This window comes from Anticarsia gemmatalis, chromosome 12, assembly GCF_050436995.1.
Source record: "Anticarsia gemmatalis isolate Benzon Research Colony breed Stoneville strain chromosome 12, ilAntGemm2 primary, whole genome shotgun sequence".
NCBI classification, from domain to species: Eukaryota; Metazoa; Arthropoda; class Insecta; order Lepidoptera; family Erebidae; genus Anticarsia; species Anticarsia gemmatalis.
Window position 1 is genome coordinate 6993670 of NC_134756.1, and position 243793 is coordinate 7237462.

At 35.7% G+C, this 243793-nt stretch overlaps 26 protein-coding genes and 2 non-coding genes across 46 annotated transcripts; 6 read left to right on the plus strand and 22 right to left on the minus strand.

The window, feature by feature from the left end:
- Nucleotides 1-14662: 14662 nt before the first annotated feature.
- LOC142977096 (uncharacterized) lies at nt 14663-21768 on the plus strand. Of its 2 annotated transcripts, none has more exons than XM_076120811.1 (3): nt 14663-16286; nt 19037-19168; nt 19652-21768. In XM_076120811.1, the coding sequence occupies exons 1-3, from the start codon at nt 15240-15242 to the stop codon at nt 19727-19729; spliced, it is 1257 nt and encodes a 418-aa protein (XP_075976926.1). In that variant the 5' UTR covers nt 14663-15239; the 3' UTR covers nt 19730-21768. The 2 variants fall into 2 exon arrangements, with proteins under 2 accessions (XP_075976926.1, XP_075976927.1); XM_076120812.1 differs by having other exon boundaries at nt 14668-16286; nt 19655-21768.
- Nucleotides 21769-22395: 627 nt separating this feature from the next.
- Nucleotides 22396-34629, minus strand: LOC142976945 (uncharacterized). 2 transcript variants are annotated; one of them, XM_076120561.1, is made up of 23 exons: nt 33892-34629; nt 33510-33803; nt 33322-33438; nt 32582-32961; nt 32320-32447; nt 31765-32025; nt 31561-31673; nt 31214-31329; nt 30963-31079; nt 30387-30560; nt 30137-30283; nt 29759-30053; nt 28869-29579; nt 28688-28777; nt 28516-28605; nt 28149-28248; nt 27996-28063; nt 27000-27914; nt 25524-25685; nt 25049-25127; nt 24868-24920; nt 24231-24281; nt 22396-23645 (listed from the first exon to the last, which is right to left on the minus strand). In XM_076120561.1, the coding sequence occupies exons 1-23, from the start codon at nt 34321-34323 to the stop codon at nt 23514-23516; spliced, it is 5025 nt and encodes a 1674-aa protein (XP_075976676.1). In that variant the 5' UTR covers nt 34324-34629; the 3' UTR covers nt 22396-23513. The 2 variants fall into 2 exon arrangements, with proteins under 2 accessions (XP_075976676.1, XP_075976677.1); XM_076120562.1 differs by lacking the exon at nt 24231-24281.
- Nucleotides 34630-35219: 590 nt separating this feature from the next.
- Nucleotides 35220-40849, plus strand: LOC142976925 (serine/threonine-protein phosphatase PP1-beta catalytic subunit). 4 transcript variants are annotated; one of them, XM_076120535.1, is made up of 8 exons: nt 35234-35349; nt 35784-35849; nt 36768-36899; nt 37189-37404; nt 37580-37771; nt 38228-38379; nt 38551-38685; nt 39226-40849. In XM_076120535.1, the coding sequence occupies exons 1-8, from the start codon at nt 35301-35303 to the stop codon at nt 39322-39324; spliced, it is 1041 nt and encodes a 346-aa protein (XP_075976650.1). In that variant the 5' UTR covers nt 35234-35300; the 3' UTR covers nt 39325-40849. The 4 variants fall into 4 exon arrangements, with proteins under 4 accessions (XP_075976652.1, XP_075976653.1, XP_075976650.1 ...); XM_076120536.1 differs by lacking the exon at nt 39226-40849 and adding an exon at nt 39063-39218; XM_076120537.1 differs by lacking the exon at nt 35784-35849 and having other exon boundaries at nt 35220-35349.
- On the minus strand, nt 40839-43163 carry LOC142976926 (uncharacterized). The gene is made up of 3 exons (XM_076120539.1): nt 42933-43163; nt 42634-42843; nt 40839-41180 (listed from the first exon to the last, which is right to left on the minus strand). The coding sequence occupies exons 1-3, from the start codon at nt 43043-43045 to the stop codon at nt 40850-40852; spliced, it is 654 nt and encodes a 217-aa protein (XP_075976654.1). The 5' UTR covers nt 43046-43163; the 3' UTR covers nt 40839-40849.
- A 1993-nt stretch (nt 43164-45156) lies between these two features.
- On the minus strand, nt 45157-55450 carry Mf (myofilin). 6 transcript variants are annotated; one of them, XM_076121001.1, is made up of 8 exons: nt 55290-55450; nt 52166-52282; nt 51823-52059; nt 49686-49931; nt 48292-48456; nt 47105-47335; nt 46728-46815; nt 45157-45458 (listed from the first exon to the last, which is right to left on the minus strand). In XM_076121001.1, exons 2-7 carry the CDS (start codon nt 52254-52256, stop codon nt 46745-46747), a joined length of 1041 nt encoding a protein of 346 aa, XP_075977116.1. In that variant the 5' UTR covers nt 52257-52282; nt 55290-55450; the 3' UTR covers nt 45157-45458; nt 46728-46744. The 6 variants fall into 6 exon arrangements, with proteins under 6 accessions (XP_075977116.1, XP_075977117.1, XP_075977119.1 ...); XM_076121002.1 differs by lacking the exon at nt 55290-55450 and adding an exon at nt 55050-55204; XM_076121004.1 differs by lacking the exon at nt 48292-48456.
- A 38833-nt stretch (nt 55451-94283) lies between these two features.
- On the minus strand, nt 94284-107985 carry LOC142977247 (homeobox protein Nkx-2.2-like). 2 transcript variants are annotated; one of them, XM_076121022.1, is made up of 3 exons: nt 107632-107985; nt 98948-99180; nt 94284-95848 (listed from the first exon to the last, which is right to left on the minus strand). In XM_076121022.1, the coding sequence occupies exons 1-3, from the start codon at nt 107787-107789 to the stop codon at nt 95244-95246; spliced, it is 996 nt and encodes a 331-aa protein (XP_075977137.1). In that variant the 5' UTR covers nt 107790-107985; the 3' UTR covers nt 94284-95243. The 2 variants fall into 2 exon arrangements, with proteins under 2 accessions (XP_075977137.1, XP_075977138.1); XM_076121023.1 differs by lacking the exon at nt 107632-107985 and adding an exon at nt 100432-100875.
- Nucleotides 107986-109003: 1018 nt separating this feature from the next.
- TRNAR-CCU (transfer RNA arginine (anticodon CCU)) lies at nt 109004-109076 on the minus strand. Its single transcript has one exon. It is a non-coding gene; the product is annotated as a tRNA-Arg (tRNA).
- Nucleotides 109077-110408: 1332 nt separating this feature from the next.
- On the minus strand, nt 110409-123056 carry Vps39 (vacuolar protein sorting 39). The gene is made up of 13 exons (XM_076120845.1): nt 122744-123056; nt 121968-122117; nt 121301-121428; nt 120747-120950; nt 120176-120395; nt 119511-119628; nt 118777-118903; nt 115695-116087; nt 115192-115414; nt 114531-114986; nt 114071-114300; nt 113576-113710; nt 110409-112090 (listed from the first exon to the last, which is right to left on the minus strand). Exons 1-13 carry the CDS (start codon nt 122811-122813, stop codon nt 111935-111937), a joined length of 2610 nt encoding a protein of 869 aa, XP_075976960.1. The 5' UTR covers nt 122814-123056; the 3' UTR covers nt 110409-111934.
- Nucleotides 123057-124487: 1431 nt separating this feature from the next.
- LOC142977256 (protein kinase shaggy-like) lies at nt 124488-148164 on the minus strand. Of its 8 annotated transcripts, none has more exons than XM_076121031.1 (10): nt 147736-148164; nt 138293-138355; nt 133509-133699; nt 133064-133147; nt 132477-132536; nt 131046-131156; nt 130737-130974; nt 129451-129548; nt 129186-129281; nt 124488-127096 (listed from the first exon to the last, which is right to left on the minus strand). In XM_076121031.1, exons 1-10 carry the CDS (start codon nt 147842-147844, stop codon nt 126770-126772), a joined length of 1377 nt encoding a protein of 458 aa, XP_075977146.1. In that variant the 5' UTR covers nt 147845-148164; the 3' UTR covers nt 124488-126769. The 8 variants fall into 8 exon arrangements, with proteins under 8 accessions (XP_075977146.1, XP_075977153.1, XP_075977148.1 ...); XM_076121038.1 differs by lacking the exon at nt 147736-148164 and adding an exon at nt 138542-138793; XM_076121033.1 differs by lacking the exon at nt 138293-138355 and having other exon boundaries at nt 147736-148162.
- A 1255-nt stretch (nt 148165-149419) lies between these two features.
- LOC142976942 (leucine-rich repeat-containing protein 58) lies at nt 149420-154183 on the plus strand. The gene is made up of 4 exons (XM_076120559.1): nt 149420-150056; nt 151038-151254; nt 151689-151878; nt 153908-154183. Exons 1-4 carry the CDS (start codon nt 149566-149568, stop codon nt 154081-154083), a joined length of 1074 nt encoding a protein of 357 aa, XP_075976674.1. The 5' UTR covers nt 149420-149565; the 3' UTR covers nt 154084-154183.
- Nucleotides 154184-154553: 370 nt separating this feature from the next.
- On the minus strand, nt 154554-155672 carry mRpS2 (mitochondrial ribosomal protein S2). The gene is made up of 3 exons (XM_076120560.1): nt 155528-155672; nt 155362-155445; nt 154554-155249 (listed from the first exon to the last, which is right to left on the minus strand). The coding sequence occupies exons 1-3, from the start codon at nt 155550-155552 to the stop codon at nt 154606-154608; spliced, it is 753 nt and encodes a 250-aa protein (XP_075976675.1). The 5' UTR covers nt 155553-155672; the 3' UTR covers nt 154554-154605.
- A 398-nt stretch (nt 155673-156070) lies between these two features.
- LOC142977038 (dnaJ homolog subfamily C member 17) lies at nt 156071-157540 on the plus strand. Its single transcript, XM_076120714.1, has 3 exons — nt 156071-156415; nt 156494-157103; nt 157332-157540. The coding sequence occupies exons 1-3, from the start codon at nt 156341-156343 to the stop codon at nt 157523-157525; spliced, it is 879 nt and encodes a 292-aa protein (XP_075976829.1). The 5' UTR covers nt 156071-156340; the 3' UTR covers nt 157526-157540.
- Nucleotides 157530-160550, minus strand: LOC142977037 (CWF19-like protein 2 homolog). The gene is made up of 5 exons (XM_076120712.1): nt 160393-160550; nt 158908-159972; nt 158400-158783; nt 157864-158202; nt 157530-157743 (listed from the first exon to the last, which is right to left on the minus strand). Exons 1-5 carry the CDS (start codon nt 160474-160476, stop codon nt 157606-157608), a joined length of 2010 nt encoding a protein of 669 aa, XP_075976827.1. The 5' UTR covers nt 160477-160550; the 3' UTR covers nt 157530-157605.
- A 435-nt stretch (nt 160551-160985) lies between these two features.
- mbt (serine/threonine-protein kinase PAK mbt) lies at nt 160986-167045 on the plus strand. The gene is made up of 11 exons (XM_076120547.1): nt 160986-161144; nt 161358-161434; nt 161547-161700; nt 161923-162490; nt 163385-163482; nt 163989-164180; nt 164385-164561; nt 164674-164796; nt 164887-165051; nt 165273-165489; nt 165656-167045. Exons 3-11 carry the CDS (start codon nt 161560-161562, stop codon nt 165691-165693), a joined length of 1719 nt encoding a protein of 572 aa, XP_075976662.1. The 5' UTR covers nt 160986-161144; nt 161358-161434; nt 161547-161559; the 3' UTR covers nt 165694-167045.
- On the minus strand, nt 162832-162903 carry TRNAT-CGU (transfer RNA threonine (anticodon CGU)). The gene has a single exon. It is a non-coding gene; the product is annotated as a tRNA-Thr (tRNA).
- A 719-nt stretch (nt 167046-167764) lies between the features above and the next one.
- Nucleotides 167765-171364, minus strand: Rpt3 (26S proteasome regulatory subunit Rpt3). Its single transcript, XM_076120550.1, has 10 exons — nt 171206-171364; nt 171042-171134; nt 170626-170797; nt 170025-170186; nt 169394-169597; nt 168998-169145; nt 168718-168814; nt 168532-168626; nt 168114-168272; nt 167765-167926 (listed from the first exon to the last, which is right to left on the minus strand). Exons 1-10 carry the CDS (start codon nt 171236-171238, stop codon nt 167842-167844), a joined length of 1248 nt encoding a protein of 415 aa, XP_075976665.1. The 5' UTR covers nt 171239-171364; the 3' UTR covers nt 167765-167841.
- Nucleotides 171365-171697: 333 nt separating this feature from the next.
- Tim9a (translocase of inner membrane 9) lies at nt 171698-172771 on the plus strand. The gene is made up of 3 exons (XM_076120552.1): nt 171698-171910; nt 172103-172198; nt 172525-172771. Exons 1-3 carry the CDS (start codon nt 171875-171877, stop codon nt 172657-172659), a joined length of 267 nt encoding a protein of 88 aa, XP_075976667.1. The 5' UTR covers nt 171698-171874; the 3' UTR covers nt 172660-172771.
- Nucleotides 172772-173338: 567 nt separating this feature from the next.
- Nucleotides 173339-175171, minus strand: LOC142976936 (uncharacterized). The gene is made up of 4 exons (XM_076120551.1): nt 174864-175171; nt 174728-174773; nt 174499-174635; nt 173339-174231 (listed from the first exon to the last, which is right to left on the minus strand). The coding sequence occupies exons 2-4, from the start codon at nt 174753-174755 to the stop codon at nt 173704-173706; spliced, it is 693 nt and encodes a 230-aa protein (XP_075976666.1). The 5' UTR covers nt 174756-174773; nt 174864-175171; the 3' UTR covers nt 173339-173703.
- Nucleotides 175172-175274: 103 nt separating this feature from the next.
- LOC142976938 (UDP-glycosyltransferase UGT5-like) lies at nt 175275-187712 on the minus strand. The gene is made up of 8 exons (XM_076120554.1): nt 186859-187712; nt 186031-186250; nt 185443-185659; nt 181744-181992; nt 178734-178914; nt 178425-178647; nt 176027-176243; nt 175275-175669 (listed from the first exon to the last, which is right to left on the minus strand). The coding sequence occupies exons 1-8, from the start codon at nt 187669-187671 to the stop codon at nt 175378-175380; spliced, it is 2412 nt and encodes an 803-aa protein (XP_075976669.1). The 5' UTR covers nt 187672-187712; the 3' UTR covers nt 175275-175377.
- A 775-nt stretch (nt 187713-188487) lies between these two features.
- Nucleotides 188488-191434, minus strand: LOC142976934 (UDP-glucosyltransferase 2-like). Its single transcript, XM_076120549.1, has 4 exons — nt 190424-191434; nt 189839-190061; nt 189277-189493; nt 188488-188788 (listed from the first exon to the last, which is right to left on the minus strand). Exons 1-4 carry the CDS (start codon nt 191237-191239, stop codon nt 188512-188514), a joined length of 1533 nt encoding a protein of 510 aa, XP_075976664.1. The 5' UTR covers nt 191240-191434; the 3' UTR covers nt 188488-188511.
- Nucleotides 191435-193690: 2256 nt separating this feature from the next.
- LOC142976933 (UDP-glucosyltransferase 2-like) lies at nt 193691-197414 on the minus strand. Its single transcript, XM_076120548.1, has 4 exons — nt 196352-197414; nt 195688-195907; nt 194824-195040; nt 193691-194146 (listed from the first exon to the last, which is right to left on the minus strand). Exons 1-4 carry the CDS (start codon nt 197171-197173, stop codon nt 193834-193836), a joined length of 1572 nt encoding a protein of 523 aa, XP_075976663.1. The 5' UTR covers nt 197174-197414; the 3' UTR covers nt 193691-193833.
- Nucleotides 197415-200579: 3165 nt separating this feature from the next.
- Nucleotides 200580-204550, minus strand: LOC142977194 (brachyurin-like). The gene is made up of 5 exons (XM_076120946.1): nt 203372-204550; nt 202907-203174; nt 202547-202645; nt 201834-202027; nt 200580-200721 (listed from the first exon to the last, which is right to left on the minus strand). The coding sequence occupies exons 1-5, from the start codon at nt 203582-203584 to the stop codon at nt 200620-200622; spliced, it is 876 nt and encodes a 291-aa protein (XP_075977061.1). The 5' UTR covers nt 203585-204550; the 3' UTR covers nt 200580-200619.
- A 532-nt stretch (nt 204551-205082) lies between these two features.
- On the minus strand, nt 205083-207128 carry LOC142977196 (chymotrypsin-2-like). Its single transcript, XM_076120950.1, has 5 exons — nt 206887-207128; nt 206691-206799; nt 206251-206349; nt 205543-205730; nt 205083-205282 (listed from the first exon to the last, which is right to left on the minus strand). The coding sequence occupies exons 1-5, from the start codon at nt 207118-207120 to the stop codon at nt 205184-205186; spliced, it is 729 nt and encodes a 242-aa protein (XP_075977065.1). The 5' UTR covers nt 207121-207128; the 3' UTR covers nt 205083-205183.
- A 2165-nt stretch (nt 207129-209293) lies between these two features.
- On the minus strand, nt 209294-212163 carry LOC142977193 (collagenase-like). Its single transcript, XM_076120945.1, has 5 exons — nt 211931-212163; nt 210816-211086; nt 210562-210663; nt 210283-210473; nt 209294-209908 (listed from the first exon to the last, which is right to left on the minus strand). The coding sequence occupies exons 1-5, from the start codon at nt 212144-212146 to the stop codon at nt 209810-209812; spliced, it is 879 nt and encodes a 292-aa protein (XP_075977060.1). The 5' UTR covers nt 212147-212163; the 3' UTR covers nt 209294-209809.
- A 1813-nt stretch (nt 212164-213976) lies between these two features.
- Nucleotides 213977-219201, minus strand: LOC142977384 (transmembrane protease serine 9-like). Its single transcript, XM_076121262.1, has 11 exons — nt 218823-219201; nt 218428-218698; nt 218246-218344; nt 217908-218101; nt 217566-217656; nt 215866-215873; nt 215571-215810; nt 215049-215316; nt 214844-214942; nt 214367-214560; nt 213977-214115 (listed from the first exon to the last, which is right to left on the minus strand). The coding sequence occupies exons 1-11, from the start codon at nt 219039-219041 to the stop codon at nt 214014-214016; spliced, it is 1785 nt and encodes a 594-aa protein (XP_075977377.1). The 5' UTR covers nt 219042-219201; the 3' UTR covers nt 213977-214013.
- Nucleotides 219202-223521: 4320 nt separating this feature from the next.
- On the minus strand, nt 223522-228484 carry LOC142977385 (transmembrane protease serine 9-like). The gene is made up of 10 exons (XM_076121263.1): nt 228224-228484; nt 227514-227784; nt 227341-227436; nt 226855-227048; nt 226407-226497; nt 225584-225855; nt 224937-225207; nt 224688-224783; nt 224035-224228; nt 223522-223660 (listed from the first exon to the last, which is right to left on the minus strand). Exons 1-10 carry the CDS (start codon nt 228443-228445, stop codon nt 223559-223561), a joined length of 1809 nt encoding a protein of 602 aa, XP_075977378.1. The 5' UTR covers nt 228446-228484; the 3' UTR covers nt 223522-223558.
- Nucleotides 228485-229198: 714 nt separating this feature from the next.
- Nucleotides 229199-232149, minus strand: LOC142977195 (collagenase-like). The gene is made up of 5 exons (XM_076120949.1): nt 231919-232149; nt 230882-231149; nt 230687-230782; nt 230230-230411; nt 229199-229463 (listed from the first exon to the last, which is right to left on the minus strand). The coding sequence occupies exons 1-5, from the start codon at nt 232132-232134 to the stop codon at nt 229359-229361; spliced, it is 867 nt and encodes a 288-aa protein (XP_075977064.1). The 5' UTR covers nt 232135-232149; the 3' UTR covers nt 229199-229358.
- A 758-nt stretch (nt 232150-232907) lies between these two features.
- Nucleotides 232908-237316, minus strand: LOC142977192 (brachyurin-like). Its single transcript, XM_076120944.1, has 5 exons — nt 237082-237316; nt 236485-236755; nt 234192-234287; nt 233543-233736; nt 232908-233110 (listed from the first exon to the last, which is right to left on the minus strand). The coding sequence occupies exons 1-5, from the start codon at nt 237301-237303 to the stop codon at nt 233006-233008; spliced, it is 888 nt and encodes a 295-aa protein (XP_075977059.1). The 5' UTR covers nt 237304-237316; the 3' UTR covers nt 232908-233005.
- Between the last annotated feature and the right edge of the window lie 6477 nt (nt 237317-243793).

Genomic DNA, 243793 nt, shown 5'->3' on the forward strand with positions numbered 1-243793 from the left:
TAATAAGGCAAATCTAAGTAAAGTACATTAGCAGATAATAAAATAAATTCTAGGTAGAGCTGGTAGAGTCACTCAAGGACGGATATTTGAAGACGCAGGTTCAATACAAATCAAACATAGTCTCTCAAACAATGGCCGTACCCTTCGGTTCGCCTTAGCATTTAAATATTCCTTTGAAAATATATGTACATCCCTAATTACTTGTCCGTTGTGAATAGTGAATATCCTACAAGACGCGATGAAATATTCACAATCTTTAAGATGTGTCGTGGTTGCAAGTGAAAAATTATGCATATTAAAAGTTTGCAGAATTTATTTTCTTAAGTTGAGTAGTAAGTTAACTAATGTACGTAGTGAGTCAGATTGTTCCCACCCAAGTCGCAGCATCTCCCGGAAACGGCCACTTAATGCTTTTAGCGCAGTACTAGCCCCCGTTACTTGTGCATAATTGCGATCTTCATTTATTATATGTGGTAACATTTATGCATATGAATCAATACAAATTACGTCTGCACCATTACCTGGTTCATAACCTTTTAGAGACACTAAAAATTTAATTAGAAGTAAAATATGAACAGCACGTCCCGAGAATTCTAAGGTACCCTATTCAGAAACTGTCTACTTATACATATCGCCCTTGGTTATGCCTTTAAAATTTTTATGGTTGTTTTTGAATAGGTTTTTAAAAACACAAGGTATACGTATAAGTTCTGTACCGTCTGGAGGACAATGCGACGGGACGCGTTTAGGGAAGTGCGTGACCAGCCTTACAAGTTGCGGTTGACGGTAGAGATGTAACAATAACATGCTTGTTATATTGTTATTATCGATGATTTATGAAAGAGTTTTATAAGACTATATAGCAGAAAATTATTATGGCGACTCAATCTGAAGAGAAGTGTACAGCAACAAATGATTTGTTAAGTATTTTTCTAATCAACCATTTTTTAAGAAATATTAATGTGAAATCAGAATCCTGCAAAACCGTCTATTGTAAAAGATACACAATTATTAACAACGATAGGTATTCACAACTCATCTTACGACTTATCGCATCATAGATTACTTAACCTACTAAGCGTTTACCGAACGATGCAACGGTGGAAGTTACGAGTACGCTACGAAGCACTTTACTACTAAATTGGCGTGAATTAGTAAGATATCGATAAATACATTTACCGAACAGTACCTCGATTCTCTACCACTATCGACTACCGACAACCGGCTAGCTATCGAAATTTTGACATTTAGAATGTACTGCCAAAATGTTTCCTACGACACATGTCAGAGGCGCTGATCAGATTTTCATACAAAATTTCTCGATAGCTAGTCGGTAGCCGATACTCGATAGTTGTACAGAATCCGAAAGTCGATAGTAGTAAAGAATCGAGCTACAGAGTGCATCACTAGTGTGGTGTGCTCCACGCGGCTGGCATACTATAAAAGTGCATTGTACACCTCTTGGAAATCATACTACGTCATCTGAACATATTAACATACAAGTTATAACTGCATCGTTATTTATATTTATTGCTAGTTAGCTATTAAACATTTACATTAATATTACTAATATAAAACCACTGCCTGTTTACTTATAAACCAGATAAACAATGACAGTGGTCATAAATATATATTTATTTATAAGTATTATACTATGCTAAGAATATATTTCTCAACAGTAGCCTGAAGTTTGGTAACGTGCACGGTAGAAGGACAATAGGCTCGCCCCCTATCGCATGGGACTAATATTGATAATGGCGAACATGGGTGTATTTCATATACCTTCGCCATGCGCCATAGGGTATAACAGGCGTGATAGTATGTATGTTTTATATTATGTAGAGACAATGCACGATCTGAAAATGTGGTACCGAATTGGATCCCTATGTTGAGCTAAGTGGTTGTGCATAATATATATCTTAGCTGGCTAGACGGCAAATATTGTGGTCAGTAAACTACAATAGATGTATCTTACAATATTCGGATCTACCCCAAAGGTTGTATACCATGAATTTTTAATATGTTTATCAGATAGCTCAATCCAATACTTTCATTCGATAAATAAGCCTATCAGTGTATTTTTGCCTTTTTAAGCTCCAGTTTGAGCCTTACGAAGGTTTTAATTAAGCATACAGCTTAAATAAATGTATTTAATATTTGATGAAGTAATTCTAAGAACTAACGCGGGTGAAGAGAGTTTCGCGCACATTCTACGTGTTCAATTATTCAAACAATCAATATCGGTCGTCGTTATACACTGGCCCCCGCCATGGCTTCAGCTACTAGTAGGCAAACGTGTGTTTTTCAAAATAATTAATTGTGTATTTCTCGTACGTATTTTGTGTACTTATACGACTCATTTAAGTTGTTGTATTCGTCTATTTGATAGCTGATGTACCTAATCTTCAAACTTCTAAAGAAATAAACTATAAACGACCGCTTATACGGACTTGTGAAGTTAAGGTTTGTCCGAAAAATATGATTTTCTGACGTAAAATTCAGAATCAGTAACAAAAAACAACTAAACTACATCCACATGTGACGGTTTCACGTGAATCGACCGACGAAAACTCTTTTAGATTCAAGGCTCAACTGCTGATTAAACTTCCGTGAAAATGTAACAAAGGAGAGATATGTCATCTACGAAATCACGATGATATCGCAAGAATACAAAAATATATTTATACATTATTATTTCGTGCACAACATCGAAAAAAAATATCTGAAAGAAAACCAAAATAGAGTTAGTTATTCATTTTAAAAAAGCTTAGAATTAACTTCATTCTTTATCCATAAAAGATCGTAGATATTTCACATCTAAGTCCTAGTTAGAACTACAGCAAGACTAATTGGTCCCAAGTACCAAGTAATAAGTACAATGACGAGCGGTCCTAGTTTAGAAGCGACATTACAACACGCATTAGATAAAATCAAACCGTAAAGTGGACGTTGAATGGCGACATAACTTTGAACTTTTAGCAACCTTCGCGTTACTTAACCGTCTTAGAACAATATTTACATAGGTTTTTACATTTACGTTACTATAAATATAAACTATGCAAATTTATTGCGTGTACGAATAAAGGTAAGAGAAAATCGGTCGAAACCTTTGCTTGATGATAAACGATCAATTACGGAAATGAGAAGAAATTCTACATGTCTTACAACTTTCAACCGTATATAATAAACAGCAAAACTCTTGCTTCCTCGGTTGATTTGGTCTTACAAAATTATTTTCAAAATTATTTCACAGAACACCCGATCTTTCAACGCTAACAATGTTGCAAGCAGAAAGATGTAGCAAATATGAATGTTTAGATTGGACACATCATTGATGGATAAGTAAAGGACACATACATTTTGGTTTAAAAAGTAATATTTGCGTGTAGTTTAAAAGTGTTAGTTTGTTTAGGATTACTTTCAAACTGTACCAAAATAAATATACAGTGTTAGTACCAAGTCACATTTTTTATTTACATTCACATCGCAAAAAGGTGCCCACAGCGATCTCTATATCTTATATCGGTCCCTGTAGTAACTTAAGTAGTTAGGTACGTATGTTTTACTTCAAGGAATATGTTACTACGGGTCTTTTTATGGCGGAACGTAACGCGACCGCAAAAAAATAAGGACTTGAAACCTCAACTAAATACCGTTTAAAAAGGTTTTCATTAATATTTTTCCTTACATTTTATTTGCTTTATATATTTGTCCCTTTAACCTTAAAATAATTAGTCGACAAACCGGGCCATGTTTATTTTGTTTCTCAACTTTTTTTATAAACATATTGATATTTAAATCTATATTGAATGTACTTGCTATATTATGCTTCGACAATTACCGTAATGATCGGTAACTTTCTACCATTTGATGTAAACAAATTGTAATTTACATAACCGTTTCTCAGAGACGCTAATTAAAAATGTTTACCTACATAATAAACTCATCTCTATAACAATAAAGATACAATTGAATTAAGTGACTACTAGACGAGCGTTACCCACGATTATCTTCTATTACAATTAATTAACGTTAATTTTATTCACATAAATGTATAATTTATGTAAGTAAATACGACGGGTGTTCTTGTGTCAGCGTCATGCGGGTGTCATCGCCATCAGTAACCGGATATGGAATAATACGGATATAATTGAAAAACTAAAGTTTAATTTAAATTAGTATCGGAAGTTTACGATTGTGGCAATGTGCTTTATTTTATGTAAATTAATTCTTAGCTTTAATAATTATGTTTTTGGTATCGTGTTATTTTGTAAGGCTTAGCTTATGAAAATAAAAAGGTTTTAACGCATTCTTATAATTTTAAATAACAACACCTAACAACAACCAGGTAAGTTGCAGCGGATTATGTTAAGCACTTTAATTTGATTGTCATAATGAAGTCTTGTTTATTTCTGCAATAGTTTAGGTACTGTCGTTGTTTCCCAAGAGTGATACGCGTGGGAAAGCAAGGGTCAATTACGATAGAGGTAAGGTACGATTTTGCAATAAGTGGGATTTTACACCGATCACAAGTACATACATGGACGTTAATCCTCGTGTAAGCTCAAACCAGTACAAGTTACGTGTATGTGAAATTGTCGGTCGGCACAATTTCCTCGTGATGAAATGTTCTTGCCAAATACTTTTCCGTCGCTTAACACGGCTCATTTCGTTTGGACGGAGAACCAAACCACGTACGAATGTAATCAAAGAGATCCGCCTGTGTTTACGTGAGCGCATTTCGCAAAAGGGACTCATATTTACTCGCACAGTCAAATTATTTTACCTTTAAACCGATACGTATCTGTTTAAATGCAAAATTATAATACGTTTTTTGGGATTGTGTTACAAACCACGTGTTACAATAAAGTAGCATCAATGTTTTAGGTATTCTTTCAACGCGCCGTTTTATAAACGACATTCTTGCACTGATGAGATACAACATTTGTGCCAATAAAACGAAACAAGAATCCAATACGGATCTAATAGATGTGACATTTTGTAGAGACGAGACAGACACAGCGATGTAATCAAATCGACGCAGCGCAACCAATAAGTAAACACAAGCAATAGAATAAAAAGTCAAGTAAATTAATACGTAGTCTTTGCACGCGTAACATTTATGTAATACTTACTTTCTTATTCAATATTTTTACGTCGTTACCGACGAAAAAGTTACTCGGAGATAAGAAAATATCTTTTAACAGGTAGACGCTTGGCGAATACCCAGCGTGTCAGACTGTTTCAAATATTCACTAGTACATCTGACAATACACCTTTTAGCATTTCTCGGAAGCAGAAATATGTACGTTCAACATTAATTAAGTCTCCCGGGTCAAGTTTCTATTTCATAATAAGCTGTTTTGTTTTCTTAACTCAGCGTATACTACGTGAACAATATATTATAGAAATCCCAACTACCTGAATTGACGAGATAGGATGTAGAAATGGCATTTTCAAAAGATATCATTAAAACATTATGGCAAAAGCAATTTACGTTGTCAAGTGTAAATTTATTATGAACCGCACAGCCATATTTATGACCCATTAGCAGTAGTCCTCCAGGTCGGGTGCTTAAGGGTGAGAAATTCAATAACAAAAATCTTCAAAAGTCGTTCTTGTGAAGGGTCGTAGAAATTTTTCCGTTGTCACCATAGCGAAGCTTTATTTTTTGTACCCACCCGTCAACCCCACTCACTTTGAAAACAAAACAATTTAGTGATGTGTTCGAACCTTCGAGGTTTATCCACGTCAAGTGTATCGAAATGTTCACAGCTATTCTGTTAGTAAGCTCATCCAACAAATGTTTTGGGTCATTTGCTAAGGTTAGCCCAATTACATACGTGTTCCGAACTGTTTTTAGTAAAACAACCAAAGCCGGTATTATACGATAAATAAACAAGTATATATAAATGACTTTTGCAATTTCTATTAATATGTTTATGTTATGTAATTGAAGTATTCTTGTAAAATAATTATGCAAATTATATGATAACATCGTCATGATTCAAATGACGCACGATTGCATTACTGCAATCAGCGATTAGATATAAAAACACCCATTTCAATTATTTTTATACTAAACGACTAAACTGTGGTATATTAATCCTATGATTGGTCATAACTAGCGACAGATTACATCAGATTCTTGCGACGTTTTAAGATGAAATACAGATGCGGCAATTACGCATAAATGGCGAAATACGTCATCAACGGATTTCGTCACGTTATGATGTACGTATAGCAATATAAAACAACAGTCTTTGCAAACATGTACTAATACATATTCATCTATAAGTAGCTAAATAATTAAATTACATACGTAAACTGATTAAACTAAGACTAATTATAGTCTTTGCATTTAAGTAAGTAGTACCTCGAGACATTACAAATCAGTGATTTTGTCGATAAATCTGAGTAGTGGATGTTCCCATCACTATGTGCCGGCGGGAGTCAAGCTCACAAGTGCAGGGTTGGGTTAGGTCAGGTGACACACTCCACTGCACATGCATGTGACGGCCAGAGACGCACCTACACACTCACTTCAACCAAACAAATTATGCTTTGTTTGCTCTCCGAGTTTTTTGCCCGACACCGCACTTTCAACTGCTACACAATACGGTAACATTCAGTTAGACAACAATGTGCTGTTTTACTAACCCCCGATTTCTGAGTAGATTTAGCGGTAGTTTATCTATTCAATAAGCAATTTTTTTGTATAAGTTTTAACGCTGTTGAATAGATAAACTGCCGCTAAATGTACCTAAGGAACCGGGGGTAAGATAATTAATATGAGTTTATGAATAATAATTATATAGTGTCGACACTTTACTGCTATGAAAGATAACAGAATTCTCTGAAAAGTCCTCCTAGATAATTATAAGTGGGATTCAGAGAATAGAGCTGTGATGTTAAAGCTATAAATCTGTCAAAACGTCGTTTAAAAATTAGTGATAAGACTAATTAAATTATGAGTGTTATGATAACAGAGACCAAGTGGCTTTTCGAATAAAAAAGCCCTACTGAAGTGGGTGTTATATAATTAGACCATGTAATAATAGTATTAAAGTATGCAAAGATAATTTAGTAAAGGACAATTGAACGCTTTTGCCATTATATTCCTTCTAGACTTTAGATTTTCTTGTGGCCAAATGCAAAGCAGTAAGGATTCTAGCATACAGTCTTATCCCTATGGCAAAGACATGTCATGTATGTTTGTATGTGTACGATAATCTCTTCGTGTATCATATTGCAGTACCACGGCAGGTGTAGATATTAATCGCACGAAGCTCTACAAGTCCGTCAAGATTTTAGCACATTAGCCATCTGTAAATCTGATGTGGCTAGAGGATGCATGCTTCGATTGTTTTATGCCAGTTTTTGTTCACCACTCAGTATTCATAATTAGTATGTATAGAGCTAAGTGCTATGTAGGTGTTGCGTAAGTATATAAATACTAAAGTACTTACTTGAACTAAATCCTTCAGTTTTTTCAGTACATTTTTTGTGTTACTTTTTAAGTAGAGTAGATTCAAGTCAGACAAAAATATTGAATATGATTACCATATACATAGATTTCCATATTTGCTCTTAAAAAATGCTTGAACAAATCTTAAGACACGTATTGTAGTAGGCATACGAAACGTCTGTACGTATAAATCCAGCTGCTAATAAGAGCACATCAAGCCGGTCCCACAGCCCCATCTGGTGCCAACAAACAGTACTAAGCTCCTTTACGAGCATAAGCCTTCGTGATTAACAATGTGTGTCTCATAATATGTCCCTACGACGATCCATTATCATCTTATTATCATCGCTTACAGAACAGACGAAAAATGTAATCTATCAACAAAACGTCACTTGTTTCTTAAACATTTTTAATAGAACAATATGTTTCAAAATGTAGTTTAGGGTTACGCGGCCAAATGTATACGAGTAACACTTATGATACTCCATTTTGTTTACCAGCTTACAAAATTTATCAAAATCTTAGGTACCTATTACCCTCTATATTTCAGATTCAGTCTAGTAAATATCAGACAAACTACTCCGGATTGATTAAAGTCGCAACTAATTTACTATATAGTTCTTAGTCCAAAAACGTATATAACTTCAACGTCCGGTATGCAAATACCTTGTTTTCGTTACATAAAAAATGTAATGCACAATATCAGCGATGTTCAAAGTACCCAGGATGCATTACGCAGTCACTTTCATATTTCATTAATCAATTACCCGTCTATCAATTAGCGTCGGACCGTCACTCCTGAAACCCTAGGCGTGAACATACAACACGAAACCCGGGAGGTAAAAATTAAACCAGCATTACTTGAGCTCTATCATCCCGCTAGATAATAGGACGCTTGTATTTTTATTAACAGGGGATGGTTCAGATTACAATGGCCGCAAACACATGGTGTACATTGAGAGGGGGTGAGGGGCGTGCGGGGCGAGGCGTGGGAACGTCGCAGGCGCACATATGGACCGCAGCTTTATCTTACACCATGCATATTACGTGACGGTTATAATAATAAAAACGTTTAGTTAACACGATCTATTCCGACCTCATAGTGGCCGAGCTTGCACATTTAGATAATAAAGTACATAAAGCAAGTGTTTAACGGTCCACGTCCACGCTGTAGGCCGATACCGTCATACCAATACTCTATGAAACTAAATATATTTATAATTAAATTGTACTTTGATTGCATAAACAAGATTGTTATGATTTACGGTTTCTTAGCAACTATAACACGTTTACATAAATTATAAACATTCCAGCACAGACGTTATACAAATGTTCATGTAATGCTATGGGCGTTAACATTTTAATACATAAGAAAATTTTGTTATTTTTCGTTATGTTTAGAAACTGTTTCTTCTTTAGAAGCCGTTTTAAGTTTTATATGTGCAAAATACTTCCTCAACTAGAAAACACATTTTCCGCAACATAAATTATTTCAGTCAATATTCTATTATCGTTTACCCAATAATTTGAGCTTGAAACACCACCCATTTTGCATTATATATTTCAGTAATATTATTTTCTACAAAAAACCTAGTAATAAGTTGGTATTATAAATGTACTGGCTTCTGCAGTAGAATATTGTAGAGCTTCAGTTCCACGAATTTCCGCAAACAACACGCTACGATATTTATAAGCCATTATATTATCTTTTCTCTACCCAACTACGTATTAAGACCACTTCCACCCACCGTCGTCGAGTATAATAGCCTTTTCTCTACGTTTACTATTTACATATTCATGAATTTGCCATATTTCGTAAGAGGAAACTTCAGTAATTTTATTTTCCTTGTTTAATATATTACACAAGAATTACTCATATGTGGGGGACATCATATTTATTATCGTCAGTACGACTGTTACTGTCAATTATCTATAACAAGTTGGTAAAATTGTTGGAGGGAAGTGACATGTCTGCGAATCTGTTCCAAGTTCGTCTGTCACCTGGCTGCTCGAATGACGTCACAAAGCCATGTCAAGTTCAAGGCAGAGTATTTCGATCATCACGCACTGGCCGATATCCAAAAACTATGTGGAAATTCACTAATGTTCGAACGGGCATGAACTTTCACAAGAAATGTACGTTTATAGATTATTTCGTTACAACATAAATACGTAAGATCTGAATTTATTTTTGAAAGACTATTTTTGTATACAATATCTGTGGCCCGTTTATTGGTTAGCCGCTTCGTGATAATGATTTGAAATGCAAAAATATACACATTGAGATATAATCCCTTGTCTAAGTACTCACAAAACATAATTAACACATTTACTGTGAGTCCTTTGACCTAAATGGAAATAGCTGCCATTTTATATATTAACCGCAATACAAGGAAATATTTGAGAAGAATTGTTAAAAGGCACCTTTGTAATAAACATAATTTTAACACTTAGAGATCCTCATTAAGTTAAGGAAGGAAATCGCAACATTCACGACATTGAATGGCATTTGGGATTTAACCAAAAATTGGATAAAATCCAATATTCAGTGAGATAAAACTTGACTCTTGATCTATATCCAATGTTTACGTTCCTCGATTTACTTTACAATGATTGCTCATAAAACACATCTGCAGAAATACATAAATGATAGCTTAGAACATTAATTACAACTTGTATATTTATGTCGCTTCACGTGTGACGTGCTTTATCCTGGTAGCCGACGCTATTAAATATAATGGCTAGACACTAGTTACAAGACCGGACAATGCACTTGCACTTTCAATCTCACGAGTAGGTACCGCCCATACATCACATGTGCGGGTTGAACGTCCTGAACCTATGCCAATGCCAACACTCCTGGCTGCCAATAACGTCCAGTTAATCGTCTGCCGCAATAACTAGCCCGTGACAGTTATATGCTATTACTGCTAACCAACTGGAATTAATAATATTACCACTCATTCTAGAACGATCACACATGTTATCGACCCAAATTTTAATGAAGCTATTTATGGAAGTAAGTACTGTGTACAATAACATGTTTCTGTCCCTCTCGTTTCGCAGCTTTACGATTACATGTGTCTCGAGCTAACTGGACCAATTAAATTATTCGCCACTACTTAATTATGAGCACATGCTACATTATTATAATTGGGAACGCAACTTCCTAGACGACCAGTGAGACCAAACAAAAAACAACTTCAGTGCTGAAACGTACAGTGAATAAGCATTTTCTGGAACTACTAAACGGTTCCTGAAAATAACCGTCTCAACAGTTTGCGCAGAATGATGATTTGCTAACGATGCGGAAGGGTCCAGGAGTTGGCGTGGTGCCACTGCGCCGGTGCGCGGTTTACGGCGAATATATCGTGGCATTGGGCCAGCCAGGGTCAGGAGCGGACGATGCACCCTACACCGTCACGCTGACGAACCAAACGCATCACTCACCACGAGCTCTAAGACAATCGATCAGCAAGTATTGCAACAAAACCCTCGAGAACAGGTTCGTCGAGCTCACTAAACAAACTCCGTTCAGGCGCAAAAAACGAATCACAGAAACCCTTTCCTAATTAAAACTTTAAGGTACTTCTTAGATAAATATCAATTCTAACGCTCAGCCGTAATGAAAAACGTTTTTATGCAAGATTGGGTCTAAAATATTATCTTAGACTCAGCCTCTTTCGGGAATAAGATAAGGAAAGAGGACTTATCTTAAGTCCTTGGGGATCGAAAAGACGAAACAATATTTAGAAAGCGTTTCAAAAAAAGTGTAATAAAAACCTTTGGTGCCGTTTACAGCACAGCAGGTAGTAAAGTAACTTATAGTTTCTCCCTCCGAAATTGTTTTGTAAGTGGATGAAAGAACAATATTCGTGTGGCAATAAATAGAGTTTTTACGACAAAGGAGGAGGTTGGTCGGCTGCAGCGGCGCGGCGGGCGCGGCGGCGGAGGCGGCGGTCGCGCACCAACATTAGCGACCAAACACGTGTTCGTGAAAATGTTTATTTAGGCAAACCTCGTAAAACTCGCTGACAGGATGTGCTTTGAACCCTCAAGGTTGGGTAGGTTATTTAAAATAACTACATTATTATTTCTGAATGTGGTAGTATCGTAAAATATTGTAATTAATGTTGAGATTTATAGCTTCTAATAATATTCACATACAAAACCTATGGTCATTTAAGCAAACATTGTGTCGTTTTCAAGTATTACATGTTTTGACTCATTGTCGACATAATAGAGAACAGAATACACGGTTCGAAATAAACGATACATTGGGGTTTTATAATATATGTATGTAGTAGTAAAGCGATGCTGTCTTCGCCGCACGTATTACTGCAGCGATAGAGCGTGTGTCGAGCGCTGTCGAGCCATATTTTGTGCCGATAGCTTCCTACAGGGCATTACTAAATTTGTCGAAATCGGCCCGAAGAGAGCGCAGCATGCGTTTGTCATGTACGTTTATTTACGCGATGCCCCGCTGAGCTGGCCGTGTTCCAGCGGCTTACGAAAATAGCAGCTTTGTCGATGTCATTGTACTAGAGCAAACGACGCCCTAATGCACACCGCGGTAGAGTCCAGCGTACTACACGTTACATGGATTCATTGATACCGTTCTAATAATATCAATATTACAATTAATTCATCGGACTTCGGACCAACTGATGTGTAGATAAGCATTAACTCTAGAAAATTCAGAATACGTTGGATTTCGTAGAAAATAGGAGTAAGATGTCAGTGCCAAGTAGTCCGTCATTATAAATTGAGGCTACACATGATTGAATGTGACATTGATGCACGTGGTCTTAAATAAATTGCCAACCTTTAGAATGTTAAAGGACTTGAAAAAATGAAAATCTCAATGTACTTCGCATATCACACAGTACTTACTTATCTACTTATTATTATTACTTGAAATGAAAAGTTTACTAACATATCGTTTTCATATCATATCACTGTTTATACAGGTATATAGGGCGTAGTCAAGACGACAGCCTGACTACAAATGCAAAAAATAGGTTTGCAAACCAGCAGCTGATAATAAAACATTTTAGGTACAAATTAAAAGCAACAAAATGGGTATAAGCTCTCGATCATGTTACATACGAATCTTAAGTAAATACCAACGATAACTGGAATAGATACCTTGTGTAAATGACCAATGTCAATATTAGGCCAGATAGGGCTTGCTTGAAGAACGATAACTTTGATGTTCTTTCGATATCAAAATCAGGAAATCTGCATGTTGATTGACGCGATCAAACGAAATGGAAAATATTTTGTCTCATAAATTTACTTTGTACCGCCAGGATACCTGCTATAAATCAGAAAGTTAAAAACATTTATGAATATAAATTCGTAGCCACAGAATGCCGCGTCACGAAACAACTGGAGACTCTCCATCAGGAAACTTATAGCATTCATGTTTGAATAAGCGTTGCATTACTAACAACTTAAACTTGAATCAACTTTATTATTTTACATTTTAAAGATAAAATCGTAAAGACTATATAAATGTTGAGAACTATCCATACTGTTCTCGAAAGTCTATAAAATCTATCAACTCGCACATGACCAGCGTAAGGTTCAACTGACGTTGTACTATTTATTGTAGAGTCATTTAAAAATTACTGCCGCAGCTTCACAGCGTAAACCTAATTATTATAATAGAATAAAATAATATCATTCAAAATTCAAACGGTGTGACGCCTACGCAAACGGTCTCCATCAATTTTGAAAACTGTCAGAAAAAAATAATACTTTAGACAGCATCGTTATAAAGACACGGAATAAGCGTACCTTTATCTAACTCGACGCTTACGAAATTCTAAGTAGAAAAAGATGGTCGGCTAACAAAAAACCGAGACGATTCGTCCGACCAACCCTTTTATTCTGTTTGGTTGTGCTCTTTTTACTTTTATTCTAAAAATATAGCATTCACGAACCAATTTCGAAAGGAAACGTGATTCTGTTCAAGGTCAAGTGAATTAGTATTCGTATGGTGTGTTCGCTGCTTGACCGACCGCAAAAACATGTTAATATACTCGTTGTGGACTTTTTTCTAAGCTTTAATTAGAAACGGTGGCAGCCGGTTGGCTGAGCGTGGCACTTGAGCAATATTACATAACAAAAGCTTCAAAAAGACAAAGAAGGAACGATTAGATCAGCTGTAGTTTGTATTCAGAATTGATTTATGTACCTACATACCTACATGTAATTATATAGACAGTAGGCAACTTTGTCGATAGAGCTTTTTAATAGTCGGCAATAAAGGAACCGTGATTGTCTATTTATAGTTAACTAGCTGACCCGCACAACTTCGCTTGCGTCCAATAAGAGAGAATGGGTGAAATTTTTCCTCGTTTTTGTAACATTTTTTACTGGTACTCTGCTCCTTTTGGTCGTAGCGTGATGATATATAGCCTATGTCCTTTCTCGGGTATCGAAGTATCTCCATACCAAATTTCATGCAAATCGGTTCAGTAGTTTAGACGTGATTGAGTAGCAGACAGACAGACAGACAGACAGAGTTACTTTCGCATTTATAATATTGGTATGGATAACAAAATAGATCAGTATGACCGAAAGGTGCAATTTGTTTATAATAAAAACAGTGCTGACTTTCAATACATTTCTTATTTTTATAGATTGGGCCGTAATTTTTTTAAAAATAAATGGTACCCTGTTAATATTAAAGTCCTACTGCTGGGTAAGGGTGTACTCCCGTAATGACGGAGAGGTTAGGCCTAAGTCCACCACGCTGGCCAATTGCGTTGGCTATTTTTCATGATTATAGGAACATTTTCGTGTATACATATATGTACAGTTACGTATTTAGCTTGTTTTTGATATAACTATAATAATAGCATACTATATTGAACACGGCAATCACGATGATCTTTAAAAAAATAACCAACACACACAAACGTAAACTGCGCCGAGAACCGATGCCAAAACCCACCGCATTTATATGATAAATTATACGTCATTGCATTTGATCAATGCTTACAAAAAACTTCGCGATGGAAGTTGTGCGAAATCTCAATCATACACATTCGAAAAAATGCCGAGCTGACTCATAATTTTCCGTCAGATACTGCGAGACTCATCGAGAATAAAATACCGTGTAAAAACTTGCTGAAAAATTGTTTTTTCATCGTTCCGTGTCCAATACGAACACAGTACAAATCAACTTTAGCGAAGCCACGCTAGATTGCCCAGGGAGTAGTAGATATTGGCTTTCGATTACATTAGTGAAGTGGACCCAAAATAAATTTTCCGTTTCATTCGACGACAGCAATTTGTGGCAAACAATAGGAGCTGGTGCATTCATCGTTATTAAAAGTCGCTGGAATCATTACTCGTTAATGAGGCGAGGTAGACAGCTTCGTAAAGAGACTGTGATGTTATTGTTATTGTCGTGCGGCATGATGTAAAATACGAGCCGGCTTCTAAGTCATATAACCTCAAAAGCTTGGGGCCGTAGAGCCGCCGAACGTTAGGGGAGCGCGCAGCCGCTCAATGTTGTCGCGCGTGCGCCCAAGCAGCGGGCTCACCGCCGAGCCGACAACGCTGCACAAAGCGCGAGTGTCCGCGATGTCTCGCACCGACTCTTCCTCACATTGATGACTCGCAAAACCGTGACACGTTCGCACCACGGCCTCCTCTCAGCAAAGTGAAAATACGAGTATGTGATAAGATTTAGTGTGAATACAAAACGTAACAGTAGTGTTTCCTTTTGTGATAACTAAGTAGCTACTTCATCAAAATGTACAAGACAGTGCGACATGGCGAGAATAGTCTCCAATACACTATCCTCCCACAAACCGAAGAAGTGTTGAACAACAGCGGATTGAAAGGAAAAGGACGGGACTACAGCCCTTCGATTCACGTGCGACGATCTCGTAGGAAATCCACAGTGAAATACGTTTTGCTGATAATATTTGGCGTAATTGTAGCGCTCGCTTTAGCTTCAGTTCCTCTTTACGTTATGAATGGGGCACTGCTAGCCCGTAGGAACCAGCACAACCAACATGAAATTATTACTGCTGCACCATTGGCACCTGCTGCTCGTGAATTGGCAAAATCTAGGAAAAAAGAATTAAAAATGTCGCCAGAAGTAATTTTAACGCTAGGTCAGAAATCTGAAACTACAACCGTTTCCACGACGCCATCCACGACTGCAACGACGGTTCCTTCAACAATCACCGGTGACAGGGCAACTACACCACCATGGACAATGCCAGCTTTACGTTCGTGGAAAAGTTCTACATCATCCACAGCCATTCCACCTCTACCAACAGAAGATAATGAGATTCCCCTTATTGGGACTCCATCAAATAATAATGATCGTGTAGCCGATCACGACCAATCAATGAAGTCCTGGGAAAAGGACATAATAATCCGAGCGACAGTCACCCCGGAACCGATAACTCTTCGCAACGTGTTGAGATATTACTCTCGATCTTATGTTCCTTCAGAGAAGTCCGTAGTAGCTAATACAAAAGCGTTCGATGACGTTCTTATAACTACTAAGCCCACGACAACGAGAACCCCGGTGACGACAGATTTCTCCACGACTAGTGAAAGATACCAACTAAAAGATTTGAAGGACGCTATGTTATCGGTGGACGATGACGATGAATTCAAAGAGTCGCTGGAAGTAGATGAAGTATTTTCTTTACCACCATTGAAGCCTGATTATGCAGCTCCAGGAACTGACTCCGACGAAGTAACGGTGTCGAAGGCCGGCGACGGCGGATGGTACGGCGCGCGATGGCCGTTCGTGGACACGTCATCTTACTTCCAATGGACGGTGCGTACTGCATTGTTACTTGCCTTATGTAATGTTTACCTACAATGTATTTACTTGATCATAACACCTGTGCGTGCACCACATAACTTAGCGTAACTGTTACTTCGGTAACAGCTGGGTACCCGTAAGGCCGTAACGTAATAAAAGCGGATATGGAAAACGTTGTTGATTTATGAAATCTATTGCGGATCGAGTACTTATGTAATACGATTGTGATTACCGCAATTGATTTTCCTTAGTCGAGCGTAATGTCTTATATCTATGTGCATCGATTTTATAACTCTTTCGTTTACTCAATTTGTAATGCACTTAGTTAGGTAGAATCGTTTCACAAGAGTTCGGTTAAGGACTTTCACAACACTTTTAGTTAACTTTTATAAACTACAAATCAAAGAGTGGTGTCAAAAAAGAAATAACTACATCTTGGAGAAAAATAATAATCTTAATAATGATAAAAGAATACACAAAAGTAAGAAACACACAATTCTAAAACGCGTATTATATACCTACTTAACGGCGTTTTCCTAAAACATATGTTTCAGTCGGTATTGCAGCGCCTCCATTTAATACAACTTTGGCTTACCTATTTCCTAAATTGGATCAAGTAATTTGTACTTTTTAAAAAAAAATACATTATTTGTAGCTGCACTCATTTTATGAAACATGGGATTGAAATTAACACATATACTTTCCAAGTTATCTGTCCGTTTCTAAAGGTTTCAGCATTTCTAACTGCTACAAATATAAAAATGTATTTAATAAAATCAAACAGCTTTTAGTCGGCTACACTGAAAACTTTAACAGTGCCTATAGGGAATGACACTTGAATAAATGCATGTATTCTATTCTCATAGCTAAATTATCCAGGAAACACACTCATTATCTAGTAGTACACTCTTAGGTCGTCGACCCAATCAATCAATAAACTCAGCTATCAATGATAAAAGGTTGGTAAGCCCGTCTTTTTACTGCACTGCATTGTGGGGTTGAACAGGGTTGACAACCCGTTTTCAGGGCGACTGGTGGTTCCGAGAAATAACGGATAATTAAAATAATTATACCTAACCGTTGATACAGTTAAAAAAAGACATTTAGCTATACTGACATCGTTTTTAATTTTTTTATTTTTAAAGAAGAATTTTTCTTTAAGGACACGTCCGACCCTCATCGAAATATTAATGCAAAGTAAAGATATTTTAATTTAAATTCGATATTTTTTTATATTTAAATCATCACCAACTTGTAGTTTCTTTTACACCGGAGGCAACAATATTTTGTATAAACGATTACGTATTGTACTTTCTAAAAACAATCGTTCTTACCTACCTCGGTTAAACCCTTTATTTAAATTCTATTCCACGTATTATCGTCGGTTTTGCCAATTTATACTTATAAAAGGTAGACACATTATTTGATGCACTATGTACTCGCGTATTAACTTTCAGTTCGTGGAAATGCAAAAGTTACGAGTAGCTTCTTTCAAAGGAACGCGTAGAAGGTACAATTAATACCAACGTTGTTTTTTTTTATCCACATTAACCATGTGCAGTTATTGCGTATTTTTTGTAAATTGGTAACTGTACCTAATTAATATCTTACTAAGTCAACATGAGTCAGTGCAGAAATTGACAGGATGTCTTTTGAAGGTTTAGGGGATGTCTTTTTTACTACAAAACCTGATAACACTTTAATGTAATTAATTTATAAGTTAATGGAGATTAGTTTTTATCGTCTAATCTAGATCTAATATGAAGTAAACCTTATAGGCTTTTCGTAATTTTTTGTCAAGGATTGAAATTTCCCTTTAAATTTCGACGCAGTTTGGCGATTTATTTAGTTTATATTGTGAAGTTTTACCCTAGTGCTCCAACCCATTGATAGATTTTATATCATTTCCGCCGACAAGGAAATCAAAGAACTAGATGCATTTTATGGAAAAGTGCCTGAGGGAAATGATTTTCCTGCATATGACGTGGTGCACGGAAGTGAAGTGTTCAACCACCAAGCCTTTCAATTTTTACGCTCTGTTGCGACATTTGCCCGTTATTGTAAATTTATTGTGGATGTTAAACTACAATCTTGATGTAAGCGTGTGACAACAATGTTAAATTACATTACTTACATCTAAGGAACCCGAAGTTTTAAGACTATTCTGTTCGATGTAGTATCTAGCTAGCGTTTTGAAACTAAATGCCTATGTAATCGTCATAGCTGTACCTACAGCAAAATAACCTTTGTGCAACTAAAAGTTAAATTAAATTGACGTCATTTTCAAAGACACTCAAAATTAGTTTTTTTTTAGATTAATCCTTGCGTGGTAGAACGAACTAAATAAACACGTCTAGGTTCCTAAGTACTTGCTACTAAATTACATCTCGATCGAATGTAATTAGCCGTGTCTAACTAACAGCCATTATTAACGACATATCGTCGATAAGGGATAAGCTAACTCAAGTAACTTAGGAAGTTCAGCTGATCACCAATTGATAGGCTGCCTTATTGTAAATTGTAGAGATTTATTTCTAAACTAGCCTTAACCGCGACTTCGTCCGCCACCTGAATTTTGCCATGGAAATGCGTCATTTTCCCGTGGTAAAAAGTAGCCTATGTCCTCGTCCAAATTTCATGCAAATTGGTTCATTAGTTCAGGCGTGATTGAGAAACAGACAGACAGACAGATGTAATTACTTTCGCAATTATAATATTAGTATGGATATCTTTACTAAATTGTATTTTTTTTCTTCCCCCAGGGCTACTCCCCCGGCGACAACTTGCTGCTGCCGCTGCTGGTGGCGGCCCTGTCCTCGATCGCGCTAGTATTGTTGCTGGCGCTGGCCGTGCGTCGCCGCAAGCGCACTCACGCATCCTCCGCACAGATTGGGGTACGATTACATACATACCACAACATTATTTAAATATGTTTCTATGATGTTTACTAATAATTGGACGTCCAGTTCCGATACGTATCTATCATAGCGCATTCTTAACTTATACATTTTATGTACGATGTACTAGCGTGCAAAACATTTCATCATACCCTGATAACGCGTCTAAGAGATACAAACTAGCTAGGTACACGTTCAAAAACATACTTTTACTATCAAGTAAGTACGGTAATAAAAAACATATAACATTTCACTGGTAGAGTAACACTCAAATAACAATGTGTTATTAGCTACGCTAGCTGTCTTATGTGCGCTTTTCACGAAAATGTTACTACGGCAACGTACCTATTACGACACAACTGTTACCTGTACTTGCGTACCGTGAAAGATTTGATAACCGTTTTAGAGAAGCCAAAGTTGTCTCTACAAATAATGTGAGTGTGAGACAGACAACGCGTAATCGCTGGACCGTTGTTTCAGAAGCTAACCGCCGATCTTCAAGCTGACGACAACACTAACCTGTTGACGGCTGAGAACGCTGAAGACGCCGACGAGTGAGCTCATCCGTCAGACACGCTTTTAGCTTGTTCAGCAGCCCATCAGGATGCCTCGTGTACAACTCGGGTACATATCGAAAATATTTTAACCACACAACTCATCTACGATTTATAAATCTACTACTATATACTTTAAGAGCAAAGATTATACTTTACATTTGTTTGAAATCGTAAAGCATATATTTATAAGTGTATCTAATGGATTTTATTGTAAACGCAATCTGCTAAATGCTAGACCGTCATAGGTGCTGTATTGCTAAAGGCATCACGTGAAGCTATTTTATTCATTCATCAAGTCAAAGGCCAAGTTATGCCACCTGTCAAAATCATTGTGACTGTTCCTACAGCGTAACTTCGTAAACTAAAGACCTATTGTGTTTGTATTAAATCGTTTTCTTAATGCATAATGTAAACGTGCACAGAAGTTTACTCAATTTTGCTTATGTGTGTATGACTAATAGACAAATAATGATGTATGTATTAGGAATGAGAATATCGGCGTTGAAGTGTTTTGCACTCGTCTTTGTCACCTCGATTGTACATCAGGCATTCCACGCACCTTGTAATAATTTAGCCGTCATAGTGTAGTTTGTCGAAGTCGCATAGAAGACCTGTCTATGTTCGTCTTCTAACACACCGATCATATTTCAATCTTTCAGTGCCTATTGTTTGTATATAATGTGCGGTTCGGTCGGTCTCAGGACCGACGAAGGCCGAGGGGCGGTTTCCATGTTCAGAGATACGATATAATATGTAAGTATATTTTGTAAACGCACTAGATATTCGGAAGTAAATTAGGTACGTACGTGTCAAATGCCAAAGTTGCTAAAATTATTTTTGTTACAAATTAATCTACATGGTATATAAAGTCATTCGCCATCGTAATGGATCATAATAATTAGATATTGATAGTGTACTCATGAGCTTGCTAGTACCTAACTATACTGTGGAGGCATTCTAACACTGTTCATTCATTATTAATAAATGTAGATACGTTGTAACGGTCGCCAACAGTCGGCTCAATGTTATTCACGCTATCAGAATAATCTTTATCAAACGGCAGTACTGTCTCCGAGGCAGTGAGTCCAGCGCGGCGGTGCTGCCACAAGGTACAGGCATGCCGTGAAACAGTAGGTATTGTCGGAGCTCAAGCGCTCAACACGCGATTCATGGCCGACGTTCGTGCTATGTATATCATATCTCTGAAAGTTTCGATTGTATGACTCGTCAGTATTAACAAACCCTGTGGTATAAATCTACATGATAAGCATACGCATTTATTTTTGTGTAGTCCGTTAGAGTAAGATGAAATAATATCAATCTCGGTGTAATGTTATATTATAATATGTGTTTTAACGTCGCTCTTTAACATTTCAAATACCTAACTTTCTTACATCTCAATTGAATATCTATATAATTTTAAAACATAGTTATAAGACTGATATATGATTGATTTCTTAGAATAGTAAGTTTTATTTAAATATATTTAAATGGCGTGTAATCTGTTACAAAACTTATTTTATAACGGCACTATCGTTTCAATTCGTCTGTAACTTTGTGTGCTAACAAATTATAAGCACTTACGCGTAATAAGTAACTCAGTGTTAGGTATATACTATGACTGTACAATCATATTGTGAGGAGAGGGGAGAATGTTAGTTAGAAATTAAAATGTGATACCTCCGTAGTATCTTTGGATAATGTCGTTCCCCTGTAGAAGGAATTGTAAGGTGTTCTTACGCATGATACGATTTATATTAGACAGACTGTCTCATGCGTAGGAAGACCGGTGTTAAATCGAAGTTTGGATATTATTAATTACCTCTATTATTATACATGTGAATCATAATATCATGCTAATATTTTATATCATGCAAAGTAACATCGCACACTACTGTATCAATAGTAATTGTTTCGATTAGCTTTTGTGTTAGGATAGTTTTTTTGTAAATGCCTTGAGCAGTGTGATTATTTTGTATTTGCTGAGAACACTCACACCATGTACATAAGTAATGAAATAAATTATGTTTTCCCACCCGACTACGCGGTTTTTTGTTGATCCTTGTTCTAAACTTGTATTTTATGAATACACTAGCTGACCCGCGCAACTTCGCTTGCGTCACCTAAGAGAATGGATCTAAATTTTCCCCGTTTTTGTAACATTTTTCGTTGCTACTCCGCTCCTTATGACCGTAGCGTAATGTTATATAGCCTAAAGCCTTCCCCGTTAAATGGACTATCTAACACTGAAAGAATTTTTCAAATCGGACCAGTAGTTTTTGAGATTAGCGCGTTCAAACAAACAAACAAACAAACTCTTCAGCTTTATAATATTAGTATAGATTTACGTGTGACGTGATTTTTTAGGTGACTACGTGAAATGTACGTGAAGTTGTACAACTTCACGTACATTTCACGTAGTCACCTAGATAGATTTTATCATTCATATTAATTAAAACCGAGGAGCTCAGCACGTGGCACCGTATTTTTTTTAAATTTTCCACCATTGTTCGTCAAATATTGCGATTTATTGGATGCGCGATGCTAGAGAGCACCTACGAGAATTTCAGTCCACATAGGCTTATTTTATTAAATTATATAGCGTTTTGCCAACCAACTTATAGTTAAAAAGGCTTTTGGTTACGTTACAGTAATAAAAGAAAGTAATATTTATACATATTTTTATTTTGTTATCTAACAGTGAAAAACTGTGCAATATGAACCTAGGATTTATATTAAAAACTATAACATATTATCTTAAATTGCTTTCAGGATACTATGAACAAGTTTTACTCGTTAGAGCAATTGACTGTAACTAACTAAAGGGGATCACACCCATTATATACAAAAAGAAAACAATAACGTAAAAGTATATGAAAATATTAATAACATTCTAATAACCAAAAGATCTTTATACAAGCGTCATTATCGCGACAGCGTATGTATTAGTTATAGAAACAATCTCATATTACACACCGAATACAATTATAAAGGTTTATATCAAACTTCAAGCTATATTGGAGCTAGTCGAGATTTAACGGAATCGAGAAATAATATAACGTGAGTAAGAAACCTTTCACAATATATTGTCACGTTTCACCGAACATTGAGAGATCGTCAATTTAAATGTCCTTGTTCTCTATATACAAAAAATAAATTAACATAATCATAATAAGATTATAATCGAACCATTACAGTTATTCCCCTTCAATACCTAATTATTTTCAGTAAAATCATATGTACATAATACCTACTTTCCTTATATCAGTTTTAAATCCCTAGTCGAGATAAACTCAGCGATACTTTATCAAAATAAATAGACGAGTAAATATTATTCAAATTATTTTTATATAGTTATACAAAATATTTTGAACTTACAAAATCTTACAACTGAATCTAATTATAAATACTGGATTTGTACATCAGTACCTTTAAAAGGAAACGAAATATAAATCAAATTTAGTTTCTAATAGATAATATAAAATTATTCTCTTTACTCTAGCGTAATATCGGCTACGTTAGATCTAACTAAACATTCTTTAAGAACCACATTGAGACAATAATCAGTGATGTAATTCGACAACTTTCATCACAAATCGCAAACAGAGAGAAATACTATACACCTACTCGAATACACAATACAATCCCTCACTAGCTATCGACAGAGTCGTCCATCTTTGACTTCCTATAACGGGTACATACATCAACTAACGACAATACCAAATTCAATCAATGTCTGCAAATTCTAATGATAGTTTTGTACACTTATGGCAGTTGTTGGGCATTTACTGAGGCGGATGAGCGGGTCGGAGTATCCTAGCGAGCACGTGGCGCCCTCCCACTAGCTTCAGCTGCTGGCCGTCCATGAGCACACTCCGCACGCCGCTAGATGTCGGTGTCGTCGCGCTGGTCGTCGCCTGAAACATTTTAGGGAACGTATTACAAAACTAATCATCACAACATCTTATTGTACCTTTGTATACTACCGGTGAGCAATTCTTAACAATAATATTAATTCTCAGCATTGCAGACACTCAAAAGCTTAACTTATAGAATTTTCTCAATCCGGTAATTTACAAAGGCATTTGTGTTTACTGTTTTGCATAGGCAAGTGTGCATACCATACCATTGTTTAATAAAAAGAATATCATGAATAATTCAAAGCAGATAAAGTAAATCCTTAAGATTAAGATAAGAAAACAAACTTCAAAGGGACCTGATTTAGTTTAAAGTACTTGAGTTTAAACCTATTATCTAGTCACCTACTGCCACCATTTTGCTATCTACACTTTGTTATAATAATATATTAAAGAGAAGGTGCTCGTATTAAAAATAAAGCAAACTTTTGATAAGTGAAACTGCAATCTGTTAATGCGTGTTATATTCTTAGCTCCCAAATCATATATTTCGTCAGTCATGCAGTCAATCATTTCGTCATGCAAGTGTCCTATACTACTGTAACCGAAGTGGTCGCTCAACACATGCAAACTGTCAAAAATCACCTGTTGTATCTTAATTCCCTGCGCGAGTTTAACTTGTTGTATTGGATTCACCTAAAATATAATATAAACAATTTATGATACCGACTGATTGTGATCACATTTTTTACATAAAATTACATAAACCCAGATCACGCTATAATTTTAGCGGTGAAGTGTATAAAGTGTAAATGTGAAAATTAAACATCCTTCGGATTTTAGCATCACCCAATAAGTATTTTTCCCGTATCTTAGCAATGACTTAATTGAACATGAGGATCATTTGTCTGGCTTACCCCCGACTTCTGAAGTCAATTTAACGGTAGTTTATCTATTTAAACCATTTGTATGGGCCTAAACACTATAATACAATAGACAAACTACTGCTAAATGTACCTCAGAAATCGGGAATTAGTGTCTTTTCGCTGTGTGACGCATAAAGCAACCCCGATTTTCGAATAAGTGACGATATCTATAATATCTCTTTCTTGTCACCAAAAAATGGGAGATAGCGAGGAGAGTGAAAATCAAGTTTCCTTTATTCCCTTCCACATCGCATGACATACTCCCTCTTGTCGGATAGCAGCCAAACACTGAATATTGATCTCTTTTCTGTTAAACGAATTGCGCTGAAGATTAAATGATAATATTTAATTATTACCTGCTGTAGTTTTAAAACAGGCGCCGACGCTGTGGTCGTCACAGTTTGTGCACCTACGAGAGAAAATAGAACATAAGGATGGATGACGGACATAAGAACAATCTATGAATGCTGAAGAATATAGTAGTAATGAAACCGTTCAATGACTATTTTAGGTGACTTTGATGAGAGGTATACTAACCAATATTTCCTAATACTAAAGTTTGTGATGTACTGGCAGCTCCGCTTGACGTCACCCGGATAGTGTTGCCGTCGCTTTGCTGTAAAAATAAAACACCATTTTTAACTTGAAACCAGGTAAAACTTATTTCATATCTAAAGTTTTTTTATATGCCACTGTGTTGATTTTGAATGTCATTACAAAACATCTAGTAATCTATGGAGACCGGTGCATACAGGACGTATACGCGAGATGTATGCGTGCACGAACACATAATCATGTTGTAGATAATACAGAATTAATATTTTCTAAATTGTCATCATTCGCTACATGATCAATGATGACGGTAAAACAAACACGTCGTGCCAACTTTTACGTTTATGCGCTGACACGATATTTACGCAGCCCAACACTGGTATTTTGACAACGGCATAGTTTACACAGTGGCATTTTAGAATATTGTACATGTTAAAATAAAAAGTAAACAATAAATCACCTGCAGTATGATATTGTGTAGCGGTTTGGCAGTAGTGAGCAGTAGCGGGCGGGCGAGCCTCGTGGCCGGCGACAGCACACGCACGCCACCGCGCGGCCGCACGCCCGATACTTGTAGTGTACGGGCACCACCCACCATACCCTCTAAGGATATCATTTGACCCTGTACAAACAAAATTCAAATAAAAATAAGTACCCCTTGTTCACAAATATTAATAAATATCATTGGACAACTCACACACAGTCATTTGATTCCTAACAAAGTACTATGGTAACCAAATAGCTGATAAATATATTTATATGCTTCAAAATACATACTTATATAGATACATTAACAACCAGGCTCAGAACAAATACTCGTGTTCATCACACAAAGATCTGTCCCGTTTTTAAATGCATCAAGTTTTATATAACACAATATCATCATCATCATCATCATCATCTCAGCCGGGAATCGTCCACTGCTGGACAAAGGCCTCCCCCATCGAGCGCCAATAGGACCGGTCCTGGGCCGCCCTCATCCATCGGACTCCGGCAACCCTTACCAGGTCACCACAATATATAACACAATATATACAAACAAAATAGTAAAACGGCTAAGTCATTGACTCGTTTAGAATGTGGGTCCTGTTTGAACATAATACATAGCAACATGTAAACCAAGCCCCTATATTTTAACAGTAGGTAGATAATCTTATCACTAGACATGATTTACTCATTTCTCTAGTCTTATCAGTATTTACAAGTCAATAGATGCAAGGTATTATAGTATATAATCATCATGCATCATTCAGATTAGATCCCTTCCATGCGGAATCATATTTTTAATGTCGCCGACTCCATACGGAAGACTTTTTGTGAGATCGCTTCTCCAGAGCGATGGTCGAGATAATACGCCACAACAAATATCCTCCATCTGTACGGAGAACGTAATATTACGTCTAATCAAATCTGTTCCCAGACACGGTTGGCGTATTATTATGTCTGCCCAATTATAGTAAACAACAACTTACCACTATTCATACTTTTCACACGTTCTTATCCTTAAATAATTCTGAACCTTGGGACACTTGTAGCGTAATATACTAAACCTTGTAACACTTGTAAAGTATAACATATACTAAGTATTAGTCCCCAATTTCACACAGGGCGGTTGTGTTCTCTAACCTCCGCACAGGAGAGCTACCCTTCTCATTGACCTGTTCGTTTGTAGCGACAAATAAGTTTTGCCGGAATAATACGCCCATCGTATGGTAAACGGATTTAGGTTGGACGTAATATCACGCCAGCCGCATAGAAAGGGTTAAGATCTAATAAATTAGTAATAAAAATGTCCTTGTTATTTATTTACTTGAAATCAAAAGTAATAACTAATGTATATAATAATGCTACGGGACATTTATAATCAAAAGGTTAACAAAGGAAGGCTTCTTAATTAATCCAAAACCACGAAATTTTTTGGTATTTGATTGCTTACCTGTGCATTTGTGAGCAATTTTGCTACTATTGGTTGGCCGGTAGACGTCTTGTCAGTCGGCGTTTGAGCTCTTACAACTTGCGCGGTTGACTTGGGCGTTTGATTAGCAAGTTGCACAGTTTGCCCACTAGCCAACTGCAGCGTCTGTCCACTCGACAACTGAACCGTTTGACCACTAGACAACTGTAACGTCTGACCACTAGGCAGCTGAACAGCTTGTCCGGCCAATTGCACTGTCTGACCACCCAACTGTACCGTCTGTGACCCTAACTGCACCGTCTGACCACTCGGCATTTGAACACTTTGACCAGATAGTTGAACATTAGAACCTCCTAACTGAACTGTTTGTATATTTCCACTACCAAGTTGAACTGTCTGACCATTCGGTAGTTGAACACTCTGTGACGGTAAAACACCTTGACTAGCGACGTGAACACTTTGTCCATTGGGCAACTTTACAGTGTGCCCAGTTAATTGCACGCTTTGTCCGGCCAACTGGACAGTTTGTCCGGCGATTTGAACTGTTTGTCCCGCCAATTGTACGGTCGACACAGGAATTTGCACAGGCTGGCTAGTCTGTATCGTTTTGACAGTTGGCGTAGTTTGTTGAGCACGCGGACTGGGGTTTTTGACAGCAGTGGTCGAAACACGAACTGCTTGAACGGACTGTGGCGACGCTAGTTGTACAGTTTGTCCGCTCGGCAACCGAACACTATGTGTAGGTAATTGCAAGGAGGATAGCTGTAGGGTGGTTCCCGATGTGAGCTGTACGGCTTGCCCCCCGGGTAAATGCACTGTTTGATTGGTAGCGAGCTGTACAGTGCGACCGCCCGCCAGTTGAACGGTACGCGTGGACATCGATGACGTAACAGCTGTTGGCACACTGCTCACGACTGTCGTTGCGCTTGTCGTACTCTGAAAACGAATACATAGAATGTAAGCTTAAGCAAACACCTACTTAATAGAAAAAGTCATATAAATTACCATATGGATTACCTGCGCGACAGTTGTTACAGACGCCGTAGTGGGCACTCCTGTTCTCTTTTTCGTCGTTACAGTTGTGCCTAACAAAAGCGAGGTTTTAATTATTTTCTATAAAGATTTTTATCTCAACAACACTTTATATTATGCACAAATGTACTAAGTTACCTTGCTGCATTAACGCCCGCGGTGATATGAGCGACTTTCCTGAAGCCGGAGTAGCTGGACTTAGTACTCTGACTACGCCTCGTCTTGTGGTCGGTGTTGCCTGCAAAAACAATAATATTCTTCATTAAGTAAGGCTTTATGAGCGAGTAATAATATTACTGCATAATTATGATCTTTTACTAGAAAATGGGGGCACAAGCAAACAGCTACCAAGACTTTTACGTAACAATCCCATAAACAATCCAAATAAAATAGGTTGTTATCATTTACTACTCTGACCAAATTACAAACATCAAATTAAAAATACCTAGCTTGTTGTAATACAAAATCTTCTTGTGTTATTGTTGATGTAAGCAATAAATGGTACCTGTGTTACAGCCGGTGTGGTAACAACTGCCGTCACAGTAGTCTGAACTGTGTTTGGCCTTATTAACAGGGACCGCGTTCCGGGAGTTACCTGTAAAAATATTCATGTTTCAAATTTAATTCAGTTTTACTATCTAGTAATTGGCTTTTTTGTCAGCATTACAGTTTGTTACCTTATTTTGTATTTGAATTGAAGCAGAACAGGTGGGCACTAAGCCAGGAGGTTGTGGACTCGGTAAACTTGGTAGACTAGTTGCCAATACCTGCAAAAATACATAAAAAGAGAATACATAACTAGTCCAAAACTGAAGGCGTATTATATTGACGGATCTAAAAAAAGCGTATTGCACTAACCTGTGTCTGTGAGACTTCGACTTTCTGCAGGGGTCGTTGCTTAATCAAAGGTGATTTATGAGGCGTAGCCACCACTGAAGGCAATGATTTTGATAACTGCGTAGCCGTACTCAATTGAGCTGCTATACTCGTCGATTGATTTACAATTATCTGCTTAGCAGGCTGTGACTGTTTAGGCGATTGAGCGGAGACGATCGGTTGACTTCCTTGTTTAGCACCCGTCGCTTGTTTTGTGATATTCTGTTTGACAACTTGAGTTATAACACTGGCTTGTTTCGGCGGTTGAGCGGCGGCAGGCTTTGCCACTGTAACGGCAGTTTGTTTCGGTGATTGTACGACGGCAGTTTTAGCTTGTTGTATTACTGTAGGCGGTTTCACCTGTACGTTTGTCTGTCTCACGGCCTGCGCTAATATATTAGCCTGTTTCGCCGACTGAGACATGAGGACGGCCTGTTTCGCTCCAGTCTTCGCTCCCGTCTGCTTCGGCTGAACGACCGTTTTCGGTTTTTGCGGAGGGGTGGCGACGAGTTTGCCTTTCGGTTTGGGCGGTAACGCGACCTGTTTTCCTTGCGACGCTTGCGTGGCTTGCATTAATAGTTGAGCGGAAGATAAATGCTGCATAGAGGCCGGCGGGCCGCTGTCGTCGACGTCTACATCACTGTCGGAAGCGTTATCGATCACTTCTTCGACGCTGCCTACTTCTAACTCCATCTGCGAAAAAAAGAGTAAAGCTATCGAACCACATAGCACACTTATCCGGAAAAACTTGGCAGACGTACGATTCGCAGGAGAAGGGTGAACGTGAAAACAGTTTATCTAGTCAAAATATGATCGTAATGAATTAATACCTTAGAGTGATACATCGCGACAACAAGAGGTACGTTACTCACGGCTTGCGGGGCGTGCGTGGCGAGTGTGGCGTGGGAGGCGTGGGGGACGGGCGCGGCGCGCGGCGCGAGGGGCGCGAGCGGCGCCAGGGGGGCTCCCGGCGCGTGCGCCACCAGCGCGGCGTGCGGCGGCGTGTGCGGCGCGGGCGAGCGGCTGGCGCCCGCGCTCTTCACCAGCGGCGGTGGCTGCAGCGCTGTGGCACCCAGCGGCAGGGCCGCCGCCGCCGCCGCCGCCGCCGCCTGCGACGGAGTCTTGCGCCCGCGACCCGACGTGATCTTCAACCAGTCCTCTTCGCTCCTGTTCGCGTAAACGGAAGATATAATATTTTTCCATCGTTCTTTTATATCACGTAAAATCTAGGCTCACCGTAATAAACTCACCTGTGTCTATGGAGATAAGTCCACACGGCCGTTCGCTGGTCGTACTTGACGACGGGATCCCGTTTCGCCGAAAGGAGCCTATCGAGCACCGAAGACAAAGCGCTCAGCAACGTCTGTTCGTTGCAAGGCGCTATCCACTGGGACATTCTGTAAAACAGTAAAAAGAGAATCCCGTGAATGCGCTTCCCTCGATCTCTTACAATGTTTACACTCAAGGAGCGTGCACGTTCCGCCGGTCATACGGTCGTACCTGAGCAGCGTGAGCACGTGGTGGCGGGTGCCCTCCCCGTTGGGCAGGCGCGCCAGCGCGTCGCGCACGAGCGCGGGCAGCGCGGCGTGGCGCGGCCGCGCCGCCAGCAGCACGCCGCCGCCGCCACCCGCGCCGCCCGCGCCACGCGCGCACGGCCCCACCACGGCGCGGTACCTGCGGGACAAATATACTTTCAATATAATTCGTATTGATGGACTTGACAACTGACGGCGAATCGTCCACCGCAACGGTCACTGAGAAGTATAGAACGGTATAAAAATGCATTTGCCTCGACGAACACGAGAAGGCCCATCGGCGCGTCGCTAGGGGAGCTAAATATAAATCTAATGTCACCTGTCAAATCAATGAACCATTTGGTATTCTTTTAAATTATTTTAGCACAACCGAACTATTTACGAACGCGAACATAAATGTTGAGTTGAGTTCGATCGACCTTTAGAAGTCTTAACACTAGATAAACGGGAAATAAGAATATATCGCAATGGCGATCACGCTAAGAACACGATAAAGAAGAATCATAATTAAAAAGAGCTGATTCGTTCATGAACAACTTACCCGTGCTGTATATATGTAAATGGTTTAGCGGCAGCAGCAAATCTCCGTCGTTCCTGTGACCGAAACTCCGCTAGTTCTGCTTCCGTTGGCGCTCGAACTGACCACGATGTTGGGTACCTGGTGCAATTTATAACACTTGTCAGGGAGCTTAAGTCATGTGTAAATATGTGACAATTCACAAGTAAGACGATATTAAACAAAAAAAACATAACATTAGTTTTGTTTTTAAGGGATTTTTGTGAGATAATTACCTTGAAGGCGGTGGTTCGGAAGCAGGTGGTGGAGGTTCGACAGCTCGCAGCCAGCGTTCACACAGACGTCCTAGTATCGCGTCACAATCACGACCAGCGCCGATCCATTGATACATCTGCACGAAAATACGAGTGAATACGTGAATTTTGACTTTACGTCCGCGTCTTGTGGCTTGTGCGCGGCGTCCTTAAATGTGATGTATTGTTTTTACATGCACCCAAGGATAAACCTTCGGTGTGTGTAAACATTCTTCAACTCAAGATAAAATAAGACAGAAAAAGTATCAAAACGATCAAATGTTTCGTTTATTCTTATAGTATAGACACTATAATAGATAGGTACAAACCTGTGTTTCTGGTAAATACTGTAAATATGGTACAAAATCATCAGGATGCTGTCCCCTTTCTCCTGCAAGGAAATCCAAGGCGGAATCCAATTCTGCACACCAGTCGTCAGACACTGCAAAATACAAGTAATGCAGAAAATAAAGCAAAGGTAATAGACATTACATATATAATAATATACCATTTAAATAAATATCGATACTAACAGTTATACCAAGTGTTGAGTGGTGCGATAGGAGATCGCATGACAGCCGCACATCTCGATCGTAGTTGTTTCTTACTCGCCCTGTGCGCCGCCCGCGCGGGGAACAACGCCCGGACTAACGACAAGAAGCATGCGTGCGTCGTCTCAGTTAGCAACGAGTCCGCATCTACAGGAGCGGCCTCTGCATCTCCCTCAGTGGACATCACTTCTTGAACAACTTCGCCTGATTCATCTGCTAGTTCTACTGGTAGTGCCATCATATCTGCAATTATTTCACAAATTACTTTTACAGCTTTTATAGAAATTACTTTGATACATATCAGCCATCAGCATTTTTTTAAAGTTTGTGAAAGTGATTGTTAGACTAATTAAAAAAATAATGATATTAATACATACTAACAGTTCCCTAAATGGTCTTATAAGCTATAAATAAGGTACATATTTATCACTAACATAGTACAGGTAAAAGTATAAGATATACATTATGTAACTACCTTGAAAACTTCTGAACTTATCATGGCAGATACTTTAAAGTAGAAATTAAAGGTCAACTTACCAATTCCATCCAAGTCTTCTAATTTAATAGGTACTGGTTGATTAACTCTAGAATTCTGCATTTGTAGAACATTATCTATGGGCTCTTGTTTTATTATACTTTCCAGTTTTGGATCATTGAAATTCAAGCTGTAATTAAAAAAAACAGTTAAAAAGGGGGGTAATCACTAGGTGATGGAAACGAGTAACCACCAACAATTTTAGATACATTATTGTTGTTGATTTGGTCAGTCTCATTAGGCTGTAACTACTACTATACTCACTTAGGTACATTACTAGGATACTTGACATCAACCTCCTGCTTGATCTCAGGATGTTCAACCTTCTTCCCCGACCTTGGACTTGCGACAGGATCTACAAATGATGAACTTTCAGAGTCAGACTCTTCCTGTTCACATTTTATTTTAATATTTGGCAATAAAGGTCTACTTTCAACATTGTCAATCTCCTCTTTGCCCTTTTTACTTGGTTTTTCTTGTTTTGCTTGCTTCTGAATGTCTTTCTTAGGCCCTCTTCTAAGTTTCTGTAGTGGTGATCCAGTTTTCTGACCACCAAACATAAGTTTTTTGGCACCATTTACAAGGGCAACTCTTTGCTTTATGTCATCTATTGTTATCCCTGTTGTATTTAGTTCTGGATGATTCTGAAAAATGTTTAGAAGTGTTTCAGAACCAGCTTATCATTTATTACATGAATATATGACATAGTGCCTGTTTTACCCTGCAGGGAATAGTGTAAAAAATACATCCACGCGCTATTCACAACTAATGTTATCATGGGTACTACAGGTAAGCCTACTAACAAATACTCAGTATAAAATCAAACTCTAGATTAGTTTTGACTAATATCATTATGTAACTTCTAAATTTCAATATCACTTTGCCCAGAAACTCTGAGATCTTGTGATCTAGTATACACTACTGCCCAGTAGTTAGTATTAATTAAAAGTGTGTCATGAATTGTGTGCAATGTTTACATATTATTATGTTGTTATACAAAATACCTCTCTATGTTGTCTTCTTGTTCTGTGTGTAGCGAGTATATTCTTTAAACATTCTAATGATGTTAATGTTGATTGATCAGATCCTCCCAAAGTACCAGATACATTTCCATCAGTATTCTGAAATTAAATATGTTATCATAATACCCAAACACAACGAATAAGAACAATAATGTATTTGAAGATATTACTTGTCCTGATGTTATTTGTTTCCTTTTCCTTACTGATTGCTCTGGGGGACCTTCAGGATAATTCTCATCATCAGATTCATCTCCACCCACCTCACTTCTAATAGCTGCCAGCTCTTCAAAATATCTTTGCTTGGCACGTAAATAAATTGGCTTATAATTATTCTTATATGAACGTTTTGGTGGCAATAGTGGTAAATTAGGTACAGGTCCAGGTGGAGCAGCTTTAACAGCCGCTAATACGCGCTCACGAGACAATAAAACTTCTGGCAAAAGCTTTGCATAGTAAGATTTTATCTGAAATACAATAAGTTTGTATTAAATGTTAATACTGAATGAAAATGTAAATATTATGAATACTTGAGTAAGCTTCATAGTAATTTACCTTTTGTCTTTGCTGTTTGGCTCTTGCTTTCAATAAAAACTTTCTCATCTTTGCTATATCTGGTCTGTAGTTACCCTGTCTCAGGTTGTTATAAAAATTATCAAGAGGTGAAGTGAAATGAAAAGGTTCATGATTGAAAAGCATTTTGATTGTTTTCTCCTTCTCTTCCTCTTCATTTTCAGTAAATTTGGGCAAGTATTTACTAAGTTCTTCTTTATGTTTGTCCTCCAAAGCATCCCAAGTTTTGATTGAAAAGAACTCCTTGAAGACAGAGTAATCCTCACAAAGTTCTTGTGGCAGCTCTAGAGACTGGCCGAGAATGCGTACCGGCTCCATGACCTCATCATCGCCCTCAGAACTCCCGCTTGAAGTATCTGAAGAGCTACTGCTCTCACCACTGTAGCTATGTTCACTCTCCATCTTTTCTTCCATTGCGTACGAAAGCTGTCCAAAGGAACTGTAGTCTTGATGAAATACCTAGGTTTTTCACTGATTACAATAATGGTTTTCCACCCACTTCATTGGATTTTCACCTTGTTTTGTTCGCGTTGTTTACGAAAAACCTAAGCAATAGTATAACAATCTCGAACAAAGAGCCATGAAGTTTTTTTAAACAGCCGTCAAGTCTTGTCTAAAATAAAATAGAACGCACACGCCAAACCACGGCGTTTCATACATACTATGCGCCAGAACGGAACATTACGATGAGAAAATAGCTTGACAATCAAGAACAGCGACATTTTGCCCGCAAAATAGAATTTAAAAATAAAAAAGTGCTTGTCTATGGTCGATTTTCCCTCATTGTCTATGAGTTAGTATATGACACGAATACCTTTTTGGGTTATTTTCGCTTAAAAATGGACAAAAACATCTATTTAACTACTTTTTTCGTATTAATTGTTTAAAAGTTTCATCACCTATTATTTTATTTGCTAATTACACTTACAATGGTTTTTCCTGAACTACGAGACGATGTCATACAATAATAGAACGCGCACACTCATACCTTTGACTAAATTTTTTATATCTATTTAATATATACAGTAATGTATTTGGGCTTCTTTCCTCAGTAAATAGATAGAAATCCGATTAAAATTGGATATCAGTTCTATTTTACAAACAATAGATTTATTACACCTGCATACCTTTTAACACCTCTGGGATGCTGTTTCAAACCTTTAACGTAGGTATATCATTTGATTTCTAAACTTAGGTAATAGTTCATTAGACAAAATGTATTGGTATTGTTCTAGCAAAATAAACTAAAAATAAAATTAATTACTAAATAAAAAATATTTTATAAATAATGCGTACAACGAAACGCATTGCTTAAAAACCAAAAACAAGCAGTTGGCGGTGGTGGTGTCCAAAGATTTGACTTTTTGACGTAAATTATTCGTGTAGTAAATATGGCTGACGAACTCAATGTTGACAGTCTAATTCACAGACTTTTAGAAGGTAAAGATACTTTTATTACATTTTCTATTGTGTTCTTTAGTTCTCTGACTCTAAAAGTTATGTATTAACATAATGGATCCACGCTCAGTGTGCTCTTGTTGCGTAATTATCATCGAGTATGTAGGTATAGAAACGTCAAACTCATAAATAAATCGATTATCCCCAATTCTTATCTGATTCTGCATTTGATGTTAGATCTTTAGATGACTGGCAGAGGACTATTTCCGTCTTAGAAATAGAGCGTACACTGTATATAGTTAATTAATATAGCTATATTATAGATACTCACACTACTAACAATGATGTCAGATTCCATAGCATGGAACACTTCCATGGGCCTATTGTTGAGCTTTTATTCGCTTTCTGTATCACTTTATATGATTTAAACATGTTTATTTCACTTTATTACGCTGCTTTTTGGTGGGTTACCGCAGTATACAGACTGCAGCAGGAAACAGCAAGGCGAAAAGGGAAATTGAAAGACATCTTTTCAGGAGAATGTATGGTTATATCCAGAATTCTTGCCAAAGTATTAAGCTAGATTCTTTATTTTCTTCCTTTAGTGACCAATCCCATGAACAATTTGTTTCCATTAAAATTGAAATTTTAATTTGACTTTATAATTTGTTTTATTATTTCTCATAGGTCCTATAAATAGCCCACTTTATACAAAGCCAAGCTATTGCTATTGAGAGGCCGTAAGATATACCTATACCTAAGTAATATGGTGGTAATACTATTGACCACCCCCAATCCATTTCTACTCCATGAACAGTTTTGTGTAACAGCATTTCAGTGACCTTAAAATGTGCAACACAATATTGAGTGACATCATTGGATAATTCCTATTTTACACATTTTAGCAATTTGGATCTTTCTGATAAAGTATTTAATATGACATTGTATTTAATTTTTCTTATTTCAAAAATAAATTGGCATGATAAGATTCTTTAATGACTTCTGATTGTTTTGTATGATATTTTTATTTGTTTGTGTTGATCACTTGTTCGAATTCTTTGATTAAATTTATTTATATATGTTGATTATGATAATTTATTGATTTTGTATAATAAAAAGCATGTTTTAGATTAAATTTCTTGTTTTTGTTGTCTTTCATGTGTAAATAGTTGTGTGTATTGTACAATGTTCATGAGCCAACAGACCTGTGCGGTAATCTCATTTGATTGTAACATTCATATGCATCTATAATTGCTTGAAGGTGTTATGATCTTGCCTATTCAAAACATCAATGTATTTTTGTTAGTCACTCTAGTTCTCATTGCATTATGTATTTTTGATTATGAGTATGATGTATGCGCTTGTGTATTAAGTCAAATGAGCAATATTGTGTCACAATATTCTAAGAATGAGTACTATTGGACATTTTGGTTAAGTATCATAATGTGATGTTGTCCCAGTTCGAGGATGCAGGCCTGGCAAGACAGTGCAGATGTCAGAGTCAGAGGTGCGCGGCCTCTGTACCAAGTCCAGAGAGATATTCCTGCAACAGCCAATACTACTGGAATTGGAGGCGCCGCTCAAAATTTGTGGTACACTATCATTGTAACTTAAGCCAAAAGTATATTTCTATTCTTCTTACAATACACTTAATGTTTTTCTTATTCTAAATCAAAGCTTACTAATTATTCTACCCGTTTGTTCTAATTTCCAAACAGTAATTCTAATCTCTATTGTTGATTTCATCTCAGTTACCTAATTATTCATTGATACGGACTAAATAAGACATTCTGTTAGTCCCAAGTGTCCAACAGCTTATTTCTATTCAAAGCTATTTTGAGTCAAGGCATAAGATTTTTCATTTTAACTTGAATATTTCAGGTGATATACACGGTCAGTACACGGATTTACTACGTCTGTTTGAATATGGGGGCTTCCCACCAGAAGCTAACTATCTATTCCTGGGAGATTACGTGGATCGCGGCAAGCAGTCCCTCGAAACAATTTGCCTTCTGCTTGCTTACAAAATCAAGTATCCTGAGAACTTCTTCCTTCTCAGAGGCAATCACGAATGTGCAAGCATAAATCGTATTTATGGTAATTATTTATTATACTGCTTCTGAAATAAGTACAATAAATGTATGCATTCCTCTATATTTAAAGATTATATTAATTGAGTTTATAATAATAATTGACCTCACTTATCAAGGTTCCTACATTGGCACTTTAGATTGATATCTTTTATACTTATGACCCATTTTGTTCCCAATAGGTTTCTATGATGAGTGCAAACGCCGATACAACATAAAGCTGTGGAAGACATTCACGGACTGCTTCAATTGCTTGCCAATAGCTGCTATCATTGATGAGAAAATTTTCTGCTGCCATGGTGGCCTCTCTCCAGACCTACAGGGTATGGAGCAGATCAGACGAATAATGAGACCAACTGATGTCCCTGACACAGGTAATAACACTGGACTTGATGGGCATAGCTACAGACAGACATGACTAATAGCTATGATTCATGTTTATTCATCCATGCATGAGACAAAGCATGTTTGTTATTTGCTTTTGTCTCATACAAATACCATTCTTGATTACATGAGTTAGGTGTCTATCTGCTACTGAATTATTAAATTCATGCTACATTGAACATATTATGATCTTATATCTTGTAATATATATTCTTATATGAAATTTTAATAAGTACTTCACAGCTAATGTTTGTTAATTTTGCTGCATATACATCTACATTAGTGTAGCTAGATTATTTCGGCTTAACTATTAACTTGTAAGGTAATAGTTATTTATATTATAATTATAGACTAGCTATTCAATTTTTAGGTCAAGTTTTGTAATAGAATTTATATGTCTGACATGTTAAGGATTGATTAAATTGTAAGGCTTTTAAATATTTCAGGACTGCTTTGTGACTTGCTGTGGTCGGATCCAGACAAAGACGTTCAGGGATGGGGCGAAAATGACCGCGGCGTGTCATTTACATTCGGCCCAGATGTTGTCAGTAAATTCCTCAACAGACATGACTTGGATTTGATCTGTCGAGCTCACCAGGTATTTTAATCTCATCTGGCCTTAGTTAAAAACCTATTCTGTATCCTATTACCAGAAAGTTAATGAGTTGTCTATTCTAAGAATATAACTGTTAGTGTGCTTCATAAACTTTATTTCTGAAACATTGCCAGAATACTACTGTGCCACTACATAGTGTTTTATTGTTTGTAGGTTGTAGAAGATGGGTATGAGTTCTTTGCTAAGAGACAACTGGTGACCTTGTTCTCTGCGCCCAACTACTGCGGCGAGTTCGATAATGCTGGTGGCATGATGTCTGTTGATGAGACACTTATGTGTTCTTTCCAGGTAAGACTATGCACTCTACAAACATTCTGTACAATTAATCTTTACTTCCCTTTCCTTGTTAATTTTTTAATCCTTTTCCTTTATCAATTTCTTTTTCCTTGTTTTACCTAATTAATCTTTGTTTATTTTTAATTAAAAAGTAATTTGCATATCTTGGATATGTGGGAAGTCAGTGACATTCAAACATTCAGGATGTTCATTATCCGAAAATAGGATTGCTTATATCATAAAGAAGTTGTCATGGTTTCCTGGGTCTTCAAGGTTCTGATGATCAATTGTCAGATTATATAGTTAGTAACTTACGAAACTTCGCCAGGTATGTGAAACTTTATAGAATATGTAGTTGAGATTTAAAATATATTATTTTAAACATACAGATATTAAAGCCATCTGAGAAGAAAGCAAAATACCAGTACAATGGCATCAAACCCTGATTGAGTAACATTTTAAATATAAAGATACTAAAGTCATTTGAGAAGAAAGCAAAATAACAAGTACAGTGGCACCAAACTCTGATTGACTAACATTTTAAATATACAGATATTAAAGCCATCTGAGAAGAAAGCCAAATACCAGTACAATGGAATCAACAGTGGGAGGCCAGCCACACCTCAGCGATCACCTCCTAAGAAGAAATAACTGACGTTTGGTATCCAGTGTGCTGCACAGTGAGAGGAATGCTACAAATAATTAATTATATCATGTATTATAATTATTATGTTTAGTGTGGTCATTGGACATAGCCGAATAATGTGTCGCGTATTGTTAAAATTTATTTATCGATTTGCTTGTGCCTTCTTATTTTTAATTTTTATGATTAATGTGAGTGATATTAATTTATGAATTTAGTTCTACAGACTGCGTATCAAACTGGCATTATCTTATTCGGCGATGCCTCGGTGACTATTGCTTTTTCGATCCCTGATATAAGGCAGCCTTTTAAATGGTATATTGTACCCTGTTGTGTTATTGTAACATGTTGATGTTGTAATTGTTTCGTTAATTTTAAAAAGTTAGAGGTGGCAAGCAATCTTAAAGATGCGGGCATTGGACACATAAGCGTCGTTACATTTTCATATTACCTATTTATTAAGTTGTAGTGGATCGAAAGCACATTCGCTTGGTTTATTCTGTAACTAATGTGCCTATAAATGTAAATTATATATAGGTCTCGAGTAAGTGACGATAATTGGTTAATTTGAAATTTCTAGTTTTATTGAATTAGGCAAAATTTAAATGAATAATCGTCCATTGAACTTCATCCTTTCATTATTTTAGTGAATGTTTTTTTCTCCTTGTCCTGTTGTGGAGCTGGCCTAAGACATGATATTAACCTTCACCTCGTCATAGCAATAAGTGTTTTCTCTGTTCTAGGACTCCATTGCAATCACTTGTATGTGTTTAGGGAGTGACGTACCCAGTGAAATTAATGTTATGTTGCACTCAGTATTATTGTTACAGATTAAGTAGGTGTTCAAAATTTGTTGGAAGTTCAACATGATCTCCCTACTGAGGCTTTCACTTCAAAGTTTACTTGTTAAGTCTCAAAATGAATTGATATCATTTGTAAAATGTGGTAGAAGCAGTGTAGTCCTCGCAACAATAGTGCAATTGCTGTATTATTATTACTATTATATTATAAAATTATATGCAGGTTTTGCATTGTACAATTTTATTTTTTAGCTATGTATGTCAAATGATTTTCAATAATAAATATCACTATTTAAACTAAGAAGTTTATTTTTATTTTATTTTCATTAGGTTTGCATTTAAAAATGTAATTTTTTTATCACTAACACTTTATTTATCTACTAAGAAAGTAAATGTGACTTAATCTATTTCATATTTTTACATCACTTGATGCTTTATAAAATTTATTGTTGATATAGATTTGTTGCTATTAAAATTATATTTGTTCTCATTTTTAACTACTGTAACTGTATAATATAATTAGCTGGTACAGATAGCAGCGAGATTAGAACTTATGTAATTTACTGTCACTTAACATTTTTAAATTTTCTCTATTTTCTTCTACACTTAGAGAAAGATAAGTTTCGAGAGCAATTGAGTTTCAAATTATATAACTTATTATAAAATTTCGTTGTACTTTTTCTCAGGTGTGTACAATTTTCTGAAATTAAATTTTATTCAAATAATATAGCCATCAATTTATTTCATTAACATCCATATCTTTCTCTTTCCAGCTAATTTCTTCAACATCAATTTTATCTGCCTGAATACTGCTTATCAGGTTGTGGTGATTTTCTAACTTGTCACTAATTTTCATAACCAAATCTTCATTCTTTTTCTGATATTTTTGTATGTCTAATTGTAAAGCCTTAAGATAACCTCGCTTAGCAGCTAAAATTTTCTTCAGTCTGTTAACTCTGACTTCATACTCTTTTGCCAGAGACTCAAGTAGAACCTTTTGTTTCTTCAAATTAGCAACATCATTTGCTTTTAATTGAGCTTTGACATCAGCTAACTGTGGCCTCCTGGAAACATCAAGCAATTTATAAGTGCTATATAGAAATAAAATTATTCACTAGCTGACCAGCACAACTTCGCAAGAATGGGTCATAATTTTGCCTATTTTGGAAAAAAAAAATTCATTGCATAATGTTATATAGCCTATAGCCTTCCTCAATAAACAGGCATCCAACATATTTTTTCAATTCACACCAGCAGTTCCTGAGATTAGCGCGTTCAAACAAGCAAACGACAATTTTATAATATTAGTATAGATTTTGGTTAAATGTTAATACCTACTTAGAATAGTCATTACAATTCCTGAATCTATCACTAGCTCAAAAAGGGGGTAGAACCTTATGCGAAGAACTAGCATGAGACTCATCATTTTATCATCAAAATAACTAAGTGATTGAAACAATAATTGATTATCTGAGGAGCTGCCAACAATCAGCTTGTAGACTAAACACCAATTATGTGGTAAGGAAAACACTAGTAGATATGTGTCAACTATGTACTTTTCAGATTCTATTACATAATATTGGATAAGGGTAAGTATATTATTGGCAGTATCTTGAAACACCAAAGCTTTTGGGTAAGTTTCTGCATAAGAAAATGTACATTTCTATGTCTATACTAATTAAATATATAATTATATTAAAGGACAATCTATTAAATTTTTCCCAAAAGTAACGGCAATCATACTGTTGTAAGGTGTGAAATATTTTTAGCAATAATTTATTTGGCTTTCTTTAGTGAAAATGAAGTTATTAGGTTTGTTACAAAATTAAACTTTGTAGTGGAAATCTAGCATACCTACAGATGTAGACAGATTCTACTTGATACTCATCATTACTGATCATCAACAAGTTTCAAGGAGTTTATGATGATAATTTGTTGCATAATAAATTATTTAGAACATTTTAATACTCTGTTTATTGAACCCTAATAGATGTGTTATTGATTAACCCCCGGGTTCTGACGTACATTACACAGTAGTTTATCTATTCAATAGTGTTAAAACTCATATAAAAAATGCTATTAAACAGATAAACTACCATTAAATGTACTCAGAAACCGGGCATGAGAGCTTCAGATCAGATTTGTTTATACTTTTTATTTGACTGCCTGTGTTGGGCGGTTGGTAGTGTAACCAACCGATCATGAGGTGTCAGATTAGATACCCGGGTCAGTCAATTACTTTTGGTCTGTTCTAATTTATATTTGAATATTTCTCACTATTAGCCTGGAGTTAGATAATGTGCCCAGACAATGGCAATAGGCTCGCTTCCTGTTACATTAGAACTTTTAAAGGCAAAACCTGGGTGTACATTTTCAGCCTCATCCAAACAGTGCAACAGGTGTGATTTTGTGTATGTATGTATGAATATTATATTTGTTAATGCCCTCACAGCTTTAACAAAGAGTTTTACAGTATATTTATAAACAAATGTTTATTATAATAGTTACAAAACTTACCACAACACATCCACAGTTTCTAAGTCTGTAAATTTCTCCTTTTGTTTTTCCAATATCTCTATTTTAGCGGGCATGTTTTCATATTCCCACATTGAACTGAGCTCTTGTACCATTTCATCCAATATACCTTGTTTCAGACAATTAAACATAGGCATCCATTTTACTCGCCTAAGTTTTGCTTTCGGAACTGTTTCAAGGAAATCTTCATTCCTAAAATAACCATATAACGAACAGTAATTTCTGAGTAATTACAAATAACCAGTAGCTACACTTGCTATTGAATGGTAACATGAACATACCTTACAAGATTAACAATATTACCGAACTCTTTCAAGATTGTTAGATTGTCAAAAGCAATTTCGGTGTTATTCATATCTACATCACTGATATGATTCTCAACCTGTTCACCCATTTTATTTTCTTTCACAGAGACTGTTTCTTTACAAAACTAAACAATTAACAAATAATATTCAAACAATAACGTTTACTTTGAGTTTTGACAGATATGACAGTTGAACTAGAATTTGATTTGTTTATGGCTTTGGCACACTTTGCTTGCTTACTTCCGGGGAGGGTGACCAGCATTATAAGCATAAAATACTAGAACTATATAGCTCACAAGAAAACAGCCCCTAATATGACGTACATTAATACGGTACATAATAAAAATACAATAGAAAATTGTTTTTTTGTTTCGAAAACAAGCAAAGAGTGCAGAAATTGTAAGTTCATTCTACAAACACACCCACAGTTCTTCGTCACAAAATTACTTCCGCATTTTTTTTAATTCATAAATGTAGGTTTTAAATTGCAGTTAATTCATTTCTTCTTTACTTAAACACTACAACAATTTGAGTCGTATTTTTGACATAACGTTATGAATTTAAAATTAAAAACACATGATTTCCAGCATTCTTAGGAAAATTTTGTGGCTGGTAACTCATAAAATTCCATAAACAAGTATTTGGTGGGATTTTTTTTTAGTAGATATATATCTGCAGAGCTTATTTTATTCCAATTAATAAATATTGAACATATTTAGAGGTAGCATATTTAGTCGAAATTAAAGAAACATAATATATTTATGAATAATCTAAAACGAAAAGCTACTTTAAAACAAGAGTTTTGTGGTGACTTTGTAGTTTCGCGGTGTAAAATAAAAGATCACAATTAAAATAGCCTGATAACTGATTTTTATTGCTCAATCATTTTTAATATCCATAATGTCTAACAAATTCCATGTTCTACATAAAATTGTTGGAAAACTCAAAATTCCTATCTACTTCAGAATTACGTGTTTCTGTCTAAATGCGCTAGGTGGCGGTTGTGTAGTTAACTATGAGCTCGCTGAAAAGAAATCGATGCTCGGGCGCATTCATGAAATAAAATACCAAGTTACCAAACTATTATATTATGAAAAGTGTATCTATACTAATATTATAAAGCTGAAGAGTTTGTTTGTTTGTTTGTTTGTTTGAACGCGCTAATCTCAGGAACTAATGGTCCGATTTGAAAAATTCTTTCAGTGTTAGATAGCCCATTTATTGAGGAAGGCTATAGGCTATAAAACATCACGCTACGGTCATTAGGAGCGGAGTAGTAACGAAAAATGTTACAAAAACGGGGAATATTTTGACACATTCTCTTAGGTGACGCAAGCGAAGTTGCGCGGGTCAGCTAGTCTATAATAATATCTTTAAAGTATTATATGTTTAACATTATGTATGTCTAAAGTCTTCGTTGATTCGGTAAATTTACATTTGCTTTATCGCGCAACTCCGCGCGCATTAAATATGATTTTACCTGTTTCGGTCGCTCAGGGCTTAATATTTGAAATGCCTACCTCAAAAGTCTAAATACGATCCCGTCTGAACACGGTTCTTCAATTATCTCTAAACTTTTATAAGAATCAAGTCACCGGTTTAGCCACGAAGGCTTACAGAAGGCCAGACAGACTTCCACGTTTACAGTAAAATTTTTATAGAGTTAAACTACCTAAACACCTAGTTATCTAAATACGTGAGTACCTAAGTATTACTAACCTAGCATCGGGTTTAATTGGTAAAACGATCGTCAGAATAAACAGGTCTATTCCACCATAGTGATATGACCATGGTAACATTAAAATTTCGGTGAGTTTAAAAGAAAAAGGATACCTGAATATACCATATCGCACACCTAGAACGAATGGAGATTTTTGAGCTATACACACCCGTAAATTCCTACAGAATCTCTACCGTCAAAAGCAATAACACAGATATAAAACTAAAACTGTACTACTCTATGATAGATGGCGCTGTACGTCGCTTTCGTAAAATGAGAACTACGAATAAAAGTACGATGAGCAATTATGGGAAATAACCAAAAACCTAAATAAGCGAATTGTCGAATACAAGACATGTGAGTAAACTTAACATTTTATTTAATTTTTTTAAACAGTAACCAAGTTGTAATCGAAATCTCAGAATCACATAGTTGCGCAAAGTTAGTAGAAATGTGTGTGGGTGTAAAATTAAAACATCATTGAGTTTTTAAGATTTTATTGATTTTTTTAATTTATGGAATAAATAAAAATATTTAGGTAATAAAAACAAAACTTTTGTAACAAGTTCATATTTGTGGCAGTGACTATGTTATTGCAGTCTTTGAGATCTTGCGTGATCACTGATCAAAATATTTATTTGTAATTTACTTAGCTTTGTAATTTATAGTTAAATAATGGTTTTAACATAGTCAAAGTATAGGTAACAGACGTTTATAAAATATAAATTAAGCATATCTTATAATATTGTGGGTTCGATGTCATCTCCCTTAGAACGCAGCGGCTGAAAACAAAACAACATGAATAAAGTAATAGATTCTTAGGAACACACCTTTTTTAAAATGTGGGTAGAATAAACTGATTCCAATACCCATTTTTATAGATATTTTGTTTCGATGTCTCCTTAAAATTTAATTAAGAAAAGACAAGAACCTCTTGTTTATTAACAAACTTATATCGATGATGTGATAAGTAACTATTTAGACAAGGTTCAAAAATATTGAAAATTTTTAAAACATTGATTGAAACAAAGTAAACCTAGCCCTCCTATTACAAAACGTATTTATCGATAGTAAAGATATCAGACAACAGACTGTAATCTGATTTCTATATTAACAGAGTAATTTAATGAAGGCAATGATTTGATTCTAGGACTCACGTTTACTTTGTCCTGTATTAAAAGGGCATTTGTAGGCATTGTTTATCAATAATGTCTTACTAAAAAGTAATAGTATGCAACTTTGAACATTGATCGTTCTCAACGAATAATACGTGAGATAGTAGTAGATATATGTAGAATAGTAGTAATATGCAGTCGCAAGATTCGAAATATTATTATATTGTTTCATGAGATGTTACTCGTATTGAAGTGCCACTTGTACTGTTCGATTCAGCTGATATCTTTAGAAAAGAGCTACGAAAAGTTTAACGCGATCAGCGTCATTAAAATGTATTAGCGCTTTCTACGGAAAACAGCTTTATCGAACTTAATACCGGGAACAGAAAAATATAATCTTGCGACGGCACATTGACCGTGTGTCTTTTTTTAACTTATTGATAATGGTTTTATATACAGAATATTATTATGACGTAATGTAGATATGTTTTTTTTAGTTTAGAGTATCACGCAAGGTGCATTCTGGTGTCTCTTTGGCGTGCTCAGAAGATATTGTGATAGTGGTAAATGTGCGAATGATACTTATTATCTAAAACACAAAGGTACATAATACGATGAATGAAGAGAACGATAGGTAGATAGATTTTTAAATTTCCAATGTAAAGGAAATGTAATATGATCGCATATTACATAATTATGACCAATGATTGGATCAAACGTTATTGGTAATATGCAATGATCATCATTTCAAGGCCGTATCACACAACTATGTGTGTTTTAATTTTTTTAATGATTTTTCGTGTAGCCAATACAAGTTTGTGAACTACATCTATGGTCTAGTAAGAAGAGTGTAACTACCACAAATGAATGGGAATAACACTTGAACAAGACAATAGGATTCAATCTACATTCAGTAACACGAGGTACGAACGATACCTGCTGACGTTTGTATTTTATAGACTACGCATGAACGGTAAAGTCCTGCTTAGATCATCCACGGTGAACTGGTCTGCCACCATTAAATCTGCCGTAATTAGAGATAGAATATTAACATTGTAATTCAATTTAACAATTATCTTGAATATCTGTAAAGTAAAATGTAAAAAATGGCACAGTGCGTTTTCTTGAAGCGGTGCACTAATAGGGTAATGCCGCAATCAGTCGTTTCATCTCCGTCTAATCTGTTACATTCAAAGTGATAATGGCGGTGGAGTCCAAGTCGATGATGGAAAAGTTCAGAGGCCAGTTTGTACAGCTCAGACACCAATAAAGCTGTAGAAATGTCGTTTGCATATTTACAGCAAGTCACTAACCTAACGGCCTGATCGGATGTTTGTCCCAAAGGAAGGTGCGTTTGACTGGCGACAGGTACGAGTCACGGATGTAGGAGGGGCTGCGGTCCCATCTAGCGAGGGGCTTCAGCTCCGGCCAGTCGTACCAGAAGGGGTCCCGAGTGATCGCCGAGATCGGTAGAGAGGGGCTCGGGTTGAAAATGTCAGCCCATGGCCTTCTTCGGAGTCCGCCGGCATTGTAGAGCGGTGCACCTATACGCCACAACTATAATGTTTATTGCCGGGACAACAGACTTATATGCCAGCTGTACTTCGTCATCGCCCACCCAAACAGTGTTAGCTAAGCCAAGCTCTCAACACAGCTGCGTGACACTGCATGACGCTGCGTTACAACAATATTAGTCATTTAAGAGTCCCATTTACAGATAATTATTTTTTCTATAACATTAATTTTTTTAGCACAGAAATCGGAATAAGATATTTTTTAACAAAGATCAGCATTTACCCTATCTACAAAAGTAGAGTATACCCCCAATTTGAATGGCTTTAAAATATATTAAAATGTGAGGAATATTAGACTGTTTACAATGCAAATTAGGCTTTCTTGCCCGCGTTATAGTTATCGCTACTATGTCTTGTACCATGTTTACAGGGGAAGATTCAATGAATATTTGAGCAATTTGATTCAATACCAGCAAAATTGAAACCATTTCATCGGGACTCTTAAATAAACTGTTAATCACTGAAGTCATGTTGTTATGCCAATGAATACGACATTTTCTCAGTCAATGAGAGATTTTGCTTAATATAAATGATTAAAACATGCGTTTGCAAGCACAAATGTGATTATGGGAAAAGAACACATACACTCGTCGGACAGTATTCATAGTTTGTTAAGTTATCAATCTACAAATGGTAGTGTTCGTGAATAAAGATGTCTCAGCTTTTTATTCACATAGAAAATCAAACCGACAGTTCGAAGATATACATATTATACATGTTTATATACGTATAGATACACTATAGGTTACACTAACTACAAACTACAGATGCTAAGTCTCACACAGCTCTGAGAAATTAGGTGCTACACTGGGGCATCGGACGTAAAGAGTTTGGTTCCATAGTTTTAAAAGAATCTTATAACCCAATCAGAAGAGTAGTTCGTGACGAAGATACAGGGTATAAAGGTTGGGGTCTGTTGCCCTTACCGTCGGCATCGTACGCGACCTCGCAGTCGCGTGGTGGGCTAATCCTCGGCTTCACAGGTGTTGGGGACTTCCCTCGGAGTGAGCGATCAAAATCTGCCCATTTTTCGGCTTCAGCGAAAAAAGGGTCCCTTTTGAACACGTCCGATATCCTCGCCGGCCACGCTCCTTCATGGCAAGTCTCATAATCAATATCATTCTCAGGTTTATACATCGGGGAATTATATTTGTATCCGTTCACCTACCACGTTGACCGAAATATAAAAGGCCAAAAAGAAAATATACTTTTGTCTTTTATTATGTTGTTAATATCTTTCATATTTTGTAGAGTGTAGTGTTCTTGTATGCCGAGCATGAACGTAAGTAAACATTCCGGAGCGAATGTTGCCTTGCTCATATTTACAATGCAGCTCATGCAAACATATTCATTTCAAAATATTGATACATGAAAATTTCATAACATTTCTTTACAAAAGTTAGACGTTGGCGAATATTTATGGTTAGAATTGTAAAAAAATTCAAGTAAAATATGAAACCACGCGAGTATTCATCAAAAATGTCGAAATTCTCATGCTCAACAAATTTTCATAATAATAACGAGATATTTAATAGCTAAATAACGTTACAGCGGAGAGGTACTATTCTACTAAATCAAAACACGGGTTGGTCTTTTATGTTTTAATACAAATATATCGTATAGTGTTAGTTAATGTTCTTAAAACTTTGTACTATTCAACAAGTTATATATGGGACAGTATAAAATTATTTCTACGTATGTAACAAATACAAAATTTAAAATTTCACTCTATATGAAGATAAACCTTTGTCGTGATATATTACAATAGGATATCAGTAAAGTGTAGCAGATGTAACGCCAATCTTACCTATCGAAATCGTTGCTCTATATACAATTTAGAATTTTGATCGTAATGTTTACAAAAAATAGGTATGTATATGGGTATGAACATAGATTTCTCTGGGTATAAAAAGTTGAAAAGAATGTTATAATTTCTTAATTTTTAGTTCCGGACAGCGTCATGTCACACGTATCAGATTCAAATAGATTGAATCTTACAGGTGATGGAGCGTCCACTTATTCTTACGATACCTGCATCCACGTGTAGCGCTACGTCCGGGATAAGCCAATTACAAGGGTTATCTTTGACTAGATAATATTGATACATAATTGGTATTCCGTACATAGCCTGCCTCGCAGACCAGTTTCAACATGCCGGGATTGGCCTGTACTTTATTTACAATAACAATCAGTCTATCTCAGACACGAAAGACGACTACAATAAAATTGTAGAAGTAAAACTTGTACAGATAAACCGCGGCAGCGCTTATCCTAGCTTAGTCTAGCTTGCTCGTGCAAATATGTTGTTAGAATAATTTACCTGTTCCCCAGTGCGGCTTGTTGTCAGGCTCGTACTCAATGCCTTTCAGGCTCTTGGGCTCCAGGGGAGCGATGACAGTGGGGGTGCTGAGGTCGGTGATGGGGTACGCGCGGTCCTTCAGGTAAAGACCGTAGCGAGAGGGGTACAGCCGGTCGATAGCCGCCAGCCTGTCGAGATGCTCCTGCCACGCCTTGTGGGCATCGAAGGGGTCGACGCCTCGTCGCACGCGCCTCGGTACGTGATATACTGTTGGAAATATTCGTGTGTTCAACATACTCAAGTTACAAACGACGGAAAACAAATATCACTCTAGAGTGCCAGTGCGTTGGATTGAGATCATCAATCAAAGCATATTCTTTATTCCAAATGGAAATGGATCGCATCTTGACATATTATTTAATTGATGATTGCAACCCGTTTTTACTGACTTAGATAAAAATTTTACCATAACTCAAACACTAGATTCGTCGATTGAATCATTAAAATAGAAAATTTAAGGACAATACACTCTCAATCTTGTATCATTTCGATAGGATTTGACAGAATATAAAACCAAACTGTATCATCGAAGAACTGTGATAGTGAGCGTAAGTAAAGAAAGAATTACACCATTCATGTATGGTAGTCGTTAAAGTATAGAAGTTATAGAAAAGTGTAATATATTATTATCAACTAGTATAAATATAGTTAGTAGTCTTGTTAGTTTCTGAGCAAAAGCATCACTTGGTAATGATAATGACACGGGGTATCAAAGTAAATACGGGAAGTTGTTCATAGAACTCACCTCTTCATCAACTTTCCGGGAGGGCTTGGTAAAACCAAAATCATTGTGGGCTTATATTCATTCACAATATGCATATTACATAAAATTTTAGGGGATAAAGAATAATATGTGTAACCTGACAAATGCTAGAAGATCATACAATATAAACAGTGATGTCGATGTAACATTCATGGATTATATAAGTGTGAAGTGATGGTATGTATAAGAGGTGATTTCTATCAAATGGAACATGCGTTATATTAGTAAATCAGTTGTAACTTGCACAAGCAACAACATCTAATGCAGCAGCCGGTACAGATACATATATCTCTAAAATACCTAACTCGCGTCCAACATCAAAACATTATAATATAAAGATACAATAATATGAATGGAGAACAAATATTTTCTTTTCAAAGAGACATGAAAGACAAACTGTCTACAGACTCGGTATGTTACACGATAATGCTAATGTTTGATCTGTTTACGAAGAATACAAATCGGAAAACAAAAGATAAGTTTTGTGATTGTATGTAGCCATGTAATGTTAATCGATTCACCCAATTAAATCTCCGAGCTAATGACAGGTTCTACATTTTCACAATTAGATTTTCATTGTTTATTTATAATATAAAACTTTATTACATAGTAAAATATATAGACAGCAGAATAGCCCGCAAAGACTTATAAAATTATTAAAAAACTGCTTCATTTGTTATTAAATGGATGTTATCGCTGACGACCGTTTCATGATATTATGAAGTCTCACAATGTGAACTATACATTGATATTATTGTTGAATTTGTAATATTAGGAGTCCCGATTTTATTTACACTGCCCTGGACTTTACACCTTATGCGCTGAAACAAAACGTTGAAACAGTTCTACATCTAGAGTGACTTCTATGGGGCTGGAGAAACTCATGTTCATTATACCACTTAGTGACAAGAGCGTAAATAAAGCACGTTACTTAAAGAATTCTATATACAATATTATATTGCCATAAAGTGTCAGTATAACTGAATATTTACAACATAGATTAATACAATTGATTTCTGTCGATCGTTTGTCATGTATAAAATACATCGATTTGTCTTAAGACAGATCAACGCTTTGGTCAAAGGTTATCCCTTTGATGCCAAATTAAAGTGTCATAGTGAGTGATGCACTTGCCAATCGATTACCCAAAGATTGCTTCATCAAACAGGTGATCTATCAACGCGATCTATTTTTGTTTAGTAAAGCTCTATCCCAGCGTCGTGAGGCGTCAATAAATACGTCAATATTGGTTGTCAATTGGCAAGTCGGTTAGTGTAGCGTGTGTGTGGAGTGTGTGGTGTGCTCGTGTGTTGTTGTTACAGCGAGAGTACTAACCTGGCCTGTACGCTTCAAGGGAGCGGGGGTAGTTGTGGGCATAGATGGGGCGTGGGGAGTATCCGTAGACCTCACGGTGGACGGGCAGGTAGCGGTATCCGGGGACGGTGATCCTCTCAGCGGCGGCGATGGGGTCGTCGTAGATAGACTTGCTGTAGGGGTAGGTGCTCGAGAGTTCAGGGAACACGCTGCGGCGCGTAGGCCTGTACCTCTCCTCGGCCCTGATGTCTTCCGATCCTGAACGCGAATTAAATTTTGTTAAAGAAGCCGTCTTTTAGTCGTTTTTTATCGTCTAAAGCCGATTAAAGTATAAGTTTGTCACATCATAATGCTTTGAGCTTACCTTTAAGAGATCGCACGAAGGATTGCCAAAATCTGGCTTTCTTCGACGGCGTCTCGTTTCTGCCAATCATTTCTAAATGACTTTTAAACATTTTGGCGGTTTATGTCGTGCTCGTGTCTGTAACAAACATTCTTTAATTTAATAGAAGATCAAAAACATTGGCTGCAATAATATAAATAGTCTCATGGAATGTGTTGCCGCGCATGTGTTGTCGATATGTCAGAAGCTAACCTTGAGATTAGCAATATATTTTTTTAAAGCATGTCCAGGTGACATAATTGAGTACAATAGTGTGCTCGTTCCTCGTAAATAGAGCAGTGACGTACGTAGAGTTAGCAGCGGGGCCGCAAATAGCCGTCGTGGTGGCTGGCTGCCGTGTCGAATGGTTCGTGGACTTGGACTCTCGCCAATCTAACTAGTGTCGAGGAGAAACTTGAAAACAGCCGTTTTTACGAATCTCTACTCATTGCTTGGCTATTTTCGAGTTTGCGTCGACCTTGTTGCGAGTTACGATGTGGATAAGTCAGCGGCCTGCCACAATTTCTAATTACGTAAGCTTCAGTCTTAAGTATGCGAAGACGAATTGATGGAGGTTTTACGACTCGACCTCGAAGTATTTCAGGAGCTTATCTTAAACAGCTTTGTTCGTTAGCACGATTGTAATCGTTTATAAATTCACAGCCTCGTTTTATTAAATTCTAGTATTTCATTTACTTCATGTTTCAAATAATAATATGATTATTTAACTTAGTGGAGAGACGACATGATTTGTGCACAATTTACTACAATAATTGCCATTGAAATTAAAGGAATAAAAGGAGAAACAGTAAACAAAAGGATCCAGTTTTTGTTAACATATTGAAGAATAACAATCTTTGGATTTGTAGACTTTATTCATTGACTTGCGTCATCATTGGTTTAAATATAGTGAAACAGAAACGCAATTCATCAGCCTTTCAGTTAAGATCGACGCTTGTGTAGATAAGAAGAAACACTCCATGAACGAATGGAATGCATATTTATTATCCGGGTATTTTCACGAAAAGCAATGAAGTCATATTTATATTCAAATCTTAGAGTAGAGTTTACTACATAGTTTGTTAAAGAACGGAGGTAGTTACGAGAAAAGATTATCTTTAGTTGTTATCCTTGACTCTATGTAAAAGCTCTTCGGTTATGCTTTAAAACTTTTGATCAGTAAAATATATTTATTTCAGGTATAAGATATTCAAGCGTGTTTGCCGTTCTTCAGCCATGACACATAGATATATGCCAAGGTAATGATCGAGCTTTGGAAAGCGAAAGGAGTCTTGGCTCGAGTAATCCAACGTTTTAGTTAAATGTAATTACGTTAATAATTAGTATTTAGATAATTTTAGATTTTAGGTCAAGTAAATGAATGTAATGTTTACAGAATTAACGAGGAAAACGTGATTTTTAATCGGCCGCCGCGTCGCCATTATACGGAAACGTGTGATGCCAAATTCTTGCAATTTTTATACTAGAAAGAAACACGCGATTTGAAAAAATAATTGTTGTTTTATTTATATTTAGCGATGTTATGTTATTTTATTTGTATTTAATGAATGCAGTAAGGTGTCAGATTTACATGAGGTCATCTTTTGAGAATGTACCCGTGTGTTATAACTGAAGGTAATTCTTCATACAAGTTTATCCTTGGTTCTGATAACGTATTTTGTATTTTTTACATAGTTTATTGGTGAAGTACACCGTCATAAAGGTTTGTTAAACTATACCCCACAAATAAGTTACTCATAATAATGTTAAATTGAGTGTTTTATTTACCCAAACAGTATATAAAATTTTGCTGAATGTCTCACAAAGTTGTTTCAAGATTGTATTTCAAGATTTAGTTTTAACAATCGAATTAAAACTGCTATAAGTATTATCATCCTTAATCAATTTAAATCAAGTTTTTTAAGTTATCAAAACGAATGATAACTATTATTACCATTTAGGTCAAGTCTAAAGGCCAATGTCAAATATGTTTTGCTACACCCATTACAAAGTGTGACCCCATCGTGGAATGGTGGCAGTATCTCATTTAGTCCTTCAGAAAATCCGTGGTATTTAGATCGGAGCGTAACTGAAGGTTAAGTACTCGTCGGCAAAAATTGGATTAGCCGTTAAAAAAAGCTAGTCGATTGTGAAACGGTTACAAAAATACATGGAGGCGCGTCGATTAGGCGGGTTCGCAAATTTGGCGCGGGATGAGAGTGGCCGAAAATAGTCGCGCGGGCGGGCGGATCGGATTCACAGCATTCCCGGATCCGGAGCATTGTCGCCGCACAGGTGCGCCGCCGTGCCTTCTACTTTAACTGTATTTTGCTGTAACGGTAACATGTGTATGATAGTCTCTAGGTAAAAAATACAACAGTAAAAAATATGAAAATTATATCAGAACCCCTTGCAGGTTACTTTTATTTGTTCATTGTGACTCATAGACGAATTCAAATGTTCTGAGTAGGTTCTATTTTTTTTAATCAGTCGATAGTACCTACATACAAATATGTTATGGATTTTCATTAATGAAAAAAAATTAAGTATTCAATTTATGCAACGAAAACTGGCTTACAGAGACGTATAGACGTACAGGTGCAATCAAAGAAGTTGAATTTACACCTGCACCTTTGTGGTACACAAGAGTTTATTTTTTTGGGGTACTTGACGACTTAATCGAAAGATCATCTAAGTCTAGAAAAATAAACGGTCGATTCAATTTATAAATTTAAACACTAAAGAACTAAAGACAAAGTGTTTAATGAGGAAATTAAGCATAAAAATTGGCTTTAAATGGTTGTTTTCATTCACCTGTGATGCGAGTCGGTGTATCGCACTAACGTATAACGTGTGAGTAACTTACGTGGTGGTGAGCGAATGTTACGGTTATCTCCGCTTATCTCGACTAATCACCCGCGACAATACGAACCAGACTTAAGACGAAGCCGCGGAACGAACGAGACCAAGTTGCAATTGCGCAACTTTAGAGCGAGAGCACGCTACGCACTGGGGGTGGGGTGGTGCGCGTGGCGAACACCCCGCGCTCGGCACACTTGGCACAACCCTTACAGACTTAGCGTTACAACACTGGGCAGTGTCTTACCGATTAAATAATGGTCGTTAATAAATAGAGTAGTGTGGTTTCGTTGACGAGCCGACGTCGAGTGTCGGACCGGGGCGGGCGCGCACTGCCCGCAGCGGGCGCGAGCCGCTCACGCCGGCCGCCCGCCCCGTCCCGCCGCCCGCCGGCCCGCCCGCCCAAAGCATTCAATAAACATTTTATTTTTCCCGTGTTTTACTACTCGTGTACCTACGGCCGTTCCCGGATGCAATTTTCACTAGATGCTGAATTAATGTATTCATTAAACATTAACGTTATAGTTTATGACTACTTCTCAATAACACGGTGAAAGAGAATATTTCAGCAGCAGTGCAAACGTCCTTAAAACTGAATACGTAGAGTGAACATACTGAGTTTTGAATTTTTATTATATGTGGTCATTGATAAAATGTCATAGAAGTTCTTTGATCGAGGACTTTAAACTGATCAGTCAATTTCTACTAAGAAATAAAACAGTGGATCGGTAATTTTTGGAAACATATTTGCATTTGTGCACAAATTAAATCCAATAACGGTAGATGTTATTTATTTAGTTTAAAATAGAATATTCTGGGTGAACGATTAAAACCTCCCACATGTGAGATACTTCTTCAAGTGTAGAGGTATGTATAGAGCGCATCGCCCGTGAAAGTACTGAAATAGCGACGTAACGGCGTCCACCTGAGATTATCCAACTTCGTGGGTGATTCAACTTTACATTCCTCGCTAATGAATCAGGTTTGTTTGTGGACATATCTGATAACGCACAATTGTTATAAACTTTTAAGTTATTAAGCTATCCTGACATATTACCCACCCGAATTTCCAAACATTTTTATGGTTTCTGTGATCGTTGTGGTAGTGGTCTCCTTAAGGTTTCTTATTTTCACTTTTCAGCGTCTTGTTTTGTTTTCTTGTCTGTTATGTTTCGCTGAAATATGGCATGGCGCCGGCTCTACAAGTCAACTTTGCTCATTGGCGGTAAGGTAACGCACTATAAAAATAACTCAACAGACTTTATTTTTAGAACATTCAGAAAGTGTTTACTATTATTAATTAGACGTAGCTACTTTAAGGCATAAATATTTTTCAATATCAGATTTGTATCAAAATTTATAAACATAAAAACGTTTTTCAACAGGATGTTTATAACGTTGGACATAATATACGATTTATCACGTGAACGTGTTTGATGAGACTTTTAGATTTTATTTTTGTGTAAAATATATTAACAAGGTTGGCGCTAACGATGACGCGTAACCTCGAATGGAGGTGCCATTATTTATAACTAGATACCAATTTCTCGACGGATTTCAGCAGTACGGGATATAAAAATGACATCGAAAATACATGATAGGTCGGACACTAATGTAAAATTAACTACTTGAACAAAAGTTTTCAAAACACTGATAACTTCATGGATGTGTTAGAAAAATTCAATATTGAAAAGCTACAGCTACTATTCTCGTAGTACTTAATTACCTCTAGTCCAGTATTTACTGAAAGTTGAACTGTACTCATAATTAAGGTTCTACATCCAATATAAATAAAAAATGGGCTTTTTCTTACAGCTCATATACAAGGAAAGCACGGAAAAGCCAAAATCAGCAGGTCATACATCTGAATATTCAAAAGAACTGATCATGATCTGAACTGATCACCATAGAAGGTTATAGCCCTCTGATACTCAAAATGTCAGAGCGCTATATCCTTCTATGGTCAAACCATAGTTGAACTTTTAAGTCGCCCTCTCATTTGCTACTGAAAACGCTGGGGAACAGTGCAAACCATATAAGTTTTGCTATACTTCCCACGGTAGCAGACTATAATCTTCTGGTTTGAGGTATATATATGTATCCTAGAAGATTCATCCTGTTCTTTCCTAAGCGTTCCATTCACACAATATTCGCTTCATGGATTCCGCTTCTTCATTGGAGCATCTTCATTTCGGATCATCCAAGACCTTATTTTGTACCATACAAGTGGGACCCGCTAAGTTCTAGTTAATGAAGATATCGGCGCTAGTTACTGCGCCCGAGGTTCGTGTCTATTTACTACATGGTGCAGCATTTTCTTAATAAAGCCATCAAAACACCCGTGTGATATAAATTATCAACAAAGAGTGTTTGTTAATGTTTACATAACAACATTGTGTAAAATATCGATTCCATTACATAAAGATGTTCGTTTATCGTTATTCATTACTGATAGAATTTTCAGTTCGTAGTTTTTTCATAAAACGTGCTTCGACACTTCACGTGCTGTGGTTTTTCAGGGTTGTCCTGTTTCTATTTTTCAATTCTTTTTATTTTCAATGTCAAAGCAGTCACACTGGTCGCGGTGACCTGTTAAATGGACCACAACTAAGGTAAATGGTCGCCAGCGGAGATAAAAGAAGTCATGAAATAATTTTATTTATTTTTGTATTTATGATTGTTATGTGTATGTGTTGTTTACATTGGGTAACCCTACTTATTTAGGTATGTGTGTCTGGTTGTATGGCGTCATTCAACCCACGTGCATCACCCTGAAACATCACGTTTTATCGAATTTTGGCGCGCATTCAACTGGTTTATAAATAGAATTGCTATAAACAACTGAAGATCAGACTTTTAAACAACTTCCGATGGTAGGTATATTTTGTTTCCTTTGTTGTCACGAGAGTTGTCGCTGTATTTTTAACTCTTGTTGGTGCCTCGTACCTCGTCACGTTTCACTTTTCGCTACCTTGTTTTAATTGATTTAATGAACAATAATCTTGTATGTTGGTTGGTTTACAAAGTCTATATACACAGCAGATAATTAAGTGTAGTTTTCAATTTAAAGATGAATGAATGCTGCATAGCAATATACTATATAATTTGTATTTACAATGAACCAAATACTGTTCCGTACAAAATCCATCAGGAAAATACTTATAAAACGAGCTTAACCCACATACTGATCAAAGCACCGACGGAGAGCGTGTACACAATAACAATAAATTGTTACTATTGATCTCTTTGTTAAAACCTCCTGAAACTGTAGCTATGCGGTCAAACAATCGGAAGACAAACATGTTTGGGGTATAAATAGTGTTGGGAACTTCTAAAAATGTTGGGAATGAAATGCGTCTGGGATGTCATTACTCAGGCGTAGCATACCGAGCTCGAGTGACTGTGATAATTGCCAGTGACGACACCAAGATTTTGACGTTTAAAATGTACTGCCGAAATAGTTTCTACGACGTCCGTTAGAGGCGCTGATCAGATTGTCATACAAAATTTCTCGATAGTTAGCCGGTTGTCGATACTCGACACTAATAGAGAATCGGGCTTCTGATAATATAATGCCTAGCCTGCTGTACAATCCACCAGCTAATTTGTTTTGTTTTTTTTACACTTTGCATTATCTTCAAACGTTGGACAACAGACGATATTTCGCTAACAGATTTGCATTTAAATGCTTGATATTTTCACTTTCTTTTGATCTTTGACTGTCACTGATCAAATTTTATTTGTTTATCTTCGTGGAATTAAAGTAAAGACAAATGTAATTTTTATTTAACTACCATTATTTTGTTTTTAGTACTATTTTGTCAACTAAATATCGCAATTTTAGTCGTCTACGACCATGATATTGTAAGAACGAATCACAGAAATGATAATGCAGAAATCACCACACACGTAGCGTACGTGTTATTACATTTGTATAATAGTCAATACGACTTAAAATAGCACTCATATTTATGTGAACGCCCTTTAAAGTGCAGTTGGGGGTGGAAAGTGAAAGGGTCACAGAGACTTTGCTGGACTATGCATCCAGTCTCTACGTAATTGTACGGCGTCCACAGCTCTAGCGTCATTCGTTTGTTTTATAAATACCACGTACTTATTTCTATTACCTTACATCTACGATTGTAGCCAAAACATTCTCGATATTAATGATGTAAGATTTCAAAATATATTGCAATAGTTCTCAAGGAATTGCCATTCGTCTGCAATTTGTTTATACGCTTCGATCGTTACTTGTATTGTGTACTAATTGGTGATTAGTTAGTGTAAGGTGTCTATGAATTAATTAGGGGCTTTGTGATAAAGGGGACAAGGGCAGCAGGTTGATTGGACGATTAACAACGTAATGTAAATTGAAATGATGCGTTTTATAGTTTCATTTAATTAGATTTGTAGTAGTATTAATAGCTTATAAACTCCCTTGAAAGAGTCGTTTGTGGAAACAAAAGAAACTGCCCATTTCTGATTTGTTTAAAAAAATATATTTTGTCTATAGCGTATCTAAAATTTGAAGAGGCTTACAAATCATTTATTAATCAGATACCTATAATCATTTGCAGATCTATCATTGATGCGATATTAATAATTTTCTCGTGTGTGACAATGAAAATTAAAGAAATTATTCGTATCAATGAATTACTCAACATAATAATTGATAATCACAACTCTAGGTTTAGATGTATAAAAAAATACTGCTTCAGAGAGAATTTTAATCTGAGTTTTCATGACATTTATATAAAAAATATATATATTAATGAAAAATATAGAACAAAGGTTGAAATTAGCGGATAGGTATTATTTCTCATATTATGTCATGTTTTTGAAGTATCAAAAGTATTTTTCAGTGTGTTCTCATTTATTTTCATGTAAGTAACCATCGTTGGTTCTCAATCATTTTGATTAAATGTGACATAACATTTTGGCAAGTCGGCAATACGTTGAATTAATTTTGTATATCATTTATTTATATGCTATTTTATAATAGAGAAAGCATGCTTATTAGTAAATCCTGTAGTCAGAATGGTAAGCTTGAGTGATTCTTGGCTATATTACATCTCATAAACCAGCAATATTTTAAAAAAATAAAGAAACAGTAAATTTTTCTTATCAATATTATCCGGAAATTACGAGCGTGGAAGTTGATCACAATTTATTTGAAATCATTTGAGATTTAAAATGTACCGCAGAAATTGTTCCTACAACGTCCGGTAGAGGCGCCAATCAGATTTTCATAGACCATTTCTTGATAGTTAGCCCGTTGTCGATAGTCAATAGTAGCAGAGAATCGCGCTACAGATATATTATGTTTGTTAACTTGAGGAAATATTATGTTGTTCCCACTAGATGTAATTAATTAAGACAAAATACCTAATAAATTTTATTCTATTACGCATCAGAACAATGATGTTGAACAGAAACGACAAGATGGCTGCGAACTCAGAGATATACTGTCTGTTGACACGAGAACAGACTTTACAGCCGATTCAACGCATCCATTTTGCTTTTCTATTTATGAATACAAAATAGCAAATAAACAAAAAAGCACACGTACAACTTCACGCAGTTTGCTCGACCCGGGAATCCAACCCGGGACCTCGTGATTAACAGTAGTAGACACTACCGACCAGACCACAAACTGGTAAAGTATAATAATAATTATAGTCCGAAAATTGTTATATTAAATGTAAATATACCTACCGTTAATAAATAATTAAAAAAATATCAAACGTCAATTAAAAAAATAATTTAGATCTTAGTTTAAAAAATGATCAAATGTCATTTAAAACGTTCATTTAACTTCCTTATATGTTACTCTAGGAATAATGTTTGATAGATTGTTATTTTATAGCATATTCTTATTGCTCAATATAATACGAAGTTAAGTATTCAAATGAAAATTATTATGAGCTTTTAAGCATGTGCGCTCGTTATTGGGTTTTCCTTGAACATCAATTTGTTATTTAATTATGTCAGTAATGCATGGTGATGTTATGATTGACATAAACAACGGCTGGCAAATGATTTATACTGCATTTCATCCAATAATTTATGCAACCGTAAAATTGCATGAATGGCCCATGAGTATTAAAATGATCACTATTTCCTTACAGAGAATTCTTAATATATTTCGTATAGTATTTCATCTGCTTGTAATGCATATATTTATTAAATGGAATGGTCGGAAGAGGAATAAAGTAATCTTTTGTGTTTTCGATTGATAAAACTCGTTGCAAAAGTATCAAGTTGTTTTCATGCTAACCTTACTTTAATAACTAATAACTCTAATAAGACCAAGTCATCAGTACACAAATAAGATTTCTCTAAGATTTTCTAGTTTGTTTGGTTTATCCATTCCATCTTGTAGGTAAAAATAAAATCTATTGGGTTTCACGGCTTACACCATCGCTGTAACCTCGATGACATTGACTACAAAGTGCATTTTAGCAGACGTGACCTCTACACAAGTATTCTTATGAGCAGTAAACGGTTTACTATCAATAAACGGATCGCGGAATATCTTAACAGTCGTAAATCAGTTTGCTATGCGGAAAGTGCAACAGACGCGGTGAAATTGTTTCAGGAACATAATCGCTACTAATTATTATATAGACTTGTATTTACGAGCGTCGGTTACCATATATTTATTTTAGTATTTCTCTGATTTATTAGATTTACATTTAAATACTAAGGCTTTAAATGTGAATTGTAATTTGCGGCCATATGTAGCCTGTTATATTACTTTCTATTATAGACAAAGATGAAAAGAAGCAAGCTATATTTCTATATACATGCCTACATACATAAAATCAACCCTTTAAATCCTACCTAAGACTAAAAACCGTCACTGGCTACGATCCTTATAAATTTCCTTTGCTTCATTCACATCCATACATCTTCTAATACAGGACCGCCGCGCCGGTTACTAGTACTAAGCACCTGACCTTTTTACAAAACATCTCCATTATGATCTGTGTATGTCCATAGATGTTTACATATTGGTATATAAATACTATGTATTTTATGTTCTTGAACTCGTGAATAGTAAGTAACTATATTTCAGTTGTTAAGGAAATTAATAGACCTTATGCAATGTCACTTGGCACAGTAAAGATACACGTTTCACTGACACACATACACTCCAATGTTTAGTGAATATGAATCATAATAAATCCTTGTATAGTACTGCACGTGTAGAAACATTACTTACGAAAATGAATGAGATTTTCTAGAACTTTCCCATTACGTAGGAATATACGTCATTGTTTAAATCACACTTACTCGAATTCCGTTCCAATAGGATTCGGAATATTGTCATGATTGGAATATGTGTTCCAATTAGATAAGTCGGTAACTTTACTACTGTGCCCTGGGTGCTACGGTTTCGTAGCACAAATGACCCAATCAATTTTTAAAACTACTATTGAGTTACAGTCGCGGTAATTTCTGATTCTCTTCTGTAGCACGATTCTATACAGTCGATACTGTCGAGTATCGAAAGTTTGACATTTCAAATGTCCTTCCAAAATAGTTCTTATGACTTCCGTCAGAGGCGCTGATCAGATTTTCATGCAAAATTTCTCGAGGACAATGCGGTTGCCGGTAGTAGTAGAGAATCGTGCTACAGATTTAAAGATATAATACTTCATGCAAAATTACAACACTTCCTGAGCCAAAATCGGATGCACTCAACAATAAACACCTAAGGTGGGATATAAACAAATCATCAGTTTAATTGATAAACGATGCTACGAGTGATGAACAACAAAGTTTGTTGTTGCAACTTCAACGATTGTTTACAAATGCTTTCGGAAGATTCTGTTGTTGTTACTGTCTCGAAATCTTCCTCCTAATAAAACATTAATTCACGGAGATTATTTCGTAAACACATAAGTACACTTATGCTCAGATAATATGTAGGCCGTAGGGCTGCTTTATTTTCTAGGAGATTGTTGCCGATTTAGCTAATAGTTACGCGTAAATAATACCTCTCATCAATATTATTGAAACGGGTCGCCAAACATGCGACAGTAGCAAAGCACAAATTGTAATAAGCGACAACCCATTAAAATAGACAATTGATCGATTTACATTAAATAAAATTAAGAATATGCGCAGTTGGAATGCAATGATTTATACATTCAGCACTGAGATACCTTGGCTACTTGTACCGATATTTTTTATTCCGTGACGTATAATATTGACGGTTTTGTTATAATCACCTTGACACCTGCCCGGTCACGTTATATTTTTGCACCAGTCCATAGCGTCGGTCCGAAAATAGTCATGCCCCTAGACAGATATAAACAGTATTGAGTCACGGTCAGATCTCGACGGTGAAATTGGATGTTTTCATCGCCATGACGCATTAGTGATCGTCATTGTAACGTCAACGATGTTCTTACATCAACTTAAACTTACAGGAATGTAAACAAAGTTAAATGTTATAAAACTAACATTTATACATACTTAAACTCCGCTTGTAACTACCACTGGACTGAAATTATATTTTCTTCTATGACAATATTTGTAGAGCACTGATTCTTGGATAGAAAACAATCCATAGCAGTAGAATTTCCACTTCGAATCTCTCTATTGCACATTTTTGAAGTTAAAGTATAGTTTACAATTTTAAATATACTCGCTCTTAAGTACCCCTGTAATATGGAAAGTTTTGAGTGAGGTAATACTCTAATTACACATAGCTGCTTCGTTAGAGAGGACACAGCCATTTTACTAATGTGCAATAAATATTTAAGTCAAAAAATGTACATTTCTTATGACAAAACTGTCAATGTCATCGGAAGCTGTCGCCGTCGTTCACCATCAATGAAAGCTCACCATGTGTTGGAGCACTAACGTTTGTTTGTTTTTGGCAACAGTGAAGCTTGTTAGTCACGTGCGAATCAGAATAGCGGTGACGGGACCCGTGCTTCGTACATACGCCATGATTTACGTTCAAACTAACAAGACTACGCCCTGCTGATGAATAGTTACATTTATGTTTACAATGTCGTCGTCTCCCACTTTGAACCACATCCGATACGTGGTTGTTACAATTTCTACGACTATGATTACATAGTATTACACGATTTCCTTAGGTTGACGTCAAGGCGTGAGAAAAGTGAAAAGTTCAATTGGCCATGCAACTCTACAAAACATTGATGAATAATTAGCTGCTGTAAAGTAGTAGATATTTATGCTGCGGTACTTTCATCTGCATAGCAATACGTTTGAGGAAAGAGCAGTAAATCTAATATTGCTTAACTTTAATAACTTCTTTCTTCTTATTTGTACGGTCAACTTGTAACAGCAATTTCATCTGAGCTTACCGCAAGTCATTAATTAAATTAATACTTTAGGTACTAGCCAGTTGCTAGTAGGATGCAACTATAATAATCGCAGGTATCCCATAGCTTTTGGTTTCGATTGAAACTGATTCCATAAGTAATACAAAATCACGCTAACGGCAGGCGGCGTCTGTTTATCCGCCGGGAATGACGCGTGTGTCGATATGCGTGGGCAGCCATACACAACGATGGCGATCACCACATACAACCAACATTAATAGAGCCCCCATGTTCCTCTCACCTACTTGTTTCATAGATAACAGAAAGGTGCTGTAATGAAGTAGCACAGGTCTACGCCAACTGGTTGCGCTACGCTGAAATATAATATCGCCTGACCTTGCTACGAATAGTGCCCGCCTACGGATAGACTGTGATGATGCGTTTGCATGGTTCTACGCTTCTCTGATCACTATTTCAAATATCTTATTATTTATTTTGTATGATAGCTGATGCGTCCATTAGTAATTATTTCCGTATTTATTTTCTGTCGAGTCTTTGAAAAGCTATAATGTCATGATTGAAGACGACATTCATTAATTGAAATGTGGTGATCTGAGCCAAACGGAGTTTCTTTAAATCACGCTTTGATAAAAATATTTACAAACATACCAGTAGAGATATTTATAGCGCTATCTGTCGCCTTGTAGTGTGCAATCGAGATAAAAAATGGTTTCTTTTAATCTAGAAAGATGCATATTACAGATGCATGGTCAGTTGCGTCATTTGTTTGAGTGGTACAAGAATTTGTATTTTGAGATTTATACTAGCCGAGGTTTGGTCACGTCCTTTGTATTTTAATCCAGGTGAATCAGTTGAGGGGGCAGGACACCTTGTGCTCACCTTGCCGCTATTTAGATCGTCCCTTTCTCTTCAGCGAATGATGAATTTGTACAGATTTAATGAAGGAATGTAATGAAACGATATTTTGAATCATACAAGTGGGTAAATTAGGTCATACCGTGTTTACGCATCGGCGACCATGGCCTGAACGTTTTCAAGTGTTTAGCGCTACCACATAATTATTATCTGTCTGCTACTCATTTAATATCTTTTAGGTATGTGTGTATAAAATCACAAGTGCTCGAGCAATATTTAGATTTTACAGCGCCGGTATTTCCTTTGCATAAATCTAGTTAGTATTTTTTAAATATCAAAGAGAAAGGGGAGTTCTCTAGTATACGACAGGGGAAAAAAAATGAATATTTGAAATTACTGAATAACGTTTATTTACAGTTTATTAAAGCTAAAAAATAAGCCCAACCAAAATGTAGTAACAGTGGAATGTGTTGTGAATTGTACTGTGCAAAAAATCTTAAAATAATCTCATATCTAAGTGTTCTTAATTAATACATTACAGATATACTACAAATAAGGACCCGCTGGTTCCTAGATTAGAGATCTTTTATTCTCATTTCATATCCAACTTATTACAAACGGCGTCTTCGACGTCTTCTGTCAACTTATTGTAGACTTTATTTCCACAAACTTTTATTATTGCAACTCCATAAAATTATCGGCTCTATTTACAAATAGAATAATAAATCTTTCATCGTGAACTAAATTAATAAAAAGACTCTCGAAGAAGCTAAGATCCCCTCGTGAGTTGACAGCTCAAGACTTTTTGAAGAGAAGCCGGAAACACGTCAGTAGTACGGACAGTTGTAGATGGCGCCACAATAGCGAAGTTGTCCGAGCCCCGCAACGAAAGCGCGCTCCGCCACTTCCGGTCGGGAGATTTGCGCATAGAAATGGCAACATTAAACATTGTTACACAAAACTTTTCTAGCGTAATGCCCTCTAGCGGGCGTACTTCAGCCCGTAATTCTTCAGGCGTTTCCTCTCACACAAGTTGTTCGATAAACAGAAAACTTGCCGCACTATTTTCTAAACATACGGTTTATTATAAGTATCTGAACATTCAAAAGCGCTGTCTGGTGTATTCTGTGCAGACGATCTTGTGTGGGTTGGCTAGTATTTCGGTTTAGGTCTTTTATTACGCTTAGGTAACTACGGGATGTTTGTACATTAGCTACGACGTTTCACCTGAGACAAACATATTGAAACAGGCATTTATCAAAATTAAATATATTTTTGTACTTTAACAATATACGCGCATATTATATTTGAATGTAAAGTAGCTCATGGAAAGAAGGTCTTAAAGTTTCGAGACTTGCAGTAAAATACAATCAAGATAGCTTTGAATATTCTATTCCGGTTGGCATATTGACAAAAACTATAAAATTAGTCAAATAGCGTGCGTTCAGATAATGCAATTTCACTCGAGCGATCCGTTCAGCTGTTTGAATGTTCTGAATTTAGTGCATTGCAGCACCGGCACTGATCGTAAAACATAAGTGTTTGTACGTAACTTCAAATGATATGCATATATTTTACAGTAACAACCTGTTCTGTATGTCACTGTGCATTTATCTAGATTTTTGTTTTTATTGGCGACACTTGCATAGACGAAATTGGCACAATATACGACATTTTGTTAAACATTTTTAGTGTCATTAGGTGACGCTCATGATGCTATTTGTAACTATAATTGTTTGACAACATGATTGGCTGCATTTCCTTCCATCCAAGAAAACTACCAGACTGAAAGACGAGAAGATATAGATTTGTTAGGAATTTAAACTAAAAAGGTAAGGGCAAACCTGCGTGCATTAACTAGTGAGTAATATCGTAGGAAATACAAACGTGGATATGGTTAACAAACAGCAATGAAGAGCACACAGGGAGTGGCTTCGCAAATGTTTGAGGACACACAGCGCCTCCGACGCCCGCCGCCCGCCGGCCGTCGGCTGAACAACGCCGCGGTTCTCACATCGTCACGTCCATGTTTGCTCTATATGTTACGGTAATGGACGATTTAATTGCTTTCCGTAAGGTCAAATGTTGTTTGAGTTCGACACGTGTGAATAGTATCTGGGGGCACGGAAGTGCCCCCGCAAGTCGAGCAAAAAAAAAAGCGGCACGGCCGTAACATCCTTTTCTCGAAGCAATTCGGGCTATTTTTGACACCCCTATAATTTCGTTGTGGATAAAACAAGAAGCCTGGATTTTCAGCAACTAATTAGTCATTGTATAAACACGGTATATTTAAAATTTCAGTCAATTTGAACCAGTAGTTTAGGAATGACAACTTGTTAAAATTTTGAATTTTGTCACTCACTGATTCACTGACTCACCGATCATCAAAAGTCTAAGGTACTTCTAGCAGACTTAGAAGCTTAAAATTTAGAATACAAATAGGGTTTAGTGTCTTAATCATGGGAAAAATTTAATATTTTCTAATTTCGGTCCAGTTTTCTAAATACACCAACTGCAACAATAACTTTGTAATCCCATATAAATGTATAAGATTACAAGGTTACATTTGCAGTTACTGAATTATTATTACAGTAGAAAATAAAATAAATAGGTGTAAATAGGTACCTACTATATGAGACATAACGGGGGAGGGGGTATAGGGTGGATAAGGGTGTTTAGCCCATGAAACTGAACAACATTCCCATAGGAAAATATGTTGAATTATGAAAAAAAAACGTCTTTCCATACAAATTGGACTTATGTGCGCTCTACAAAAAGAAGTGAGATGCCATCAAAAACATTCTGTAAAAACCTCAAGTCTCGCCGTAAAAATTTGTGAGATCTATATAATACCAAGTCGATTAATCTATTTAGTCTCTACTTAAAGGACCTTCTGTCTTAAGTTATTACGTATGTTATTATCATGCCAATTTAAAAAAAAATACCTTTAAAACAATTAGATCGACTTGGTCATCGCAAGAAAACACAAATTCGCCATTAACATTTCAGGAGCATTAACTTCTCGTCGTGCTGTGTAGTGTGATACATACTAATAATTAAATCATGCGATGGCCAGGTCGGTCTATTTGTTTTAAAGGTATTATTTTTTAAATTGGCATGATAATAACATACGTAATAACTTAAGACAGAAGGTCCTTTAAGTAGAGACTAAATAGATTAATCGACTTGGTATTATATAGATCTCACAAATTTTTACGGCGAGACTTGAGGTTTTTACAGAATGTTTTTGATGGCATGATTATTACAGCTGTAGTTCAACCGTATTGTTGACGATGACATAGTGATTTTGTCGTAGATTTTATAAGATTTGCCTTAGCATTTAAGGAAATATAAGTATATAAGTATTTTCTAGTCTTGTTAATAAATATATGAAATTAAAAGCCTTCATTATATTTTATATTTAAACTATGAGTGGAGATTTTCCTTGTACCCTTAATAATATTTAGTATGCTCAGAAAATAAACATCTAAATAATCTTTTAATAGATATAAAGATAATAATAGAAATGGCAAACTTTCCATAAATTACACGTTTTCACCTATTGTCAATATTACTTTAACGCTTCATGTGAGCTGTCGACGTGGCTTTTAATTCAAATTATAGTCATCCTAAAAGCGACGGTCGCTTAATAATAAACTCACTGCACGAAACATGTTTCTGATAATTATTAAACAGCATTAGCAGAATAGACAAAACAATCAAAATTTTGTCGAACATGCCCCAAATGACTTAAGACCCATATGTAGCTGCAAGGAAAATAATTCCTAATTGCGATGAATTAAAGTTGTTTATTCTATTGAATATCGTTTCAATTGTGGTGTATTTTTGTTGGTGGCAACAAGCGGCATTAGTTGTAGGGTGCAACAGAAAGATGGCGCGGCACGCGTCGCGCTCGTGGCGGAAGCGACGCCCGGAAGCGCGCGAGCGCCGCCCTCACCCACCGAAACAATACCATCGTGTAAATTGAAATAAATTGATGCACTCACATTATTTTGTTTTACAATAACTTTCGCAGGTCATCCACTAAGATGTTTTAAAGTGTTATCACAATTAACTATTCAAGAATATAATTGACTGCCATTAACGGTTCTCTTTTTCATAAACTTCTTCAAATCAGGTTTAATCTACCCATGATGTTTATAATTTATAAATACGAACTTACGGTACTTTCAGTCGTTCTAGAATACCGTTATATTTGAGTACGAGTAAGTGTTACCATCTAATTTCAATTTCCCTACATTTACTTTGTACCTCAGTTTTTCTAAGTAATTGTTTTATAAAACAAACTGTAACACAATCGTTAATAGCTGCAGTAGAGCAAACAATAACAATTAAAAAGTCACACGGGTGTAAAACAGTGGTAGCGAGGGTGGCTCGCTCCCGCGCCCTCGGTGACTCGTCGCGCTAATTAAGCAATCAGTTCTCACAATTACCTGTGACACCGACCACCCTCTGTGCTCTTATCTACACATAAGGCACTCTGTATTTTAAACAATTGACATGCTTTTATTAGACGGATGTCGATAAAAATCATCCAAATTGTCCGTGCTTTTGTTGCGACTTTTAATGTGCCCATTTTGCTTCTAAATAACGTAAATGAAAATATGATTGGTTCTCACAATCTTTATACATATGACCAAGAGTAACTTTATAGAAAAAAATATCACAAACGCATCCCAATCAGTTGGTCAAGAGTTAGAAACACAGGCAACACACCAGTGTATCTTCACAATTATGTGTGAAGGAAAAAACATAGTAATGGAACATTAACACAGTTTTGGATGGCATGAAAAGGCCCCAACCCGCACTTAGCCAGCGTTCTAGACGTAAGACCTAACCCCTCTATCTCCAGGAGAAGACTCCTACCCAGCAGCGGGACTGTAATGGGCAAAATTAATTTATTATTAAAACTGTATGACATTTAAAGCTAAAGAAACAGTTTGTGTCTTAATCATTGTCATATTATTTTTCCTATCTGTAGATAGACACTGGTATGTAACGCTATTCTATATAACGTATTGTTATGTATTGTATTGACACGTGTAACAGAAAACGTGTTGAGTTAAGATAACAATAATGATTGTGCGTAAGTGGTAACCTACGCCTGTATGTTGTTTATATCAGTATACATTACCTATTTAATATTGCAAATAAGTTTTTTAATCATTATGTTCATTATTTCATATGAATCTATAGTATAGCTAAAGAAAGAGCAGGCTGCTGAAAATGTGCGCATAAATCTATAAAAATCTCTCCAACATAATTTCATGCTTAATTTGCGAAATCGTCTGTATTTCAAGTTTCTACACTTTCGGCAACCTTCATTCCGACTCAACTCATAACAATGACATCCTCATTTTTAAAAACTATAGGTAATAGAGCACTGAAGAGTCGTAAACGACGATCATGACCACAATTAAAGCACAATGTTGAAAACGAGAAGTTCCACATTTTCGACAGCCTTCGATCTAAGTTAACTAACAACAAGCATAGCTGTTTCTAAAAGCGATGGTAGAGCCATGAAGAATCTACAATCGTGGCCGTAATTAAATCACTCCCGAATAGAAAAATAAGAAGTCAAACACAATGAACTTATAAAATTGGTTAGGAAGTCTTCTTACCAAGGCTCATTAAGTGTTGACCTTAAAGTGCTTTATGTTTGCCGTGGCGTGGTAAGGGTGCGGCCCTTAGATAAATAATCATCTTGCTTGGGGAAACCAACCAGTAACTGTGTTTGTTACCAACAAACGGATTACGACACCGTCCTATCTATTTGGAAAAGGAAAACTGTAGAATTTGTGACGATTATTCAGCCGATTCATTTTTGTCGCCTCAAAATTAAGGCGGTACCGCAGGTTTTAAAAATGATCATGAAATAATACTTAAATAAACTTTGAAGCAAATAATTATAGTTCATCTCTATCGCTCAGGTAGCTTTGCAATATTTAGACTCTACCTAGTTTAAATAAAATCATTGAAAAGCCAAATATATATTTTTTTAAAAGAAGCTTTTGTTTTCTTGTCGTTGAATAACTGAGAAATTAATTATGAAAAAATAATAATATGTTCCAATAACGACTCTTTTTGTTCTGTGTGATTTGGAGATGACAAATACGCGCCGGAAGCGATCCATTTTAGCGGGAAACAGTGCGCAGGAAGTCGATTCGCCGACCGCGAATGTTGTCGGCGCCACTGTCACAATCCCACCGGCCGGGTTGCTATTTTTTAAATTTTCTTTACCATTTTCATTTACAAACGTTAACGATATGGAAAGAATATATGACGCAACGTAAACTACACATATTTTCACGGAGACAAAACAATAACATTTAATTTTTAGGCTAAATATTTCTGAAATAAAATGTTGATACGACTTATATTTTCTGTTATGAAAACGAACGAATGTAACGAAGGTAATTTACCTGAATGCCTAAGCTGAATGCATTATTTACTTATCAGCCGGCTTAGTGTGACTAATGATTAGAAAACAGCACCGATAACCGTCGTGTAAATAGCGAACTCGTAATGCTTTCCAATGTCATCCTATTATACGCAATAGCATCAAAATACATAAACCGCAAGAAGGGGGATCGAGCAGCTGCAAGCATTCGACCCGCCCACCGAAGCATCTGCACATGTTTAAAGAACTACTTAAATAAAATTTGAAGATCACATAATATAAATTAAACAATCATGACAAAAGTAGGTGCGTTGCGAATCAAACTATAGGCGTACCTCAGGGTACCGTTTGGGGTCGCGTGGAAGCCAGGTGCTCATTCAAGTCGTTCCTGGATGACAAATTATCATTGTGTCATATAAAAGGCCTGGATTTTATGACAATGGCGATAAAAATGATGACACTTTTTACTAATCCTATTTGACTTTTGTATTGGAGAGTCATAAAAACTCTTAATTGTCTACCAATTGTACGATGAAAGGCTTCCTGAAAAAGTTGGAGTATTAAAGTTGATGGCATTTGAACCCTCATAACAGAACTCGTTTCCGGGGTTAGTTAGTAAATAAAACACTTACCCATTTAATAGATAGGTAGGATACTTGGTGAATTCCAACTAAGCACTGGGGTACTACAATAAATTTCACCAAACCAAACAGCCAAAATTCTTAATTACCTGTACAGCGGAATTTAAGCAATAAATACACGAACAAGGCCTACACTACCAACTCTACAACTCTCTCTTCGACTTGAATTATATGAAAATAAACACAAACACGTTTTAATAATAAACGTAGAAACATAAACCCACTAATACTTGCAGGAGTTCTATTTCAATTAATTTTCAATTAGCTCGGCTTGTCTATTAGTTGGAGGCTTCACTCCACAAGCGAGACGTCGGCAGCCTAGTTAGCGTGTTACTTACGTACAATTAACGCCTCAACGTCGATTCAACTGTAAACTACTACTTTTGATACCATAATTGTTCCATTGTGTATGTAAAAATGTTTTGAGGATTACCATAATTGTGTTTTCTATATCTTATGCGCATAATTTAAGCGTTTAAAAGGGTCTTAGTTTTTTCTTGTCTTGATCAACAAGGAGTCTTTAACCTATTTGTTTAATTGCCCGTTTAAGTTTAGTTAGTTTTAGTTATGTTATGATTAACATACGCAGTATATTTTTTATCGAACATGGTTCAACAGTCCAGAAAAATACTGTTTAAAATATGTGTTCTACTATTTTATTGTTGCGCTGCGATTTAGAGTTTTTGACGATTACGATGAGAAACTGTAATGGTTAATATTCTTATCATATTTCGATGTACACAATAGGTGCGCAAAAAGGTACTACAATTTCTCTTTCTTGATTAATTACCTACAAACTATAATTAGATTCTAGTTAGCAACTCAACACATTTTCAAAGCTTCCGACATTTATGGCGGCAAATTCTATTGCAGCTGACAGCAAGGAAAATCTATTTTCCGACCAACTCACATCATATCTACTTACGTTTGTGTAAAGCAATTATTTTGTGTAATTAATTGGTAAATTTCCTCTTTAAGTATTTATTAAATTTGAGGTAATTTAGCTTTGGATTAAAGATGAAGTGGAAAACCGAAAACGTGTTTAACGGTTCGATTAAACAGCGAAATATGGGACATATTTTTTCTTGGTTATGTTACGTGTGCCTATACAAATATGATACGATTTTATTCGAATACACGTGTTAAAATATAAACTACGAATAAATATAAGTCATCTATTAAATGGTTTTTACAGATTGATAGCCGAGTCATTTCTTTTTTTGACTAGTATGCAACGGTAGCAAGTCTATTGTGGCCAGTTTCTTTGTGCAATGCCGGCTTCGAATGCTAATCGAATAAAAATTATTCACTTCCTTCCTTCAGTAGGGAGAATAGTGGAGAATTTGTATTGTATGACGGTCAGTAAGTCAAAGAGGGCGTAGCTCTTGTAGTCGAGACCGACAAACGTATTGTGTTTTGTGCAATGACTTTTCTAATAGAGTGTTTTTATAGACGCTATGAAATCCGGTCGTATATTTTCAATAGTTGCATTAGTGCTTGATACGCTTGAAGTATATTTATAATTGGGTATCAACAGTTGCATACGATTTGTTCTAGAATTTAGACAAACTTGGGGAATAGGTATGTGCGTGGAAATCAGTAAAACTCATTTTGATGGAAGATACATAACAATTATTATTAGACATAAGAACGGTGGAACTGTTGGTTACATGCCCGTTCACTTGCGTAATTTTACGTTCACTTTGAAGCCTAAAACATACTTTTAGCACTTTTTATTTGTTCCGAGTGTCACGGCTAAAGCGGAAACGACTCCCCCTAACTCATAACATTGACTTAAATAGCGAGCAGAAAATCAATTGTATCTCGACATGCCCATCGCATTGTTACAATGACCAAACTGTCGCTTTTGTCTGATGACCCCGACATGCAACGGGAGGGTTGGAAACACCGTAACCGTCGGAATCGGGCGTTAAGCCATACATTGCTGTATTTCCTTGACAATGAGCTTGTAAAGTAGAAACCGAACCAGCATTGGTTGTCGCAAAATAGAATCGCACGATCGTTTGCTGGATAGATTGATTGCCGTAGTAATGAGATGGTTGGAATTGTGGACTAATTACACGGTGCGCGGCGGGCGTTACGATATGCGATAACAGTAAAAGTCGCATAATGGCCAGTTACAACGATTGAGTCAACTATGTCGCACTTTCTTAATGGCCCACACCTCTGCGCTGCGAGATTAATTAATTGGTTTGCTATAAATCGTGCCCCGCTTTATAGATCGCAGTGTTTAGAGCTAAACGGGTTCATTTATTGAACTTCGTAGTAATCAAAAATATCCGATCGATATGGTATTGTAATTGTATTTATTGATTCCGTTTTTATTTATAGTACCTACCTATTAGACAACAATAATTTCAAGCTGTTGGAAAAAATATCCACACGCACCTGTGTGTACACGCCTCGCGTTATTTACGACGAGAGTCAATGAAAGCTTTTTTTCTGCCAAAGGACAAGTGGCTCAAAAGTTCCGAATGTGCCTGAAGTCATTTCCGATTGTTTGTAATGAGCGATGAGCGTGTAGCGCTGACTTGTGGGTGGAAACATCCCCTACGACAAATGACAATTCTTTGTGTTGTCGTAGATTGCGTAAAAAAATCTTCGCGTTACGTTTGTCGGGCGGCGAGACGACGCGAATCGCATCCGCTCTTCCGACTTTTGTCGGTACATCCCATTGTCATGTCCGATATTTTTGATAAAATTACGTCACACAATGAGGCGGCCGCTCAATAGCTTGTTGTTCAATTGTTGTAACCTCATTGAGCGAATGATATATGTTCAGGGGGTCTATTCGAAGCGAGTCGTTCCTTCCGATCTCATTTGGCTTGGTAATGTTATTGTACAATACTCCAATGTTTACTGAACATTACTATCAATCAGATGAATTCACGACACTTTTAATTGTAACATATTACATAAAATGTCCCTTAAGTTTGTAGAATACCTTTTACAAATAACCTTTAACAGAAATGAGAACTCTACTCTATCAGTAACAAATGTATAACGTTTAATTATTTCCATGCATTACAACAAAATGTCAAAACATTTTTGTGGACCGTTCTCAGAGCAACCCTTTCGACAGGCACCACCAGCACTTTGTCAGGATTAATAGTCCGTGAATGCGGCCCGGGGTTTCACAGCACACTGCTACAACTTTTCTGATTTTCGGATTGTTTTACGCATTATTAACCTGGCAATCCAATTACGTAAATAATATTGAAGAGGATTTGTTGATTATGCATGTTTGCCAAGAATATAAAATTAAATGTAAATCGTGCAACAGCCGCGACGGGATAATTATTGTAAGTAGAATTAATTATTCATAAGGAAAATAAAATGCTCTTGCAACGGTCTGAGTTGCGGACAGGGAACAGAGAATATTAAAAAGTAAACGGACAATTTAAATCTCGTGTTAGTGAACATTTGCGCTTGTAACAATGGGGAATCAATCTCCATAGAGCGGGGTGCGATATAAACGCGATGAATGCTAAAACAACTGGCAGTTAGTAGGGTGTGAAGGCGGGAATGATTAGGCAATATCCTGCGGAACCCTCGGCCTCGCCCTCCGACCCCTGCTGTTACATCTTAGTTAATGCGCCTCAGCTATTTTGATCAGACATCTGATTTCGGAAGGTTACAATATTGGCTTTCGATACTGAAGCTAATTTTATGGTTTAAGTTGATTATACGAACATTATTGGATTTACAAATCTGTTAATAGGCTTATAGGGATAAGTTACAAAATAATATGAATTCATGTCACAATGCAAGCATATTTAAAGGATAAATATATATATTCTTGTCAATTTCGATATTGAGCTTAAATCTCAGCAAATTTTCCGCGAGCACCTGTTTCGAAGAAACGCCTTTGTGTAATCAGAAGTCTAAAGAAAATATTAAATTGAACCTTCTACTTAATAGACTTTTGAGGCTGACATCTTAAAATTAAATGAAGGATCGTTTTACTTAATATAATATTTAAATGAAGGTCTGCGAGGCGTGTCTGAGAACCAGAGCGTTGTATTATAACAAAGGTTATATTAAAGGGATCCATCACACCAGCTTTGCGGTGTCACCCTTTATTCGCTTAATTAGACAGTCATTGTGGACAGCTTGAGGACTCAGTAACAGATACCTAGTGTTTGATTTTATAACATTGTTTGCACACATCTGTTGCCTAATAAAGTAAATAGTGAATACATTATAAGTTTAGTTTATGTAGAAAACCAAAACAATGAAAAGAGGTTTTGTTAAAAGAAAAGTCGATCAACTATCGAGTAGATTTCTAAACGTAAAGAAATGTATATAAATAGCAAATTTAGATAATAATACAGATTATTATTTGGATATTTTAGATTATAACACAGATTCACCTAGTCCAAACACTGGAATACACTAAACTAACACAAAACTAAAATGAAAATTCCGTAACAGCATTACGGCATTGACGAAATCTAGCTCTTAAATACCAGCTTTTTCAACACATTTTATAACAAATCCTTTAGCTTCAACCATGTTTTAACGCTTGTGTTAATTTTGCGGTCGTTAACGGTGACATCGTAGCACACCTCATAATGTCAGTTTGATTACGGCCGCTGACTTGATTAAATCTTCGCCCCGTCTTCACTTGACACCTTCACATTGTTAAGGGAAAACTATATGTGTTAGAAGGACATATGGTTGGTTTTTGAATGTGAATGAAAGCTGTATGATGAATAATTACAAATGCCATCAAAAACATTCTGTAAAAACCTCAAGTCTCGCCGTAAAAAGTTGTGAGATCTATATAATACCAAGTCGATTAATCTATTTAGTCTCTACTTAAAGGACCTTCTGTCATAAGTTATTACGTATGTTCTTATCATGCCAATAAAAAAAAATACCTTTAAAACAAATAGACCGACCTGGCCATCGCATGATTTAATTATTAGTATGTATCACACTACACAGCACGACGAGAAGTTAATGCTCCTGAAATGTTAATGGCGAATTTGTGTTTTCTTGCGATGACCAAGTCGATCTATTTGTTTTAAAGGTATTTTTTTTTATTGGCATGATAAGAACATACGTAATAACTTATGACAGAAGGTCCTTTAAGTAGAGACTAAATAGATTAATCGACTTGGTATTATATAGATCTCACAACTTTTTACGGCGAGACTTGAGGTTTTTACAGAATGTTTTTGATGGCATCTCACTTCTTTTTGTAAAGCAAACATAAGTCCAATTTGTATGGAAAGACGTTTTTTTTTCATAATTCAACATATTTTCCTATGGGAATGTTGTTCAGTTTCATGGGCTAAACACCCTTACCCACCCTATACCCCCTCCCATTATGCCTCATATAGTAGGAACCTATTTACACCTATATATTTTATTTTCTACAGTAACAATAATTCATTAACTGCAAATGTAACCTTGTAATCTTATACATTTATATAGGATTACAAAGTTATTGTTGCAGTTGGTGTATTTAGAAAACTGGACCGAAATTAGAAAATATTAAATTTTTCCCATGATTAAGACACTAAACCCTATTTGTATTCAAAATTTTAAGCTTCTAAGTCTGCTAGAAGTACCTTAGACTTTTGATGATCGGTGAGTCAGTGAGTCAGTGAGTCAGTGAATCAGTGAATCAGTGAGTGACAAAATTCAAAATTTTAACAAGTTGTCATTTTTAAACTACTGGTTGAAATTGACTGAGATTTTAAATATACCGTGTTTATACAATGACTTATTGGATGCTGAAAATCCAGGCTTCTAGTTTTATCCACAACGAAATTATAGGGGTGTCAAAAATAGCCCGAATTGCTTCGAGAAAAGGATGTTACGGCCGTGCCGCTTTTTTTTGCTCGACTTGCGGGGGCACTTCCGTGCCCCCAGATTAACTGTCTATCTAAAGCGCAGGCTTAATGCTTGTTATAAATGTGAAAGTTGACATAGATACGATAATACAGATTAAATATATATATACAGTATGATAATTACGTTTATATGTTTCAGTTTAAAAGAGGAAAAATCTGTAGACATGAACGGAAGTAAATTAAAAAAAAATCTGACCCAATAAGTTCTTTTTCTACCATTTTCACCTATGAAGTTTCATCAGAAACATACAGTATTAATTTTATCGAAACATTTTCCGCATGACCTAATTAAATACATAAATACATCACAAATTATTTAAATATTAAATGAAACGTAAACAAACTGTCGCGTTTCGTCACGGAGCGCAAATAAACGTAACGTTTTAATAAAGTTAACACATAGTTGAATGTAAAGTATCAGAGAGCGATAGACTCGCTCGGATTAGCGCAAATCCGTGCATGGGCTCGCATACTACGAGGGTGCTAAAACTCACTTACAACGCCGTACAAGCCATAAGCTTAAGCGACAACGTAGACTTAGCAAAACCGCCATAAGAATGGACGAAGTATTGGTGAGTAAAATTTTTGATGACGTACGTTTTCGAGGTTTTATTCCTTTCTTCCTTATTTACCGAAGGTATTATTCCTTATTTACCGAGAAAATTGATGCTGACAGTTTTTTTTGTAAAGATAAAAGATATTACTTAATTTTCATAAAATAAAGTACATATTGGTTTAACTCGCAAAATTTAGGCGCAGCTTATTTTGTCTGGAGTAGGCTTTTGAAATCTGTAGTAGGTACATAAAATATAGATAGTAGCTACAGGATAACTACCTAGGCACATTTAAATAATTGGAAATACCTATAATTGTAGGGAACGTATTTTTTTTGTTAAAGGAAACCATTTAATAGCAATCTTTGTTATCACAAAAGTATGCTAATCAGAAGAATTTGATAACTTTCTACTAGCTCGCTTTCAACTTGTCGTTTGCACCAAGCAAGAAGTTGCAGGGGTGGCACCAACACAACAATCAAATGTACTGGCGGTTTTAATATTGTAGCCGATTTATAAGGATAAGTCAAATCGAGTAAATATTAAATTTGTTAGCGATACTCCGAGATTAAGTGGGAGGGACCAACGGCTTTCTACTGAGGGGGCTAATTAATATTAACTCACTACAATTTATTATTGGTAAATAATAATTAAAATTTTAAGAATGTTGTGTGCTGAATAATGTGGCTTGATAGTGAAGTACAGCCCAAATATACCACTAGGAAGCATGACGAAACGATTTCAAGGTTTTAGGCAATGATCATCTCTCTCTTTACAGGCCTAACTATTGTAAATTCCAAGAAAAAAACTTGTTACTTGGCGTTAGTTATAGTTGGTTACCGACATAAAACGTATCAAGGCTTTCTACATCGGAAAATAGTTAATGGGGCTGTATATTTTAGATTTTTGAAGTGACTCCAATGTAAAATGTGTTTGAACTAGTGCTATAGATCAGAAGCGACAAGTGTAAGCTCACAAAACTGTCACCTGTTGTTTATATTTAACGCATTTCGAAACTCAGTCATGGTCTTATTGCGCCGGTGCCGTGTCCAAGATGCTAATCGCGTTCTAGCCGCCCAGAGACGCTACTACGAGTTTGTTAACTGCAATTTTTGTGAGCCGTTTCTCGACTTTGGCAATGTGAATGTTTAGGTAAGGTTTTGTTATAAATTTAAACACATTATCTGTGTTTATGAATTTTATAATTTATTTTCTATGCAAAAGACTAATACTTTTGTTAGTCAATCTCAATTCTCATTGCAGAAGATTAAAATATGAGAGTGAGTTATTATTTCAACAAGACCGTTTCCTCTATTTGCTAGTTTAGAGTAGATACTCGAGTAGAGATAGAGTAGAGAGTTTTTAAAAATAAAACGGGTTTCAACCATTTTCAAGCGAGGTTTTCTAGTAGATGTATTGTGTTCGACTTAGAGCTATAGTAGGGGCTTTTGGATTATCGTAGTGCAATATCCAACACGATCTATAATCATTAGTTGAAGGCGCCCTTCTGTCTCGCTGGTGCCTCGGACTACACCATTACCCTAAATACAGCTGTTGTTTTGTACTCAACCATTTACTTTATCACTACTAATAAAATACCACTTAACTTGAAACATTCGGAACTGAAATTGTTAAATAAATCAAAGTGAGCTTTTGATGTGTCACTAGTCATGGTAGATAAAGTGAAATAATTACATTAGGTTTTTAAACATATTTGTTAAATTGTTACGTATTGAGGACATGTCCTATGTCTGGCACAAATAACAAGCGTACCAAAGACATTAATCTAGATATTAACATTTTAGGTCACTTAATAATGATACATGATTTAAAATTTTCAGTTAACCCAGACGGTTTCAAAGTATCTTAAAGTGAAGTTGTACATTATGTTTGTGATATACAAGTTCAATCACATTAACAAATACACATTATTAGTTTATCCTCATTGCGCTTTCTTTGGCTATGAACCAAAGAATCTTCTTATTAAGCTGTTGAAAACAAATAAGTAGCTCAAACTACGCACGACATAGTTTTATGACTCACAATCCAACACTGTTCATGAACACGAGGAAATCATTTCCGCACTTCGGGTTTAGTTACGATCTATAAAGAAGTTAAGTGTCAGAATGTCGCAATACTTTTTTAATATAACGAGCCCATAACTAGGTGCGAACGTAATGTTAGCAACAACAATGGAAATAAGTTGCGTCACAAGACTTCCTCCTAAGCATTCCCGGTACATGGGGAGATACATAAATCTCCACATATTGCCTCGCTCCGAGTATCCAGACCTGTAAGAGAAACAGCCAACCCTTGGCCCGCTCGTTATTGAGCTCTCACTCCCACTGTCTTGGTCCCTTTCGCACATATACTGAAATCCAACACCGCTGCCTTTTGCTGTCTCCTTCCAATTTCAATTTACTCGAGACGGATTTTCAGAGCTTCATAAGATCGCCTGACGCAGTATATGTATAAGAAAAAGAGAATTAATAAACAGAAATAAAAAGGCATACTTTGAAACCGTCTGGGTTAACTGAAAATTTTAAATCATGTATCATTATTAAGTGACCTAAAATGTTAATATCTAGATTAATGTCTTTGGTACGCTTGTTATTTGTGCCAGACATAGGACATGTCCTCAATACGTAACAATTTAACAAATATGTTTAAAAACCTAATGTAATTATTTCACTTTATCTACCATGACTAGTGACACATCAAAAGCTCACTTTGATTTATTTAACAATTTCAGTTCCGAATGTATGTCATTTAGCACAATTAGAATTTCTTAGCATATATTTAGCAAATCTAATAAAATTAATTAAGATAGGCAGCATGAGCACACACAACGGATTACATTTTGTTTTCTTTCTTTTGCTCATTTTGCGTTTACTATGCGTCGCCACGCGATTCGTTAGGTAGCTAATAGAGACGACAATCTTTTGTTCTTGTTAGAGAGTAAGTGCCTATATGGATATCGCTGTCTCTGTCTCGCACACGATGGCGACACATAAATCTACTAAATTCGGAAGCACCATAACGAAGGTAAATCCTCGAAAGCTTTTAGTATAGTGCTTTTCTTATGGCGAATAAAATTAGACTGTAAGTTATCTAGAAGTTACAAATGTATATTCTTAGAAAGTGAGATTCTTTCCACATGAGATGAGTTCTTTGTGCCTTTGTTAGATATTGTGTTTTTATGATGTTTAGTTTTATGTAGCCATGTCATAGTTTATGGTGTAGAAGTTTATTATCTTTTATATAGCAGTTTATAAAAAACGAAAATAAACTTTTTGTAAGGTAACATGATACTCACTATCACAGTTGTGAACCCTAAGTACCTCATGTACTTTATTACAAGCTAGGATTTTCGTAAAAAAAATAGCCACGATATTTTTAAAAGTTAACAATAAAATTGTCTAACGGTTACAAACACGTGTCGAGGCCGTATCTTCACGAAACCTTCGGCACGCGAGTCGTAAAGTAGCAAACACGTTTTTCTAAATTTAAAGAAAAAATATTTGAGATATAAAACCACGAGTTCAAAAGGGACACATAAATTGGTTGCTATTGACAACAATAGTTAGAGGTGAGCGAGCCTTGCGAGGCGGAGCAGTCGATGCACCGGAGTGGGTGTGATCTCCTCTGACCGTTGCGTTGCCGCGGTTGAAGTTATGGAAAGACATTTGACATTGTCATCCCTGAAAATAAAACGTTATTATTATAAATTATACTAACACTCCCAAAGTCAAAGTTATTTTAAACAAACATTGTTTTTGGAAGTACACCTGAAAATATTTCAACGGTAGTGCAGTAAGCCAAAAAGTGAATTTACACTTCATGTGCTGACAGTATTTATGGTCCTGAGGATATTGTTGGTTTTAAACGCGTTAATTTTAGAAATATTCTATAATTGCTTTACTTTTTTTATTTAACTGAAATAGTTGCCGTATATGCTTTTTTTACACCAAATTCTAACTTATGTTCTATGTTTTATACGTAAAAAGTTGGTGTATATCGATGTATTTTTTTATCTATAACAGACTTCGAATTCCTTCTTAAGATATTTTTGCGGTTTTTTTATGAATATGACATATTCAAGTACCTATACATAAATTTTATTTGGATTTAGTCCCAAGGGTAAACATGATGAACGGTTTTTATTACTACAAGTCATTGGTATAATTTATAAGAGTACTTTTACTACAACGTACTGACGTAGGTAGATGCGTACGCACCGAGTGTGCGGTCTCCATTCAACAACATCCCTCATTGTCCCTTTATGCGCCTGTCAGTGGCCGCCTAAACATGTATTCTCTCAGGCAATAGAAAAAATCAATGTTTACCTTTATACTGGAGCACATATTTTTATACAAAGTGTGCCTTATAATGAGGAGTTTACAGAATAACGCCTGTCCACAATAGCTAAATGTGGCCAAGAATTAAAGGTGCCGTGATAAATGGACACAACCAAAATAATGTACAGCAACACGAAAGTACAGTGCCAACCTTTAAAGATAGCAAGTAGGAATGTTAGATTTTATATTTGTCTTTTGGGTTTGGTCCTTCAATGTCGTGAATAAAAAATATGCAGGATAAATATTTATGCATTATCGTGCATCTGCATCGGTAAACTTTGCAATCGTAAAATACTCTTCTTATCAGAGGAGCGCACATATCAAACGGAGACATTAAAAATAATTTGACCGTCAGGAATCTGGAACAATGTTAATAAAATAAGGTCGAAGAAATGTTGGCACCGCTCCGTCGTCATTGAATACGTAACATACAAAAACAGTTCCTGTCATTGAACGGTCAATTATAAGCAAATAATGTGTAAAACATTATTTGCGTTCGAAATATTTTGTGCCAACATTTCATAAATACAGCCAGCGACTTGTCTGCGAAATATTCAAATGTCAGATAGATTAATTTGTGTGAAATAAACTAAAATTGTTTTATAAAATATTATATCCGATGTATGTTTTTCCATGGAAAGATGGGTTTAACTCAAGGTAATATTGTGGCAAAGAAAAGGAAACAGCTTTATTTATAAATTCAATCTCATTTTATCGTAACGTTAAATAAGAAATGTACAAAGGTTAATTTTCAAAATAATATGTTAAACCAAAACCTGTGCTACGTATTTTCTAGTTGCCGTACCTCGGAGTAATTGGCTACTCGAAGCATTACTCGATGGGTGGTCGGCGATCTCATTCATTCATCAGCTTTGTAACCGGGATCTGTGTAAACAGCCCACCGCGGACTTCACCGGACACTTCCGGACGGATGTTCCACGAAACTAATTGTAACTATTGCGGTTGTACGAAAAAAAAGTAATTACACAAATATAATCAGACAATCTTCGTAAAGATGAATTTTAATTCGGTATGGAGAGTATCTAGAAGAATGGAGATCATAAAGCGAGACCATTTCCAAGCTGTGAGATCCTCGAGAATCAGTATAGAGAATGTATTAACTTCGTTGGTACAAAACATGAAATTGTACTTTAAGTGAAAAAATATAAAACTTAATGGCTTTAGCTTGGTCGTTAGGAAAATAAGTGTACAGTTTGGCTAAGTTGATTTTCAGGCTACACTATTTTATTGTGTTTCGTATTAGTTGAATAAAAGTTATCAATGACGTTTTTTTGTTTTTCGCTTGTCATAGAGTTATTAACAATGATTTTTCTTCTAAAAGTACGATAAATCCGGGCTAAATCTATGACTACTCAAAAACAAAGGGGGTTCTGACCCTCAAATATCGTGATAATCGTTGGATTCCGGATATTAGTCAGATGGATTAAGTGCCGACTCCTCTAACATGGTTGTTATAAAGAGCATGAAGACTAAAAAATACCTAATAATATTTGTGAAAAAGCAAAACAAGTAAAATCTATAGCAAAATGTAACTCTTGCAAATGTAACCAACAAATTATATTTATATGTATTTATTATTTGGTCTCATTCGGACAAAATAGGAATAACAACAATCGATTGCAGAATGAAACGACTACAGTCTGCTTATTTCAACTTTCCTGTATGGGGCTATTGAAAATGTATATTTTTCTTTGTTATCTTTAGTTGGGAATATCGATAATGAATAACTTTAAACAAAAACATGCAAAACTTCCACATCTGTTGCTCAAAGCCTCGAGCAACAATTGGTATTTCGCGCCTCTATCCCAAACACATGGCGCTTTGTTAAAGCCTTAGAAACAATTAGAAAGGGAAACAAACAAGTGCTGGACTTGTCACTTCATAATCTATTGTAATAAGTAACTGTCCACGCGTGGGAACTCAGCATCACAGCCGTTCGCATCCGGATTGTACCTGACTTAAACTTTTTGCAGCATAGTTGTAAAACACTCGTAACTAAATGGGTGTCCATTCAATATTTCTCTGTTTTGAGTGTCGGCTTTTCAAAATCGAGTTTGAGTAAAATGAATGACTGCTACGAGTGTCATTTTGTTTGCGTGGATGACACTTATGTGAACTTAAAACAAATGGTCCAACTTTTATTGCAGTTGTTAAGCAAACTTCGTTAGAGTTAGGTTTAGTTATACGACGCGCTATAACACAGAACTACTGAATTGGATATTTATTTTTATGGTGAATATTACTACCACTTGTGTAAATAAATCATGCATGGTTAGACCATACACTAAATCCTTTAAATCAAACTTTATGATTAGCACTTGATCTCTATAAGACAAGCAAAAAGATGAATTCTAAAATTCATTCATAATATTTGACTACCTGCGAAGTGGTTGCTCGTAGTACGTCGAGTTGTAAAATTTTATGAATGAACGTATTCAATGAAGGTGATCGAAGATAGGTAGAGGCTTCCGCTTTTTCAATAACTGCAGATTGAAATCAATTTCACGGCTCTACGCCGTTGCATAAAACTGCATTTAACACGAATAAGACACCGTGAAACGCTGCTAGTGTTGTGTTGTGCGCTGCGATTTACTCGAAATAACAAATCGTATGAATGAACGCCTCCGGAGAATAAGCTCAATCGAACCGTGCCCGTGATCAGGGACTCTATTTAACCGAATAAAATGACATTTGAGACTATATACAAATATAATGTTATTGTTGTTGTACACCCCTACGTGTAATGTGGCCATTTAATTTCAATTGAAATTGGCATTTGGGTAAAATGGCTGAATTTTTGTTGTCGTTCCATCGAACTGTGACAAATCACACAATACAAAGTAGTTTAGGTACTTTCTGATTAAATATATGTAACAAATAAGTAGCATTATACCTGCAATCAAGGTATACCTATGGCCAATTACTAATAATTGCGATAGCTGTTATCAAACAATACAAATAGATAGATATTAAATTATTGTTATCGTTATTGTTTATTTTATCTTTATATATTGTAAAAATGAGTACTTCATATTAAAGATAAAATCAGTATTTCTTATCGACAACTTCTTGAACAACAGTTATAATATGTCTAGAATTGCCTATCTACATAATATCCTGATATAGACCATAAGGTAGGTATATAATTATTTCTATTGTATTTAAAGCCTAGAAAAATAACACAGTCATAAAAAAATATTTTATTTGTTATGTTTGTTCCAAGCATATCTTTAACTAATCCGCGCAAGACCTCCAACGATTTCAAAGCAATCATAAACTTGGAGAGTTTCGTCTCGACAATTTTTTTACTCGTCCGACGGCGACACACTGTCTGGAGTACAGAATACTACCCATTATAGTAGCACATAAATATTCTCAGTTCATTTTTGCCATAGCAAATCCTTTTAAAGGCGCGATACATTGACGTGGGTCGCCTTTCCGGTTGCAACGAATAAAAGAACCAATTATTAGCATTACGAATGCGTAGCCTCTCAAAAGGCCCTCCAATACAGCTTCCGAATTTCAAAGAAACACGCGTAAAAGGATAAGGGATTAGCGTAATTTAGATGATTCAATGGAATAATAGGCGAATGCGAGGTGATAATCAAAGACGTCCAAGTGTGACGTATCTTTTTAAATCTGTTAAAAAACATTAAAAACTTTGAATTATCATCGGAAATATAAATTAGATTGTGTTTTCTTCGCGAACAAATAATTTATTGAAGAAAACTTTTTTGTCGGTCCCGTTGTTACGAAGTCCGACGTTGGAGACCCCCCGCGGCAATCTAATTTCCTCCCTTTCAGCTGGTCAATCTAAACTACAAGCGTTTTGTTTATTTCTTTGTATGGGGATATTTAAGACGTAACAAATGACGGTAGCATCGTGTTAAGCGAACAACAATATCAAGAGTTTACGGCTGCTTAATCTGCTTCTATAGATAGTCATTAGCGTAAGATGGGTGTCGAAATGTATTTGTATTCAAATACTCCTTACAAAGATAAATATCTACATGAAGCTACGAAATCATAAATACGAATTATGATTTAGATTAAAATATTTAGTTTAAAAATAATACAGAAAATGTATTTTATTCTTGGTAACATACTAGAGCTACTTATTATGTACTGTTCCCTATGTCGTGGGGATTCATAAAACATGGATTTTAAAATAGAAGTAATAATATTAAAGCACTTGTCCTTAACTCGCTTACGCAGTTTGCAATTACAAGCTGCCAATCAAATCAGATAAGATTAGCGATATGACTAGTCTATAGGAAAAATGCAACGTGCAATAGATACTGTTCACATGTAACTGGTGCAGTTCTTAGCACTTTATTATTATATGTTATATCGCACATAGATAACATAGAATATTTCCATTGCCGCCATGTTGTGCGTACGTAACCGCTATTTTAATCATGTTCAAGGAACTAAAACAAAGGCCTCCGTTATCAAATTACACATAATAATTTCTTATTTTGAAATAATTGTGAAATGTCAGCCAGAATAACTATCAATAATAAATTGTTCAAAAGTATAGTTATTTATATTTCTATCATTCCATCATGATATCGTAATAAATCTTAGTGTGGCGAAATCACAACTGAATCGCTTTTGACTGAAAAAGTATTGCTATAAACATAATATGATTTTTTATTTCTTCCATTTTGTCTATATATTTCCACAGATAACCTAAGCAAGTTCACGATTTTCAGTCCACAAAACCTTGGAACTGCCGTATCCACATCGTACAAGACCGGTCTTCATAACTAGCTCTCATCATAGAGCCATCAGTCGGGATCGGGTGCGGTGTGATAAGGATAATTAATCATGTGGCAGCTCACCGATGACCATTAGCCGTGGTGCTGAGTCACGTCGACGCGGTGGTCGCGTCCATCGGATAAATCAGGGACCAGCCTCTTGTGCACTTGTTAAATACTGTTTATGGCCACGCTTGTTACATGTGAAGCTATGGGAAAACTATTCTCGAGTATTATGCATCTCTCATACAATTAATGGTTTAATATGTCTAGTTTGTATAGTGAATGCACAACACTTTTGGAACTGTCATTCATGCATATGTATGTATATAAATGACACTGTAACGAGTAATGCTAACACACGTTTACAAAGCTAAATTGTGTGATCTTCAAGATTTCGTGGGACGTTTTCCAGATTTACCTACCGGTTTACCTACCGATGTTTTCGGGCAAAATTCATTGTGCCGTTATCGCGTTAGGAGAAATTCATAGAGGCTCTGCGTACGGCTACGGTTCTATCCTTGTTGAAAAAAAGAACATAAATGCGAGGTGATCGTGATATAAATCGTTGTTTTATTATTTTACTCTTATTCTTTGCAATTTTCCATTCGAATTTGGCCAAATTGAGTCGTCAACAGCTGCTAGTTTTTGCTTCGACGCGTGTGTGCTCAAGATGCCTCGTTGGTGGTCAACACATAAACTGACCCAAGCTCTTGGTGGTTTGGTTATTGGTTACTAATAACAAATGTGGCGCTCATTAATGGTAGATGTTTGACAGCTCATTCACAACAAGCAGCGGGGTGGTATTGTGGTAGTCCGGATACGCGTCCGCATTGACATCTCAATTCCACGCTTCCTGACTCGTGCTGACGTCACGCTAATGTTTTGTGCCACGAGTATTGCTCATTCTGTTAAGTAACAGCCGAGGTTTAACTATGATTGCTTCAATAATTTATTGCCAACTTACGCTGGCAATTTAATGTTCAACACTGCGGTAGGTGGCGATAAATTATTTTTTGAATTTGTCTAGTTACAAATGTTTGATGTGCCTTTATTTCTGATCCTCTAAATTCGCTAACCCCCGGTTTCTGAGTACATTTAGCGGTAGTTTATCTATTCAATAGCGTTTTTTTTATATGAGTACCTCAGAAACCGGGGGTTAGTAAATCGATTATAAATGCTAGTTTTCGGGATTAGAATCGTAACCATTCTAAGTATACTTGTTCTAAGTCGATGTTGTAACTTGAAAAACAGTTTGTAACTTTTTTAATCAAATAAAACTGAACGAAAAATCTCGGAGAAAACCAATGGTAGAATAGAATCAGTTTGCCGCTGTCAGGCCGCAGACAAAAGTGGAAACTTTTTAAATTGGACGGACGCACGACGGCGACGTGTAATAAACGCTCGCTAGTCGCTACGTATATCGATTTTCTGATTTAGTCTCCCCCAGCAGATAACGACGACAGCCGACAGGTAACAGGCTACCTCTGTTTACTTGTAGACACACTTTGATTCGTTTGTTTTAAAATAGTAGCTAACATAATAACACTTTAACTAGGCCTTTGCTTGTAACCTATCTGAAGAGCCATTTCCATATCCTGAATATTTAAAACTTTTGTATACTAGAAACTAATGACAATCACTCTACTACATTACATTACAAACCACATTTGTTACCCTACGTTACTTCGTGGGAAAATTAAAGAAAATTCGATAAAATTTAAGTAATTATTAATGTGATAAACGTGAATTTGTTATCTAATCCCTAAGAAGGATTACAAAAAAATCCAACAGATATTAAATATTAGTTGTACAAGTAGTTATCAATTAAGATAAACGTATAACAACAATACAACCGATAAAAAGCCCAATAAAATAAAGTGTAGTATTAACAAAGATATATGACATTCACTGTGCGGAGTTTCCTTTGATTGGACTCCGATTTATTGTGCGGAAATGCCGTTACAGCGTAATATTTCCGCCCCGCACTATTCATTTTCCCTTTTTTACACAAAAAAGGGCGCGATACGTCTTAATCGAAGCATCTACTTTGTCGAGGGCGAGCGCCACAACGAACCCTCTCAGATAAAATTATACTAAAACATATCAATATAAAATACACAGCTTGTGAACTATTGCTGAAGAAGTTTTTTAGCATATGGTCCAACGGTATAGGAACTCTGTAAGGATAAAGATAACCATTTTCGCAGCGGTAGACTTTTGTAATGAGTGAGTAACAAAAATATTATTGTCATGATAACGATAAAGCTTGATATTTGTGTACATTTGAATTTGTTTTAGATAGAATAATCATAAATCAAATTAGTCTTAACAAAAAGTTAGTCTAACAAAAATAAACAATACCCCACATTTAAATAAGGTAGAGAAAAGACAAAGCAAAATCAAACGTGTATATAAATTAATCCATTCTGCGAAAATAGGAAAATTGGCCATTACTCCAATCGATAAGACAAATGATTGTTCGCCGGCTCGCCCTGCGGAATCGAGACATAACCCCAAAACGCTTGCATCCGCCGGGGATGATATATGCGAGGGTATTTCCTGACACCGGCCAGTAGCTACTTGATTTAGCGGAAAGTCAGATAAAACCTAATGCGCACAACAAAAAATATATCACAATACCAGCGCCATAAATATGACGGCCTGTCGTAAACCTTTATGTCTGTGCGTTGTTGCTGGCACGTGAAAAATGGCTGTTGCGATACATATAGGAAAACTAAAACATTTTTGTGCGAATGGTGGATACTAGGAGAATTATTACGCTACAAAACATAACTTGCTTCATAAAACAGACGTAAGAAAAACTACGTATCTGCGTAAAAATCACTGAGCTTTCCGATGAGAACGTTGTTGTAGCGTACTTTGTAGCAGATAATAATTTTATTGAGTTTACGCGGCGTTACATTTGACTCCTAAAATATTCATATTGGGAGGTGGTTAATCCGTGTAAAACCCGTAACGACGTGACGACAGGCAATAACAAAAATGAAAATCATCGGGCGCTCCAGGAAGTAGGTTATTAATATTCGTTAGGTATACAACATAACGTGTTTATTAGAGAAGGGCAATAAATCCACTCGGTCGCGAGGGTGCGCGGCTCAGGGTTAGCCGCAAAATGGCTCCAGCGCGTGCCGTCTAAGCTCTAACGATGTTCTTCAGATCCTACTAACATATTTGATGACGGTGATTTACTATCAGATCAGATTACCAAGTATATTTTGTTAAAATAACTTGCTAGCACGTGACTAGGGTGAACTCGGATTTAGAAGTAGTTATTAATTTTACTATGAAATGACAACATCTCATGCAAATAGCATAGCATAAATTAATATTGTAAAACGTTTATTTAAACTTAAGTTAAATTTGAAAAATAAACGAATGATCCTCTCTTTTGGTATTTTAAATTTTTGTAAATTATTTAAACTTGTTAAATTAAACCTATCCATTTTTTTGTGGTTATATACCCTCCATACGTTACTACTACTAACAACTTAACTAACTTATAAGCCAGCAACCTAATATTGTAAATCTCTGACCATTAACTAAATGCATCTCTTTCTCTAATATAAACATGCATCCTAAAAGGCAAACAAGATGAGTTCTTCCCTTACTGGTGTCATATGGCAGGTGCATTGTCGTTCGGGTGCTTTAGCCGTGTTATCTGTTTCAGGTCGACTGCTCGCCACTGCTCGCTGACCGGCGACCGCACTGCGCTCGTCCATCATAACGATATTACGCTTACACCGACAATATTGTATTTCATATTACTGTTTCGTAACAACCACTCACTCCATTATAAACCTTATTACGTCCACACAAGATCAAAAGTCTTTAATACGTTAAATACAAAATCAATACACCCCACTGTCGTTGAGAACAATCCCTGCACTATCAACACATATAAGTGCTACGCGATTTTGAGTCTTATTCAAAGTTAAAAGAATATATTCTGGAAATAAGGGGACCGTAAATGTTTGTAATGTTTTGTCCAAGCGGCTATAAGTTGCTATGTCATAAATATGAAGCACTTATTAGGTCATATCATGCTTACAAATGTGCCAATGAATGGGGATGAAGATAAGTGCTGATAGTAGCAACCCCCAATGGTTTCTACAATGTTTTTTACGAGTTGTTACATCATACAATATGCTATCTTTCTTTAAAATGCAACCCTCTCACAAATACTTGCTCAACTCAAGTGGTACCCTATTTGTAGTATTTCTAACAAGAACTGCAGAAGACAAAACCACATTAAGCAAACATCTGATCAGCCGCAATGTTTTTATACTACTTATACTGTAAATCAAAAGTACGATACATTAACTCAGCTTATGTGTACATGGGTTCCCATTGTTGAATACATATTGGAGTATATATGAGTAAGAAGTGTTGAATCAGCAATTGAACATTTCAACAGAACGTTTAGAAAAACAAACTGACATTCTGTCAGAGGCCGGGCGCTGTAGACCCGAAGCCTGTATATCTTCATGTTGTGTATTACACTAATCGGCTTAACGCTCGCAGCAACAATCAATCGCGCCCATTGGGTCCTTGTGAAAGGGCACAACAGAATCGAAGGCGTTTCGAGAATTTATTGAAAATAATTCTCAGTTTGTTTGCCTATTGTCGAGCTACCGACGACTTTAGCCTTTGTGCACTGTTATTATTTATTTAATAAACGGCGACATGCCTTTGTTGAAATGTTTTCGATCAAAGCCATAGAGGCGTTGGATCTATTTCGGGCTTTGTAAGACGTAGGATAATTCACACATCCATAATCAGGCTTTAGAAAACGTTTATTTCCGATGAAAAAGTGCAAGTAATTATTTGCTTACCTCGTGTACTTATTCGAATAGATATTTTTTATCGGAAAATCTTCACACGCCTTCATAAAAATACATATTTTACAAATATAAACGTTTTGTGAAAATATGTATGTACAAGTTCCGATTGATATTAGACATAATCAATTTACCAGTTTTAGAAGCTCTTATCCAGTTAGATAAGGTATATTTTATTAGCCGCATTACAGTACTTCAGATACATTTGTATTTTCATTGTTTATTACATAATACTACATGAAATAGTAGTGACGCGCATTTTCTACCAAAAGTTAACCTGCATTTCAAGTCTCTAACACACTACTAAAACTACGATACTTGTTTAATACATAGTTTAATTCAACTATATAAGTAGGAATAAATAGAACAGGTGAATAGAAAACACTACGGCTACAGGTATTTCAGTAATCGGGTCGCAAGCTATCGCGGTTGGCAGCCGGCGATTAGATAAACGCCCGGGACTGGTAAATATTTAAACAGTCAACAATGATCGGTCACACATCGACTTGTTGGTACATTGATCACTCATATGGAATATTTTCGCATCTCTACCTACACAATTATAAAGAAACCTGCACATTTGAATCTTGAGAGTTATTCAGATTGCTCTTGAAGTTGCGTTAATTTCGTCCGCCAAGTAAGAAAATTCCTGGGCCCCAAATATTCCTACTTTTAAAGAACTACTGAGTTTGAAATTAAATATATATTTTTTAGTAATACTGAAAAGTTTTGAATAAAAGAAATGAAAGATTTTACTTCACGAAAAACTCCTAATATGTAATGAATTGTACCTACTCCTGTATGTCTTATTTTTGTGATGTAAGCCTGCATCTAGACATCGTTTCGATCAATTTAGTATAACTAGTAAATCAAGTCCGCAAATATCTTATCACTAAGCAGAAGTTTCTTTCTAGAGCCGTTAGAACCTAATCCATTCATTATACCTATACATTTTGGAAGTACTTACCAGCCAACGAGAAATGTCACGTTACCGCTCTACAATTAAGACACTGTATTGCATAAATGCAGTCGCTCCATGTAAAATACTGGTATTCAGTTGGGCGGGTCTGGTCATCCAGTGAGACAGTAAGCCGTCTCCAAAATTGTTGGAAGAAATATTCGGCTGATGATGATTGCATAATTATGTGCAAAACATTCAAATAGCTTAGCGTCGAATATTTGTGTAATTGGTTCATCTCTTTGAAGAATAAGTGTTTAGTTCATAATTACACAAACACATTATTTCATTTTTCAATATGTAAAAAAGTGTATGTGAGAGGAAGGGTAAAGATAGATCTAAGTAGCGTTTTCTGGTCTCTGCCTAACCCTATAGGAAGAAGGTGAGATTTTATGTACGTATGTATGTTTGTTTGTATTTAAGTGTGTAAATTTTTTTTCTTGATACCTCTCTCCATGCTCACATATATTCGTGTCTATCTTATTTATGCAGATTCACTTTTTACTTTCACAACTTGGCAGACACATAAATCTTGGGTGAAATTATTAAAACTTTTTATAAGCTCAAAGGAATAGGTGCAATAAAAGAATATACTTCTTTGAAATCATTTTAATATTCGGATAATAATTTATATTTAACACATTTTTACAACCTTAACTGTGTGATTCTTGGTAAACAGGATACTGGAATGGTACAAAGTATTCATCGATAATATTCGATCTCACCTCTACGTCATCACATTTAATACAATTATTGGAATGTTAACTAGATAATATATTTTCTACGTATCTCGGGAATACTCGATCCTCGGTAACTAATCACACAAATATGTACATAATATACATTTACCGTCTATTATCTAAAGTTATTAATACGTATTTAATATAAAACTTTATTTGAAATATACATAAATAACTATGCGCTAGGTATATTCGACTATGATAATACTGAAACTTACAACTAGATATTGCATTCTGATAAAATCTGGTCATTTCTCATAATATTACTTATCTAAAAGTGACGCAGGTTTTTTACACAAATATACAAACTCCAATCAAAATGGAATGCATTTGATCACTAGTATTATGAACACGTACAGAATCGCCTCCATATGTCAGATAATTTCACTTGACTCACAAGAATTAGAAATAACTATATTACAAATAAGTAGGAACTCCAGATACCTTAAAATTTCCAATCTAAGCACTATAAAGAGTACTTGTAATATTAGTATTCGAGTTGCTATTTCATTTGAACAATACTTTTAACAATTTCATAACGAAAACTACGAAAATTTTGCTCATAATATACAATGATGTCGCAGGTTCGCAAGATTTAATTTACATTTTATCTAATCATCAGTTTTAAGATCAGGCTCAAGAAGGTACTCAGGTACACGTTCGGTCAAATTCCTCTTAACTATTGAACATTGTTAGGTACTGTATTTTATTTATAGAATGTACTTATAATATTTAAGGTTTAACTATAAAAAAATTGCAAACAAGCTGCGACAAATCGACTAGTAAATCACATAAAACAGTTAGAGCGCGCAGGCACTCTTCACCACCAACAACCACCAGACTGGGGCGCGTGACCGGCGACCGGCGGCTGATGGTGCATCGACTGATGATACGGAGGTAACGACATACCAAGTGGTGGCAGACCATCAGGCTTTCCCACACATGGCCTCCCATCCTTTACCAACACCGGCACAGCTACGCGTCTCGGTGAGTTCAATCCACCGACGTTCAAATCATGGGCCCCCTTCTCTTGCACGGCTCTCTTGGTCTTGTACCTATGGTTCTGGAACCATATCTTAACCTGCGTCGGTGTCAGTCGTATCAAGCTGGCAAGATGTTCTCTCTCGGGAGCTGACAGGTATCGTTGTTGACGGAACCGTCGTTCAAGTTCGTAAGTTTGCGCTTTGGAGAAGAGCACGCGTCGTTTGCGTTTCTTGTGTGAGAGGTTGGGGTCGGAGCCGGCGTTGTGCGATGGTTCATGGTCATGCTCGTCGTCATGCTCGATGTCATTGTCATCGGGCTCGTGGTCGTGGTCATGTTCGTTCCGCGGGTCGGTCACAGGCGGCGAGCCAGCCGACGGACCCACGTAAGACAGCTCTGAAGCACGCGAAGTGCTATCTGGACTAGCTTGTTGTCCAATCACACCTATGACAAAAAAAATAATAATTTAATTTCGAGTCGTTATAATCTTAAACATCAAGAAAAGATTCGGTTAATTTGAAATAACCTTGTTATGAAAATCAAATCTAAAGCGTGGGAAACTTAACGGCTTAATTAATTCCTAACCCAAAACTAGTAGTAATAAAACCGCTCGACATAACTGTGACAAGCTTGTACTAAACACTCGCATCCACATCTCGAATTAATCCAGCGAGGGTTACGCTCTATTTAACTGTAACTAGCAGTGACATTTAAATAAATAATGGAATGAAAAAATCTCGACAAAGTATAACATTGTTCGCTTTTCTCCCCTCGAACGTTTAGTTGTTTCACACGGATATGATAATACAGGCGGGCGGGAGCGCGGCTGGGCGTGGTGGACATGCGGGGGGAGGTGCGCGGGGCGCGGGGGGGTGCAGGGTGAGCCACACCCACCCCCCGGCAGCTGCCAGCTTTTGTTCAACGATCGTCCTGCTTACCTTCATAAGCGCATCCAGGAAATTTAATAAAAGTATCGAGTCACGGATCCTCTTTATCTCCCAGCTTAGTACCTCTTTACTGCTATTTGTGACAAGACCAACGTGGGCAGACGTTCTTACAAAATAATGTTTCCTTTTAAAAGGATGGTACCAACAGAGAAAAGTATTTTTCAAAATATGAGAGAAACAATACTTATATTTTTAAAGACTACCACTCAATGTTCCACAGGCTATAAAAACTTCTAAAAATAACGAGAGCCCAACAAAAGGCACCTAATAATAAAAATTACATCAGCTCTAACAATACATAATTACCTACAGAACACGGCTATGAGTCACCGTAACGCTAATACGCCGTACTAGATAAAGGCAGAACAATAAAATCTATAACTGTCATCGAATAAAGCTCAAATTGCATCCCTAACAACCGCAAACAGTGTGTAATTGATAGCCGACAGCTGCCTCCATGGTGTTCACGAGCATGAGCTGTGTCTATTGGTGACAAATTCGTTCCACATCTCACCCCTCACGTTAAACAATCGCCGTGTTTGGTAGCACCCCAAATTACCCTCTAGGGCGTGAACTGTACACAACCCCATTTAAGACTCATGAGATTTTATTTATTTTGTCACTAACCGGTTTGTTCAAAGACATCCATTTTGATATTCCTTTTTAAATCAAGACTAGTAAGAGCAAAACAGAATTGCTTAACAATATGTTAAATACGTCCTCTTCAACCAATAATATATGAAAATCGTCTGAACTTTTAAACATAATACCTCCGAAACTATCCTTATAAAGTTATAATACAAAAAACATCATAGAATCTTTATAAACATCCGTTTAACATCTTCTAAACTAAGGTATTTTGAACTACCTACTTCAAAGAACATAAGAACACTAACAAGCTGAATGGTGCCGGGCAATAAAACTCTTAAAAAGCCAATCAATCACCGGCGGATAGATTCGTTGTTGTACAAGCAATCCAATGTATGAGTACGTGTAGTGCCGAAAGTGTTAGATAAGCGATAAAAATAATTAATGACAACAGTAGATTAGCGGGTGAAGGCACTCGAATGAAGGAGCATTTCAAAAAATAATCTCTACCTCTCCAACCGCTACCGAATACACATCAATTTCGAGTGGGTCAACTTATTTGTGTTCGATACTTCACGAGATGACAATTTGGGAGATAAATGCCGCTGATAGTAGGCCTATATGCAACTGATTTGTAGTGTGTGAAAATACTGAAGTGCCTGAATAATATCTCGTCGCTTATCTATGTACATTTTTGTTAGTTTTGCCTTTAAACTCGGTTTTGTTAAATTCGCTTTATAGTATTGTCTAATCGGTATCAACTAGTTTAAAATTATCAAACTCATCACGTTATGTTGAGCTGAAGGTTTGCTTGTCATCGTTATCACATATCTTCGGATAAAAGTACCGTATTGACGTCTTTGTAAACCAAACTGTAAGAACTGTACATGTCGTGATCTGTGTTTTGCTGTTCCGATAACGGTATTCACGCACGCGATAATTTATATATTGAAAAAACAATATTTTGGTTATGCAAGAATAGCTTAAATGAAATGTGTGAATAATATCCGCCAGATTCATAAGCAGTCTTGTAACTTTATAAGCAGACATAGGATTAAACCTAGGATAAAAGTTATCTGAGATCACAGAAAACCTCAGCTCGGTCAGTAGTCAGTAAGTTTTGTATGAATTATAACAAAAATCTTAATGATTTTACGTGATGTAAAAGTAATCCTTCAAAAACAGTACACGTCTAAACGCTTAACAAATCTTTCGAACTAAATCTTCTGGCAATCCAAAGCTATTATAGTTCAAACAGGACAATTAAAACAAGTGTGTGTGGAGTGTGGGTAGGCAAGTGAGTTCGTGTGAACAGTCAGAAGCGCCACTCAGTTCAATGAATGATTGTTTATTGCCGTACTCAGTACTGCGTGGAAAGCTAATAACTCGAATGAAGCATCCTTCGTCAATTACTCTCTACTTGTGAAAGTTGAATCAATAGAACATGAGTTTGTGATAAGTGAGCTTTTCACTGACGAGTTTATTAATTACAATCTAATACCGCATACTATATTCACTAGAGAGATTTTTAAAGACTTTCTTGACGGATTTACTTAATCTCTTAAGCTGTGTTAATCATGTCAAAAATCTATTACCTAACATTTAATTGCAAGTAATCACATGAAGTTATGAAGAATCACATGTTTTAATGGAAGTCCAATTTCATTATGTTGACTAACCACTTTATTTGGTACTGTAACATTTTGTAATCCAGTCCAATTCAGTATTGCTATGGACCACTTAAATACGAAAAAAAACCTGTGTCCACCCGCTATTACACCGCTGCAGTACTAACAATATTCTATTTAAAGTGAAATGAACAACCCTTAACTATCAATCGAAACCTACGCAACAAATCACAAATAACAAAAGATTGAAGGTGATATTTTAAACAAATGGAATACTGGTGACGCACGCATTGACGCTACTCCTAAGAAATAGTTTCGAAAAATCCCGTTACGAAAAAAATACCTAGAGGAACGGATAGTAGAAAATAAAAGATACTTACAGCTACTGTGTCCTTCATGATGATGATCAAGAGTGAGCCAGGGTTGATGGTGTCTCAGCAGCTCGTGGGAATAGGGGTGATGTGGCGGCGCGTACGGAGGCAGCTCCAACGAACAGCCCCCGATAGCGCCCTGCGACGGCGCCGCCTCAAGACCTTTACCCTCGTTTAAACCAAGGATATCGGATATCTGGAACCCTGGCCGCTGACCTGGCATCTTCATGCTGTCCAGAAGCCTATGACAAAAGAAAATAAAAATAAATACGAATGTCCCAAGAAGGAAACTTTTTTTTGTTTATGTAGAAGATCGGTGCGTTTAGTTATTAATATTATAAAACTCTTAACTATACTTTCTATTGTTGAATAAATATTTTGATGTTTTTAAGGCAATACATTGCATTGTAATTTGTTTAGAATGCCAATGGAATTTCTTCTAAAGATGTCCGCTTTATCACTAAATATAAATAATACAAAACGTAATTAATATTAAGTTTTAGTATATTACTCGACGTTATACCTATATTTTAGTTACATTACAAAATTAAAAACATAAATTGAAAACAAACTTGCCTGTCTGCAAGTTAGTTTGCGATTTATAGGAAAGACTTAAACGCGCACAGTTTTTAATTAATTAAAATTTTATGTTTTGATCTGAGTTAGGTAATTCCTTCATTTCCTATAATTTATGTTTACCTAATGTATGCTTTACTTGCTACCTAGATATTAATTTTCTCAGCTTACAGAATGTACACAAAAAGAAAATCTCACGTTAACTACCTACTTGATTCAAAACGCTTGAACAAAATAAGCAGTCAAACTAAGCAAAGATATCCTTCTCAAACAAACTTCAAAATTCGAATCAACTAAAAGGCGACAAGCACGTCTTGATGGTTTGTAATTGAAAGAAAACATTCGAAATTCCATCAATTCATCCATTATTGTAAGAGAGCACCTCTCGAGAATACGTGACCTTAATAATAGAATGTTTCTAAACACGAGTGAGGAGGGAACATGGTCTGTGTCAATCACTACGTTATTACATGTGCCCGTGAAGTTCCCGCGGGCCTGTCGTACGTGACGCGATGAAAGGGCGGCTCACACAACAGCCTGCAGGTTGTAAACAACACTATTAACAACCTCTCACTAAGAGCCGCAAAAAATGTCACGGCCTACGTGTTGTGTTTCACACACAATGTTAAGTTTCAATTTAAATATACGCACTTGAAACTCCAAAAACTAAAATTCTATAAGAAACCAAATCATAGGTAACGGAACTAACTCTTAAAACAGCTAATTTCATATTCCGACTCTATAATACGACGGATGAAATCTTGTTAAATCTCTTAATGGGATTTTCCTAATACTCCTTGTAATTAATATTTTAAGCTTTTTAACTTCCGAAGGCACTAATGTATACACTATATCACGTTTATTTCACAACTTTCATGCATTTCTTCTTGTAATATCACTCAGTAACCAAATCTCACCCAGGAAAAGCGGACCTAAAAGCCGCCGGGTAGAGGGCCGGCAGGAAGGCCGGTCCCCACGGTGGCAGCAGGATGGGGCTCCACGCCAGCAGCGAGGCCGGCGGCAGCAGCGGTGGCGGAGACCGCGCACTTTCACCCTCCTCGCACTTCATCTCCCGTCCGGGAGAACTCGCTTTCGGGATAATTTTGATGGCTGTGGGTACACTCGCGAGAACACGTGCTGCGCCTTGCGACGCCGCGTCTACACTAAACAACCCTCGAGTGGTCCTCGGGGTGAAGAACACCCCGCGCCGCCCTCGTACCTCGACAGCCTACTCAGCTCCGGACTAGCCTCGAGGGTGCTCCACTGACCTCGGCCAATGGCGGCGCGCCGCAGACTGGGCGGGACTCGCGCTGGCCAATCGTGGCCCGACCGAAGCCTTCCCAACAAAAAAAACTGGAGTATACACTTTGAATAGAGGAGCTTTCGACGTAGCGCGTTATGTTATGTCGCTTTTTGTAATGAGTGCGAGCATTAAGCCCATTGTTGAGGCCGGGTTCGTTATGGACGCCGCTCCAAATGCCAGGATAACGATTTTCATTTAGAGTGTTTTAATAAGCCCGTGTAAGCTCATGTTAGCTAAATATTTGAAATGATTTTTTGTTGCTTACTTGTATAGAGGGATTTGTTAACGTGGAATACCTTTTTATTTACTATATTTTTCTTTGTACTGCTTTAATATTTTTACTTCTTAGTAAACTTTTGAAGATCAATTCAAAAAGCTTTCAACGCATTTTTGATTCATTCAAATACATTCAACATTTGAGTTCAGCGTCATAGCAACTGTACATTAGTTGTGAATGTAGAGTCTGCGGAATTAACCGCTAATCAAAACACCGTATTTTTGATAATATTTTTCAAGTTTCACTTGATCACACAAATTCCTTAATACTCTGGTCTCACTAGTGGTTCTTCATCTTCATTCATGTTTCTTGAACAATCTACTAATAACGCGTTCTTCGCAGATACTTTGAGGGCGGGTCCTGACATTTAATACAATTTTCTTCTGTTCTTCAAACTTCTTTTAAGTCTTCAAAACCGTACTTCACCAAAATGTATCCAACGAGGATACTATCCAGCTGAGTCTTTTGCTGCTATTATCCTAATCAAAATCACTACCTTCATTTCAACTCTTGAGCACAATATTTCCATTTTAAACACCAATAATCTTACACCAATTAAAGAAAGAAGTGTTACGGGCAAAAGCCATACACAAAATGTATCAAACAAGAGTTCAAATTATAACACAGGCACAAAAGAATTCGCTGAGTCGTATGTTCGCTTGTTTCTTATAACTGATAAGCGTCGGCGCTTGCGCATGGCCGGGTCGCCATCAAGTGGCAGGATGTTTATAACTAAAACGTGTATGTACGATGAGTAATTTGACTACACTTAATCGAACTACATAAATAAAGCTAATATTTTATAGTACTGCAGCATTGGACATTCACTGCCTCTATTGCGAGGTTGGTAGTGTATCCGATTACAGACCACGAGGTCCCGGGTCGGACAAAGTGCTATTGATTTTTCTAATTTATATTACTTCGATTTTCCTAAAAAGTAGTCTGGATTTTGGTGACGTGCCCAGTATATACCATTAATAGCAAAACGTGGGAATACAGGCGTAATGTTATGTATGTATGTACTTTAGTATCATTGGATAATTTTCAAAAAGCGTTCCACTCGCCAGTTGTTACTGCATTCATTAGTAAATCTCTTGCACATGTTGAAGTACTTAGCGTTTTGAAATAGAAGACAATGAGAGCTTCTAAGAACAGGTAGAGAATCGCCACAGTTATCAGTTTATGACTTGCACGTGTGCGCAAACTCTTTGTTTTAGTTCATTCGTTCATTATAAAAGTGTTTTGTTTAACACTTACAAATAATTTGACCTGAAGGCTGAAACACATGTTGTGACTCGCTAAGGAATTATAAAGAGCTTTTGCTTTATTATTGCGATTTCCGTTAAATGTTAATTGTGACTCATTAAGGCAATTGGAGCAGGTACTGAAATCATTATTTTTATCGTTTAGATATTTTTTTGTATAATAAAAACAACATAGTAATAGACTTTATTAGCAAGTAGAGACGTTTAACTTTTAAAATGAATTAAATCTAGTACTAGAGTTACTAATTGATTACCTTAGTGGCATACCCCACGCGATTGTACCTAAAGGTATTTTATTGTTAAAACATTTCTCTAAAAAAATATTAAACTAACTGCAAAATTAAGCACATTTTCCAATGATTGCGGAAAACCACACCAACATTTTTATATCATTTTCTCAAAAAAATGTTTTATAAAGGTACTCAACATTCGGGAGACCGCATTTAAAACAATAGAAGTTTGTTTTACAGCATGCAGGTGTGCAATTGGAGCTTAAGTAATGAACAATAGAGTCTAATTGTTTTGGAGATTAGTCTTAAAGTGTCAATTGTTTATTTACTCTTGAGCCGCATTGAACTAGCTTTTAAGTTCTTCGTTAGTTGAACATCTGTGACGTCCTCATTGAATTAGTATCCAGAAAACCCGGATTTGAAAGGACTGGATTTTGAAGAAATACATCATACTGCCAGATGTTTTGGATTGTAGGAGGTAAAGTTATTTTGTTACTTTATATTCTTTGTTTGATAGTCATTTTATTAATACCGCTTTTTGGGGTTAAGGGACGTTCTAATTTGTAAAACTATTTAAAAAAGCACTATGATAGTGTATATAAAGAGGACCTAATAGTGTTTAATCTGATGGTAATAAATTATTAAATGAACATCGTTTGCCGACGGGCGGGCGACGCGGCTGTACAATGTATGCTCTCTAATACTTTTAATGTTTTGCAGTACTCATAAAATATCCTTAGTGAAATTATGAAATAATATTCTGTTCTTCATTTTAATATTGAATAAGAGCAACATCACATCAGCTCTTTCCCATAACTTAATCGTTTTCTATTGTATAATACTTGAAATTATATCAGGAATAATTATTAATTTCAAATAATATGGGTAGATTTTGAAGTTAATTTACACTATGTAAAGGACTGACTGACTTTGACTTTGACAACGAGAAAAAACTATAGCTGAAGTCTAGAATACGGATTTGAGATAACAATTTCTAACAAGATCGGTTGTAAGTACCTATCTTTAAGCCGTATAGAATTCTAATAGATCTTATTAGAATATAACACGCGTATAATTTCTTCAAACGATTTAAAATTTGTTTTAAAAACCGGAACGTTGTTCTTTAAACTGTTTAAAGCAAAACATGATAGAGTTGGCGTGTACGCATCATTTTTCCCCATTAAAGAGCAGCAATAACAAAGGGCAATTATTTATATTGGGAACGACCCTAAGTGGCGTGCAGCTCACCAAATGTTTAATTGACTTATTGAGAATGAGTTTTTAAATCTATCGTTACCATCGCTGTGCGCATCGCTTGTATTGTGAGGGAGGAACGAGTATATGGGAAATTATCAGAAGGAACACAAATAATCAAATGAAAATGTCGAACTTTTAATAATAACATCTCATTTTAAATTGGTGATAATTCATTATGTTATAGTTTACTATAGGTAAAATATCTAATATTCCTTTACCTTTAAGCAGTATGCTGTTTGCAGTTATCTGTGATAAACAATATTTTTCAAAATACAACTTAAGGTCTATTTGATAAGCCTGTATGGAATTCTCTTCACTCATTTTTGTATGGTTTTATAGAATTATTGATAATACTAATTTCGGGGAGCCTTTACCTACATAGTATACCTACGGATAAATGTTAGCGTAGCATTTATTCGCGTAAGCTCTAAGCCCTATTGTTTGTAAATTAATCTTAGTTGCACACCTGCATGTCATAAAACAAACATCTTTTATTCGTTAGATATGACTTTTATAAATACATTTTTATCGTTAATTTAACGTGATATATTCATAACGTTTTATTTTGTACTGCAAGAAAACTTTAAATTGGTTGAATATTTCAAGCTACAAAATAACTTTTCAATATTTTTGACTGTTATGTAAAATACCGTGAGCACAGAAATAGCCCAGGTTTGTTAGCAGATAAACTACATTATGAAGTAACAATACAGCTAAAATTGTTTTCTGAATAGTTGCCAGTGTCCGAGCGTACTGTCACCACGGTACACCCACGCCGTCACACAATAACAAAATACTGACCATTGATTATTACCTAGCTACCAAGCTGTTAATAAAATTCGCAATAAAATGTTACGCGTGTATTTTATATTCCTCATTAACAATGTTAACTAATAGAATACAAAAGAATTATAACACATCCTATATTTTTATATTAATTTTACTCCATGCCCTCATCACTTTAGTATCGATTGCTTAAAATCCGTATAAATTTGTTAATCGCATTAGAAAGCTTCAGATTGTTAACATAATATCATAGCCGAAGTCACTGAAAACTTGTGTAAAGAAAGAATATAATCTACGACAACTGGAAAGACACACTTTAGCATATTATGTTGAGAACATTTGTACCATTATTGATTGATTTTACATATACTACGTCAGAGAGGTAAGCTGCGTAGGCCAGATTTGTGAGGGGAGGAGGCAGGTGCATTCGCCCTCAGTTACACGGGTCACTAGTCACGAGCTTTACCAACACATTGTGATCTCCCACCAGTGCATTAAAGGTTATTGTAAATTGTTACCAATTACCACCTAATATTTTAAAGTACGAAAAATGTTATTATACTGATCAGATATTAAGTGAATATAATATATTCTCTTTTGTTTCCAGTATTTGTTGTAGCGGCAACAAACGTACAGACAGACGGCGAAGTCTCAGTAATAGGGACCCGTTGTCACCATTTGGGCAAGGAACACGAAAACCAAGTCTAAGACTAATATTAAATTTGAAAAAAAAAAACAAATAAGTGTGTGCAAAAAGGAAAAAGCTTACGCATGTTTTTTTTTTATGGCTAAAACTTGTCATTTTCGTTTTATACGAAATTCGGTGATATTCATAAGTAGGTAGGTAAGTACCTATTTATTTTGTTTTATCGTGCAGGAGGGTTAATTTCAAAGCTATAAAGTTGTGTGCGTCGGCCAGGTGTGGAAGGCTAACCCATAATCCACAGGGCGGTGTTAATGAATCATTGTTCAAGTTCAAACTATATGAAAGGCTGCGTATACAATTACATTATTTAAATTAACAATCCCCACACAACCAGATCTAACTTTTAAGCGGTAGAGGAGTTAAATAATTACCGACAAAAAAACTACCACCTAGCCTGATCCGAAATATCAGGAATGAAACTCATCAGAGAATATTTCAAATACTGCATCTATATTTTATGACAGCATAAAGATACGATTTCTAACAATTTACTTTGTGAACTTAGTCACAGAATATAAAAAGACAATCGTTTTATATTTGCATTGGTTAATGATAAAATAATGGGGGTTGATAGTAAGCACGATAGAAATGTAATTTGTATAAAAGTAGAATATCGTATTGAGGAGTCGCGCCGTTCGTACCAAGCGGCGCCGACACCAAGAGAAAAAATTACCTTAGGACCAAACTAACCTGCTACCATTACACGGTGTACAGACGACAAATTACACGACAACTTTTGCATAATGTTCGACTTTATGAACTGCGAAATGTGGCTAGCGAAATGTAAGTTCAAGGGCATTAAGTTCGCATATTAGAGTAATAAACATAAATCATATGGAAGCGCCACACCGCATTCGTGACCTAGATTGGTCGGCGGAAAAAGAAACAAACGACACCAGGCAACACGTCACTCAGCACCTATGACACTTAAAGCGAATTTATGACCGCCAGGCCTCCTTTATCCAAGTTTGTGCGCCTCGCGAGTGAATAGAGTAGGTCGACGGGGTTTACGAATATTTCGTTATGGCAATCTGGTTAGGCGCACTGAGCCTAAATGGGCGTAAGCACGCTAACCTGCGAAGAGGGTTTCCAAACCAATTAAGGGCTCCACGAAGGCATGGGAGAGCTCGCAGCTGGTGGATTACGAGCTCGATGGTACTCAGTGCGCCGATTCATCGCCGACGGGACTATAAGTGTGCGACACGCGAACTATAACCATTCGGGCGTAACGTTGAACTACCGGTGCCTGTACAAGCTATGCGTAGATACAGATACTTACATACAGACCAAACGTTTTGCATTCCCAAAACCTTAAATTCTATTCTATCTACAATTTCTAGTTTCTACGATTGATTAGTCATCAACGTTTTTCATAGGTAACGTTAAATCAAAGTATGATTCATTCCTTTTTATCAGTAACTCTAGGTTGGCAGTAGCAAAATTCGTTAAGGCGATACCTGGTCTATTACTTTTCCAGATTTTACAGTATCCGACTGATGAAAAAATATTTCTTATACTCGTAGATTCGAACCTCTTGTAATTTTAGTATAGCATACCAAGTTGATGAGATCTGAAGACATGAGAATAATAGTAACAACTTTTTGTTTCCTTTTTTGAATTCATAAAACTGTGAATCTTGAATACATTTTCTTTAATAAGGAGTAAACTTTTACCCTCTTATTTATAAAAGTATATAGTTATGAAAGGCTTATAAAAAGATTTGTTTCTTTCACTCCTTAGCAAAATGAAAAAGAGAAAACATAGTATATCTAGTATTTTTTAAACTAAAATAGGTTTATAGTGTGTTTATGAATAAGAGGGTTAATTTTTAAATAATCTATTTATGTAAGTTAATAAATATGCATCTCTAAATTGTGTTTTATAAGAAACCGGCCAATTTCTGCATCAAGTTAAATAACCTTGATCTATTCATAGATAAAGAAAAATAACATTGCCTTACCTAAAATAAGTATAAACGGCAAACGTCTAGCCTTTTCCTAATATGATTTGCTAGTCGCTATAGAAAATTCGTTTCAATAAAGAAAATAACAAGAAACAGTATTCTGAGGATATAAAGTTGTTTTACCGCGCTCGTAGTCAATTTCAGTGCACTCAGTTAAATTCGTCCGCAAGACATTTTTCAACGACATTGTTGGTATCGCGTGCTGTCATACCATGCACTTTGACTTTATACCTACATGTATGTTATGTAGCTTTACGTCTACTTCAAGACTGTATCGTATTTTCAACATCAGTATTAAATTTTGAAACAGAAGACCATAATGATACTCACGCGTAGGAGTTGTATCTGCCATAGTCCTCCTCGATCTGCGGCTGGCGCACCTGGTATCCAAGATCAGCGCCATAGTCGGGAGGGATGATGGACCAGCTGTTGTCATAGTTGTAATATTCTCCGTAGCCCATGTCGCCTTCAGCCATCATTCTCATCATAAACTATACAGTCCACAGAAAAATATTGTTCATTTGCTACACTACACTAAAATACTACTACTACTTTGTTTTGACTACAATATTTTTATCGGCTCAAATTACCGGCTTTATAGAAAACAATACTTAATTATGATTAAAATGATTTGTGTTAGCGCGAAGAGCCACGGAGGAACTGCGACCGATCGTATCGACTGATCGATGGCTCACCGGTCCTTATCAATAAAATTGTATCGTTATCATATCTAACAGCTTTCCCTCGCGATACGGGACTTTTATAATAGATACCTATGCGACAGCTCACATCGAAGCCGGTATCGTAGGTACGGATAGATTAAACAGATATCGTGGCTACATTATTATCTGTGTCAGATGTTATGTGGCCAAAACGTGCCATGGTGACGTGAAATCCAGGAATGACAGGTGACGAACTAAGACCTGATAAATAACGGAAAATATAATATTTATCATATCTTTTAATGGTTAACCGCAGCAAACAATATAACGTTTTACCCTGAACTAAAAGTAGATACACTAGATACAATAAATAGGTTATAGGTAAATGAATGCCGGTTAAGGAACATACCCAAAGACCTAAATAATAGAGAGAGGTGTAATAACCAGCATCATCATCGTGCCTCATTTTAAACGGCGTCTTTTGTTATACATACTCGTATTATGTAAAAGTTGTGCTCTTAGCTAACCCACGTGGTCTACATAGTCTAGAATAGAAACCTTGCCTCTAATACCTCCTTACGGCTTACTTACAATTTTAAAAAACTTTTGATATAAGCTAAAACAACCCACTACACCCCTAAGCCAAAATATACGGGTACTTGTATACATTATGTTGCATTATTAGGCAATATAAATTTAATGAGTTATATCTGTGTTTACTGGAAACCATTCCGTTAAAGATTTTCAAAGTAAAGAAGATACACAAAATGTAGGCATTAAAGTATTATAGAGAGATTTTAAATACTATTTGACTAACATAGGTCCATCCGTGTATAAAATATATACAAAAAATATATAACATTTACAAAAAGTCATAACATTATGTTATTTTATTGTGTCAAAAAAAATTGTATAAAAAATACTGTATAGAACACACAAACAATTGTGCGTAAACCCGGAAGCAAGCACATAGTTTGCTCTATATTGATTAACAATTGTACAAGATTTTTCACAAATATGCCTCCAAAAAGGTGGGTATGTACCTCTGGTGGGACTCGAACCCACAATCCTCGGCTTAGGAGGCCGATGCCTTATCCATTGGGCCACAGAGGCGGACGACGATGCCACGCGAGTAACCGCACTGGTTCTCCGGCGCGCACGGCGACGTTGCGTCATGCCGCGTCATAGCGGCTGCGTTCACACATACCACTCATTATTTATTACATCACCTTATGTACATAATTTATTAGCTGCCAATGACTTAGGAGCTTAGACGTTGTTTGACTGGTGCCACACCTATGGCCGTATACGTACAGTTTTGCTCTACCAATAAAGTATCAAATAAGAATGTAAGTCTATTCTACCTTGCCTTTAGAAGTGTTATGATGATGATGACCTCGAACTGACGTCATTGTGGGATTTCCCAAGTTTTTACTTCGAGTCATTAAACCTCTGACGTATCACTAAATTTAAGTCGTGATAAGCCGTACTCGTACCTGCTTGTGTTCAATTAACATATCTTTGGTAGGTAGTAGGATAACGAAAATTGTAAACATTATCGTAACATTGGTGACGACGTTATAATTTTTTATCGCCATTGATTTAACAATGTTTACACTGCCGAAACGTTATCGGCTTAAAGTTATCACCTACCTATGTGTCGTAACAGTAGGTTGAAAGGTGAAGAATTGTTATTGATTAGATGTTGAAATACATTGTATTAATGAGTAACTCACACTTAACTCATGATAGTTACTATCATCATGATATTACATGAGTTACCACACTTCCCCAGGAAATCTTAAATAGCGACATCTCTTAGAGAATTCTTCAATATCAGCTGTACCTATACCTACTTTACCTCAACATAATACCTACCTACCTTAAGTGCAAATTAGAGTGAATCCAATAATCTTATTTTTTCACAAACTATGTTAAAACATAACATCTAAACATTTCAAATATAAATTGATAAACTACGCATCAATGTTAAATGCTGATAAACTATTAGCAAAATTAAGAAATATTTTAGAAATATTTAAATAGAAATTAACATTGATGTTACGAATATTCTACAATATGTAGTTTCAATGTAAGCAGAGCTTTAGAAAAAATGCCGTAGGCGGAACGGGTCACCGATATGTCAGCTAACTAATTTTCAAACTGGTATCCGCGTAGTTCTAATTTTAGCATCTCATACACTGTTGGAACTAAATACACGTGTATTGAGCGTAGTCACTACTAATCAAAGTAACATAGTTTAGAAACGTTACAATAATTCATCAAAACAGTTATGCTTCAATAAATTATCATTTATGTCCACATTAAAAAACTAGTTCAAGGCTTTCGCTCTGCTCTAACCTCAACATTAATCTCTGCCAACCACTCGCTAGCTCGCTCACTTTATTTTAAACCGTAGATTTTGGGTGAATAAATAATAGAAAATTGATGAATAAAAATTTTATATAATAATTTCATTGTTTTTATACATGAGCTAATTAATACAGTGGTAAAATATAGATACAATACATGACTACAGTTATATTACAATATCACACATCTGTACATTGATTCTTATTACAAACGTATGGAATAGCTGTACAAAATTAGCTAGTGTTATATTTTCGGCCAAAAAATATTATGAAAATAAAAGTCTAGGAATGATATATGAAACTTTACTACACCAAATAGTAGCACGCAGCTAAATGATAAATCGGTAACATATTTGTAAAAAGTGGGATTTTGAAAACACAAATTTGTAAGTTGAGAAATGTATGATTAAAATCACAGCCAATAAAATTGAATGAAACATATTGCATTTAATTGAAAATCAGTCAGATTGCCAGAATAATAGACATATCTACGTTTGACAGATAATGCACTATTTATGGAGATCGTAGATCTAAGCCATCAAACAATAGTTCTAATTTATCCACCAGTATCTAGCGTCTAACAACTTAAAACAAGCTTTACATTTTCTAACAAGAAATATGCATGTTTATTTTTTCATATTTATTCACTGCATACAGTGTCCTGTGTTTAAAACCTTAAATAAATGATTTTCTTTACAAACTTTAATACATTTTAAGATTAAATGAACATACATATTTCCTTAGCCAAATAAAATACATTGAGACTGAATGGACTACATAGTATCTACTAACCCTCTTATTCATAAAAGTTCTGTTTCTTTTAGTCCTTAGCGAAATGAAAAAGAGAAAACACATTACAGTAGTTTTTTAACTAAAATAGGTTTATAGTGCGTTTATAAATAAGAGGGTAAATGTTTAACAAGTAACTGCAATCAAAGTGCGATCAGAAATCAGTATACGCGACTATGACCCTCATCTGACTTAGATAAGTGCATCGTGCATGGGATTAAATACCTTATTTTATTAGCATTTTAAATCAAAATTGCGTATTCTTGATAGTGTGTAATATTATCAAGTCATGCTGTATATCAGTCAAGAGTTTTTACTCCACTAGTGCCATCTATTATTATTTTATAGAATTACTGATTGATTACAATTTATGTTTTATTTGAGTAGCTGCTAACTAGCCGATATTTTATATAAAGAGTTAGATTTAGAACAGTTTAACTATTATGTATCTGATATTTCTGATAGATGTGTTTTTTAGGTTAACTGACACATGGTTAAAACAAATTGGCTTTCATGCCAGAATTTGGACAAGTATAGTCAGTTTCTTTATCTCTGAAGGGTTTAAATAGGCCTTTAAGCTATGGACTTTTACAATATTCTTTATACTTCTAGACATCTTAGATATTTTTCCACTTTTTGGGTAAGTGCCTACATCGAATAAGCTTTTTTGAGATGTCCTCATTTGAAAAAGCTATTATTTTAGGTTTTATCGTTTTCAGTGCCAATAAAACCTTGCAAAATTAAAAGAAACATTCGTAAATAAAAACCTAAGCCTTGTTAAAACAGTTTTGTGAACAGTTTTGCTGTGTATTACTTGTCTACTTTACACGAATAATGTACGATATCACCGTTAGGATAGCGGACGAACGCGCTCTGGTTGACGAAACGCTTCTTACATACGGGACACACGTCGTAGTCGTTTATAACAACGCTCTTGGACTCGTGGAAATGTTTCAGTTCTTGTACCTGTAACAAACAAATTAATATAGTAATTATAAGTAATTTTATATGTTTAGTAGTTTGTTACATTTCTTTGTCGTTGTTGAGATGCCTTCACTCTCTTTTCTTGACAACAATTATTCAGACATATTATGTCTAATGACAGTACCAATAACAACTATAATTATAAAGGTAGCAATAGTAACAGATTGTAAAGTTTCTAGATTTGGTGTTTTATAGAAATTATAAAAATCTACAACCGTAACAGACAACTGAACAAATACCACAACTTTAAATCTAGGGGGTCTAACTCTATTTGATTATATTTTGTTGAAACCGCCTGTAATTACATTGGTCGACCCTTTTTCATGATTTTAATGTAAATTACAAAAAAAAATTGTAATTTAAACATTCACGGCTCATAATACATATAGACGTCAAAATCTTTCCCTAATACGAGGTAAAAATCATATAAGGCTATACCTATCGCTGCAAAAACTGTTATTCAAAACAAATAATATATTTAAATGCGCAAATGCAACCAGGAAACTACGTATACACGATAAGTGTTTTTGATAACTGTGTTATTTTTAATTATAATCAACATTCCATCGTTATTCATACATGCTTCGTCATTATGCTACTGTTTATATTATTATATAGATATCTATTACAAATATCAACAAGATATCGTAAATTTAATATTTTAATTAAGTAAGTCATACAACCCAACCCGCACTTGGCCAGCGTGGTGGACTCGAGGCCTAACCCCTCCCTTATTACGGGAGGAGACCCTTACCCAGCAGTGGGGCATTCATGGGTTAAATTTAATTTAATTTAAGTAATACAATAGGTTGTAGAGCAGTGATAGCCGGGTGGTATAAGTTGACACCTCCCACGCAAGTGGTCGCAGGTTCGAACCCTAGGCAACACACCAATGACTTTTCAAAGTTATGTGTGTATTAGAAATAATTATCACATGCTCAAACGGTGAAGGAAAACATCGTGAGGAAACCTTGCATGCCTAAAATTTGTTTAATACATTTATTGAGGGCATGCAAAGTCCCCAACCCGCACTAGGCCAGCGTGGTGGACTCAAGGCCTAAACCCTCCCTCATTACGGGAGGAGACCCTTGCCCAGCAGTGGGACAGTAATGGGTTAAATTTATTTATTTATAATACAATAGGTTAAGATGGAAAAGTAATAAAGACGGAAGGCTGTTCCTAAAAACAGAATTGTTTTTCATAAATATAACTGATATTGCATAGCTTAAAACTTAAAAAAATACATTTCTATTGTTAAAAAAGCTGTGAAACACGAAAAGTACACCCTGCTGTAAATGAGACTGTAAATGCGGAGTTTTTAAAATGCGAGACAAAACATGTTTTTTGTTTCTTGGATTTAAGGGATAGGTAGTTTTTAGCCCAGAAATCATTTTGTTTCAGATGTGGTTTCGGTCACAAGCATGTGTTTACACGTCTTATGGATATAAATATTTAAATTAATGTTACCTGTGTGTGTTCAGCATACAATAATCCTTTGAGCACTTGCATGCGCCGCTTCAAGGTGAGCTGACCGTCCAGGGCACTCTCTAGGAAATGCTTCAGACGACTTAAAGGCACGGAGTCTGGCAACACTGACAATGCCTTTAACAATACAAAATAATTATGCACAATTTAATTTTACTAGTCATGTTTAAACTCGCATTGATTATCATTACGTCTTTTAGAAAACAAATATTTAAGACAATCAAAATGCAAAACAAATTATTACTAGGAAAATGACACGCTTCAATATTATTTTTACTATTATATTATGTACTAATTATGTTATTATATGTTGCAAAAATAATATCAAAATGTGACGAAAGACAGTCATTTAACATGTCACTATCAATTGTTGCAGGCATATCTTAATTTGTACGTAATTTTTTTGAGCAACGTACACGTACTGATTCAACTTATATACGTTCTACATTGCATCCCTCTCAATGTCATGTATCTTACCTTCAAAGGCGATATTTTATCAGCATGTTTTTCTAGAATGTTCAGTGCAGTTTCCAGATCTGGTACTGATGTCTTGGGGTGTCGGGGCACGTTGGCAAGCGGTCCATCGAGCGCGCTGCCTTGCGCCGGGTTCATGAGTATACGCATCAGTATTACGTATACGTCCTGATTCTTGTCGCTCGGAGTCGCGCTTACGTTCTCACAGTAGCGAATTGCACGGTCCACATCGCCTGTAGAGGGAAGCCAAATACTCAGTTAAGGTTTTCAAGTTGGATTTGGATAGCTAACAACTTTAAAAAATAAGAGAAGTAGTGCGCGATCAGTCGTTTAGCGAATTATCGTCGAATACTGAAAAATCTCTTAACAGAGACCAGTTTTAACAGGTGTGGATTTTTTCAGGCCTATCCAAATTAACATATTTAATTGGATAATGTAGATAACATAGTATATAAGAACTTACCTAAGATCAACACATAAATAGCGAGCGCTTGTTCATGCCTTCCCAACTTGCCCAAAGCGATTGCCCTCTCTTCGAACAAACTATCAGTAGGGAAATGCAACACAACTCTCTCAAGTGTATAATGCGTAGATTGTTCTAGAAACGCGAGCAACTTCGCCTTCGTATGCAGTAGTTCTTCCTCAGTGATATTAGCCTTTTTAGTAGTAATTTTATCTCTGTATCTATTTATTAAAGCGTCATGAAATAATGAATTAGTATCGTTCCATGTATGTATAACGTGTTCTAAGTATGGTATTACTAAGTTCTCGTGTTCTCTTAGTAGAAAGTCTAGTATCTTTGGACGGGGCAGATTCTCTACTTCGACTATATCTTCGGTAAATATCTTCAAACCTTCCTCTGGATGCTCTTTGAGTATCCAGTCTGAGAACTTGAATATTAGGTTTATGTGTTCGGCACCTGTAAATTTTAATTTCTTTTATAAGGTTCGTAAAACTGCGCTTTAATTAAATGAAGGCAAAAAGGTTTAGAAAAACGAGAACGCATTGTTTTTTAAATCTCTTCGATTGTCGTTTTAACAGTTACTGTTTTAAACGATTTATAGGAATAGCTTAGGGATATTTTTTAAATTTCGGGGAATAGAGATTCAAATACAAGCACTTACCCAGATGTTGTAAATAATTCTTCGTGCCCCTATAGCCCTCTAGGCTGGAATCAGGTTGTTTCGCCTGTTCTCTGAGTAGTTCTAGGGCTTTCTTGTGTTGTCCCTTAGTCTGGTATAGTATTATCAGCTCACTATGTTTCCCGTGATGCTGTAGGGTCTTCTCTGCTTCCTCTAAACGACAGTTGTTGAGCCGTAACAGAGGTGCTACGAATGCGTCGTTTGTCTGTAATATTAAAATGTTTAAAAACATAATATCTTGCGATATGAGCGTCCACAAAGCCTAATTGATACCGAGTGTATTTTGTGCAATAAAGCCATATCTTCAACAATGCACTAGATGTCCTTGCTTTTCTGTTTTTCTGTGTTATTCTTTAATGCCAGTTTAAATTATTAAGTAACTAATAAAACATAACTAAAACGAGCTGTCTCGCGAAACGAAATGAAACTCAATTCGTTTAGAGAGAGAACACGAAAAAAAATATTTCAAGTAAATGTGTACTTGCCTGTAAATAACATTTCAACAAGGTTGTGTCTATTAACTCTAATTGCTGTGCGACGTTTCTTTGACTGCCGGTCTCCGTCTGACTACTCTCCGGCTTCGCTGCACTCTTCGATATATTCGCTCTCAAGTCCACTAGATAATCTATCAACGCGTATAAAGCAGTCTCCAAATCTTTGCCTTTTAATTTCTTTACTTCCACTTTCTCCCCTTGTGTTTTATTAGAATCGAGTTCAGGGAATAGTCTTATGACGTCAGCTGGGTCAGTATTCAATTTAATGAATTCCTTCATTGATAGAGCGAACTGTTTACTCGCAAACAGTTCGAGGGCGTAAAGAACTTGTATGGAGTGTATTCTCTGCTTCTTTTCTTCTGGCGTCGTACATTCTGACAGACTCTGAAAAATTGGAATAATAAATGTTTGCCACAAATAAATATCTCAAAGAAAATAAATCTAAGGCACATATGTCAATACTTTAATTTCTATCAAGTTATGTACTTTAGTATTTATAATGAGTTGATGATCCACAAAGACCAACAGATTTTTAAAACATTTTGCTAAGAACATTCTCAATCACGTCGACTTTCAAACCTTCAAAATCGGAACCCACAGACAGAAACACAAATGAACACCTCAATTTGTAATACCCCTCTTTTGCATCAGCAATCAAAAAAGGGTGTTTTTTGCACTTGAAACTACTTTTATACACAATAATAAATACTAAGAAGACTTACAAAAAGCAACAACTTCATAGTTTCCTTACGATTCTTTACGGTGAAAGGCATTTTCAGATAGCAGCTATACTTGATATACTACGTTATAATAATGTGTAAAAGTGGCTAGAAAATCATAAAAATAAGTACCAAATCGGCCTAGCCTATGTTTGAGTCGGCTCCAAGTCTTACCAAATGCGGCTGAGTCTCGGTCAATAAATAATAGGATCATGCCGAGGATACAACATGGAGGCAACATTGAACGGATCGGGTTATAAGAACATCAAGTTAATTCGGTATAAAATTAGCACAAAATATAATAATATGATCATCACGTTACATGCAATGAAACAACAATTACAATTATATTACATTACTCACATTCAACAAGGATATAATCTTAGCTTCTCGTTTTTTAATTTTAGTACTGAACATTGGGAACTTTTAATAATAATATATAAACACAAAAACAATGACGTCCACAGTCCACTTGTCGTTAAACCAACTGTATTCTAAATACTCTTTATCAATAATAACAAATTAAATTTATTAGCAGTTCTGCAGATTTAATAAAATAATTGCGTTTCAGATGACGTTTCGTTTAATGAATGTGCTGTTCACAATTTTACTGATTCCAAACTTTTTTATTCACCGACTTAAGAAAAGAAGAAGGTTAATAATTCACCGCGATTTTTTATTTAATAACACTCAACTATATTTTTGTAATGAGTAAATATAAGTCACTATTCATTTTAGTCATTATCATTGGACAGGAAAACATGAATGTATTTTTCCATAAGTTGCCATATTTGAAACTTAATATGTTATTATTTACCTTGTTGGTTAATTTGATGGACTATTATTACCATATGTGCATGCACTACTCAAAGCATTATATTATGTTTGTTATACATCACATTCATTTATTTTTATGGTCTTGATATGTAAACATCTGGTAATTTTAACTAGTATGCAAAGAAATATAATAATTAAAAGGTAATTCACGTATTTTGTTCAATGTAAAACATAACGTCTGTTAAATAATTTAAAAAACTGTTGTGATAAAAAAAAGTTAAGCTCTCCTTCTCTCACTCTTTGCCACACACTTGCTAATTTTATATGAGACTTTCGTGTATCTAACAAGAAGTTAATGAAAGCAAGCAATAAAATAACAGTCTGAATCGTTATAATATGAATAAATATTGGGAATTCCGGGACATAGCATTATGGAATTGAAAAATATATAATGACATTTGTAAAAGACCTGAATGTGTAATGAGTATACAAGGAATAGTTATAATTAAATTACATGCATTTCCGCGCCTTTTGGCGGCCAAAATAAACCGGCCGTTTGCAAGCAGCTAATATGGAATGATCAGAATATAATGAAAAATAAAATGTTGGCTCAAACCGTCACGTTCTAAAGCACAAGACCATACTGTTTTCTAGCCACTTTACACCTTACTATATAACACACACAGACAGCACCAACAAATGTTAGATCCAACAAATGTCGAATACACGGGACACTAAATAATTGACTAACGGTTTAACAGGGAAAATTGACACGAATTAATTGAAGCAGTACATAATGACTCAGTTACAAAATATTATATATTTATCCCTTAACAATCCGCGGAAAACTATATTCAAAACAAAAAAATGGTTTTTCCTAGGGTATTGTGCAAGAGGAAACATAACGATGACGTCAATTTCAAACTTCACAGTTAAAAATAAGTGTCTGATACCCTAACTGCTAGATAAAGTGTCAGCTAATGTGAGAAGGCATCGAAATAAGGATGACGACTGTTTTTAATTCTTTGTCCGTCCGGTATTTAGTAATAACTAGCTGACCCGCGCAACTTCGCTTGCGTCACATAAGATAAAATGGGTCAAAATTTTCCCCGTTTTTGTAACATTTTTCGTTGCTACTCCGCTCCTAATGACCGTAGCGTGATGTTATATAGCCTATAGCCTTCCTCGATAAATGGGCTATCTAACACTGAAAGAATTTTTCAAATCGGACCAGTAGTTCCTGAGATTAGCGCCTTCAAACAAACAAACAAACTCTTCAGCTTTATTATATTAGTATAGATTAGTATAGATAATACACGTATTTTTCTTTTCGGACAAAATCGAATAATTACGGCGATATAAACTTGTACTCTCACACAAATATTTATCCCGGGTGGGATTCGAACCCGCCACACGCGGCGCTACGGTTATTGTGGCGAGGCGACCACGCTAACCACTGCGCTAAACGTGCAGTTAAAGCTTATCAGATGGAGTTATGACAGTTTGCTATCACTTTATTTAGCAAATAAGTTATCTGACATTTAAATATGGACTATGAAATTGGTCTTAGTACTTACCGTTAATTCTATTGCTATTTGAAATTGTTTGTCTTTGAGCAATTGTTTTATTTGTTTAGATACATCGACAGAGCTTAGACACCACACTTGACCTACAGATGACACAAATATCAATCCTCGTTTACATCTGAAACAGAAATATCAAAGTAGCAAATCACATTTATTTTTGCAAATCCAGAAATAATATTATTTTCTTTTGAATAGTAGAAGAAATAAATGTAACAGACGAGTTTCTTTTCGTTAAATAAGTTCAAATGGTATAGTGTACTTAAATAATATAAAAATCAGTGATACAAGTTTTAATAGAATTATAAATAATTAATATAATATCCGTTACGATAACTTAAAGCGATAAAATGTTAATAGCATATAATATATCCATATTTGGAATTTATATCCATTTCCTATATTAATACAACAATACTTATATTTAAATCATTAGGTAGTTGACTGGGATAACGAAAAATTATTAAACTTGTTCTCGTAAAAGGTAATCTAAAAAGCTCAGTCTATGTGATTTTTTTCGTAACATTATTTACGAAAAAAACAAAGTTATAATGACTGAAACATTATATTAGGCACTCATTTAATACCAATGACAATACGAAACTGACGCCACTACACCGTATTTCTATACTAAAATGTGTTTTTGACATTTTATAAAGAGTGGTCTGATTTGACTGGTATAAATAAATTATAAACCCTATTATAAATAAATCTGAAGAATGTATTACCTATACATGAGTCTTGCTTTTGTCAGTTCAGGTAATGTTTGTATGAACAGAGTTGGTTCCACTGCTTGAACTATAACTTGGTCTGATAGTAGTCCCAAAACGAATGGCTTGTCCCACACTGTAACAGAAAAAATGTAGTATGACTGAATGCTATTCTTATTGTTACAATCAAAACAAGGTTGAGGTAACTGCAAAGAAAACTTTATTAACTTTTTATCAATTAGCCCATAAAGAGGAATCGCCAATCAAATCGAATATTGGTAAATCCGGCCTAACTTAGAGTTGGCAGTTGGGCAAATATTGTTATGCAATGGATGCCTGAATGTCGAAGACGACGTCAAGGCAAGAAAAGGTTGGCGTGACGACTTGGACAACTATCTGCAGGGCAGGTATTAGCCGAGAGACCAATGGAAAAGTTTTGGGTGACTTTTGAAAAAGAAGAATCTTATTAATAGTTACTGACTGAGTGATGGGTTGCCATCAGTCAGTCAGTCACTCACTCAGTGACAGTACACACAGCCGAAAGTACTGCGCGTAGAAAGTTTAAATGTTGTATGAAGATTCCTTAGGAAGTGTAAAGGAGCACTAAGAGTGGATTTTTGGGACGCGGGCAATGCAGCGGGCGGAAAACTAGTATATTATTAGTAGTCTGTAAAATTTCTTACCAACACCAATAGGAGCCTCTGACCATTTTATAGTTTTCTTTATTTCAATTTCTTTGGATTTCTTTTTGCTGTCAGTGTCATCTTTAGCATCTTTACTTTCTTCTACAAGAACAGATGTCTGATCACGACCGAGTAGAAATGATGTTTCTGAATACTTCGCAATTGTTGGCTCCTTTGAACTGCTTGTTGGAAACAATTCTTTAGGATTACCTGATGAGAGCTGTAATACAATTTTGATTAATTCGTATTTTATTTCTTAGAAACTATTTAAAAATTTGAACATTTAAAAGTTTATGAGGTTTCCAGGTTATACAAATATGTTTACAGGACATTGTTTTTAGGTAATAAAAAATATTTTTAATAACGAATAATTTGTAACATGAGTACATTAAGCAACGGAAGCCACGGAAGGGGATAATTTTATAGGATTTACATAGAGATTGAACATAAACATTAACGATAATCGTAAATTCCTAGCTACATAAAGGGAAAAAATAAATAAAAACACCTAGAATGCTGCTTCTAGCAGTTTCTTTTTTCAAGAACAATTAATAGTTTTAAATCTACCTACATCATATAACACATAATCAGCTTTGAATCCAACACAGAGGTATTGCTGACCCCACGCCATAACTTTAGGCACATCAGGTATAGTGAAATCATACAAGTGCTGTTTAAATTCTCCATTAATCCCCTGGTACAGTTGCAGTTTTCTTCTGACGGCAACACAGAGACGAACAAGAGATTTTGATTCACCAGTCATTGAGGTAGTGGGCTGAAAATATAATTATAATAAATTAAATGATGTCATTGATTGACTTGGTGATAAAGAGTAAGCACAAAAATATCTGGATTGTAGAACTCTGGCTAGATCTGGCATCACAGGCCTCCTGTTACAGCATTCTTAATATGAATAGTTTAAAATCACCCAGATGATAGCAATGTCCTTTGTCACATAAAACTGAACAGTATACAGTTATATGTCATCTTATGAGAAGGCACAATATGGTAAGTATCAACACAAAGTATTCCTTTACAACAAAAGTAAGAATAAATTCCAGTTATAGATAATAATTGATTCATTCTTTTTAAATAGCAACATTATAATATTATAAGACATCTTACCTTATTATCTAATGCAAATAACGAAGCACCTTTTGTTTGTTCAAATGTTTTTACTAATGGAAAATTAACTCCATTTATATTATATGTTGATAGAACATTATCCGTCAAGCACAGCAATAGATTGTCTTCTGTAAAATTAAGATGAATTATATTACAGTACAATTCACTTATAATGATTGCCAAGGTACCATTATGTAGGATAAAATTTCCAAACCTAATAATGCTCATAGTATTTTTTTTTTAAGCAATTGATTGTTGAATGAGTAGTCATACTAAATGGACCAAGTCTTACATCATGTATAAATTATCTAAATGAATATAAAAAAAATGAATTTCAAATTTCTACTTCTGTCTACCTTGAGACAGATGTTATACATCTATACTTATACTTATACTTATTAATATTATAAAGCTGAAGAGTTTGTTTGTTTGTTTGAACGCGCTAATCTCAGGAACTACTGGTCCGATTTGAAATATATCATTACGCTACGACCAATAGGAGCAATAAAAAATGTTACAAAAACGGGGAAAATTTTGACCCATTCTCTTATGTGACGCAAGCGAAGTTGCGCGGGTCAGCTAGTACATAGATAAAATCACACCTTCCCATAAGGGTAGGCAGGGATCAGAGAAGAACTTATAGAGAATAATAATATGTGGAGCTTACCAGGTATAACTTCTATTTGTTGGATAGGTTTCTTACTGAAATTTTTACAATAGCGAAGGAGTTGCAACTCATATTTCTGATTGCCATTTGTCATCGATAGTGAGTACATCAACAAATGACCCTGTCTTGTGCCCAATAACAGATTGTTGTCTGAAAAATTAAAAAAGGTAAGTAATAAAAATTACTCTCAAGTTTAAAACATATGCAGTATGTTACATTTTAACCAGATCTTTAAGACAAATTATTATTAAGATTTTGTCAGCAGACCTGCATACTCTGTAGGATCAATATGTCTACTAAGAGATCATTCAAGTATGTGGTAAAATGTCATACACACAGTTTGAAGCTATGTGTAAAGGTATGTTTACCAACAATACTTTAAGGTCAACTAAGTACAGATAAAGCATTTAAACTGCTATTTAAATTAAATTGTTTAGCACTTAAACTATGTTAGTCAATAAAAAAAAGGAAAGTATGCCTGTAGACAACATATGTATCACTACACATACTGAGAATGAGAGACACTTATGCATTGCTCTTTTACTAGCTTTATATATTGTGAACATAGCTACCTATTTGTTACAGATAAAAACTATGACTTTGCTCTAATGTATTAAAGATTTTGGGAATATTAAATTTGCTTTAAATGCTCAATATCTATTATAGTTTTTATTTACTCAATTTTATGATGAGTCATAACATAATCTTCTCTCTTACATGTTTATGTACCATCTACAACAAAAATATTATTTTTATATTATGATGTCTTTACTTACCATAAGCGGCTATAGCTTCTATTTGAACCGTTGCATTGAGCAAGTGGGACACCTCGTAAGCTTCATGCATTTTTATCAATTATTTTAAACACCTTAAAAAAAATAGGATAATACTCCGCCCATAACACTGATCAAGAAATTGAAGATGCTGACTATTGTTCAGGAATTCAATTACTCTTAGGAATAAATATGCACAATTTAATAGAATTATTAGACATCCATAAGAATTTGCATTGTTTCAATAAATAAAACAATCGCAGTTTATTCCACTGCAATTACACCGTCAGTCAAGTCAACAAGATAATTTGACAGTTTCGTCAGTTTCTGACAGTTGACAGTTGGTAATGCTGTGTTGACTTGATGTTAATAATAGAGGAGATTTATCTTTGATCGATCTCAACATATGTTATTCGACTAAATGGTTAATTTAGTATTAAGTGTTTGCAACGTCAGCACCACGAAAAATTCTAAATACTTTAATGTAGAATGTTTTATGGCAAAGCAACGACGTCCATCCCAAATACAATAAGTTTGCCTGAGTATGCTCCATATCTACTGTAATATTTAAGTCTGCAAGCAATCCTGTTCAGCGTCACCTCACTAGCCACTACTTGCTATATTGCTATATCTTATCGAACCACATTTTTAGCAATGTTAAACTTTTGCTGCTGCAACTGCTTACTTTACTTGTAATTATAATTTACCATCCGTTACAAAAAAGTGGTGTTATCCATAATATTCCGAATTAATAGGGTACGTTTTGCAAATTGAGTAAATCAGACTGACCACACCTGTATTAATGCTACAATTTTTACGCCTTCACTAATGCTGAACAAGCTTATTTTTACTGTAGGGTACCTACTGATTGTAAACGGTGCAAATCATTATAATATAATAACTCTACAATATAGTTATGTAGCTTTTAATCACACTGTTAGAAGGCAAACATTTATGGTCTTATTTTCTTATAAGAAGGGCTTTGTGTGGCCATTTCAGATTCTCTGCAACAATAGCAACCCTTTGTGTCAAAAGTTCTGCAAAGCCTCGTCCGTATAAGACTAACGAACGGACTAGGCTTAAGTAGACTTCGCCATTTCATTAAAACAAGCCTATGACTGCCATCAGACTTCCTATCGCGTTTCCATAAATTAGGCAAGTTGCCTAATTTTTTAGCGAGTAACTTTCAGCGAGTCTTTCGAATCCTGCGCAGTGTAGACAAAAGACTTCTCCACATGTAAAATTTTCTGATCCACAGCTCAACATTATCCTAAAGATCAAATTGTAGCATAGGTACTGTCTTCACCTGAAGACAGGACGACAGGTTCTACCCACCCAATATGGCACTTGTGCCCTGTTAACTCCCGGATCAAAAAGATATTACACAGAAGTCACTAATAGGTGCCGCCGAAAAACTTAAACAGTTTCGTTTAATCATAATTTTTATTCCGGTTGGAAAGAATTCGGAGGCCGCAATGGCGATGGTCAGTCCGCTTCGATCGCCCGATAGATAAAACAGTCAACTGAGTGTCTTCTGGGTCTACGTTTAGTTAGCTTTCTAAAACACCACATATGTATGTTCAAGTTTTTTGGCGACACCTATTATTATAGCTATCTAAATAATCCAAAACGTATTTTAAAATAGACTATCTGCCAGTTCAAGATAAAACTGTATTTGAAATTAAAATAAATAGAACCAAAAAGAGGGTTCATACAGATATACATTATGTAAAATAAAAAGCCATGCTTACTATTCATTTAATTATTTACTTTTAATAATTATGTTATTTTCATTCATAACTAACAACGATATGAGGGTTATGAAGTATTTAAATTCAGTAAAACAAATATGAAAACAAAATACAAATTTCACTCACTATTAAATTTAATATTATTACAGTAATAAGAAAAATTTTACTTTAAATAATTTATATAATAAGTCATAACTCCATTTCCAACTATGCATTTACGGAAAATTCTCATGTTGTAAATGTGCACGCAAATCGTGAAAGTGAGAATTCAGTGGGATAAAGATTTTTAATAACATCGCTTCAAATATTCAGGTCACTAGTATGTCTTATAACTTTTTACACAGAAGGTCTTAAGAAGCAACGTCGATTACAAAATTCATATTAGATAGATAGACTTAATAAAATACATGTAATATCTAAACTACTGTCTCTTACTGAGTCCGGTGCGGTATCGTGGCGACACAGCGCTCGCCACTCCGCTGTCACCGACACGCGTCACTCAAGAGTCGTACCATAAAGATAATTATAATATATTTACACGAATTATATGGATGTTCCAGCAAATTAATAGCCTTAACGACAAAAACTAAGATCCACTATTATGTGATTTCAAAGCGATGCGCGGAGCGCCTTCTTAAAGTACAATAATTTATAAGTAATACAGGTATAACTATCGCTGAACTCGATCTTTCATCAAGCTGAGAGCCCAGTGAAACTAGAAATAGGGTCGTCTTCACGCCGCTGAACACGCTAGTGAAAGACAGAGTTTAGCTCTCTGACCTGTTAACATGTTGGTACACAATAAATGATACGTTATAATTAATTAATGGTCGGGCCCTGGTTTTGTGTCTAGAAAAATACGGGTGATTAATGTTACATTTACCAGCTAAGCGCGTAAAATTACTTTAGTGAGAATGTAACAGTATTTAAACTGAAATAATGATTAGTAGTTGGGTATTGTTACAAAATTATGTCATGCAAAGCTGATGTCTACAAGTTGGTCCAAAAAAGTTTTAAATATTGTTTTATATGAAGTACAGTGCTTTTCAGCTGCCTTTAATTTGAATATTTATGCCAGGTTTGATTCATTCTAAATAGTGGTGCAATATTACACCGATAAGTTTGTGTTTAGGCTACTTCTACACCATGAAGAAAAGATTTTGTTAGTCTATACTTAAAAGGTTTTAACCTTTTCTAATTTGTAACGGTATTCAAAATCGAAGTGCAAAATGAAATTACTCGAATACTTAAAACTATGACAATGAAATTTTACCATTATTAAACATCGTTCCATAAATGACTACTAATAACCATAGTGTTCTCAATGACAAATTTCATATAATAGAAATATCATTTATTGAATATAGAATACAATATTATCCAAAAACTATGTCGTTATAATTAGGACACCGACAGTGCTATTAAATAGGTACATTACATTTATCCAGCATTGGATAATTTAAAATACACAGCAAAAAAATGTTTCACATAGAAGTTGCCGAAAAAACAAATATATATGTGTAGTACATCTAAAATTTATATCCTCTGAGTTGTTTATACAAATATTCTGAGATATCATATCATTAATATAAATTATCTTGAGAGATCAGTTTACGCTAGTTATAAAAATTTACAATGCGTTCTATGGTTGCAACAAATATTCCGCTTGCTAAGTTTCATCGTTGAAATAACACTAGGCGTACGCTTCGTAAAAGTTTCTCGAGTTAGTGATACTTTCCAACAATAAATACTCTAAATACACTACTGAATATGTCTTCCCTACTGATTACACGGCCCAAGCAAGGTAAGTATCATGTGTCTACCCCTCGATAGGTGATTCAAGTGAAACAAACAGGTGACTAACCTCTCTCTATGATAAAACGTCTCACACCGAGTACATAAAGGCTACAGATATAAGCGAAATCATTAAGATTTAGACTACAGATATAACAGAAACTGACGAGATATTAAAATGTAAATAAAACAAAACAATTTATCCAGACGGTAATTATCTGTCGTTTACTAAATAAACATTCAAACTCAGCATATAAGGTATGTACATAAGGGGACAATTTGAGCTTACAAAAGTACAAAGTAATCACATCGCGACGGTTTAGAATCTACAACGGATTTACCCTTCTTACCGACTACGACAGCTCAAGCTTTATCGACAATTACACTACAGTATCACACGATTACTCGCCGAAAACACCTATTATGCATGTAATTTTCCCGATGGCCAACACGAAAGTAAGTATCACTAGCGGCGGCCGGGCGCCTACGAGCGCGGCTCGGCGCCGGCGCAGCCCGGCGTGGCGGGCGCCTCGGGCTCGGCGCCGCCCGCCTCGGCCGCGCCGCCCGCCGCGCCGCCCGCGCGCGGCTTGAGGAAGTCGTTGAGCGACGGCTGGATGCTCAGCTCGTACTCCGTGAAGTTGAACAGCGGCGGCAGCTGGCGCCCGTTGGGCAGGCGCGCGGCCGGCTCGCGCAGCTCGTCGAAGAAGCTGTGCGCGCAGGCCTGCAGCGGCGACAGGCGCGCGCCCGGCGTGTACTCCAGCAGCCGCGACACCAGCGAGATGGCGTCCGGCGGCGTGCACGCGCGGAACACCTGCGGACCACGACACTGTACCCACTGTACCCGCTGTACCGACACTACCCACTACCCACCTACCGCTATTTACAGGGTTAATGGTTAGAGCACAATCATTGGGTCTCTCGATGAAGTGATTTAGTCGAACCTAGTGGTGAAGAGTAGAGATAATGATCGAGTGCCACGCTGCAAGTTTGTTCCTAAAACATTGCATCCATTATGTTCGTTAAAGAGATTCGTAATAAGTATTGAAATATTGATCACGTCGTTATGTGAGAGAAACAAACTGGACACAGAGTCGCACAGAGTACGAATGCACACTGAACACCAACAAACAAATTGCAGTAAGAAACAGCTTAAACCGATTAGTTATAATGTGGCATTCTGATCAACTCATGCCAAGGCTATTTCGAAAATTCAAAATTATTTACTCCAGATGACTTCATTTTTATTGTCCGAAAGAATTTTTGGGTTCGTTTACTTATTACATTGCAGGTAACTAAATACGATTTAAAATGTAATAAGACATTATAATGAAGGCATCTAGATTCAATATCTTACTCGGATGCGCTGGTGGTCAGTGGCACACTTGGGCGTGGACATACGCTCCAACATGTACTGCAATGACGCGCGCTTTTAATATCTTATTTTACATATCATTACAATCCCTTTGACATTAAAGTGCTGTAGATTGCGTAGGTAAAAAGACAACTTATGAATTTACTGTTATTACGAGTCCTAATATTATAAGATTGCTGTCCAATGCACAATGTTCCATGGGAGAGAGTCGCATAGAGTGGTAATTATAAAATGAACTAGCTGACCCGCGCAACTTCGTTTGCGTGTATCCCGCTACTTCGACAAATACAGTCAACGCACCAACACATATTGGATACTAATTTTCAATTCACAATAACTTCTCTTTCCCTTAACCGCGTTTAAAATATTAAAATGTTTTTTGGTTTCTGTGACTCTTCTTTGATCGCCCCCCCTATCAGTTTTTGGAAAAAATATTTAAGTAATGTACAGATTTTTTTTTGTCTTATATGTATAGATCAAAGTCGTAGTACCTACTTTTTAATATTATTTATTTTTTATGTACCGTTTTTTTAAATTTTTTGTTTTTTTTTTATGTACTTACATACTTTTGTTATATACATCTAACTATTATTTTCTTGTTTACTTTTAAAATTATTTACATTCTACATTTTATTACTTTTACTGCCCCCGCCGCCGCGGCCGGCCCGTACCGTGCCGCAATACTAATATCGTGATATCTCCTAAACTATATGTCTAAATAACACACTGTAAACTGCAAAAATAATCTAAATTAAATGCTCGTGATGATGAACTTACTTATTTTGATAAGGATATATGTATTATTGGTTATATCACCAGTTAAACATCACCCAACGAATTAAATGTTTTTTTATTACAGAAAAGTAGTTTTTGTGACTTAAATAAAAAAGCTGGATATATGTCATCGCGGACTTTTTTGTAGAACTAATAAAGACCAATGTTTTTGCTATACATTGTTCTTACTTGTATCCAACGGTATAAGCGGCGCACGCACAAATGCAATCTTCAATTAGATTTTTTTTCTGACTTCTTGGACATAAATCGCTATAACTCAGCTAATATAGTTTCAATGTATTTCAATTATATATAAAAACCTGTCGGAGAAAATACTCTTTCTATTAGTGAAAACCGCATCAAAATCCGTTGCGTAGTTTTAAAGTTTTATGCATACGAAGGGACTACAGACAAAATGGGCGACTTTGTTTTATACTATGTAGTGATGAAATATCATACTGTGACTGGATTGCTCATATTATGACAAATTTTATAAAAAGTTGCGACACGTAAGACTTGTGAATTTAAAAACAACATTCAATGAAGTTAAAACATTGAAATGAAAGGGATTTGTTGCTTGAATTTTGAAATGCTGCAAATGTCGATGGTACTGGACTCAATGTCGACTAACACAAGAAAATTTAGGAATGAAAATGTCGAAATTGTAGTTATGGACAAGCATGATTTTAATATCTTGGTTTACTTTATATTTTCATTAAAATAGGAATATTATAGTAAAATGAATTCTCTTTACCTTAGCCCATGGGTGGCTCTTGATTTGTGGAAATTTGAATTCTGTGTAATTAGGATTCATCTCTCGAATTTGTTCTCGTGTTGGTGTACCTAGTACCTAGAGGAAAAAAATATACAAACATTAAACAAAGCTCGATAAACGTATAATTTGGATATGGTCTCTATGTCTCACATTGAGATAACAGTAAAATAATTTTAAATAAATAATTCAAAACACATTATTTTTTAAATTATGTGTTTTGAATTTTATGATGAATAAAAGTTACCTTGATGATCTCAACCAGTTGATCAACGCCAGAATCGCCAGGGAATATTGGTTGACCCAATAATAATTCTGCTACTACGCAACCAGCGCTCCATACATCTGCACAAATAGATTACGAGTGTTAAAACCAGTAGAAAATCACCGGATTCATAGTTAGGTTACAAAAAGTACCGAAAATGTACGATGGTAGAGTAGAGATAGTACAAGTTTCGTCGAACCTACATTCCAGCTTACAATAGATGGTTTCGTCCTAAACTTTTAAAAAATAGTGGACTAATTTTACCTATATTACGACAACAGAAGTAATTGGTGTAAATAGATTGAAGCGTGCAATGAAATAACATATGCATCGTTTATCTATCACATGTACAAACAGACTAGGAGGGATCATCTATAACATAGATGATGCTGCTATATTAATATTATGAAACTACAAAAGACAAAGTAATTTGCATTTTTAGGTTTAGAAACCTCCGGATTCTGAGTTCGAAAACATATTTTCGGTTATTGTCATATTGCGCCATAACTTTAAGTTTTTGTTATTTATTAGAAATCTTTGCCATCAGTTCAATGAAATATAACGTTACATTAAAGCGTTATCCTTGTGACTTCACCGCAGTCGGGTAAAAATGTTTATAATACAACAATGGCTCGACAACGCATTGTATCTACAGATATAGAGTTACGATTACCGATATATTTATCTACAGATGTATCAACATGTGATGATAAAATAAAAATACATGTTTGAGCAGCAACTTCATATGTTACTAAGTTAGCATGTGATATCGCTGAAAGAATGTAATAGGACAGATATTATCAAATAAGATCGAAGTTTATTGAGTCGATAACCGTGACAGGGTTTTCACAGCTATGGTGGCGTGAATAAATGACAATAAGGCTTATTGTAGTCAATATCGATCAATGACCATACCGTTTTGCACAAACTACGTTTCGTTATAAAGATACCATAATCAGTCAAACATACTCTGATGCAGATAATATATCCACAATTGTGGATCTATTTTCCTACAATCTAATTATCAGCAGCGATTGACACATACTAAACGCTTTACATCGGTGCATTGTATTATTGTTTTCGTAATCCATTTGACATCATACTGGCGTAAGGTAAACATCAGTAGGTTGTGTTCATCGACGTTCAAGCTAGATCTATGATATGTAGAGCACAATATAATTGTCCTCCTAATGTAATACGCTACACTTGGAGCATTCACCTCGTAAAGAGTTGCACAAAACTAGGATTGTATGAATGATATTGCTTACCGATTTTAGTGGTGTAATCTATGGCGCCAAAAATGAGTTCTGGAGCGCGGTAGTATCGCGAGCAAATATACGAAACATTGGGCTCGCCACGAACGAGGTGCTTTGCCGAGCCGAAATCACACAGTTTGAGTACGCCAGTCTTCGGGTCGAGGAGTAGGTTCTGTGGCTTGATGTCTCGGTGGCAGATGCCCAACGAATGTATGTACGCCAGGCTTCTGAACAACTGGTACATATATAGCTAGAATGGAAAATACATGTTAGTCCATCTGTATTGTTTCTTAGACTTGTGATCTAGTTCAGTATACACACCTTTATAAAACTAATGGGTATGGTTTGTTCATCTTTGGAGTAATGACGTGCCACTTTATACACAGTCTCGGGTATATACTCCAGCACCAAATTCAGGTACACTTCGTCTTTCTGAAATAGAGAGACTCAATTTATAGGTACATTGTAGCGATGTTCACGGCCATAATCTTTCATGTACCTAGCGCGATGCTTTTGTAAATAACAACTTGAAAATTGGCAAACTTCTGTATCATGTCTTCTTATTTAAAGAAAGGTAAAATATTAAGTTCTGCAAGTAACTAAAACGAGAAAATGTGCCTCATCAACAAAATGTTAAGTACATACAAAAAAAACAAAAATCTTCTATATTATTAATATTTTATAAAACTAAATTATGCATAATAAAAAATAGGTAAAAGGAAAAATCTTGTTCTGAGATTTTCCGGAACACAAAAGGGAAAGTTGAAAAATAATTATTAACCGGACAAGTAGATTTCAAAGTTGGCTGTAATCCAAAGGTTCTTGGCTCTAGATTACACAACTGTGATATCCACTGTTGAAAGTCAGACCTTGAACTACACACACGAAAAATATGGTTAGGTGTTTTCTATAATAACTATATACAGTTGAGAATTACAAGACCTTAATAATTAAATCACTGTGTGCACTGAATGCAAAATTTTAATATTTAGTTCAGTTTTACCTTGACTGTTCTCAGTTTTGTTATATGACCTCTCTAGCTATATCTATAAGGCGAGCCAAGGTTAGCATAAATATTTAGTTTTCTACGAGTTTTGATATTAATACCTAATCGATACAGATCCTGACGGATAAAAAAGATGAATCTTTCGAAGAAAGTAATACATAATATAATATAATTACACGGATCAGACAAATCTAAGTGAACACTAGACATAGACATAAATATTGGACCTAACCGATGGATTCTCTAGTTAATTGTAACATTGTTTAAGATTTTTAGTGTGCGTGTATTTTGCGTAAAGAATACTTTGCTGTTTTCACAGGCGAGTGCAAATAAACCACGTACATGGCAATGGAACACTGAAGCTGTCTGTAAGAAAACGAAATGTAACAAGCAAGCAGTAGTTAGAATCATATAAACACAACTTAGATGACGCAATACAGAACAAGTTAAGGATGAGATGATGATGAAGAACATAGTGGGCATCGACCTGTTCAGATGTAAAAGCTCATGGCTGAAAGATTACGGCTCATGACGTGATTAAGACTTGCTCTCAATAAATCATGTATGCACACAACTGTTTGCCGGACTTCCAAGGATACCGAACGATACTTCTTAACCAATCAGACAAATTGATTACATGCAAATCGCACACCAAAAATATTGTTCGGTAGCCACAGTCAGAGTTGGTAGGCCTAATTTGTGCGTTAGCACACTAGCGCAACAATCTAATTGATTCATAAACGTACTGCGACATCAAGAGACTGCATTGCGTTTAACATTGAGCTCACTGCTGCGGGCACTGCCGCCTTCCCCCAAATAAAACACACAAATAATACACCCTTAATAAAGCCAACTAAAATATAACTTTGTCAAATCAAAACACATTATTATCAGACTCGTATATTGAAGAAGGAAGTCTAAAGGAGATATATCATGTTAATATACTAAAGAAGCACGCCAACATCATCTCAATATAAAATAAACACAAATTAAACATAACATCGGTTCACGAATAAGCTTGAAACACCTACGATATCCGAATAAGCTTCAACCATCAACAGACAACTCGTCGAAATGAACAGGCCCAACTAATTTAGACAAGAACATGTTTTATCATCATCGTAGAACCGCCGTGACCAAACGCTACACATACATATAGCATATGAGATATCTCCTTTCTATTTGATAGACCCCTCTAACTGATGGTCTCAACTTTTACAATAAATATGGGCATAGGCTACTAAAATAGAATAAAGATATTTAAAGTATTTTATAAAAAATATTAGACACAGCATATTAATATGGGAACGTTAAATATGTCGAAAACACTCACCTTCTCCCCACTGGAGTAAAAGAAATATTTCAATTTGACAATATTACAATGCTCCAGTCGTCGCATGATTTGAAGCTCTCGGTTCTGTAAAACATCGAAAGTAATGAATTACTTTGCTATATTTACTACTGTAGCAACACAACTGTAAAACTCATTTTTTTAAGTATATTGCAGTCATAACGTGACAGTGTATTATACTCTGAAAGCAATACTAAAGGCGTCATATAAAAAGTATCCTTGACCTTGTAGTCTCACAAGATTGATTTTAGCACTTGATATGCAAAGTTGGAAACCTATTGTACTGTATTATGTCGCAGAGTCTTTGCAAAGGAAAAATACTATGTAAGTATATTAATATGTATCTGGAATATACGATATTGTATTGTATGAAATACATGTTACATAACAGACTCGCCCATGTATAAATAAAGCAACATCTACTCACCTTAAATCTCTTGTCCTGGAGCACCTTTTTGATGGCAATGAGCTCGCCGGTGTCACATAATTTGGCCTGGTAGACGACGCCGAAGCTGCCGTTTCCGATGAGTTTCATGTCAGCATAGCTCACCTCCTGCGGCCGGTCGGGGCCTTGCCCCGGCGTCGCTACCACGGTCGTCACCTTTGAGCCGTCCTTGCCTGAAACATCACCACAACATTGTTTAAAGACAATACGTTTATTACCTTAGCATCTGTGACACCCTATTTGAGAATTAAACACCTTTATTAATCCAGAGTGCTAACTACGAGGAAAATACAAAGATTATATTCTTAAGATATTGCGATAAATTAACCTACATGTATAGGACCACATGGACAGTGGTAGAATGAAAATCTTATAAAAATCGCATCAGGTCTATCCTAAAATATTTTACACTTTGTCCTAAGTCGTAATTTTTTAAATGTAAAAATGATTATTTCCTAATAATTTAAAAGTAATAGAGTATATCAACATTTTCCAGAAGCTAAGTTAACGATATATCAGAATTAAAATTGAACCACAGTAGATTGAATGGCCTCTCTAATGCAATTGAGTAGTGACGTAAACGAATCCATTTCACTGACAGTAAAAAATGGCGTCAGCGAACATATACAATATGTGTTATTTACTTGTAATTTCCCTTAATAAATAAGACTGCGACTGTATGTATAGAACATTCTTATCTGGATAATTTTATGTAATTCGTTAAAACACCATATGCGTTTTGTTACTGGACTAACCTTCACTGACTGAAATGTCTTTTAAACTATATTTCATAATGTATTTTATTTGGCTTTCCATCACATCTATGTGGTAAAAAAATTGTGTTAGAAATTAAAATATACAGAGCTAAACAATTTTTCTAAAATTATACCATTTTTAATAAAGTCATAACCATCTGGATGAGGTTGATGACAAGACTACAGATAATAAAATCGAAGTCTTGAACTATCTAATTAGCGGGCAGACGTACGCAAAAGGGACGTGTACGCGAATGAGCGTATTTACGGCTGTCCAGGAGTGACCACCAGGATGAACGCATGCCACATTTTATTAACGGTCGAACGGGTCGCTTCAGAGTTAAACGAACAAAGTGACTTCTCCACGGGGAAATTAAATATAGTATGTAGATTTAAAATGTACAAAAGTAAGCTAAATGAACGAACTAATGGCAATCGTCGTCGACTTACTATCGTCTAGTGCCACAATGCCAATAAGTGTTATTTATGTAATTAATGCTAGAAATACTTCGTCTTTTATAACCAATTTCCAGACTCATTTTTTATGTTTTATGTACCTAGTCATCGACAAAGATGTGGAAAATTGTTGTAAATTAAATATGTATTCCCTTTTCTCACAGTTCTGTTATAAGGCTTGAATTTCTAACATATAAACTTCTTGTTTTCCTTATCATCTACTCGTAACAGTTAGATTATATTATCAAAGCATCAATTAAGGTCAAACAGTGACGTAATAGAGTATGCCAAACAGATATGGCAAAGTTAATAAAACGCACATTTTGCGTTTACGGTAACCATGCACATCATATCATTAGACTAACCATTATTAACGCAAATGTTTATCTTTAACAAGTACATGGTATCAATAACATTGAAATGTTTACGTTCGAACTCATTAATATGCGAGGAAATCGACATCTATTTTGTTTCATAAAATATGCTACAGTCCGTTGTTACAAACTAAGGCAATCCGTGATTAAATTAACACCAGCTCATTAAAACGTCGTTACTTAGGCACTCTACTTCTTTATGTTCTGATACAATAGCCAACACATTTATAGATCTGTCCCAAAAATACGCCTCGTTTGTATTTAATATTTACCTATAGAGCAATTCTTTTTTTAGACTAAGTGGATGTACAAATTGTGATTAACTATGATAGATGCGAAAGCGCGGGGTTTATATCAATCGCGATTTCGATACGTTGTGTTTTGTATCCCTGAAATTGCAAAATACAACGCGCAAATAAAACTGTTACTGTCTGTATAAATATTGAGCTGTCGTAAAAAAGTTCCAGACACTAGCAAACACTTCGCTTAAATAACTTATGGTTTCGGCGTCTACCAATTACTATAGATACGTTGATCGATACTTATACGTAACATGCTATTCAGTGGACTAACTGCAGTGATTAAAAATTTGTAAGGCCGAGTATGTAAATCACAAAGAACTGTCGTTAAACATAAATGAAGATAGCTAGTGTTTACGTCATTCTATAATTGCATTGAGTAAATGTACTGGGACTGGTGGTAGCAATGGGGAATAGCGATATCAATCATGCCCACCCTGAACTCGGAGCATGTGCTGCCTTGCCGCCACACCCATAGCAACCCTTATTGACGCAAGCCCAATGGCACTCCACCCTTGTTTATCAGCTCTTTATCTAACTACGGCTTTCAATTTATATAAGGTATTATTAGTTCTATTGGAATAGATAATTTTAAGTACACTGCTATTACAATATTTGTCGGATAGTGATGATAAGTTTATTTAAAGCTTCAGCGCCAAATCGGCTGTCCGATTGCTAAAGAGTCACCTGCTAGTTTTAATCTAGCGAAAACCGTTTATGGTTGTTATAAATACGTCAGCGGTGCAAACTGCAATACTTTAATCTTAACAGACATAATATATTACAAAATGGTAACGGTAACGTGGCGTGTTGGTGTGAATTATTTAGAACATGAACATAAATACATTAGAAAGTAAAGACGAAGGTTCGTTCCGCCGCGGTTTACAAGTGCAGACGTTCACGTGTCCACAAACAGGAAGCAATACGGAAAATAATTGAGCGTAGCCGACTATTCCGCAACTAACACCACCAATAACAACACTTTACACAAAACACTTTTTTATTTGCGTCAATAACACTTTTTGTGCCTCAGATAAGGCGTAAGACTTTTTTGACGTTTTAATTGAAACTAAGTCATATTGAGTTCATCGGGTACAATAAAACCATATAAAACACCGATTCACACTCATTATGTTGAGGTAAACAACAATTTACTAAATAAAATAATTTTAGATCAAATTCAATTACTATTAATATTGGCCAACTTCATACAATGCTAGTCATTGGTAGATTGGTAACTATTTGGCAAACTGATTACAACTGATTTTGATCTGCTTTTAAGCTATTAGTCTATTTTCTGGTCTCTCATGTCAATTATAACAAATGAGATGATATGGTCTTCGTTCGAAAAACCATGATGATAATTATAAAGGTTGTTATGAAAACGTGATAAAAAAAATGGAGTATAAATTATGAAAATAACTATGTACACCCTCAACTATCGCAGGCACTTGCCAGAGTGAAAATGATGTAGCATTACATTTAGTTAGTTAGGTATGTGTAGCATGCACCTTTTTTTTCTTAATTCAATTTAAATAATATTACGTCTGGATGGTTAGTCGGAAATGGCCGAGGATCGTGACCGACGTAGGAGTTTAGAGCAGACCTTTGCCTTACAGTGAGAGGTGTTTCGCGTGCTCGAAAGTTTAAAGCTTTGATTTGTTCTCAAATAAGAACTTTGAAAAGCAGCTTGAGTTTACAGTTGTTTTTTTTTTGTAACTGTATTTAAAGTTTTCGTAAAATACCTAGATATAATCAGTTTATTTTCGATGGCCTTAACTAATAATCTGACCTAGGTTTAGGTCACGTTATTAGTTCACAATCATGATAAATTGGTGTTTTTTATTTATGTAAAATAAATTAAATACTCATTTTAAAGTGTTTGTTACATCATGACTATCACATACCTATTATAAAACAAAGCCCCCAGCCGCGTCTGTCTATCTGTCCGCGATAAACGCAAAATCAACTAACGGATTATGATACGGATTTCACCAATAGACTCATTGTTGAAAACGTATTGAAATTCACAAGAAAGGTTTTTGTTCTCGTGTTAAATCACGGTTTATGTTGATCGCGAAAAATAAACTGAAAATCACGAGAGGCCTTCACACACGGATAAAGCCACGAGCAACAGCGTACAGCGGTCATGTACAGCTTGCTATCTATCTATTCTGAACATATAATATGCCAAAGCTGGCTTAATTTGGAAAATCAAATGTTACGAGACGTAAAGTTTAAACACAGGAGTAAAATGCCTGAACGTTAAATATACCACACAAATATATTTAGTTTATTAAACTTTTCCCTTCTATTGTACTAACATCTCCCCTAGCGTACTTCTAGTCTGCAATAAATACATTAAATTAAATCATCAATCAATCAATTAAAAGCATTTCAACTGACAAACCACAGCTTAAGAAAAGATTATTTCTCATCTAAACAATAATAAGGTTAAAGTATTATGTAATATGTAACAAATATTAAACGTACACACAGAATGTAAGTAAATTTAGCAAAAAACTGACTAATTAAGGTAATATGAAAAACCGAATTAGTTTTATACCAAGACAACCCATATAACGATCTACAAACATTACAACACCAACAATCAGGACAAATACAAAAAGAACACAGATCAGAAATGATAAAATGCTAATATTCTTATTTGGTATTTCTGCGATTATCCTCCAATCTTGAGACTACTGATTCTATGACGAAACTACATCAATAGAAGAAAAAATATTAATTATGTGGTGAAATGCTTTAAGTGGTTATAGACAGAGGATTTTCGCTTTAACCAAAGGTGATATGAGAGTGAAAATTCTAACAGATTCAGTGGCACTACAGCCGAACTAATGTGCACCAAATCTAGCACTTACGATGCGAGGAGGTAGCCTTCTTTTCTGGAGCCAGCTCGGTCTTTTTAGGAGTATCCACGTCGCCTGCGCGTCGCAGCAAAACACAAAAGCAGCATTAGAACATTGATGGTGAACACACATGTTGATGGCAAAGGTACATTTATCACAAATAGTGTGCAATAGGTACTGGGCGTGACGAACACAAACGATGACCGATTAAGGGGCCATTAATTAACAATTTGACATCAAGACCATAATATGTACACTCACTGATGGTACGCCGTAGTTTTTTACAAAAAGAAGAGAGACGATCACGGGCGCGGCTTAACTGACCACTTTTTTCAGTATCAAGTAATCGAAGTAGTGAAGGTTCGGAGCGCGCGGCCACCTCTCCAACGGGGCGCAAAGCCACCGTGGCGGGACCCTCGGAAACTCCTAAGTTGTCGAAGCATACCGGCCCTGCGGAACACTCCAGTTTGGCAGAGGATCGCACGCGAGCGCGCCTTGTGTCAGACTGGCGGACGGACGCGCGGGGACTAAACCGCCGCCCCGCCCCGTAGAGGTCGACCCTCCTAACAAGACACTTGGTTTTAATTCAAACTTTGCGACTAAATACTATTCTGACAATACTACCCCTAGGACGAATAAGATCACGCTGATTGTTATTTTATCCCTTATGGATTGTTCGTAAGAAACTGTATGACACATTGTCAAGGCAAGTTTATGCATTGCATAAATTAAAAAACGTTTAATGTTAAGATTTTTATAAAATCAGTATTTTATAAAATCAATAATTACTGCGTTAAGTACCAATAAAATACTACAAAAAGTACGTAGGTAAATTGATTCACATGAGATTTATAAACGATTCATTTACATTTCGTGGACCCTATGAATAGACTATTGTCGTATTCATACTCTATCATTCTAACATCGCATGCGAGCGTGCCTACCTTTTTATACAAATGGTGATAATTTAAATGTGACGAGCATAGCTTTAAATGACTATGTACATAAATAACAACTGGTAACCAGTTCAAGCTATCTAAACTCACCTGAGCTAAACGACAAGGTACATATAAAAGTATGATGATTACGATAAATAAAGCTCAGTTCGTGTCTAGGAGCCAGCAGTCTAAGTAGCGTATCTATACGGCAGTGTTGGGCAAAATTTAGTTTGATTGATGATTAAGATTAAATTATTTAGTCATGACTAATGAATAATGACTAAAAAAATTCAATCATGAGTCGTGATTGATGATTAATTAGTGTTAGTGTTAGTTATTCAATCATGACTAAAATTTTAATGACTAAAAATAATAGTTAAATAAAACTAAGCTTTTCAAGTCTACGTTCCATGAATGTTGATTTGTTAATCACAGGTTTTTAATTAAAGCTAGTTTTACAACAGAATCAGTTAATTTTTTTTTTAATTTACACAGGTACACATTTGCAAAAATAAGTTCGGGCTAATTTAGTTTAAAATAATTTAAATTGCTTTTTAAAACTACGCGTTTTGAAAATCAAATTTTATAAATAATGGAATTATCTTCTTTCAGTCCACTTAATGTGGTGATCAGTTATAGTTTTATAGATGTGTTCAATTAAACTAAAATTATGTCACCTGAATTATTTTTTTTAGTTTAATCATCATACAAAAATACAATAAATTAGTCATCAGTCATTTAATCATTAAATGATTGATGACTAATTTATTTAATCATGATTATGATTATTATTTTTACTCATGATTAATTCAATCATGACTAAATAATTCATGACTAAATTAGTCATGACTAATCAATTGATTGAAAAAATTAGTTGATTGACCCAACACTGCTATACGGGTTACGTTAGTTATATTTATAATAAATCATTTAAAGAATAATTTAAATAATATATAAAGTATCAGCAATATTTTAAAATCCAGGAGAGTTTCTAAAAAAAATATGTTTCATTTAATCGCCTTTAATTTAATCTTATATTCGTTTAAGTATTTAGTATTTTTGTTTATATATTTTAAACATTTTACGCGACTTTGCTCCTATATTAAAATTTGTATTTATTTCCGCGCTCCAGAAGCAAAAGATCTTACGTTCCTAGATGGCACAAACTGTAAGCGGCACCAATGTATGATTCTACTAATTGACTAATTGATGGGAATGGTCGATATGTTGCCAGATATCTAACCATTTTCATTAAATATTATTAGTTTGGCTGAGGACAAGTAATTACTTTTAATTCAGAGAACGCGCAAGTATGAAGAAAACTTTTCTTTCATATTTGTTCTAGAAGACCATTTTTACACATTATAAAAGTGGGCGAATACGATCTTCTATGTCGTTATCACTACGACCGGTAGATACATAGGTACAGACGCTAATATAATTATAGATTGTCATGGACTCGCAGCAATTGGATTAGAACTTTCGGGGGAGTTTGTTGGGTTCTCGGCACGTGAAGAGCCTCGAGACAACGCACATCGCTTGATACGTTTTCATTACAATTAGACTATTAGTGGCATATAGCTCAAAATAGTGGCAATGGTTTTATAGTTAGGGAAATTACTAAAATGACATAATTTTAAATTCTCTGTATCAAGGTCCATTACATTAAAACATTGTGAAACCAATAATTGTAATTTATAAAAACGTTAACCTTTAGCTCAAGTTGGAGAAAGTAAATTATCAAGAGTTTAAAATAAAAACCCAGAACACGAAAGTACAACAGTATCATAATTTTCAGTAAAAAGTATAATATGTTCATCTAATAGGTACAATGATGCTGTAAAAGATGTTGCAGACACGTCATCGCATGTGCAGTTGTTGGCATTTCAATTACGCACATGTAGTGTGGTGCATAACACCATTGTTCTTGTAAAGCGACACCGTGTTTGCGGTTCTCTACGCTTAACGCGCACGCTCGCAGTCTCTGAATTCGACCAAGGCCCTATTGTCGCAAGAGACTAACCGCAGATAATGGGGGAACCGGTCGCGCTAGCTCTATGACGCATCGCTCACCTTAGAAAATGCGCCTTCGTGTTACTTAACTCTCTCTCTCTCTCTCACACTAAACTCGTCGTGTGTGACCTAGGTCTCATCAGGTGATTACATAATGATAAATTCATGATATCGTTATAGAGATTTTTTTTGTTTATACCTCCAAGGTATGGTAAAGTAAATGTTTTTTTGTAAAAACAAAATACCTACTTATAGAAGAGTCTTATCGAAAGGATGATGCTGCAGAAGATTGCATTGTAAATGAAATGATGCTTTATAAAATTATGCGCAATATATTTTAGTCTATAAGTACGATAGCATATTTAAAAAAATATCAAAGCAAGCTTCGGGAAGGAGCTGATTAATTTTAAATAGAATTAAGCGCAATGACATGTTAATCCACCCATAAATGAATTTAAAGATATTGATTTTTTAATAAAAATTAGGTATATCGTCATCACTCTCATGGTGACCATTCGTCTACAATGTAATGGGGGTTCAAATTGAGTCAGATCTATCTTACAACGTGTTACACTTTGTAACATTTCATAAGTAGGTACCTGAGAAAAATACAAACCTTACGTTGCATTTCCACCAGAGACCTGTACAGTATTTAGGTGGTGCCACAAATACCAATCAACATTATATACAATCCTATTGGTGGAGTCTTGTAACACTCGTATTACGACAGGTTAAAGGATCTTAGATAGTTACATTGCAAGTCAGTGAGCCGGCATTGTAATGCTCAAATTACGAATGCTTCCCGTGACTCACGGGCCGTGAGGGATCTAACTAGCAGGTGTTAAAATTATAAAACAGTATTTAATTACTTACTAAATACACTAGACGGTAAAGGATTGATAGTGCTTATAAATTTTGCAATCAGAATAAATTATGCAAATCCAATGTTAATGCATATCGCTACTGAGCTGTTGCCGGGCTGCATTCATGTGTAATATTAAAGCATCGGTGTCTATCACAATCATAGTTTTCAAGGGTACAAATTTAATAGAACCTTCCCTTCCAGCACACCTATTCTAATCTTGTCAGACATCGTTTCAAAAGGTATGGATTTAAGGAGTTTTTAGGGAGGTTGAGAATCACAGAGATTAAAGTCCATAAATATTTTTTTGTCATTTGCACTCAGTGGCTAAATGAAGGGTGCTTTAAGTGAGGGTCCTATTTTCCCAAGATATGGCCCGATATTTGTAGTATCCCTATAATGTACTTATTTAAAATTAATTAATTTTTGCTTTGGTGACAATATGAAAATCGCTCCGAAATTTAGACAGGACCTTTTCGAACTATAAGTTTTGGACTTGATTGCTAGAACTAGGCCTGAATTGCTATATTGAAGAAATGAAAAAAATATACTCAGGTGAAGCAGTACAATATATTTTAAGAGCACTAGGGTTTACCAGGAGGAGCACCAGTAACTTGTCGAGGTTACGTGTGTATTCGAAATACTTATCCCCTGCTGGTACAGATAAGGAAGACATCGTGAAACCTTCAACCTTACATACCTAAAAAGTCTCTCCCGCTCCCAAGCCATACTTGGCCAGCGTAGTGGATTCCTAATAGTAGGTATTTCTTAATGCAGGGAATGTCATCGTACTTTTAAACCTTATATAAATAAATATTGTAATTAGCTAAACTACAAGTTGTTTTAGACACTTTTCAAACACTGTGTAATAATGTTTTTACTCTCTCTACCCTCTTTAATACTTACACGTGTTTAACGACCGTAGCATATAAAAACGGCATAGCACTTAATCCAGACCTTAGAAGAATACATCCAAGCAGAATACACATTCACACAAAAATTACACATTTAATTAAATGCTTGAACTATTCCTGAAGCTGTTGTACTCGTAACTTTAGAAGTAAACAAAAAATATGGGCACTAGTTAAGAGGAAAGGTGTGGCTCAGGCTTTCGTTCATAAAAAAGTAAGACGACGTGTTTCTAATAATAAATTAGTGATTTATCTGGCCGGATAATTCTGGGCGGATTTCCAAGGCAAGGCATGGTTATGACGCTTGTGTTGTCGCAGTTTAACACCTAGAATAAGGAAAATAGTTGTTGGGGTTACAGTGATAGTATTTTTTCCGAAAATGATTTAGCGGACATGGTATTAAGACTTAGTTGCGCACCTAGGATTAGGAAACAGTCTTGATTGCAAACGTAATTATAATACTCGGAGCGTAATGCGTGCGCCGGTAACAATAAGCGACGGTATGCACAAAGGATATGCGTGACTCTCATATTTGAACGAATACGTACGTTTGGTGTTACTAAATTATGCAGAATTATTGCTTACTCCAATAATGCGGAATAGTCTTTAGTATAACGTTAAGTATTTATCTTATCAGAATATGAGAAATGTTATGAGTCTTATGACGTATATAATAAGTTCAATAAATATTGTAATCGTAAAATTTTACCTTCACAGTTTATCGACAACGGGAAAAATTAAACAATTGCTTATAAATCATCATAAACTACTGAACAACCATATAATAACTTGTATAAAACTCAAACTATTTCAGACACTTTCTACGTTTCATGAATATAAAGTTAACGGATAATAGCGCTCGGACCACATCATCACAGAAGCCAATTTCACTTACGAATGACCTTTATCTTCTACACTATGAATGTCTATTACGCTATTATTCGATCTGTTGGGTTTTAACCCAGACAGGATTTGGATGATTACTAGATGGTGTTATTTTAGTTTGATTTAATTAAATAGGCAGGTAATAACCCAAACTGCGTGTGCATGTATTTTATTAATGTCGCCGAATCGTGATGTAGAGTTCTAGCAAATGCATTGATCTTTTGTGATAAAACCAAATCGTTTGGTCAAGAAAATTATGAAATTGCCAAGGTGTTTCGACTACAAGCAATACACTTAAAGATAACAAGATATTCTTATTATCAGCATATCAAGAACTACATCTCACGCGTACCAAACTTTAAAGATATTATTTCGAAGGTTGTATTATTAAGATCAATCAGTTTTTACGATATTATGTAGTTTTAGCGATAAGTAAGTTACCTACCAGTTTTTTTCACAACAAACGTGGACGGTTCCGCTGATTTTGCTTTGCTATGCCTATTATCAGGGTCAGCATTGACCGTGTAAGTACCTCGACGTCGTAACATTATTTTTATATAGTTGTCTACACAACAAAAGGTCTCGCTCAAGTAACACTGCACAGATTACTATCATACTCATTGACCTCTCCACGGAAATATCTGGATACGTATCACATTATGTTCCACAAATCTGTACTGTATATTTCTCACACTTATTCACTGTATATTTGACACGCACACTTTAGTGACGAACAGAACGACAGATTGTTTTCAAATTACTCGCGTACCGGATAGCTGCCGCAACGGCGAACCGCTGACGAAGTGGGTTAACGAACCAATTGGTAATTTTGCAACATGCACCGGCTCTGGCGACTACGTCGGTCGACTGTGACCGGACCGCTGAGCGAAAGGCAACTCGAAAACCGAGAGTGCGTTGGCACGGTTCTTCCGCGAATGACAGGATGGTGCGGTCATGCCGACCGCGAGATAGTGAGATCGACGACAGTCACTGATAACGCGAGCGATAACCGTCAACAATATACTAATACTCAATAAACTAAACATGTTAAACAAATGCTAATAAACATATCATCAGCTATGTATATAGGGAAATGTTATACAAATGAAAGACTAAGCAGCCTACCAAGTCTTGCCAGAAACGTTATTTTTGTATGTATACACAATTAAGTTAGGTAACATAGCAGTGAGATTACTTTAGAGAAAAGTACAGCTATCAATCAAATTTGTGTTGCTATGATGTTATTCAAAATGTGAGATGACTTTACGCCGTTTTTAAGAAGAGAAGAGAGTTCTTTTTTCATACTTTTGCTGTGTCTGTCTAACTATTGATTATACAGTAATGGGGAACTGGAATGACAGACCCAAGCCTCATACATCACCATAGCAATAAATATATATATATATTTTTAATAAGGTGCCTATATCCTATATCTCTAAGCAAATATTATAACAATTAAAAACAATGGAAATTGCTCTCTAATGAGAATAATAGGACTATAAATTAACTAATTGACCTGTCCACCTACACTCACTTGTTATTTACTTATTTCAGAAAAAAGAAGCCAATCCAGGTACATTACTTTTTCATTAAGTCAATTATTCATAGTATGGTAAGTGGTCTACCGACTGGTGCAGTATCATCAGGTCTAGCGCACAACTGGCTTCAAGCACCTCAGATTCATTAAGTACCTAGGAATATTTCTATAGATGGAAGAATCATTATCAGTTCCTCAGTTTAAGAGACCATTCAATACACTTACAAAAATCCAATCTTTCCTCATTAGTGTAGATTAAGAAGTGCAGATTGCCTATAATTATGTAGTAACAATTATTTGAACGGATTAAAGATTGTCCTTATGTTATTAATCAAAACTATGCTTTGTGTTAACTTATTCCTGTGACCTTCTACACTTTAAATGTGGATATTATTATTATTATTAAAATTGTGTATATTTCCCTCAACCTGCATGGATAACACACCCACATGCGTCTCACACCAGCATGCATGGAAACTTGGGTATATAGACAAATCTGTATCATACAACTACCAATACCATGTACTATTAGATACTTGTATCTTTCTATGTGAGTATTAATATAATTATGTAAAACTATAGGTTAAAGTCAGTAAATTACCTAGTTTTGGCCAAAATTTACTTTACCAGACCATACTATCATAAGAGGGTGAGAGATATTTAGAGTTACATTAGTGTAGAGTATTACAATTGAGTTAAAATATCTGACCAAATAGAGAAAAACACATGATTTGGGTCAATCCTCCAACAAGCCAAACTCTTACCAGTTCAAAACCAAAACCCAAGATTTGCCATGCACAGTTTAATTTTAATTTAGAAAAATGTAGGTAATATCTAGGTAACTATTCTGCCTATAATATGATTAAAGCTATTTAGATAATATACATATGTTTTAACTTCTCTCAATAAGTATTACCACAACCAGTTAGTTAGGCATTATATCCACTAGATATTCTATCCCCAAAACAGATAAAACAAAGGAAATTAACAAAAAATCTAGATATTATCTAGGTTTACATTTTATATTGAAACTGTCAAGTTGCAAAACCAGTGCCATCAATTAAAATGAAATTAAGTGAATAATAATTTTTGGGTAGCAACAACTATGTTATTAGGTGTCATCTGACAACATGCAAAGAGGAAGTAGGTATTTTGTATGAGATATTATAGGAATGCACAAGTTGAAAAGACCAGGCTCATATTTTTTCAGATATGTTTAAAATACTCCATATTTTTGTTTATTAGCCTTAAAAATACTATTTATAGCTCCTTAATAAATTACCTTTTGTAATACTACTGATCAAAAAACCACATAGGTACCTAAGAAATTAAAATTTATTCAGCTGTAATTTTATGATGTAGAATGCCAGTATCACATGTTCTCTTCATAATTTATGACATTTATTTTGACCACAATCCGGTGGATTAGAATAAAAGACAAAAGATAAAGATATGCAGTCAATTAAAACATTTTGTTAATGTTCATAGATGACAGTCAAAATACTTTGTTACATGCATGCCAGCAAAGCTGTTTTTCATTGTTATATGTTATGATTATTCAGTATTTCCTCCTTGACAACAAAATATTATAAGACCCATAGTGTAATTAAATTAAAATCACATGTAATTTGATAATGGTAATGTATATTTTTTTCTCTATAATTTCGTCGAGACTAATAATTATAATTAGTCTTTAGCTAAATTAATTAAATCCATGGATTCATCATTCATAGGCTTGCCTCTCTGTCTATCTGCCCATCACCAAGAAGAGAGCAACCTGTGATTTTGTCGTCCGCAAGGAGGGGAATAATTTAATGCGTAATTCCTCTAGGCAATTAATGGTTTACCACAAAAAACACCCTAATTTATTACGTCATGATAGATAGCAAGTAACCTCAAAGACTCATTAGTAATTTCAGCTAAATATGAGCTGCCATAAACTGGGCGACATCGCGTGACAGATCAAAGTGACTGAAGTTGAAAAACGAGAACAATAATTATCACAAAATAACTGAGAGATAATCTTGAATACGACGCATTTCTCCTCGATAGATATTTTGACACGATTTAGCTGTCACACGACAGGCTTATGTGGCAAGACCTAAGCACCGCCTGTGGCCATTTTTGAAATACTGCAGACATAAAACGCTGCCGATATTGATTAATTTACAAATTTTCGAAAATTACATGGCTAGAAGTTGAATTGTGGCAGTTTGCAGCCATTTTTAAAATTGTCAGTATCGAAATACGTCACAGGCGTAAGAAATCACGATGGCCGACAAAAGAATGGTTAGGTGGTAGGTACTTACTACTGATTTTTACGCCTCCAAGAGGTGGTTTCGGTGGTTGATTATCGAAAGTCTTTCGAACGGATTTGCTGCCCTCGGCGAATGACGTGGTCCTAGGGCGTCCGCTCATTATTATAGGTATAAAATAAACGGCCTTAGAATCCTGAACTTCATAGATGCTTCACATTTCTCGTTACCACCCTTGCACTCGCACTGAACTCACTTTGCCGACGAAATACAAGATAATGATGGTATAGTCAAAACAATATCACTAAGATACAATAGAAATCAAAATAAGACTGTCTTAGTACGGTTTTACAATATCATTTTGTTAATTTTTCAAAATTTACATCACTAAAGTGTACGACAGATTTTAGTTTCTTCAGACTTGTACTCGCTCGTTCGGCAACTTTCGGCATTCACTCGGGCCTTCGATCACTGAACGCACGAAGATGACGTCACGTAAACGCTTCATAGCGCCATCTGTTTTTATTTAGCATTTCTGTCAAAAGCTGACACGGTAAAACAGTTCCCAAATACAGATTATACCAGCTATAAAGTCAGACATGGACATTCCCGATAGTGTAGTTGATATAAAAACTAAGTCAGGGTATTTTTGTTCATAGATCACCTGGGCCTTATTACGGCACCAGCTCACACAGCACAATAATCAACAATAATTGTGTTTAAAAAATATGTCAATAATTTTTCAGCTGTTATCATAATTCGAAATTTGGGTAATAAAATAAAATTGTAAAGCTCACTTTGTTATCGAATATCGATAGCCTAATAGACTTATTATCTAAATACAAACGAATTAGGGACGGCCAGGATAAACCACAGAATAGTTATCTATCTACTTGGGATTTATAACAGACCTCATTAAATTATTCATTCCTAATGACATCGAGAACTTACTACGCATATTATCTCTTACCAGCGAACGCCACAATAATAATTGTTTCGGCATAACCAGAAGCTCGATTACTTTTGTAAAACAACCCTTAATGCGATTCAATTAAGTGATTTTTAATGAAATATTTGTATGAAGATAGGTACCTACCTACCTAAAAAGTTACTTAGTGCACGTAGGTAGGTACCTACCTTCATACGTGCACTAAGTAACTTTTTACTATAGCCTTACCCGCAATAAGAACCCATAAGCTTTTAAGATAACTTATCCGTAAGTAGGTACTAACTTGATTATACTGCCTTAAATTTTAACTGAAATTAATCAGTTAATTTGACGTACAGTGGTAGGTAAATAAAGGCGACGTAAGCTGTTATCACATTCAGAGCAAAATAAGTAGGTAGGTACTTAGATAAATACCTACGTTATTATTATGTGCTGACAATAGTAAAAAAAAAGCATTGCCAAATTACATAGGCATTTGCATACACGCCCACGGGATTCACCTGATTGGGTACTTAATTTTGGGGTCAGGTCCTTCATACCTAACAATATGTTGCATGGTATTGTGTAATGAAAAGACCTCAAACTTGTTTATGTAAAACATCAGATTCATTGTACACGCAGCGATAGTTACGATGACTTTTTATACATTGAACGGTTAATTATATTATCGATGCGTTGAATAGTATTAAAACCGGCAATGTAGATCTACAGTTGCACGCTCTCACCGCGTGTAGAGGGAATTATAATCGAGTAAAATACTTCGTACATAGAGACACCGAACCGACACTATCGCTCCCCAGAGTAGTTGCGCGTGCGCCGCGAAAGAGGCGAGCGGTCCGCTTGCGGCTGTAGAAACTGGCATAAAATGTGATTTTAATTCACTTTACCAGATCAAATGATACAAAGACCAACGTATCGCAAAGCAGTTAGCAAAAATGGAATGTTATACATCGGATAGCTGTGATAGTGACACCAGAGAGCAAAAAACCCTCGATTTATCGAGTCAGCTATTGGAAACGCTCAGTCTATCATCGGAACTGAAAGGCATTGTTGACGAGAAGGATTGCGCAGAGAATTACGAGATATGTCTCCTGTACAACAACAGAATAAAGGCATTGCCTGAGACGATAAACAGGTTCAGTAACTTGAAGATTTTGGATGTGAGCAACAACAGACTAACGATATTACCCGATGTCTTCAAACATTGCCCGTTAACATCATTAATAGCAAAACATAATCTATTAACGAATGAATCACTTCCCAAATCATTTATGAGTGGTAAAAATTCGTTGCGAGAACTAAACTTAAGTGGCAATCAATTAAACTTTTTTCCAGAGCAAGTGTTAGAGGTAATATCTTTAAGGTACCTTTACTTAGGAGGAAATAATATAATCAACATACCAAAGGATGTATGGAAACTAAACAAGTAAGTGTATCTGCTTTGCACCTGTTTCTACTGTAAACAAAACGTTAAATAGACTGATACCCGCGTACCTGATATAAACTGCTGCATCTTCGTCAGAACTATTAAATTCACAATAAAGTTTTATACAATTCAAATTGATAAATATTAAATTGGCACCTCTTTGTCTAATCAGGCACGGGTCAATGTCGAGAATTCAAGATAAATATATCTACCAACTTACTGTAATCTGGCAAACAATGCTCGACCACCTCATTACCCAGACTTACCTAGACACCACTCGAAGTGGTATCCTTAAGTGCTCTTTAAATGGGTACGCCTAATAAATTACAAACATTCGTTTTCATTACAATATCAAAAACGAACATTTATTGTAAGAATAAAGTCTGATGAGGAAAACGATTACAGACATATACATATTGTGCGTTGCTGTTAATGATTTTTGCACATAATTCCGCCACTGATATCATAATTTTCCTTATCAGTCGGTTCAAACAGACAAACACTATACAACGTAGATACACAATTTCTGTGGATATCAACGGCTATATCGTGCCATTATATGTTGAAAGATACCGATACGATACATCTGGCAATATGCATATGTTGTATAAACATCTTATACGTGTGTTACTTGTTATCAATTATGGCTAGACGGCACAAAAGGGTTAATAGATATCTCATTACTAACACTAGATATCTGCGTGTGTCTGTGTGTTAAGTTTGCAAGTCATTGTTATTTTTATTAGACGTCTTTTAAACATGCAAGAAGGCAACGTTAATGCGTAGAGGGCGATAAAGCTATTTCGGTATTACCTAAGTAGGTCCATTTCGTTGCTTGTTACTACACACACGACTATCATCAACTTCTTGAATGATCCAATTAGGAAGAATTATTTTCGCGTTATATGTTGCGTATCACAATTTTTATACATGCATACAAGAAGGGGGTTTCCGCATGGTTAATTAACGTTTTTCGTTCAGTTTGCAGATTCTGTCGTTAGGAGGTAATCAAATCCTCGAAGTTCCTGAATCGGTGGGCAGACTTACTGGGCTCCAAGCTTTAGTCTTGAGCGATAATCTAATAGAACAACTGCCTGCAAGCATCGCCAATTTGAAGCAGCTACGATCTTTGCTGATCCACAAGAACAGATTGAAGACATTACCCACTCAAATAATCAAACTGAAATGTTTGACAGAGGTACCTACTTTAACATAATCGTACATAACTCATACAGGGGGGTCGTGTTTTAGGGGTCTAAAATAATATTGCGATTGGAGATAACATTGCGCTTTGGTATTTGGCTCGTTATGCGTAGGAACTTACCTAATTAGTAAGATTAACAAGTAAACCAGATTCTGTACCTGTGCATGTTTGATGACAGCCATTATTTTCTCGAATCTACATAGTCCATATACCTACTTGTGTTTTCATATTATAATATAGGCTGATGAAAGACTGCATTAATAATGCGCATGGCAATCCGTCACCTCGGATGATTAAGATACATCTATATTATGATCTAGATTTAAATCACCATGACGCGTAATAAAACGAAATAATATGCTGATTGGTTATTATCGAATTTAGTAGATTATGGGTACCTAATGAGGACTTAATATTTTCCTTTTCAGTTGAGTCTTCGAGACAACCCCCTCGTCGTGAGATTCGTCAGGGACATGACATTACAACCGCCATCGTTGCTGGAGCTAGCGGGACGCACTATCAAGCTTCATGAAATACCAGTCCGGTTCGGCGAAGTCCCCGTTACGCTTATGAGATATCTAGGCGCAGCTCAATGTTGTGTCAATCCTAAATGCAAAGGTATTATATTCCTTGATATTGTGCAAATTTAATGCACATGTAGTGGCCAATTACTTTTAAGAAAATATCATATTTGTTTCAAGTGTTTCGAAAACAAAAAAGGAAATGATAAAGATAGCAAAACAGACAATCATATGTCTTTGTTTGGGCATGCTATTTCCATCCTTATCTGATATACTATCTGCCTACCTACCTACATCATAATATTTTGTAGCCACCATAGATTGCTTTTGAGTATAAATATTTTAGATATTACCTAAGTAGGTACATACCTATCTAAAATATTTCTAGTTATATCTTTAGACCATAAATTGGCAACGCATAATTTTAGCAATTTGGTGTGGGTAGGTAGTAGGTACCTACCTAAAAATTGAACGGTATTTAAACTTACATCCGGTACCCTCGAGGTATCTAATTCCTGTTCAGTGGATTGGTGGACAAGCGCATGCTATGCTATGGTACCTGAAAGTAGATAGGTTAGGTAGTTACCTACCTACAGAATATAGCCAGACAACGCAGTGTAGGTATTCACGAGCCATTTACATCAATTATGTATTAAAATATTATCCTATAAATACCTACCTACCCCACTTATATATAACATTGTTGCCGATAATACCACAATACGTAGACCCGAGCAGTGTTGATTATCTTAATAGTCTGTAGATTATCTAGGCACACAACGGTTGCATGACGTACGTGCAAGTGTAGGTACCTATTGATAAGTATATAAATCCGCAATGTTTTTAGGTTTACATATGCAAGTCATCATCACGTCCCTCATATTCCATTAAGATTACGTAATCCCAAACAACTCGAAATATTGATGATAATATTATTATTATACCTAATATAATAGCCGGTATTGAATGATAGCCCACCTACGTACCTATGTAGGTATCTATACTTATACGATATTAAAGCCTCGTTTAAGCTAGCTTCTTTAATATTAAGTTAATTATGAAGTAGCCCCCTAGACAAAGCAATGTGGATCATGTAATTATTTATAGTGTTAAAACTCACTTAGATCCCCGAGTAAATGATTTTTCATCTGTAGAAAACTACTAGAAAACTACAGAGGCTCGTGGGATTTAGATAGGCTATATATAGCTTCTATTGTATAAACGGTGCTGCAGCCATTTCTACCGATTGACTACGCACTGAACGTACCGCGCGTGCGTCATCAGAACGGCAGTTCCCAAGGGGCGACAGTGCAATTACCAATAAATTGTCCACGACATCTGTATAAGTCACGAGTCCATGATACATATCTGCGAATTACCCAATTTCTAATGATTAGATTTTATCAAACAGTTTTGGTTGTCATGTGCGATGTCTACACGCGTATAAGCGTAAATGCCTAGTCGAGATTATGATAATATTTCTCTACAGTGACTGTGGTAATCTTGATAACGAGCTCAATATTAGGTTGCAGTTACTACCTAGTCATGATTACCTTAATTTTGTTAAGGGCAAAATGGTTCCTTGTACAAAATAAGCAGACATTAAAAGTTAGGACCAATCAGTTATCATAATCTAGATTAGTTCTTAAATTAGTAGGAAATTAACAGAACTTCTTTAAGGCATTAATCGGATTAAGTCGGATATATAAAACAGGGTGTTTTTTTAACATATTTTCCGAAATTATTTGGGAAAATTGCGTTAGAAATGATTTGATCTCGTTTACCAAGTAGTTAAATGTTATCAAAGTTAGTTTTTAGTTTTACTCAATCAATTATATTCGATCCATAGTGGCACATAAGTTTAATTTTGAGCCAAAACTCATAAAAATCAGAAAGGCAATTTACGAACATCAAGTCGTTGCCACTATGTCGTGCATTATAGATAAAACCGCTCAGTATTTTAAGTAAACACATACTAATTTGATAATAACGTCGTAAAAGTACGCGTCAGTCACTGTGGAAGCTATGTTTTTATTTGGACCATTTATTTTATGTTATGATCAGCATTGTGTAATGTCAAACTAAGTATCTTATTTATCTTACAAATAACTTACCATTCTTTCCAGGTGTTTTCTTCGACAATCGCGTGGAGCATATCAAATTCGTAGATTTCTGCGGCAAATACAGAATACCACTTTTACAATATTTGTGCAGTTCGAGGTGCATCACTGGAAGCTGGGAGAGTCGCGAGGTTGACAGCAATCCTCATCCTCATATGATGAGAAAAGTCCTTCTTGGTTAAAAGTCTATGTCATCTATATCATAAATTCAATATAAAACTGAATAAACAATAAACATGAACAAACTAGAATACACATTTCTTTTATATAACTATAACACAACATTGTTTTTTTATTCAGTAAAAATAGTTAAATGTTGACATACTTTTAAGATAACAAATCAGTTGTAACTGGTTTTGAGTAATACCTAAGAGAATATGTTTTGTTATAATATGTTGTTATGTTTATTTTATTTTTATATTGATTCATTTAAATATTGTATAAGGTAAAATGTTTTAAAGTAAAAGTAACTAGTTAGTAAATTTTTTGACATCAATCTAGATTATTATGAAGACATTTTATAACTTCAAGGGTACCCAATTTGCTCTAATAAAGTACTGATGAATGTAACAAAAATATGATTATTGTATCATTATTTTTATTTAGCTTGTATGTCAATATGTGATATTTTCATAATCAAATAAAATATTGATTTAAAAATTACTATTTTAATATCACTAAACTAAGCTTACATAACATTTACTTTAATTATTATCTTGTAGAAACTTCATTCTCTCTTCTTTTCCTCTAAGTATTGCTGCTTTGAACAAGTTGCAGTATAATTCAATAGCAGAGGGAGTGTCATCATTGCCAGGAACAGGGTAGGTGATCAAATTTGGGTTGCAATTAGTGTCCACAATACCAATTGTAGGTATTAGCATTTTAGCACTGTCTCTCACAGCAGTGTGTTGATTCAGGATGTTATTCTGTGTGTTCAAAAATATGCATAGATCAGGTAATCTTGTGACAGCACCAAATTGATGATTAGCATTTGTGAAGATACCTCCACGCCAGAATCTTGTGTGAGCATATTCTCCACTTTCAAGAGCTGTTTTCTCAACTAAATGAGCATTCAGTGCGTTTCTGTTGAAAAAACATATAATTCCTCCTCTGTACGCAACATGGGCTGTAAAATTAAGTGCCTTTCTCAGATGTTCTGCTGTGATGTCCAAATCAAATATTAAATGACCAAGTCTAGAACCGTATAAGTAAGGTCTCATGAAATCGTTAAGTGAACCTTCTTTGTGCCCATAGTGAACTCTAGCATCAAATAAATCTTTTACTGTAAATAAGTTATGGACACGAAAATAATCTGGATGATCTAAAGGTTTCGTTTTCGCTACCTGATCTGAAAATCAAGACAATATAAAATGAATAAAAACCAAGTTAAAAGTAGCAATTGCATTCAACCTGGGCACAGTTTAGCGGTATGTATTAAATAGGAATAACAGTGTTTTTACCTTCAGTAACCGGTGTTGTGGCTGGTTCTATAGCAGTAGAATTAAATCGTGATAATATCTGTGTTGTGAGAAGCGAACGTTGCCCTGAAAAAGAGATTGGTAAGTCAGAAATTAAAAGTGTTATGTCGTCTGTTACGTTTACATAATTCTATAGATTTCAACATACTCAGACAATTAGATATCATTTTCATAACGTCCTTTAACTTTAATTTAACCAATTATTTCAGTACTGCTGTAAATTGTAAGCAAATCCAAGAAAAGGAAACTCGGGTAAACAAAATAAGAAATGACAGCTGACATGCACTACAATTTTTGAGAGGTTAGGATACAGATTATAATTTGCATTTCTGTTATTGTAGGTACTTTTTATTATGTAATTAATATTTAAGATAGGTGCAATTTTTTTTAATGTTTCTTGGTGGTTATCCACCAAGATACATTATGCACGTTTTGTTAGATTTTCGAAGAAAAGTATTATTTATAATTCGATTCTTAATTTCTTATATTAAGCAAAAGTTGTTGGTGCCCTAATATATTTAAAATAATTTAAATGTACCTAAGACCTCATAATTGTGTTGACCCCACATAGTAGGCACATATAGCCCTTCTCCCATTACGATACGCCCGCGCGACTCTAGTCTCGGAGACTAGTCGCCACGAAGTATCTCACATACATTTGTATGGAGACTACCAGTATCGTAATGTGAAAGTCTCCATACAAATGTATGTGAGATACTTCGTGGCGACTAGTCTCCGAGACTAGAGTCGCGCGGGCGTATCGTAATGGGAGAAGGGCTTATCTCTCTGCTACTTGGCTACTGCTATTTTTTTGTCTATGTCTTGCTGTTAAGGGAACGTCATTGTCAAATAAATTAAATGTCAATGACAGATCAAATTAAGTTCATGTTGTTGTGAACAAGCGGGTAAAGCTTTCTTTTCTTTGCATTCTTAATCTTTTAGTGGATTTTGGTTAATTACAATGGCTAAAAAGAATATCGAAGATGTTGATTTGTATGCTATTCTGGATCTTGCAATTACGGCAACAGAATCGGAGGTAAGTTGAATGCAATTTATTTCTCCAACAACAACACTAACTCGTTTTTATTGTAACTAACAAACGTTTGTTTTTCAGATTAAAAAGGCTTACCGAAAAAAAGCATTACAGTGCCATCCAGACAAAAATCCTGATGATCCTAAAGCAGCCGAAACTTTTCATGAATTATCACGAGCTTTAGAAATCTTAACTGACGCATCAGCTAGGGCCGCTTACGACAAAGTACTTAAAGCAAAGGCTGCTGCAAAACTTAGGCATCAAGAGTTGGACAGTAAAAGACAAAAACTAAAGGAAGACTTAGAGCGAAGAGAAAGAGAGGCTGAGACGGGCAGAAATACATGCAACCTTACTGATGAACAGAAACTAGCTGCTGAAATAGAAAGATTGCAAAAAGAAGGCAGCAGACTCTTGCAAGAAGAACAACAGAGAATGAAAGAAGAAATCAAGAAAACAATGGGCCTTATGTCTGAACCAGTATGGGACTCTTCACTTAACAGAATTAAAATAAAGTGGAAAGCAGACAAAAGTGACCCTAACAATGGAGGTTATGATGAAGCCACATTACGAAGGTGTCTCAAAAAATATGGTGATATTATAGCATTAATTATTTCTCCTAAGAAGAAAGGAAGTGCATTGGTTGAATTTTCAACTAAAGAGGCATCAGAAATGGCTTTGGAGTTGGAAAAAGGTAATTATCAAAACTAGGTATTACTATTTAATGAGGTAGCAATATGAATTTTGTAAATTAAGAAGGCCTTTGCCCAGCAGTGGGACACATAAAACGCTTTAAAAAAAAATATATGTGACCAGATTCAATTTTCTAAGTGTTGTTTTAAATTTAATGTTTATGGCTTGCTATTGCCTAAGTATTTTGTGCACTCTGTGATATAATGTTTCTTATATTTCTTGTTTTCAGGCTTACCAGATAATCCACTAGAACTAAAATGGCTGAATGAAAGACCAGTCCTAACAACAAAGAAAACAATATCTGATGGACCTTCAGTTATATCTGATAGAGATTATGAATCACTTGTCTTAACAAAAATGCGACAAGCAGCAGAAAGGCAAAGGTTAATAGAAGAAATGATGAAGGAAGATCAAAATACATAATAAATATTTTTTGTCAAAACTGTCTTTTTATTAGAAACTCAAACTGTACAAAATGTATTTATACATAGACACTTTTTTCTCTATTTGCTTTTTACAGGATCAAAAGGTTTCCATTCTTTAATAAATTCTAGAACTTTCTTCCTCTGCACATCACCTCTTTCTCTGCGAGGATTTTTCCATGCACCAACATCTAAGTCCAAAATGCCAGCAATAATTTCCTGAAAATGAAATTTTATTTTAGGAGACAGATTTTTAGTGCCTTTATCAATATTCTTTTCAAGTTATATGTTAAATTAACCTGGTGTATGAATTAGTATAACAATATAATTATTATTTACCTCTGCAAAAGATCTAGGGAACAAGTGTTGATCCTCTATGACATGAGCAAATCCTGGATCCATTCCAAAATCTATCCAGAAGTATGGCAAGCCTTTGGGTACACCTCTTCTTATGTTTTTTCCTTTCAAATCCACTACCTTTTTATTCATAGACCATTCAGCTTCACATTCCAAAATAGCTTTTTTAAAATATATTGCAGCCATGTCGCCAACATCTCTTGGGAGTGGCACACAGTTAATGATCATATGAGGATATTTGTGTAATTTTACAGCTGTTTCAAAGAATACAACATCTTTGCCTTGAGAATTGTAAAATTGAGTAAGGGCCTTTCTATAATTCTGAAACAAAAAATAAATTATAGCAACTGAAAACATTGGGTTGATAATTTGGACACCTATCTGGAAGGATGGCAGGAAATGGCTGAGGAAAGAGACTGGTGGAGGTGTTTGGGGACTGGGGAGATCTTGGCCCAACAATGGGACAGTATAGGTTAATAAATATGTGTTAGACATAACACAGTTAATTAAATACTTACCAGTATTTCTTCCCAGACATCTTCATCTAACGATGTGACACATGTGGAATGCTGTATAGTGGTTATAATACAATGATCTTTTACCAGAGATGTCTTTGCTGGCACAGCTAAGTATACTTTATTTCCAATGCTAACCATCAGGTGTTTCAACATGTTCTTGGAGTCCACACAATATTCACAACCTTCTAAAGACTTTGTCATCTTAACATGTTGACTGATTGCTCTTTGCTTTTCTATTTCACTGTCTTTGGCAGCATTTCTATTCTTAGATATTTCATCCATGAAGATATCTTCCAAATCATCATTGGGATTCTTATGCTTAGATGTAATTTTAGCCAGTTCAGCTTCATCATTGTAATTGCCACCATATTTTTCTTCTTGAAACTGTAATAAAATAGATTATTACTAACTTAATGATTAACAACTAACTTACTTTAACTTCCATGCAATGAGTGCTAATACATAGATTTAACCAGATAATAATATACAAAGTACTATAATAACTTACCATTTGTTTCAAATCATATTTATCATCATCACCAAAGTACTTGGTCCTTTCTCCAGAAACATGTGTTTCTGCCTTTCTCTTGTTACCCTTGCTTCTTGGATCACCTCTTTCACCACTTGTAAGTGGTCTGCTGTTCCCAGAACTGCTTGTTGCTATCAACATCACACTATTATCCTCCTCCTCTTCACCAGCATCAGGGTGCTGTTTTCTATATTCCCTTGCTGCTTCCAATTTTGTTTTTAGTTCAGTTACTAGTTTTGTATCCCCCATTATTTCAGCTTTCAAAATCTTTGCAGCCAGTTTGTTCATTTTCTCATTACTCAAATATTTACTGTCTTTTGGATTTTCTAATGGTAATACAATCTGCTGGCTAGGTTCAACTGCAACAGGCTTTTCATTACTCTCTTCCACATCCATTTTGGTCTCATTCCTATGGCTACTTTCACTTTGTTTTCTCCAATTGCTTGATCTGTTTGAATCTCGGTCATAACTTCTGCCTTTGTTGTCCCCATGCCTATCATATCTGTCAGAAGTCCTTGATCTAGAACTGCTAGATTTAGAGTAATAATCGTCATCATCATCAGCGGGCCTAACAAAAGGTTTTGAGGATCTGCTAGAGTAACTGTCAGATGCATCAGATCTGGAATTCTTAGGTCTTGAGTAATAGTCATCATTGTCATCTGTGGGCCTAACAAATGGTCTGGATGGTCTGCTAGATTGCATATCTGATGCATTGGATCGAGAACTTTTTGATCTAGAATAATAATCATCATCATCATCACTAGGCTTTACAAATGGACGAGATTTTCTAAAATCCTCAGATGTTTGTGGCAGACCAGACCCTCCTCCTTTCCAATATGGATTTAATTCTCTGCTGCTGGTTGCGGGATTATATGAATCAATATTCTTCTTTTCTTTTTCTTCTCGTTTTGGTTTAATGTCATCTTTTGTGTAGGTCTTTAGCATGCCAGTCATTGACATCCAGTCTTCTCGCAGAGGGGCTGCAGAGGGTTTAGTGTCCTTTTCAACCCATTCATCTGATTCTGAGCTACCTGAACTTGATGTCTGAAAATATTGTAAGTTAAATTGAGTTTTCATAAAAGTATTACAGTTAGAAATGGTTCTTGTCTGCTTCATGCTAATGATAAATTCTTAGTCACATTAATTTAGCCGAATTACCTGAGATTAACTCAAGATCAGAATATTATTATATACTTATCATTAGAACGTTAAGAAACATATTCATTTAAAATTTCCTACAACACTAATTTTGTGCAAAGCAATATTGCAAAAATCTACAGAATATTGATGTTGGGGTTGAATTTGTTTAACGAAACACAATTACACATAGCACTTGAAGTATTTTATTAAAGTATCTAGTCTCAAAAAAGTGTTTAAGACCGTGTTATTCTAACCAAGTGAATGAAAAGCGCGCAATCAGTACCAACAAGTAAGTTCGAATGTAATAATATGTTCTTTACTTACACTAGGCGATCTTCTTTTATTCTTGTGCTTATGAGATTTAGACTTATGGGACTTATGCTTTTCTTTCTTCCGTTTCTCTTTCATGGTTATCAATTTATTAAAAATTAAACTTGTATTTCACTCTATCATCAGTTGCAGGTATAACCAAAACAAATGAAATAGTGTTGTGCATTAAGTATAATCGACGGCGTAGAAGATGACGTTTGGTTAACAATCAATCGATAAGATAATAATCGCCTAATTAGGTTGGGAGACTAAAATTATTTCTTGATCTTATGAATTAATTCCTAATAAAATCTTATATATTTATACCTTTTTCATAAAAGTAGTGTTTCATAAAACTTTACATTTAACCACATAAAATATTTTCAATTACACAAAATATTTATTATTATAGTTATGTTATATCAATAGCAGATAAATTACATTAAAACATGTGCTTCTTTCAACGGTGACCTATATCCGTGTTATATTTTTGTTAATTATTAATTTAACTACAGAATAGTAATAAATACTATCACCTCGTGGTTAATTAGACGAATATTGCCAAATTGAGAATCGATTTATGATTCATTGAAAATTCGGCCAGGTAAATTATTTTGGTTGGTAGCACCTCTACCTAAAACTACGTTTTTTGATGATTGCTGTGGTTGGTTGTTTCATGAAGTTGTCGTTTGTCGTTTTTATTCACAAATCTTGGCCTAAGTCATAATTTGTACTCGACCCAGCGTTTTGTAAACATTTCTGTGAAGGTATATCCTTTTAATCTCTCCTTTGAAGTGCAGTGCTTAATGTCATTAAGTTAATTTAATTTGTTGTGTTATGTACCTGTGCCGAGCATGGATGCCTGCTATGGAATGTCGGAATACGCTCTTGAATCTTGATTTAGTATTCAGTTTGTGTTCGTATGTACTTAAAGCTCGGAGTACACACCTCGAAATAACTGTGTATTGTTTTTGTTTTAGAAGACAAAAGCGTATCAAAGTGGCCGTATCTAATTGACTGTCGATGTCGATCGTTGTTATCGCAAAAGAAAGTATTGGTAAGCTTTCTTTTTCATTAGTTCTCGTTGCATTTAATGTTGTATTTACGTAAATGTGTTTGTTTAACATCAAGTATAAATTAACCTAGTAACGTAATGTTTTGTTTTGCAGTTTATATTACACAATGTTTTCTAAGAAGAAGAAAAAGCCTCTGATTTCGCCACCAAGTAATTTTGAACACAGAGTACATACTGGCTTCGATAAACGAGAGGGAAAGTTTGTTGGACTTCCTTTGCAATGGGCCTCACTTGTTGGTAATAACCAGGTATGTACTGAGTTTCACTTCTAATTGGTTAGATATTGGATTTCTGTAATGTGCTTTTAATAGCTTTTTTATTGGGTATGATTCATTGATGTGTTTTGGAATTAATAAAGCTTTCTGTACAGTTTTGTAAAGTAGTGTTAATAGTTAACTTATACAATTTAAATTTGTAGTAATATGAGAAAGGTAAATATAGCTAAATATGTTTATTATAATCTGTTCCAGATATTAAAATCCACAAACAGACCCTTACCTCTAGTAGACCCTTCTGAAATCACACCCACCGAAATATTAGACCTAAAGACAATTGTGAGGGGTGACCATAGAACTACCTCAGTGTCATCAGTAGCAAGGCCATTACCTTCAAACATCCCGCAGCAACCTGTACAGAATGGTGTAGTCCTACCAAAAACATCTAATGTTGCAAGATCAAACTCTTTACGAAGTACTAGCCCACCACGAATAAGGAGAGATTTGAGAAATCAAGCTAATGTACCTCCTTCTGTACCTGAGGAATCACCTCCTGTGCCCCCTGCACCTTCACAGTACATGAGTTTAAGAAGGGAACACAGTAATTACACATTGAACAAACCTATAGCTGAGTCACCTGTGGATTGGGGTCAACACCCTCATGATGCAGTGAGGAATGTCCCAGAGATCAATGACAATCATCATACTCCAATGACCTATCAGAATATTCAGAATGCCAATGTACCTTATCAACACAATCATCCACCGCAACCCATGGCTCATAATGGACCTCATGGCCTTAATGGAAACTCCGTCAATATGGGTATGTCAATAATATTATTATATTTTCAGTTTAATAGGCTTAAATTTAGTACATACATAGAAATCATGCTTTGTGCCTATATGTGTAGTCAGAGACTAAAAAATTGCCACTTGCTATGGACCTTGCAAATTAATATTATATTATTGATTTTTAACACAATATTTGTCAAGTAAAGTAATGATAAGAACAACTTGTGTAAAGAAGAAAAAAAAAGCGATTAAAATGATGATATTAGTTAAAACTTTTATTTATTGTAGCATTAATTGTTTGTATTTATTAGGTAAAAGTGTGAGAAAATGTTAAAAACATGTTTTAAAACTAACAAAAAATGCTTTCAAGTATGCCTCCTGTGAGGATTGAACTCACGACCCCTGGTTTACGAGACCAGTGCTCTACCACTGAGCTAAAGAGGCCTTGAAAATGTTTGCAAATTTTCATATCACACCCTGATACAAGTTTACTCTAACATATTGCTAGTGCAAAACAGTTCTTTACTTTAGAAGAAATAAAATCAAAACTACAATTTCTGAATAACTTTTGCTAATCTTGTTATTTCTAACGTTTATTAAAATAAATTAAAACAATGTTGATTAAGTAGGTTCTAAATTGCTTTTATTTTGGTATTAGATAACTTTATTGATAACTTATATTGCTTTTGTTTCATAAATACGTAATTAGTGGCCTTCAGTAAATTAAATTTAAAGAGTACAAAAATTCAACAAATATGACCTTGCTTACACAATAAAAAGTCTGGTAATTAACCATTATTGGTACTTTAATATTTGTATACTAAATGTTGCTTTTGCCTATACATGTGTGTAAGGACAAACAGTAACGGCTCACGCCTCACAGCTACGTAATACCTACTCGATGATTAACCCATTACCTGTTTAGGCGAGGCGTACCCGGCGTCGCGGCCGAGTGGGGCGCCCGCTGCCCCGCACCTGCCTCTCGCTGCCTCCAAGCACGAGTTGCGATTAACGCATGAACAGGTTTGTGACACATTCTATTTACATCCATATCTGTGTTATCGTGATTGATGAAGCGGCTCCAATAAATGTATTTAGATCTTGAGAAAATTGTGTCAATCTTTATTATTATTATGAGCACTTCTTTAAAGGGTGACTCAGTTTTAGAAAATAAAGTCTGGGAATACAAAATTGTATGCAAATTAACTATTGTATTTGCTTAGAGTTATAGGTATCAACAATAGTATTTATTTATTCAAATCTCGAGGGAACTATGCATGTCTCATACAAATGCAATATTAATTAGAATCTAAACTGAAACACACTCGATGTCGATCCATATCCATATTGGTAATAATTTATTGACTTTCGATTTCAATTATTTTAACAATTAGGAATTTAATATTGTGAAATTACATAAGTTGCTTTTAATAAAAGAAAAATGAATGTTCACATTCTTAACTGTGGGCCATAGAATAGATTAGGTTCGTTGAGTGTAAGTGTGTATAATAAGTCGATGGTTTGTTCAGTTCCGCGCGGCGCTGCGGCTGGTGGTGTGCGAGGGCGACCCGCGCTCGTCGCTGGGCGGCTTCACGAAGATCGGCGAGGGCAGCACGGGCGTGGTGTGCGCCGCCACGGACGCGCGCACCCGCCGCCGCGTCGCCGTCAAGATGATGAACCTGCGCAAGCAGCAGCGCCGGGAACTGCTCTTCAACGAAGTTGTGAGTACACCTGCATTTCTTACCCGAACTCTTACATACCTTACATGTTAAACATGTTACTATTTGTTTTATTCTATTTTTTTTTCTCATATACCCTACCAGCCATACCACCTACCCATGCCAGTCTTTATTGTCTATGCATTCAATAATCACTTGTTAACTACAAGTGGATCACTTACTAAAACTTTGAACTCTATTTCTCAGGTTATAATGCGTGACTACCCTCACCCCAACATAGTGGAGATGCACGCTTCGTACCTGGTCGGCGACGTGCTATGGGTTGTAATGGAGTACATGGCGGGCGGTGCGCTCACTGACATAGTTACGAGAGCCAGGATGGACCCTGAACAGATTGCCACTGTCTGCAAACAGTGTTTGAAGGTACTGCATTTACTCTACTTTCTATAATTTGATCGTATTTATCATCATTTCTGTATAAACATGTACACAATTGTGGTAAAGTACTTAACACTTGTACTTTCTTCTTTTACAGGCGTTAGCATTTCTGCACAGTCAAGGAGTTATACACAGAGATATTAAGTCAGACTCTATACTGATGACGGCCGATGGTCGCGTCAAATTATCAGACTTTGGATTTTGTGCTCAAGTATCAGAGGTAATTTAAAATTTATATTAAAATACTAGACAATAACTGTCTACAGTTTTTTAAGAAATAAATTAATTGAAATTGCTTGTTTTTATCCAGGAGCTGCCTAAACGGAAGTCGTTAGTGGGTACCCCATATTGGATGTCGCCGGAGGTGATATCGAGATTGCCGTACGGACCAGAAGTGGACGTGTGGTCGCTCGGTATAATGCTCGTCGAAATGGTCGACGGTGAACCTCCATTCTTCAACGAACCGCCTCTACAGGTAGACTTGAGTTCGAATCGTTTTATTGCATGCGAAATAGAGTCTTGTTACCTTAACATTTTACCGTTCGTTGTCGAAAAGATATCTTACACTGTTCAACAATTACTAAAATTGGATGGTTCATTTTATAAATAGTGCAGGTCATTCCCGCTCACGGTTCATGTCCATGGGCACGATTACTCTATAAACTCGCTAGATACATCCTATCTTTACGTCCACAGGCGATGCGGCGCATCCGCGACATGCCGCCGCCCCGGCCGCGCGGCGCGGCGCGCTGCCCGGCGGACCTGCTGGGCTTCGTGGAGTGCGCGCTGGTGCGCGACCCGGCGCAGCGCCAGTCGGCGGCGCGCCTGCTGCAGCACCCCTTCCTGCGCCGCGCCGGCCCGCCCGCGCTGCTCGTGCCGCTCATGCCGCCGCCGCCCGCCGACCTGCCCGCCAGTGAGTACTGACCCACCCTCCGCTGGTTCTATGCTACGGCTTCATGCCCATTTCCCGCAACAACAGCCATACTGTATTGCAACGTCGAATGACGTCACTGCGTGATTTTTTAATTATTAATTAGGTCATTTATCAGTTTTCAAGATATGACTTTTTTGTGTCCCAGATCCGTCGATGCCGCCCGGACAACCGCGCTCCGGATGATAACGAGTTATCGAATGTTACATAGAGACAGCGGTTATTTATACAGATATATTTATAAGTTATACGAGTGACTAGTTGAATAATATCGAACATGACATACCAAAGTTGTTGTAAGGCAACTTGTTTAAGTTAATGTATAACGTGTGCAGCACTAAATTAAGAGGTTAACGCTTAACCGACGCGGTCCCGGTGAGATCATTCCATTATCTACGTATTTATATTGTTTGGAACGATATAGTATTTATCACATTCCTTCGTTTTTATTCTATTAGTGTCTATATCTACAATTTATAGTTTATTAAGTATATTGTTGCTGTTATATGGGCTATTAGTACCGTAAAATATTATCTAGTGACGAAGAATTTACGATATATCAATTCCAAATTAATGCCCCGTCCAATAGTCAATTCGAAGCCTTGTAGTGTATGTATTTCTAAATAAAACATATTGTATGTATTGTGAATCAAAATTTTTCGGCGTATAGCCGGTATGTATTGTTGTAAAAGGTTAGTGTTTGTCTATAAAATGAAATCTTATGTAAAAATTAATTACTTTTAATAACTATAATTAAAATTCTACCATGAAGTGCCAGAAAATTATGAAAATCGATTTATAATCAGTATTATGGATGCCTTGTACTTATTAAAACTTATACAATCTTGTTTAGGTTAAGATTTAATGAAACGCTAATTTATTGTTTTCCAATCGGCAGCTATACATTCCTTTACTTGTACCTTCTTGTGAATTGTTATATTTCCATCGACACAATGGTCAGTCAAGTCACAACTTTTTCAATCTATGTTTTTATATACATTATGTTATTAATCATATGATATTAATGTTACTTATTTTTCTAAATTAGTCATAATATTTGGCCTATAAATTTCTGTGATTTGAACACGCCCATACTAGAGCCTGTCTTGTCCATTACAAACTTCCAATTTAGGAGTCAATGTAACAGATATGTACCTAATGTTATAGTAAACGATTTATTATATTTATCGTATAATATGCAGCTAGATAAGAAAAAAATCATGATTAGGTTTATAATGATTGACAACGCCTTATTAGGATTCGTAGTGCCTTAATAAAGCCTTTATTGTTTATTGTAAACTAGTTTGCACGTTAATATAATTTGTTACAATGTTAAGATGATAATTACATTGTTAATATTAAGGACATCACAATGATTTTCATCTTCAAGTCTCAGTTGATGGAGTGAAATCTATTCTAATTTATTGTTTTACATTCACGTCATTTTTTATAAGGTATTATGCCAAATATATTGTATTATTTCATATTTGTAAAATCACATTGTTAAGAACTGTTACAGAATATAGACTTTGAAATTATACTTGTTGTATCATTGCAATCTCCACGATAAACTCGTGACGGTATGCGTCGCTTTCTGATTTGACTTTCACTTTGATTCATGCCTTTATAACTAGTTAATAATAAGTAAAGAATAGATGCGTAATGTTCGTTTTAAAATTAACTTCATACTAAAATAGATGCCAGTCACACGCAAGTCGTGTATTTATTGTATTTATTTACATAAACATGACTTGCGTGTAGCTATTGTTGGAGGTCTTTGCTTACTGTCATAAGTAAGTACTTTCGGCTAAGTAACCGAAAGCATTGAAAAGTCTATTTGTCCACTTGCAATGCTTTAAAACAATATTATTTAGCTCGAAATAAAACAAAATAGACCTGTCGCCAAATGGCAGCCTTCTATTTTGCTAAGTGTAGCATGATACACTTTGCTATGAGTTAGTATGAAATTCAGTTTCGATCAGAATTACAAGCAATTTTGTTAGGGTATAAGGATTAAGAATATCGAAACAGACAGATCTTGGATGTATCGAAGTTGTTTTCATGTTTTATTAAAGCTGATGACAGATAAACATTGAATTCCAACAAAAAAAAAAAACTAGATCAATATTGGTTCATCAGCTTGAGCACTATATTATAGCGCAGATATTCAAGTAACCTGTCACTGTAGTGACGTTAGTGTTACAAAATAATTAATTTTGGGCATAATGTTTATTTGGTTTGCATATAAAATAAAATCTTTAGTTATTATTTTAGTTTATTTAATCAATATTAATTTTACTTCAAACAATAGTAAGAACATACACGACTATTAATTTATTTGTAGAATTCATATTCACTCTCATCCTTCTTGATGTTGTTCTTGTAACCCTTTTCGAAGTCTTTAGGGAGAACAATATATCTGAAACAAAGCAGTGAATATCAGTACCTACATTATTTTATTTACCAACAATTTTAATCTCCTATTAACATAAAAAAAATAGAATTAGTTTGGATTTTGAGTATACTGATTGACAGTTGCTTAAACGTTTACTACATTTATGTCAAACTAAGCACTATTTAATAGAAAAAGTATTGCAATAAGTTACCTGTTTTCGCGTACAGCATGCATGCCAGCCTCTTGGCAGATGGCGTTGATGTCAGCACCAGAAACGCGATCCGGCCGCGCCACGAACTCCTCTAGATCGACTTCTTCAGACAGATTCATTTTAGCTGTGATCGTCGAGAAAATCAATCGCTTTTGACGCCTGTAAATAATTAAAACAGAAAATTATAAATTAGTTTTAAATAAAGGATATTTCAAGTGTAATTACATCAGTGGCATAAAGTCCCTACAGAAGAATAAATCAAGAATTGTCTTTTTGTTTCTCTGATTACACATTAAAATGAGAGTGACAAAGTGCTATACCAATTGAAGTGCTGTTTCTGAACCCGGCTTTTAGCAATTCAATCATAAAGGCGGCACTACACGTCTTTAGTGTCGTCGAAATATCAAGTGAAACTTGCCTGTCAGGTAGAGGGAACTCGATCTTTCTGTCCAGACGACCAGGTCTGAGAAGAGCAGGATCAAGGGTGTCAGCACGATTCGTAGCCATTATCACCTGAAAATAAATAAATAAGTATCATTAAATTGTTCTTTCTTCATAAATCATTATGTATAGTCATATTGTCTTTTATACTCCACAAGCTCACCTTAACATTAGTGGTTTGGTCAAAACCATCCATTTGATTGAGGAGCTCCAACAATATTCTCTGAACTTCTCTGTCAGCACCAGTCTGTGCATCAAATCTGTGAACCAATGTTTCGCAATACTTAGATTCTTCTTAAACATTATACTGGTTAGTGTAATTGTATGAACGTTAATATAAAACGAAATAAAATGCAGACACAAAGAAGCAATAGATCTGAGTATAAATGTTGGTCAAAGGTTGCGAACTTGCGACAAACACATTCATAAAGTTGCTTTATTACCGTTTAGTAGCAATGGCATCAATTTCATCAATGAAGATAATTGCCGGACTGTTTTCTTTGGCGAGACGGAACACGTCGCGCACCATACGAGGACCCTCGCCGAGATACTTCTGCACGAACTCGGAGCCCACCACGCGGATGAACGCGGCTGAAAAATAACATTATGTTAATAAGACTAGACTAATTGAACAACTATTCAAATTCTGTTTAATGAAACAGACAACTACAGTCCCACTCAACCCCGATTTCTGAGGTACATTAGGCCACAGTTTATCTATTCAATAGCGTTAAAACTCGTACTATATAATAGATAAACTACCTCTAAATGTACTCAGAAACCGGGTTGTTGAAAGATTAAAATGTTAACTGTAATTTTGGTATAAGCATGGTAGTTACCTGTGGTGTGATGTGCTACAGCTTTAGCCAGCATAGTTTTGCCGCACCCAGGAGGTCCGTACATGAGTACACCTCGCGGAGGCTCAATACCAATCTGTCTGTACAGTTCCACATGTGTGAGTGGAAGCTCCACAGCTTCTCTGATCTCCTGTTTCTGGGTATCCATGCCTCCAATGTCTGAATACTGGACATCAGGCTTCTCATCTGTTTTGTCAAATGTCAGGTTAATTATATTGAATTTTAAGATAGGAATTAAAGTTATAAGATAACTTATCTGATATAGTAAATCTGTTAAGCCTGTTTGCAGAGTAGAACATAGTAGTAGAAAAAGTGATGCAGTTTTTTTTATTGGACTAGTATTCTAACTTGTACTAAACTATGATTGAAATAGAAGAGTACTGTTGAAAAACTCAATAATTTGCGCTTAACACAAAGCAACCTGAACATAAAAGACTTAAGGGCTATTACACCATTTCTATATAAGTATCAGAGAGTTCAGAAAGGTGGGATTTTGGCATTTGTTTTTATTCAATTTCAATTTATCAATTGGATAGGTCATCCAACATTTCTTAATAAAACTTTGATTGTTTTAATAAGGTTTGCAATTTTAAACTCTTAATATCATACATACCAGCTTGCAGCATAGAAATAGAGCTGTCAGCTTCAGGTGGCAACACATCCACAAGTGCATTTGAGTGTTTGTGAAGAGCAACCGAGGCAGATGGTTTCAGCAGCTCTCGGTCAATCGTAGATAGGATGCGGACATAATAATTTGATCCTGTTGTACTGCCAACTGTAATAAAAAAGATAGATTATAGTTTTTTAAGGAATTTCAAAACAATTGAATGACAGCATTTCAACTCATACACCAGTTAATTACTCTTGCATTCAGGAAATCCACACTCCAGATAATTGAAATTATGATGATAAACAATTTTTGTGCACTGTTTTTGACTCTAGAAACATAACCTACTTTGTTTGCATACAGTTATTGCTAGGGGTTATCCCAGCCATTGTACTATACTCATGTTATCTTATCATGAATACTCAATAAAGTAATTTGATTCTATTTGATACTAACTGACCATTATAACATAATAATGTAACAATGTTATTTCTACACACTTTGTAAAAACAAATCATTACATAAAAATAAAAGATCATATAAATTGTATACTGACCTTAATACAACTTAGCATTCAGATTCTAATGTGTACAAAGAGGATACTTACCTATTCCAGTGTTCTGATCAACAGCTTCAAGGAACTGTCCAATGACAAGTGGCACAGACTGTATACGCTTGACTTCTTCTTGGGCATGTAGGTATTCCTTCTTGAGGTTTCTTTGTTCATCTTTGATGTATTCTTCTTGCACTTCCAAGAACTCTAACATACGCTGCAGTTTCTGTAATTTTTTTTTGGCATTTGAGTTTATATGACACAATGACAAAATAAAAAATTTGGTTCTTTGCAAGTTAATTTACAATCAATTGAAAATCGTAGACACAAGCTGACATAGTAAAACTAATAAACAGTAACCAAGCTCTAATTCTGTAGTTGACTAAGCACACTGATTTTGAAGATTAAAGTATAAAATTATTACCTATTTTGAAGTTGTTTGTAGGATGTTGATTGTTTCAAGGGCTTACCTTATATTTCGTGTATAAATCCTCTGATTCTAATTCATCGAACGATTGAGGTCCAGCAAACGGCAGTCCCTTTTGATCAGTGATTTGGTCATCCTATAAAACAATGATGCGTTAGAAAGTATTGTAGCTTCACATATATTCACATTTCTGTTTAAAAACTTTACCTTCTCAGGTAGTATGATACCAATTTCTTCCATTTTCTTTAAATCGGTGATGTAGTTTGTTTTATATCAAATCGTCGGCAGTTAGCTAAAATTATTGACAATAGAATTGTGAGATTTTGGTATTCCACATCCATGAAAAGCACAATGACACTTCAATTTGTACAGACAGAGAAAGCCATACGATTCTACTATATGTTTAAAAGAGACAGCTAGTATTGTAAGCCAGAATATGTCACACTTTTAAAAAACTGGAACATCCAATTCATGATGTTGTCAAATTTCCGAAACGCATCGTCACTAACGTTTCGTTTCATGCATAGCGTAATAAATTTTATGTTAAATATATATATTGTTATTAATATTTTTAACTTGTATAATATATTATCTTCAAAATTATATTATTTATTTTAATTGAAAATAGTAATGATAAAATTTCGCGACTAATTTTAATTTTACTTAGATTTTTATACTTTGCAGCACAGCGTCACTGTGACTGCGATCTAATGTGTCAGGGATACTTAATTTCAGAAAATAACCTCAAATTTGAATTGGATTGCAGAAATCAGTAATAAAGTTTAAATAACTGTCTGCAAAGTTAAAATAGAAAGAAGCCAGGCAGCCAGGCACTCCAATATTAGATAAGAATTAGATTTCGCACTACTATTAAAAATGGCTGAAATGACCGAGGCTGATCAAATAAAAACAGTAAATATATTTTTATTTGTGTGTTAAAATTACATTTTAACTGCCGTTGAATGTTAAAGTTAATGTCTTATTTCGTTTATGTAACAACCGATCCGTCGCTCCATTTATAAACATTATTGTAATTCATAAATTTGTGCAGTAACAATGTACCGTAGTTTCTCACAAGTGACTTAAATCTATTCTATATTTCAGTTCAAAGACTTCTTGGTCCAGTACAACAAGCTGTCAGAACTTTGTTTCAACGACTGTATACATGATTTTACCTCCAGATCGCTCAAATCTTCAGAGGTGAGTTTTAACCATTCATTGTGAGGTTAATAATGTTATGTGACAACTTAAGTACGAAATATATTGCAGTCATGTAATGCTTACAGAAAGATAACTACAATTTCAATATGCTTATCAAATCAAATGTGGCTTTGTTTGTTAATTGTATTTTTAATTGAATAAAATACAGTTACAGATAAAAGTTATTTTTTAATATTTGTTTTATATAAGTCTGATACCTTAAATACACATACATAATATCACGCCTTTTTCTATAGGGGTAGACAGAGACCAAAGAAAGTCACTTGAATATATCTTGCTTAATATGATTTAATTGCATTTTTCAGGAGAAATGCACACTGAACTGTATGGAAAAATATTTGAGAACAAACCAGAGGGTATCCCAAAGATTCCACGAGTTTCAAATGTTGGCTAATGAAAATATGCTGGCTTTAGCTCAGAAGTCTGGCAACCCAAGTTAACTGTAATTAACTATTCAATACATGTGATGTATTTATTTTATTTTGTTATAGATATTTTGTCCTGTGTTAGAAAATAAAGTGTTGTTGAAGAATAATAATTGGGTTTCTTATTTATTACATCTTCTACTACAACATTTGGTAGAAATTATCTCCATGACTAAAGTCATAGGAGCTATAATTATTATTCTACTTACACATAGCATAGTTGAAGTTAATAATTATTGGGTTTCTTATTTATTACATCATCTACTACAACGTTCGGTAGAAATTATCTCCATGACTAAAGTCAGAGGAGCTATAATTATTCTACTTACACATAGCAGAGTTGAAGTTGAGAACCTACAGCAGCAGCTGGCTAGACATGGCTACACCCGGTGGTAAAGGCTCTGCACCACCTAGAGTTAGTCACCAAACCCTGAACTGCAGGATTTTGTTCCCGTATGGGACAAATACTTGTGCTTGTTTCTAGAAAAAGAAACCCCTGTACTTTAAATCAGTTTTGTGTGTAACATGCTATCATGAAGGACAGAAAAGAAGGCAGATACAACAGGGATTGTCAAGTGAGTAGTCTCTTAAAAAACAACATTAAATCCTATTTTAGGTTCAAAGATGTATACAGTTTCATAAACCTGTAGTTTTACAATAGGTAGGTAAATTGAAAAACCTTTATGGTGGAAATAATTTATTTATGGTTACACAGTAAAAAATCTTAAAAAATTACAATGTAATCATAATGTAAACTAATGGACATTTCAGCACCCTATATCAATAAAAAAAATATTATACTTTCATATTTTTTCTAAAGTGATAACAAAAAAATTGAGTAGGTATAAAGTTCTCAATGTTCATATAAAATTGTGCGCATTACTGTTTGGCTTATTTTATATTTTTTGTACTTGAGCCAAATCATTAAATTTACTTGTTTAGCGACGACAGAGTCACTCACAGAGGCAAGTGTTGATCCAAGAAAATTTAGCATTTTGAATTGTAACAGCTTCAATTACAGTTTTAAAAATTATATAATAACCCGTTTTAAATTAACAGTTAGCAGCAAGTTTTAGCAGTTGCCTCTGGTTGACTTAAAATAGAAGATATACTTTTCTTAGGGCAAGGTTTGTAACATCTTTGTTCAGGTGGCGAAAAGTCTAAAACGAAAGATGATTGAGAACTTGTATAATCGAAATGATAGTCGTTAAATTTTGCTTCTACGCTGTACTTCGCGTCTGCAGGGGGAGGGTTGTCGTCATCGGTGTCGAGAACGTATTTCAAGGGATAAGGACCTGAGGGTGCGTTGCTAACATTTGAAGGCTTAGTGCAGATGGTATAGTTTCCACCGTGTCTAACAATTCTAATAAGTGCTTGTCCCGATCCGCAAACGGGTTGTTTGCAGCAGGATGGTGTTGACGGACACACAGAAACACATTTCGAGGGCCCACAACACGGCTTTATGCATGGTGGTCGTGCACAAGTTGAAGAGCATGGCGTGCATTCTCCTTTTGTACAGCTGTTGTGTTGTTCGATCTTCCTAAGAACCGGACAAGATATGTGCCCGGGGCGCCAACCACACCTCAACTAAAACAATAATATTTCAATGTAATCTCCGACTAATGTGAACATTAACAAATTCTACTTTATTGGATTGTTGAAATAAGCCAAATTATTATTGTAGCTAGCTGTCTCTCATTGGGCTCATATAAAACGTGAGCATAAAGATATATAGGGTCCTAGGTAGGTGCTTACCTATGTATTAAATATAGTTTCCTTTTCTATGTGTTGGAGTTGCTTTACAAGAGGAAAATAGCTACATGTTTTACGTTACCTAGTTTTATTTTATAGTACCTGATGTTCAGGTGCATCTCTAGCATTATACAGCCATCCCATATACTTCGGCACTGGTCCCGGCTTTATTTCTTCTTTGTCCAAGCATCTGTGCTTAGGCAGGTCACAACGACCCAAGCAACTAGTCGAAGCTTTGGCTAAAAATATAATTATTATCTTCTTATTCATAAAAAAAACATGGATCTAATGTGAGAGCTTTAAAAAGCTTTTGCTATAATTTGGTACTAACATTTTCCAGCTTTACAGCAACAGGCCATCTTCGTGGTGCAGGCGACCTGAATGTTTTACAATCAAGCATCAGGGTGTAGGAAATGGACTAAGAAGTAAATATGCAATAGGAAACGAAATTATTACCAGGCACTTACCTAAAATATGTTTATATGAGTCTAACTATAAATACATTTAATGGAACAGCATGGCACCGTCATTAAGTGGTGCTGTTGTCCATAGTTTTAATATTGGGTCTAAATATTCACACCTACTGCTCTTCAAATGAGATCAATTAATTGGATTACATGTCTTTATTATTGAAGGTAGCGACAGCAGTCAATGTATGACAGTGTCTATAATTTCGTTCTTCAAATGTCTCATTTTATTTTTCTATCAGTTAGATTTAAGCTTTTATTACCTTCTTGATAGAATATTCTTCCATCACATCACGCGCTATCGTGTTCTAGCCAATGTGCAATGTTCCAAATTAATGAAATCATGCCAAATGAGTGAATCAATTTTAGTGCTGTTAGTATCCGGAGTCCACACTCAATAAAAGACATAGCTATACTGATGGAGATCTCATTTATTTAATAGATAGCTGTATAAAGTTACAACACAATATTAACATATTTATTTAAATAATGTGTAAGGCTAAGCACATGAACACTACGCACGCTTAGCTTTCTTTCTAGTTACGACTGGTCTTTCCTTTATAGATCTCCCGCATATCGCAAATAATATTTTCCAATATGGTACAAATATTAAACTAAACATTGCTATGAAAACGATTACGATATCAAGATTCAAATGTTGGTAAAATGGCACGTCAGCGGCGGCTGTCCTGAATGTGAAGTTGGAATGTTTTGCAGCAAACTCAGTCCAGAATACTGCTGTATCCAGTGGCGGCATCGGTCGATCGTGCCATGCTGCCGATACCTTCTTCACTTGCTGTCGAAATCTAAATAAAAAATATTTGCTTTAAGAAAAATGTGTATGCGTGATCTTAGTTAGGTAGGTACTTTTACCAATACTGCAATTCTAAGTGCTCTGTAGTTTAGAGTGATAAAGTTGTTTAAATTATTTTTATTTGTATTTGTATCAATTTAAATTAATACTATAAAAAAGTTAATTAAACTCGACTTTATACTTGTACTTACAAGTCGCTTAGAATCACTTATTATTTATCTAGATCTAAATTGTATAAAGGTATGTTAAATACTTTGATAACTTTTTAGAGCCCTGGTCGCGAATGTTATTATGTAAAGTTAAAGTCTATTTATAAATTAAATGACCGTGTAAATTAACTTATACTAACTTGGGATCCAGTACTTTTTTCAAAGCAATCAGTAGGTTGTCCTTGGTCAAGTTTCTAATTTGTAACTGTATACCCAGACCGCTCTCTTCAATAGCGGCGGCGTTTGCTGGTTGGTCGCCAAGAACCGGCATAGCAACCATCGGCACTCCATAATGTATTGCTTCTGTAGTACCTCCATTACCAGCATGAGAGACAAATGCCAAGGTTTTTGGATGAGCTGCGAATAAAAGGACCCATGTAGTGAAAAAACATCACTGTCCACATAAGAACTGGTAACTCGATTCTCTACTACTATCGACTACCGACAACTGGCTAGCTATCCAGAAATTATACACGACAATCGGTTTAGCGCCTCTACTGGGCTCCGTAAGAACTATTTTGGCAGTACATTTTCAATGTCAACTTCTCGATACTCTACAGTACCGACTGTAGAGAATTGCGCTGCGGATCGGGAATAAGAGACCTTGGTCATTGGTTATCTTATTTTTCCTTAATTTCATCATTGTTTTTAAATTAGCGTTATTAAAATGTTTACGTCTGTAAATAGGATGTGTTATATTTCCGCGTTCTTGAAAATGCATTTACACATGGAGTGCTGTACCTACACTCGTAATTGTGAACAAGCCACTTTAAAGCATACAATATATAAAATCTCAATAGGTGGGTATTGCTGCGTCTTTGTGCAGTAAGTAAGTAATGACACTAAATTGAACTTGCGATTTGAATATAAATATAACAATCCATACTAATATTATAAATGCGAAAGTAACTCTGTCTGTCTGTCTGTCTGTCTGTCTGTCTGTCTGTCTGCTACTCTATCACGTCTAAACTACTGAACCAATTTGCATGAAATTTGGTATGGAGATATTTTGATACCCGAGAAAGGACATAGGCTACTTTTTACCCCGGGAAAATCACGCATTTCCCGGGAAAATTCAGAAAATTCAACGAAGTCGCGAAAAATCAATATTATAATACACACATTATAATGACATTGAATTAACAAAATTCTGTTGCCATAGCAACTGTTTTAATGGCGGATATGCCTTAGCGCGACTTCGTTATACTAAGAGATATAAATAATTTTGAGAATATTTTTCGTGAAAAAAAAGCATATTTTATATCATCACGCTACGACCAATAGGAGCAGAGTAGGTAACAGTAAAAAGTGTTACAAAAACATGGAAAATTCTGACCCATTCTCTCTCATGTGACGCAAGCGAAGTTGCGCGGGTCAGCTAGTATAAAATATGCATATTTTTGACCACCAGCAATATTTGACCATGTGGTTTACCTACATGTAATAATACTCCTAAAATAATGTTTATATTGAGTAGTCAATTTAAGTGGTCTATGTATCTATAATCATTAAATGTACACTAAAATTGTTTGTTTATATTATACTAGCTGACCCGCGAAACTTCGCTTGCGTCACATGAGAGAATGGGTCAGAATTTTCCACGTTTTTGTAACACTTTTTATTGTTACTCTGCTCCTATTGGTGGTAGCGTGATGATATAAAATATATTTTTTTTTCACGAAAAATATTCTCAACATTATTTATACCTCTTATTATAACGAAGTCGCGCTAAGGCATATCCGCCATTAAAACAGTTGCCATGACAACGGAATTTTGTTAATTCAATGTCATTATAATATTTATTATTCGCGACTTCGATCGCCACCTGAGTTTTCCCAGGAAATGCGTCATTTTCCCGGGGTAAAAAGTAGCCTATGTCCTTTCTCGGGTATCAAAATATCTCCATACCAAATTTCATGCAAATTGGTTCAGTAGTTTAGGCGTGATTGAGTAGCAGACAGACAGACAGACAGACAGACAGACAGAGTTACTTTCGCATTTATAATATTAGTATGGATAGTAGGCAGTTCCAAACATTTCGTATGTGATAAGTAAATAGGTAAGTAAGTATAAGGTGCCTACTAATGTTATAACTGTGAAAGTTTCTACGGATTATATAAAAAATACTTACTAAATGATGTTTCATAAATTTTGGCACTCATGGTCTATAAGTTATCTGGATAAATAAATAGGATTTTGCTATGTAGGTATATGAATTTATACGATACAATATATTGCGATACAAAACTCAGATTGTGTTAGCATAGATACATACATTACATAGGTACCTACCTACATAAGTTAAGAAGGTACCGATCGTCGAACATAGTTATGATTGGTCAGTCAGTTAGTTTATGTCTAGTTCACTCCTATAAAAGTGCTTTAACGATGTATTGTTTACTTATGTAACATAAGTACCTACCTATCTACAAGGAAAATGATAGACATAAAAATATATGGGTAGATAAACATTATAATATGTCTACCGAAAACCACTAATACCTATCGTAATACTTTTTAAAAATAATAAATACCTACCTAATATGTCAACTTGAGGCAGCCAACTCGCAGTATGTAGTTTGTTTTTGTCATAGACCAGTGTTTGATCTTCCCATTTCCATACAAATCTCTGAGGCAATTGCTTCATAACTTCTAATATTTCTTGTACTTTGTCGGCCGGCATAGAAGAAGCTTGGACAACTGAACCGAAACTTATATAAACAATGCCGTGTTCCGCTTCATCGAAGAACTTTTTCAGAGCCTGTCAAAAAGCAAAATATATGACTTATTCGTCCTAAAAGATTCTAAATATTATTATGTGGAACGTTAAGTTTTTTATATACTTACACCAGTTAATGGCTTTGATTCCGTCACATGATAGCCTCCAACTTCGATCACATTAGACGGAAACAGTCTCGATCCGGTTAAGATAAAATTATGATACACGAGAAGAAATTTAATATCTCCAGCCAAGTCATCTAAGAGCGGAACATCGCCGATGTATTTTGCTAGCGTGTTTTGATCTACTCTTTGAGATAAAAAGTAGTAAACAGATCTAAAGTAAACGTCGAATATAACTCTTTCTACCCTTTGGTATAATGTTGGCTTTGTTCCCCCTTCTAGGAAATGGAATGGAACATAAGCGGGATTGTTAGGAATACCCAATCGCTTGTAATGATACGGCATCAATATGTGAGTCATCATTCCGACGACGGGAGCTTCAAGTTTGTAAGCTATTCCAAGCGCACAGTCACTGTTGAATTGTTCTACAACAATCACATCAAACTTCGGTTTCTCTTTGATTAAATTCTGCACCTGTTTATTTGCTAGCATAACTTCACAATTTTCCGTCCCACTGTAGGCTAGGTATAATGCAGTCATTAGGATAGTTTTGTAAGAATACTCAAACGGTACGAAGCCTTCTATTGGCATCACAGTCCCGGCGAGGCTAATGTCATGATAATTAGGAGGAGCATTTTGTTCAGGAAAGTGAGATATCACAGTTACGTTGTGACCTCGTCTTGCTAGTTCGCGCAAGTAGACACGGAACACAAAAAAGTGGCTTTTTCCTTGATACGGATATATTCCTAATATATTCAAGCCTGCAGTACTTTGAATTAATAAAAGAAATGCCGAGAATATGGTCAATACACTGATCTTCATTGTTACGGGTCAAGGTAAACCGGTTCGCTGAATTTAATAGAGAGTGGCGTAAATATAATAAATTCGGTGCAGAGACGCCGGTCTGCTCTGACCTCCGGCGATATACTGCCAATGAATGAGCGACGAATGGAATACGAGTATAAATGGAATGTATTTATTAAATTCTAAGTAAGCGTGAGTGTCCTATTAAAAACCTATATTAACCTATAATAACTTAATAATGTGATACATACAAATCGTAATTTAATACATTACGAATATAGTACCTATATTATTATCTACGTACTCGACATAATAATCAAAATAATTACACAATCATATCTAACTAGTATTCTGATATAACTATATATACGGATTAGTTATTTAAAATATTTAGGTACCTACTTATTTTTATACTTCAGTTTATATAGGAAAATAATTTCCTTGCGTAAGCGTTTCTTTTTTCAGTCCACGGATCCCTAGAAAACCAAATAGGTACAATTTCATGGACCCCTTTAACAAAAACTAGAAATAACCTACTGAAAGACCTCATGTTAAGGAACACTATCTTAAGTTACGACAGTTTCATTAAAAAAACTTACCTATACCTGGTCTATTCTATGATTAAAAATATATGTAATGTTGTTTTCCTTTTACTTGTATCAATTTCAATTCCACACTGTTTTGATTCTCTTATTAATATGCAGCTAAGTAGAACAATCTAAAAGTAAATCAACAAGATCAATCAAGAACCTTCGTAACTAAATCATTTTTTTAAATTTATTACTAGTGGTGCTCCATCTGTTGTTAAAGTTTTATTCTCATTTCTGGTTTAAAGCAATGACCGTACACATTTGATGTGATACTATGTATTTCTGAATCACAGTTGTAGAGCTGTTAGTTCGCAGCAGGAGACGTAGATGGCGTTATTGTACATTTTGTTTTTGTACTCCACATTTCAAACAGATTACACATTATAATAATTATGTTTTACTTTTCAGGAAGACCAGTTGATACGGTAAATTGGTGGACTCTGACACAGAATTAAAGGATTTTACAAGTTATTCTAACTCTGAAAAACAGTAGGTACAAAGTCTACACAGCGCGATTTTGGACATTGAACCCATTAAATACTACTGTTTTACTATGAGAGCAACCATTACCAAATTAAGATAAATAGAAGTAGGTAGTTACAGAAGATTTTCACTAGCTATTCATCTTAGGCTAGGTAGCTAGGTAATCTGGGGCGTTAGTGCAAAATATAGACTATTTCTCTGTACATACTACAAACAATGTTTTCTTGTTCATGGTCTGGTGGTTCTGGTGCGCCGCGACGCCTATCGTAGCTCCTTCGCTGATCATAGGAATGACTACAATAACATAATTGACGCAATATTAACCTTCATTCGAAGAATACTACAAAAATATGATTGGTTTATCTAGTCCCAGTTGATTGTCAAATGTACTACCGCTAAATGTACCTTAGAAACCGGGGGTAAGATATACTTCTACGTGCATTTATTCATGTATTGAATAATCACAATCGATTAGATTTCCTTGTCTCATTCATTAAAAAAGGGGCCAATATTGTTATCACCCACTATCTCAGTCGAAGAACCAATGCCGCTAAAATTACATTAACTAATTAATTGCGATGTCATTGTATTCATTGTAAAGAATGACTCGCGTTGATTGTGTTTTATTTTATTATATTATCAACCTTTTATTTTACAAAAGAGAGAGAGGGAAAGAGCGGGAGAACATATTAGGTCGGGGAAAAAGTCTTTTCGCATTATAGTATGAACTTATAATAAAATCTTTTCTCTCTACACAAAAACGCTCGATATTTGAGTACCTCACGAGCTCACTGAAAAAACCTAATAAACCGTGTACTCATTTGTGATCCTTGAAGTCAAAAAGATTTTATTACTAGTTCATGCATACTATAATGCGAAAAGACTTTTTCCCCGACCTAATATATTTTCTTTTTATATCATTAATTCGTAACCTTTAGAGCTCCTAATGTGAACTCATGTTACACGACTCTGCCTCAGTCAAACATAATATCATAATTGTAATAAATAACGGACACGTTTTTTCTTAACAAAACACTCTTTATTTTAAATAATTACCTACATTCTTCATTCCAAAAAAAACATTCAACAATTACCTTATATATCTACATACTCACTTAGTTTTTAATTTTTTTGCCTGCGTTTGTTTACTTCCCAACCACGAAGATAGTATTTGTTTTAAAACATACAATATACCGACCACAAATACTGTTACTGTGGCAAATATGTCTAAATATAAATATTGATACATAGGAACAGTTGTTGCTGGGGATCTAAATGTAAAATTCTTATTGCGTGCTGCGTACTCCGTCCAGTAGATAGCGGTGTCCATGGGCGACATTGGGTTATCATGCCAAGCTCTGGACAGCTCCTTTACTCGTCTTCTGAACCTGAGAAAAGAAGAAACGAAAATTAAGACTTATTGGACAACTCATACATGGTCATCAGTAGCTCTACCATGAGTTGGCGTAGTTAAAACATCTTACTTAACTAGAGTAGTTAACGTGAGAACGCAACTACAACAGTGGGCTTAAATGTTCGTACCATGAGTTGTGTTGACGTTAACTACTCTCGTTATAGTTAAAACTATATCATTCGTAGTAAGATTTTTAATCTGTGGTTTTGCGACATAATGTCAACATTCAATCTGTAACTTGACTAAGCTTGAGTGTTGTAGTTCTATCTCCTTCTATTCACATAAGACAGACAGAGAGAAAATACGACACACGTTTCAAATTGATATGGTAGTATTAACCAACAAAAATAGGAAGTCGTCGCTTACATATAATTTGGTACGTTTTCGTGTATTTAGGATTTTGTGTTATTGCTTTTGTTTATTATCAGCCGGGGACAAAACAAAACACCTTAGTTACGCTTTAGTGCTAGTGCACGGATTCTAATTAACAACTAATTTTATTTTCACTTTTGTTTAAATAATCCTCTTTCCTGCCGCGTCTTAGGAAACTTTATGAACATGTTTGCAAAAACTTGGCATGATTTAAAGCATGGTTTAAAGCTGAAGTAACTTTTACAATGATCACACTTGTGGCCTCTTGGGAAAAAATGGTTTGCCTCCCCAACAACACGCTGATAGACATCGTGAGCGTGAAAAAGTATAGCACTCAATACCTGTGAAAACGTATAAGAAACTTATTTGTTCTTGAGAGGTTATCGGAACAAATCAAAATAGCTTAGATGTAAGATTAACATACTAATCAAAGGTAAGTTTAAGAGCTTAACAGCTTACCTTTGATGCTAATGAAACTCTTTGAGATGATTTTAAACCCGTGTATAAATCACATAATTCTTTAAACACTTCTTTGTTAGTCGATATAGTTTTGTAAACTTTGTTTTACAATTATTGAGGGGATTTCAACTTAATTCACGCATACCACTTTGAAATATCTTTGTTCACGTCGTTCATCTTTGAATGTAGCAGTTTCAAACATATCACAACCAATATTTGTTCTACCGAACATTTTTTTATGGAAAATAACTTCAATTATTTGTAAAACAATATGGTCTCACGAAGCTAAAAGTCGGTGAGTGCCGCAACTACTATAGTAATAGTTCGTTGTAAGTATGTTCATCAGTTATTTGGTAACCATAGTACAAGCTCTGCTTAGTTTGGATTCAGTAGCTCTACCATGAGTTGGCAACTATAGTCTCCCGCAGACACTGTAGTTGAAAAAATGTATGAAAACTCGAACAGCGCCTCTGGCGGATAGTTAACGTACCAACATTGCTACCACGAGTCGCCATAGTTAGTAACGTGTAGTTAAATCAAACAACAGTGAATGTAGATTGGCTTTGTCGTTCATTCTTTCCGTACGATAATGGTACCATGAGTTACCAATTTGACAGATGCTATAGTAACGAACTATTACTATAGTAGTTGCGGCACTCACCGACTTTTAGCTTCGTGAGACCATATTGTTTTACAAATAATTGAAGTTATTTTCCATAAAAAAATGTTCGGTAGAACAAATATTGGTTGTGATATGTTTGAAACTGCTACATTCAAAGATGAACGACGTGAACAAAGATATTTCAAAGTGGTATGCGTGAATTAAGTTGAAATCCCCTCAATAATTGTAAAACAAAGTTTACAAAACTATATCGACTAACAAAGAAGTGTTTAAAGAATTATGTGATTTATACACGGGTTTAAAATCATCTCAAAGAGTTTCATTAGCATCAAAGGTAAGCTGTTAAGCTCTTAAACTTACCTTTGATTAGTATGTTAATCTTACATCTAAGCTATTTTGATTTGTTCCGATAACCTCTCAAGAACAAATAAGTTTCTTATACGTTTTCACAGGTATTGAGTGCTATACTTTTTCACGCTCACGATGTCTATCAGCGTGTTGTTGGGGAGGCAAACCATTTTTTCCCAAGAGGCCACAAGTGTGATCATTGTAAAAGTTACTTCAGCTTTAAACCATGCTTTAAATCATGCCAAGTTTTTGCAAACATGTTCATAAAGTTTCCTAAGACGCGGCAGGAAAGAGGATTATTTAAACAAAAGTGAAAATAAAATTAGTTGTTAATTAGAATCCGTGCACTAGCACTAAAGCGTAACTAAGGTGTTTTGTTTTGTCCCCGGCTGATAATAAACAAAAGCAATAACACAAAATCCTAAATACACGAAAACGTACCAAATTATATGTAAGCGACGACTTCCTATTTTTGTTGGTTAATACTACCATATCAATTTGAAACGTGTGTCGTATTTTCTCTCTGTCTGTCTTATGTGAATAGAAGGAGATAGAACTACAACACTCAAGCTTAGTCAAGTTACAGATTGAATGTTGACATTATGTCGCAAAACCACAGATTAAAAATCTTACTACGAATGATATAGTTTTAACTATAACGAGAGTAGTTAACGTCAACACAACTCATGGTACGAACATTTAAGCCCACTGTTGTAGTTGCGTTCTCACGTTAACTACTCTAGTTAAGTAAGATGTTTTAACTACGCCAACTCATGGTAGAGCTACTGAACGTTAATATTACCTTGAAAGATGATGATCTAGGTTAGGAAGGAATTAATTTGATAAATCATTCCAACCAATTTGAAAAGCAGATTGTTAAAATATGGAATTATTTGATAACTATATTATTATTATCTTTTATTATAATGCCATGTCATGAATGCAGTATGAAGATAATATAATATGTATAATTATAGTACCTACTGATGGGTAATTCGTGTTAATGACCTTTTGTAATTAAACATTTCAGGACGTCTCTTCAACGCAAGGTTGCTGAGATTTTTGAATAAGTTTTCAAGATTTTTTAATCAAGATTTGTCATTGTTATTTTTTATTTTATTAGTAACACACATTACAATATGTAGTTATGAATTTTCATGAGCCTGAATATTTATGTCCTCATTCAACTTATCGCAATGTATATCTTTATTCAGGCGGAATCAAACCAAACAATTAGCATATTTAAACAAATTAAAATAAAAAAACGGATTGCATTAATTTATATCTATTCATGAACATGATTTAGTGTGTGAAAAAAATGTAAACGTCCTTTAGAGCCGTCAAAATAATTCTTAGCAACAAAATGAGGATTCCATTGCAATTATATTGTCGTGAGAAGTTTTTAAAATTAGATTTGTATTAAAATTTGTCCTTCGACGTTTTAACCAGAGTTTATTTACGTTACACGTTATAAAAAATATCGCCTTTAAAGTTTTATAAAATCTTTAGATCTCTCCCGACTCGTAGGATTCTCTACAATTTACAACTATTGGTAATTATATTAAGAAGAAACCATATGTTGATCTTCGTGTAGGAAGTGAAATATCGTGGCGGAATACTTACTCGGGATCTAGCACAGTCTTAATTTTTTGTAATAAATTATCTTTGGTTAAGTCTTTGATTTGGATCTGCACACCCAGTCCGCTCTCTTCTACAGCAGCAGCATTTCCAGGCTGGTCACCAAATACTGGCATACCGATCACTGGTACTCCATGATAAATCGCCTCTGTTGTGCCCAACATACCACAGTGAGAATAGAAGGCTAAGATATTAGGATGAGCTGCAAAAGAAAAACGGTTGTGATCATGAATCATATACAAAATATAAAGGCACACGGGCTATGGCAATGGTACGATGGAGTTCACCTTCGTCGTATTCATAAAGAAATTTGACCATGTGCACATCGATCGCTTAAACTTGATTGCTAAAGGTTTCAAGCGCTGATACATAAAATAGGTCAATGCAAAATATCCGACGATAATCACGTAAAACATGAAGCGTACACCGATTTTTTCACAAAACAAATGCTCTGGTGAAGGGGTACTCCCGCCGGCGCCTTGTAACGAGATATCTTATTACAGTTTGCCCTGAAGGGAAATCGTAACGAAATACCGATATCAAATACAGTAAGAATTAGTTGTTATCTTGTACCTAGTATATCGTTCTGTGGGAGCCATTTGGAAGTATAGACATTTTTCGGGTTCCCGGGAAGTTTTCCGTCCCATTTCCAGACGATTCTCTGTGGTAGACCTGATATAGCACCAACGATAGCTTCTACTTTATCTTGAGGAGTCAAGTCAGGTCGCAACATTGACCCGAAACTTATATAAATGACTCCATGTTTTGATTCATCTATAAATTTCTTCAAATCCTGTAAGGAAATTCTATGATTAAAACCCCATATCGTGGTCAGTGTATTAGACGTTTAGAACGATAACAATCTCGATAATTGTATTTGTTCATAATCATAAAATTGTGTTATATTTATCATAGTAAATGGTCATTAAAATACACAGTCGTAATGATAACAAATTTGATAAATCAATAAAGAGGGCATTGTTTAATTATAATCTAATAGCGTGACTTTCGTCTTTTTAACATAATCTTAAATAGGAATTCTATTGTTTACATAACTATTCACACATTAGCGGTCACTCGTTTATGTAATAACTGGTCATAATAACGTACAATGATAGTGCAAGGTTGATATGTACCTTACTTAGAATTGTACGATAAAAAAATGTTGTATTGTTTTTTTTTCATAATATTTAGGCTATGGACTCATAATCTCGGAAAAGGGGATAGTATAGTACTTTACAGGAGTCCGGGAAGTGTTACTGAAAATATATTGACAGTGAAACCCAACGATTTTGACTAACTCGGGGTTAAACTGAAATCTTAACAACAGCAATAACATATGCTAGGATGTAAACATTGAGATATCACGACTAAAAGTAAAGTAATATAGCATATACGTACAGCAGGTAGCTCTTTAGGTTTCGCTACATGATAGCCTTCCACTTCTTTAATGATTGGAGGGTAAAGACCGGATCCAGTGAGTACAAAATTAGTGTACAACAATAAAAACTTCTTCTCTAGAACCAATTCTTCTAGCGGTGGCACATCGAAATACTTCTGTATCGTGTTCTGGTTCGATCTTATTGTGTTCTTGTACAAGTACGAAACAAAAGCTTTAAAGATGACCCTCTCTATCCTTTGGTATAGTGTAGGCTGGGTGCCTCCTTCTAGGAACATGAATGAAACGTACGAGGGATTGTATTGAACACCGTACGGTTCAAAATGCCAGGGCATCAACATGTGTGACGTTAAACCCACTACAGGGGCTCCCAATTTGTAAGCGAGGCCTACAGCACATTCACTGTTGAATTCTTCCATCAATACTAAATCGAAATTAGCTTCTGATTTCCACAGGTTTTGTACGTTTTCATCAGCCATCATAATTTCACAGTTCTCCTTGCCCATATCAGTGAGAAAGAATGCGATTTGTATAATAGTCCAATACGATCTTTGTATTGGAAAAACTCCAATTAACACCTCAGCTTTTCCGGCTAAACTTATGTCATGGTAGTTGTCTAGAGGCTTTTGTTGAGGAAAGTATGATATGACAGTAACATTGTGTCCTCTTTTCGCCAACTCCTGAAGATATGGTTCAAACACGAAGAAATGGCTCTTCCCTTGATATGGGAACACTCCTAATATGTTAAGCGAGAGCACACAATTGCAGGTAAGTAGAACACCGATGAAGCTCAAATATATTTCGTGAGACTTCATTTTGTTTGATCACTGACTGTCCGTGTCAACTATACTCTCCCGAGGCGGCAACTGCGGTAAAATTGCTGCGTTGTATATATATATATGTATATGGAGATAAGGTTTCAACTCGACCGCGACTGGATGAGTAGTCAGAATTAGATACTTACCGATAATAAACTATTAATAGGCGCATTCATTTTACGAATATGGATTAGTAATTAAGCTTGTAATTCAATAACGACTAAAATATTGAGCATATAATAGGTAATTATAATATTTTATGATATGACTTTAATTGATTGCATTCTTTTTTTTACTTGTGAATGCAATTGAGAAGAAAATAATTTAGTTGCGATTTTTTTCAAGATTCACCTAATAGTAATCGTTTAGTAGAGATCGCCTGACGTACAAGTGTGTTGCAAGGTCATTTTAATTTGAACAAACATAACCAGAAGCAATTGATGTATGTTCAGGTGCCTGATATTCGCTATTCATTCTTTATTTATGTATCTAAAAAATAATATTCTTTATAGTATACCATTTCACAGTATTTCCAACACGGACTATTTTTTTAAAAAGTTATCCTAAAAAATCTTGACTAATATTGAGATTCAGAAAGAAGACAATTTGCTTGGTTCCAAAATATAAATGATGAAGCAATTTTGTTTCCTATAAAAATCGCACATATATGTACTTTTACTTAGGTATACTAATAACTTTCTGGTAAATATTTGATCTTGAGGTTCTCACATGTTCCAACATAAATGGAGCAGGAAATGCGACTAAGGAGAGCCACTCGCCATGATCCCTTGTAAATAAAAAAACGTGTTAGGTAATTAACTATTTCGACTTCTTTATTCATTTAGTCTTCAATTTCTTTGAATTTTGTTGCGAATTTGTTTTAGATTTACAAAAGACATATTTGAGTACAAAGATAATTGCAGATAAAATGCACGTCGCTATCATAATTATGTCTAAATAGAAAAACTGGTACGTAGGAACAGTTGCGGCTGGTAAATTAAATGTGTAATTCTTATTGCGTGCTGCGAACTCGGTCCAATAGATAGCAGTGTCCATCGGTGACATTGGACGATCATGCCATACTCTGGACAACTCTTTCACTCTTCTTCTGAACCTAAAGGAAATATCATATCGTTATAAAACAAATATACACACGTTCTTATCAAAAAACATATGCAAGTCATGAAAAATTCTTAACAGACTCATTGTAATATAAATAATTGACCCCATCTGGTCTTAATTTGACCCTGTTTAAAGTATTACATTTTGAATATCGTCGGAAGTGTATTTTGTTTAAATACGAAAAAGAAACGTACAATCGAATTGAGAATCTCCACTTTTTGATGTCGGTTAATAAATTGTCATAAAGTAACAAAGAACTGAACTAGTAGCTTTTCGAACACAAATGCTTTTGTTCATTAAGAAGATTACACAGACAGTTTTCTGTGTATATGCAATAGTTTCTGGTTTCCTTGTATTGCCAATAAAATGCAACAAAGCCCGTGTTTTCCCTTCTCACCTTCCAAGTTTCTTCATTCACCACATTTCTAGGAAGCACCTACTAAAGAATGATTTAACGAACAGTTTTACTAAGTTACTTACTCAGGATCGAGAACAGTCTTCAGCTTCTGTAGTAAATTTTCTTTAGTCAGATCTGCGATTTGTATTTGTACGCCAAGGCCGCTCTCTTCTATGGCGCCGGCGTTACCAGGTTGGTCGCCAAATACTGGCATACCGATCATTGGGACTCCATAATACATGGCCTCCGTCGTTCCCAACAGGCCACAGTGTGAATAGAAAGCAATCACCTTCGGATGAGCTAAAATACAACAATTTTGTTTACATGTTTTATATTTTAAGTAATGCTAATAAATGTATCAGTTTGGCAGTTAATTTATCTATATATTGATCAAAAGTAAATATTTATTTTGAATACAAGATATAATGCATTTAAATATCATAAAATATGTATGATAAACATACATTTTGTGAGGAAATAACTATCAGCAAATTGCATATTATTGCATACTTAAGTTCCGCGCGGAAGTTAATCAGAATAATTTTATTTCTTAACATAATTAGCATATCAACAATGTAAGCTTCAGTAGTTAATATAGGTCAATTTTATAATTAAAATTAATAGTTATTTATTTCTACAATGTACCCAATATGTCGTTCTGTGGTAGCCATTTGGACAAGTAAACGTTTTTCGGGTTTCCGGGCAATGTCTTTTCATCCCATTTCCAAATTACTCTGTAGGGTAGTTCGGATATAGCTCCGACTATCGCTTCCAATTTGTCCTTTGGCGTCGATGCAGCTTGCAACATTGATCCGAAGCTAATATAAATAACTCCGTGTTCTGATCCTTCAATGAATTCTTTCATGTCCTGTTAATAAGTAATACCTATTGAGATATAAGATATATATCATAAGAAAAAACTACAGTCATCTGATGATGATGATGACTACACATAGTTTCACGAGATAATGTTGCGCGCATTATTTCGTGTGAAAAAAATTGTTGATAAAATAGTCAATACGGCTGTTCAACATTAATATTTTTTTCGTAGACAGATAGCGCGGAAGTAACATTTATAAACATTATTAATTATAATTGGCGTTCAAAAAACTTACTTACTTTTTATTTATTACTTTTGTTATCAGGTAATAAATCTTTGTTATGAGTAAAGTATTTTATTAAACTTATTACTTTATAGGAAAAATGTGAAGTGATAATATTGTGACTTACTTTTGGCAATTCCTTGGGCTTTGCAACGTGGTAGCCTCCAACTTCAATAACATTTGGAGGAAGGTTACTTGGACCATTCAGCGCGAAATTAGTGTAGAGCAGCATTAACTTTATATTCCGCCCTAGTTCCTCTAAAGGTGGCACATCGAAATACAGTCGCAGTTGGTTTTCATTCACTCTCTGACAAGTGTACTTGTACAGAATATTGCAAAAATTATGTAAAAGTACTCTTTCAATGCGTTGAAATAAACTTGGTTTGGTACCACCTTCCACGAACTGCAACGGCATATATGAGGGATTATAGTGAATTCCGTACCGTTCGTAGTGCCAGGTCATGAGCACGTGTGATGTCATGGCGACTACTGGAGCTCCTAGTTTGTGAGCAAGACCCAATGAACAATCATTGTTAAACTGTTCAGTCACCACTAAATCGAATTTCGTGTTTGTTTTCCACAGGTTCTGCACATTTTCATCCTCCAGCAGTACTTTACAATTTTCTCGTCCCATCTCGGTCAAGAAGAAGGTTATCTGGATTAAGCTCCAGTAAGATCTATGTAAAGGGAAAACCCCTTGAAGGACTTTCATTTTTCCCGCTAGACTAATGTCATGATAGTTCTCTTGAGGCTTCTGTTGTGGGAAGTATGATATGACAGTTAAGTTGTGACCTCTGCTCGCTAACTCCTCGAGATATGGTTTAAACACGAAGAAGTGGCTCATACCTTGGTACGGAAACACTGCCAGTATGTTGAGAGATAGAACACCATTACAGCCTAAGAGAACACCAATGAACCACAACATAATATTGTTCAACTTCATATTTATTATAAAGATAACAGACCACCCGTAGCGGTTTTACGAACACTAGACTACGACTGCGCTAAGTACCTATTCTTATAGCGATTATAAAGATAAGGTTTTCACTTGATTCTGAAGATAAAAAATGTGATAAAACGTGTTTGTTGAGCAACACTCAAAAACATTTCGCTACCGATACTAAACTCGATTGTAGCCAACGTTACGTGAAGTGATTAATTTCAATGATTCGAGTGAATGAACACACAAGTACGTACACCATTTGTTTATTTTGCTTAAGTAAGACAGAGACAGCAGTACAAAAAACTGTTAGCATTATTATTTGAAAATCATTCGTATGCTAAAAATATTTTTTTTCTATAACTAGGTACACGGCTGTAAAGGCGATTCTTGATCGTAGGTTATATGAATAGCAAGTATCATACAAATAATTTGCAGGACATGATGCTTCCGCTTGCTGATACACACTTGTCTATAATAATCGATATCCAAGTAAAAGTTGTCTGTGGCAACATTTGAGTAGTAATGCACATTACGATAGAATTCCTGAGGTTAGGTTAAATATTATAATACAAAACTTCCAAAAGTTGACACCTAATTTCGCCCCTAGACAGTCTTTAAAATTGCACAATATTATTGACCGTCTCCGATTGATATTGTACAATATTTTTTGACAGTTTATATTTAAGGACACGAACATTTTATTGTGAAACATAATTGTGCAGTCATATTGCGAAACAATATTGTTCGTAAGCATCGCTTGACGATATTTTTTTTTTGTTACGGTAAAAAGCCATATTATTTTATTTTAAAGTCAACTTTTTATTGGAACTTTTTGGCAAAGTGTTGATATATTTGTATTGATGATGTATGTGTTTTGTTAACACCCGCAAAACTGATCTATAGCTCCATAATAAAGTATGACTTTCATTTATTATATTATTATATAGACTTTCATTATTTATAGACTATGTTGGAGTCGGCTTTCAGTCTCACAGGATGCAGCTGAATACGAGTATTTTATAAAGAGCGGCTGCCTATTGGACCTCTACAATCCAATTACTTAGGTCATAACACGGTAAGACTAGTTGTCAGACTTTGAAGCTTCTGACTCCTGGTAAGATCTTTGAAAATCACAGCCGGCACCCACAATTTAACATGTCTTCTGAAACACGGAGGAACTCTGCATGCATAATAATGGTCTCCCTTCCACTAAACAACCTGGGCAAGCGTAGCTTAACCTGAGACATCGATAAACACAGCCGTTGTTACTTAGCCACGAGCTCCACCTCATTATTTTATTGCACACGTATTAAATTATTTTCATACCTAAATGATGTAATATGTAGTAACAGATTTTTGGATTATGTTCTTCCTGACCTTGTAAGATAAGAATGCAGACAACCGAACGATCTAATCTATACAATGCTGATCATGTTTTCATTTTAGTAACATCTTATCATGTATCGAATATACACTAGCCAACTCTTTCCGCGCAGTCATGGTGACTATACATGCATAGACTAAATATACTACAATTTTTGATTAGATATCTGACATAATCACTCAATATGACTGTAGTATACAATCAACTTTTGACCCTTATTGAGGTGTCGTAAACCATTTACATACAAACAATTTTACGCCTGTTATGCCCGAAGATGTAGGTTAGAGGTGTTTGAAATACATCTACGTTTCGTCATTAACAATGTTAGTCTCAGTTATTGCCATTTTTACTGGGAACGTTACCAGGCTGCGGGTAACTATGTGCTAGTATTCTATTACATATATTTAGAAAATACCAGTAGCAGTTTGCCCGACCTGGGAATCGACCCCGCGACCTCAGCAGTCGACATCACTACCAACTGCGCCATAGAGGTAGAGTAAAAAAACTTAAACTCAGATTTTTGTAGCTAGCTGGTGGTCGATACTCGATAGTAGAAGAGAATCGAGTTACAGGTATATTTTAATAATTAATAACTAAAATTAGTATTATATACCTATCTACTAAATAAGCATAACATTCTTCTTTATTGTGCAGCTAATTGTATATAAATAATTATAAGATAACATTGTGATATTACAGATTAACCGGAGTGTTTACTTATTGATGAATGAATGAATGAAAAACTCTTTATTGTACTTAGAGTAAACACGAACAACATAGAATAAACTTAAAATAAAAGTACAATTGGCGGCCTTATCGCACAGTGGCAATCTCTTCCAGGTAACCATTGATTTAATGTTATAGGTGCAATGTTAATTATTGTTTAAGAATCCAAAGGAAGGAGGTACTGTGTTCGAATGATTAGTTATTTATGTATATTCATCGATTACTCTGTTACCTACGGACAGATTATAAAAATTGCTATATGATCTCATGAATTTCAGAATTGTCCATCCCCGCAGCCATACTATTTTTCGGCAAAGGAGTCCTGAAGGTAAAGTAAAACGGAGCGTCAAGTTAAGTTTTATTTAACAGAAAATAAATAACAAAAATATAACACCAGTCAAGCATGAGAACCTCCTAAGCGTAATAAACACCTCTACGTTCCACCACACTTCAATACTTATCCATCAAAACTCTGAAAGAGATTTCATTCAAATTTCACTCTTTTTGATCTCCTTTCTTCTACGTATTCAGTTTGTGGTTCACTATGGCAGCAACAGCAGCACAAAACTGATAGTATCTTGCAGATCACGTAACTCAGGATATATAGCACTAGTCCTATGAATGCTAGGACATCAAGCTGAAGCTGTTGGTACAATGGTACTTTCGGAGCGATTGGTTGAAGATTCGGTGCCCCTTGGTAGCGAGCCACGTACTCCGTCCAATACACGGCAGACTCCAGTGGTGACATGGGACGATCATGCCATAATCTTGATGCCAGTTTTGCACGTTGTTGCCAGCTGAAAAAATATTTTTACATTTACTTTTAGTTTCTCCATTAAGTCTAACCGATATTTGTTTCCAAGAATTTTAGACAACCTTTTAGTTTAATTAGATTTAGGTAGGTCTAGATGTCCACTTTGATTTAGGTATACGACCATACTTTAGATTGATATTGTCTATCTGTTAGAGGACACCTTTCATTCAAAAACTCATGTGTGAATTTCAATTTTACGAGAATAGCATGGTAAAGCTATTGCTCTTTGAGTTACAGCAGGAACTTATGCTAAAATAATGATAACTGTGCCTCAATTCTCTACTACTATCGACTACCGACAACCGACCTGTCATCGAGAAATTTTGTATGAAAATCTGATCAGCGCCTCTGGCGGGTGTCGTAGGAAATATTTTGGCAGTACATTCTAAATGTCAAAATTTCGATAGCTAGCCGGTTGTCGGTAGTCGATAGTGGTAGAGAATCGAGGTACAGCACTGACTTTTATGTGCTATTTTATGAGCTCTAAATAAATCGACTTAAAAATAGATTTTAACCCCCGGTTTCGGACGTCCATCAGTGTAGTTAATCTATTCAATAGCGTTTAAACTCATATTTAAAAAAACGCTATTAAATATAAACTACCGCTAAATGTACTCAGAAACAGGGCTGTGATGTTAAGTTATTGGTTCGAGTACTCACACAGGGTCCAAAACCTCATTAATAGCGTCTAACAGGTACTGCTTCTTAATATCCTGGTAAGATACAATGGTTGCAATGCCCGCGTCTTCGAGAGCTGCTGCATTACCATACTGGTCTCCAAATAATGGTATAGCTACTACTGGTATACCAGCATCAACTGCCTCTATCGTGCTCAGGATCCCAGCATGTGATATAAACGCCTTTACATTCTCGTGCTCTGGAAATTATTAATTAAATGCTCATTATTAATAATTTCACCTATTTTCCCTATTATATAAATAAAGATCTGCGACAGGGAAAACAGATAAAAATCTATTAACATACCAAATATTAAACAGTGCACATGATTATTATCGTTGATGTATACCTAATGCTGCTGTTTTCTAGCTGTTATTTTAAAATGTTCCCCACGATTCTGTAGTTCTCAATAACAGTTTTTGGTATTATTGTGCTTTCACAGACTTCTGCTAGATAGAATTTAGAAATGTTATAGAAATATAAAATGCAATATGCATTCGCCTGGCAGAAGTCGGCCTGATTGATCATCATCATCATTCAATATGTAACTGAAATGTACATACGAAGCTCCCTGCAGGTACATTGGTACTAACAAGTAACTCATTCTGACATTTTTGAACGTATTCGCGGAAAGTTATATATTTAGAATTGTTATTTTTCCCTAAATACCAGTTACCAATCTGATATGATATTCTTTTTCCTGACATTTCGCTCATATAATTGTATTCTAGATGCTTACTACGAAACAGTACAAACAAACTCCAAGTCGGCAATACTCGCAATGTTTCAAACACCTACAGTAAACAATTTACAAAACACATTACGCACATATGTGCGAATACTTACTTAAAATATCGTATTGTGGGAACCATCTCATAGTCATAACGTTTCTCGGCAGCTGCAGATTGGCTCCGTCCCATTTCCAAAGGACCCTCAGAGGCAATTTAGCGAAGGTTGATAACAGCTCGTTTAATTTATCACCCGGGAGCGTGGAGTCCTTCACCGTGGAGCCCAAGTTCACGTATATCACACCGTGCTCTGCCTCGTTTATAAATCTCTCTATTTCCTGTAATTTGCGTTATGAACGTGTTATTCATTGTCAAAAGGTAACACGGTACGAACCTTATCAAATGCAATTCAAATTCATAAACTCTGACTAAATTTATTTTTATAAACCCTTATGCAGTCTTAATTAGTAAAAAATGCACAGATGAGATAAAGTCAAAACAATGAAATCATAATTTTATTTTACTTATTAAATGTTGTTAAATATTTTTGGTGGTATTAACATTGCATATGCACCCGAGCGTAACTTGTATTTTTTGTTTACCCATCCGAAGAAATCTCCAGACCGGTGAATTTAATTATAAACCGGTATTTGATGGTGTCACTACCGCTATTAGATCACTCGTAGATGTTACAAAATGCGGCGTTGACATAATAAGTTACGTCATACCACTATTAAGTTTGCTAGTTCCTATTTATATACGGATCAATATAAAATACTCACTGTGGGGATGATTTTTGGAGGTCGAATGTGAATACCGCCAATGTCAATCACATTGTCTGGTCTGGCAACACCGCCGTGCACTGACTGATGTGTGTTTACAAACGCTAGGCTAGCGTTCGACGCAATACTTTCTAATGACGGTAAATCGTCGCCGAGGTACTTATACAAGTACACGTGGTCAGTCACTTGTGAACCCACGTAATATACCCAGTTGGTAATGTGATACAATACATAACTCTTTAACCTCTCGAAATACCAAGGTTCCTTCCCGTAGGGCACTCCAGATTGTCTTACATACGCCGAGTTGAAATTGATACCCAGTCTATTATATTGCCACGGTTGTAAAGGCTGCGGGTTGAAGGCAATGTAAGGTGCACTCAGATTTGCGGCCAGTGCCAAACCACAGTCACTGTTATATGACTCCACTAATATTACGTCGTATCGAGGTCGCGTTCTTATCATATGCAGTACCTGATGATTGTTCATAAGAGTCTTGCAGTCATCGTTGCCGGCTTTAGTAGCTACTAACGTTTCGAACGGTACACGAGACACTTCATTCACTATCACAGATTCAAAAGATAATCCTTTGTACACTTGTTGATCACTGAGCAGTATGTCTTTGTATGAGGCTGGCGCATTCGGCATTTGGAAATGGCTAATCAGAGTCACTTCATGATTGCGATTTGCTAATTCCTGGAATAGTCCACGATATGTGAGGTAGTTGTTTCGATCCAACGAAGGAAATATCCCGAGTATTTTGTAACTGTCTGTTGCGAATATTGTCGCGATGAAGTAAAATACGAAAATTGTGTGTTTTGACATTTTCGATGCGGACGCGTTCGAGTTGCCGCACAGTTTCTTGGTTACTAGGGCGTAAATGGATGCCGGCTTACGTAGCTATCTAATAATAGGTAGATGTTTATGAGGTAACCATACCGCTGACGGCACGATAGTTTCGTAACTAACAGAAATATTCTGTGACTAAACAGAAGTCATTGATCGTGACCTCGATTTACATTTATTTGCGAGCGTGTTGCTGCACCGGCGGCTGGTTATTTACTAGTTTATTTTCCACTCTCTAGATCGTTTTTAGCATGGCAATAGTATATTTATGAATGGTACATGAACAGAAACTGATAAACTTATCAGTAACTAATTAAAGATAGTGGGCGATGATTGATTGTGTTCCATCATTAGACTTATTTGCTCTTAATCACTATTTGACATTCACACACTTCTGTAAAATATTCTCAGAACTGCAAGTCAATGAAATTATAGTTTCTTTGTTTGAGCATCTGTAGACTGGAAAGCATAACGGGGCAGCGAGGCGCGACCTTACGATGTTGCATCACAAACAATGCTAGCACTCGTATTGTTCATGGCTGCTTAATAAACGGGCACACATTAGTTCGTCTACGTGTGGTGGGGAAACTCTTTCTAGTGTGGCATAGAAATGGTGTGTTCGTGTTGTTTTTATTCCCATTTGTATTTTTTGACTCAGAACTGTTATTAGTCTACTGCAATTAGCCAGCAAGATGGACTCAAGGCCTAATCCCTCTCTTATTAGGGAGGAGACCTTTGCCCAGCTGTGGGACATCAATGGGTTAAATTTATAATATATTTAATTGGAGTTCGATAATAACACTGATTGATTGTTTGAATTTTTTTGTAAGAAGTCTCCTTGTATCGAATAGAATCTTTCATGCTATCTAAAATCCGTCCAACTTTAAAAGTGCCCTGAAATCAGCGTCGGCACGGCTGTGTACAGAACTAAAGACAATTTTCCTTTGAAAGTTAGTAATGCCAATATAAAACTCAGCGGACAAGTTAAAGTGGACAGGCTGTACTTATCTATCTATAGTTGGCTACGGGAGACTGACTCATTAACTATGGCTAACATAGATTAGTATCTTGTTACTTTAAAGACGGTTTCGTAAATATTGCATATTCTTTCAGATAAAGATCTGTCTCACTGCTAATACGTATTGTGTTGTTTTCCAGAATTTTCCTTGATTTTGTCGATGACGTTGGGAAGTCCGCTGGATTTAACTCAATAATCATGTCTACAAAACTTTAATTTATCTTGTTAAGAACTGTAGCGTAAAAATATAAATTAAGTTTAACTTGTTAGGAATAAACAAGAGTAAACTTGGATAGAATACTTTTTAGAAGCGACAGATTTTTTGCGACTTTCCAGCTCCCTTTTGGATCCACTGTTATATCTCTTTCTCATAAATAAAAACAATAATAAATAAACAGAAACATATTACATGTTTTGTTCCCAAGATTACCTACTCGAAGTTCAGGAATCCCTGCTATTTCGCAAACAGTCATCCATTATAAGTCTCGTCTGTTTGTGCATTAATACTCGTGAGAGGTAATTGACATCATAAGTTATCATGATTTATTGCATATGTTATTGCAGTACCGACTATTTTGGTATGTTGAACTATGCGCGTAAATTTATCTGCGTCGACTAATATTGTATGTTTGTTAAGTTACTATATTCGGTAGTATATTTCATCAAATTATTATCGTCCAAACAAAGAAGATCGCCAAAACAATATCAACAAAATCGGATGTTGTCTAACGAGATCGATATAAATATGCTTTCCATGGATAGATTAGCAGCAATATGCGTCCAAATTTCAACATTTTTTATATGGAAGATCCGTCAACATTCAATTGATAATAAACAAAACTATCAATGGAAAACTCATATTTATACTGGTCGTTAAAAAATGGAAGTTACAAATCATAGCCTACTTAACTAAAAGTTCATATCTATTCCTCAATTGATATTCTCCAGCAAGAAATAAACTGAACAACAAATGCGCAATCGAATGGAAGTTGTAATACTGAAAGTGAAATAAAAACAATGGCAGTTAGTGTATCGGAGCTTTACCATGTGTCGCCACTCGCCACCGCGACGAGACACCGTCGTACGGTTTCATCTAGGGCTACTCATCAAACGAAAGTTTCCATGACGTCATCGAGAAGGTTAAACATTAGAAAATAGGCAGCTAAAAATCATCACAGACATGCTTTTCTAATGGAATTCTGAATATGTCAACTAACATTTTTGTAAAAAGGTTTAATTTTGTCCGATTTGATTCTGAAAAATGTGGTAAGTCAAAAAGAAAAGAAAAACAAGTAAATAATTCGAATTTTGTCTGTATTACCTCTGTAGTCGTTCCTTGATACAAACGCATTCCATCAAATTTTAAAACACTCGCCAACCCTATGAATCGTCGGAAAAAACTCCAGACTGTCGGATTAAGAGGAATTATGGTCTATTACTTAGGCAGTGTTTACTTGTAACCTGCTTACCCTGGCTTTAGCAGGCTTTGGCAATAGGAAGCTTTTATATTGTTTTACATGTAAAAGTACAATAATTATTATGGTCACCTTTTAAACAAAGTTTTTCAGTATGAGACAGGTTACATTTTTATTCAAATGTATCAACTTAATACTTCATTTAGCAGGTACATATTTTACGAAATTACAGGATCTTTTTGTGAAATAAATCAAAAGAGTATCTGTAAACACGTTGCCTTTCATCTCAGCGTCATAATAATCTTTTCCTTCATTTCCCGTCGTTCCCCATTTGACTTAACAAAACACCGGTTCTCACAAACGAATTTGGTATCCTGTTATCTAATAAATTTCGCCTAGAATGTGTACAAAGAAGCCCCGCGAGCGGTCCCTGAAAGAGATCTCACAAGCCGCAGACCCCGGTCTATTATATTCGCATTTGTAAGAGACATTAGTACCGGGCTCGGGCCTTCGACAACATAAAAATGTAATTACAAGTGGGAAGTTCGCGGCCCACTTAAATATAGATTTACCCTTTGAAGAGCGATTTGATGGGCCCGTGAGGTGTTAGATCAATCATATCTCGATTGTGGCCCCCACTCTCAATTATTCCCTTCTCAGGATTGATAACTTCATTCATTTTTCAAACGGTCTGCCGGTCGGCTGTTTTACGATATTGATGTATTTGTTGCGAGGGAAAAGTGATTTGCTAAATGATATCCTGCCGTATATTAATTTTGTGATTTATTTTCAGATTAGGCTTGTTCCAACATTATCCTTTAGGCCTGCGTATGAAACGTACTTCATGCGTAGGTATATCACCTGATTAATTATTATTTCTGGAGATTGAAATCCATTTGCAAGCTCCTAATAGTATTTATATCAATTGTCGTCATTGTAATAAATCAAGAAAAAAGTAATAGTAATGTTTAATAAAAGTCCGTAATATGTATTTATATGGAGTGGATCCAGTTGGTGTAAGATGAAACTCGGGTGAAGCCTGAAGGCTGGCCGGCTTGGCATCCTCTCGTTGAGACAAAGGAGCTTATTCCAATCTGTAATTAAAAATTAAAAGATTAAATTATACGTAAATAAAATAAAATAAATTTAACCCATTAATGTCCCACTGCTGGGCAAGGGTTTCCACCCGTAATGAGGGAGGGGTTATGCCTTGAGTCCACCACCCTGGCCAAGTGCGGATTAGGAACTTACTTACTTAAATTATACATATTATTATTTAAATATTCACGTAAAGGTATGATGAAGTAGGTATATACATATGTACATGGAAGGTGCATCACACACCACTAGACTTTTTTATTAGTTGCTATCCCGTGGAAAAAAAATATTTACACAAGTAAATGCACACATATATACATTAACACATTCCGTGAAGGCGTTAGGAGAATAATACATTTTAGCAGAAGTCTATATTATGTGTAGCACTTTGTAATTCGTCTGCTCAAACGAATAAGCACAACAGTACGAAATTCACGCGAGCGGAGCTGCAAGGGTTAGCTAGTCATAATACGCCTAAAAATACTGTCTTTCTATTTGTCACGCTTTAACGTCAAATCAAAGGTAAGGTTAGATTTTTTGGAAAAAACCCGCAGAAGGAAGACTCCTTCAAGCTACTCTTATTATATAAAGATCCTTGCGAAAGCTCAGCTGTAGCGCAATTCTCCACCACTATCGACTATTGATAACCGGCTGGCTTTCGAGAAATGTTGTTTGATAGTCGGTTCAGCTCTAGCGGGCTTCGTAGAAACTATTTTTGCAGTACATTTTAAATGTCGGCTACGGCGGTCAGTATCATTGAAACTGGCCAACGATGCAGGATTTTGTTTATAGTGTCCAAGTGTGTGCACAATACACAGGTACACTCTCTATTCATTCACTCTCATAACCCGGTGGGACGGATAACCGACATGACCAGTGAGAGGTCAGGCGCAGGACCGACGGCTTTACGTGCAGAGGTCTTCGACCTCAACTTCCTAATTTCGGGCAATTTTTAAGAAATCCTTATCAGAAAATCTCTTAAAAGACTTTTTGGCCCGATCCAGGATTCGAACCCGATACCTCTCGCACGGCGTTCGCATACACTACCGACCGCACCACAGAGGCAGTCCGTTATAAGCATAATATAGGAATTACAGAAGGCCTTTACCAGAATCCTTCTGCTATTAACAGTGGTGGTAAGCGGTCCGCCAGTGTCTCCATGGCAGACGCCCACTCCGCCAGCGCCGTTGGTACATAAGTGCGTGCCCTGTATGGTGTTGCCATACACGTTCCTGCACTCGTTGTTGTTGATCACTCGCAAGTTCACTGAACTAAGTGTCTGGAGAAGACCGACGCCGTCACCTGTAATTTATTTTTTTCTTGTCATTTTTTTTTGCAACTTTGCGGTCTATGTGATACACAATTACAAGTTGTATTAGTGGAAAGTAAAAAGAAACCATGGATCCATCTGTGGATCAAACGTAATGTCTATATGTGTAGATGTAGTATGTATGTGTGCTATGTTTAATATGAGAATCGAACCCAATGCGATGAGTTTGGTTTGTGTGAGGTACACATTATTAAATGACATAAAAATAAATATGTACACTTCATTTACACGTTTATTTTCATGTCATTTAATCTGTACTAATCTGCTGCATATAGGTAATATTTATTTTTATCACATTACAGTCGATCCATCAAGGAAAACATTTTCAAATTGAATTACTCTGCGAAAATAATCATTTTTACATTTCCAGATACATTATAGATTAGATATCTGTTCACCTACATTAAAAACAGACATGAAACATGTCGAGTTGATTTGACGGATACGAAATAAGATCGTTATAAGATTGATACAATTTTATAAGTACGAACCATCTCTTGTTGCTCCGTAGCCCGAGGCTAAAGCTGTGTAGCCGGTATAATCCAGGTTGAGTTCACTACCCGATGGCAAGTTAATTGGTTGGATTGTCACTGCGAAATAAAAACAACGTTTATTTATCGAAGCAGGCAATCGATCCTTACTTTAAATTATAGTAATTGCTCCCAGCTTGTCCGGGAGTAAAGGAAAATAGACTTGATATTTTATCTCATTTACGTTATTGGAACAGATTTACTTTTGTACATTTTATTAATTATCGTATTTAACGGGTTGGTAATTTGGGTATCGTTAACGCTGAGACTGAATTAAATGAATATAGGTACAATAAATACGATGCACATTATTTAACTTACAAGAGAAGGTGACTCTGGGAATGCGGATGATACCAAGATCGTTGGCAATGATCCGAGGGTTATACCCTGGGTATACAACGAAGTCAGTAGTGGTGATCCTGGTGCCGCCACTGAAGAGCAGGTTGGAGCCGAGAACGACGGTGTAGGACTGAGCGATGCTGTTGCCATCGTTGTAACAGTGACCAGCTGTCAACACCCTGGAGTCAGAGATCAGCGTCGCTCCACATACTGATGTTTGAACTAGACGGAATGTGATGATCAACCCCACCTGTGACAGAATATTCGCGTTGAAAGGCTACACCCCATTTGATAAGTTGTTAAACATAGAGATCACTGCTTATTAGTTACTTGTGCTATTGTGATTGACGCCGATAAATTAATTTGTGACGAAGAAGATGATTTGCAGATCGCTTGCGTTTGATTTGCCTCAACCTTCTAAAATTTACAAAATATATTATCACGCACCTGATGTGGTATAGACAGTGTAGTCGTAGTTCCTCCTCCCACTATTCTGTTTTCGACAGGCGTGATGTTTTTTTCAAGTCGTCGAATTTTTTCAGCTGCTGGTGCTCCGATTTTTATATGGTAGTTATAAAAACCAGTATCATTTGATTCTGTTTCGCCACCCGCATGAGCAAATGCCACACAAGCTAAAATAAACGCAGCCGCAATCTTCATAGTGACGCTGAACAAAGCTAGTGACGAAATGATAAGTTGCAACTCGATATTTCCTTATAAACCTCTACTTTGATTCTATAAGGAAGATAAGAACTTGTTAAGAAGTTTATCGGTAATTAATTTCTTGTCATCATAATAATCCAGAGCATGAAGGATTACACCTATTGATTGATTTTCTCGTTTTCTCTCAATAGTCATTGCTACCTGGCGATTTAAATGCTTATGCACCTGGAAAGATTGAAAAATGAAATGATAAACAATCTATCTAATCGGTCCACATCTAGTCGCAGTAAAATGTTTCCTGTCTTGTGCTTTTTATTCACGCTTTAGTCCTTATCAACCATTCCGACCAAGCCTCTCGATTGTCATTATACCACACCGCTGTTCTTTGTTATCACGATAGGTTTTATCGTCAATTCTGTTTTAATATTCACTTTTCGTGAACACACATACTCATATACAAGCCGCGGGCAAATCCGAGTATTATTCTTAAATCATTAAGAATCTTATAAGGATAAATATAATAAATATAGATAAGACAACGACTTTTCTGCAAACGATAAAAGAATTTGAGCAGGTAAATGTGTTTCTACGTCACTAATTATGTAACTTGAGTATAATCATCATTCTAATTGGGTATAAATTGAAACTCTTGTTTTTGTCCACCCGGGGTGGCCAGCGGGAATAATTTAAAATTAATTCTCACTGTCCCCCAGGGGTGGACACCGAGAACTTTTTAAAAGATTTGTGTCTCTGTCCACCCGGGGTGGACAAGCAGGGGGTGGACACCGGGAATATACCAAATCTATCATTCATTCTGTCGCAATCTAGTAACCAATAAATCTGAACGAAAAATGACCGTCAGTCATTTGAGGAAGAGATTTTTCCCTTTTCATCCAACTTATATAACTTCTACTAAGTACCTAGGCATTTTCTCCTTGCTGGAGTTCGTAGAAACAAACAAAAACTAGTAAATAAGAATACCCTGGTTTCTGGAAGCTCATTGAGTAGATTGAACTAAAAGCTAAGGCGAAGGTAAATTCCCATTAGAACTAGTAGATTAAATGGATGTGGAACGACCGCCCATATTATTCCTAATGCTTCATAGAAACTATTAGAGGAATATTGGCTAATTGGGGCACGTACGGCAGTACCTCGTTCCGCTAAGTGCAAGCGTTGCGGCGACCGCTTTTAGAGCCATCTATAATGTACGCCAACATACTTGAGGTTCCTCTCAATAGCACTGTTAATACAAACACGTATGCGTATATTCATGTATGCCTCATTTAAACATTCGTAAGTAGGCTATTATGGTGTTTAATGGTCTGGTTGTGTGGAACTCATGGTTAAATCTACCTTCAACTTGAGTTAAGTTTAAGATTGTTCTATATTCCACAATGGCGTCTTTGCGTCCTACGAATCCACGACCATAAAGGTATTCTTTCAATAGGAACACAGTAACATAAGCGGTGTACGAATATTTTTTTAACTGTCAAAATTTTTGTCGAACCTTTTTATTTTTAGAACTTAAATGTAAGTAACAAGTGTAGGTCTAACATAAAAAACGTGTTTTTAGGAAATTTTACTTGTAAAGTATGATTATTTAGACGCTATCCAACGTAGATAGGAAGTAACTCTAGTAAAAACTGTAGGGTAGCCAGGTGCACAATTTCGATGACCAAATGATGTTATACCGACCTGAAAAGAACATTCACTTTATATTTAAAGTGTATAACAATAAGTTAGATATAGTCCTAAAATAGAAATAAGAAAATTCTAGTTAAATTTTGTTAAAAATTGCATTGCGAGACATTGTGTTTTACATTCCTAAATTATGTATTGAGCGAAGGAAAGGTGTGAAGGAATGATGGCTTAAAAAGCCAATAACCTTATCTTGTAAATTTTAAACGTAATTATAAAGCTTAAAGAGGCAATTTGGCTTTGTATATTTTACTTACAAGAATTGGGCTTCCGTCATCGCCGCGGACGACGAGGGGGCCACCAGAGTCACCCTTACAGGAGCCTTGACCAGTATAATAGGCGGTACATATGTTTGACTCTAAGATCCTGAAAAACCGTGAGCAATCTCGATTGCTAATGATTGGTAAGGTGACCGCGCTGAGGCGCTGATCCTCTCCAATGCTACCTGTAAGTTTTTAATGAAGTTAATGTTCTATACTACCAAATCACTAAGGCGCTGTCTCCACGGGCGAGAGAATCGCGACAAGTCCGCCCTTGTATCGTCGGACAATCTCCACGAACGAGCGATAATTCCGCCGCGTATCGTCGCGAGTCGTAACGGAATCGCAGAGATTCCGCGGCGACTCGTAACGGTATTCCCGCGTTTTCCTTGTTTAAAAAGCTTCTCGAAACAAGAGGCAACATTGAAAATAAATGACGCTGCATTTGAAAGCGCGCCCGCTGCGCGCTCGTCACGATCGCGCGGCGGTCCCGCTGCTTGTCGCGGCCGACTAGCGACGATGTATTGACGTTTCCCACGCTCGTTGCCACTCGTCGTATCGCGGCGATATTATCGCCATGTGGAGACGGTTCCATAGAGAGTGTATAGAAATACGTGGCACGACGATAATATCGCCGCGATTCTCTCGCTCGTGGAGACAGCGCCTGATGTGTAAATAGTGTAAAGCTCAAAGAACGATACGAACCACCAGGTCTAGTTGCACCATATCCTGAAGTCATGGCCATCTCATCTACAAAATCTGAAATTTCGTCGCCCTCAGGAAATCTTATAGGCTGGATAACAGCTGAAATTGTATTTGATATTTTTTGTAGAGAATAAGTTTTCTTATGGAGTTCATAAATTTATATTTCAGCGGTTTCGGTGTAACTCGTTCAGCGCGTCTTCAGTTTTAGTTATCTTAAATGTTTAAGACTTGTTACATCGTAATAATCAGTATATTCATAATTTAAAGTGATAACTTACGAGTAAATTCGACGGGCGGGATACGAATCACCGCAATGTCTGCTCTGAACTCTCCATTGGGTCTATAATCTGGGTGCACTACAAAGTCCCTGGTAGTAACACGGAGACCACCACTAAAAATGAAGTTAGAACCGAGAACAACAGTGACAGAGCGAGCGGAACCTTTTTCGCTGACGAAACAGTGTGCAGCTGACAACAAGCGGGTGGGACTGTATAAACTGGCGCCACATACGGTCCTGAAGGTACTAGTAACGGGAATTAGGAGTCCAGCCTGAAATAAAAACATTTTTTTCTCAAAGTCTATAGACTATAGAGTAACGTTGAAATGCGAAATAAACTACTAAACCTTGATACCAACCTGGTAAGGGACTTCGCTGATATCTTCAAACCAACCTCCTATGATTCTTGATTCCAGATCATTTTCAGTATTCTCCTCTTCCCAATTCGTGCTCTCTATGTTCGTACTGTTATAGTCGTAATCAGATAAACTCGCATTCGAAATCTCCTCAGAGGCTACTACATTTAAAGCAAGACAGACTGTTACAACAAATAGTTTCATTCTGAATAGTAGTTCTATGGTTGCCATTGACATTGGTCATTTATATAGTGATGTAAATTATTTTATTATTATCTCTTATCATTAACAACTGCAACGCTGTATCTAAATATGAATGCAAGGAACAGTAACGGTATTATACCAGTGATAATTACGATTATATTGTTATTTTGTTTATCGAATCTTAATCCATTTTTAAACTGTTAGCTCTAATTTAAAAAATGTGAACCAAATTTTATTTATAATATACTAAAAGCTAAATTAATTCGAAGTACTATTAGGTAGTCCATCTAGAGCACCCGTTCGGATAGCACCTTGACAAAAAGCACGTAGCTTGGTCCACGAAGGGCACCCATCAATATATGTATTTGGCAGGTGCTATTCGGACGGGTGCTCTAGATGGACTACCTCAATCATTTGAAATATTATGTAATACACTAGTTGCATGGCCCGACTTCGTCGGGTTCATGTAACTATGCATATAGTTAAAAAAACCCGTTGTATCCATTCCCTTGGGATATTGGGTGCAACGGTGGATCCCATCGGTCCAAAACGAGCCATATCCTGACAATGACATTTGGTTTACTCGTAGTTGTTCTTAAGTTGTCTGCATACATACATTTTGATGATATTTTTTTTTTTTTTTAATTTATGTATTACATTGTTTTGATTATTTATCAGTAACTGTGATAGATAAGTATATTTTTTTTGCACAGATTTTTATAATGGATTGTGTCAAATAAAATTACACTTAAAACGAACACACGTCTTAGCAGGAGAATATTACCGTATAATAAATATTTGTGTATAGTCCGAAAGCTTCTATAATGTAATGTAACGTTGGTAAATTTTAAAGCATTTAGATAGTCCTGATCCAGCTGAGGAAAGAAGTGTCTCTGACGAAGGCAGAAGAAGTACCGTAAGACGTCACACCAATTTGCAAAATAAAATAAGTTGGTACATTAATAGACGATAAAAATAAAACGTGTTTCGTTTATGGTGTGTATTGTGTATTAGGTATATAGTAACTATTTTCGTCTTAAAAGATTAGTTTTGCACTATATTAAATACTAGTCAGCTGCTGCTGGTGAGCCCGAGGGGGGCACTAGTGTCACCCTGGCAAGTACCTCTGCCGGCGCCGTTGGTGCAGATGTTGGAGTGAAACATCCATTATCCTTAGAAGCGGCGGCAATCAGAGTTATTCACGACGAGCACATTCACAGCACCGAAGCGCTGGTTGTTAGAAATCACTGCCACTTGCGCTACCACCCAATTTATGAGTCAGGATTTTTTTTATTTTGTGTTTAGGTTTAAGTTGGCACCTCCCACGCAAGTGGTCGCAGGTTCGAATCCGAGGCAACACACCAATGACTTTTCGAAGTTGTGTGTGTATTAGAAATAATTTTCACTTGCTCTAACGGTGATGGAAATTATCGTGAGGAAACCTTGCATGCCTAAAATTTGTTTAATACTTTTATTTGGGGCATGCAAAGTCCCCAACCCGCACTTGGCCAGCGTGGTGGACTCAAGGCCTAACCCCTCCCCCTTGTTTGGGAGGAGAAATGTTCAGATTTTATTAACCGTAGCCGTTATTTTAATCTTTATACAAAATCGCGTTTGTAGCATTGTATAGGTTTAACTGTAGCTCAATTTTCTACAGACTGTACTGTCGAGTATCGAGAGTTTGACATTTAAAATGTAAACAGATTTTCGTGTAAAATTTCTCGATATCTAGCCCGTTGTCGGTAGTAGAGAACCGAGCTACTGTAGATTAAGCTTTTATAATTAGCCATCTATAATGTATGTACACCAACATGCTTGAGATTCGTCTCAATGTGACTGTTAATACAAAAACGGTTATATTCGTGTATGCCTCATCATTAAGTTGTCTATTATGTTGTTTAATGGTCTGGCTCAGTGAAATGGGGACTCATGGTTAATTCAACTTAAGTGAAGTTTAAGTTTGTTCTACATTATATTCCACTAAGGTGTCATTGCTTCCTGCGTGGCAACGACACACAGTCGCATGAGCGTTGGTCGGCTAACTTATTTTTATTTATTTCTTAAACATCTTTAAAACAGTTATTAGTAGATGTCCCACAAGACTACACAGCACAACATCATGTCTCATGGTTAAGTGACACATGATTTTAGTATTTTTTAAAATAAGGATTTCAAATCTGTGTAATGCTATAATAAAACAGTAATATTAAAAATATATTATATTTTATTTAGTTTTATAGGTTAAAAAGTACAGTTTTTGCTTGATTGTGAAAGTATAACTTGGTGCTCATGTTACATCCAAGACTTTGAAAGTAATTCATTGATTTGTCAACGTGTTAAGAATAATCGGGACCTTTTTATTCAGCAAAATGATGCTTAACAACCCAAACAAATTCATAGCATGCCGTCATTCTCAATCACTGTCATGGCGTCCTGCTTTTTTAACCTTTCTTAATTTATCAGCAAACTAGCAATAAAAACTATGGATTTTATAAACGAAAGCTTTATCTCCTACAAACAAGAACTGTCGCTCTATCTACTTTAGCGACGTCAAATGAGTAATCAAGTGATAAGACTCAATCATTAGACGAAAGTTGCAAATTTATTTAAATTAAATAAAATTTTAATTTTAATTGCTTACTTAGAAGTCAAATGTAAGTAACAAATTAAGGTTTCGGTTCTTGGAAAACTTTAATATTAATTAATATTGATTTAAGTATGATTATATAGACGCTATCCAAGGTAAATAAGCGGTGACTCTTGTAAAAACCGTAGGCCAGCCTGGTAGACATCCTGTACGAACAAATGATGCTAAACCGACCTGAAATGAACATGCACTTAACTTTAATAGGGTATAATATTAAGCTGTATAAAGTTCTCGTGGGATTAAAAAACAGTTCAAGTTTGTTGAAAATGGCAAATGCAATTGTAAGATATTGCTGTATAATGCCTGCTTCACACATGCTATACCTGGCTGTCAATAACCAGCCAATTACCGCTTAAATGCTAGATTAAAATGACGCCAGCAAACCGCGTAACCCGGTACACTCAGCGGCCACTGAGTGTGTGTAGGAGCCCTAATATTCCAAAAAATATATCTTGAATGCGCTCGAAGAAAAGGTCTGTGATGAATTTCAAATGAATGATGCCCTATAACCTTATCTTGTTAATTTTAAACATTATTATATTACTTACTAGGATTGGTCTTTTGTCATTGCCGAGAACGACGAGGGGGCCACCAGAGTCACCAGAACAGGCTCCACTAGCATTAAAATGGGCAGCACAAATGTGTGTGCGGTAAATAGGGAAAAACTGCGCACAAACTGGGTTGCTAATGATTGGGAAGGTCACCGCACTGAGGCGCTCTTCCGCCCTAGTACCATTACCTGAAAGTTGTGTATAGATTGTTGTACAATACTACCAATTTCCTGACGTTTCATATAGTGAAGCTCATAGACGATCAACGATACGAACCAATCGGTTTAGTTAAACCATATCCTGAATGCATGGCCATCCAATCGGTATAATCTGTATTAATTTCACTGCCCATAGGAAGTCTTATAGGCTGGATAACAGCTGAAATTGACATTAATATTTTTTGTAGATATTTTTTTTGCAATGCACATGTAAAATAGTTAGTTTGAACCAAAATAACTAGTTGTAGAAGTCGTCTTTTACATTATAATACATATCAAGTGTGTCAATAATTTCTTAAAGTGTCTACTTACGAGTAAATTGGACGGGGGGAACTCGAATCACTCCAATGTCTGATATGAACAGGTTAGGGGGATTATAATCTGGGTGTACTGCATACTCAATGGCAGAAGCACGGATACCTTCACTAAGAAGGAAGGTAGCGCCGAGAACTACTATGATAGAGCTTACATAACCCTTTTCGGTGTAAATACAGTGTCCAGCTGTCAACAAGTGGGTGTGACTGTACAAGCAGGCGCCACATATTTGAGTGGCGCTACTATTAACGGTTATGAGGAGTCCAGCCTGAAATAAAAAAAACCGCACAATTGGTCTTAGACCTAAATATATGAATATTAGCCAGCACTGTTTTCTGTTTACGGAATTTTACTTGAAGCAGCGCTTTTTAATTTAGATTTTTGATTCTATTCGAATATTTATTACAAAATAATGTGTATATGTTACTGTAAAAGCCCGAACGGTGGTAAATCCTAAGATTTTCCGGTATAACCTAAGATTTACCAACTCGCAATGGTAAAAGTCCGAACAATTATTTTATTTCGAACTTTTACCTATATTCACTTGATGATGTCGAGATGTCGCCTCCTACTGGGTGGTTAAAAAAAATAACCACGAAGGCTAAGGTGGGAGCTTCGCTTCGCTCGCTCCCACCTTAGCCTTCTAACCTAACCTACCCATGTCGCTTTGCCCAAAACTCCTTCTTTATAACTATGTCACAGTATATAATTATACCGTGACATAGTTATAAACATAGTTATGAAGGAGGATTTTTTTATATATCGTAACATCGAAGATCGCCGATGCGCTGGACAGACCAAGTCAAGACTGCTATTAATAGTACCCTTTATGAGTGTACGAGAAAGGCAGCAGTCCGTGACGAGTGGCGACGAATAGTGAAGCGAGCTACCAACCCCGATGACTACGACTGACTACCACGACTACTCTGTCAAGAGTGTAGCGACCAAGAAGAAGAACATAGTTTTTAAACTCTGACTTGTTCGGACTTTTACCATTGAGAGTTGGTAAATCTTAGGTTTTACTGGAAAATCTTAGGATATACCACAGTTCGGGCTTTTACAATAACATATACATTCAAATTGGAAATAAATTGCTAAGTCTTGATACTAACCTGGAAAGGTACTTCACTAATATCCACAAACCATCCTCCAATGATTTTGGACTCGAGTCGATCGACTAATTTATCATTATTATCTTCCCAATTCTCTATATTACGAGGGAAACCCGTACTGTTATAGTCGTAATCAGATAAACTCGAATTCAAAATCTCCTCAGCAGAAACTACTACACATAAAGCAAGATAGACTATTACAACAAATAGTTTCATTTTGAATAGAAGTTCTATAGTTGACATTGACATTGGTCATTTATATAGCTCTTATCTGGGGGCACGGAAGTGCCCCCGCAAGTCGAGCAAAAAAAAGCGGCACGGCCGTAACATCCTTTTCTCGAAGCAATTCGGGTTATTTTTGACACCCCTATAATTTCGTTGTGGATAAAACAAGAAGCCTGGATTTTCAGCAACTAATCAGTCATTGTATAAACACGGTATATTTAAAATTTCAGTCAATTTGAACCAGTAGTTTAAGAATGACAACTTGTTAAAATTTTGAATTTTGTCACTCACTGATTCACTGATTCACTGATTCACTGACTCACTGACTCACCGATCATCAAAAGTCTAAGGTACTTCTAGCAGACTTAGAAGCTTAAAATTTAGAATACAAATAGGGTTTAGTGTCTTAATTATGGAAAAAATTCAATATTTTCAAATTTCGGTCCAGTTTTCTAAATACACCAACTGCAAAAATAACTTTGTAGTCCCATATAAATGTATAAGATTACAAGGTTACGTTTGCAGTTATTGAATTATTATTACTGTAGAAAATAAAATAAATAGGTACCTACTATATGACACATAACGGGAGGTGGTATAGGGTGGGTAAGGGTATTTAGCCCATGAAACTGAACAACATTCCCATAGGAAAATATGTTGAATTATGAAAAAAAAACGTCTTTCCATACAAATTGGACTTATGTTCGCTCTACAAAAAGAAGTGAGATGCCATCAAAAACATTCTGTAAAAACCTCAAGTCTCGCCGTAAAAAGTTGTGAGATCTACTTATATAACACCAAGTCGATTAATCTATTTAGTCTCTACTTAAAGGACCTTCTGTCTTAAGTTATTACGTATGTTATTATCATGCCAATTTTAAAAAAAATACCTTTAAAACAAATAGATCGACTTGGTCATCGCAAGAAAACACAAATTCGCCATTAACATTTCAGGAGCAATAACTTCTCGTCGTGCTGTGTAGTGTGATACATACTAATAATCCAATCATGCGATGGCCAGGTCGGTCTATTTGTTTTAAAGGTATTTCTTTTTAAATTGGCATGATAATAACATACGTAATAACTTAAGACAGAAGGTCCTTTAAGTAGAGACTAAATAGATTAATCGACTTGGTGTTATATAGATCTCACAACTTTTTACGGCGAGACTTGAGGTTTTTACAGAATGTTTTTGATGGCATCATTAATTACTGCAACGCTGTATCTAAATATGAATGCAAGGAACAGTAACGGTATTATACCAGTGATAATTACGATTATATTAGCCTTTGTTGTTATTTTGTTTATCAAATCAAAATCCGTCTTTATACTGTTAGCTACAATTCTAAAAATGTGAATCTAATTTTGTTAGTGTAATCAAAGTTGAAAGAATTGCTAGAAGAAATTATATTTAAACGCCAATTATTTTAAATATTATATAATACACTAGCGACATGGCCCTACTTCGTCAGGGTATGTATGTATTTAGTAAAAAAACCCGTTGACCCCATTCCCTTGGGATTTTCGATCACATCGATCGTATCCTGACAATTACAAACACATTAAAAATAGTTGTCTAATTTGGCGCAGTTGTTCCTTAGTTATGTGCGTGCATATGTACATTTCGATGACTCAATCATATATGTATGTAGCTGAAATAACAGTAATTGTAGGAGGTAATTTTTTTCGTCTGCATAGATTTTATAATCGATTGTGTCAAATTACGCTTATAACAAACACATATAGCACAATGATAGTTAAGGTAAGGTTGAAACAAAATGAAACAGTTGAATCGTAATAAATATTTATGTACGTTACAAAAGTTACTCTAATGTAAAAGTTGGTAAAGTTTGAGAATTTAGATAGTCCTGATCCAGCTGAGGAAAGAAGTGACTCTGGCGAAGGCAGATGGGTCGCCAGCTTGACAGCCTCTCCAGGAACCGTATGATGTCACACCGATCTGCAAAGTAAAGTAAGTATGTATATGAGTAGAAGAAAAAGGTAGCACGTTTTCGTCAGTTGATACTATCAGCTGGTAAGTCTTTGATGCTTAAAATTACTTGAAGAAAGTTCTTTTTACAAAATACGTTTAGATAAGTAATAAGTTTTTTAACAACATTATTTCTCGAGAAGATTAGTGATAATGCTAGATAGAACTTTTATACTATTATTTTCTTTGACTGCTGTATTGTAAAATGCAGATAAATTTACCTGGATTCTCCTATTGTTGCTGGTGACGACGAGAGGACCTCCGGAGTCACCCTGGCAAGTTCCTCTGCCGCCGGCGCCATTGGTGCAGATATTGGAGTTGTGCATCCATTGTCCGTAGACGCGACGGCAATCAGAGTTGCTTATGACTGGCACATTCACCGCGCTGATGCGCTGGTTGCTTGGAATACTGCCACCTGCGTTACCACCCAATTTATGAGTCGAGATTTGATTAACTATAGCCGTTATGTGGATATTTTATGAAATAAAAAATACACGGCTATATACACGACTGTAGGTTACGTGGTTAAGGGCTCGATTCCACAGAGATTTTCAAAATTTCTATTAGAATGATAAAATATTAGCCTGCAGTTTGACAGCTTTAGGCTGCGCAGAGGATTAACGTTCTAATTATGACAAGCGTAACGTTAGTTAACGATTCCTTAATAAAGAAAAGACGAGTAAATCAATAAAACACACCATTTACGGTTAAACCAAATCCAGAAGCCATCGCGGTCCAGCCGTTGAAGTCCCATCCAGCTTCGTTTCCGCTAGGTAAGGCAATGGGCTGGACAATGTCTGTAAAATAATTGTATAATTATGATTGAAGTATAGATTCATTACCCACTACAGTGTAAAGTGAGTCTTTGTCTCAAGTGTTTGAGACTTATATATGAAATCTTACTGGAGAATCCAATGGAAGCAATACGCATAACAGCGATGTCGGCTAAAAGAGTATTGTGGTTCCAAGTGGGGTGCATCACAACATCCCTGGTGACCAGACGTAGGCCGCCGCTGAAGAGGAAGTTGGAGCCGAGCACCACGGTGAACGAGTTGGCGACCATGTTACCGTCATTTTGACAATGGGCGGCCGTCAACAAACGGTTGTGGGAGATGAGGGAAGCGCCACACACTGATGTGAAGTGCCAGTTCACTTGGATCACTAAACCAGCCTGGAAGTAGACGAGATTAATATGTACAAGTGCGATACTAATAACAAATATGTCAATCTACACTTAATAATAAGTTAAGAAAAAGAATCATAATTTTCAGACACAAATTTTAAATGAGCGTTGAATGTGTGTTTAGTGACGACGTGTAGCGAGTTTTTTTTTAAATCATAAGCGTTTTAAGTTATTGTAAAAAATCTGACCAAAAATTATCGTCATGTTGACTAAGCAATTAGTAAACGTCACCATAAACATACCTGGTAAGGGACTTGGCTGATGTCAATATTCCAGCCTCCAACGATTCTTTGGCTTTCAGGCAAGCCTTCGGTGTCATCCTCCCATTTCTTGATCTCGGCAGCTTTAGGAATACCAAAGCGTCGGTGGTAGTCGTAAGCCGAGGGCCTCTCTTCGGAGAACTCCTCTGCTGAGACCGCTAGGGCCAGCACCAAGCACACGGCTCCAACAAATACCTTCATCATTGACAAAGAAACTTGTTTCTTTATAAATATTTTGTATTTATATATTAATTACAATCTTATCTCTAAATGTTGCCTGACTATCTGGTGTGATTAAAGTGATTTATTACACTTTAATTGATTCATGGAATTAGTTGAACCAGATGAACTAAATAGGTTTAAAAAAATGTTTTTATCTTGTTGCATAAGTTGGCACCTACACTTAAGTGCTCGATGGTTCGAACCCGAGGCAACACACCAATGACTTTTCAAAGTGTGTATTAGAAATAATTATAACTTGCTCTAACGGTGAAGGAAAACAATGTCAAACCTATTTTCTTTTCATTTTTGGACAAAATTTTTTGTTCAAATTTTTCTATCATAAGGCATTGAAAATACATACAACCCTAAATTTCTATCCTTCGTTCACCAACCCTTATTTAGAATAGTTATTTTAGTATAATCTATTTGGCAATGCAACGTTTGCCGGATCAGTATAGTATTTTTATAATAAGTAAATCAATTTTGATTCCAAAGCATGCAGCTGTATAGTGATTGATAGTCGAAGTCCAAACAATGATGTGTTTTAAGCGAGATAAATAAGTGGATTACAGATAAATGTATTAAATTGCTAATTACTGGACGGTTGTTATCAGGTAGATGAAAAATGACCTTCTGGTATATCTAATTTCCGAGACGAGATTAAGAAGATAATGCAATTACATAATTTGCTCGACGTTTCAACCAAGCTGCACCAGCCTTGTTCTAGCTGCTGACTGGCTTAAAACAACGGCCAGAATATAATGGCCTCAATAATCTTTGTAGTTTAGTATATTTTTTTATACTTTAATATTAATAAATGACTTACTACCGATAGCATTTTCAACAATCAACAATTGGATATAGAGATAAAATAATATTGCGTTTGTCATACTTACTTACGAGCTTTATAGTACGTGAGGCATTTGCATCACTTTCTAATGTAAAACATATTTTCCTTCCTGCCCAACCGAGTTTTATAATTGACGTAGTTTATGCTAGTATGTTAGAGTATTCAGTTTTTATCACAATCGACTATCGAGCAGGCTTAGAAAAAAATGTGTATCACAGTAGCTCAATTCTCTACATTACAATCGACTACCGGCAACCGGCTTATCATCGAGAAATTCTGTATGAAATTCTAATCAGCGCGTCTGACGGGCGTCGTAGGAACTATTTTGGCCGTACACTCTAAATGTCAAACTCGCGATCCTCGTCAGTACAGAATTGCGCTACTGATCAGCGCCCCAAGCGCATTCCATTTCATTTTAAGGTTAAGGAATATGAGCCGAATTAAAATAAAATATTACCCATACCTATAATCTTTGTTTGTATCAAAAGTAACCGTTTTGATTTTAATCTGACGACAGTGGTAAAATCTTTTTCTTATGTACTCTACTCTAAAAAATATATATGACGTGATAACTTTGTGTTAAAGTTTATTTTTATGTCAAAAACTAGGTAATCTTGTAAAGATGTAGCCCAAATATTTTTTTTGTCATTGTCTATGTTTGCAAAAACACACGAAAGCACGTCCGTTGAAACGTGAGATTGGTATGAGTATATGCGAAGTCACAAAAAATAAAAACAATAGGAACACATTTTAGTTTTCTGCTTCAAAAACAAAAACAGTCATATATTTGTCAATTACAACAGTTGAAATAAATCCACACACATTATTAAATTAATAAATAAATCTATAGTTTATTTACATCGAGTAGTGGTCATGATATTTGTACGAAAGAGATTAGATAGAGCGGATCCAGGAGATGAAGCTAGTAACTCTGGCAAAAGCAGCGGGGTCACCAGCCTGGCAACCATTGCTGGAACCGTAAGACGTCACTCCGACCTGTATAATGAAAATAATGTTATTACTTTCTCGTTGTAACTATTCTAACGTTTAATTAGAACAATAGTCATGTAAATGCCGGTTATGAACCCGACATACGGCATATAACTATGTAAATATTTGTAATCCTCAAAATGTTAACCTCACAAAGTTTTGTTTTAGATTGAAAGTGAAGGAGCTAAATAAGAAATGAAAAATCCTCTACTAATAAATGTAGCACAAAGTAATTTAAAGTCACAAATGCATCGTACCAAGACTCTGCTGTTGTTGATGAGGACAGCAAGAGGGCCGCCGGAGTCACCGCCGCAAGTGCCTCTGCCGCCGGCGCCGCTTGTGCAGATGTTGGTGTTGTGCATCCATTCACCGTACACAGCAGTGCACGCAGCGTTACTTATAATGGGCAGGGTCACGGCACTAATGCGCTGAGTGGATGGGATACCGGATCCTGCAATATAGACACATCACGATATCATTGTGTACATAAATCGCTTTACACAATGAAACCTTAAAACCGCCGTAAGCTAAGTTGACTATGTCTAAAAAGATTTAATTCTGAAAAACGGGGCGAAAGGGAGTAAACTTGTCGTACCACCGTCAGAAGTTGCACCAAATCCTGAGGCGAGGGCGTTCCAACCGTCGAAATTATTGTTTACGTGGTTGTCGGGTAGAGCAATGGGCTGGATCACGTCTGAAATTACAAAATACCGTTTACTGAAAGTTGCATAGAGGAAAAACAAAAAATACCTGGTACCAGAATAGCATTTTACTTACTGTTGAAGGAGACAGAGCTGGGTAGACGGATGACAGCAATGTCGTTGAAAGCATTGCGGGGGTTCCATTGAGGGTGCATGGTTACATCTCTGGTAGAGAGACGAACACCGCCAGAGAAGATGGTGTTAGTGCCGAGGGCGACTACCATATTAGTAGCGGTGTTCACACCGTCGTGTTGACAGTGAGCAGCAGTCACTACGCGATTGTTAGAGATCACTGAACCACCGCATACTGATGTCCAGAACCAGTTGATGGTGATCACAAGACCGACCTAAAAATAATGTAAAATTGATCTTGAGGAATGCTTTCATGGTTGAATTATTTGTGTTATACCACTTAACATGATATACTGTACGATTGTACGAACTACTAAGGGTTATGTTAAAAATAAATACCTGGTAAGGCACTTGGCTGATATCAATGAGTGAGCCACCGACGATTCTTCCGGCATTTTCAGTTTCGGTAGATTCTGCTTCTAATTTCTGTAGTGCAACAGCGCGGGGAATACCAGAGCGCCTGTGGTAGTCGTAGACCGAGCTTAGTTTAGGAGAAGGCTCTTCAGCGGAGGCCACTAAGGCCAACGCAAGGCACAAGGCACCAACAAACAGTTTCATTGTACTAACAAAACTTAGCGTTTGCTCTTAATTCTATAATTTATATTCCAATTGAAATCTTATCATTGATATAACCAACCGGTAATTTATAATCTAAATCCTACTTAATTATGAAGATTAACTTATAACGAAACAATCTATTGATTGTTTTTTTATTTTTTTGTAAACAGCACGCGTGTAGGTGTACGTATTATACATACGATATTTCTTTACCTATTGATTTGTAGGTGTTCATGGGGTATTCGCTATGCAGTTAAACGAAATTTGTTGTAGAGATGTGAAAAGAGAGGATTATAGTACATATTATATTTTCTGAGATTTTAAAAACAAACATACAACTAGGTAGATTTGTTAGTGTGTTACAGATTTAGTAACGTTAAAGAATTCTAAAGATTTAAAGTCATTATTTTATATAAAAAATTTACAGTCCAAGGTACGTCAACATAAAACTATTTTCTAAACAAATGTTCAAGCAAGTGAAAAAAGGAGATCATTTTTTTAAATCTTTAAAACTTAACAAACGAAGTCGGAGTAAATAACTTGCTTTATTTATTACTTGTCGCCTTAATTTGAGATAAGTAGCCAAAAATATTATTCCTTATTTGAAGTGTAAAAACCCTAGATAATAAATATGATGAATATAATAACATTTACTAATTGATTACCCAAATACAATCTTGCTGGGTTTTTTTCAGATTTTCCTCATTAACTGGTGACTGATGTTTAAGGTACCCGGCTCGAATAATTTTTCAAATTTGTTTTTGCTTTTGCTTCTTTAAAAGACAACTCCCGTACTCTATCTATCGTATGGTTAGTGGTCAACCTAGTGTCGAAGTTGTTCAAGTCGCTCGAAAGACCTTTGACATTGCTTTACGACTATTATCTTATTGACAACAACCGGGACCAACTTTTTACGTGCCCTCCGAAACACGAAGATGCCCAGTTCAAATACCGCTATGCGGTCACCCATCTATAGAATGACCGCGCCATCGGTTGCTTAACCCACAGATCGTTTACCGACCTCTGGCTCTGGCTCCAAGAACTCCCGCACTAAGAATTGTTCTTGTGTTGCATAGACTTTTACAAACATACAAACAACGGACACAAAGTACAGCCTTGCTCATAAGTATTAGGCACCCTATAATTTTGAGTCTTATGAATAATTTGCTTGAAAAATGAAACTAATTTGGTAATAAATATTCATTTATTAATAAATAATTATAAAATATACTAATATTTTGTGTGTCTGCTCTTTGCTTTGATCACTGCAGCAATCCTGTTAGGCAGGCTTCGTACAAGCTTCTTGCATTCATCTGCAGTGATGGCATCCCACTCTTCCATTAAAGCGTTTTTTAACGCCGATTTTGATGTTATGGTGTGCTCACGTATCTTGCGCTTTAATATACCCCAAAGTTGCTCAATGGGGTTGAGATCTGGAGACTGTGCCGGCCAATCTAGTAAGTCAATGTTGTTCTCTAGGAACCAACGCATTGTGACTGCCGATGTGTGACAGGGAGCATTATCCTGCTGGAATTTGACACCGTCTAAGTTTGTGTCGCCAAAAATGCGCGTCATAGAAGGCATCAACACGCTTTCCAGTACATTTATGTACTTTTGGCTGTTCATGCGACCTTCGCAAACGAACATTTCGCCCACTCCATCGGCAGACATGCAGCCCCAGATCATAATGCTCCCGCCTCCGTGTTTGACGGTAGGTACCACACAACTTGGGTGGTATTCTTCACCGACACGCCGTCGCACAAAAACTACACCAGGCGTCCCAAAAATCTGAAAAATTACCAAAATAAACTTGATTTAAAATTTGTCATATTTTTTCTAAAATTAAACTGTTGAAAGCGAAATGGTTGTTGATATTTAACATTAATGATATAAAACTTACCTCAAAGTTAGATTCATCGGACCACACAACATTGGACCAATCATCTTCAGTTAAATGTTGGTGTCTCAGAGCCCATTCTAAGCGGCTCTTTATGTTGCTGGCGGAGAGCAATGGCTTCTTCCTCGCTTTGCAGCCTTTTAAACCAGCTTTCGCAAGTCTTCTTCTTACTGTTGGAGCACTAATTGATCTTCCAATAGTCTCTGAAAGATCTGCAGCGAGCTCAGAAGAAGTTTTTTTGCGATTTCTGAGGGAATTACGAATAAGTAATCGGTCTTGTCGCGCTGTTGTCTTATAGTTTCTACCTGTTCTCGGTTTGTCCGCGTGAGAACCAGTCTCGGCAAACCTTTTGATAGCAGTTTGCACTGCACAGCGAGAACACTTCACCATTCTGGAAATCTCTATCTGAGACTTGCCTTGTTCATGTAGAGTTTGAATTTTTATCCGATTTTCCACACTCACTTGAGTTAATTTAGGCATTTCGTAAAATAGACTGTATCTAATTTACAAATAAGTCGCAAATAATAGCCTCTTGACACTACGAGTAATGAAAGAAGACTGATTCAAAAAATAAAATTATTTGAAAAAATGACATAATTAACAAAATGTTGACCAGATGTTTTATGACACCTTAGAATTCGCAATCCTTTGTTTAAAATGTCCTATTGATAACGCCGCCTAGCATATTGATAAAAGGATTCGTCAATTTTTAAATACTGAATGAGTTGCACGTGTTTTATGGGGGTGCCTAATACTTATGAGCAAGGCTGTACAGCCAGACCGGAAAAAATAGATTTGTGGATTTAATAAATTATTGCTCGTATGGTAATCGAATCCACTGCCTAAACCACTGCGTCACGGAGGCCAAGAAATATAAATATTCCGGATGAATTCCTTTCATAAGAAGTTGAATCTGTTGCAGTTTTTTTTATATTATTACATATACAACTTAAACAATGACCAAATCAAATAGTTTTTTTAATGAAATCAAGCGTAGTTAAATCGTTTCGGATTAAATTCAACCATTATATTTATTGATATTTCTACCGTTTAGGGTATCAAACACTGTATTAGTTTAATTTAAACTGGTTGCGAAAACAAACAATTTAAAAAAAGTGAAGTTGAAATATCGTTGCTTTAAAACGAAAGGGCCACTAATCGAAAATAAAAAAAAACCTTTACATTGTAAAAAAATGGATTTTATCGAGTGCATTAAAAAGACTTCAGTGATTTTTTTATTGCTTATAGTGCAAATTGATGGAAGTCTTTTTGAAATATTAAAATATACCCCATAAAATGTCAATGTTTAGAATAGAACGGGATTTGGTTTTTTTGATTTGTTGACTTTTTGAAGGGGAAAGGAATTAATTTTATTAATAAAAAAATAAAATAATAAATATATTATATCATTGGATAACTCACACACGGTCATTTGATTCCAAACTAAACAGCTTGTATAGTACAAGGTAACCAAATAACTGATAAACATACTTATATACTTCTAAATACACACTTATATAGATAATTCACAACCAGGCTCAGAACAAATACTCGTGCTCATCACTATTCATCATTATATTAAAAGTTCATACATACTATAATGCGAACAGACTTTTTCCTCGACCTAATATACTGTAAATATTATTTTAGTAAATAAAATAATGTCCCACTGCTGGGCAAGGGTCTCCTCCCGTAATGAGGGAGGGGTTCGGCGTTGAGTCCACCACGCTGGCCAAGTGCGGGTTAGGGACTTTGCATGCCCTCAATAAATGCATTAAACAAATTTTTAGGCATGAAAGGGTTCCTCACGATGTTTTCCTTTACCGTTGGAACAAGTGATAATTATTTCTAATTCACACATAACTTCGAAAAGTCATTGGTGTGTTGCCTCGGGTTCGAACCTGCGACCTCTTGTGTGGGAGGTGTCAACTTATACCACTCGGCTATCACTGACTAATATTTTAGTAAAATAAAATAAAATAAAATAGTTTAAACATGTCATTAATGTAAACGTTGGCTCTATCAGGGGACGTTTGCATAAATCTTTAGATATTACTATGGTATCTTATCTTAATCCATATTGATATAATACCTACATGCATAGGTATATCTCATATAAATCAAAATCACGTCCATATTTGAAGAACCGGTATCAAAGAGGAGGTAAGAGTTTGTATGTAAGCACAACGGATCGGGTCGGCTAGTATGATAACATAATCTAATAAATAATTATAATCTATACTAATATTATAAAATTGTGCAGTTTGTTTGTTTGAACGCGCTATTCTCAGGCACTACTGGTGCGAATTGAAAAATTATTACCTTCGGATAGCCTATTTAATGAGGAAGGCTTATAGGCTATAAAACATCATGCTACGACTAAAAGGAACAGAGTATCAGTAAAAATGTTACAAAAACAGGGAAAATTATGACCCGTTCTCTTTTATGTGATGCAAGCAAAGTGGCGCGGGTCAGCTAGTTCAAGATAAAATCTTAATTTTTCATCAGAAACAAACATGTGCCAAATCAATAAAACGCAAGTCACATAATAATTAATATCACATTTATTTCGTAATATACTTTTCAACATTATCACAATTATTTACAGTTCATAGGTTAATTAGATAGAGCGGATCCAGGACACAAAGCTAGTAACTCTGGCAAAGGCGGCAGGTTCTCCAGCCTGGCAGCCTCGGGTAGAGCCAAATGACGTCACACCGATCTGTGGAAAAAAAGTTACTATGAATATATAAACAACATATTTCACTCGTATAGATGTGCCTCTTTTTGAGTGATAAAAAAATCGGTCAAGTGCGAGCCGAATTTGCCCACGGAGGGTTCCGTGAAAATGGGAAAAAAAACACGTTTATTGTATTGGGCGCGCCGCTTAATACTATTATTAGTATTGGTTGTTATAGAGGCAACGGGAATACCTACATAATTAGTGAAAATTTCCTAGCTTTTACAGTTTATGAGATACAGCTTGGTGACAGACGGACAGACAGCGGAGGCTCAGTACTAGGTTCCGTTCTTACCTTTTGGGTACAGAACAATGGTAATGCTATCTTTATTGAACACATAATCAAGAAGTCTTACCAAAACTCTGCTGTTGTTGATGAGAACAGCAAGAGGGCCGCCGGAGTCACCGCCGCAAGTGCCTCTGCCACCGGCGCCGCTTGTGCAGATGTTAGTATTGTGAACCCAGCTCGGGTACACGGCTCTGCATGCCGCGTTTGTAATGACGGGCAAGTTCACAGCACTAATGCGTTGTGATGTTGGAATTCCAGAACCTATAAATAAGTATATGATCCATTCCTCAATAATATGCTAACCCTCTTATTCAACACACTATAAACCTACTTTAGTTAAAAAGCTACTATAATATGTTTTTTCTTTTACATTTCGCTAAGGAGTGAAAGAAACAAAACACTGTATAACTTCATAACTTCATTTATAACTTCGTAAAAATTTCCCCGTTTTTGTAACTTTTTTACTGGTACTCTGCTCCTATTGGTCGTAGCGTGATGATATTATAGCCTATAGCCTTCCTCGATAAATGGGCTATCTAACATTGAAAGAATTTTTCAAATCGGACCCGTAGTTCCTGAGATTAGCGCGTTCAAACAAACAAACAAACAAACTCTTCAGCTTTATAATATTAGTGTAGGTATATTTTTATGATTAAGAGAGTAAATGTATAGCGCAAATAAGAATAAGCAAGTTTCTATCGAAAAAAGAAAACGATATACCATCAGCAGTTACGCCAAAGCCAGAAGCGAGCGCGCTCCAATTGTTGAAATCATTGTTTAAATGATTGTCGGGTAGAGCAATAGGCTGGATCACCTCTGAAAACACGTAATTCGATTTGTTCTATTTAAACAAGGTATTTTATTTTACAAAAAGAATGTTAACAATATACACTTACTATGTCAATGATGGATATGGGGACATTTGAAGTAAGATTAAAAAATAATATTCAAGTATCGGCTTTTACTTACGGTTGTAGGTCACGAATACTGGTAGACGAATGACAGCGATGTCATTAAAAGCGTTATTTGGATTCCATTGGGGATGCATAGTAACGTCCCAGGTATGAAGGCGAATACCGCCGGAGAAGATGGTATTAGTACCGAGAGCAACGGTCATGCCAGTGGCCGTGTTGACACCATCGTGCTGGCAGTGAGCCGCTGTCACTACGCGGGAATTAGAGATCACTGAACCACCGCATACTGATGTCCAAGACCAGTTGATAGTGATCACAAGACCAACCTAAAAATAAATATTTTTGTTTTGAATTCATTGAGCAGCCGAGTGGTATAAGTTGACACCTCTTACGCAAGTGTTAGACGGTTCGAACTCGAGGTTCGAACTGTCAGATATACATAATTATCACTTGCTCTAATGGTAAAAGAAAACATCTTGAGGAATCCCTGTATGTCTAAAATTTGTTCAATACATTTATCGAGGGCAAGCAAAGTCCTCAACCTGCACTTGGCCAGCGTTGTGGACTCAAGGCCTTACCCCTCCCTCGTTTGGAAGGAAACGCTTGCCCAGCAGTGGGACAGTAATTAAAAAAGAAAATAAAAATGTTGTAACAACACTAATCAAATAATAAATATTCATGATAAGGATTCAGCGTTGGTACCTGATATGGCACTTGAGTGATGTCTACAATCCAGCCTCCAACGATTCTTTGGCCTTCTTCATTCACGGTCGACTCTGCTTCAAGCTTCTTAAGTTCGGTAGCGCGAGGAATACCGAAGCGTCTATGGTAGTCGAAGACCGGACTAACTTCAGGAGAAGACGGCTCTTCGGCAAAGGCCACTAAAGCCAACGCGCAGCAAACGACGCTACTAATTAATAATTTCATTTTAATAACAAATGTGAGCAGTATCATACAACCACACAATTTATATACTAAAATCTTATCATCAATACATTGATCATGATGTCAATTGTGTGAACTGATTATTAAAAATGTATGTCACAATCAGCAAATCGTTACCTAATATAATGAAAATCATCAGAGATATATTTTTATATTTAACGTGCAAATTTCTCGACGGCTAGAGAATCGAGCTACCGAAATTCTTCTTTTCGTCTTGCGTAAGTTTTCCAGATCATCCTTAGTTCGGCACGTTGTATATTTTAAATTATAAAAGCTTTTTTCCTTTCAGGGAATTAAGGTATCTTCAATATATAAAGTAGTTTGCATGGCCCATATTTTTTTCCACCTGTAAAGTCATATATTAAAATATTTTTTTTTTGTTGTGCCGATGTTACAACAAAACAATGAATTGTTAGAATTGACTACAACAGGTTTTATTGCTTGAATTTAGAGATTTGTTTGTAGAGGACAAATGCAATGCAACAATTCTTAAAGACATGGGTGTATAAAATAAAATAAAAATCTTCAAAATGATGCATTTTCATATTGATTTAATTGATATTCAGAGATTAGATAGAGCGGATCCAGGCCACGAAGCTTGTGACTCGGGCGTAGGCAGCGGGGTCACCAGCCTGACATCCACGGCCAGAAACGAACGATGATACACCGATCTGTAAGAAAAACCGTCATTAAATGCATGTGTATATGTAACTCACTTCCACGATTCAAGTGTTCAATTACAAACTCAAACTTGTACCTAAAGTTATACCTTTTGGATATAATGAATACATGCCTAGAATGATATTAAATAAATACGCAAACTTTACTTGATATAGACAACGGGTAATATTTTAGGTTTTTAGCTGACGTTTAAGGTAATGGAAAATACAATTATTGAGGGCATGCAAAGTCCCCAACCCGTACTTGGCCAGCGCGGTGTCTTAAGGCCTAACCCCTCCCTTCATTACGGGAGGAGACCCTTGCCCAGCAGTGGGACATTAATGGGTTAAATTCATCATCATATGTACCAAAACTCGGCTGTTGTTGATGAGAACGGCGAGAGGACCACCGGAGTCACCACTGCACGTGCCTCTGCCACCAGCGCCGCTAGTACAGATGTTGGAGCTATGGATCCAGTCCGGGTACATTGCAAGGCACGTCGCATGAGAGATGACAGGCAAGTTCACTGCACTGATGCGCTGAGTAGATGGAATGCCAGCACCTGCAAATAAACAATTCAGTTTAATAATTAATTAACTTGAACATATTTTCTACTGTCTGCACTTACTTACTTACTGTAAATGTGTAGGTACTGTACTTGCTTACAGTAAATGAAAACTTTTAATTGCTCTTCTTCTACTATGTATGTATTATTGTATTATAAATACGCTGTAAGTTTTCTATAAGTTAAAAAATTCACGCTGAAAAGCGATTTTAATAAAGTAAGCAGATTTTATAAATAGCGGAATCAAAAATATAATATCATAGTGAATATACTCTAGCAAACAACGAACCATTCGAAGTTGCACCAAATCCAGAAGCGAGCGCGTCCCAGTTGTTGAAATTATTGTTTAAGTGATTGATGGGCAGGGCTATGGGCTGGATTGCGTCTGAAAAAATAAAATTTATTTATAGGAATAATATATGATGTTTTAAAACCGAAATATTTAAAAATGCATTAACTTACTGTTGAAAGAGACAGAGCTAGGCAGACGAATGACAGCGATATCACTCAAAGCATTCCTAGGGTTCCATTGAGGGTGCATCGTAACATCCCTTGTAGTGAGACGAACGCCGCCAGTGAAGATGGTGTTGGTACCGAGAGCAACGGTCATGCCAGTGGCCGTGTTCACACCGTCGTGTTGACAGTGAGCAGCTGTCACTACGCGATTGTTTGAGATCAAGGAACCACCGCATACCGATGTCCAGGACCAGTTGATAGTTATAACTAAACCAACCTAAAATCAATATCATGTCACTATCACTTTAAAAGTAATAATCATTTGGGGTGAGAAATCGAATAGTACCGATACTGGCAATTGAAGATAAAATTACTCACAAACATCGATTGGAATATACTTCAAACTAGCTGACCCGCGCAACTTCGCTTGCGTCATCTAAGAAGATAGAGAAAATTGTTCGTTGCTACTCCGCTCCTAATGACTGTAGCGTGATATTATATATATATATATATATATATATATAGGCCTATAGCCTTCCTCGATAAATAAGCTATCTAACACTGAAAGATTTTTTCAAATCGGACCAGTAGTTCTCGAGATTAGTGCGTTCAAACAAACAAACAAACAATCAAACAAACAATTAAACAAACAAACTCTTCAGCTTTATAATATTAGTACAGATATATAGTTTCCAGTATATTTTAGACATAGTTACCTGATATGGCACTTGGGTGATGTCAACAATCCATCCTCCAACAATTCTCTGGCCATTTTCGGTGGCAGTAGACTCTGCTTCAAGTTTCCGGAGCTCTGTAGCGCGAGGAATACCAAAGCGTCTGTGGTAATCGTAGACCGGACTTACTTCAAGAGAGGACAAATCTTTGGCATACGCTGCTAAGGCCAGCGTAAGGCACACGATACCAATAAACAGCTTCATTATATCGCGATAACTAGAACATTCTCAATGAACTCTTATTATTATATACTAATTTAAATCTTATCTTGTAATTAGCAACCAAATAATAATGGAATGTTAATGAATCAAGATGATTATTACTTAAGGAAGTTTAATTGATTGCCTGGTCTGCGGGTTACGTAACTAGTAGGATCTTATAAAAATAATTGTGTGATTTTTTCCATTAAAGTTGGGCATTTAAATAGTATGGATAAAAATCAACGTTTTTCAAGACACTAATGTTGTCAATTGATAATATTTTTATAGCAATGCAGATAGTTACTAATTGTTTTGTTGCTCACTAGTTTAGGGACTCATATATTTTCTTACTAAATTAATACATAGTTTCTTTAAATAAGACTATACGTACAATGGGAATATGCGTCTGTCTCTTTCTACATGTATCGCATGACAATATTGTTCGTCTGAAATCTATCTCTGAAGACCCCAAGTGAAATGTGTGTAAGGTTTGCCATTTTTTTATATAGGTATAGAAGTAAGTTAGCAATAATAATGTTTTATACCTGTGCCTCGATTCTCTACTACTATCGACAACCGAACTGTCATCGAGAAATTTTGTATGAAAATCTGATCAGCGCCTCTGACGGGTGTCGTAGGAAACATTTTGGCAGTACATTCTAAATGTCAAAATTTCGATAGCTAGCCGGTTGTCGGTAGTCGATAGTGGTAGAGAATCGAGGCACTGGCCGGTTTCAGAAAGTAAAAACAAGTGAGTACTATTGACATTATTTATTTGTCTTTCTAATATTTTATTCGAAAATTCTTATTGTGTTAATGATAATTGTGTGAAGTATAATTAAAAGGCACTGTTTTCATTTAACAATCTTAATAGGACATGTTGTTGTACAGTCATCGTGTATTATCTTAATAGACCTTATTCGAACGACTGAATCCAGTCTAAGAATCGAGAAACTCTGGTGTAGGCTATCGGTTCACCAGGGTATATGCCAAAGCCGGAGGTATATGTTGGTATGCCAATCTGTGGAATAATAGATAATTAAACATATTAACATTCAAAAGTCTTTAAAAAAACATTTAAATGAAAATTATTAACCAAAAGGTATATACATATACCATATACCATATACACTCACAAAAATATACAAAGATTGAGGCAAAAATTCTCTCCTTATTCAGTTTCTAACTTAAGGTTTTTTTTATTTTAGTAGATAGTAATGTACCAAAAGAATGATTCTTCAATTATATGAAGCTTAAATTACAGCATGCATAAACAATAAGTAAGATTTAATTTTTGATTATAACTCGATTATGAAAATGGTTTAGCACCATGGTACGATATTGTAAGATACCTGGGTCAAATATGGCCAGCCGAAAAATATGGTCACATACCAATCTAACACGAAATATTGTAATGCGACCATAAATTGTCGCTAGCGTCGTGTTTCTGAACTGCTTACCTGCAAAGTCTCTCAGCGCCCTGCTAGTCGCCTAGTGTCGGTTAAAGTGAAACATGCATGTGGTTTGGAACAATGGTAAATGGCTTTATTTTCCGGCTAGCCATATTTGACCCACGCACCTTACATACAAAATAAAACACTTGTCATACCCTAAGGTGTAAGGTGCGGTGTATATAAATAATACACCCACCTTTTGCCGTTATCAATTTTAGTTCCATACAGAAGGGGGCGAGTCTATTGCCATTTACCGAGCACGTAATCAAAGATATATTTTAATAGCTCGATAGATAGATCTTAAAAGTTCGTTATTGTAATATTTTTTTGTACCAAAACTCTGGTGTTGCCCATGAGAACTGCTAAGGGACCGCCATGGTCAGTGAAGCCCCAGCCGCCAGTATTAACAGCGCAGATGCTTGTGTCGACCCACAGCCCCAGATCAGAGCATGCTTCTTTCGAAATGATGGTCAAATTTGAGGCTCTTAAACGTTGTCTTTCACGCACGCCATCATCTGAAAATGAAACCCTGTTTGATTAACACAGTTACTTAATTTCAGAAGACCTTACGCGCATAAATGTGAAATCACGGCAGGAGCAGCGAAAAAATATTTGAAAATAATTTCAATACAATAAGAGTAACATTGTTTATCTGCCAAAACCATTTCCATTGTCTCCGAGTAATAAAGTTTGTACAAACGTTTTTGCTTTAACTGACATATATTAGGTATATTTGAGATAACAAGTCTATCGTGATTACAGAAGAACGCATAATAAATAAGGTATGTACCATTATAAGTTTGGAGGAACCCAGAAACGAGTGCAGTCCAGCCAACGAAGTCGTAGTCTTCGAGACCATAGGGTAGAGTGATAGGTTGAATCACATCTGAAAATACATATTTGATACACATATAATTTTCATATTTCTATTACCTATCGCGCCTTAGTGTTAAATAATATGAAGTAAATATAAAAAGGAACTTACTAGAGAGAGGAACAAAGCCAGTAAGACGAATAATAGCGATATCATTTTGGTTTGGACCTATCGTTGGATTCGGGTAAATATGGATATCTCTAGTGAAGATACGCAAACCACCGAAGAAGACAAAATTAGAGCCAAGAACCACAGTCATCCCGTCAGCTACATAGTAACCATCGTCTTGACAGCCGCTAGCAGTCAGCAAACGGTTTTGAGAGATTAAAGTAGCACCACAAACTGATGTGAAAGTAGACACTTGAATAACGAGGCCAGCCTGAAAAGTAAAAAAATACTTTGATGAGTAAATAAAAATATTATTATATTAACTAAGCTTTAGTTATGTTGTGCCCACGATTTCGTTCTATGAAGGCAGGTTATAGGGCTCTATAAGGTCGATCCATTTTTTACTGTCCCACTGCTGGGCAAGAGTCTCCCCTCGAAAGAGGTATACTTTGACATAGAAACGACGTACCTGTAGCTCAGTGCCTCGATTCTCTACTACTATCGACTACCGACAACCGAACTGTCATCGAGAAATTTTGTATGAAAATCTGATCAGCGCCTCTGACGGGTGTCGTAGGAAACATTTTGGCAGTACATTCTAAATGTCAAAATTCGATAGCTAGCCGGTTGTCGGTAGTCGATAGTAGTAGAGAATAGAGCTACAGTTCTCTATTACTATCGACTACCGACTACCGAACTGTCATCGAGAAATTTTGTATGAAAATCTGATCAGCGCCTCTGACGGGTGTCGTAGGAAACATTTTGGCAGTACATTCTAAATGTCAAATATCGATAGCTAGCCGGTTGTCGGTAGTCGATAGTGGTAGAGAATCGAGGTACTAGTGAGTTGGTTAAATAAGCAGTTGCAATCTCCAAGCTTGTAGTAAAAGTCAGTTATTAAATGTTTATCTGCGTGGTTTTGTCGTAAGCATTGGAAAAAATAAAAGCAATACGTTAGTGAAACTAGCATAGCAGGTGAAATTTTACATAATCACACGGATGATCCAAGGGGCTAAATGAAAAATAAAGTAGAGCTTTACTTGATAAGGCACTTGAGAGATGTCGATGATGGGTGGTACTGGGATTCTTTGTGTTCTTCCAGCTTGTATTCCTTCTTCTAGCTTCTTAAGTTCAGTAGCACGAGGAATACCAAAGCGCCTGTGGTAGTCGTAGTCCGGACTATTAACACTAGGTAAACCTTCAGCGAAGGCCACTAAAGCCAACGCAATGCACGCAGTACTAACAATCAGTTTCATTATAGCAACAAGACTTTCAGATTAGACGTAGTTACATTTTTATATATTCTTTAAAATCTTATCAATAGTTAAAAATAAGTGATAGGTCATACTAATCTCAATCAGTGCTGATTGGCTAGTTGATGATTAAAACATTGAATATGATTCATTATTTGTACTGTAAGTGCGAAAATTTTAAAAGATACCGTTGCGTCGGCGTTATTCATAGACCAGACTGGGTTAAGAGGAGAAGATTCTGAAGTGGAACTAAAACCAACGTGAACTTTGGTGTTGTTTCGTTCAAGTCACATACAAACATCAAATCACTCTTGTATTCGAGTATATTGAAGGTGTTGGCGAGTCTATATGAAATACACCAATAAAATATATGGATATTAAAATATGTGTAATCCTGCGTAAATCTATACTAATATTATAAAGCTGAAGAGTTTGTTTGTTGTTTTGTTTGTTTGTTTGTACGCGCTAATCTCAGGAACTACTGGTCCAATTTGAAAAATTCCTTCAGTGTTAGATAGCCCATTTATCGAGAAAGGCTTTTGGCTATATATCATAACGCTACAATCAATAGGAGTAGAGTATTAGTAAAAAATGTTCCAAAAACGGGGAAATAAATCACCCATTCTCTCTTATGTGACGCAAGCAAAGTTGCGTGGGTCAGCTAGTATTTAAATAAATTGCCAATATTGTCACGTGCTACATATTCTTGAAATCCTAATAATAAAAACTTATCATAAGGTCTTTTTGCATATTATTAACGAGAAAAAAACAAGAAGTGTACTTAAGAACTTTATTCGATTTAGTCTATTGTTTTACTAGCAATCAATTATTCAAAATATAATATCATTAATTTGCTTATACATTGTGATGGAATTTACAGGAACGAGCGGATCCAGACTAAGAAGCTAGTCACTCTGGCGAAGGCAGCGGGGTCACCGGCCTGGCAGCCGCGGGCAGAGCCGTATGATGTCACACCGATCTGGCAAATTAAAAATATTTAATTTAAAAAAAAGGTAAATTCTAAAACATAGGGACATGATAAATGTCTGAAAAAAAAACTATTATTGATGAGTGGAGGTTAGGTGCAGTGTTTGGTTTCTTTTTATAGAGGTATAACATCAAATTCGTATCAGAGCTATTTTTTTAATTCACGGGTAACTTTAAGTTATTTATACCACGTTATATGTGATATCACAAGATGAATTTATACCATCTTGACAAAACTTCACTAAAACCGATAAGTGACAACGATTATTTGGTATTTCAAGCTTACAAATAAAATAGAGTTCCCGAACTTAATACAGTATAAGGGTCTATAGAATTCTATTTTCTAAAGAACCTATTCTATTTTTAATAGAAAAGGTTTTTTTCTCAAGAAAGTAATCACAATTAAGATGTTGAAAGTTCATACCAAGACTCTGGTGTTATCGATGAGTACAGCGAGGGGTCCGCCGGAGTCACCGCCGCAGGTACCTCTGCCGCCAGCACCGCTCGTACAGATGTTGCTGTTATGGACCCAAGGACCGTAAGCAACAGTGCACGCTTCGTTCGTGATGATGGGCAGATTCACAGCGCTTATGCGTTGGAACTCGGGAATTTCACCACCTGAAAAACGTAGTCGAAAATATTGGTTAGCGCTGACTAAAAAACCTAAACCTAAATCATCATCATTATACTTTTAAGGTAATTTTCGACGAGAGTGAAGGTGTCAAAGAAGATTATTAGCCAATAATGGGGTAATTAATTTTTAGGGTGCATAAGGAGCTTCCCTGCGGTGCTCCCGGAAAACAGCTCGTTTCGGTAACGCGGAGTCTAGGCTGACTAATCCTCTCACTACAATGGTACTCTCAAACGCTAAGCTAAAACATCCAGATACTAATGACTCGTCTCTCACCTAATAAATAATAAGTGCTTTTTTGGGCACCGAAAAATCTGTAACCATCTTTGTCTCTAGCTTTTTGGAGACTCGAGCTGATGATGATACCACAGTGCAATCCACATACTCCTTTTTAAAACTTTTGAATTCTTTTGTGAAGAATTTAATAACATAAAAGACGTACCATTAACAGTTCGGCCCCATCCAGAAGCGAGCGCGGTCCAGTCCACGAAGGTGTTGCTTTCAAGTCCATTGGGAAGAGCGATAGGTTGAATTACGTCTGAAATTTTAAATAAACATCTTTTATTGTTTGTATATTTTTTTTATTATTGAGTTTCTCACATAACATGTTGAACTGTCTGTAGTTTATACATCTGATTACCTACAGACAGTATAACATGATAACGTCTCACTGCTAGGCACGGAGATTCTGAGAGCTCCTATTTCATGAAGAGAGATTTTGAGTCAACCAAGCTGTCTAACGCGGATCAACAACATTACATTATTTTCAGTTTTTTTAATCTCTCATCACATTAATTTAAATCTTACTCAAAAATTTAACCATCACTATTTATTTACCTAAGGATTTATAACAAAAAATGTTTTATGTTTGAACTCTTAATCACTTACGAGAGGTTAACCTCTATTATACAGGGTGTCCCAAAACTCAACGATAATTCGAGACAGGATGAAAGGCCAAGTCATACCAGCTATAGGAAAAATAAAAAAAAATCCATATCACTTAATTCACCAATAATAGACACTTTTCAAAAAAGTTGAAAATCCACACCCTTGGTCGCATTTTCAAGTCCTGTGGTTACCAATGTCACAATTTCGCTGTGTTTTTTTGAATTTCGTGATCTTTATTAAATATGCTATTAATCGTATAACAAATTAATGCACAAAACATTGTTAATTTAATAAAAAAAGTTAAGTTTTAGTGAGTCATCTTTCTCAAAAATATCGTTAGTCAACTTTGACGCTTCATACTGAAAAAACAATGTACTACACTACCCTTGGCAAGTTATTTCAAAAGTTGGCGCATTTAATCAAGATTTCAAAATAGTATAACACTTGCCACTTTTCTTGCCATTAAAAATGTTATTTTTATTTGAACGAAGAGTATCCTCGCAAATGGATCGGACGCAGTGGTACAATTTGATGGCATCCTCGTTCCCCCAATCTAAATCTAGTAGATATTTTTTACTGGGAATGCATAAAAGAAAAAGTCTATTCAAAATCAATACAAAATCTATCAGAACTTCGCCAGAAAATTGACACAGCGTCAGAAGAAATAAATACAAGGAATTTTGATTGACCGGTGCAAAGGTCTTTTGTAAGGCGTTGCAAAGCCTGTATTCGTGCCAGAAGAAAGCAATTATGTTTAGTAAAGATGTAATTGAGTCAGTCCATAACAAATATTTAATGTAATAAACATAATAGGTTATAATAATTAAAAAAAAAACAATGAACGAACCATCGATCTTATTTAATTATTCTCCTTAAACTAAAGTAATTCCGAATTGTTATCCTCTAGCATGAATTCAGGCTCTGCAACGGCTTACAAAAGACCTTTGCACCGGTCAATCAAAATTCCTTGCATTTATTTCCTCTGACGCTGTGTCAATTTTCTGGCTAAGTTCTGATAGATTTTGTATTGATTTCGAATAAACTTTTTCTTTTATGCATTCCCAGTAAAAAATATCTACTGGATTTAGATCGGGAGAACAAGGAAGCCATAAAATTGTACCACTGCGTCCGATCCATTTGCGAGGATACTCTTCGTTCAAATAAAAATAACATTTTTAATGGCAAGAAAAGTGGCAAGTGTTATACTATTTTGAAATCTTGATTAAATGCGCCAACTTTTGAAATAACTTGCCAAGGGTAGTGTAGTACATTTTTTTTTCAGTATGAAGCGTCAAAGTTGACTAACGATATTTTTGAGAAAGATGACTCACTAAAACTTAACTTTTTTTATTAAATTAACAATGTTTTGTGCATTAATTTGTTATACGATTAATAGCATATTTAATAAAGATCACGAAATTCAAAAAAACACAGCGAAATTGTGACATTGGTGATCACAGGACTTGAAAATGCGACCAAGGGTGTGGATTTTCAACATTTTTAAAAAGTGTCTATTATTGCTGAACTAAGTGATATGGAATTTTTTTTTTATTTTTCCTATAGTCGGTATGACTTGGCCTTTCATCCTGTCACGGATTATCGTTGAGTTTTGGGACACCCTGTATACTATACTATTTAATTTCTTTCTTCTAATTTTGATATAAGCATTAATGCTTATATTAAAATTAAATAGTATAATAATAATAATAAATAAATTTAACCCATTCCTGTCCCACTGCTGGGCAAGGGTCTCCTCCCGTAATGAGGGAGGGTTTAGGCCTTGAGTCTTCCACGCTGGCCAAGTGAGGGTTGAAGACTTAAATAATATATGCAATTAATAAACTTACTGGAGAAGGCAACAGAGGAGGTCAGACGAATGACAGCGATGTCGTTGGCAGCATTGTTGGGGTTCCAGGCGGGGTGCATGTGGATGTCTCTAGTGAAGATACGAAGACCGCCGACGAAGATGAAGTTGTGGCCAAGGACCACAGTCATACCGTTGGCGACATTGTTACCGTCGTTTTGACAATGGGCAGCGGTTATCAAACGGTTTTGAGAAATGAGAGAAGCACCGCATACTGATGTCCAGAAGAAATTCAGAGTGATCACAAGACCAGCCTGAAAAATGGTAATGAAAATAATAGAAAAAATGCGATGAATACGATTTTTAGTATCGTATCGTGTTGTGATTTTCTTATCATAAACATTTCTTAATTACAGAATGGAAACAATTAAGGATAAACGAAAAATACGTAATAAAGAGAATAATTAAACCTGTAGTAGGTAGCTGTTCCTAATATTCTACTCTGCAATATATTAAAATATATAAAATAACAAATGAACGTAAAGTTTTTTCTTGTAGCAAATGTGGGGCTACGAAAATTATTCAAACAAAATAATTGTTAGAGAAACCGGTAAACAAATAACAGCTTTCAAAACATTACCTGGTAAGGAACAGCACTGATGTCAACAACGTTTCCTCCAACGATTCTTTGACTACTTCCAGTTCTGATTTCTTCTTCTTCTAGCTTCTTGAGTTCGGCAGCGCGAGGAATACCGAAGCGTCTGTGGTAGTCGAAGACCGGACTGAGTTCAGAAGAGGAAATCTCTTCAGCGAAGGCTACTGCGGCCAACGCAAGGCACACGACACCAATGAACGGTTTCATTTTGCCAGCACAACTTGGTCATTTTTTCACGATTCTCCCTATTTATACACTAATTAGCATGTTATCATCCTAGACTAGTTAAGCTAATCTTAATCAGAATTGATTGTATTTGTTAAAGCAATTCTTGTAAAGGCGATTATGATCTTCTGATGACACTATAGCCAACATGACGTTTTAATATTTTAATAGATAATACTTGATTACAGGGCTGCGATGCCCTAAAATCCTGACGATATTTGATAAAGTGGACTTTAGTTTATTAGCGATAATAAAACGGAGAGTCATCAATTGCGGTATATACAAATGACACTATGCGGCAAGAAACACAAATTTCTTATACAGGATACTGAGATAGTGAATCTATCGAATAAGTATCGGTTAGCTTATCTGATGGAAATGTTGTAGTCGCTTTAATACATTAGCTATTGAATAGTTTATCCGACACTTTCCTAAAAAGCCTTGATCTAATCCATAGTAATCCCGAGGTTTGTCCTCTACAATCTAAAGTCTACTAACCCCCGGTTTCTGAGGTTCATTTAACGATAGTTTATCTATTCCATGGCGTTTAAGCTCACACAAAAATAACAGTTTGAATAGATAAACTATCGCTAAATCCACTTATTAGTTACAAAACCTTTGTTATAATTGTGAAATCTTTAGGAATTCAAATAAAAAAGAGCAATATAGTTAAAAAGATTTAAATGGAGATCAATTCATGCTCAATTTAATATAAGCTGATGTTAGCGCGAAATATGCATGTGTTCACAAAGAGATTGAAATCAAAGAGAGTTCATTAGAGTGTTGCGGTTTAGTTGCAGTTTGCGGGTTGTGAATACAGATAGGATTAAAGTTTTAACTTTGAGGGCGTAGTTGAGCCTCTGATGCAACTGATTATCTTCCGTAATACTATTACTCATATAATGGGAGGCTTGCAAGCTATACAAGTGGCTTGCGAGTATACTTTATGTTATTAACTTGTAATGCATTTAGCTCTGAGTGAAAGTTTTTAAACTAGCTGAGTATTTTTAAATTTTCACCGTGGACAAGCTAGGTAACCTAGGGCCCTGGTGAATAAAATGAACGAGGGCCTTCTACACCTAAGCTACAGGATACAATAACAAATACGGTACATTAACGAGTCAATAAGAGTGACTCAACAATGCAATGTCAACCATGGTTGGATAAAAACCCTAGTCTGGCTTTCATTTATCTTCCGCAGCTGCATGACACTACTAGCTTCTAAAAGTACTGGGAAACTTGCAATACGTCATAACCTAATTCCTAACTTAGTGTAAAGCTGCAGTTTTTCGCGCGAATAATCGTGTGAATGAAACGTGAAGTGTAAGTGTGAACTCGGAAGTGGGTCACGAAGGCATCTAAGGCACGCTGCGAAGGGTGGAATGACTTGCGAGGCGGGAAGTCCTCACACTAGCTTATGCTAACTGCAACACCTATACTGAACTAGTAACTGAGTTTCTACTTTACATTCCTTTGGAACTGAGTAGGTGAAATAAAGTTCCATTTGTATTTGGAACTTAGTCCGCGCCGCACCGCCGGAGTTCGGATCGGAACATGCGATTTATAGATTTGAATAATTGGCTTAAGCTAGTATGAGTAATGCTTTGACTTGTTGAGTGGGATAATGGAGTTTAATTACAGTTCAACTCACGTTTGCTATTGCGCTTTTGGGTAAATACCATATACATAGATACGTATACTAAATGTTCTATGAAATTGATCAATTATTTAGATTTAGCCGTTTATTTTCAAAAATGTGTTACCTGAAATATTGCGTAATTAATGCAATAAATGATAAGGAGCATTAATTGGAGCGGTGATTGAATAAGTTTAACATTTTATAAATGTAACATTAAATGCGGATCTTTTATTTTAAATTTATTTCAGCAACTGTTATCAGGAATTCAGAGGAAAATTAACGGATGCACAAATGTGCAGGAATTTTAAAACGGCGAAGTTTATACTGGTTGCTTTTAGCAAAAGAAAAATCTTGTAGGAGATAATACAAAACGGTGTGAGTGCGGGGCGCGGGGGGAGGTGCCGCGTAATCCGCCCTCGCGTCCCCAACACTGCGCCCCATCCCTACACCAATGGCATGGAGAGGCACTATGTGAAATATTTTTTATATGTAAACACCATTAACTTGACTGATAACAGTCAGTGGAATGATAAAGATTATTTAGCCATGTCCAGGCACTTAGTTCGACCTAAATATTAAATTAAGAAATTGTAAATGCTTTTGCAGAAAAACCAATATAGATTTGACAAATACTCCTTTTGCGTTAAATAGCGTTGCGGGGAATGAAAATGAAAAACAAAGGGTGTACATCCAGAGTCTATAATAAATATTGTAACCACACGAAAATATTGACCATTGGTCACACGCAGTGGTACCGCAGAATTATCGTCTGCACATGGGACATCAACAATGATTAAATTATATTAGGTAGTCAAAAAATCGGTTTGCTTCAATAAACTTTAAAGCCCTAATTTATGAAGTTTTCTTTTTAGACTTAATTTATGGGATCATTTACCTACAATGTTAAGAAAACAAAAAACTATTTTTTTAGTTGATACTGCTCCATAGACGCCACTGTTTCCGGTAACAGGTCAAGTTTAAAAGAGGTTGCACTAAATTTTCGAGTCGAGCGACAAATCTACGGCGAAATACTGGACCACTATTGTTAGTATTGTTATAAAAGCGGGACTTTGTGTGAGAGAAAGAATCGGAACAAAGAGGGTGTCTACTTGCGAACCATAATTATATTATAACAGAACGTTCACACTGTTTTATTGCTTTGTCTTTGTACCGACGTATGGAGTATTCTTATATTCTTTATATTATCTGTTTTTTTTGTTTAATAACATTGACTTAAGGTCGTGTAAATAAATCTGGAGGATACAAAGTACATAACGTAACATTGTCCTTAAAAGTGTTGCATTACTGACCGCTCTGCCTTACTGTTTCTTTCTGTTATTCATCTATTCAATTGATACTTTATTGTACAGTTAAAATGTAGCCAATAAATATAGAGCCTAGAAACTCAGAATATTCCAAGCGGATGACCAAATAGTTCGAAAAATTCTGTATTTGCAGTATCTATAATAGTGCAATATAGGCCACGCAATATTCTAACTTCAGGTATCTTTCTAACTTCAGGTCTTTCAGCAGGTTTAAAAATAAAACTAATCAGAAGTCTGAAGCTTTTTGTATTGACGTAGTTCACGGTCAGTGTATTTTCACGGAGCGTGGGCACAGTCGCAGTAGTTTACACCCCTGGCCTGTAATTCGTCCATGGGGATGCTCCATTCAAGTCTTCAGCACGAGAGTGTTTTACTGCCATGGACTTAATTTACTGCTTTTGTACGTACGAGTGTATTCGTTACAGAGGGGAGTTTGTCTGCTCAGGCATACAGATGAAAATGACTGTTTTGGAAAATTACATTTATTTTTACTACAACTAAAAGTGTCATGCTTAACTTTTAGATTTTATCTAAAGAAAATTTGTTTAAATGTTGCCCGATTTTACCGACTATCCTCCTAAATTGATATAAACAGTTTTAGCTGAAGTCAAGTAAGGATTTTAATTTTCATCGATTTTAGGATTAAGCAACATCAGGAACACGAAATTCTATACAAATTAAACCCAAGTACTTTTATATTTTATAGTCTTTTTACATTCAGTAAGTACAGTACATGTTGTAGATTTATCATTGACGATCTACCTTAGGCGAATTTCTGTAATAATAAATTATTGCTTACGAACTAAACTGTACAAACTCAAGCGAAAATTGGTTATTGGTTTCGACTGTGTATAATGTGGTTGTTGTAAAACGCGTCAGGTGGCGCCACCTATACAGTTCTCAGGGCATTACACAGGCTTACAATTTATTATTAACGTGTGGTTTTTCTCACGATGTTTTCCTACCTTGTTAGAAACTGGTGGTGAATTTAAATGAGCGCTGTATTTCTAATAGAAGGCGTTAGTACTATTTATAAATGGTGTACCTTGGAGCGGAAGCTTATAATGCTTTTGAGCGTAACTCAAAATAAAGATTTGAAGGCGTCTATTATGCTCTAGGTTAAACAGCGCTGGTCTGATAATTCGGACACCTTTCTGTACAGAGGAAATGGCTGCGCTGGTGAAACTCGTCACCGGACAACAAAGTTGAGAAAAAAAGAATGTAGTAAAATGTGATTAAAATAAAATGCAGACAATTAAAACAGAAAATATTCATAATTGATTGAAAATTACATTACGTCGTTTAAGTTTTATAACCACGTAAGTCATTTTTGGCAGTTGTGAGATTTTGATGTCATTATCTAGAGAATCGAAAGAAGAAATTGAAGTTTGTCTCTCCTGAAAAGTTGCTACAAATAGTGATAGACATTAAACGACGATTAGTTGCTAGCTGTTCAGTGTTGTATAAGCCCTAAAAATGTTCATAAAAATGTTCAAAGGCCCATATACATAAAGCTCTTTAAGTTAAAGTCACTGGATAGCTTTAAATAATGACTGAAAGTCTATCAATTTCCTTTTGAGAGAGGTCACGTGTTTAATCGTGGTAGATTAAACTGGCGCCCGTGTCATCGTGTGTCCTGTCCCACGGATCTTACGGCCTAATCCTGTTCGTAATCAAAATGAATCTCGACGACCCTCCGTACTTCTATCTCGTATGTACTGGTATCTAATCCTTTATTACACGAACGTTTCAACCGATTTGCGAACCTATTTTTTTGTAATAGGTGGCGTATTGTTCCTAAGAGATTTTAAGAATTATACTCGAGGTAGTAGTGGTTGTAGTTAGTGTAATAAGAAAAATTGTAACGAAGAGCCTCTATAGTTTTTTTAATCCTAATGCTTATCTTCACATAGATTTTTGGGTGAAATGATCTACACATTATAACGTACACGTGTTATGGGTGATTATCACTATAGTATTATAATTTTGGGGAATTTTCAATGTCAGACTAATTTGTATAATCTTTACAATGTCTTCTTTGATAAAATTATTTGATTTGTTTGTCTACCAATGATACTGAACTTTGGAGTTCAGAAGTAAAAGACTCGAGTTTAAAAGTATTGTTACAGTCTTTCTTGAACGTTATTTTGCTTATGCACTGTAAAGTTTTAAAATCTACCTCTGTGGCACAATTGGTATACCCGTTCGATTCCTAGGTCGCGTGAAGTACTATTGGTTGTTTCAATTTTTTTTTCGAAACATTAATTAATAGTAGCAGTATTACAACACCGACCATTGTTAATGGCGAAACGTGGGCGTATTTTCATATACTTCTGATCTCACCTTCGGGTATAATAAGCTTAATTATTATGTATGTATATGTGTATATGTATGTGTAGCTTTAAAAATATTCGTAATAAGCAAACCTATGTATGCATGTTTTGAAAGATAACCATCATGTAATATCAAATAAGTACCTATAAATCTAAAAGGAAATCCTTAACAAATGACTATAAACTTCAACTTAATTTCTTGAAGCTTAGTTGTTAAACAAACTCTTGTTCTATTTCACATTGTTTACAGTGCCGTTAGCTGAATGCAGAGTAATAGAGGCACACCTGCAGCTGTTAACTACTTTAATTACGTCGCCCATTAATCGTAGTCAGAGAGCAGGGGTTGTGGACATAGACGGATTGGGCACAGGCCTTCAATATTTTAACTATGTGCGGTACAAGCGTTTACGAATAATTGTTATTACTGCATTGAATTATTGTCTGTTTGGGTTCTATTTAATTGGAGAAGGCTTTAAGTTATAAAGCTATAAATAATAAATATAAGCGTCAAAGGCCTTCAGGCGGCTTGAACAAAATTTTACATTAGGTTGACCACTAACCATACGATAAGAAAAAGATTATAAAGCTGAGTTTCGACTTTTAAAATTATAGAGAATAGCTATGTGTTTCTTGTTAGCTCTTCTCAGAAGGCTATACCATGTTTCTAAACGAGTGATACATTCAGTAAATATAACAACTAATCGCAAGTGTCAAATATTTTACCTAAGTGAATTAATGGAAACAGTTATGATTAATGTGTTTTTGTTTTTTTTTCTTGTAGGTTTGATACTGGTACTGGTGAGATTACTTTATAAAAATAAATAATATTCCAGTCAGCTCTTAGTCAGTCATTCATTGCCTTATCGTTTGCTAATGTTGGATAGGCATTAGAATAACTATTAAAGTAGATACTAATTTGGTAATTGGTTATAATCATTACTTTGCCAATTTTTCATACATCGTGTATCATCGTATACTTTTTAATGATAAAAATGCAAACTCACGACAACTTTGTTTGGGTTTATCCAATTAGCAAGTATTCCGCATTATAAAAGATTAATTTTATTCAATCAGCTTATCTTAGCACCACTAAGATATCTTAAAAATAATTTATAGGAATCGATAAGTCTTTCATTTCGTTAATGAACTAGACAACTCGTTTAAACGTTTCTAAG

Excerpts from the sequence above, each read along its gene's own strand:
- LOC142977096 (XM_076120811.1), top strand. The coding sequence starts at position 15,240 with ATGTACAAGACAGTGCGACATGGCGAGAATAGTCTCCAATACACTATC. Across the intron at positions 16,287-19,036 it reads CATCTTACTTCCAATGGACG|GGCTACTCCCCCGGCGACAA; the intron begins GTGCGTACTGCA and ends TTCTTCCCCCAG. Across the intron at positions 19,169-19,651 it reads CATCCTCCGCACAGATTGGG|AAGCTAACCGCCGATCTTCA; the intron begins GTACGATTACAT and ends CCGTTGTTTCAG.
- LOC142976945 (XM_076120561.1), bottom strand. The coding sequence starts at position 34,323 with ATGGAAGAAAAGATGGAGAGTGAACATAGCTACAGTGGTGAGAGCAGT. Across the intron at positions 32,962-33,321 it reads CAAGAAGACAACATAGAGAG|AATCATCCAGAACTAAATAC; the intron begins GTATTTTGTATA and ends AACATTTTTCAG. Across the intron at positions 31,080-31,213 it reads TCCGAACCACCGCCTTCAAG|GTACCCAACATCGTGGTCAG; the intron begins GTAATTATCTCA and ends AAATTGCACCAG.
- LOC142976925 (XM_076120535.1), top strand. The coding sequence starts at position 35,301 with ATGGCTGACGAACTCAATGTTGACAGTCTAATTCACAGACTTTTAGAA. Across the intron at positions 35,350-35,783 it reads AATTCACAGACTTTTAGAAG|TATACAGACTGCAGCAGGAA; the intron begins GTAAAGATACTT and ends GGGTTACCGCAG. Across the intron at positions 38,380-38,550 it reads TGATCTGTCGAGCTCACCAG|GTTGTAGAAGATGGGTATGA; the intron begins GTATTTTAATCT and ends TATTGTTTGTAG.
- LOC142976926 (XM_076120539.1), bottom strand. The coding sequence starts at position 43,045 with ATGGGTGAACAGGTTGAGAATCATATCAGTGATGTAGATATGAATAAC. Across the intron at positions 42,844-42,932 it reads AATATTGTTAATCTTGTAAG|GAATGAAGATTTCCTTGAAA; the intron begins GTATGTTCATGT and ends TGGTTATTTTAG. Across the intron at positions 41,181-42,633 it reads GAAACTGTGGATGTGTTGTG|GAGGCCACAGTTAGCTGATG; the intron begins GTAAGTTTTGTA and ends TGATGTTTCCAG.
- Mf (XM_076121001.1), bottom strand. The coding sequence starts at position 52,256 with ATGTTTAAAAGTCATTTAGAAATGATTGGCAGAAACGAGACGCCGTCG. Across the intron at positions 52,060-52,165 it reads CTTCGTGCGATCTCTTAAAG|GATCGGAAGACATCAGGGCC; the intron begins GTAAGCTCAAAG and ends ATTCGCGTTCAG. Across the intron at positions 46,816-47,104 it reads ACATCCGATCAGGCCGTTAG|ATTTAATGGTGGCAGACCAG; the intron begins GTTAGTGACTTG and ends TAATTACGGCAG.
- LOC142977247 (XM_076121022.1), bottom strand. The coding sequence starts at position 107,789 with ATGATGAGAATGATGGCTGAAGGCGACATGGGCTACGGAGAATATTAC. Across the intron at positions 99,181-107,631 it reads GGCAGATACAACTCCTACGC|GCTTCTGGACAGCATGAAGA; the intron begins GTGAGTATCATT and ends CTTTTGTCATAG. Across the intron at positions 95,849-98,947 it reads TCATGAAGGACACAGTAGCT|GTGTGATTGGACAACAAGCT; the intron begins GTAAGTATCTTT and ends TTTTTGTCATAG.
- Vps39 (XM_076120845.1), bottom strand. The coding sequence starts at position 122,813 with ATGCATGAAGCTTACGAGGTGTCCCACTTGCTCAATGCAACGGTTCAA. Across the intron at positions 120,396-120,746 it reads CTGATTATGTGTTATATGAT|CTCTCATCAGGTAATCCTAA; the intron begins GTAGGTAGATTT and ends ATTGTATTACAG. Across the intron at positions 118,904-119,510 it reads AAAGCAAGACTCATGTATAG|ATGTAAACGAGGATTGATAT; the intron begins GTAATACATTCT and ends TTTCTGTTTCAG.
- LOC142977256 (XM_076121031.1), bottom strand. The coding sequence starts at position 147,844 with ATGAGCGGACGCCCTAGGACCACGTCATTCGCCGAGGGCAGCAAATCC. Across the intron at positions 132,537-133,063 it reads TTTACTCCAGTGGGGAGAAG|GCGGCAGTGCCCGCAGCAGT; the intron begins GTGAGTGTTTTC and ends ATTTGGGGGAAG. Across the intron at positions 127,097-129,185 it reads AGAGCCACCCATGGGCTAAG|GTGTTCCGCGCGTGCACGCC; the intron begins GTAAAGAGAATT and ends CGTGGTCCGCAG.
- LOC142976942 (XM_076120559.1), top strand. The coding sequence starts at position 149,566 with ATGGAATGTTATACATCGGATAGCTGTGATAGTGACACCAGAGAGCAA. Across the intron at positions 150,057-151,037 it reads GATGTATGGAAACTAAACAA|TTTGCAGATTCTGTCGTTAG; the intron begins GTAAGTGTATCT and ends TTTTTCGTTCAG. Across the intron at positions 151,879-153,907 it reads TGTCAATCCTAAATGCAAAG|GTGTTTTCTTCGACAATCGC; the intron begins GTATTATATTCC and ends CATTCTTTCCAG.
- mRpS2 (XM_076120560.1), bottom strand. The coding sequence starts at position 155,552 with ATGAAAATGATATCTAATTGTCTGA. Across the intron at positions 155,446-155,527 it reads AATGATATCTAATTGTCTGA|GGCAACGTTCGCTTCTCACA; the intron begins GTATGTTGAAAT and ends TCTCTTTTTCAG. Across the intron at positions 155,250-155,361 it reads CACAACACCGGTTACTGAAG|ATCAGGTAGCGAAAACGAAA; the intron begins GTAAAAACACTG and ends CTTGATTTTCAG.
- LOC142977038 (XM_076120714.1), top strand. The coding sequence starts at position 156,341 with ATGGCTAAAAAGAATATCGAAGATGTTGATTTGTATGCTATTCTGGAT. Across the intron at positions 156,416-156,493 it reads TTACGGCAACAGAATCGGAG|ATTAAAAAGGCTTACCGAAA; the intron begins GTAAGTTGAATG and ends TTTGTTTTTCAG. Across the intron at positions 157,104-157,331 it reads GGCTTTGGAGTTGGAAAAAG|GCTTACCAGATAATCCACTA; the intron begins GTAATTATCAAA and ends TCTTGTTTTCAG.
- LOC142977037 (XM_076120712.1), bottom strand. The coding sequence starts at position 160,476 with ATGAAAGAGAAACGGAAGAAAGAAAAGCATAAGTCCCATAAGTCTAAA. Across the intron at positions 159,973-160,392 it reads ATAAAAGAAGATCGCCTAGT|ACATCAAGTTCAGGTAGCTC; the intron begins GTAAGTAAAGAA and ends CAATATTTTCAG. Across the intron at positions 158,203-158,399 it reads ATGTCTGGGAAGAAATACTG|AATTATAGAAAGGCCCTTAC; the intron begins GTAAGTATTTAA and ends TTTTTGTTTCAG.
- mbt (XM_076120547.1), top strand. The coding sequence starts at position 161,560 with ATGTTTTCTAAGAAGAAGAAAAAGCCTCTGATTTCGCCACCAAGTAAT. Across the intron at positions 162,491-163,384 it reads TGGAAACTCCGTCAATATGG|GCGAGGCGTACCCGGCGTCG; the intron begins GTATGTCAATAA and ends TTACCTGTTTAG. Across the intron at positions 164,797-164,886 it reads TTTGTGCTCAAGTATCAGAG|GAGCTGCCTAAACGGAAGTC; the intron begins GTAATTTAAAAT and ends GTTTTTATCCAG.
- Rpt3 (XM_076120550.1), bottom strand. The coding sequence starts at position 171,238 with ATGGAAGAAATTGGTATCATACTACCTGAGAAG. Across the intron at positions 171,135-171,205 it reads GTATCATACTACCTGAGAAG|GATGACCAAATCACTGATCA; the intron begins GTAAAGTTTTTA and ends ATTGTTTTATAG. Across the intron at positions 167,927-168,113 it reads CATGCTGTACGCGAAAACAG|ATATATTGTTCTCCCTAAAG; the intron begins GTAACTTATTGC and ends GCTTTGTTTCAG.
- Tim9a (XM_076120552.1), top strand. The coding sequence starts at position 171,875 with ATGGCTGAAATGACCGAGGCTGATCAAATAAAAACA. Across the intron at positions 171,911-172,102 it reads AGGCTGATCAAATAAAAACA|TTCAAAGACTTCTTGGTCCA; the intron begins GTAAATATATTT and ends TCTATATTTCAG. Across the intron at positions 172,199-172,524 it reads GATCGCTCAAATCTTCAGAG|GAGAAATGCACACTGAACTG; the intron begins GTGAGTTTTAAC and ends TGCATTTTTCAG.
- LOC142976936 (XM_076120551.1), bottom strand. The coding sequence starts at position 174,755 with ATGGCCTGTTGCTGTAAAGCTGGAAAAT. Across the intron at positions 174,636-174,727 it reads TTGCTGTAAAGCTGGAAAAT|CCAAAGCTTCGACTAGTTGC; the intron begins GTTAGTACCAAA and ends TTATATTTTTAG. Across the intron at positions 174,232-174,498 it reads GAGATGCACCTGAACATCAG|TTGAGGTGTGGTTGGCGCCC; the intron begins GTACTATAAAAT and ends TTATTGTTTTAG.
- LOC142976938 (XM_076120554.1), bottom strand. The coding sequence starts at position 187,671 with ATGAAGTCTCACGAAATATATTTGAGCTTCATCGGTGTTCTACTTACC. Across the intron at positions 185,660-186,030 it reads CCCACAGAACGATATACTAG|CTCATCCTAATATCTTAGCC; the intron begins GTACAAGATAAC and ends TTTCTTTTGCAG. Across the intron at positions 175,670-176,026 it reads AAAAAAGTACTGGATCCCAA|ATTTCGACAGCAAGTGAAGA; the intron begins GTTAGTATAAGT and ends TTTTTTATTTAG.
- LOC142976934 (XM_076120549.1), bottom strand. The coding sequence starts at position 191,239 with ATGAAGTTGAACAATATTATGTTGTGGTTCATTGGTGTTCTCTTAGGC. Across the intron at positions 189,494-189,838 it reads ACCACAGAACGACATATTGG|CTCATCCGAAGGTGATTGCT; the intron begins GTACATTGTAGA and ends GTTGTATTTTAG. Across the intron at positions 188,789-189,276 it reads AAGACTGTTCTCGATCCTGA|GTTCAGAAGAAGAGTGAAAG; the intron begins GTAAGTAACTTA and ends TATTTCCTTTAG.
- LOC142976933 (XM_076120548.1), bottom strand. The coding sequence starts at position 197,173 with ATGTCAAAACACACAATTTTCGTATTTTACTTCATCGCGACAATATTC. Across the intron at positions 195,908-196,351 it reads CTCCAAAAATCATCCCCACA|GAAATAGAGAGATTTATAAA; the intron begins GTGAGTATTTTA and ends CGCAAATTACAG. Across the intron at positions 195,041-195,687 it reads CCCACAATACGATATTTTAA|AGCACGAGAATGTAAAGGCG; the intron begins GTAAGTATTCGC and ends AATAATTTCCAG.
- LOC142977194 (XM_076120946.1), bottom strand. The coding sequence starts at position 203,584 with ATGAAGATTGCGGCTGCGTTTATTTTAGCTTGTGTGGCATTTGCTCAT. Across the intron at positions 203,175-203,371 it reads CACTGTCTATACCACATCAG|GTGGGGTTGATCATCACATT; the intron begins GTGCGTGATAAT and ends ATTCTGTCACAG. Across the intron at positions 202,028-202,546 it reads CTACGGAGCAACAAGAGATG|GTGACGGCGTCGGTCTTCTC; the intron begins GTTCGTACTTAT and ends AATAAATTACAG.
- LOC142977196 (XM_076120950.1), bottom strand. The coding sequence starts at position 207,120 with ATGTCAATGGCAACCATAGAACTACTATTCAGAATGAAACTATTTGTT. Across the intron at positions 206,350-206,690 it reads CTGTTTCGTCAGCGAAAAAG|CTGTTATCCAGCCTATAAGA; the intron begins GTTCCGCTCGCT and ends ATACAATTTCAG. Across the intron at positions 205,731-206,250 it reads TGGTGCAACTAGACCTGGTG|GTAGCATTGGAGAGGATCAG; the intron begins GTTCGTATCGTT and ends AAAAACTTACAG.
- LOC142977193 (XM_076120945.1), bottom strand. The coding sequence starts at position 212,146 with ATGAAACTATTTGTTGTAATAGTCTATCTTGCTTTATGTGTAGTAGTT. Across the intron at positions 210,664-210,815 it reads TCCCCCCGTCCAATTTACTC|CTGTTATCCAGCCTATAAGA; the intron begins GTAAGTAGACAC and ends TGTCAATTTCAG. Across the intron at positions 210,474-210,561 it reads TGGTTTAACTAAACCGATTG|GTAATGGTACTAGGGCGGAA; the intron begins GTTCGTATCGTT and ends CACAACTTTCAG.
- LOC142977384 (XM_076121262.1), bottom strand. The coding sequence starts at position 219,041 with ATGAAACTGTTTGTTGGTGCCTTGTGCCTTGCGTTGGCCTTAGTGGCC. Across the intron at positions 218,345-218,427 it reads CAGCTCTGTCTCCTTCAACA|ACGTGATCCAGCCCATTGCT; the intron begins GTAAGTAAAATG and ends TTGTAATTTCAG. Across the intron at positions 214,943-215,048 it reads TGCTTCCATTGGATTCTCCA|ACATTGTCCAGCCCATTGCC; the intron begins GTAAGATTTCAT and ends ATTATTTTACAG.
- LOC142977385 (XM_076121263.1), bottom strand. The coding sequence starts at position 228,445 with ATGAAGCTGTTTATTGGTATCGTGTGCCTTACGCTGGCCTTAGCAGCG. Across the intron at positions 224,784-224,936 it reads AGTATTCGTGACCTACAACC|AGGTGATCCAGCCTATTGCT; the intron begins GTAAGTAAAAGC and ends ACGTGTTTTCAG. Across the intron at positions 223,661-224,034 it reads TCAACAACAGCAGAGTTTTG|ATCGGTGTGACGTCATTTGG; the intron begins GTAAGACTTCTT and ends TTTTTTCCACAG.
- LOC142977195 (XM_076120949.1), bottom strand. The coding sequence starts at position 232,134 with ATGAAACTGATTGTTAGTACTGCGTGCATTGCGTTGGCTTTAGTGGCC. Across the intron at positions 231,150-231,918 it reads TCTCTCAAGTGCCTTATCAA|GCTGGCCTCGTTATTCAAGT; the intron begins GTAAAGCTCTAC and ends TTTACTTTTCAG. Across the intron at positions 230,412-230,686 it reads GTTCCTCCAAACTTATAATG|ATGATGGCGTGCGTGAAAGA; the intron begins GTACATACCTTA and ends TTTCATTTTCAG.
- LOC142977192 (XM_076120944.1), bottom strand. The coding sequence starts at position 237,303 with ATGAAACCGTTCATTGGTGTCGTGTGCCTTGCGTTGGCCGCAGTAGCC. Across the intron at positions 234,288-236,484 it reads CTCCTCTGTTGCCTTCTCCA|ACGTAATTCAACCTATCGCT; the intron begins GTAAGTTTATTA and ends TTAAAATTTCAG. Across the intron at positions 233,111-233,542 it reads TCGATAACACCAGAGTCTTG|ATCGGTGTGACATCATACGG; the intron begins GTATGAACTTTC and ends TTAATTTGCCAG.